This window comes from Mobula hypostoma, chromosome 3, assembly GCF_963921235.1.
Source record: "Mobula hypostoma chromosome 3, sMobHyp1.1, whole genome shotgun sequence".
NCBI lineage: Eukaryota > Metazoa > Chordata > Chondrichthyes > Myliobatiformes > Myliobatidae > Mobula > Mobula hypostoma.
This window is the reverse complement of record NC_086099.1, coordinates 7406040-7694397: the sequence shown is the minus strand read 5'-3', so window position 1 is coordinate 7694397 and position 288358 is coordinate 7406040. Positions and strand designations below refer to the sequence as shown.

The following is a 288358-nucleotide window of genomic DNA, read 5'->3' as shown; positions in this document are numbered from 1 at the left end:
GGAAGTTAATTTACAAGGAACATAACAATTTTAAAGCCTAATCCGACAGAAGTCCAGGAGCCTGAGAAACTGGTCCCACACCACCAGGATCAGAAATAGTTACTACCCTTTAACCAACGGGCTCCTAAATCACCGTGGATAACTTCACTCATCTCAACTCTGAACTGACGTCACAACCAATGGACTCACTTTCAAGGACTCTTCAGCTCATTTTCTCAATATTATTTATTACTTATTATCATTATTTTGTGTTTTCATTCTGTATTTGCACACTTTGTTGTCTTTTACGCACTGGTTGTTTATCCAACTTTGTTAAGTACAGTGTTTCATTGATTCTATTGTGAATACCTGTAAGAAAACAAATCTCAGGGTTCTATATGGTGACATTTATGTATTTTGATAATAAATTTAGATTACATTATTAGATTATGAGGACACTCAGTCCTCTCTTATTGTCATTTAGTAATGCAGACATTAAGAAATGATACAATTTGTTCCTCCAGTGTGATATCACAGAAACACAAGACAGACCAAGACTGAAAAACTGACAAAAACCACATAATTATAACATATAGTTACAACAGTGCAAGCAGTACCGTAACTTGATGAAGAACAGGCCATGGGCACAGTAAAAAAAAAGTTCAAAGTCTCTCGAAAGGCCCATGATCTCACGCAGACGGGAGAAGGAAGAAAACTCTCCCTGCCACACCCGACCACAGTCCGACACTGAGTTGTCCGAAAACTTCGAGCCTCCGACCAGCCCTCCGACACCGAGCACCGAGCACCATCTCTGCCGAGCGCTTCGACCCTGGCTCTGGCCGCCAGCAACAGGAAAAGCCGAGGATTTGGGGCCTTCCCTCCGGAGATTCTCGATCGCACAGTTGCAGCGGCAGCAAACCGGGCATTTCAGAAGTTTCACCAGATGTTCCTCCGTGCTTCTCACGGCTGTCTCCATCAAATCAGAATTGTGCACGGCCCTTATTTAACAAATACGATATCATTTCATCGGCGAGACTGCGCGCGCTGCGTTGCGCCGCCATCTTCTCCTCCCGCCATGTTACTCCTCCCGCAATTTATTTTGAACTTTGAACTTTGAGCATAGAACAGTGGGACACAGTACAGGCCCTTCGGCCCACAATGTTGTGCTGACCAATATAAACCTACTCCACCATCAATCTAATCCTTCCTTCCTACACGCCCTATAATCCTCCATTTTTCTTGCCTCCATGTGCCCGTCTAAGAGTGTCTTAAATGACCCTAATGTATCTGTCTCTACCATCATCCCTGGCAGCATGTTCCACGCACTCACCACTCTCTGTGTGAAAATCCCCCTCTACTTTCAACCAGTCACCTTAAAATTGTGCCCTTTGATATCAGCTATTTCTGCCCTAGGAAAAAGTCTCTGGCTGTCCACTCTATCTATGCCTGTTATCATCTTGCACACCCCTATAGAGTCACCTCTCATCCTGCTTTGCTCTAATGAGAAAGCCCCTAGCTCACTCAACCTATCCTCATAAGACATGTTCTCTAATCCAGGCCACATCCCTCTTTAATTTTTAAGATATTTCTTTCTCCTTGGAATGCAGATCCACTCAGTTTTGATTAATGAGTTTCCATAAACTCGACTTTAAATATAGTAAGTTTCACCCACTTCCTCAACTTATTGGCAAGATTATATTGATGAGTGTAGCTTTCTGATTAATCACTGTAAACTGCAAAGCCTTCATTTTTTTTCTTGAAGCATTCTGTGTCATGTTAATAAACGAACTACTCCACAATTCTTGGAGACTTTAATATTTTGGATACCGTTTTACCGTAACAGCATCACAATGACATGATGTTAGCACCTCAGGGAAAATGACCAATTAAACACACAATTAAATCAGAAGGTGGTGAATTGCAATAAACTAACATCTCAATGTTCAGCATCGGGATGTTATTTCAATTTTGATGTAAATTTATTATCAAAGTACATATATGGCACCATATACGACCCTGCGATTCATTTTTCTGCAGGCATACTCAATAAATGGGTGACGGGGTGCAGATAAGACTCTACCAAAGGAGGGGCAAGATTTTTCTGTTCTGGAAATCTTTGAACTCAGGTTCTTCAATTGCTTAAAAAAAATGCGTGTCTAAAAATTGAAAATGATTACATTGTTTAGTCACATGTACCTTGCTTCTTTCCATCCCTTCCAATTCTTTCAGTCATTTATTTGTTTATTCAGATGTACAACACAGTTACGGGTCCTTTCGGCCCAGCAAGCCCTCTCTGCCCAGTTACACCCATGTGACCAATCAACACATCCGTCTTTGGAATGTGGGAGCAAACTGGAACACCCGGAGGAAATCCACCCCGGCATGGGGAGAATGTGCAAATTCCTCACACATTGCGGTGGGAATTGGGCCTAGTTCATTGGCTGTAATTAGCATTACGATAACTTTTAGGCTGCTGTGCCACCAGTTGCAAAATCTCCTCACAATGGAAAAGATCAGCTTCACCCAATGGTTTCAAGAACATTAGAAGGTACAAGAAGCCATATAGTCCAAGAGCCTGCTCTACAATTCAGCAATTTATGATTTTCAAAGTTTTCCAATGCACCTGAATATCCTTGACATTTAATAAAGTGTAAAAAAAACTTAAAAGCACAAAAAATGTTTTTAAAATACAAATAATTTAAGAAGTAATAGCATGCCTTGTTCTTGTAGCCTCCAATGTGATAGCATTGATTTCTCCAACTCTGGTAAATTTTCTCCTCCCCCTCAACATTACATCCTTGTCTTTATAGTCTAGTCCTTTTGAAATGAATGCTAACATTGCATTTGCCTTCCTCACTACAAGGTCAACATGCAAATTAACCTTCATGGAATCCTGCACAAGAATTCCCCAGATCCTTCCCACTTCAGACTTTTGAATTTTATCTCCATTTAGAAAATAGTCCTTGCTTTTATTTCTTCAACCAAAGTCATGACCATACACTTCCCAATACTGTACTCCATCTGCCATTTCTTTGCCCATTCCACTAATTTGTCTGTCTTCTGCTGACTCCCTATCTTTGTATCATCTGCAAACTTCGCAACAAACCCATCAATTCCATCATCCAAATCATTGACATATAACATAAAAAGAAAAGGTCAAAATAGACACCTGTGGAACACCACTAGTCGCTGACAGCCAACCAGAAAAGCTTCCCTTTAATCCCATTCTTTGCCTCTTGCCAATAAGCCAATGCTCTATCCATGCCAAATTCTTTCCTGTAATACTATGGGCTCATAACTTGTTAAACAACCTTATGTGTGGCACCTTGTCAATGGCCGTCTGAAAATCCAAGTACACAACACCCACCAATTCACCTTTGTCTATCTTGCTTGTTACTTCTTCAAACAATTCCAACAGATTTGTCAGACAAGATTTTCCATTACAAAAACCAAGCTGACTCTGGCATATTTTACCATGTACTTCCACGTACCCAGAAACCACAGCGTTAACAATCAACTCCAACATCTTCACAACTACTGAGGTTAGACTGACTGGCCTATGATTTCCTTTCTGCTGCCTCTCACCTTTCTTGAAGAGTGGAGTGACATCTGCAATTTTTCTGTCCTCCAGAACCATGCCTGAATCTATTGATTCTTGAAAGATCATTACTAATGCCTCCACAGTCTCTTCAGCTACCTCTTTCAGAACCTTGGGGTGCAGACCATCTGATCCAGGTGACTTATCTATCTTCAGACCTTCCAGGTTTCCAAACACCTTCTCCGTAGTAAAGGCAAGTTCACTCACACCCGCCCCCTGAAACTCCTGAACTTCAGGCATACTGCTAGTGTCTTCTACAGTGAAGGCTGATGCAAAATACTTATTCAGTTCATTAACCATTTCCTTGCTCAAATTACTACCTCTCCAGCATCATTTTCCAGCAGTACAATATCTACTCACCTCTCTTTTACACCTTATATACATAAATAAACTTTTGATATCCTCTTTAATATTATTGACTAGCTTACTTCACATTCCATCCTTACCCTCTTTTTTAGTTGCCTTCTATTGGTTTTTTAAAACTTCCTCTAACTTACGACTAATTTTTGCTCTTTTATCACCCCTCTCTTTGGCTTTAGTGTTGCCTTTGACTTCCCTTGTCAGCCATGGTTGCATCATCCACCCTTTAGAGTACTTCTTCATTTTTGGGATGTATCTATCCTGCACCTTCAGATTTGCTTCCAGAAACACCAGCCATTGCTGCTCTGCTGTCAGCCCTGCTGGCTAGTGTACCCTTCCAACCAACTCTGGCCAGCTCCTCTCTCATGCCTCTGTAATTCCGGTAGCTTCTGGAGAGGTGGTGGTACATTCAGATACAGCGCCATCTCCGAGGGCCAACCAAAGGTGTATTATTTCTTTGTCAAATGCCTCTTCTACAATTGCAAGACACTGCTGCCATCCAAGAATTTCGGGTACTGCAAGTCTATCTCATCAGTGGGCTGCTCGTTGGCGGAGGATCTGGACTAGGTGCAGCCGTGTTGCTGCCTGCTAAAGGGAGGCATCGAAGGCATTGGAGTTGGTGCATGAAGCCACCATGTAACCGTGGGTGGTTGCCTTGGATGTTTCCCTTGTGACTGCAATACCTTGTTGCACGTTGAGAACATGAGGTGTCCCAGGCCTGTTTCCCCTGTCCGGTAATGCGACAAATGGCAGGGCAGCTGTGTGGCCTCAGTTGTAACGAGGATCACGGGCTTGCCTGCCGCTGCAGTCCAAGAGAGGAAATGCCAGAGGCAATGTAGGGTGGCATCCATGCTTGGTTGGGGGCTAGCCTCTCCCGTTGAGAGCTGGATTCCATGTGTGTACTTGACTGTGGAGACTGCCATGAAATACACTGTCAATTTGCGGGACTGGTCACTCGGGAATCTGGATTATTTATATATGTTTATGTGTGTATGTGTGTATGTGTATATGTGTATATTTTGCACCTTGTATGTATATTTTTCAGCTGTATTTGTGTATGGTTGGATGATAATTAAACTTGAACTTGATTTGATTTGATCCCCTTCACTCCAATGTAAAATTGATACATCTCACCTTAGCTTCTTCCTCTCAAATTGCAGGGTGAATTCTCATATTAAGACTATGACATAGGAGCAGAATTAGGCCATTTGGCCCATCGAGTCTGCTTTGCCATTCAATCATGGCTGATCCTTTTTTACCCCTCCTCAGCCCCACTCCCCAGCTTTCTCCCCATAACCTTTGAGCCTGTGTCCAATCAAGAACCTAGCAATCTCTGCCTTAAATACACCCAATGACCTGGCCTCCACAGCTGCCTGGGGTAATAAATTCCACAAGTTTACCACCCTCTGGCTAAAGAAGTTTCTCCACATCTCTGTTTTAAATGGACACCCCTCTATCCTGAGGCTGTGCCCTCTTGTCCTAGACTCTCCCACCATGGGAAACATCCTTTCCACATCTACTCTGTCTAGGCCTTTCAACGTCCGAAAGGTTTCAATGTGATCCTCCCTCATCCTTGTAAATTCCAGCGAGTACAAACCCAGACCCATCTACCATTCCTCGTATGATAACCCTTCCATTCCTGGAATCATCCTTGTGAACCTCCTCTGGACCATCTCCAATGCCAGCTCATCTTTTCTTAGATGAGGAGCTCAAAACTGTTCACAATATTCAAGGTGAGGCCTCACCAGTGCTTTATAAAGCCTCAGCATCACATCCCTGCTCTTGTATTCTAGACCTCTTGAAAAGAATGCTAACATTGCATTTGCTTTTGTCCTATGACACTGGTGACCATCCCGCACTTTTCCTACGCTACATCGATGGCTGCATTGGTGCAGCTTCCTGCACCCGTGCTGAACTCGTCGATTTCATCCACTTTGCCTCCATCTTCCACCCGGCCCCCAAATTCCCCTGGTCCATTTCTGACATATCCCTTCCCTTTCTGGATCTGACTGTCTCGATCCCTGGAGACAGGTTATCCACCGCTGTCTATTATAAACCAACGGACTCTCACAGCTACCTGGACTATACCTCGTCCCACCCTGCTACTTGTAAAAACACCATCCCCTTCTCTCAATTCTTCTGCCTCTGCTACATCTACTCCCAGAACGAAGCTTTTCATTCTAGAACGAAGCGCGGATGTCTTCCTTTTTCAAAGAAAGGGGTTTCCTTTCCTCCACCGTCAACACTGCCCTCAACCGCATCTTTTCCATTTCATGTACATCTGCTCTTACCCCATCCTCCCGCCACCCTATCAGGGATAGGGTTCCTCCTGTCCTCACCTACTACCTCTGCAGCCAGCACATAATTCTCCAAAACCTCCGCCACCTCCAACTGGATCCCACTACCAAACACATCTTTTCCTTCCCCCCCCCCCCGCACTTTCTGCTTTCGCAGGGATCGCTCCCTATGCCACTCCCTTGTACATTCATCCCTCCCCACTGATCTCCCTCCCGGCACTTATCCTTGCAATCGGAACAAGTGCTTCACCTGCCCCTACACATCCTCCCTCACTATCATTCAGAGCCCCAAACAGTCCTTTCAGGTGAGGCAACACTTCATCTGTGAGTCTGTTGGAGTCATATACTGTGTTCCCTGCCTGGCCTCTTGTATATCAGTGAGACACGACGTAGATTGGGAGACCGCTTCGCCAAGCATCTATGCTCCGTCTGCCAGAACAAGCGGGATCTCCCATTGGCCACCCATTTTAAGTCCACTTCCCATTCCCATTCTGATATGTCCATGCATGCATGGCCTCCTCCACTGTCGGGATAAGGCCACACTTAGGTTGGAGGAACAACACCTTATATTCCGTTTGGGTAGCCTCCAACCTGATGGTATGAACATTGATTTTTCAAACTTCCAGTAATGCTTCCACCCCCCTTCACCATTTCCCATCCTCTTGTCCCTCTTTCATGTTATCTCCTTGCTCACCTATCGCCTCCCTCTGGTACTCCTTTCCCACCCCCACCCCACCTCACCCCCGTTTCTTCCATGGCCTTCTGTCTCTTTCACCAATCATCTTCCTAGCTCTTTGCTTCATCCCTCCCTCTCCAAGTCTCACCTATCGCCTGGTGTTTCTCTGTTCCCTCCCCCCACCTTTCAAATCCTCTCTTTGGCTTTTTTTCTCCTGTCCTGCCAAAGAGTTTTGGCCCAAAACGTCAACTGTACTTTTTTCCATAGATGCTGCCTGGCCTGCTGAGTTCCTCCAGCATTTTGTGTGTGTTGCTCAGATTTCCAGCATCTGCAGATTTTCTTTTGATTGCATTTGCCTTCCTCACCACCGACACTACCAGCAAGTTAACATTTAGATTGTTCTGTACAAGAACTCCCAAGTCCCGTTGCATCTCAGACTTTTTGGTTTTTCTCCCCATTTAGAAAGTAGTCCACACATTTATCTCTACTACCAGAGTGCATGACCCTGCATTTTACAGCATTGTATTTCATTTGCCACTCTCTTGCCCATTCTGCTAAAGCTGTCTAAGGCCTTCTGCAGCCTTTCTGTTTCCTCAACACTATCTGCTCCTCCGCCAATCTTCATATCATCTGCAAACTTAGCAACAAAGTCATCATCTTAATTATTGATATATGGTATAAAAGGAAGTGGTCCCAACATCAACCCTTGCAGAACACCACTAGTCACTGGCAGCCAACCAGAAACAGATCTTTTTATTCCCACTGACTACCTCCTACCAATCAGCCAATGCTCCAACCATGCCATTAATATATTGTGTCATATTATGATCACTGTCCCATAAGGGTTCCTTTAGCTTAAGCTCTCTAATCAAATCCAGTTCATTGCACAACATTCAATCCTGAATAGGTAGATCCCTGGTGGGCTTAACCAAGAGCTGCTCTAAAAAGCATCTCGTAGGTGTTCTGCAAATTCCCTACCTTGGGATCCAGCTCCTGTCTTTCCCAATCTACCTGCATATTGAAATCTCCCATGACCATTGTAACATTGCCCTTCTGACTTGCTTTTTCTATCTCCTGTTGTAATTTGTACATCATAGCTTTGCTACTGTTTGGAGGTCTGTATATAACTCTCATCAGTGTCTATTTACTTGCTCTAGTCACAATGGTTCAACACCTTCCGATCCTATCTTTCTAAGGATTTGATTTCATTTTTTTACCAACAGAGCCACCCCACCTCCTCTGCCTTCCTGTCTTTCTGATACAATGTGTTTGGATGTTAAGCTTCCAGCTATACAGTAATCCTCTTTCATCCATGATTCAATGATCCCCACAACATAATACCTGCCAATCTATAACTGTGTTACAAATCCATCTCCTCATTCCATATACTGTGTGCATTCAGATATTACACCTTCAGTCCTGTACTCATCACCTTTTCTGATTTTGTCCCCCTTTTACATTGCATCTCGTCCTGTTGACTGCAATTTTGCCCTATCATCAGCCTCTCCTTGCCAGCAGTCTCACTACACATTGCCTCTGTTTGTAAACTAACTATCCCATCCTCAGCCAGATCAAGCAACACACATCAAAGTTGCTGGTGAACGCAGCAGGCCAGGTAGCATCTCTACGAAGAGGTACAGTCGACATTTCGGGCCGAGACCCTTTGACAGGACTAACTGAAGGAAGAGTTAGTAAGAGATTTGAAAGTGGGAGGGGGAGGGGGAGATCCAAAATGATAGGAGAAGACAGGAGGGGGAGGGATGGAGCCAAGAGCTGGACAGGTGATTGGCAAAAGGGATATGAGAGGATCATGGGACAGGAGGCCCAGGGAGAAGGAAAGGGGGGAGGGGGGGAAAAATCCAGAGGATGGGCAAGGGGTATAGTCAGAGGGACAGAGGGAGAAAAAGGAGAGTGAGAGAAAGAATGTGTGTATATAAATAAATAACAGATGGGGTATGAGGGGGAGGTGGGGCATTAGCAGAAGTTAGAGAAGGCAATGTTCATGCCATCAGGTTGGAGGCTACCCAGATGGAATATAAGGTGTTGTTCCTCCAACATGAGTGTGGCTTCATCTTTACAGTAGAGGAGGCCGTGGATAGACATGTCAAAATGGGAATGGGATGTGGAATTAAAATGTGTGGCCACTGGGAGACCCTGCTTTCTCTGGCGGACAGAGCGTAGGTGTTCAGCAAAACAGTCTTCCCAGCCTGCGTCGGGTCTCGCCAATATATAGAAGGCCACATTGGGAGCACCGGACGCAGTATATCACCCCAGCCGACTCACAGGTGAAGTGTCGCCTCACCTGGAAGGACTATCTGGGGCCCTGAATGGTGGTAAGGGAGGAAGTGTAAGGGCATGTGTAGCACTTGTTCCGCTTACAAGGATAAGTGCCAGGAGGGAGATCAGTGGGGAGGTATGCTGGGGGACAAATGGACAAGGGAGTCGCGTAGGGAGCGATCCCTGCGGAAAACAGAAAGCGAGGGAGGGAAAGATGTGCTTAGGGGTGGGAGGTGGTGGAAGGTACAGAGAATAATATATTGGACCCGGAGGCTGGTGGGGTGGTAGGTGAGGACCAGGGGAACCCTATTCCTAGTGGAGTGACAGGAGGATGGAGTGAGAGCAGATGTGCGTGAAATGGGGGAGATGCGTTTGAGTGCAGAGTTGATGGTGGAGGAAGGGAAGCTCCTTTCTTTAAAACAGGAGGACATCTCCCTCGTCTTGGAGTGAAAAGCCTCATCCTGAGAGCAGATGCAACGGAGATGGAGGAATTGCGAGAAGGGGATGGCATTTTTGCAAGAGACAGGGTGAGAAGAGGAATAGTCCAGAAAGCTGTGAGAGTCAGTAGGCTTATAGTAGACATCAGTAGATAAGCTGTCTCCAGAGATAGAGACAGAAAGATCTAGAAAGGGGAGGGAGGTGTCGGAAATGGACCAGGTAAACTTGAGGACAGGGTGAAAGTTGGAGACAAAGTTAATGAAGTCAACGAGCTCAGCATGCGTGCAGGAAGCAGCGCCAATGCAGTCGTCAATGTAGCGAAGGAAAAGTGGGGGACAGATACCAGAATAGGTTTGGAAAATAGATTGTTCCACAAAGCCAACAAAAAGGCAGGCATAGCTGGGACCCATACGGGTGCCCATAGCAACACCTCTAGTTTGGAGGAAGTGGGAGGAACCAAAGGAGAAATTATTAAGAGTAAGGACTAATTCTGCTAGACGGAGCAGAGTGGTGGTAGAGGGTAACTGATTAGGTCTGGAATCCAAAAAGAAGCGTAGAGCTTTGAGACCTTCCTGATGGGGGATGAAAGTATATAGGGCCTGGACATCCATGGTGAGAATAAAGCGGTGGGGGCCAGGGAACTTAAAATCATCGAAAAGTTTAAGAGCGTGAGAAGTGTCACGAACATAGGTAGGAAGGGAATGAACAAGGGGGGATAAAACTGTGCCAAGGTATGCAGAAATGAGTTCGGTGGGGCAGGAGCAAGCTGAGACAATAGGTCTGCCAGGACAGGCAGGTTTGTGGATATTGGGTAGGAGAAACGGGAAGTGCGAGGTGTGGGAACTGTAAGGTTGGTAGCAGTGGATGGGAGATCACCTGAGCGGATAAAGTCAGATCAGCCAGATTACTCTATTTCCATAGCCTTGCCAAATCAGTTTTTACCTTCCTTAACAACTCCAGCAAACCTGCCCACAATGATTTTGGCCCCCTTCAGGTTCAGGTGAAACCCGTCTCTTTTCTGCAGGTCATACCTTCTCCAGAAAAGATCACAATGATCCATAAACATGAACCCACACCCCCTGCACCAGTTCCTCACACCACGTATTCACCTGCCAGATCATCCTATTCTTACCCTCAGGCAGCAATCCAGAGGTTACTACCCCAGTGCTCCTGCTGTTCAGCTTTCTATCTAGCTCCCTAAAATCTCTCTTCAGAACCTCCTCGTCTTTCCTACCCATGTCATTGGTGCCAATATGTACCAAGACTTCTGGCTGCTCACCCTCCCGAGCAACTCCAGCAAACCTGAATAATGTGGACCCAATCAGAGACGAGCTGAGAAATCATCGGGGTCTCACTTCCCGCTATTACAGACATTTACACCACACGCTGCACCCGCAAAGCTAACAGTATTGTGAAGGACCCCACGCACCCCTCATACAAACTCTTCTCCCTCCTGCCATCTGGCAAAAGGTACCGAAGCATTAGGGCTCTCACGACCAGACTGTGCAACAGTTTCTTCCCTCAAGCCATCAGACTCCTCAATACCCAGAGTCTGGACAGACATCTACATCATTTATTATTATATTGTAATTTGTCCTCGACTGTGCCTATTGTCTTGTTTATTAATTATTGTACTGCCCTGCACTGTTTTGTGCACTTTATGTAGTCCTGTGCAGGTCTGTAGTCTAGTGTACTTTTTATGTTGTTTTACATAGTCTAGTGTAGCCTTGTCCTGTCTCACATAGTCTAGTGTAGTTTTGTGTTGTTTCATGTAGCACCAGGGTCCTGGAGGAAAATTGTTTCGTTTTTACTGTGTATTGTACCAGCAGCTTATGGTCGAAATGACGATAAACTTGACTTGACTTGACTTGAGATTTCCTGGTGGTGGCTGATGGAGTAACAGCAATCTGCCATTGCTCCAACTCTAATTATCTTACTATTTCCAATCTGTCTTGAAACTTCCTTTTTTTAAGTGTGATATTCTTTCATTATGGCTGGAAGGAGGGCCAGAAGTACTAAAAAGGATGATTTTCCTGCCTCTTTGAATTCTATTATGGATTTGCTGCGAAGTCATACACGCAACACCTCTGAGAAGTTTCAACAATTCAGCTCTGAATTTAAACAAATAGATGGTAAATTGGATTCTATTCAACAAACTCTTAATGAACACGATGAACGTACCAAGAATAATGAGGAAAATCTGTTGGCTCTGGAAATGGAAGTGGATGAATTGCAGAAGCTTTGTGAAAAGCTATCGAAGTCCAACGAAAAGTTAAGACAGAAGATTATCAACCTAGAAGATAGAAGTAGAAGGAACAACCTACGGGTTCTGGGTCTCGAAGAATTAATTGAAGGTAACCATCCTATGGAGTTGTTTACAAACTTTTTGCAAGAATTATTTCCGGAGATTTTGACGTGTGTGCCTATGATCAATGGAGTTCACAGATCTCCTGCGTTTAGACCTCCTAACGCTCAAAGACCAAGATAAGTAATAATCTGTTTTCAGGAATTTAAAACAAAGGAACTCTTAATTTGCGAATCTCGTCGAAGAGGCATGATTGATTATAAAGGTCGCAAGATTAGAATTGTTGAAGATTATTCACCTAATGTTCTGCAGGAGCATGTTAAGTTCAAAGAAGTTATGTCCGAGCTTTTTAATATGGGTTTCAAGCCTTCCCTTTGCTACCCAGGCTGATTCAGAATCACACTTAAAAATGGTTCTTTCGAATGGTTCCGCTCAACTGTTGAAGCACAAAAGTTTTTAAAATCCGAAGGCTAACTGTTTAGTTTCTCCTTGCATGAAGACACAAGATTAAATAAGAAACTTTTAATTCGCAAATCCCATCAAAGGGGCACGATTGGTTATAGGGTGGAATATTAAGATTCTTGAAGCTTATTCACTTGAGGTTATTCAGGAATGTGCTAAATTTAAACAAGCTCTGCTGGAATTTTTTTAACAAGGGTTTTAACCCATCCCTTGGCTACCCAGTTTGGCTGAGAATCTCAATAAAGATGGATCCTTCGAATGGTTTCGTTTGAATGCTGAAGCACATAGATTTTTTAAATTTGAAGGCTAATTGCTTAGTCTGTTTTCCCATGAAGATATAAGATTAATGTTCAATGTCTGTCTGTATGAATAATTGTACCTTTTACTTTTGGTAATCCTTTGTAACTAATTTCCTTTCATATTTTTAATACTGTATTTTTGATATACGAGAATTGAATCTCTTGTTTGGGTGTTGTTTAGTCTAGGTTGGAATATAAATAACCTTGAAACTAGTTTTGGTCTCCTTATTTAAGAAAGGATGTGCTGACGTTGGAGAGGGTACAGAGAAGATTCACGAGAATGATTCCGGGAATGAGAGGGTTAACATATGAGGAACGTTTGTCCGCTCTTGGACTGTATTCCCTGGAGTTTAGAAGAATGAGGAGAGACCTCATAGAAACATTTCGAATGTTAAAAGGCATGGACAGAGTGGATGTGGCAAAGTTGTTTCCCATAATGGGGGAGTCTAGTACGAGAGGGCATGACTTCAGGATTGAAGGGCGCCCTTTCAGAACAGAAATGCGAAGAAATTTTTTTAGTCAGAGGGTGGTGAATCTATGGAATTTGTTGCCACGGGCAGCAGTGGAGGCCAAGTCATTGGGCGTATTTAAGGCAGAGATTGATAGGTATCTGAGTAGCCAGGGCATCAAAGGTTATGGTGAGAAGGCGGGGGAGTGGGACTAAATAGGATAAAATGGATCAGCTCATGATAAAATGGCAGAGCAGACTTGATGGGCCGAATAGCCTACTTCTGCTCCTTTGTCTTATAGTCTTATGGTCTTATTTGGAGCGATCACCAGGTTTTTTGGGGGGTTGTCCATAGTTTGTAGATGCCGACTTTCTATTAGTTAGTTTTCTTTCTTTGGGAGGTGGGCAAGATTATGGGGTTTTTTTTTCCCAGAAACTGTTTTCGAATTTTTAGCCAACTTGTTGCTTGGTTACCATTTCTCAAGGTTTATGGCTTGGTTTTTAACTTACATTTTAGCCCTCCCTTTAAATAATATTAAAAATGGACCAAACTATTAATTTACTCAGTTTTAATGTGAAAGGGTTAAATCACCCTGTTAAACGTAATAAGATTTTTGCTTATATTAAGAAATTTAAGGTCCCTATTATTTTTTACAAGAAACTCACATATGCAAATGTGATAATCTATGTTTTTTTAGCCGTTGGAATGAACTTTGTTTTCACTCTTCTTTTCAGGCCAAATCTAGAGGAGTTTCAATTTTTATAGACAATACACTTTCCTTTGTCCAACATAAAGTAGTGTCTGATGTAGGATGTACATAAAGTAGTGTAGGATGTTTTATTACAGTTTCAGGAAAACTAGATAATAAATTAATAGTATATGCCAATGTGTATGCCCCAAATGTAGATGACCCAGAATTCTTTGAACAGTTTTTTTCATTTTTACCAGATCTGAATCTTTATTCTTTGGTGATGGGAGGAGATTTTAACTGTTGGCTAGACCCAATTTTAGACCGATCATCTTCTAAACCAGCGTCTCTTAGTAAATCAGCTTTGTTTATTCAATCCTTTTTATTGAAGTGTGGTATAGTTGATGTTTGGCATTTTTTACATCCTTTAGATAGGGAGAATTCATTTTTTTCCATTTTCATCACACATATTCCAGGATTGATTATTGTTTTAACGATAGTCAAATGATCTCATCAGTTCGCTCCTGTGACTATAAAGAGATTGTTGTTTCAGATCATGTTCCTATATTTTTATCTTTAAAACTCTCTGGTCTTCTTCAAACTAAGAGATATTGGCGTTTTCATTCTTTCTTTCTTCTTCCAATATTTTTATTAAACTTCAAATACACAAATACAGAATTCATAAGGATACTTATTATAAATCAAAATAAGAGTGCAAATGCACTATATATAAATCACACTGATACAATCACGGTATCCCATATTCATGATCAATCAAATAAAATAAATTGAATTATGAAATACAATAATATGGTTAATTATATTATTTTTTTAAAATCTACCCCCACTACCAAGACAAAGCTGGTTGGTAAAAAAAAACAAGAGAAAAAAGAGTACTTTAGTACTTTACCATATAGGGTTTTATAATAATGGCCCAGATCTACATTTTATTAACAATAACAATTCCAAGATTTTTAAAATAGTTCAGAAAGGGTCCGCATAGCTTATGAAAATCTTGATTAGAATCAGAAATCGAACAACGTATCTTCTCTAAATTTAAACATGACATAACATCGCATAACCATTGAGCATGTGTGGGGGGGGGGGGGCAACCTCCTTCCATTTAAGCAAGGTTGCCCTCCTAGCCGTAAGAGAAATAAAAGCCAGTACCCGCAAATGAGAAGGCTCCAAAATTATAGCTTTTTCCTCAACAATACCAAATAAGGCAGTCAAAGGATTGGGCTTAAAATCAACTTTAAAAAGTACAGAAAAAGTTTGGAATACACCTTTCCAATATGTTTCAAGGCTCGAACATGACCAAAACATATGAATTAATGAAGCCTCTCCATATTACATCTGTCACAATGAGGAGACATCTCTACAAAAAAACATCAGAGCTTGTCTTTATACATATGGGCCCTATGTACTACTTTAAATTGTAGGAGGGAAGCGTTTTAATACAACTTTGTTATCTGATAAGGAATTTTTAAAATTTCTGGAGAAGCATACTATTTTCTTTTTTGAAGAGAATAAAAAGGAAGAGACTTCTAATCTTATTGTATGGGATACTTTCAAGGCCTATATTAGAGGACAAATTATTTCTTATACTGCCAGTGTTAAGAATAAAGCTAATAAAGAAAGAATTGATTTAGCCAATCAATTAAAACAATTATATCAAAAATATGCTGCAGCTCCAGATCCTGTTTTATATAAAAGACGTGTTGGAGTTAAAACTAAATATGATCTTCTGTTAACATATCCAATTGAAACTCAATTTCTTAAAGATAAAACTCAATTTTACATTCACAGAGATAAATCAGGCAAAATATTGGCCAACCAGTTAAAAATTTCTGCAGGTAAACAACAAATTAAAGAAATTTGCAAAACTAATGGTGATAGGACAACTGATTACTCTGAAATAGGGGTGTATGGGGTGTCAGGGAGGGGTAGCACCTCTGGTGGGGGAACATGTTGCGTCCTTTTCAAGACGGTTAGTCCACCTTTGGTCCCCACCTGGCACTCAACTCTCACCTGTGGCTCCCCATAGCTTTTGCATGCAACAGTGGCCACACCCTGGGCAACGGCTTCGACAAGCCGGCTAAACCAGGTGAGGGTAGCCGATGGGTCTCAAACCCTTGGTGAGATAGGGAGTTGTCTATCCCAGCATGTGAAGACAGACTCCGGCGGATTGAGCGGACGTGACCAATGGAAGGTCCAACGGTCAAGAAGGCAGTCTCTGCAAGCGTCATGGAACGTGTAGAGCAGGACAAGACACAGAAGATGTCCTGGTCATCCACTGCGCCCAGTCAATATCCAGCTGTCTCGACTCTGTCTTGCCACTGGATCCAGATGGGAATTGGGAAGAGAGAGTGAGGCTGACGCTGCGCAACTCTCCCTCATTTAAATCCAAATCACGCGCTAGTCTCGACACCATCTGGTGTCGAGGTCCTCATCAACGTCAACGATGGACAAACAACTCCGAAATAAATTATGCCTTTAGAGAATTCTATTCTAAACTTTATAGTTCTGATTCCTCTAAAGATAATACTATAATGAATAATTTTCTAGATCAATTAAATATCCCTGCACCTTCTGCAGATCATTGCAAACAGATGGATCAACCCATTTCTTATGAGGAAATCGCCAAGGCTATACATTCAGAAGGCTCTGGGTCCAGATGGATTTTCTGGAGAATTTTATAAGGCTTTTTTTTCATTAATTATACTGCAGTTACATTTAGTCTTTTTGGATTCTTTCAAATTGGGTAGTTTGCCTCAATCTTTTTATGAAGCTTCTATTTCACTTATCCTAAAAAAGAACAAGGGCCCAACTGAATGCTCTTCATACAGACCAATTTCATTACTCAATGTAGATACTAAAATCCTTTCTATTTTACCTTCTATTATCTCTGATGATCAGACTGGATTTATTAAAAACCGACAGACCTATTTTAATATACGCAGTGTATTAAATGTTATTTACTCTCCTTCTCAGGAGATATCGGAGTATGTGATCGGAGTATTGGTCTCCTCTCTCAATATCATTGATTGGATGAATTAATTCTATTAAAATAAATATTCTACCTAAACTTATATATCTTTTTCAGGCTTTACCCGTTTTTATTCCTAAATCCTTTTTTGACTCTCTTGCATCTACTCTATCCTCCTATGTATGGAAAAATAAATGTCCTCGTTTAAATAAAGTTCATCTTCAAAAATTTAAAAAGTCTGGAGGTTTAGCCTTACCTAATTTTAGGTTTTATTACTGGGCAGTTAACATACGATATCTTACATTTTGGCTATATTATATTAATCATGCAGACTGTCAGGTATGGGTTTCTTTAGAAGCTAATTCTGTTAATAAATTTTCTATTATTTCTCTTCTTGGATCCTCACTTCCTTTATTTGTAAGTAAACTAACTGATAATTTAGTAGTTAAACATACTCTGAGGGTCTGGATACAATTTAGAAAACATTTTGGTTTATTGGGATTTTCCCTTTCTAGACCCATTTATTCTAATTTTTTTTAAACCCTCCATGACTGATTTAGTTTTTAAAGAATGGGACAGGTTGGGTATTAAATGTTTTTGGGATCTGTTTGTGGAGGAAATCTTTTTTCATTTGAGCAATTGCCAGCTAAATATAGCCTACCCTAAACTCACTTTTTTAGATATCTACAAATCAGAGACTTCCTAAGATCTCAATTATGCACATTTCCTATAAGCTCAGATAAGAACTTACTGGACGTAATTTTTAATTTGACACCTTTTTATAATGGTTCAATATCTAATATTTATGGTATGTTACTGGAGACGAGGAATGTTCCTTTAGATAAAATTAAGAATCTCTGGGAACAAGATTTACAGACATCAATGTCTGAGGGAACTTGGAATGAAAATTTTAAACTGGTTAATACTTCATCGTTATGTGCTCGCCATTCCTTCATACAAGGATAAGAGGAACCCTATCCCTGGTGGGGTGGTGGGAGCATGGGGAGAGAGCAGATGTGTGTGAAATGGAAGAGATGTATTTGAGGGCAGCGTTGATAGTGGAAGATGCTACACCACGAGCATCAGATCAAAATCAGAATCAGAATCAGGTTTATTATCTCTGATGTATGTCACTCACAAGTAAATTGTCACCTCACCTGGAAGGACTGTTTGGGGCCCTGAATGGTAGTGAGGGAGGAGATGTTGGGACAGGTGTAGCATTTACTTGGCATGCAAGGATACGTGCCAGGAGAGAGATCAGTGGGGAGTGACGAATAGAGATGGGAGTTGCGCAGGGAGCAATCCCTGCAGAAAGCAGAAAGTGGGTTGGGGGGGAGGGAAATATGTTATTGGTGGTGGGATCCCGTTGGAGATGGTGGAAGCTACAGAGAATTATGTGCTAGACGCGGAGGCTGGTGGGGTGGTAGGTGAGGATAAGTGGAACCCTATCCCTGGTGGGGTGGTGGGAGAATGGGGTGAGGGCAGATGTGAGTGAAATGGAAGAGATGCATTTGAGGGCAGCGCTGATAGTGGAAGAAGGGAAGCCCCTTTCCATGAAGAAGAAAGACATCTTATTAGCTCTGGAATGAAAAGCCTCATCCTGAGGGCAGATGCAGCGGAGATGGAGGAATTGAGAGAAGAGGATGGCATTTTTACAGGTAACAGAGTGCAAAGAGGTATATTTCAGGTAGCTGTGAGAGTCAGTGCTTCTATAATAGACATGAGTAGATAAGCTGTCTCCAGATTCAGAGAGAAAGAGAGAGAGAGAAAGAGAGAGATCGAGAAAGGAGAGGGAGGTGTTGGAAATGGACCAAGTAAATTTGAGGGAAGGGTGGAAGATGGAGGCAAAGTTGATTAAGTCAACGAGTTCCACATTGGTGCAGGAAGCAGCACCAATGCAGTTGTCAATGTAGCATAGGAAAAGTTGGGAAGGTGATACCAGTGTAGGCTTGGAACATTGACTGTTCCACGTAGTTGGCAAAAAGGCAAGGATAGCGGGAACCCATGTAGGTGCCCATGGCTACACCTTTTACAGTATGGGAGTTCCAGTCAATTTGTAGAAAGTTAAAATCACCTACTATCACAGCATTATGTTTCTTGCAACAGTCTGCAACCTCTCTACAAATTTCCTCAACTGAATCCCACAGACCTTTGGGTGGTCTATAATATAATCCAGTTAATGTAATTGTACCTTTCCTATTCCTCAGTTCCACTCATAACATTTCACTAGATGAGTTCTCCAGTCTTTCCTGACTGAACACTGCTGTGGTATTTTCCCTGACTAGTAATACCACCTCTCCCCTTTAATCCCTCCTGCTCTATCACATCTGAAACAATGGAACCCGGGAACATTAAGCTGCCAGTCCTGCCCCTCCTGCAAATAGGTCTCACTAGTGGCTACAATATCATAATTCCACTTGTAGATCTATGTCATAAGCTTATCTGCCTTTCCTACTTCAGGCTGACTGATAAACTGCACTAAAAACAAAATTGGCTGACTTCCAGTTGTGGTCCAACTGAAAAGTCAGCAGATCTATTAGTTAACAAGTAAATTCCTAACAACTGCCCACCACACATGTTCAGACTGTGTTGGTCGTAGAGGCAAATGACACAAAGCCAACTTTAAAATTTAATCTTAAAAAAATCTTAAAGCCATATTAACTCTGGAAACGTGGTGACACTTGTGTGCTACCCAGTACTAGCCTTGTAGATTTGATTTGACGCAAAAGACGCATTTCACTGTATGTTTCAATGTGCATGTGAAAATAAAATTAATCATCAATCTTTTGTTTTTAAACAAGTGTGAAATGATAAAGATTTGGATTTTAAAGGATCAATAACTGTTAATATCGGACAAGAAAGCAGACTTAAGGTCAAAGAGCAGCTTCAATCTCAACAAATATTTAAGCAGTGTCACAAGGTCTGGAGAGGAGTCACCTTCTTCAGTCAACTCAGTAGTGTTTACCTTCAGTTCAGACTGCTCTGATAATAACACAACTCCTCTCAGGACTGACATACATTAAAGGCATCATCTTCTTTGCCAGGAAGGAGGAGTCAAAACAACTGCATCCATTTTGGATTCTGTCTCCAACCAGATGACATGAATATCAATTTTTCCAGCTTCTGGTAATTTTTCCCCCTTCCCTGTTCTTCCATTCACCATTCTGACCCCTTACCTCGTCCCGTCACCTGCCTATCACCTCCCCCTGGTGCCCTCTCCTTCCCTTTCTCATCATAAGAGACACCCACCATCCAGGTCATGCTCTCTTCTTGCTGCTGCCATCAGGAAGGAGGTACAGGACCCGCACCACCAGGTTCAGGAACAGTTATTACCCCTCAGCCATCAAGCTTCTGAACCAGAGGAAATAACTTCACATAACTTCACTTAACTTCACGCTCCATCACTGAACTGTTCCCACAACCAGCGGATTCAAGGCCTCTTCATCTCATGCTCTCAATATTTATTGTTTATTTATTCACTATAATTTTTTTTATATTTGCATGGATTGTTGGCTTTTGTATACACTGATTGTCCACCCCGTGGGGTACGGTCTTTCATTGATTCTACTATGATTCTAGGATTTACAGTATGCCTGCAAGAAAATGAATCTCAGGGTCGTATATGGTGACATATAAAGTATGTACTTTGATAATAAATTTACTTTGAACTTCTGCTCTCCTATCAAGTTATTTTTTCTCAGCCTTCACTTTTTCCACCTATCACCTCCCAGCTTCTTACTTCATCAGCCCTCCCCCAACCACCAATCACTAGGCTTCACCTATCACCTTCCAGTTTGTACTACTTTCCCTCCCCCCACTTTCTGATTCTGGCATCTTCCCCCTTCCTTTCCAATCCTGAAGAGGTGGCTCAGCCAAAAACGTCAAATATTTATTTATTTCCATAATTCTGCTGAGTTCCTCCAGTATTTTGTGTGTGTTACTCTGGATTTCCAGCATCTGCAGAATTTCTTGTGTTTAGCATCCATTCCAGTGCAATGGCATCGCCTATGTTAACAACACTGAAGCATTCTTACAGTCATAGAGTCGTAGAGTACTACAGCACAAAAACATACTCTTCGGCCCATCTAGTCTATGTTGAACAATTATTTTGCCTAGTCCCATTGACTTGCACCTGGACCAAAGCACTCCATACCCATCCCATCCATGTACCTATCCAAATTTCTCTTAAAAAATTGCAACCAAACCCAGGTCCACTGTTTCCATTGGCAGATCGTTCCACACTTTTACCACCTTCTAAGTGAAGAAGTTCCCTCTCAGGTTCCACTTAGATATCTCACCTTTCATCCTTAGCGTATGACCTCTAGTTGTCGTCTCACCAAACCTCAGTGGAAAAAGCCTGGTTGCATTTACCCTACCTAGACCCCAATTCATTTGGTATACCTCCATCAATATCCTCTCATCCTGCTACGCTCCAGGGAATAAAGTTCTAACCTATTCAAACTTTCCCTATTACTCAGGCCCTCCAGTCCCAGCAACAAATCTTTTCTGTGGATAGGTGACCAGATCTGTATGATTTTTACACTATGGTCAAACATTTTAATGCCATATACAATGTTGTATCTTCCCCAGATAAGCAAAGCAGAGCAGCTAATGTAACACCTAGCAGCACCAGTGATGAGAGGTTCAGTTCCTACTGCTGTCTGTGTAAAGAGTTTGTACGTTCTCCCCTTGACCATGTGGGTTTTCTCCTGCCTCTCTGTTTCCTCCCACATTCCAAAGATCAGGGTTAAACCAGAAGATACAGCAGCAGAATTAGGCCATTCTGCCCATCGAGTCTGCTAGCCATTTGATCATGGCTGGTTTATTATCCCTCTCTGTTGCAAGGACGTGGCTGGGGACGAACCCAAGAGCAGGACACAGGCATGGAGACAGGGTCATGAGGTGTTAGCGCAGCCGCCAACGTGGAACAGGTATTCAGGAGAATCCCTGGACAAGATTTACATAGATTATCCAGGGAATGGTGCGGAGCTTGGAACTGACAGTCCTAAGGAATCAGGAAACGAGATTTACACACACTAGAATAGACCAACGAACTGGCAGTGATGCTAGGGTTCTTATCCTCAGTTCGCTGATGGAAAGCAGGTGTGCTGTAACTAATGAAAACTGGGAACAATTGGAAATCAGACCAGGGGATTCAGACCTAATCAAGGAGATAATAGCAAGATGGGGCATAGCCGACAGGACCAGGACACTCTCCACACTATTCCCCTGCCTTCTGCCTGTACCCTTTGACAACTGAAGCTAAATCTTTAAAAATACAATGACATCACATACCAGCAATGCCATAGCAGTTTTACACTGTGATCGCACTATGTGCCATTTCGTTCCCTACCCTAGATAAGCAAAATAATTGCAGAGAATGACAAAGCCTTTTTCTCTTGGCTGATGCTTCACACTTATGGTCTTTACTTCGAGAATATAGGAATGTAGGATCTCAGTTCCACAGCAATTCACTTGGCTAAACAATGTTATCACATTGGCCACACATCAGGGAATTATTTACTTATTACCTTGAGGCATTCAACCACAACTTACAAATGGAACATGTCGATGTACACCAATTAATAATCTGAAAAATGTCATTCCTGTTCTATTGAATAGCTAGGCAATCTTCAAACTTTGTGTGTTTCCCTATTAACTTTGCAGAATAGGGACCTTATTTGCATCTCAGTTGATATTCTATATTTTACCTCTCAACTTAACACTGAACTGATTCCACAACCTTTGCACGCTCTTTCAAAGACTCTGCATATCATTATTATTGGTGCAGGTGGGACTCCTCGGCCGTGGTTGGCAGCTCATCTAGGAGAAAGAAAACTGTCAAACCTCCGCTGCCTTGCGACTATACCCACTCATGGGAAAGGCTTCGGGAGTAAAGCCTGAGAAAATATCTGGAGCTGGACTTCCTAAGGTAGTCCTACGTTGAGCTCAATGCTGATTGGCCACCCCTGCGGTGCTGCTGGTGCCAAATTGTATTGGTCTGTACCATTCCTTTGGATTTATCAGCTGCATGGAGAGCGCGAGCCTGCAACATGGACAACAGCATGCTCTCCACGTTGTACCACCCTGGTGTGTGTACTGGCTTGCGTGTCTAAACTGCCGGGATGCAACATCCATGGTCAACCATGACTAACAAAGACCTCACCATTATTATTATTTGCTCTTTTTTTTGTATTTGCACAGTTATTGGGTAAGGGTGCATTTGCAGAGGGTGGTTAGGGGAGCGGAGAAGGTTATTGGGGTCTCCCTACCTTCTGTCCAAGACCTCTTTCAGAGTTGATGCCTCCAGAAGACACGGTACATCATTAAGACCCCTCACACCCTCTCCATGAACTGTTTGTTCTTCTGCCATCAGGCAAACGTTACAGGAGCATCAAAACTAAAACCACAAGGCTACTAAACAGCTTCCTCCCACAGGCAGTCAGACTGCTAAATAGCTGCTCTACCTGACTCTGCTTTGGACACTTTTAACTTGCACTGGACACTTATAACTTGATTTTAACTGACATGTGGCTGTTGTGTTTTACTATTTATTGTTATGTTTATTATTTAGTGTTGCATTTTGTTTTGTTATGATTGCACTGCCCCTGAGAAACGCTGTCTCATTCTGCCCTGCAGAGCTAATGTATGGTTAGAATGACAATGAAGTTTTTTGAATCTTGAATCTTGAATCTTAAATCTTATTCTACTTTTGCACATTGGTTGTTTGTCAGTCTCTGTGTGTATTTTTTCATTGATTCTATTGTATTTCTTTGTTCTATTGTCTGCAAAAAAATGCTGGCATTCAAAGTTGCCTTCGCCCTAACAGTGACTCTATGGCACCTAACGGCAACTCCTTTGCTTGCATCTTCGGAAACTGCTCTATTTCTATCTTTATTATCTCTGTTTTTCCCTTTCAAGGTTCTTTTGAAGACCCAGACCCTGAATTACATGCTGACTGCAGTTCTCTGTGGGAATGGGACCCACTCTCGGGATCTCACAATTGGCCATTATTCGCTATTCTAAGGACACGGCCTAGAAGACTAATGCGCCTTCAGGGTTCCGGGATTTCGTGGCTCTGGAGGCGGGCGGACTCGAGGTCGGTGCCTCCACAGGAAACTGGTGTGTCGTGGGAGAGGGAAGATCGAAAGCAGCAAGCTTGCTGCTGGCTGTGTGCCCGGATATCAGATATCTTTGGGCACAGAACTCGGAAAAGTGACGCAACAGACTTTTAACATCATAAATCAGCGAGTTGTTTGTTATGTCACCCCTCTCATTGTGAAACGGGGACACTTCTTTTTCCCTCATTAGGGAGAGAGAGAGAGCCTGTGGTATGTTGAATTACCAGGTGAACGAGTAGTCTTTGGGATACTGCAAGTCTGTGCTTCATTAATACTTTGCAGCACATTTGAGTGCTCAGTGGGGGGGCACTGATGCTATTTTTGCTGGTGGGGGAGGGGGGATCATTGCTTTGCTGCTGTTTACACATGGGAGGGGGTAGCTGGGGGGCGTTTGGGGTTCTAACGTTTAACTGTCATTCATTCTTTGGGGCACCTCTGTTTTCGTGGATGGTTGCGAAGATAAAGAATTTCGGGATGTATACAGTACCATTGAAACTTTTGAGAAGGTAATTCAACGTATTTATCAACAATCAGTTGGTCAAGCTACAACTCAATACATCACTATTATCTCCAAACCACATGACAGGCACTTGGGTCCCCAGAACACTCACCACTCCGCCTGCAGTGCCTTGGGTAGAACCCTCCAGCTGATTGGTGAACTGCACTGCATGGTGAAGCTAAATGGTAACCAGGTCAATGGTGTGTGTTACCGAACGGACCAGCCAGATCCGAATATCCTTGGCATTGACTAGAACAACAAGCTTGATCTCTGGAGCATCTGTCTGGATGCGGTCAGTACACAGACATTGCCTGTTCAAATCATGTCAAGTCGACTCGATTCCACCTTCTGCTTCCTGCCTACTTTCTGCTTTCCGCAGGAATTGTACCCTACGCGACTTTCTTGACCATTCATCCCTCCCCACAGATCTCCCTCCAGGCACAAGCAGAACAAGTGCCACACCTGCCCCTACACCTCCTCCCTCACTACCATTCAGGGCTCCAAACAGTCCTTCCAGGTGAGGCGACATTTTATCTGTGAGTCTGTCGGAGTCAACTACTGTATCCAGTGCTCTCTGTGTCACCTCCTGTATATCAGTGAGACCCCAATATAGACTGGGAGACTACTTCGCCGAGCACCTACGCTCCATCTGTCAGAAAAAGTGGGATCTCCCAGTGGCCACCCATTTTGATTCCACTTCCCATTCCCATTCCGATATGTCAGTCCATGGCTTCCTCTACTGTCACGATGAGGCTACACTCAAGTTGGAGGAGCAACACCTTATATTCCATCTGGGTGGCCTCCAACCTGGTGGCATGAACATCGATTTCTCGAACTTCCAGTAATGCCCGCCCCCTTCATCATTCCCCATTCCCTTTTCCCTCTTTCACCTTCCCTCCTTACCTGCTTATCACCTCCCTCAGGTGCTTCACCCCCTTTTCTTTCTTCCATGGCCTTGCGTCCTCTCCTATCAACCTCCCTCTTCCCCAGCCTTGCATCACCAAACAACTTCCCAGGTCTTCACTTCACCCCAGCCCTGGTTTCACCTATCACCTTGCATTTCTTCCCCCCCTTCCCCACCTTCCAACTGACTCCTCATCTTTTTTTCTCCAGTCCTGACGAAGGGTCTCGGCCTGAAACATCGACTACACTTTTGAATAAATGCTGCCTGGCCTGCTGCGTTCACCAGCAACTTTGATGTGTGTTGCTTGAAATTCCAGCATCTGCAGAATTCCTGTTGTTTGCTGCCTGGCCTGCTGAGTTCCTTCAGCATTTTGTGTGTGTTGCTTTTCTCTGAATGTGTTGCTGCAGTACATGTGATAAATAAAAAAAACTAACCTAATCCAACAAAGCAACCAATAAATATAAATGACAAATATAATGATAAACAAATAAATTAACTAATAAGTACATTGATAATAAGTTTACTTTGATTTTTACTTTGACTTTGAAGTGTTTTACATTGAAAGTAGAAAGAAATATCTAAACTTTGGTTAGTATGTCCCCATACTTCCATTTACCGAATTGGCTCTTCCAATAAAAAGTTAATTCCATATTTATTCATTTCTTCCCCACCTAATTAAGTTGATTCATAATCAGGTTTATTATCACTGACATACGTCAATAAATTTGTTGTTTTGTGGTCACCCACTTTATTAGGTACAATCATACTCCTGCTCATTAAGGCAAATACTTAATCAGCCAATCACGTCGCAGCAACCTAATGCACAAAAGCATGCAGGCATTGTCAAGGGGTTTGCTTCGACCAAACATCAAAATGGGGAAAGAATGTGATCTCATTGACTTTGACTGTGGAATGATTGATGGTGCCAGGAGGGATGGTTTGAGTATCTCAGAAACTGCTGACCTCCTGGGATTTTCATGCACAAGTCTCTAGAGTTTACAGAGAATGGTGCAAAAAGTAAAATATATCCAGTGAGGGGCGAAATTGGTTCAGAGGAGAATGGCCAGACTTGTTAAAGCTGACAGGAAAGTGACAGTAATTCAAATAATCACATTACAACAGCGGTGTGCATGCGCAACACGTTGAACCTTGAACTGGATGAGCTACAGCAGCAAAAGCCCATGAACATACACTCAGTGGCCACTTTATTAGGCACAGGAGGTTAGAGGTGCAAAACAGAAAACAAGAATAGTGAGGTACTGTTCATGGGTTCAATGTCCATTCAGAAATCTGATGGCAGAGGGGAAGAAGCTGTTCTTGATATATTGAGTGTGTGTCTTCAGGTTTCTGTACCTCCTCCCTGATGGTGGCAATGAGAACAAGGCATGACCTTAATGATGAATGCCACCTTTTTGGGGCACTAAAGATGTCCATGATGGTGGGGAGACTAACACCCACGATGGACCTGACTGACTGCAACCCTCTACAATGTTTTCCAATCCTGTGCAGTGGCTGTTAGAATGCTCTCCACGGTACATCTGAACTGACTGGGGTTTGCAAGTAAGGACATTGTTGTGTATTTAATTACTTTAGTTACATTAGAGTAATTTTGTGTGTATATATACACAGTTCTTTGATTAAGCATTCTTGTTTGTTTAAATAGTTAATTACTGGTTATATGTAAAAATACATCATCATGCTACCTACCACATGATACATGTGCACCTCACCTAAAGACAAAATTACACTTACATTTCAGACTCCCATCTTCATTCGAACGAATTTAACATTTTGAAGTTGCACAATATAACATTGGCAATAAGGTATTTTCAAAATGAACCTGACACAGCTATCAACCTGTTGCAAGGAGATGTTTGGAGTAAGAATGAGCAACATCAAAATAGAGCACCACATGTTCTTCAGAAGGTTTCAAGGTTTCATAGGTACATTTAGTGTCAGAGAATTGTATACAATATACATCCTGAAATGCTTTTTCTTCACAACCATCCTCGAAAACAGAGGAGTGCCCCAAAGAATGAATGACAGTTAAAAGAACCGCAGCTCCCCCCTCCCACGTGTAAGCAGCCACAAAGTGACGATCCCCTCCCTCCCCCACCAGCAAAAGGGGAGACATAACAAACAACTAGCTGATTTACCACGATAAAAGTCTCTTGCGTCACTCTTTCCGAGCTCTGTGTACAAAGGGAAGACAAGATCGAGTTTAAGAAAAAAGGCCATAAACGGAAGAATTCAGGGTTCATAAAGAGTGAGTACTGGGTGATAATAATTATTTAAAAAATCAGAATTGGCTGGCTGTGTCAGAAAGATTGACAAATTTGATTAAACAGGTAATTGGCTCGTGTATACTGAGTTACTGGAACAGTATTTTGAAGCAAGTGAAATTTAGCCAATGAAAAACGAGTGCCAATTTTGCTCAGTGCATTAGGTTTAAATGCATATAGTTTGCTTCAAAGTTTCACTGCTCCAAACAAACCATCTGAAATGAGCTTTGCGACAATTGTAAAAATAATGCAGGAACACTTAGAACCAAAGCCATTATTGATTGCCGAACGCTTTAGGTTTCACAGGCAGAATTAATAAGAAGAGGCACACGTGGCTGAATTAGGAGATTGTCTGAGCATTGTAAATTCAGTAATGGGTGTAATGATACATTGAGAGATTGTTTGGCTGGTGGAATCTTAAAATAAAGCATTCAAAAACAGCTCCTAACTGAAGCACAGCTTACATTTAAAAGAGCAATGGAAATCACCATTTCAATGGAAACTGCAGACGGATGCAATTGAGCTGGCATTTATTTCAAGGGGAATAGAATATAAAGGCAAGGAGATAATGCTGAGGCTTTATAAGACCCTAGTCAGGCTGCACTTGGAGTATTGTCAACAGTTTTGGGCCCCATGTCTCAGAAAGGATTTATTGTCATTGGAGAAAGTCCGGAGGAGGTTTACGAGAATGATTCCAGGAATGGAACAGTTAGCATATGAGGAGTGTTTGGCAGCATTGGGCCTGTACGCACTGGAATTTAGAAGATCTCATTGAAACCTACCAAATGTTGAAAAGACTGGATAAGGTGGATGTGGAGAGGACGTTTCCTATGGTGAGGGTATCCAGAACTAGGTGGCACAGCCTCAAAATTGAGGGGTGACCTTTTAGAACAGAAGTAAAGAGGAATTTTTTTTAGCCAGAGAGTAGTAAATCTGTGAAATGCTCTGGCACAGACTGCAGTGGAGACCAAGTCCATGGGTATATTTAAAGCGAACGTTGATAGTTTCTTCTTTGGTCAGGGCATCAAAAGAAATGGTGGGAAGGCAGGTGTATGGGGTTGAGTAGGATCTGGCATCAGCCATGATGGAATGGCAGAAGAGCCTTGATGGGCTGAATGACCTAATTCTGCTCCTATGTCTTATGGTCTTAAAGAGTTGCAATCAGGAATGAAAGTGAGCGTGAACAAAATTGCATCATCTAAACAGAAACCGTCCAGCCAAACAAATTGTGTGAACATTGTGGCATGGGGCTTACATACACCAAACAAACACAGATTCAAAGTGAAACTTGCAGAAAATGTAACAAAGAAGGACACATACAAAGAGTATATCAGGCAGACAAAAATAAATGGGATGCTCAGGGAAGAGGAGAAGATAAACAGTCAAGTTGGAGTTTCAAGAAGAGCACTAATCTTCATTTCTGTTGATGTAAAATCTGATAATGATGAGAGTGACACGGAACTGAATAGTCGTGAGATTTTCAATGCGAAAACTAACAATAGACAAGCAAACATGAGGAAATCTGCAGATGCTGGAAATTCAAGCAACACACAAAAAATGCTGGTGAACGCAGCAGGCTAGGCAGCATCTATAGGAAGAGGTACAGTCGACGTTTCGGGCCGAGACCCTTTGTCAGGACTAACTGAAAGAAGAGATACAAAGAGATTTGAAAGTGAGAGGGGGAGGGGGAGATCCGAAATGATAGGAGAAGACAGGAGGGAGAGGGATGGAGCCAAGAGCTGGACAGGTGATTGGCAAAAGGGATATGAGAGGATCATGGGACAGGAGTCTGGGGAGAAAGAAAGGCGGGGGAAGCCCAGAGGGTGGGCAAGGAGTTATAGTGAGCGGGACAGAGATAGAAAAAAAGAGGAAAAAGGGGGGGGGAATAATAAATAAATAAACAAACAAACAAACAAATAAGGGATGGGGTACGAAGGGGGGGTGGGGCATTAACGGAAGTTAGAGAAGTCAATGTTCATGCCATCAGGTTGGAGACTAACCAGACGGAATATAAGGTGTTGTTCCTCCAACCTGAGTGTGGCTTTGAGTGATTATGCAGAAAGTTTGAAGTTAATAACCCATCTCCTTCTACCTTAGGTCATGAACTTATCAATCACCCCTGATGAGTTATTAACTGATGAGCTATTAACTTCAAACTTTCTGCATAATCACTCAAAGAGCTGAACTGCATGTGCATGTAACGAGAGCAGTATAACTCATCTCCTTCTACCTTAGGCCACGAACTTATCAAGTATCTGTGCTGTGGACACTCTCTGGAGGTCCAAGATCCATATGCTCCACGACCGCTGGACTAAGTCTGTAAATGTAGGAGGGGACTATGTTGAAAAATAAATGTGCCAGGTTTTCTAAAATTGACTCCTTCTACCTTAGGCCACGAACTTATCAATCACCCCTCATATTCTATACCTCTAGAAATGAATGCCGACATTGTATTCACCTTCTTCATCACCGACTCAACCAGGAGGTTAACCTTTAGGGTATCCTGCACAAGGACTCCCTAAGTCCCTTTGCATCTCTGCATTTTGAATTTTTTTCCCATCTACATAATAATCTGCCTGTTTATTTCCTCTGCCAAAGTGCATGACCATACACTTTCCAACATTGTATTTCATTTGCCACTTCTTTACCCATTCCCCTAAACTATCTTAGTCTCTCTGCAGGCTCTCTGTTTCCTCAACACTACCCACTCCTGGAGGTAGCTGGAGAGATTGCAGAGGCATTAACAATAATCTTTCAAGAATCGCAAGAATCTGACATTATACCGGGTGACTGGTGTAGTGTTCTCGTGCAGTATGTTGAAACTCTGACTAAACACCAAGTTAAACTGGAGCCAATGAAGACAGCATTGTAGTAAGGTTAACCATTTTCTGTGCACTCTTCCACATTAACATTGTATGGTGAAACTGTTGATAAAAAAATACAAACATATACAGTGTCTGTCTCATTCTGGAGACCACGCGCTCTCTCTTCTTTTAGCGAGTGTCTCCAGCTGCCCTGAGTAGGGAGCGAGGGGGTCTCATTAAACCACCATCGGGCTCGAGCCGACCCCGCGTTTGAAATTGAAAAGCCGGCATGCATGTCACCCGAACCGTCGCTTCCTTTAACAGAAACCGCGTTAATATTTTTACTTCAAATACATTCTTACGAACTTATGGTGTTGCTTCGATAATGTTTCTTTGTGGGTAGAAACGGAGCTCTTCACGATCACACTGCACGCGTGGCACCCGCCTTCACACCTTCCCCAAACCAGAAGTTACACACAAGACACGGCGAAACCAGAGGTGACGTCATCACATGCCACGATATACCATAGACAATGAATTTACCTTTGTTATACTGTAACTTAATTAACAACCTTTAACTTTAACTAGAAAATAGTTACAAACAAATCATTTAAACTGTAGACCCAACAAAGTCAAATAAATGCCTTAAGGTCAACACAACTGGAAAATTGCAAATGTTACTTATACTGGAGGAAAGATAACTCTTGTGGGAATGACATTCATAACAGTGAAATACAACAACCAACAAGACACATTATACTTGTTTGTGGTAAAAACAGGAGGACCAGACCAGCATTGCGAGGACAGGAGTGGTTGAGACAACTACAATTTTGATTGGAGATCCAGCCACCATTTGCATGCCACATCCCTTGCAATGAAGCCAACAGAAAGCGAATTAAGAAAGGAACTGAATGATGCCACAACTGTCTCCATGCCAAACCCCATGAACAGAGGTGCCAACCTCTGTGCCTCTGGTTGGTAAGCAAATTCGACCCAGAAAACACATTGCTTGCTCAGAGGAAGCGTGAAAGTGATGAAGTGGTCAACTACAACAGTTTGTAAGCAACGTATCTGAGAAAGCTTCTGATTTGTTAATCAGGCAGTTACTTACAAAATGCGGCTTGGTTTTAAGCTGGAAGAGAGTTCAAGGAGTTTCAGGAAAGTTGCAAGCATTCAGCTACTGCGAGTACAAAGAACCAGAATCTACTCTGCGTCCGTTAAAGCTGTTGCATGAACTTCAAGTGGGGACAAAAAGCCTCTTGTAAAAGTAAATGCAAAGACCAAAGCTCAGCTGGATGAATGGAAAGCCAAGAAGAAAGAAGAAAGGTGTGGAAGAGAGAAGGAACATGAGAAAGAAAAAGAAAAGAATCAAGGAGACTCAGAGACAGAAAAGGAAAAAAAAGGAGTCCGGAGCTGTCAGAACCACTTCCTGCAATCTCAGAGTCAACTCCTACAACCACCATGGAAGAGGCCCCAAACCTAAGATTGTTTCACAGCCACAAGTCTCGCCTTCAGAGCAGAATGATCCCTGTTATCAGGAAAGACATTATCCCAAGAAGAGCATGGTAACCGGCCTCAATGACTATCGTCCAGTGGCACTGACATCCACAGTGATGAAGTGTTTTGAGATGGCCTCTTAGAAAGTGTAAATAGGACTACTTTAAACTCTAACTGCAGGTATGGCCATTGCCAAATAATTCAACTGCTCTTGCTGTGAAGAAGGGCATTTTGACAATATAATGGACTGCAAAGCCCTCTGTTGCCAGGGAAGGAGTGAAAAGCTACTCAATCTTGGAAATCAAATTTCAGAAATTGATCTACTGTAGTTATATTACTCACTTTGACAAAGTAATCATAAGAGGTAAAAGAACAGCCAATAAACCTGGCAACATAAATCATTTCTTAATGATGTCATGTAAATTGATTTATTCTATTGGATTCTGAGGCTTTTAATCCAAGGTTCTTTCAGAAGTCAGGAAAGAAGCACAACATTTGTTGTTTCATGATCATTTTATTAAGCATTAATTGAACAAAGAGAGTTGCAAAAGTGGCCAGTGATAGCAGGGAGAGAGAAGCAAAAAGATGTCAGAGCCTCGAGGTCAGCTCTTTTCATACTCCATATAAATAGAGATAAGAGATGGAGATCAGATAAGAGTCAACCAATCAAGTAGTTCTTACCCAAATAATGCAATACCAGAGAAACGTCCAGAATCATATAAATAACCACTAGGGGACACACTGAACAACTGTATATACATACTGTGACCACTAGAAAACATACCAAACAGTTACATATATATAAGTAGTTATAAAAAATACGAAGTACAAAGTAAAATATATCAAAGTACATATTTGTCACCATATACAACCCTGAGATTAATTTTCTTGTGGGCATACTCAGCAAATCTATAGAATAGTAACTATAAACAGGATCAATGAAAGATCAACCAGAGTGCAAGAGACAAGAAACTGCAAATGCAAATGTAAATAAATAGCGATAAAGAATGAGAACATGAGATGAAGTGTCTTTGAAAGTGACATCATTCATTGCGGGAACATTTCAATGATGGGACAAGTGTAGTTGAGTGAACTTATCCCCTTTAATTCAAGACCTGATGGCTGAGGAGTAGTAACTGTTCTTGAACCAGGTGGTGTGAGTTCTGAAAATGTTGTAATTTCTTCCTAATGGCAACAGCGAGAAGAGAGCGTGACCTGCGTGGTGGGGACCTCTGATCATGGACGCTGCCTTCTTATGACAGCATTTCATGTAGATGTGCTCAATGGTAAGGAGGCTTTATCCATGATATACTGGGCCGAATCCACTACTTTATGTAGGATTTTCCATTCAAGGGCATTAGTGTTTCCATACCAGGCTATGATGAAGCCAGCACTACACGTCTATAGATGTTTGTCAAAATTTTAGATGTCATGCTGAATCTCCACAAACTCCTGAGGACATAGAGGCACTGCCATGCTTTCTTCACAATTGCACTTAAGTACTGGGTCCAGGACAGGTCCTCTGAAATAGTAGTAACCGGGAATTTAAAGTTGCTAACCCACTCCGTCTCTGATCCTCCAATGAGGCTGCTTCACGGACCTCTGTCTTCCCTCTTAGATAGATAGATAGATAGATAGATAGATAGAGAGATAGATAGATAGATATACTTTATTAATCCCGAGGGAAATTTAGTTTCATTACAGCCGTACCAACCAAGAATAGAGCGTAAATATAGCAATACAAAAAAACCCAACAATCAAACACCAAAATGCAAACTATGCCAGATGGAAAATAAGTCCAGGACCAGTCTATTGGCTCAGGGTGTCTGACCCTTCATGGGAGGAGCTGCACGTTCGATGGCCACAGGCAGGAACGACCTCCCGTGCCGCCAAGTGTTGTATCACGGTGGAATGTGGCCGAAGTCCAACAGTAAAAAGTTCAATATCCAGTCTGCAAACACGTTCCTCGATCGTAATATACCCTGGATTGCACCATCCGTTGTTAGCCAAAACAGTAAGCACCCAATTCCTTTACGCTTATCGCTCTCAGTGCACTTCCGGTCAGCCAGAACGGTATTACCCACTGAACTCCTCTTCTCCAAAAGTCTCTGTTGTCTTGACCCGGTCCTCTTTCCTCAGCTTTGTGATCCCCCTCTGTGTGTTTTCCTCCGGATTTCAGCAGGGGTGTCCGCCGCTCTGTTCGCTAAGCCGGCCGGTGTTTGCTATCCGTGGAATACACAATACGACCTTGCTTCTGTCCCGTGTGTCAGGATGTAACCATTTCCAGCGCTAAAGAAAACCCAAATAAAACTCTCTCTACCAGCATGTTAGAGAGGGTGCAGCTTCGACGTGTTACCATGAGAAAAAAAATGTAAATTAAAAAGTAAGAAGAAAGTAAGAATAGATCGGAACGGCTGTACCAGACTGCATGCACAACCGGCGCATGTTCACTTGTGAGGTCTATAATCCGTTGATGACCAAGTTGACTCTTGAAACAAAGGGGGTAGCTTCAGTCAACTACACTTGCCCCATTATTGAAATGTTCCCACAACAAATAGACACAATTTCAATGCCTTCACCTCATAGTTACGATAGTTATTTCTTATTTATTTATTTATTAATTATTATGATTCCTTTCTCTTTGTACTTGCACAGTTTGCTGTCTTTTGCACACTGGTTGAATACCCAAGTTGGTGCAATCTTTCATTGATTCTATTATGGTTATTGTTCTATAATGCCCATCAGTACATATAAATTATATCTAGACTATAATAAGAGTATGCCCATCAGTAACTTCCAAGACATTAGCCCCAATACTTCCTTGTGCAACTGGATTCTGGATCTCCTCACTTGTAGACTCCAGTCAATTTGGATTAGCAACAAACCTCCTCCATGATCTCCATCAGCAGAATTGGACCACGAGGCCGTGTGCTTAACGTCCTGCTCCATTTGTTTTATACCTATGACACCGCTGTTGAGAGCTAAGTCAAAGGTAATGACTTACCAGCATAGAGGAGGGAGATTAAAAATTTGGCTGAGTGTTGCTGCTGAATTTGGTGGTGCAAGTCCTGAGGCTACTGTACTTATGCAAGATGTTGGTGGTGAACCACAATGACATTCTGCAGGCTACGTACAAAAATACTAGCAGGTAAATAATTATTAAGCAGAAAAGAAAACAACAATGAATCAGTCTAATCCAACAATTCCATATTTGGCATCCATTTCAGATGTTAAAATGTTCCACTGAGACAACTTCCAAAGAAAGAACACTTACTTATACAAGAAGATTTAAGAATTACATAATTACCAGAGAATACTTATTAACAGAGATCAGCAAATGTTACTGGACTTCGTATAGCTGGTTTTGTAATCTAAAACCCTTCAGTTTGTCAAGTTCATAAATAAGTGAACAATATTCAAAAAGGTCACTTTACCAATAATTCTATACTTTGACAAATAATTTCCATATGGCTGTGCTCTCCAGAAATATTTCTGCAAGCTTCTTGTTAAAGCATTCATGGTAACTTATTCTCTGGGCACATTATATACCTGACTTCATGCTCTTCATGGCTTCATTTGAAATATAACGTAATAAGAAAGTAAATAACAAAATAAATCTGCTGGTAACTGGCAATGAATTCACAATATTGCTTGGATTCTATCCATCATTGTTTGCAATAAATCAGTTCCTCTCTCATGGTTAATAAGGTTGAGTGGGATAGTAAATCAGCCATGATGGATTGGTGGAGCAGACTTGATGGGCCAAACAGCCCAATTCTGCTCCTATGTCTTATGGTCATCAGAGTTTGCAGTTAACAGGAGGAAATTAGAAAGAAGGGAAATAGAATACCATATTTTACCCATAAATCTTTAAAAGCCACTCAATTCTTGTTTCATAAGGCTGAGGATCAGAATTAGGCCATTTGGCCCACCAAGTCTACTCTGCCATTTCATTATAGCTGATTTATTTTCCCTTCACCTCCGTTCTTCTGCCTTCTCCCCTTGCTAATCAAGAACTTATCAACCTCTGCCTCTGCTTTAAATGAATTGGACTCTACAGCTGTCTGTACCACAAATTCCATAGATTCACCACCCTCTGGCTGATGAAATTCTTTCCCATTTCAGTTCTAATTGGACATTCCTCTATTCTGAAGCTGTGCCCTCTGGTCCTAGACTTGCCCACTAAAGCAGTGGTCCCCAACCTCCGGGCTGCGGATCGGTATCGGTCCGCGGCCCAGAGTTTGGGGACCACTGCACTAAAGGACACATCCTTTCCTCATACGTTCTATCTAGGCCTTTCAATATTCAATCGATTTCTATGAGATTGCCCCTTGTTCCTCGAAACTCCGACAAGTACAGGCCCAGAGCCCTCAAACAATCCTCACCCATTAACCCTTTCATTCCTGGGATTATTCTCATGAACTTGACTTGGGTTGTTCACAAGATCACAAGACAAAGGAGCAGAAGCAGGCCATTCAGCCCATTGAGTCTGCTCCGCCACTCCACCATGAGCTATACTATTCTCCCATCTAGCTTCAAGAGTTGTTTTCTCTTGAGCCGTAGAGGCTGAGGAGAGATACAATAGAGGTTTGTAAGATTATGAGAGGCATAGATAGAGTAGACAAACAGTATCTTTTTCCCAGAATTGAACTGTCTAATACCAAAACTCAAGTATTTAAGATGAGCGGGAGGAGGTTCAAAAGAAATGTACAGGGCAAGCTTTATCAAATGGAGAGTGATGAATGCTTGGAATGCACTGCCAGTGGTTGTGGTTGACACAAACAGGAAAGGGGTGTTCAAGAGGCACATGAATATACATGAAATGAAAGGATTATGGATATTGTGTAGACACCAAGGCCTATTTCTGTTTCTTTCTGTTCTATGTATTAAAGATTTTTAAAGATTGCCTTTATTTTAAAGATCACATTTATTGAACAAAAACATCAAAACATACAATGAAATGTATTATTTTGTGTTGAGGATGCGCTGGGGTCAGTCTGCAAGTGTCACCACGCTTCTGGAAGCAACATAGCATGCCCACAACTTACGTCTTTGGAACGTAGGAGGAAGTGGGAGGAAGTGGGAGCACCCGGAGGTAGCCTATGAGGTCAAGTGGAAAGCAAACAAACTCCTTCAGAATCGGATTCAGCTTTAATATTACTGGCATATCTCATGAAATTCATTGACTTTGCAGCTGCAGTACACTGTGATACAGAATAATAGAAAAACACTGAATTACAGCAAATATATGACAGCTGAATTAAATAAGAGGTGCAAAAATAGAAGTTAAAAAGTAGTGAGCTAGTGTCCATGGGTTCAATGCCCATTCATAAAATGGATGGAAGAGGGGAAGAAGCTGTTCCTGAATTATTTGCCTTCAGGCTTCCATACTGTACCTCCTTCTCTTTAATAGAACTACTTCTGGTAGTTGAGTGTACTAAAATCAAAACTTTAGAAATAAGAAAGGATATATGACAACAAATTGAGAGGTATATAAAATTAAGATGTCAATAATGGACTGAGTAAGGACATAGCTCAACTAGTGGGACTTGAATAATAGAGTGGAAATATTTCTGCAATCCTGAAGTCTTTATGAATTTATAACCTTTGTAAAATGTAATGTGACAAAATGGAACCTGTGAGATTCCAGAGTGCTTTGCTGGTATGAATAGAGGCATATTGGAAGTTGTGTGTGTTTTATGATAGGGGATGTGTGCTTTATGATAGGGGTGTGTTTATGGCAAGGATATTTCGACAACAGAGAAAAACAGGACATGGCTGTCATGAGGAAGAAGCCTCTAAAAACAAATGGATTAACTGAAGAAGAAATGGCAGGAACTGGAGACGTTTGCAGATAACAGAAGAATGTCTGTATGGAATGAAAGAACCTGATTACTGTTTTCTGTAAAAGATATAAAAGTTCTTTGTTTGAGCTATAAGATTGAAGCTATTTTCTGGATGATAACATGTGGAGGTAGTCTACACTTGCAAGTGAATAAAATTCACCTATAACTTGATCCATTGTGAATTTATTGTAGTTTGCTATTGAATGTTAGAAGTAGCTGAACAATACACAATAGTAGTGACAGATACCACTTAATGCTTAAAAATTTTGAAAATTCAAGATTGTTTAATGCTATTTCCAGCACACAAATGTAAAAGAGAACAAAATAAATGATACTCCAAATCTGCTGCAGCACAAAAATACACAATAAGACGCGATAACAAAATAAATATATTTTAAACAGTAGACTGTAAATATTGTTACATAACCGGCAACAATGAATATTAATCGAGACAGGTTTTATAAAAACCACCAAACATTTATTAAACACATATAAATGATAAGGGGAAAAAAAAAGGAAAACTTTGACCGGAGGTTAAACAGGTACGCAGCCATTCATCAACTCCACTCGGCTCTGGTTCTTAAAGCGTTAAATGCGAAAACAGTTCTTAAAGCGATACAGTCAGATACAGTTCTTAAAGCGATAACTTCAAAAGTTCAACAGTTTTACACATTCAATCGGGAAAGACTTCTCTGGAGAACGATTTCTTCACCGACACACCTTTACACAGGATTCTATCCACAGGTTTCCCGATGCCGAAAATAGACAGTTTAAATCGACTGACAAATTGTTTAGAGAGAGAGAGCCTTTGTGTATGAACTCATTGCGTTTTTACAAGAGTTATCTCAATGCAGCTTCTCTTCAACGAAGACTCAATAAGGTCGATCCTTCATTAAACTGCCAACCGATGTTGACTTCTCTCGATCCTTCACTTCGATGAATTCTTCACTCTCCCTTCAAAACTGTCGGAATTGAGTAAGTTGGCACTTCCAGCCACAAATTTCCAGTCCAAGTAATATGGAATCTTTCAACAGAACGTACAACCGTTTTAAAAATGAAACTGTGTCACAAAAACAAATACGCAACAGAAACGGAGGCACAACACATTCTACCTGGAAATCTACAAACTCAAAAACCCACTGCATCACCTGAGCCGACCCCCACATAGTCACAGGGCACATGTCATCACGTGACCTCACATCGGTGGGAAAATCACATCAGGTGACCTCCAAAAGACCATTACAGCATTCTCACAAAAAACAGATCTCCTTGAGCATGTAACAATATAAATGCATAAGATAGCATATAGATTGATTGTATATCCATAAAGTGACATGTGTGGGCACGTGGCCAAGTGGTTAAGGCATTGGACTAGCGACCTGAAGGTCGTGAGTTCGAGCCCCAGCCGAGGGAACATGTTGTGTCTTTGAGCAAGGCACTTAATCACACATTGCTCTGTGACAACACCAGTGCCAAACTGTATGGGTCCTAATGCCCTTCCCTTGGACAATACTGGTGTCATGGAGAGGGGAGACTTGCAGCATGGGCAACTGCCGGTCTTCCATACAACCTTGCCCAGGCCTGCACCCTGGAGAGTGAAGACTTTCCAGGTGCAGATCCATGGTCTTGCAGGATGCCTTTAAAGTGATACTAGGCACAGAAATGTCTCTACATAAGGTGACTGACAAGAAATGATAAAGTAGTTGTGGTTAGGGGTGTGGATGGGTGGGTTAGTGGATGGAGATTTACTGCTTGGAGAAAGTTACTCTTTTTGAGTCTGGTGGTCCTGGTGTGGATGCTATGTAGCCTCCTCCCTGATGGGAGTGAGACAAAACAGTCCATGAGCAGGGTGGGTGGGATCCTTCGTGATGTTACTGGCTTTTTTCCAGCACTTTCTGTATGTATGTCCTTGACGGCAGTTAGACTGGTGCTGGTAATGTGCTGGGCAGTTTTTACCACCCATTATAGAGCTTTCCTATTTGTTGCATTGAAGTTTCCATACCATGTGGTGATACAACCTGCTAGGATGCTCTCTACTGCACATCTGTAGAATGATGGGAGTACAGATGTACATACGTAGCCCAGCTCTCTTCAACCTCCTCAGAAAGTAGATGCATCGGTGAACTTTTCTGAATGTGTATAATTGTTCTAGGACCATGAGAGGTTGTGCAAGGTGTGCACTCCCAGGTGTTTAATACTGCTCATATTTTCCACTGCTATGTTGCCGATGTAAAGAGGGGTGTGAGTGGTGCGATTCTCCTGAAGCCAATAACCATTTCCTTTGTCCTGTTGGCATTGAGGAAGAGGTTATTTGCCTAGCACCAGGCTTCGAGCTGTTCCTCCTCCTCATTGTAGGCCATCTTATCATTGTTGGTGATGAGCCCCACCACTGTCGTTTCATCGGTGAACTTGACAATGTGATTACTCAAATGTTTGGCTGTGCAGTCCTGTGTGAGCAGAATGTACAACAATGGTCTGAGAATGAAGAAGTGAAATATATTTTAAATGGGGAAGAAAGCAAAAAGAAATGATATTAATGACCAGGTTGAGTGTGCTCAGGCTTGGTTCTTTGGAGGGAAGTAGTTCTCATTAGCCAATGAGAATTAACTTCAATGCCTCGATAATTATCATCCAGTAGCATTTACATCCACTATGATGAAATGTTTTGAGAGGATGGTGATGAAACATTTCAACACCTGCCTGATAAGTGACTCCAGTTTGCCTACGGGTCTGCAGCAGGTGCCAAGTCATTGGCTCTTTGCTCAACCACGGAGTATACGGGCAGCAAAAATTACTACAGCTCAGCATTTCATACTATCATCCCCTCAAAAACAATTAATAAGCTTCAAGACCTTGGCCTCAATACCTACTTGTGCAACTAGATCCTTGATTTCCTCACTTGCAGACCCTAGTCAGTTCAGATTGGCAACAACATCCCCCTCCATAATCTCCATCAGCACATGTGCACCACAAGGCTGTGTGCTTAGTCCCCTGCTCGACTCGCTTTACACTTATGACTGTGAGGCTAAATACAGCTCCAATGCCATATTCAAGTTTGCTGATGACACCACTGTCATTGGCTGAATCAAAGGTGGTGAAGAATCAGCATATAGGATCATGATTGAAAATCTGCCTGAGTGGTGCCATAACAACCTCGTACTCAATGTCAGCAAGATCATCGAGCTGATTATTCACTTTAGGAGAAGGAAAGCAAAGATCCATGAGCCAGTTCTCAGAAGAGGATCAGCAACTTTAAATTCCTTGGTGTTATTATTTTGGAGGACCTGTCCCGGGCCCAGCAATTACGAAGAAAGCGTGACAGTGCCTCTACTTCCTTAGGGGTTTGTGGAGATGTGGAATGACATCCGAAACTTCAACAAACTTCTATACATATGTAATGTAGAGTATATTGACTGCATCACGGCTTAGCATAGAAACACCAATGTGCCTGAGCAAAGGATCCTACAAAGGATGACCCAGTCCGTCGCGAGTAAAGCCCTTCCAACTACTGAGCACATCTACATGAAATGCTGCTGCAGGAAAGCTGCATCCATCATCAGGAACTCCCACCACTCAGGACATGCTCTCTTCTCATTGCTGCTATCAGGAAAAAGATACATGAGCCTCAGGACTCATGCTACCAGGTTAGGAACAGATACTACCCCTCAACCATCAGACTCTTGAACCAAAGGGGATAACTTCACTCAGCTTCACTTGCCCAATTTCTGAAATGTTCCCACAACCAAAGGACTCACTTTCAAGGACTCTGCATCTCAAGTTCTCAATATTTATTGCTTATTTATTCACTATTATTATTATTATCTTTCTTTTTGTATTTGCAGTTTGTTGTCTTCTGCACTCACAATGAATGCCCAAGTTGGGCAGTCTTTCCATCATAGATAGATAGATAAGACATACTTTATTGATCCCGAGGGAAATTGGGTTTCGTTACAGCTGCACCAAGAATAGAGCATAAATATAGAAATACAAAAAGCACAAACAATCAAACAACAATATGCAAACTATGCCAGATGGAAATAAGTCCAGGACCAGCCTATTGGCTCAGGGTGTCTGATCCTCCACGGGAGGAGCTGCAAAGTTTGATGGCCACAGACAGGAACGACCTCCCGTGACGCCCAGTGTTGTATCTCAGTGGAATATGGCTGAAGTCCAACAGCAAAAAGTTCAATATCCGGTCTACAAACACGTTCCTCGATCGTACTATGATCCGGATTGTTGTTATCATTCTGTTGTTATTATTCTATAGATTTTCTGAGTATGTCCACAAAAATATGAATCTCAGGTTTGTATGTGGTGACATATGTGTACTTTGGAAATAAATTTTCTTTGAACTTAATAGATGTGTACAAGATGATAAAAGGCCTAGATGAAGAGGATAGCAAGGGACTTTTTCCCAGGGTGGAAATGGCGAATACAAGAGGGCATAATTTTTAGCTCATTGGAGGGAAGCATAGGGGAGGATGTCAGGTAGATTTTTTTTTGAACACAAAGAGTGGTGGTTGAGTAGACTGCCCTGACATTCAGATTTACTCATCGTATGTACATTGACATATACAGTGAAGTGTGTCATTTATGTTAACAACCAGGGCAACCCAGACGTGTCGCCACACATTCCGGCACCAACATAGCATGTCCACAATGTTCAGCAGAACAACAGCAACAAAACAACAAGAGCAAAATAATCCCCATTCCTTCCTCCCACCTACCAGGAGAGGCGATCAAGGGAGGTACACTAGGGACATTAAAGAGACTCTTAAGCACTAGCTGTAAGATAAGGGTTCAATTCTTTCCCACCGCTGTCCAAAAGGTATCTGTACATTCTCCCCATGATGCGTGAGTTTCCTCTGGGTGCTCCAATTTCCTCCCGTGTTCATAAGATGTATCGGTTAAGGTTAGTAAGTCGTGGGCATGCCATGTTGGTCGTAGGTGCAAACAACACATTTCACTGTACGTTTCAATGTACGTGCGACAAATAAAGCTAATGTTTAATTTTAAATAGGTACATGGATGAAAGAAAAATGGAAGGCCATGTGGGAGGGAAGAATTAGATTGATCTTAGAGTACATTAAAAGGTCAGTACAACATTGTGGGATTCCAAGGTTGTCAAGCCGAGGAGTGGTAGTGGGGACAAGCTCCCACTACCTAAAAGTACTCCTCACAGCATGCGCCTCAAATAGCCTCTGACAACCAAGTCCAACTCCTGGCCTTCTCCTGTGGTTTAGCCTCTAAGCCCGGTGGAACTGTTTTTACTGACAGGAGAAGGGGCGAAGGCGGGTCCTGGCGCCTTAAAACCAGTGCTTCAGGTAGGTGGAGCTCGTCAGCCTGGGAAGGCTGTCCACCTAAGAGAGGGAAAACTCCGATTTCAAACCTCTGCTGCCTTGCGGCCATACCCACTCATGGGAAAGGCTTCGGGAATAAACCCTGAGGACAAATCCGGAGCTGGAGTCCCTAAGACAGTCCGACGTTGCCTTCAACCTCATTCTGGCAACTCCTGCGATGACACTGGTGCCAAGCTGTATCGGCCTTTGCCCTTCCCTTGGACAACATCGGTGTTGTGGAGAAGGGAGGCTTGCTGCATGAGCAACTGCTGGTCTTTCATACAACCTTGCCCAGGCCTGCATCCTGGAGAACATTTCCAGGCGCAGATCCATGGTCTTGCGAGACTAACGGATGCCACCACAACATTGTGGGGCCAAACTGCTTGTACTGTTCTATGTTCTTTATTAAACAAATGATTAAGTATGCTTTGAAGAGCACATTGATCAAGAGCAGCAGATATATCAGGAAATTTGTTCACAGCACCTTCTCATTAACATCACTGGAACCGAATAACCTGATTTAATGATGTTGATGGAGAGAGAAATATTGCCCAGATAATGGTATTATCACCACCCTGCTTCTTCAAAATGGTATCTCACAATCTTCTAGACTTTGCTGAGTGAGCAAATGGAACCTTGGTTTAATTCTTCCAAAAGGCATGAAATTCAACAGTCTAGCTCTCACTCATACTTAGCATAACATCTGTAAGTGCCCAGATTTAATTCTCTTATGCAATATTAGTGTCACTGACAAGGCCAGTGAAGGACAGTGATAACCATCTTTCTTGATTCACTGCAAAGTCAAAGGCAAAGGCAGAGTAAAATGTATTATCAAAGTCCGTATACACACAGTGGCCACTTTATTAGGTACCTCCTGTATATAATAAAGTGGCCACTGACTGTATATTCATGGTCTTCTGCTGATGTAACCCATCCACTTCAAGGGCCAATGTGTTTTGCATTCAAAGTCAAAACACATGAAATGAAATCAAGTTTAATTGTCATTCAACCATACATGGACACAGCCGAACGAAACAGCTTTCCTCCAGGGCCAAGGTGCAAAACAATCACAGCACATTCAAAATAGCAAGCAAAAGAAAACAGACACACAAAGAAACACATATATAGTCCAAGACCCTGATCGACATGTCCTGCAGTTTGATGGTACAGTTCCTGGCAATCCAGCCTGTGATTCCAATGATTGAACACTGGAGGGTAGCGCTGACAGGAGAGCCCAACCTCCAAAGGAGGTCAGACGCCACGCTACACCATCTCTGGCATCTTCTCACCCTGACTGCCGCAGCAGGCAAGCCTGCGGCTTGAGACCTAGCCCTCACTGCGACCGAGGCTGCATAGCACCCGTGCCGCCTGTCTCACCACCAAACAAGGGAAACAAGTCTGCAGCATCTCATACTATCAATGCCCAGGAAACATCTCACATTTTCAATGTCAGAGATGCTCTTCTGCACACTATTATTGTAACAAGTTACTGTTGCTTCCTGTCAGCTTGAACCAGTCTAACCATGCTCCTCTGACCTCTCTCATTAACAAGGCTTTTTCACCCACAAAACTGCCACTCATTTTTTTTTTGTTTTTCACACTATTCTCTATCAACTCCGGAGACAGTTGTGCATCAAAGTCCCAGGAGATCAGCAGTTTCTGAGATACTTAAACCACCCTGTCTAGCACCAACAATCATTTCACAATCAAAGTCATTTAGATCATATTTCTTCCCTATTCTGATGTTTAGTCTGAATAACAACTGAACCTCTTAACCATGTCTGCATGCTTTTATGCATTGAGTTGCTGCTACGTGATTAGCTGATTAGATATTTGCATTAACAAGCAGGTGTACAGGCATACATGCTTAATGCTTTAGCTTAGTTGAACTATTGCAAAGTGTCAGCATCATTATGCAAATAAACACATTATATTCAATAAAACCTCATCTCTTATTTCTCCAAATTCCAACATGATACCAGTAGTCTGAAATTATATTTGTGTTCAGCTTCAAGAGATCTATAATTAAGCAAAAAAAAAATTCTTAGGAAGCAACACTTTTGAGAAAATTTGCTGTCCTGTGATATTATTAAAATAGATTATCTAAACGTTAACATTTTCCTGTTCGTAACAGCTTGGAAGGGATTGTGTGTGATTGGGTGGGTGGGAAGGAGGAATGGGGCTCGTTTTGCTGTTGTTGATTTGAGACTTGGTGTGTTCTATTTTGCTGCGTTCTGTGTTGTTCTGCTAAGCACAGTGGGGATGCTATGTTGGTGCTGGAATGTGCAGTGATACTTGCGGGCTGTCCTGAGCACATCCTTACGTGCGTTGGTTGTTAACACAAATGACACATTTCACTGTACGTTTCAATGTACAAGTGACAAATCTGAATCTGGTAGAGTAGCAGATCCAGTGTTCAGGATTCAATTCCCACTGCTGTAAGGAGTGTGTCGGTTCTCCCCATTGATGCAGGGGTTTCCTCCCTCAGTCCAAAGACGTACAGGTTAGTAAGTCGCTCGCATGCTATGTTAGAGCCGGAAACACAGTAACTTGCAGGCTGCTCCCAGCACATATTCATACCGTTTTGGTCATTGATACAAATGACACATTTCACTCTCAGGGACCCAACAATTCATGTTCTCAATAGTAATTTAATATTATTTTCTTTTTGTATTGCAGTTTGATGTCTTTTGTGCGTTAGTTGTCCATCTTTGTGTAGTTTTTCTATTGTGTTTCTTTGTATTTACTGTGAATGCCCACAAGAAAATGAATCTCAGGGTGGTAAATGGTGATATACATGTACTTCAATAATAAATTTTCTTTGAACTTTGATGAACATATGGCAAATAAGACTCATCTTTATTCTTTAATTAAACAAGATACTAGAGGCACTCAGCAGGTCAGGCAGCATCTTATGGAAGAGTAAAAAGACACTTTGGATCCAGACTCTTTAAATGCAACCTCGATCCTACATTTTACAATATAAAGTCATTGAGAACACTTTAGAGACTGGACCTTCAGTTCAGCTCAACCAAGCTGATCATAGTGCCCACGAAATTAACTCCAGTTGCCTGCATTTGACCCAAATCCCCCTAAACATCTCCCATTTATGTACTTACCCAAACATATAGTTTAAGTATGCAACTGTGATCTGAATTTTACTGCCTTAAGCAATAATGCAAACAGAATCAATCTACTGGTGTTTGAAAAGAATATGGAACAGCATTTATAACTTTATGTAGTGTTCTCATGCAGTGTGGTGAAACTCTGACTAAACATCAAGTTAAACCGGAGCCAATGAAGACAGAGTCGTAGTAAGGTTAACCATTTACTGTTCACTCTTCCACATTAACATCGTATGGTGAAAACTGTTGATTAAAAAATACATATACAGTGTCTGTTTCATTCTTGAGACCACGCGCGCTCTTCTCTTTTAGCGAGTGTCTATAGCCGGCCAGAGTAGGGAGGGGGTCACGTCAGACCACCGCCAGGCTCAGGCCAACCCCACGTTTGAAATTGAAAAGCCAACACACGCGCCGCTCCAACCGCCCCTTCCTTTAACAGAATCCGCGTTAATATTTTTACTTCAACATGTCTGCTGTCATATGAACTTACGGCGTTGCTTCTATAATGTTTCTTTGTGGGTAGACATGGAGCTTTTTACGTTCATGCTGCATGCAGAGGACCCCACCTTTTCTCCTTCTCCAAACCAGAAGTTACCCACAAGATGCGGCAAAACCGGAGGTGACGTCATCACATGCCGCGATATACCATAGACAATGAATTTTATCTTTAACTAGAAAATAGTTACAACAAATTATTTAAAGCAAAAACCCAACAAAGCTATACAAATGCCTCCAGGGCAACACACTCCCCGCCTGACCTTTGTAAGGTCACTATGAACATGGGATAGAACTTCAGTCTCTCGAGCAGTCTTTAGATTAGATTAGATTATGAGGACACTCAGTCCTCGTTTGTTGTCATTTAGAAATGCATGCATTAAAAAATGATACAATGTTCCTCCGGTATGATATCACAGAAACACAAGACAGACCAAGATTAAAACTGACAAAAACCACATAATTATAACATATAGTTACAACAGTGCAAAGCAATACCGTAATTGGATAAAGAGCAGACCATGGGCACAGTAAAAGAAAAAAAGTCTCAAAGTCCCGATAGCCCCAATATCTCACGCCGATGGTAGAAGGAAGAAACTCTGCCTGCTGTGAGCTTCCAGCGCCACAAACTTGCCGATGCAGTATCCTGGAAGGACCCCACCACAGTCCGACTCTGAGTCTGTCCGAAAACTTCAAGCCTCCGACCTGCCCTCCAACACCAAGCACCATCTCTGCCGAGCGCTTGGACCCCGCCCCGGCCACCAAGCAACAGGCACAGCCGAGGATTCGGGGCCTTCCCCTCCGGAGATTTCTGATCACACAGTAGCAGCGACAGTGAAGCAGGCATTTCAGAAGTTTCAGCAGATGTTCCTCCGTGCTGTCACCTCTGCCTCCATCAAATCAGAATTGTGCACGGCCTCCTACTTGACAGATTACAGATACTCATCACCGGAGAGGCTGCGCGCACTGCATCGCGCCGCCATCTTCTCCTCCTCCTCCTCCCAGAAGATAGAAGTAGAACGACCTCTGCAACTGGGCTCAGGTAAGTTTTCACATCACCTTGGTCAGTAGTTTTTAACTCAACCTTCCTGACATGTCCATCCCTTCCAGGGAATGTGGTAGTGATTCTGGCCATTGGCCAGCAGTTGCGGGCGACCTGCTTGCCCCTGAGCAGGACTAGATCTCCAACTTGAAGGTTCCTGCGAGGTTCTGTCCACTTCTGTCTGTGTTTTAACAAAAGTAGGTATTCGTGGCTCCAACGGGTCCAGAACTGATTTGCAAGAGCCTGAACCTGTCTCCATTGCTTCGTGTACAAGTCCTTGTCCGAGAAGTCTCCAGGTGGAGGGGGAACTCCTGCCTTCTGAGTAAGGAGCATAGATGGTGAGAGTGTGAAGGGGCTTTCCGGGTCCGAAGACACAGGTAGTGGTGGTCGCACATTTATAATGGCTGTGACCTCTGCCATTAGTGTGCACAGTACCTCATGGGTCAGGCGTGTCCTTTGCTGCAGAAATACTGAATCAAGGATTCTTCTGGCGATGCCAATCATCCGCTCCCAAGAGTCTCCCATGTGAGAGGCGTGTGGTGGGTTGAATTCCCAGTTGCATCCCTGCTCACCTTTGCACAGTCTTGTCCATCCCAAGCTCCTTGCACGCTCCAACAAAGTTAGTGCCGCAATCGGATCTTAACTGTTTTGCTGGGCCTCTTAGTGCAAAGAAGCGCCTGGATGCAGCTGGATGTAGCTACAGACTCGATGAGCTCAATGTGCACAGCTCTCGAACTCATGCAGCTGAACATGATGACCCACTGTTTGTGGGATCTGGTGATGTGGATGAGGAATGCAATTCCTCTCACTAAGGAGCTCGAGGTGGAGAACCGCTGAAAGCGGTCAGTGGTATGTATTAATTCTTCCAGGTAGGTGGCACAAGTTTGTATTTGCAGGCGGATTTCCCAGTCTCTTTCGGGTTCGATCAGCTCAAATGTCTTGCTCGTTTGTTTGTTTTCTCTGCTGGTGGCTGACGCAGGCAGGAGGGTCCGGTGAACCAGGAGGACTGCGCCAAACGGGCTGCTGGTAAGGATCTCGATGTGTGGTCTGCAGGGTTTTCCTCTGTACATACATAATGCCATTGTTCGGGCTTTGAGGACAGGCAGATGCGTTGAACTCTATTGTGAACGTACACATAGAAAAGTTTTGATTCATTATAGATATAGCCGAGCACTACTTTGCTGTCTGTGTAGAACTTGGCGGCATCTAGCTCTAGGTCTAGCTCGTCCTGGATAAGATCTGCCATTTCCACAGCTGGGACAGCTGCGCACTGTTCAAGCCTTGGGATTGTAGGCTCAGACTGAGGTGCTAGCTTCACCTTGCCAGTTACAAATCCCACTTCAACTTGACCATCTTTCCAAGCTACTTTCAGGTTAGCTACAGCACCGATGGCCTTGGTTGACGCATCTGAGAACACTCACAATTCTCTGTGCACGGCCTCGGTGAGTGAGGTCACAGTGTACCTACATGGGACACGAAGCTGTTTTAGGTCTTGGAGTGAATCTCTCCAAGCTTCCCATCTGCTAAGCTTGTCTTCTGGTAGCGGAGTGTCCCAGTTGGAGAGCTCAGAGTTAAGTTCTCTGAGGAGGGCTCTTCGCTGGATCATAACCAGCACCAGCAGACCCAGGGGATCGAAAACACTGTTAACAGTGGAGAAAACTCCATGGCAGGTGAATGGTTTGTTGGTGGTTGGCACGGAGAACGTGAATGCGCCGGTCGTGATCTCTCACAGGAGACCCAAACTCCTTTGTGTGGGTATGGTTTCTCCACCCAGATCTAGGTCCTTGATCACTGGAGCACAGTCATCGGGTGGGAAGGACTCCATGACTGCCTGCTCTTTGTTGTCTGGCAAGCGCTGGCGTGGTTCTCTGAATGGTAGTGGGGCAACCCAGTTGTTTGCTTCATCTCTAAAGACTTTTGTATCCATTATTTTTCAGAAGATGGTGTCTTCCACTGATGGAGCAAGTTTATTGTCGTGCTCGATTTGGGCGAAGACTGACTGTCTCAGTGTCTTCTCGGTTACTTTACTATGCTTGTGCTTCCTTGCTACACATAACGCTTGTGCAGGGCTGAAAAATTGAATAGCAGCCACTCTCTAGCACGTTAGTCTTGAGCGTGTTAACTGTCAGTTTGTGTGCGTTGCCAAGGCACACCTCCCCTATCACCACCCAGCCCAGATCCAGACATTGGGCGAAGGGGGCGTTGTGTGGTCCATTGACCTGCTGCCTGGCTTTGTGCACCCTAAGAACGTCTCTTCTGAGTAGCAGGAGTATTTCTGCTTCCGGATCCAGTTCTGGGATGTGCTTGGCAATGTGGTGGAGATGGGGCTGGTGTAGCACTGCGTTTGGCGGCGGAATCTCGGATCAGTTATTCAAGATCTCGTTGCACTCTACAAGTGGAGGGAGACAGATGACAACTTTGCCATCCAGCAACTCGAGCTGGAAGCCTTCTGCCTTCCTCCCAGATGTTTCTGCAATGCCAGAGCAAGTTCTGAGGTAGTATGGGAATGGATTACTCTCTATGCTGAACAACTCGAAGAACTCTGGTCTGACTAGTGAGCGGTTGCTCAGGTCGTCCAGAATTACATAGACTTTGATGGCCTTGTCTTTGGCTCCCTTAGGGGATACCTTAGTGAGGCAGATCTTTGAACACGAACGGCTCGACTGACCTGGACCACAAACTTCCGTGCAGCTCGAGCTGACAATAGTTGTATCAGAGTGATCCTCTCCCTCCCTGCCATCCTCTTGTGGGAGTGGAGGAGCCTTGGCAGTTTGCGGTGACGGGCCGGGATGCATGGCCCCATCGTGATTAGTGCTGTTGCAATCTGAGCACTTTACGGGGAACGTACACTCTTCAGCGAGGTGGGAGGTAGAGGAACAGCACTTAAAACATATTCTTTTTTCCTTGAGAAGAGCTTTTCTTTCGTCAAAGTGTTAGTTTCTAAACATTCTGCATTTTCTGAGGGGGTGGGGTTTGTTGTGCAATGGACAATTCTTGCTAGGGTCGTTGTTGGTTGCGGAGACTTCGGTTTTATGCACGGAGACGGGTTTATTGATGTTACAATTGTTCAAAATGGATTTGACTGGCTTGGTGTGAGTTGTGGTGTTACATTGATTCATGAAGCTAAGGTCGTTTCGCTTCTTCGCCTCACTGCACACAAACCTACTAAAATACTCAAAGGGAGGGAATCAACCACCGTTCTCTTCCTTGTACCCTGAGCCAATAGACACCCAACTTTCCTGCAGCCCAAATGCAAGTTTATCCACAATTGGTCCAATTCCACGTGAAGTATCCAGATACGACAACCCAGTTAAATAGCCATCTTCTTTAGCACCTTCAATCTCCATGAGTAAATCTCTGAGTTCTCGTAATTTAGTGTGGTCCTTGGCTGACACCCTACAAAAATTGTCCAGCTGTTGAAATAGCACCCTCTTAACAATTTCAGGGGCCGCATAGCAGTCCCGAGGTCTCTCCCATGCTTTGTGTAAGGCTAGCTTGGGGTTGTTGACGTACACTGAGCGTATGCATTTCACCTGTTCACTTGATTCCTTTCCCAGCCATTTAGTCACAAGGTCCAACTCTTGGGTTGCTGTGAGCTGGACTCCGGTGGCTGCACTGGTGAATGAGGAGTACCACGCACAGTAATTTTCAGGCTTATCATCATACTGGTACAGTCCTGAATTGACGAGGTCTCGCCGCGCTAAATACTGTGCCAAGGGTTCTGCTGCAGGTGGCGTGCTAGCTGGGGGAATATGTTGGGGGACATATGACTGAGCGTGTACGTTCATGATGGGATTTGATGTTCTGACTTCAGCCTTTGTCTCTGCTCTCGCCAGATCTGGTAAGTTTGGTGTCGGGAAGTATTTATAGTCAGCCCTTTCATACTTGAGTTTGTGGCAAGGTTGCAATTGTGAGTTGTCTTCCCCAGGTGGACGTGATGCAACGAAGCTTCCCTGTGATTTCACATGAGATGGGACGCCAACAGGCAAGTATGGAGAGGGAGAATGAATCTGCAGGTCAGTTTGAGATTGGACATATTTGCTGGTGCGTTCTAATTTGGCCCTTTCTGATATAGATTTTCCTATTTCATCTAGAACGTGCATTTCTTCAGCATTTTCCAACACTTGTGCTTCCACTGCGGGTCCATCAGCTTCTCGTTGTAGCATCAGCAATTCTAACCCTGTATCTATCCTTGCCTTTTCCAACTGGTTTTCCGCTTCTCTGGCAGCCTTTTCCATTTTCAGTTTTGCTTCTTGGTTATGTGATGAGAATAAGATGTTAGCTGTCCTGTGTGATCAGCAGTTGGTCTGCCACCTGTCTTCAAGAGAGAGATAAGGAATACAATGAAACAGCATCTGGAGATGTGTAACGAAGGGACGGGAGAGAGAGAGCTGTCTGGAGCGGCTCCCCCTTTGAATCCTGAACTGTTTGAAGTGATGGACAGGCGATACCCCAGCAGGGGGATAAAAAGGGACAGGTTCGCTAAGGCAGGACACACACGACACCCCAGGTAACGAGACCCTGGAAGCGGTGCGCCTCTCACGAGTCACTGGGAAGTACCGGACAACGCATAAGGTGGAAAGGTACGATCAGCGGGAACCCGGTGTGTGTCCGCCCTTGCCTGGGTGCCGGGTTCACTGCAGAGGATCGACCGCATCTGGAGGAGGGGTCACAGTCGGTGACCTCAGGTGACATCACCAAGGACCTGCCCAAAAGCTGCTCGTGAGTAATTATCGCCGGTCTGTGAGTGGAAGCCGTTTCTGAATGATCAGTCGTTCCCGTTCTCTCTCTCTCTCTCCCCATGTTGTCCATCACCATGGCAACGATTACTGCGAACTGAACTAAATTGGACTGAACTTTTGTGTCACTTTGAAATTTGGTCATTTACCCCTAGACAACGATAGAGCTTGATTGATGCTGCTATCTTAATTCTGTGCACATGTGTGTTTATCATTGCTGAACTGTTGCATTTATTATCCTTTCGATTACTGTGTTCCTTGTTTCTTTAATAAAACTTTCTTAGTTCTAGTAATCCAGTCTCCAACTGAGTGATCCATTTCTGCTGGTTTGGCAACCCAGTTACGGGGTACGTAACAGTTAGCGTATGACACTCGCACCTTGGCGGCTTCTGCTTTAGCTCCTGCGAGGGCAGCCACACTTGCCAATGTCCTACTGCTCTTGGCGCTGGATGCAAACAACTTGGTGCTTGATCACGAAGCCATCGTACGACTTGTCGAAACATCTAATGGTTCCGCCTTTTCACTGTAGTATTCTCGTGCAGTGTGTTGAAACTTTGACTAAACACCAAGTTAAACCGGAGCCAATAAAGACAGAGTTGTAGTAAGGTTAACCATTTACTGTTCACTCTTCCACATTAACATCGTATGGTGAAAACTGCTGATAAAAAAATACAAACATATACAGCGTCTGTTTCATTCTGGAGACCGCGCACGCTCTCTTCTTTTAGAGAGTGTGTACAGCCGCCCCGAGTAGGGAGTGGGGGGGGTCGCATCAAACCGCCGCCGGGCTCAAGCTGACCCCGCATTTGAAATTGGAAAGCCGCCATGTGCGCCACCTGAACCGCCACTTCCTTTAACAAAATCTGCATTAATATTTTTACTTCAACATGTCTACCATCATACGAACCTACGGCATTGCTTCTATAATGTTTCTTTGTGGATAGACATAGAGCTTTTTTACGTGCATGCCGCACGCACGGGACCCCACCTTTTCTCCTTCTCCAAACCGGAAGTTACCCACAAGACACGGCGAAACCGGAGGTGACGTCATCACATGCTGCGATATACCATAGACAATGAATTTTATCTTTAACTAGCAAATAGTTATAAACAAATTATTTAAAGCAGAAACCCAACAAAGCTAAACAAATGCCTCCAGGGCAACACACTTTATACTTCAGTATAATGAGATCTTAGACAGAAATAATTCTGAATGGTTCAAGAACCCGACAACAGCACTTCAATATTCCTTTTCTTTTGCAGTTTTTAATATTTTGTCTTTGCTCTACAATGATGCAGCAAAGCAACAAACTTCACATAATACATCAGTGATAATGAATCTGATTCTGAAAATGCCGATCAAACTCAATTGTCTGAGAGAGAACTGTATGGTTCTACCGTTTCATACCGACTTCATGGTAAGGAATTCGCTGTGAAACTAAATTACACTTTATTTTTGCATTTGTAGTGTTTTGCTACCTCTTAGAGTTTGCTACGTTCTAAGGGAATACTATTTCAAGCCCTGCACCAACCACCAACTAACCAAGCAAACTACCAAACAACTCAACCCCACCAGCCAACTCACTCGATCACCCACCAATCAACAATGCAATCACCACCAGTCAACCAATTCACTCAATTACCAACCAACCAGCCGAATCACTCAGATACCCACCCATCAACAATACAATCACCACCAGTCAACCAATTCACTCAATTACCAACCAACCAGCCGAATCACTCAGATACCCACCCATCAACAATGCAATCATCACCAGTCAACCAATTCACTCAATTACCAACCAACCAGCCGAATCACTCAGATACCCACCCATCAACAATGCAATCACCACCAGTCATTCAATTCACTCAATCACCAATCAAAGTAAATTGGCCACAAAGTAAATTGGAAGGAGCTATTGGCAGGGATGTCAGCAGAGCAGCAATGGCATGCATTTCTGGGGAAAATGAGGAAGGCGCAGGACATACGTATTCCAAAAGTGAAGAAATACTCAAATGGTAAAATAGCACAACTGTGGTTGACAAGGGAATCAAAACTAATGTAAAAACAAGAGAGAGCATACAACAAAGTAAAAATTAATGAGAAGTTTCTAAAAACCTACAGAGAGCAACTAAAAGAATCATTAGAAGGGAAAAGATGAAATATGAAAGCAAGGTAGCAAATAATATCAAAGTGGATAGTAAAAACTTTTTCAAGTATGTAGAAAAATAAAAGAGTGATGAGACTGGATATAGGACTGCTAGAAAATGAGACAGGAGAAATAATAATGGGGCCAAGGAGATGGCAGATTAACTAAATGAGTATTTTGCATCAGTCTTCACTGTGGAAGACTGATGTTGTGTGAAGGAAGGGAAGTGGGTGCAGTTACTATTACAAGGGAGAAGGTGCTCAAAAAACTTAAAGACCTAAAAGTATATGTCACCCAGACCAAATGAACTGCACCCTAAAGTTCTGAAAGAGATAGCAGTAGAGATTGTGGCAACATTAGAAATTATCTTTCAAAAATCAGTGGACGCTAGCATTGGTGCCAGAGGACTAGAAAATTGCAAATGTCACTCCACTCTTTAAGAAAGGAGGAAGGCAGCAGAAAGGAAATTATAGACCAGTTAGCCTGACCTCATTGGTTGGGAAGATGTTAGAGTCAATCGTTAAGTACGAGGTGATGAGTACTTGGTGACACTGGACAAGATAGGACAAAGTCAGCATGGTTTCCTTGAGGGAAAATCTTGCCTGACAGACCTGTTGGTTTTTTTGAGGAGATTACAAGTAGGATAGATAAAGGGGATGCAGTGGATGTTGTACATTTGGACTTTCAGAAGGCCTTTGACAAGGTGCCACACATTAGGCTGCTTACCAAATTAAGAGCCCATGATATTACAAGAAAGTTACTAACGTGGTTAGAGCATTGGCTGATTGATAGGAGGCAGCAAGTGGGAATAAAAGGATCCCTGTGTGGTTGGCTGCCAGTGACTAGTGGTGTTCCACAGGGGTCAGTGTTGGGACCACATCTTTTTATGCTATATATCAATGATTCAGATGATGAAATAGATGGCTTTGTTGCCAAGTTTACAGATGATATAAAGATTGGTGGAGGGGTAGGTAGTGTTAAGGAAACAGGTAGGGTGCAGGAGGACTTAAAGACAGATTTAAGAGAATGGGCAAGAAAGTGGCAAATGAAATACAACGTTGGAAAATGCATGGTCATGCACTTTAGTAGTAGAAATAAGTGTGCGTACTATTTTCTAAACGGGGAGAAAATCCAAAAATCTGAGATGCAAAGGGACTTGGGAGTCCTTGTGCAGACCACCCTCAAGGTGTTGCAGGTTTAGTTGGTGATGAGGAAGGCAAATACAATGTTAGCATTCATTTCAAGAGGTCTAGAATACAAGAGCAGGGATGTGATGCTGAGGCTTTATAAGGCACTGGTGAGGCCTCATCTTGAGTATTATGAACAGGTTTGGGCTCCTCATCTCAGAAGAAATATGCTGGCATTGAACAAGGTCCAGAGGTGGTTCACAAGGATGATTCCAGGAATGAAAAGTTTCATACAAGGAATGTTTGATGGCTCTGGTTCTGTACTCATTGAAATTCAAAAGGATGAGGGGGATCTCACTGAAAACTTTTGAATGTTGAAAGGCCTAGACAGAGTAGATGTGGAAAGGATGTTTGCTATGGTGGGAGAGTCTAGGACAAGAGTGCACAGCCTCAGGATAAAGGGGCATTTATTTAAAACAGATGAGGAGAAATTTCTTTAGCCAGTGGGCAGTGAATTTGTGGAATTTGTTGCCACGCACAGCTGTGGAGGTCAGGTCATTGGGTGTACTTAAGGCAAAAGTTGATAGGTTCTTGATTGGACATGGCATCAAGGTTATGGGAAGAAGGCTGGTGAATGGAGTTGAGGAGAAAGAAAAAAATGATCAGCCATGACTGAATGGGCCAAACACCCTCGTTCTGCTCCTGTTTCCTATGGTCTTGGGGTCAATCAACTAGGCAAATCACTCAAGACACACACCAAGCAACTAAACAACCAAACTAACCGACCAGCTCAGTCAATCACCAACCAACCTAGTCACCAAGCAACTAACTAGCAAACTAACCCACTCACCGGTAACCAACTTAACCAACCAACTTCACTCTTTCGCCCACCATCTCTGATGGCGGGAACAGGGCGTGACCTTGCCTGAGCCATCATGAATAGAGATAGACCAATCAGCGCCACCACCAGCATTGTTTTCGTTTAACTTTACGCCGTTCGACGGCCGGCTTGGAAGACACGGAGGAGAATGGGGAGCGGGCTCTCGCCCATTGCATTTGAAACGGCCGACACGAAGCCTCGGAACGGGTCAGCGTGACGCCATCCCGTCGCCTCGGCGAGGGCAGGGTGGCAGGGCGGGACATCCGTGCATGAGTGACAGCTCACCCATCCAATGCGCGCTGAGATCCGCGCGTCAGTCGCGAGTTTGACTGGAAATGGGCGGGACACCACTAGAACGGAGCCAATCAGAATGCACGCTTCCTTCGGTTGGGGGCGTGGCTATAGACCTTCCGACGATGGAGTGAAAGAACAAAAGAATTAATTCAGGGGCGCTGGCGCTTTTGTAGAGAAAAAATATTTTTTTAAAAAAAGAAGAGGTTTATTATTTAATGAGAAAAATATTTAATGATAATCTTGTGCTGTTAGTGTTGTACAATGCCGAGTAGTACAGTGTTTACAGAGGTGGAGCGGGACGACGGCGACTCCAGGCCGCTCCACATCGCCATGGAACAACTCTCCGTGTTCGGTCTCCCAGACTCGCCGCCTCCTTCCGCTCAGCACCGCCGGGGCCCGGACACCGACTCCCCGCCTTCGCCGCCCCCGCCGTCGTCGGCCGGGGCCGGCGGGGTTTCGGTGTCTGGGCCCGGGGTCGGGCCGCTCCTCCCGCCGCAAGGAGCGGCCCCTTGCCCCGGCGGCCTTCCCCTCGTTTCCTCCGTCCTGGCTCTATTCGACGCCGAGCAGGTCCAGCCGCCGCAACAGCAGCCGCCGCCCAGGAAGAAGAGCGTCAACATGACCGAGTGTGTGCCCGTGCCCAGCTCCGAGCACGTCGCCGAGATCGTGGGCAGGCAGGGTGAGTGACGGCAGGCGAGGAAAGGAAAGTGGGGCCCCGACACCACCCCCTTCTCTCCCCCCCCACACCGGTCTCTCCCCCCCACACCGGTCTCTCCCCCCCACACCGGTGTCCCCCCCTTCTCCCCCCTCCACACCGGTGTCCCCCCCCTTCTCCCCCCTCCACACCGGTGTCCTACCCCTTCTCCCCCCTCCACACCGGTGTCCCCCCCTTCTCCCCCCTCCACACCGGTGTCCCCCCCCTTCTCCCCCCTCCACACCGGTGTCCCCCCCCTTCTCCCCCCTCCACACCGGTGTCCCCCCCCTTCTCCCCCCTCCACACCGGTGTCCCCCCCCTTCTCCCCCCTTCTCCCCCCTCCACACCGGTGTCCCCCCCTTCTCCCCCCTCCACACCGGTGTCCCCCCCCTTCTCCCCCCTCCACACCGGTGTCCCCCCCTTCTCCCCCCTCCACACCGGTGTCCCCCCCCTTCTCCCCCCTCCACACCGGTGTCCCCCCCCTTCTCCCCCCTCCACACCGGTGTCCCCCCCCTTCTCCCCCCTCCACACCGGTGTCCCCCCTTCTCCCCCCTCCACACCGCTGTCCCCCCCTTCTCCCCCCCCACACCGGTCTCTCCCCCCCCACACCGGTGTCCCCCCCCCTTCTCCCCCCTCCACACCGGTGTCCCCCCCCTTCTCCCCCCTCCACACCGGTGTCCCCCCCCTTCTCCCCCCTCCACACCGGTGTCCCCCCCCCACACCGGTGTCCCCCACTTCCCGCCCCCCCACACCGGTGTCCCCCACTTCCCGCCCCCCCACACCGGTGTCCCCCTCTTCCCCCCCCCACACCAGTCCCCCCCTCCACACCGGTGCCCCCCACTTCCCGCCCCCCTCCACACCGGTCCCCCCCCTTCTCCCCTCCCACACCGGTGTCTCCCCCTTCTCCCCCCCACACCGGTGTCTCTCCCCCCCCTCTCTCCCCCCCTCTCTCCCCCCTCTCTCCCCCCTCTCTCCCCCCCCTCTCCCCCCCTCTCCCCCCCCCCTCTCCCCCCCTCTCTCCCCCCTCTCTCCCCCCCCTCCCCCCCCTCTCTCCCCCTCTCTCCCCCTCTCTCTCTCTCCCCCTCTCTCCCCCCTCTCCCCCCCTCTCTCCCCCTCTCCCCCCTCTCCCCCCCTCTCCCCCCCTCTCTCCCCCCTCTCTCCCCCCTCTCTCTCCCCCTCTCTCTCCCCCTCTCTCTCCCCCTCTCTCTCCCCCCTCTCTCCCCCCTCTCTCTCCCCCCTCTCTCTCCCCCTCTCTCTCCCCCTCTCTCTCCCCCCTCTCTCCCCCCTCTCCCCCCCTCTCTCCCCCCTCTCCCCCCACATCGGTGTCCACCCTCCACACTGGTGTCCCCCCACTTCCCGCTCCCCTCCACACCGGTGTCTCCCCCCTCCATACCGGTGCCCCCCCTTCTCCCCTCCCCACACCAGTGTCCCCCCACTTCCTGCACCCCCTCCACACCCGTGTCCCCCCCTTCCCGCCCCCCCATCCACACTGGTGTCCCCCCCTTCCCGTCCCCCCCATCCACACCAGTGTTCCCCCCCCTTCCTGTCCCCCCATCCAGACCTGTATTTCCCCCCCTTCCCACCCCCCCTCCACACTGGTGTCCCCCCCTTCCTGTCCCCCCCCTCCACACTGATGTTCCTGCCCCCCCTCCACACTGGTGTTCCCCCCTCCCACCCCCTCTCCACACCAGCGCCCCCCCTCCATAGTGACCTGCCCCCTCCCTCCACACCGGTGTCCTCCCCCTCCCCCCCACACCGGTGTGTCCCCCCTTAACCGCCTCCCCATACCGGTGTAACCCCCCTGCCCCTCCTCCACAGTGTCCCCTCCCCTCCTGCCCCCTCTACACCGGTGTCCCCCACCTCCCGACCCCCCCCACACTGGTGTCCCCCACCTCCCGCGTCTCCCCCCCCCACACACCAGTGTCCCCACCGGTCTCCCCCTCCCGCCCCCCCTCCAGTGTCCCACCTCCTCCCTGCACACTGGTGTCACCCCCCTGCCCCCTCCTGCACACTGGTGCCACCCCCCTCCCGCACACCGGTGCCACCCCCTCCCGCCCCCCCACACGTGTTCCCCCACTTCCCGCCCCCCCCACACCAGTGTTTCCCCCCTCCCCTTCTATACCAGTACACCCTTCCCGCCCTCCCCCTCTACACCGGACCCCCCCCTCCTGCCCTCCCCCTCCACACCAGTCCCCCCTTCCCACCCCCCCACACTCCAGTCCCCCCCATTCCCCCCTTCCTTCCCAACACCCCCCCATCCTTCCCTCCCAATATCAATTTCTCCTTCCAGTAATATTTTTTTCTTCAGAATCATGGTACTTATCCAGTGTACATTGAAGCATACAGTGAAGTGCATCGTTTGTGTTTTGCAGTGCCAACGTTACATGCCCACAATGTTCAGCAGAACAACGCAACAAAACCTTACAACAGATGCAAAACCAGCCCCTTTCCCACCCACTCATCCTCCCGTCACCTCATACAGACAGACCTCCAACGTCAGGACACACCATTATTAATGACAATGCTGTTATAAACCAGTTTATCAATAAACAGTTTAAAGTCTGAGCTTTAGAGATGCAGATTCTGAAGTCTCCAGAGGCGGTAGCACAAAGTAAGGGGAACAACTTTACAATGCAACACTGGGTGATTTCTACTGTACATGTGAGGCAGTGTTACCTTCTCCTGTATCCAAAAGACTCCATGGGAAAGAAAACAGATTGATCCAGTATCAGCTTAATTTGTCTTGTATTTATCCAACTGATGTTGCAGACTTTAACGTAGAACTGCAAACATTACGGCACCTTACATGCTTTTCAGCCTATGAAGAATTGATCTACTCCAAGATCAATTTAACCCTTTTCTCTTGCATAATCTTCCATTTTTCTTTCATCCATCTGCCTTTCTTAGATTCTCTTAAATGTCCATAATGTATCTGCCCTTACCACTGGACAGGGTGTTCCATGCATTCACCACTCTCAGTGTAAACAACTTGCCACCCTTTATACTTCCTCTAATCCCCATCTATTGGCCATTTCTGCCCTGGGAAACCGTCTCTGGCTGTTTACTTGATCTGGCATTTCTGTACATCTTCAAGTCACCTCATCTTCCTTCCCTCCAAAGAAAAAAGACCTAGTTCGATCAACCTAACCTTATAAAGCTTTACTCATTGATATTACTACTGTATATTTGATGATAATAACCCATCAAAAATACTTGATTAGTTGAGTTCTTTAGCACATTCTGCAGCTTTGAGAAGTCTTTGTATGTTGCAAGTCATTTCATGGTTAAGTGGTTCTGCTTATTATCCGAGGATGTTATACAGAATACAACTTGACATACTTGTCTTCAGGCATCCACAGAAAAAGACCCCAAAAGAATGAAAGAGATAAACATAGACATAAACATAAACAAAGCCCTCTCTCACCCCTCTGCCACATCTGTAGTCTTTTTTTTAAACACACCTGAGAATTGTTGTTATTTGTTAATCACAAGCTGTCAACTTTAAAATAATACAAAGTAGTTCTGCAAGACAATTTTCAGTTAAGAAACAGCATTTGAATTAGACAAACCAAATTGTTGAAAATTCATTCTCCAGCACCAGCATGCTGAATAAGCAGATTATAATATAATTCCTTGTAGATCTCATGTGATCTCCACTGTGCTTCAGGAAGAGAAAATTGAAATTTCTTACCAATGGTTAATATATGCATTTTGAAAATTGCGTCAGAGTCATTACTCCTTGGATTAAAGGTTCTTGGTCACTTATTTTACACAAAAGAACTAATGGAATTTACCAAAGTGAAGTTGCAGGATTTCTGAAATAAAATGGCACTTGTTTCCTTGAGCATTTGACATAAACTCAAAAGTTTGGTTGACTAGTTCTTGGTGTACAGGATTGTATGATCTGAAAATTCAACTGTTAGTAAGCCCTATCATATTTTAACTGAAATATTTGCATCATAAATCTTTTCAGCTTATTAGCTTTGGAATGTATTTTGTGTTTGGCAACAGCTCAATTTAATTTCTGAGATACTGCCAAATTAAAAGGAGAACATCTTGGAGCCTTGGTTTGAAATTTGTATTTAAATTGTACAGAAGTGAATAAATTAGTTTCTAACTTGGTTAGCAAGAGTCCTGTAAGAAAGTAATTCTGTCAGTTTAACCTTGCTAATTTCTGTCTGGGCGGGAAGGGAGAATTAACTGATGTAGTGCTGACGAGAGAGGAAATGGTCTGTGATATTTTCCTCCTTTTGCTGTAAAGCAGATTAAGTGAAACAACTTTAAACTTGCATAAACCCATTACCCCTACTGGGACATTGGCTGCTGAAAGTAGCTCGCCACAGTCCTCTGTCCTGAGCCCGTCTTTCTCCAGGTGTAGCCCTTCTTAGCCCTTCTCTCCCATGGATGAGGTCATTGGAGTTTCTGTAGCTCTACGGTTTTTTAATGAGATAGGTTTGATGGCCCCAGGCCAACTCTCTTTTCACAGCTGGGCTGGGGACCATTGATGGCAGTTAACCTTAAACTTTGCCTGAGCATAATTTAGTAAATCATGAGTTTATATTCAGTGTCTAAGAAATAAAAAAGAACATTGCTTGTTCAACAGAATTACTGATTTGTTACCTTAAATATTTTTGAGTCGCTGTTTGGGTCATTTAGGGTCATTCAGTTTAGGTTGGATTTTAATGGATGTAGAGATGCTTTTGTGGCTATACAGTTGAGGAATGAATGACACTTTCAGTTATATAATACATTTCAGAATCAAACATCCCTAAATAATTTAAAATCATAACAGTGATGTACAAAATGAGGGCCAGTTACATAGAAATAGCACTGCTTTTTGCTTTGTAATATTCTTTGGGGTATAACTGTACTGTACTATCCCATACCATTTTGCTAACTATTGAAGAGAACAAAAAAGTCATGGCTGGGGATGTTTTATGTTCCCCTGACAAGAGTAGAAGGTGCTTTTGAGTTTAAATGTGTTGGTGCTCATTCTCGCTGCACTGGATGTTTGACCGAAATTTGATCTGCCTTTCGATGCAGTACAATAATGCGTTAGTGTTAGAAATTTCCAGGATTGTTTGACTATGAAATAGAGTTTGCAGTATCACGTAGGAAGAGTTGTTGCTGTATTCTATCCTGCAAAAACTGCAACAAACTACAGGTAGTAGAAAACCCACTCAACCCCATACACCTGCCTTCTTGCTATATTCTTTGATGCCCTGACCGATCTGGAAACTATCAACTTCTGCCTTAAATATACCCACGAACTTGGCCTCCACCGTAGTGTGTGGCAGAGCATTCCACAGATTCACTACTCTGGCTGGAAAAAAAAAATTCCTCCTTACTTCTGTTCTAAAAGGTCACCCCTCAATGTTGAGGCTGTGCCCTGTGGTTCTGGATACCCCCGCCAACGGAAACATCCTCTCAACATCCACCTGCTCTAGTCCTATCAACATTCAGTTGGTTCAATGAATCAGAATTAGGTTTATTATCACTGGCATGTGTCATGAAATTTGTTAACTTAGCAGTTCAATGCAATACATAATGAAGAAGAAAAAATAATAAAAAACTCAATTACAGTATATGTATATTGAATAGATTAAAAATCATGCAAAAAACAGGAATAATATATATTTTAAAAAGTGGGTAGTGTTCACGGGTTCATTGTCCATTTAGGAATCAGATGGCAGAGGGGAAGAAGCTGTGCCTGAATCACTGAGTGTGTGCCTTCAGGCTTCTGTACCTCCTACCTGATGGTAACGGTGAGAAAAGGGTATGTCCTGGGTGCTAGAGGTCCTTAATAATGGACGCTGCCTTTCTGAGACACAGCTCCCTGAAGATGTCCTGGGTACTTTGTAGACCAGTATGCAAGATGGAGCCGACTAAATTTACAGCGCTCTGAATCTTCTTTTGGTCCTGTGCATTGTATTATCCAGGTGGTCTATGAGATTCTCCACCTGCCCCCCACCCCAGGCATTCTTCTAAGTTCCAGTGAGTACAGGCCCAAAGCTGCCCAACACTCTTCTCTGCAGCATAGATGTTTGAACCTTCTCCCAATTTAGATAATAGTCCACACTATCGTTCCTTTCATCAAAAGGTATTATTGTACATTTCCTAACACTGTGTTCCATCTGCCACTTTTTTTTTTGCCCATTCTTTCAATTTGTCTAAGTCCTGCTGCAACTGCTTTGCTTCCTCAGCACTATCTACCCCTCCACCTATCTTTGTATCATCTGCACACTTTGCCACAAAACCATCAATTCCATTATCCAAATCATCAGCAAACAATATGAAAGGTAGCGGAACCCAATACTGACCCCTGACGAACACCACTAGTCACAGGCAGCCAACCTTAACCACTCTCTGCCTCTGCCTGTCAGCCATTCCTCTGCCCGTGTCAGTATCTTTCCTGTAACACCGTACTATTTTGTCCAGCAGCCTCTTGTGAGACATCTTATTAAATGCATTCTGGAAATCGAAGTAAATGACATCCACTGCCTCTCCTTTGTCTACCCTCTAAGAACTCATAACAGATTTGTCAGGCAAGATTTCCCTTTACAGAAACTGTGCTGACATTGACTTATTTTATCATTTGTCTCCAAGTACCCCAAAACCTCATCCTTAATAATAGACGCCAACACTTTCCCAACCACTGAGGTTAGGCTAACTGACCTATAATTTCCTTTATCTTGCCTTCCTCCCTTAAGAGTGGAGTAACATTTGCAATCTTCCAGTCCTCCGGGACCATGCCAGAATCAAGTGATTCTTGAAAGATCATGACCAATGCATCTGTTATCTCTTCAGCAACCTCTGTCAGGACTCTGGGATGTAGTCCATCTGGCCCAGGTGACTTATCCACCTTAAGTCCTTTGAGTTTGCCTGGCATGTTTTCCTTTGTAATAACAATGGCATTTACTCCTGCTTCCTGACACTTATGGACCTCTGGCACACTGCTAGTGTCTTCCACAGTGAAGACCGATGCAAAGTACTTATTAACTTCATCTGCCATTTCTTTGTCGCCCATTACTACCTCACCAGCATCATTTTCCAATGGTCCAATGTCAGTTCTCATCTCCCTTTTACTCTTTATATCACTGAAAAAACATTTAGTATCCTGCTTTATATTTGAGATAAGAATGAAGCAACTCAGCCATAATTGGTGCTTGAAATTCTTTTTAGAAGGTGATGCTTTGTGTTTTAAGGCTTGATTAAACCCACTTAAAGCATTAGTTTAAAGTGGAGAGCACATAATTGTCAACAATTGCATAGCTATAACTTTTCCTTGAGGTGCTTGTAAACTGTTTTACACTGCTGTGGTCCTGAGTTATAGGGAAAGTTTGAATAGGTTTGAAATTTAGTCCCTAGAGCGTAGGAGGATGAAGTAAACAAAACTGAAGGGTCTAAGTAGGTTAAATGCCACTAAGGTTGGGGGAGACAAAAACTAGAGGTTAAGGGTGATAGGTTTAAGGAGAACATGGGGGGGGGGGTCTCCTTCACTCAGAAGGAGGTGAGAGTGTGGAACGAACTGCCAGTAGAAGTAGATTCAAGTTCGATTACAGCATGTTAGAGAAGTTTGAATAGGTACATGGATGGGAGGAGTATGGAGAGCTATGGTCCGGGTTTAATTAGTTTGGCACGGACTAGTTGTGCTGAAGAGCCTGTTTGTGTGCTGTAGTGCTTGATGACTGTGGTCCCTGGATGAGTGTCTTCTAAATTTGAGTCTTGGTGGGGAGTACCAGTAATTGGACAAGATAATAATGTAGAAATAGCAGTTGTTCCAAATTAGCATTGTGGTTCCTTTGGAGAATTTTGCAGTGCTGTATGTTTGTTACTGTTGTGGTTTTAGAAAGCGCTGTCAGAGAACTTCAGGAGCTGCAATGCATTTATAAATGATTCATAATAGATTTCTGGTATCTTCTGCTTTTAATATTTCTTGTATCTGCAGGTTTTTTGATTTGTGTTAGTTCAGTTGTTTTCTTGAAGGTTTTTACCACTACTCTCCTGGAAAGAAACTTGTCTTAATAAAGTTGGTCTCAAAGAACATGCCAATGACAGACACATCCGTGCTTTTTGATTCTTTTTGCCATGGCATGTTTGCAGGGATTAGTAATTTTCCTCTGGAGACCCATGAGCTCAATTGAGATCAAGATTAGGCCACCAAGCCCCCAGACCAGTCAAAGCATGGCTGATCAAATTGCAACTTAACTCTTTAGTCCATTTGCTCACAGTAACCTTTCATCCCTTTATCTATATTATTTCTCAAAAATACAGTACCTATAAAAAGTATTCGCCCCCTTGGAAGTTTTTGTGTTTTATTGTTTTACAACATTGAATCACAGTGGATTTAATTTGGCTTTTTTTGACACTGACAGAAAAAAGACTCTTGTTTCAAAGTGAAAACAGATCTCTACAAAGTTATCTAAATTAATTACAAATATAAAACACAAAATTATTGCATTCACCCCCTACAAGTCAGTATTTAGATGCACCTTTGGCAGCAATTACAGTCTTGAGTCTGTGTGGATAGGTCTATAACAGCTTTGCACATCTGGATACTGCAATATTTCCCCATTCTTCTTTGCAAAGCTGCTCAAGCTCTGTTAGATTGCATGTGGATCGTAAGTGAACAGTCCTTTTCAAGTCCAGCCACAAATTCTCAATTGGGTTGAGGTCTGCACTCTGACTGGGCTACCCTAGGACATCAACTTGTTTTTAAGTCATTCCTGTGTAGCTTTGGCTTTATGCTTGGGGTCATTGTCTTGCTGGAAAACAGATCTTTCTAAGTTGTAGTTCTCTTGAAGACTGCATCAGGCTTTCCACTAGAATTTCCCTGTATTTTGCTGCATTCGTTTTACCCTCTACCTTCACAAGCTTTCCAGAGTCTGCTTCAGTGAAGTATCCCCACAGCATGATGCAGCCACCACCATGCCTCACGGTAGGGATGGTGTGTTTTTGATTATCTGCGGTGTTTGACTTGTGCCAAATATAGCGTTTAGTTTGATGGCCAAAAAACTCAATTTTGGTTTCATCAAACCATAGAACCTTCCTGCTGACTTCAGAGCACCCCACATGCCTTCTGGCAAACTCTAGCTGAGACTTCATGTGAGTAACACACATAAAAATTGCTGGTGAATATAGCAGGCCAGGCAGCATCTATAGGAAGAGGTACAGTCAACGTTTCGGGTGGAGACCCTTCGGCATGTGAGTGTTTTTTTTTCCCAACATTGGCTTTCTCTTTGCCACTCTCCCATAAAGCTGCAACTGGTGAAGCACCTGGGCAACAGTTGTATGCACAGTCTCTCCCATCTCAGCCACTGAAGCTTGTGACCACTCCAGAACTGTCATTGGTCTCTTGGTGGCCTCCGTTACTAGTCCCCTTCTTGTATAGTCACTCAGTTTTTGAGGATGACCTGCTCTGGGCAGATATACAATAGTGCCATATTCTTTCTATTTCTTGATAATTGACTTAACTGTTTCTCCAAGGGATATTCAATGACTTGGAGATTTCTTGTATCCATCTTTTCATAACTTTTTTTGTGGAGTTGCTTGGGATGTTCTTTTGTCTTCATGGTATAGTTTTTGCCAGGATATTGACTTGCCAGCAGATGGACCTTCCAGGAGTACTACTACTACTTCTTTTTTGTTTTATGGCGGTTGGCAACCAGTTTTCAGTGCATTACTGCCACCTGCTAGACTTCTTGTGTTCCAACCAAATACGTCCTGGAGTTCTCTACTTTAGACAATCTAGTTCAGCCTGCAGTTCTCTATTAGCATCACTCTGTAGTTGCAATTCCTCGTGAATGCTTAATACTCTCATTAGATAATGCTGCAAACTGCTATTCTTCCCTAATTTTGTCACGTTTTCGTGTAGTTGCATTACCTCACTTACATTGATTTCATCTACATCACTTGTAAGACTAAAATTGTCTTGTTAAAGAATAGTAATTATCGCATGTTATACTTCTAAAATCGCTGTTTTTCCAAGTCTATCTGCTTTTTCAGGTTTTCCTTTTCTTGGATCATAGCCTGCAGTTGTTTACTGAGACCTCAGAGTTCTTCTTCATTTGCTTCCATGTTTTCATTTTATAATCTGAATGTAGATAATTCACTTGCAACAAATTCCTTTTCCTTTTGTATCCTTATAATAATTTCCTCCATCTTCCAATCTCTTTCCAACTCACTGTTCTTGTCCGGTACTTCTATTTGTTGTTGGAGTTCTGCACATTTACCCTGGGCTTCAACCATAAAATCTGAGGATTTTCCTTAAGTTCTGAAACATTTCTTATATTCTTGACCATTTGCAAGAAATATACTGCCATTAAGATTCCATCTCCCCTGCCTGTGAACTGTTGGATCCTCCATTCAGTGTTTCTTTGACTTCTTCCCACCTAATCCCTTTAATACCAAGATACTTTTCTGCAGACTTGACGATAATTTTAATTTTCTCAGTTCTTTTGCTTGTTTGTGCTGAACAATTAATTGCATCCACCATAAAAAGCATGAAATCCTTTCTACTCATTAATAGTGTATCCTTATTTTTCACGTTACAGCTCTCACAGTTCACCAGTTTATTATTCCCTGTATTTGTTTGCTTGACAGCCTTTTTTCATCAAATTTTTTCACTGCCTCTGCATAACTGATTCCTTGAGTTACTTTTACATATCGTATCTCAGCTGCCTTCTTGCTATAAATGCACCCTCGATAAGCTGCGCTGTGTTCCTCGCCACAATTGCAGCATTTCAGCCTAGCTCCCGCTTCACATTTCCCATATTCATGTTCTCCAGCACATCTCCCACATCTGTTTTCCTCTGCAGACCGCCGCAATGTGCCTGAATTTCTGATATTTGTAGCATCTTAAAGGCGGTGGTATATATATTCTAACCGCATAACACATATACCCTAAGTAAACGTTAGTCGGCAATCTCTCTTCATCAAAATTAATCATTACCAATAAACTATCACACTTTTTCCCAGTTCTTGTAACTTTCAAATGTTTGGCCTCAGTAATTTTTGCTCCTTTTATGTTCTGTTTAATCTCATCCATAGTAACTTTTGTTGGTATCCCTGAAATAACTCCTCTGGTCCACTTTCTATTGTTGGGTATTGAGCATTGTACTTCTTTGCCGTCTATTTTACATAATCTTATCATTTTGCCTTGCTGAGCAGTATCCCGACAAATCACTAATAGCGATCCATTTCGTAAAATCTTTGCTCCTTTAATCTCGCCTATTATTTTGGTGAGCATCTTCATCAAATGAATCAGGTTCCAATCACCAAAAGACACCCCGTCTTCACTTAGTTTTAAAATTGCTTTAATCTCATCATCTTTCCATTGCTTTGCTGTCCTGTTTTGATCATCCGCTGACTCCTCAGAGTTTGATATCCCATACCTCTGTTTTCTTTTCTTCCTCTTTCCATTCTGTTCCTCTTTCCCGCCGACCTCCATCTGTAGTTCACTTCCACTCTCGCCAAAAACTTCCTTCAACAGCTTGGCTCTTTCCTTGATGTTCATTCTCTCTCTCGCTCTCTCTCTCTCTCTCTCTCTCTCTCTCGCTCTCTCGCTCTCTCTCTCTCTCTCTTCCCTCTCCCCTCTCTCTCTCCTCTCCCCCCCCCTATTTTCCAGTCACAACTCCACCACGTCCCACCACACACCTTCCAGGAGTATTTTTACAACAGTTGATTTATAACACCTTGACTGCGCACAGGTGATCTCTATTTAACTAATTATGTGACTTCAGAAACTAATTGGCTGCACTAGTGATGATTTGGTGTGTCATTAAAGAGGGTGAATACTTACACAATCAGTAATTTTGTGTTTTATATTTGTAGTTAATTTAGATAACTGTAGAGATCTGTTTTCACTTTGCCACAAGTGTCATTGTGTTGATCAGTGTCAAAAGCCAAATAAAATCCACTGTGATTCAAGGTTGTAAATCAATAAAACATGAAAACTTCCGGGAGGGGGGCAATATTTTTTATAGGCACGGTATTCAAAAACCTTGGCTTCTCGTGCCCTTTAGGGAAAAGTTCGAGACTTGTGACTTCTTGCAGGGGTTTGAGGAAAATATTCCTTGTCTGTTTTAAATAGATTATACCACATTTTTTTTAAAAGAGTAGTTGTAGATTCTGAAGATCAACACTCAACAATTTAGGAACAGCTTTTTCCCCCTTGCCATAAGATTTCTGAGCAGTTCGTGAACCGCACTATTCCTTTGCAGTGTGCTGCTGAAAAACAACAGATTTTATAACATATGTCAGTGATAATAAACCTAATTCTGTATGTCCTACCTTTATTAATCATCCCAAAATGTATTACCTCCCCAGCAGGATTAATTACCATCTGCTATTATTTCACCCGTTTTACCAATTCATCCGTGTCCTTAGACCACCACCTTGCTACCAGCAACATCAATTTTCATGTCTGCGGAGTTACTATTTCAACCCAGGTTCATAACCAAACTATTATTATATATATCAAACAGTAAAAGTCATAGCATCAAGACATTTGGTGTGTCTCCAAAGACAATGTACCATGCAGAGCATTCTAACCGGCTGCATCACAGTCTGGTATGGAGGGGGCTACTGCACAGGATCGAAGTATGCTGCAGAGAGATGTGAACCTAGTTCCATTGTGGGCACTAGCCTCAAAGAGGTGGTGTCCGTTATTAAGGACCCTGTACCACCCAGGTCATTCCTTGTTCTCATTGTTACCATGAAGGAGGAGGTACAGAAACCTGAAGACACATACTCAACGATTCAGGAACAGTTTCTTCCCCTCTGCCATCCGATTTTTGAATGGACATTGAACCCATGAACTCTATTTCACTATTTTTTAATTTCTATTTTTGCACTATATTTACTTAACTGTTTAATATATAATTTACTGTAATTCAGTTTTTCTATATTTATCATGTATGGTATGTACTGCTGCCACAAAGTCAACAAATTTCAGACATATGCCAGTGATATTAGACCTGATTCTGATTCTAACACAGAGCAACAAATACCAAATATCTCCCGTCTCCAAATAGGTTTTGGATCCAGTTTGTCTCAGATCCTCTGGGTTTATGTAGGACCTTGTCAAAGGTCTTATTGAAGTTTGTGTAGACTGAATCAATGCATGTTATTCTTTTGATTAATTTCTGCCTTTCTAATTGTCAGATTAATTTTGTCTTCAAACACCCTATTACTGATGTTAGATTCATAGCTCTGTAATGAGGTGGTTTATCGATGCTGCCTTTGAATAACATTACCACATTTGCTACCTTCAGTATTCTGGTGCCTCGTCTATGGCCAGGAAAGATTTAAACAGCTCAGGGCGCCTGCAGTCTTGCCTCCCACAGTGGCTTTGGATACATTTCATCAGGACCTCGAGATTTTTTTCATTTTTGAGTCAACTGAGCCAACTAATACAGATGCCTTTTTAATGTTGGCCGTTCCCCTCCCTGAATTCTCCAGCTGCAATTTAGACTGCTCTAAATAGAGAACAATTCTGTACACAGTACTCTGGATGAACTTACATCCGCATCCTACATCACTGATGCATAATTTCCCTGCTTTTGTTAACTTCCCTAATTGCCGGCATACCAGGTTTGTAGATGATGTGCTGGGACAATCGGATCCTTTTGTATATTTGATATGTGCAACCTTGTTTAGAAGTATGCTTTTTACTTTTTTTTGCCAGTTTTACACGTTCCTCATTTTATTTGCACATTTACTTGTCCACGTTCCTTTATAGTTTCTCTATAACCATCGTCTCAATGTGCTTTCCTACCTACCTTTTGAGTTATCTGCAAATGTACCAGCTATATCTTTAGAGACTTTATTGGGTGATAAGAGCATGGAAAAGGCCCTTCTGACCCAACAAGTTGTGAAGCCCAGGAATCCACCTATTTAACCCTAGCCTATTCATAGCAATTTACAAAGAGCAATTAACCTACCAACTGGGATGTCTTTGAACTGTGGGAGGAAACCAGAGCATCTGGTGGAAACCCACGTGTTCATGGGAGGATGTACAAACTCATTGCAGATGCACTGGAATTGAACTCTGAACACCAGCGGCCTGAGCTGGAATAGCACTGCGCTCATTCAAGTCATTCACTTAGATCTCCTTGGACTATCTCTAATGCAAAGTTAACTGTTTAAACTTCAATGCTCTAAATGTTATGTAACCAGAGCACAGATTAATATGTTGTTACTGTTTTGAGAGTAGTGTGATTACTTTGGCATTTTGAGGTTTTGTTAATGTGGCTGAAGTGGGTCATTGTTTAATTCACCTAACCTGCTTGGGCTGTATTGCATCTCCTTTTAAATAACAGGTTAATTTGGTCAAATTAAATAGCATGTGACCATTTGATTTGAAAGTGCGATTTTTGTTGTCTGCACGATTCTTTCTCTTCCCCCACCCCACCCCACCCCCCAAAAGTTCTCTCCAGGAAATGCTGATGTATGGAATCTTTGATGTAATTGCTTTATTCGGTTCACATTTTGACAGTTGTCTCAAGTTTCTGATTCTAAGGGATCCAAATGACTCTTGTTTGAAGCACACAAAATGTTCCCTTGCTTTCCAGTCTTCAAATAATTATTGGACATAGTTAATAAATTATCCTGCATTATCGTGATTATCATTGACATTATCCTTTCAGCAGGAATTTTATTGGCAACTTTCTGTTGGATCTGTAGATAAAGTTTAAAACAATCTGTTTGAAATGCTTTGCAGCTGAGCACACATTGTGTGAGAGGAAAATCTTGCCATTCTTAACCAGGTGGTAGCTTTGCTATGAACAAAGAGATTCTGCGGATGCTGGAAAGCCAGAGTCTCTCAGAAAATGCTGGAGGAACTCAGTAGGTCAGGCTGCATCTATGGAAATGAATAAACAATTGACGTTTCAGGCAGAGACCCTTCATCAAGACTGGACGGCTTTGCAATATTGAAAATGGGGTCAGCATTGTTCTGTTTCTTGTGTTAAGACTATGTTGAGCTCCTTATGGCCTCTCTTTTATTCTTGCCTGTTGGGTTCTTAGTCTGGACTTTAAACTAGATTTGAGCCTATTTAAGAGCAGTCTATTTTGTTTTGAAGTACTTTATTCTGTTGCCACTTTGACAGTGTGCTTAACTTTCCTACTGAATATTCGATGAAATTACTTCTTCGAATATTTTACTTATACAGTCTTTTTCCTGTCAAACTTTTGAAAAGTTGCATTTGCAGAAACTTTATTTCTGATTGTCCTTTTAATTTGTATTCCAGTGAAAGCCCTTTCCTTTGTTTTTGGGGTTACATAGTTGTATGATATATTAAATAATTTGACACCACTTATTCAACATATCAGTAGGTTGAAGAGATTCAGCTTTGTCTTCAGGTGGTTTACAAGGCCATCAAGGGAGCTAGCATGTGGTCATGCTGTATGAATGAAGTAATTTTGTGTTTATGCTGTAAATTAATGGGCATTCTCAAACTAGTCTGTGAGTTATTATTTAACATTGTTAACTGTTTTCTCTTCCCACGTGCTTTCTGACGGGTTCCAGTGTGTTTGATAAAGATTTCCTAAATTCTTCCATTTTTATTTTAATTTATTATTGAACTCTCAATGTTATTAATGATAACTGCTATCTTTATTAGAGTGCTTAATGTCTAAGCAGATGTTTCTAAATGTATAACTGTCAGAATTGGTCCTTGTCTCTCATTTTGACTTGAATACATAGGCATTTTTCATTTTGTCGATCTTCCATTGTTGCTATATCTTTTGGGTAAGGGAACCAGAATTGTCTGGTATTCCAGGTGAGATGTCATGAACCTCCTGGATGTTTGCAACAGAACCTCATTATTTAAAATCCAACATTCTTGCAATACTCTCTGGTGGCCCTGCCTACTAATGTTATAATTCATAGAAACATAGAAAATAGGTGCAGGAGTAGGCCATTCGGCCCTTCGAGCCTGCACCGCCATTTATTATGATCATGGCTGATCATCCAACTCAGATCCCCGCCCCAGCCTTCCCTCCGTACTCCCTGACCCCTGTAGCCACAAGGGCCATATCTAACTCCCTCTTAAACATAGCCAATGAACTGGCCTCAACAGTTTCCTGTGGCAGAGAATTCCACAGATTCACCACTCTCTGTGTGAAGAAGTTTTTCCTAATCTCGGTCCTAAAAGGCTTCCCCTCTATCCTCAAACTGTGACCCCTCGTTCTGGACTTCCCCAACATCGGGAACAATCTTCCTGCATCTAGCCTGTCCAATCCCTTTAGGATCTTATACGTTTCAATCAGATCCCCCCTCAATCTTCTAAATTCCAACGAGTACAAGCCCAGTTCATCCAGTCTTTCTTCATATGAAAGTCCTGCCATCCCAGGAATCAATCTGGTGAACCTTCTTTGTACTCCCTCTATGGCAAAGATGTCTTTCCTCAGATTAGGGGACCAAAACTGCACACAATACTCCAGGTGTGGTCTCACCAAGGCCTTGTACAACTGCAGTAGTACCTCCCTGCTCCTGTACTCGAATCGTCTCGCTATAAATGCCAGCATACCATTCGCCTTTTTCACCGCCTGCTGTACCTGCATGCCCACTTTCAATGACTGGTGTATAATGACACCCAGGTCTCGTTGCACCTCCCCTTTTCCTAATCGGCCACCATTCAGATAATAATCTGTTTTCCTATTTTTGCCACCAAAGTGGATAACTTCACATTTATCCACATTAAATTGCATCTGCCATGAGTTTGCCCACTCACCCAACCTATCCAAGTCACCCTGCATCCTCTTAGCATCCTCCTCACTGCTAACACTGCCGCCCAGCTTCGTGTCATCCGCAAACTTGGAGATGCTGCATTTAATTCCCTCATCCAAGTCATTAATATATATTGTAAACAACTGGGGTCCCAGCACTGAGCCTTGCGGTACCCCACTAGTCACCGCCTGCCATTCTGAAAAGGTCCCGTTTATTCCCACTCTTTGCTTCCTGTCTGCTAGCCAATTCTCCACCCACACCAATACCTTAACCCCAATACCGTGTGCTTTAAGTTTGCACACTAATCTCCTGTGTGGGTCCTTGTCAAAAGCCTTTTGAAAATCCAAATATACCACATCCACTGGTTCTCCCCTATCCACTCTACGAGTTACATCCTCAAAAAATTCTATGAGATTCGTCAGACATGATTTTCCTTTCACAAATCCATGCTGACTTTGTCCGATCATTCCACCGCTTTCCAAATGTGCTGTTATCACATCCTTGATAACTGACTCCAGCAGTTTCCCCACCACCGACATTAGGCTAACCGGTCTATAATTCTCCGGTTTCTCTCTCCCTCCTTTTTTAAAAAGTGGGGTTACATTAGCCACCCTCCAATCCTCAGGAACTAGTCCAGAATCTAACGAGTTTTGAAAAATTATCACTAATGCATCCACTATTTCTTGGGCTACTTCCTTAAGCACTCTAGGATGCAGACCATCTGGCCCTGGGGATTTATCTGCTTTCAATCCCTTCAATTTACTTAACACCACTTCCCTACTAACATGTATTTCACTCAGTTCCTCCATCTCACTGGACCCTCTGTCCCTTACTATTTCTGGAAGATTATTTATGTCCTCCTTAGTGAAGACAGAACCAAAGTAATTATTCAATTGGTCTGCCATGTCCTTGCTCCCCATAATCAATTCACCTGTTTCTGTCTGCAGGGGACCTACATTTGTCTTTACCAGTCTTTTCCTTTTTACATATCTATAAAAGCTTTTACAGTCCGTTTTTATGTTCCCCGCCAGTTTTCTCTCATAATCTTTTTTCCCCTTCCTAATTAAGCCCTTTGTCCTCCTCTGCTGAACTCTGAATTTCTCCCAGTCCTCAGGTGAGCCACTGTTCATGCGCTAGAACATCTAGGTTTCCCTGTACTTTCTCACCGGTATTCTTTCGCTGCTGTCCCCTCTGGTTTCTGTTTTCAAATGGCCTGGCCCACATTCCCCCACATTAAATTCCATTTCCTATTGGTTTCTAATCGGTAATGATCCCTCGGATGGTGATGTCGAGGGCTTTGTTAACAGTGATGTCTTTGAATAATAGGTGGATTGACTCCTTTTACTATTGTGTGCAGTTTATGTTCACCTACCAACAGGAAAGATGACAAGAAGATTGAAAGAGTATAAATGAAGTTTACAAGGATGTTGCTGGAACTTGAGGACCTAAGTTAAAGGGAAAGGTTGAATAGGTTAGGACTTTATTTCCTAGAGCAGAGAAAAATGAGGGGAGGTTTGATAGGGGTATACAAAATTAAGGGTATTGATTAAGTAAATGCAAGCAGGCTTTTTCTACTAGGTCAGAAGAGACAAGAACAGGATTTACCCAAGCAATAAAGCCAATCAACAAAGCCAATCAACGCCCACTCACCCGCTAACCCACCCCTTCACACTCCACTCCCCGCCCCCGATCACTACTTTTATCATTTCCTGTCAGTCACCTTCTGTACAGATTCTCCTGTGCCTATCTTGTGTGTCTGTATTTTGTTTCTTAGTTATTGTGTTCTTTATCATTGTGTTTTTGTGCTGCATCGGATCTGGAATAGCAATTATTTTGTTCTGCTTTACACTTTTGTACTGGAAGTGTATCCAAATAGCCTCTGGCAACCAAGTCCAGCTCCTGGCCTTCATGTGTGGCTTAGCAAGCCAGGCAGAACAGTTTCTGCTGAAAGGAGAAAGGGCATAGGTGGGTTATTGGTGCCTTAAAGCCAGTCACTTCCGGCAGATGGGGCTCATCAGCCATAGTTGGCAGCTCATTTAGGAGAAGGAAGATTCTGGTCTCCGCTGCCATGCAGCTATACCTGCTCATGGGGAAGGCTTCAGGTGTAAACCCCTAGGGGGAAAAAGCCAGAGCTGGAGTCCCTAGGGCAGTCCTGCCTTGAGTTCCACGCTGACCGGCAACTCCTGCAATGCAGCTGGTGCCAAACTGTATCGGTCTTTGCCATTCCTTTGGGTTCATCAGATGGATAGGAGGTCATGGGTTAAAGGTGAAATGTTTCAGAGGAACTCCGTCACTCCAGAGGGTGGCGAGTGTGGAACAAGCTGCTAGTGGACGTGGTGGATGCAAGTTTTGATTAAATATTTAAGAAGTTTTGATAGGTATGTGGATGGAAGGGGTGTGGATGGCTATGGTCTGGATGCAGGTTAATGAGACTAGGTAGATTAATAGTTCTGCATGGACTTGATGGGCTGAGTGGTCTATTTCTGTGCTGTGGTGTTCTATGGCTCTATAAAGGGTTATTATTGTGAAGTGTGCATTGTGACTCAGCTTGTCACCCACCCAAGGCCTATATATTGTGTGTGTCTCTAGATGTAGATGCAAACTGCTTGAATATCTGAGCAGTTTCCATTTGATCGTGAAGAGAACAAATTTTGACTAACCAAAAGAAGATAGTGAGGTGTCACGTTGAGTGCTCTGCTATATTTAATGATTAAACTTAATCTGTTCACACAATTTTCCATGGGCTTGTTCACTGGATCAGTGAATTGGTATGGTGAAACACGAATCAGAATAGAGTTAATTGGATCGTCTGTTGCTCCAACAGTTAATCAGGGCAGCCACTTGTTTGGGACAATTCTTAAAGAACAAAAACTAATTGAGAAAATAGACGGGATTCCCTTTGCTCATTTGGGACACACTGCTGCTTAATTGGGAAAGAGGCTGTTGCTGAACAATTTCTAACTAGTGTCAGTCACATTGTGTGGCCATTAGAAACTAAACTGTGTTTGGAGCAGTTTAGAAATAGTGTCACTTGCATGTGTATCTGTTCAAAAGGCAGTGATTTTTGTCACTGGTGAGATGATTCAGAACTGTTTTGCTCATTGAGGTTTCAAGCATTCAGGTTTGGAGATGACAGAAACGGCTGGGAGTGAAAATAGAAAAATTTCACTACGTTAAATTGAGAGAAAACTGGCAGAGAACATAAAAACGGACTGTAAAAGCTTTTATAGATATGTAAAAAGGAAAAGACTGGTAAAGACAAATGTAGGTCCCCTGCAGACAGAAACAGGTGAATTGATTATGGGGAGCAAGGACATGGCAGACCAATTGAATAATTACTTTGGTTCTGTCTTCACTAAGGAGGACATAAATAATCTTCCAGAAATAGTAAGGGACAGAGGGTCCAGTGAGATGGAGGAACTGAGTGAAATACATGTTAGTAGGGAAGTGGTGTTAGGTAAATTGAAGGGATTTAAGGCAGATAAATCCCCAGGGCCAGATGGTCTGCATCCTAGAGTGCTTAAGGAAGTAGCCCAAGAAATAGTGGATGCATTAGTGATAATTTTTCAAAACTCATTAGATCCTGAGGATTGGAGGGTGGCTAATGTAACCCCACTTTTTAAAAAAGGAGGGAGAGAGAAACCGGGGAATTATAGGCCAGTTAGCCTAACATCGGTGGTGGGGAAACTGCTGGAGTCAGTTATCAAGGATGTGATAACAGTACATTTGGAAAGCGGTGAAATGATCGGACAAAGTCAGCATGGATTTGTGAAAGGAAAATCATGTCTGACGAATCTCATAGAATTTTTTGAGGATGTAACTAGTAGAGTGGATAGGGGAGAACCAGTGGATGTGGTATATTTGGATTTTCAAAAGGCTTTTGACAAGGTCCCACACAGGAGATTAGTGTGCAAACTTAAAGCACACGGTATTGGGGGTAAGGTATTGGTATGGGTGGAGAATTGGTTAGCAGACAGGAAGCAAAGAGTGGGAATAAACGGGACCTTTTCAGAATGGCAGGCGGTAACTAGATGAACTAGACTAGACTGGATGAACTGGGCTTGTACTCGTTGGAATTTAGAAGATTGAGGGGGGATCTGATTGAAACGTGTAAGATCCTAAAGGGATTGGACAGGCTAGATGCGGGAAGATTGTTCCCGATGTTGGGGAGGTCCAGAACGAGGGGTCACAGTTTGAGGATAGAGGGGAAGCCTTTTAGGACCGAGATTAGGAAAAACTTCTTCACACAGAGAGTGGTGAATCTGTGGAATTCTCTGCCACAGCAAACTGTTGAGGCCAGTTCATTGGCTATGTTTAAGAGGGAGTTAGATATGGCCCTTGTGGCTACAGGGGTCAGGGGGTATGGGGGGAAGGCTGGGGCAGGGTTCTGAGTTGGATGATCAGCCATGATCATAATAAATGGGGGTGCAGGCTCGAAGGGCCGAATGGCCTACTCCTGCACCTATTTTCTATGTTTCTATGTTAACATGTTAACATGTTAGGAACTACAAAGAATTTAAAGGTATAGACAGTCATCTTGAATGTTACACTGAAAATGAATTTTTGGAGCATGCAGGCATTGAACACATTGTATAAAGGCAGTACAATCTGCACTAGGTGTCTGCACTGATTTTATTCATTTAGTCTAAAGAGCACGGTAGTGCACGTTGAATTCCTACATTGATAGATAACTATTGGGAACTAATGCAGTTTTTTAGTACTGTCGTAATATTGATAGCATACTGATTTGTTATGTGTTTCATTTAAATAATTTGTTATTCAGTTAAAATTAGATTGTCTTTTTTAATACCTTTTTAACTATTCTATGTAGCTTTGGCTAATTTGGACAGCCACTTAATTGGGCCAAAATGTACTGTTTTATGATGTGTCCCAATTAGCTGGATGGAATCCACGTATTTGTAAAGTGAAGTGTGGATCTTCTGGCTCACTCTTGCCTCCTGTCCCATGATCCTCTCGTATCCCCTTTTGCCAATCACCTGTCCAGCTCTTGGCTCTATCCCTCCCCCTCCTGTCTTCTGCTATCATTTTGGATCTCCCCCTCCCCCTCCAACTTTCAAATCTCTTACTCACTCTTCCTTCAGTTAGTCCTGACGAAGGGTCTCGGCCTGAAACGTCGACGGTACCTCTTCCTACAGATGCTGCCTGGCCTGCTGCGTTCACCAGCAACTTTGATGTGTGTTGCTTGAATTTCCAGCATCTGCAGAATCCCTGTTGTTAGTGTTTTAAATGCTCTTGTTTTCCTCCCATAGTCAATGAGAGTGCCTCTCCTTTCTATAAACCTCAGAATATTATTGGCGTATGTCATGAACTTCGTTTTGCAGCAGTACATTGCAATGCATAATAAAAAAAAGCTATAAAATATAAACATTAAATTGAATCAATGCAAAAAGAGCAAAAACTGAAGAAAATAGTAAGGTCATGCATATGGATTCAAAAGTGAATTAATGTTTCAAAACAAAATTTTATTGTGCTTTCTGTTCTTTTGTCAAGGGCTTCATCCTACATCTCTTTATTTTTCTAGCTTGTAATTTTTCTCTCAGATATATAGGTTCACCCTGGCTAAATGCCTCTTGAGGCAGTCTTGAAGGCTGTCCAGAGATTTCCGTAGTCCAGGATTTAGAACAAATAATATTAAAGCACAGTAAAGGCCCTTCGGCCAATGACCTTGTGCTAATCTTTAAATTTATCCCTCCAATTTTCTGTCGTCCATGTGTGTGTGCCTAAGAGTCTCCTAAATGTCTCTAATGTATCTGCCTCTACCACTACTCCTGACAGCATATTCCTTGCACACACCATTCTTTCTAAAAGAAAACTTAATTCTGTATTTAATATATCAGTAATATTTGGGTGATATTCTAAATATATTTGATTAAGCGTTCTTTGTTTAAATAATTCATTATTGATACGTGTATAAATTACTGTGGGTGAATAGTCTACGCCTTGTCATACCTGTGCACAGAGCTTAAAGTAAACACGAAGTTAGACTCTCATTTCAGACTCCTGTTTTTTCCTTTCAATTAGTTTAATGTTTTGGATTTACAAAACATGATACCTCGTATTAGTCATTTCCACCCTGAGCTATAAACTCCATCTATGTCTATTGTCTTGTGTTTGTTAATTGTCTATTCTTAGTGCTAGAGCCCTATGCACTACTTTTACCCTCCAAGCCGCACCACCCACCAACCCTAGCCTAATCATGGGACAATTTACAATGACCAATTAACCTACTAACCGGTACGTCTTTGGACTGTGGGATGAAACTGGAGCACCCGGAGGAAACCTGGTGGTCACAAGAAAAATGTATAAACTCCTTACAGGGAACGGAACCCTGGTCACTGGTACTCTAAAGCATCATGCTAACCACTACACTACTGTGCCACTCCTGTAACCAGTAATATAGATATTGTAATATTTAATATTTCCATAAGCCACAGATAAAGGTCTGAATTTCATCACCTTTCAAAATAATTTTAAAGATGGGTACCACGGTAGTGTTGGTGTGATGCTGTTCAGCCTGGGGCGTCAGAGTTCAATTCCAACTGCATCTGTAATGAGTTTGTATGTTCCTACCTGTGGAATGTGTGGGTTTCCTCTGGGTGGCAAATGAGATAAAGTCTACAGATGCTGGAAATTCGAGCAACATGCAAAATGCTGGAGGAACTAGCTTAATTGGTGCATGCAACATAGGAACAGAATTGGGCCATTCAGCCCATCGAATATGCTCCACCATTTCATCATGGTTGATCCCAGATCTCACAAAATCCCATACACCTACCTTCTTGCCATATCCTTTGCCCTGACTTCCATTTTAAATATACCCATGGACTTGGCCTCCACAGTAGACTGTTGCAGAGCATTCCACAGATTTACTACTCTCTGGCTAAAAGAAATTCCTCTTTACCTCCGCTATAAAAGGTTGCCCCTCCATTTTGAGGCGGTGCCCTCTAGTTCTGGATACTCCTACCGTAGGAAAAATCTCCATGTCCACCTTATCTAGTCCTTTCAACATTCGGTAAGTTTCAATGAGATCCCCCCAGCATTCTTCTAAATTCCAGTGAGTACAGAGCAAAAGCTGACAAATGCTCTTTATATGTTAACCCCTTCATTCCTGGAATCATCCTCATGCCCTCCTTTGGACTCTCTCCAATGATGACACATCCTTTCTGAGATATGGGGCCCAAACTGTTGACAGTATTTAAGTGTGACCTGCCTAGTGTCTTATAAAGCCTCAGCATTATTTCCTTGCTTTTATATTCTGTTGCCCTTGAAATAAATGCCAACATTGCATTTCCCTCCTTTACCACGGACTCGACCTGGAAATTCACCTTCTGAGACTCCTGCATGAGGACTCCCAAGTCCCTCTGCACCTCTGATGTTTGAATTTTCTCCCCATTTAGATAATAGTCCACACTATTGTTCCTTTTATCAAAATGCATTATCATACGTTTCCCAACACTGTATTTCATCTTACAAACGAGAGAATCTGCAGATGCTGGAAATATGGAAAAAATGCTTTTTTCCATAGATACTGCCTGGCCTGCTGAGTTCACCCAGAATTTTGTGTGTGTTGACTGTATTCCTGCTGCAATCGCATTGCTTCCTCAGCACTACCTAACCCTCCCCCTATCTTCATATCATCCGCAAACTTTGCCACAAAGCCATCAATTCTATTATCTAAATCATTGACAAACATTGTGAAAAGTTGCAGCCCCAATACGAACCCCTGAGGAACACTATTAATCATGGCAACCAACCAGAGGAGGACCCCTTTATTCCCACTCGCTGACTTTGACAGTTTATCATTGGTCTCCAAGTACCCTGAGACCTCATCCTTAATAGTAGACTCCAACACTTTCCCAACCACCTTTCTTTTGCCTTGCTCCTTTCTTAGAGTGGAGTGACATATGCAGTTTTCCAGTCCTGTAGGACCATGCGAATCAATCAAGTGATTCTTGAAAGATCATGACTAATGTGTCTGTTATCTCTTTAGCAACCTCTCTCAGGTCTCTAGGATGTAGTCCATCTCATCCAGGTGACTTATCCACCTTAAGACCTTTGAGTTTGCCTAGCACTTTTTCCTTGTAATAGTAATGGCACTCACTCCTGCTCCCTGACACTCACGGACTCTGGTACACTGCTAGTGCCTTCCACAGTGAAGATTGATGCAAAATACCCATTAAGTTCGTCTGCAATTTCTTTGTCCCCTATTACTACCTCAGCAGCATCAAGCTCCTCTCTGATGCTGCAGTAATCCCCTTTACTCCGTTGTAATACTGATACATGTGATAGTGCTTCTCCCTCTCAAATTGCAGTATGAATTCAATCATATTATGGATCACTGCCTCCTAAGGGTTCCTTTATGTTATGCACCCTAATATCTGGATTATTACACAACATCCAATCTAAGATGGCCTTTCCCATAGTAGGCTCAAGCACAAGTTGCTCTCAAAAGCCATCAACAAATTCCCTCTCTTGCAATCTGACACCAACCTGATGTTTCCGATTTCCTTACATTTTGAAGTCTCCCTTTACAATTGTGACATTACCCTTATTACATGCCTTTTCCAGCTCCCTTTGTAATTTCAACTGGCTACTATTTGGAGGCCTGTTTATGATTCCCACAATGGTTTTTTAGCCCTTGCAGTTTCTTAACTCCACCCACAAAGATTCAACATTCTCTGATCCTATGTCATCTCTTTCTAAAGACTTAATTCCATCTCTTACCAACAAAACCATAGCCCCGCCTATGCCTTCCTTCCTGTCCTTTCGATACAAAGTATATCCTCTGATGTTAAACTCCCAACTGGCCTTCTTCCAGCCATGACTCAGTGATGCCCACAATGTCATACTGACCAGTCTCCAATTGTGCCTCAAGTTTGTCCACCTTATTCTGAATGCTATGTGCATTTAAATGCAGCACCTTTAGCCCTGCATTCTTTACCCGTTTGAATTTTGCCTTAGAGGTACAATCTTTGCTCTGTCTAAATTTGTACGCAATCATTGGCTTGTCCTTCCTTACATTCATGTTATACCCATCATCTACTTGTAAACCTACTCATCCTCAGCTCTATCATACTGGTTCCCATCCTGCTGCCATATTAGTTTAAACCACTCCCAAGAGCTCTAGTAACCTTGCCCACAAGAATATTGGTCCCCCTTGGTTTCAAGTGTAATCCATTTCTTTTGTACAGGTCACACCTGCCCCCTGCTCCAATTCTTCAGCCATGAGTTTTTCTGCCACCTCATTCTATTCCTATACTCACTGTCATGTGGCACAGGCAGTAATCCCAAGGTTACTACTCTTGAAGTCGTGCTTCTCAGCTTCCTTCTTAACTCCCTGCGTTCTGTTTTCAGGACCTCCTCTCTTTTTCTACCTGTGTCGTTGGCACCAATATGTACCACGACTTCTGCCTGCTCACCCTCCCTTTTCAGGATATTGTGGACACGTTCAGAAACATCACGGACCCTGGCAGCTAGGAGGCAAATTACCATCCCTGTTTCTTTTTCGCATCCACAGAATCTCCTATCTGTCCCCCTAACTATAGAGTCCCCTCTTACTACTGCCATCCTCTTCAGTTCCCTACTCTTCTGAGCCACAGGGCCAGACTCAGTGCCAGAGGCACAGCCACTGTTGCTTCCCCCAGACAGGTCATTTCTCTCCAACAGTACTCAAAATGGAGTACTTATTGTTGAGGGGGATGGCCACAGTGGTACTCTCCACTATCTGTCATTCTTCCTTCCCTCTCCTGACAGTCACCCATTTATCTGTCTCCTGTCGCCTTGGGGTGACTGTCTCCCTGTAGTTCCTGTCTATCACCTCCTCACTTTCCCAAACAAGCTGAAGGTCATCAAGCTGCTGCTCTAGTTTCTCAACATGGTCTCTAAGGAGCTGCATCTTGAAGCACCTGGTACAGATGTGGCCATCTGGTAGTCTCCCAGAAATTCCACATCTGACACCCAGAACAGAACACTGGCCCTGTATTCGTACCCCGTATTCTCTCAAGAGTTAAATAAGAAAAAAGAAATACGTAAGAAATGAACTTGCCTATCTTGCCTCTGCCTTAACTTGCCAAAGGCCTGTTGAGCTAAATCCGTACCACTCTGATTCAGACTACTCCGATGATGACTGCTGTGCTAGACGGTACCCCTCTTTTATGGAGACTGGGTTTTTAATGCTCTTCAGACTTGTGCGGGAATGCTGCTGCTGTGCAGTACTCCAATCAAAGCCTTATCATTGTGTATTGTCCTGTGATTAGGTTAGGGTTAACTAGGTTTGATGTTGAGTGCCGTGGGCTTGTTAGGCCAGAAGGGCCTGTTCCATGCTGTATCTAATCTGGTACCATTCAAATTTCAGTGCTGAACTGTCAGATTTTTAAGAACTATTGGATATTAATCATCCTACTATACAACAATGCTGTTAGTTTGTCAGTTATTATACTACTTTGTAGCATTTCAATTTTTACATCAAAACATTTGGTGATTTTAAAGGGATTAGTAGAAATGACACCTTGATCATTCAGGTGCCAAGCCTTCAGGAATTCGAAACAATGGGGTAGTTTTAATGTAGATTTTGTAGTTTTCTATCTAGCTCAACACCTGGTATCAAGGACCAATACTATTAAGCAAGAGGTCTGTGGACCACAGGTTGGGAACCTCTGATCTAGAGTCTAGACCATAAAACATAGGAACAGAATTGAGCTGTCAACTCCTCCACTATTCTATCATGATTTATTAATCACTCTCAGCCCCATTCTCCTGTCTTCTACCCATAATCTTTGCTCTGACTAATCAAGAACCTGTCAACATCCGCTTTAAATATATGCAGTGATTTGTTTTCCAGAGTCACCTGTGGTAGATTCACCACTCTCTGGCTTTAAAAAAAAATCATTTCTGTTCTAATTGGGCGTCCCTGTATTCTGAGGCTGTGACTTCCTCACAATATGAAACACCCACCCCAGGTCCACTTTATCTAGGCCTTTCAGTTCAACAAACCTGTCCATAACGTCCAAAAGATTTTCCTTTCCTTTAGACAATACTAATTTAACTTCAATTTTCTAGTTGATAATGAGATCCCTTGTTTACCTTCTGTCCAGAGCTCTGTATGTCCTCGGTCATTAGTAGAGGTTTCTAGGCCAAAAGAATCTGAAAAACATGGCAACTCAGCAGGAACATGAATGGTGTCTTGGATTAGCCATAATCCCAGGAATGGGGCCGTATGGCTGCCTTCTCTTCCTTAATCTTCTTTACTATTCAGCATTGAGAGAAACTTTTAAATTATTCCAATTTGTATGCAAAGCTATTGAATCTGTCATCAAATTTTATATGTTCGTTTTATATGTTGCAGCACAGGCATGGGTATATGTTAAACTCCTGATATGGACGATCTATTCTCAGCCAATGATTTACACTGGACTACTTTGTTCCATAAAACAGCATTTTTTTATTGTAACCATTAATCCTTTTAAAGATATGTATGTGGAACAGAAAAGGCTACTCTTAATTTTCCAACATTTAAACTTCGGAGTCTGATGTGCACACTCGTGAAAGCCTGAATGGGAAGCTTGTTCAAAGCCGGTGTGCCCTAGATTTTGGCAAAATTTATTTAGAGATGTAGCTTTGGACTGGTCCTTCTGGCCCAACGAGCTGCACCACCCAGTAACCCACCTATTTAATGCTATCCTAATCGCAGGATAATTTACAATGACCAATTAATCTACGAAGTGGTATGTCTTTGAAATGTGAGAGGAAACACACATGTTGACAGCATGACATACACACTACTTTAACGAGGATGCCAGAACTGAGCTACGAGCTCTGCCCTGAGCTGTAATAGCATCGCACTAACCATTATGCTATCATAGCATATCAGTTAGCATAACGCTTACAGCGTCAGTGACCCAGGTTCAATCCCACCACTGTCTGGAAAGAGTTTGTACGTTTTCCCCATGACTTTGGGTTTCCTCACACACTCCAGAAGCGTACCAGTTAATAGGTTAAATGGTCACATGGATGTGCAGTGGGGGCTTGCTGGGCTGGCAAGGCCAGTTACTGCGCTCAATCTCTAAACAAATAAAATAAATTTTATCCTCTAATTTGGATACAGAAGATTCGTGTTTCTATATGCTTAATCACTTCTCCACAGCATAATCTATTAGTGACATAACAAAATGTTTTCATTATATAATTTGTACACTATAATGCCATTCCTTTTTTTTTGGAATTACTTCTTATGACCGCAGAAGAATATTCAGAAGAAACATGACGATCTTTTTTGAGGGACTGTTTGGGTCCATCACTGGCCCTACCAAGGTGCTCAGACATGGAGATTTTAATTCAAAAGGGGAATACAACTAAATTTATTTCTAATATGTATTCTTCATTCCAAGACCAATGCCCAAAGCTTGGTATATACAGATCGAGGGAGAAATAGGAGTCGGATTTGGGCATTGTAATTGATCATCAATGTTGGTCACATCTATGTTTGGATAGTGTTACCACTTCTATCAACTCAAGATACAGAATGATACATTTTAATTTTTTACATCCGTTGTATCTCACACCTGAAAAAATACATAAAAATAAACCAGAAATTTCTGACAAGTGTTTCAGGTGTGGCATAGATGTTGGTACCTTTTTGCATTCCACCTGGCTATGCACGAAACTGAGATCTTTTTGGATAGATCTGGGGGAGCTACTAGGAAGGATTCGGGGGATGGATTTCCCTCTAGACCCAGAATTGTTTCTTCTGGGGAACTTAGCAGTTCTGAAAGTTAACCTCCCCAGGAATAAATCCAAATTTATTAAAATTGCATTGTCAGTGGTCAGGAAATGAATAGCGGTAACATGGAAATCTGATTCCCTTGTACATATTGATCGTTGGAATAAAGAAATGCAAAGTGTATACCCCTTGAGAAGATTACTTATACCCTTAGGAATGGATACACTAAGTTCATTGAGATTTGGCAACCATATTTGGATTACTTAAATGCCCAGATTGTTTAATCTATTTAATTTTTTAAAATTAATGTATCCCTTATTATAAGCTAGTTTCTTTAATTTGTATTTTAAACTGACTCTGAGAGGGGGATGCCTACTCTTTTTTTATTTTTTTTCTCTTTTCTTTTTTCTTCTCTCCTTTCTTTCCTCTGTCTTTTATGTTTTTTTTCCTCCCTTTTCTAAATGCGAGGAGATGGTGTTGTGATAGCTGTTCTTTTTTTTCTTTTGGACTTATTAATGTATTTGAATTTGTTTCAATATGTATTGTATTAATTGAGTCCTTATATTTCTTCTTTTAAAAATTAAATAAAATATATTTTTTAATGTAGATCTAAGTACAGTGGATTCCGGTTAATGGGGCCACATCAGGACCAATACATTTTGGCCCAATTAAGTGGCTGCCCCAATTAGCCAACAATTAGCTGAAGCTTCATGAAAATAGTTAAAAAGGTATAAAATATACAAACTACCATTTAACTGAGTAACAAATTATGTATTCAAATAAACTAAGGGAATCCCAGCTATTTTCTTGATTAGTTTTCATTCTTTAAGTGTTGTCTCAAATAAGTAGCTGCCCCGATTAACTGATGGCCCAGTTAACTGAAACTACATAATATTAGTTCCCAATTTTAATGAATTGCCAAAGATAGCTGTACACTGAAGATCTAAGTTTCCCTTCCCTCATGATATAACATTGTGTTAACCATGATGGAATGGCAGAACAGACTTGGGCCGAATGATCTAATTCTGCTCCTCTGCCTTGTGATCTCTACATTAACCCACTCTGATATATCATCACTGATATTTTCATAGAGCACAGTACAGGCCCTTCGGCCCATGATATTGTGTGGACATTTTAACCTTCTCCAACTTCAATCTAATAGCCTTCCAATTTTGTATGATCCACTGTGTGTGTGTGTTAAACAAAACTACCTCTGGCATAGTCGCCTGTGTTGAAGTTGTCATCGTACAGCGCAGTAACAGTCCATTTGCCAACTGTAGTACTTGTTACATTTCCCAAACTTTCCTTTATTCTGTAGTCTTCTGCACCTTGGTGATTAAACGTGTAGATAATATGTTCTGAGAGTAGTGCATTCCAGATTCTGACCACTTTCTCCATGTGTGGAGGGGGCAGAACTTACTACCTCTCACCTTTTACCTCTGCCTTCCTGTGTTAGACACCCCTACTACGGGATAAAATTTTTGTCTTTTATTTATATATATATCTCTTGTATTTTTGTATATTTGATCTCTCTTTCTAGCTCAGTCTCTGATGAGTTCTGCATCCTCTCCAGCTAGGAGGCCCCTCATTGGTCAGGATCGACCATGGAGGTAGCGTCCTACCTGTCTACGTTTGATATGCAAGCCAGGGCAGTACGATTATAGAGAGGAAGCTGTTGCCCATGCTGCAGGCCCCCATCCCCATGCAGCTGATGAATCCAAAAGAATAGCAGAAACCAATACAGTTTGGCACTGGCCGCGAGGCAAGAGTTGCTGGTGTTGAACTCGATATTGGATTGCCTTCAGGACTCCAGCTCCGGGTTTTCCTTGAGATTTACTCCCGAAGCTTTCCCCATGAGTGAGTATGACTACATGGCAACTGAGATGAGGGGCCAACCAGAGCTGTTGAGCCACATCTGCATGAAGCGACTAGTTTTAGAGTGACAGGAAGCTGCCTTTGTCTGTCTCCTGTCAATAGAAATGGTTCCACCAAGCTTAATAGCTGAGCCATACGTGACGGCCAGGAACTGGATGGACTTGGTTGTCAGAGGCTATTTGAGACACATGCCATTGGGAACATTTAATAGGTAGTGGGAGCTTGCCTATTCTGCACCCACTCCAAAGCCTTAAAGGTTGCATGGATGAACTACAACAATTGTTCATCCCAGTTTGGCAAAAGAATAAATCAAGGAAGGTAGTGCACCCGTGGCTGACAAGAGAAATTAGGGATAGTATCAATGCCAAAGAAGTAGCATACAAATTAGCCAGAGAAAGTGGCTCACCTGAGGACTGGGAGAAATTCAGAGTTCAGCAGAGGAGGACAAAGGGCTTAATTAGGAAGGGGAAAAAAGATTATGAGAGAAAACTGGCGGGGAACATAAAAACGGACTGTAAAAGCTTTTATAGATATGTAAAAAGGAAAAGACTGGTAAAGACAAATGTAGGTCCCCTGCAGACAGAAACAGGTGAATTGATTATGGGGAGCAAGGACATGGCAGACCAATTGAATAATTACTTTGGTTCTGTCTTCACTAAGGAGGACATAAATAATCTTCCAGAAATAGTAAGGGACAGAGGGTCCAGTGAGATGGAGGAACTGAGTGAAATACATGTTAGTAGGGAAGTGGTGTTAGGTAAATTGAAGGGATTGAAGGCAGATAAATCCCCAGGGCCAGATGGTCTGCATCCTAGAGTGCTTAAGGAAGTAGCCCAAGAAATAGTGGACGCATTAGTGATAATTTTTCAAAACTCGTTAGATTCTGGACTAGTTCCTGAGGATTGGAGGGTGGCTAATGTAACCCCACTTTTTAAAAAAGGAGGGAGAGAGAAACCGGGGAATTATAGACCGCTTAGCCTAACGTCGGTGGTGGGGAAACTGCTGGAGTCAGTTATCAAGGATGTGATAACAGCACATTTGGAAAGCGGTGAAATGATCGGACAAAGTCAGCGTGGATTTGTGAAAGGAAAATCATGTCTGACGAATCTCATAGAATTTTTTGAGGATGTAACTAGTAGAGTGGATAGGGGAGAACCAGTGGATGTGGTATATTTGGATTTTCAAAAGGCTTTTGACAAGGTCCCACACAGGAGATTAGTGTGCAAACTTAAAGCACACGGTATTGGGGGTAAGGTATTGGTGTGGGTGGAGAATTGGTTAGCAGACAGGAAGCAAAGAGTGGGAATAAACGGGACCTTTTCAGAATGGCAGGCGGTGACTAGTGGGGTACCGCAAGGCTCAGTGCTGGGACCCCAGTTGTTTACAATATATATTAATGACTTGAATGAGGGAATTAAATGCAGCATCTCCAAGTTTGCGGATGACACGAAGCTGGGCGGCAGTGTTAGCAGTGAGGAGGATGCTAAGAGGATGCAGGGTGACTTGGATAGGTTGGGTGAGTGGGCAAACTCATGGCAGATGCAATTTAATGTGGATAAATGTGAAGTTATCCACTTTGGTGGCAAAAATAGGAAAACAGATTATTATCTGAATGGTGGCCGATTAGGAAAAGGGGAGGTGCAACGAGACCTGGGTGTCATTATACACCAGTCATTGAAAGTGGGCATGCAGGTACAGCAGGTGGTGAAAAAGGCGAATGGTATGCTGGCATTTATAGCGAGAGGGTTCGAGTACAGGAGCAGGGAGGTACTACTGCAGTTGTACAAGGCCTTGGTGAGACCACACCTGGAGTATTGTGTGCAGTTTTGGTCCCCTAATCTGAGGAAAGACATCTTTGCCATAGAGGGAGTACAAAGAAGGTTCACCAGATTGATTCCTGGGATGGCAGGACTTTCATATGAAGAAAGACTGGATGAACTGGGCTTGTACTCATTGGAATTTAGAAGATTGAGGGGGGATCTGATTGAAACGTATAAGATCCTAAAGGGATTGGACAGGCTAGATGCAGGAAAATTGTTCCCGATGTTGGGGAAGTCCAGAACGAGGGGTCACAGTTTGAGGATAGAGGGGGAGCCTTTTAGGACCGAGATTAGGAAAAACTTCTTCACAGAGAGTGGTGAATCTGTGGAATTCTCTGCCACAGGAAACTGTTGAGGCCAGTTCATTGGCTATGTTTAAGAGGGAATTAGATATGGCCCTTGTGGCTACAGGGGTCAGGGGGTATGGAGGGAAGGCTGGGGCGGGGTTCTGAGTTGGATGATCAGCCATGATCATAATAAATGGCGGTGCAGGCTCGAAGGGCCGAATGGCCTACTCCTGCACCTATTTTCTATGTTTCTATGTAAACATCCTTCATATAATGAAGCAACTATAATGTATGCAATACTCCATATTCAGATCTGTGGAGAAAGCGTTCCACAAGCCATTCTACCACCAGCAGCCTGAACAGTTGACAAAAGGCAGGACGGTTTCATGGATTCATATTGTTTCTGTCAAATTCAAACCCTACCATCTACATGTCACAGCAGAAATAGAGATTCATCAGACCAGGCAATGTTTTTCCAATCTTCAACTGTCCTGTTTTAGTGAACCTGTGCCCACTAGCCTCAATGTCCTGTTCTTAGCTGACAGAAGTGGAACCTGGTGGTCTGCTGCCATTTACTTTTAAAAGTAGATGTAGCCCATTTACTTTGAAGGTTCACCGTGCTGTGCGATCAGTAGTAGTCTTCTGCACACCACTTTTGTAACTTGTGGTTATGTGGTCTTCCTATCAGCTTTAACCAGTCTGGCCATATTCTCCTCTGACTTCTGTCATTAACAAGCTGTTTTTGCCCACAGACACTCACTACATAGTTTTGCTTTCCACACCATTCTCTGTAAACTTTAGAGACTGTTATGCATGAAAACTCAAGAAGATCAGCAGTGTCTGAGACAGTCAAACTATCCCATCTGGCACCAACAATCATTCCACGGTCAAAGTCTCTTGAATCACATTTCCTCCCCATTCTGATGTTTGGCCTGAGCCACAACTGATCCTCTTGGCCGTGTTTACATCTTTTTATGTACTGAGTTGCTGCCATGTGATTGGTTGATTAGATATTTGCATTAATGAACAATTGCTGTATTCTAATTAATTTCTTTTGGAGGAAAACCAATAAACAGAGACCCAAGTTCCTGCATTCGTGTTACTTGATCGCACAGCCCTCTCGCTTTCCAAACTTGTATCCCAAAATTTTAATTACTTCTCTCAACTCATTCTAAGTTCTTTAATTGTTTCTGCCTGTTGTACCAAGGGACTAAAATTGTGTTAATTTAGTTGTCTGGCTCTGTACTTTTCCCAATTAGAGCCAGTGTGACTTGACTTTGGGTTGGGGTCAGATTTTGGATTTATAATCTGGGTTTCAGTTGTATACCTCACCAGACCTCTGCCTTGAGTGCCTCAAACCTGATCAACACAGTGCTGCAGCTTTCCTACCACAATATCAATGTGGGGGTTTTGTCTGCCTCGCATTTAAGACTGTAGCTTTTAGTTAAATGACTTATTACTTTGTGGGCATTGCATTCCCACGGAGCTTTTAAAGTTCCAAGTAAATTTATTACTTCCCCATTACTTAACCGGACTAAAACGTCTGGTAAGATGACGGCACATTCGATTGTAGTGGCTTCTCAGGGGCCAACCAAAGGTGCACTTCTGGTTTTAAATTTTTTTTTAATGATCATAAGACTATACTGTACTCCAAGAACAACAGGTACAGCTAATCTACCGCATCTGTGATCCATTCACTGTTTGGAGCCACTGACTGGGAGAAGACATCAGAGATAAGGCTGATTTATACTTGTGCGTACTAGCTTACACCGTAGCCTACGCAAGTGGGCTACGCCCTTGTGAGCATTTATACTTTTGCATTGGTGTGTCTGCGTCTCTCTGCAATTCACCGCCAAAACTCTAGTTGGCAGTGGGGTTTCTATGCCACTGTGTTAAGTTTCTTCATGTTGAAACTCAACACAAAGAAACTCAAACTTCAAACAATGGCGACTAAAACTGAAGGAGGGTGAATTTTCTGTGCTTGTCCGGCCACTGAGAGATATGGACGAGGAAATGCATTTCAAATATCTTTGGATGTCAGCAGGAATATTTAAAGATTTGGTTCATCGTCTCCAACCATTTATTTTGCATCAATGTACGCACGGTATACTCTGAGACTGGCAATCACCATTCGAGTTTCAGCTTCAGGTGGAAATCAACAGGCTGCAGCAGCTAGCTACAGACTGGCATCAAGCACAGGGTCCTCCATAATTTCGGATGTCTGTAAAGCTTTATGGAAAGCATTGCAGCCAGAGTTCCTTCCCAACCCTTCAGTCGCCCGATGGCCAGTGCAGAACACTGGCCTCCTAGGCATACCTCCTATACCTATTCATCACAAATAAGTTACTTCACCTGGACCCGTTGAGCCAAAGCCCTCCTACTTTGACTTCCTATATTCTGCCGCCCACTCTGTAAAACTGTCTTCTTTTTTTATACTCTTCCCGCCGGTCTAACTCGCTGACGTCTACACGCCTGCGCGTTATTTCTCTATCTTGTTGCTTCACAATCATTTTATTAAGCACAAAGAAAATTGGAAATTTACAGCTGCAAAAGTCTAGTAGCTAAAAACAGTGACTAAAGGCTAAAAGATGGTGGACCAATATGGTTGACCTTCCTTCTCGCTCATAGAGAAAGAAACTTTCCATTCAAATTTGTGGGTAAGAGTTAACCACTTAGGTAGCTCCTACTCTATTTGTTTATCGCGTATATCTAAACATATTGGGAACCGCCATGGCAGCGTAGTGGTTAGCGCAGTGTTATTCCAGCTCGCAGCATCGGAGTTTGGAGTTCAATTCCAACATCTTCTGTAAGGAGTTTGGAAGTGCATTTCTTTGTGCACATGGGTTTCCTTCCACAATTCAAAGACATACTGGTTAGAAGGTTAATTGATCATTAGGTTATCCTGTGATTGGACTAGTGTTAAAGTAGGTGGCTTGCTGGACGGCATGGCTTGTTGGGCTGAAGGGCCTGTTTTGCACTGTATCTCAAAATAAATACGGTGAAATGCTCTCTTATGTCAGTGGAATTGGTTTATTGTTCTTGCATATACCAAGATACAGTGAAAAGCTTGTGTGGCATACTGTTTATACAGATTTTTATACATTGAGATCGTACAAGACAAACCAGTAGGGGTGCAGACCAGTGCAGGTAGACAAGGTGCAAGATTAATATAATAAGGCATATTAAAGCATGTAACAAGGCAACATCCAGCACCCAGGACGTGCCCTCTTCTCATTAAGGAGGAGGTAGAGGAGCCTGAAGACTGACACTCAATGATTCAGGAACAGCTTCCTTTCCTTCACCAACATATTTCTGAATGGACTGTGAACCTGTGAATACTACCTCACATTTTTGCTCTTTTTGCCCTACTTATTTAATTGTTTTCAATATATTCCTTATTGTAAATTATTTTTTTATTATGTATTGTAATGTACTGCTGCCACAAAACAACAAATTTCATGACATATGCTAGTGATATTAAACCTGATTCTGAAGTCAAGAGTCCACCTATTAGAGAACCATTCATTAAACTTGTAACAATAGGCTGCTCCAAAACATTACTTGTAAAGTTCTCTAAAATATTGTAAATTTGGTAAACATCCTGCATGGGTCATAGTCCTCTTGGATTGAAGTTAAACTAAGTGAAGTCCTGATGAAGGCTCTCGGCCTGTAATGGTAACTGTTTCTCTCCATAGACGCTGCCTGATTTTCCATGTTCCTTCAAACTCATTTGTTTTTTATTCTTTAAGAACATTTGCTAAAGATTCTGAAATAGAAAATCTCATGGTAATCTCATGTTAACTTGATAAAGGTGGACCAGATGATAAGGCATATATTAAATGGACAGCCAGTGACTTTCCATGGGTAAAATAGTTAATACAAGGGGATATAAATTTGAGATGTTGCGATGAAAGTGTAGAACAGATAGGTTTATTAAACAGTGGTGAATGTGTGGAATGCACTGCCAGGGATGGGGGGAATGATAGAGGCAGATAGATTAGGGACATTTAAGATATTCTTAGATAGGCACATGAATGATAGAAAAAAATGGAGAGTTATGTGGGAGGGAAGGGTTGATTGATCTTGGAGTTGGTTAAAATGTCAGCACAATATTGTGGGCCAAGAGCCCGTTTTGTCCTGAACTGTTCTGTGTTAATTTGAGATCTGTGCATTGTAAATTAACAGGAATAACTGAACACTGGTGCAATTTCATTTAAATGTTTTACTAATGTTTTGCCATTCTTTTTCTCTGTCCTGCTGTCCCCCATCCCAACTGTTTAAAGGTTGCAAAATCAAAGCACTAAGAGCAAAAACCAACACTTACATCAAAACTCCAGTTCGAGGAGAAGAGCCCATTTTTGTTGTCACTGGGAGAAAGGAGGATGTGGCAATGGCCAAGAGGGAGATCATTTCGGCTGCAGAGCACTTCTCAATGATACGAGCATCCCGAAACAAAACTGGGGTTGTACCTGGCGCTCCTTCTGGAATACCTGGCCTCGCTGTACCTGGCACTCCCAATCTGCCTGGGCAAACCACCATTCAGGTACGGGTTCCTTACCGTGTGGTGGGTTTGGTAGTGGGGCCCAAAGGAGCCACGATTAAACGTATTCAACAGCAAACCCATACGTACATAGTCACTCCCAGTCGGGACAAGGAGCCGGTGTTCGAAGTGACCGGTATGCCTGAGAATGTTGACCGAGCTAGGGAAGAAATAGAAGCACATATTGCTGTTCGTACGGGCAACTACATTGAAGTAAATGAAGAGAATGACTTCCACTCAAATGGCACAGATGTGAGTTTTGACAGCAGTGGATTTGAGTCAACGTGGGGGAAGATGAGCTCTGTTCCCACCACCCGCAACAGACTTCTCTCCAGCTACAGAAACGACAGCTCCAGTTCCCTCGGGAGTGGATCAACTGATTCCTACTTTGGAAATAACCAGGTGGCTGACTTTAGCCCGACAAGCCCATTCGGTGCAAGTGGTTTCTGGTTCGGCGAGTCTGTTGCAACCATGAGTTCGGATGATTTGGGCTTTGAATCTTCTGCTTTTGACCCTCTTCCGGCCACACCTCAGTCTGTCATCTGGTGTCCATTTGAACAGGGAAATCCTATTGGCATCGCTAATGAATCGGCTGCTGGTGCACTAACACACGACAGTCAGCCAACCACCCCCCGCCTATCACCAACCTTTATGGAAAACATAGAGATCCACCTTGCCAGGAGGCCTTGCAGTGATCCCTTGAACATGGTCAGTCAAGTTGGGCTTCCAGTATACATCTCTGCCTTCTCCAACGGTACAAGTTACTCCTCCAACAGCAGCGCCACGTCCGGCTCGCCCACCGACTCCTCCGGCTCCGGAATGGCCCGGGGCAAACGCGATTGTGTGGTCTGCTTTGAAAGCGAAGTGATTGCAGCCCTGGTGCCTTGCGGGCACAACCATTTCTGCATGGAGTGTGCCAACAGAATCTGCGACAAGGAAGAGCCGGTGTGCCCGGTGTGTAACTCACTCGTTACTCAGGCAATCCGCATCTACTCAATGGACCAATTGGCAGGGTGATTAATGGGCAAGGAAGAGTTTAGATGTTGGTACTTGTCTGGAAACTTCCTAATTCTAAACCATGACTGTTACGTAGTTGGATTCATGGGATTAGACTGTGGGCTTTCTCTAAATTTAAATCAGTTGGGTAATTTTTTGATGGGTAAACCTGTTTAATGGATTAAGATGCAAGATGAATCAGCTTGAGTATAAACACTTTGGAAAATATGCTTCTCAACAATGTGAAAGTGGTCTTGAGGAGTTAATATTTTAAGTTGTACCACTTTTTTCAAGCCTAGTTAAAATTCTCTGCCAGGGTACCTGATCTCTAAAACCATTTCCATGCTCTGGTTATTCCTACTGGAAGTGTCTAAATGAGAAAACAGCTTGTTATTTTGAAACCCCCTGACAATTGTCTTTTAAACTTTTCTTTCGTCCCACCAGTTGATGGTTCAAGCTTGGATGAGGTATGAGAGGATTGCAAGCACCTATGAAACTCTAGTGCAGTAAGGGATTTGAGGAAAAGAGTTAAAAGTTGGGGTTAGGATCAAAAGATACAGGTGTGACAAATGTGAAACTGCCATGAAATTGGTTGGATCCAGAGGAAAATTGAGGACTTGTTATTCTGTGGATATGGAAAATCGGGCATTTTGTCAGTTGTTGCAGGTAGATTCTCTGCCTTCTCAACTCCTATGATTTGATTTAACATTTTAAAAATGTTGAGTATTGTCTGTTAGAAAAAAGTAAGTCATTATATATCTGCAAACCTTATTGAGCCATTAGCGTATGTGTCCTACACATACCAATTGTCTTTAATCAAAGACAGACCATTTCTAGTGATGCACAAATACATTTGCTATCAGTTTGAATGACATACTGAAGTAGTTGGTGGGTGGAGAGGGAAAGGCTGTTTTTCTAGTGGGGTAGGATTCGTGTTTGGCGATGGTAAGTGAACGACTGCTCTTTTTGAGTTTTGATCTTCAGCCATTTGGCAAGTATTCTGAACCCAGGCTGCTAGGTGGTAGTTTGTTGATTTTTGAGTGAGACTTGTTCCCTGGGGGAAGAACTTGGCTGATGAACAGTTGAGTGATTTTTAAAGAATTTTTATTATACATAAACGTAGATGGTTATGGACTGAGTCTTAATACTCAAAGAGTTGCAAATCCCTGCTATAGAAAATTTTCAAATTTTCAGTAATCTTAGCAGGCCCCAGGCTTGGCCTCCAATCATAAGCTTGCAGGTGTTTTCCCTCCATAATGCTTGCCCTGAACCTCATGACTTTTCCCCATTTCTTTAACTTCGCTAAATTAACCAATATTGTTTCTAGAGTGTGACTTCTGGGGGTCTTTTTAGTGGTTTCCTTGTGGGAGGAACTTGGCTAATGAACAGCTGAGTGATTTTTGATTTTTTAATATTCTTCATGATGGATTGTGGACTAAGTCTCAATGCTCAACAAGCTGCAAATCCCTGCCATTTAAAATTTTTTAAATATTCTGTAGGTATTAGTCCAGGAGTCACCAGCCTTGGCTTCCAATCATAAACTAGTAAACTTTTTTTCTGCATAATTTCTCTGAACCCTGTGGTTTTTCTCCATCATTGTTTCCTTTGTTTTTCTAAACTGGCCAATATTGTGCAGTAACTACCTTCCTTCTCTTAGGAACAGTTTAGAAAACTGTTCAGGGTTTCTGTTTACGGCATATGGGCATTATTAGTGAGGCTCTTAATCCCTTCAGCAAATGGAAGTGAGCATTAACCCTCTTGTAAAGATATTCCCATAATCCTGTTAGATTGGATGTTACCATATTTGGATCCTATGAAGAAGGAATGTCTATACAGTGGATTCCAGTTAGTAGGGACATGTGGGGACCTATTTTGGCAGAATTAAGCAGCTGCCCCAATTAGCTGAAATAGCATGGAAATAGTTAAAAAGGTATAAAAAAGACAAACTACTATTTAACTGAGTAACGAATTATGTGTTTAAATGAAATACAGAACAGATTAGAACACTACCAAAACTACCAATGTACTACAAACTGTATTAGTTCCTAGTAGTTATCAACGGAGGAATTCATCCACTGTATGCTGCTGTGTTCTTTTGACTGTAAAATCAGCATAGACACAGTGTAGATAATGGTCTGCCTTCATACAACGCTATCAACAATTGCATTCTTCAAATCTTATTTTTCATTGTTCAAGATGATTGTTGATACCTTCAAATTCTTTGTAGTTTCAAACTTGTTGAAGTAGTGAAATCATTTCATTTTCACTCCCAGCTGTTTCTGGCGTCTCCAGGCTTGAATACTTAAAATGACAGTGAGCAAAGCAGTTCTGAATTGTCTTACTGTTAATTTCTCACCAACACAAAATCACTGCTTTTTAAACAGAAACACAGGCAAATTACACTATTTTAAAAACTGTTTGCTCTAAGAACAATGTAGTGTCTAATGGTGCTAGTTAGAAACTGTTTGGCAGCATCCTCCTATCCCACCTATTTTCTTAAGTAGATTTTGTTGGTTTGTCTGAAATAAGTGGCTGTCCCAATGGCCCATTTAACTGGAATCCACTGTACTTTGGGATATGTGAAATTTTTTATTTTTGTGTGCAGAGTATTTTTTCTAAAGTTTCAATGCATTTCACCACCGAGATTCGGCACTGTTACCCAAGAACTTGATTTAAAGCATTGATGATAACAGAACTGTCCAGTGATGGGGGGGGGGGGGCGGGGTGTCCTCAGTTTCCTGTGTCTTCATATCTCAGATTGTTTTGAAGGCAGCGATAAAAGCACTATCACTACTAGCTGTTCAAATTTTAATTAACACAGTAATTTTTATTTTGCCATGGTATTTGTAGTTTGTTTCCAACTGCCTGTTATAGCTCTCAACAGGAGGCTAGTTAATTGGACCAATTTGTTTAGTTGCAATTTGGCTGGGCTGTTTTTTTATATATCATATCCTGGGTAAAAGGTTCATTGATTTTTTTTCGTTCTTTAGAATGACTTGGGAGTTTTTACATTTTTAATGTTAATGCATTAATTACTGATTCTGCACATGGATAACAGTTGAAATTTTGGTTTGGGTGCACTTGTGATCACAGATCGTGGATGTGAAGTAAGTGAACACCATTAACAGGACCAAGATGTGTCATGAATTGAGCCACATCCTCTCTCATTTTAATTTTTTTTTGAGCGGGGGAATTGTATGATATTTTTTAAATTGCAACCTTTTATAGATTGAAATCTGAAACAGACCAGTGATTCTCTATAACATTTTTGTTTTTCTTTAAAATGTCAGATGATTTGAAAATTGCACTCCCATGTCTTTTTGAAAGTGTGACAGTTGAGAGTTCAATTCTGACATTATCTGTAAGGAGTTTATACATTCCTCCCTGTGAATGTGTGGGTTTCCTCCTGCAGTCCAAAAACGTACTGGTTAGGTTAACTGATCGATATAAATAGTCCTGTGATTGGGCTGGTGTTAAATAGGTGGTTGCTGGGCGGCGTGACCCATTGGGCTGGAAGGACTTGTACTGTATCTCTAAACATGCAAATTAAATTAAATGGCCTGAGAGATCTGCAACATTGGTTTTCAACCAGCTTGATATTTTTCACTTTGATATATTTTTTTATTATGGGCACCTGTTGGGAGTCACAGTTTACTGAAATCTCCCATTGTAAATTTCTTGAAAGCAGATCTTTCAGTAACCGTTTATTTAGCTTACTTCCAACTGAAAAATCTTCAAATTAAGCTTTCCCTCCATGTACCACCTGTTTAAAATTACCACTGACTATATGCTTGATTTGTAAAAATCTATTACACTGATAAATCTTAGACTGATATATTTGTGCATATCAAGTGTAAGGTCAGTGCTAACTTAAACAGGTAGTATGTGGAGAGATAGTTTATCCACTTTGTAACTAATCAAAATGGGATGCATTGTTATTCTACATGGAACAGTACAGCACAGGAACAGGCCCTTTGGTGCTGAACCCACTAGGTTATTATCAAATGACTATCTAAACTGATCTCTTCTGCTGCACAATGTCCATATCCTTCCATTTCCCTTGCATTCATGTTACTATCTAAACAACTGTTAAATGTCTCTAATGTATCTGCCTCCACCCCAGGCAGTGCATTCCAGACACCTACCACTCTCTATAAAAACTTGCCCCTCACATCTCCTTTGAAATTACTTTGTTCACTATAAATGCATGTCCTCTGGTATTAGACATTTCAACCCTGGGAAAAAGATATTGTCTGTCTATATCTATGCTTCTCATAATCGTATAAACCTCTGTCAGATCTCCCCTCAGCTTCTGTCGCTCCAGAGAAAACAACCCAAGTTTGTCCATCCTCTCGTTATAGCACATACCCTCTACTCCTGGTGAACTTCTTCACCCTCTGCAAAGTTTCTGAATCTCTCTGGAAAAATCTACCTTTTGGTTTTTGTGGTGTTATTGCTTCAATATTTTTATCAAACTTGACCCTGAGAAGGATGCAAGGTGTGTAATGAGATGGAAATGAGTTTTAAAGCAGCATATCAACCCCATGGGAGGTCATCCCAAGAACACAATTCTCACTGGGCTCTGATCAGAGCTGCCTGTAGCAGAAATTCAGCATTAATTTTTAAATAGCATTCCAGCTTTTTACCTTTTTATATATAAAAAAAATTACAAATCTTGTTTTAAGGTTCTGTTAGATATAGACTCTCAAAGATTCTATAATCAATATGAAAGCTGTTTCCAATTTCGGAGTGAAAATTTTTTTAACCACAGTCGTGTAGTGGTTAGTGTGATGCTAGTACTGCTTGGGGTGTCAGAGTTCAAAGTTCAATTCCTGCATTCTCTGAAAGAAAGTTTGTACATCCTTCCCGTGTGCGAGTGAGTTTCCTCCGGGTGCTCCAGTTTCCTTCCACAGTCTAAAGATGTACAAATTAATAGGGTAATTGGGCATTGTGTAAGTTGTCCTGTGATTAGGCTAGGGCTGTTTCGCGCTATATCTAAAATTTTTAAAAAATAAAACCAGATAGTTATATATCTAAAGCAAATTGCCCGGGTCCTTATATAGCCTTAATGCAAGTGTCTTGCAAAACTTATTGAATACTGCCTATTAAATACAATATGCCATCGGGTACACATCTTGGGTAATATTCCTCTTTCCTCCCAACAAGCAGTGGAACTTTGAGGCCAGCAATGAGCCACACTTCTGGCAATTTTCCTTTGATTTAGAGATCTACTCATTATTAATAATGAGCACTGTTTTGTCTCATGAGGTAGTTACCAGGAGGCATCTGTCTATTTAACCCTGCTCTCCTTCTCTCTTGCACCCCCCCCCATTTAACTTAGAACTTGTAATGATCATAGGTGTGACTGTATCTTTAGCCAACAAACTTCTAAGTTTTTAAAGTTTTTTTTAAATTATTTAGCAATACAGAGTGAAGTAGGCTCTTCCAGCCCTTCAAGTAGCACTGCCCCAACAATGCCGATTTAATGCTAACTTGATCAGTTTACAATGACCAGTTCACCTACTCCTTATGTCTTTGGACCATGTGAGGAAACTGGAGCACCCAGGGAAACCATGCATTCCACGTGGAGGACGTACAGAGGATGTCAGAATTGAACTCCAAACACTGGCACCCTGAGCTGTAAGTGTTTTGCTAACTCCCAGTTATTAAACTGTTAAGAATTATGTAGCCTAGTGCTTGGGTTTTGCCCTGAATTAGCTTGTTTGTGATGTTGGGGGAGCTTCCATTTGACAAACAGACTAGTAGTCTAAATGCAATGATATGTGTGTCTGCTGCGGGTGAAGTTAGTTCACTTACCACTCACTGGAGCAGGCTGCATCGCAACGGTAGGCAAATTGGAGCAGGGATAACGAATCACTGAAGCTAATGTGATTTAAGTTAATCCTTGTATAGTCCACTTTGTAGGAGCAAGATGTGAAGTAGAATTGTGCTGGACAGGTTAGTGTTACGCACAATGACGCATGGAGCAGGTGTAGGCCACCAACAGCAACTCACCAGAGTCCTCTGTCCCAGGCCAGTCTTTCAAATTGTCCCCAGGTGTAGCCCGTCTTTGTAGATCCTTCCTCTCCCAGGGGTAAGGTTTCGAAGCTTCTGCTGCCATTTCTGTAGCACTGGGATTTTAACAGGATGGGGTTGCTAGTTCCATGCCCCACCCTCCTTTCACAGCCAGACGGAGTTGGGGATATAATGACTTGGGTGAAATATGGGAAGTAGTGTTCACATTTGGATCTGGAGCCTGGAAAGCAGGCAACCTCTCCAAATGAGAGACTGGCAGAAAGTTGGTGGTGAGGGTACTCTTTGAAACAGGAAGATTAGTTTGGTAGATCTATGTCCTACTGCCACATAGAACATTAATTTGTCAAAATATAACTGGTATTTGTTCTCCACTCAAGGGCAGGTTTAACTTCAGTACATGTAAATATATATTCATCGAGTAGATATACAATTTATTTTTTATTTCCACTTGAAGTTACATTTCTTATTCAAAGTTTACAAAAATAAAGGTTTTTATTTCAAGTTTTTTTTCAGTATGAAAATCGCCTTGATGGCATTTATGATGTAATGCATAACTTCACTGCTAATTTTTGCTTGTAGACTAGTTGACGTCAGTATTAAAATGAACACTAGTTGCCATATTGGAATAGGTATTAAACAGAAGTTCGCTACGCATGTATTTTGTATTAGTAAACTTTAAACTGCATTATACTGTACACTACAATTGGGGAAAAAAGCCAAGGAAATAACACAAGCCTGTATTATTTCTAGTTCAGAAGAAAAAACACACAAACCGAGAATGGAAAAAACATACCAATAGAGTTTAGTATTTGCTAATTTTACAATACCTTGTTTGTTATGTATATGTAGGAAAGTGATAGGGATAAAAATTCAATTTATTGAGTAAAGTTTAAAACCATATATTTTATGATAAAGGGCCTTTAACTTAATGTGGCCAAAGCACTGATATATATTTGCTGTAAAGAGAATTATAAGAGTTTTATTTTTCTGATATTAAAAGTTACTTAATAAAGACGGTTTCCATTAAAACTGACGCATCTGGTTTTTAATGCTTGTTGATTAACTGGCCCACCTCTGAGAGATGGAAATGAGTAAAGCCAGCCAGCAGGACTCTGATGAAGTTGTATTGGTCAATCCCCTGTACGGGAGATACAATAGATTACCCAAACATTGAACTCCAACCAAACCATTCACTTTGGACGATGGAGACAGGAGGTCCTCAATGGCCTGTGCTCCACTGGGAGCTAAAGGCCCAAGCAGACGATTAACTGACCCAGTAAAATCTTTTGAGTATAATCCAATGTAATCGAAATTTGAATATTAGAATACTAGTGCTAAACCAGAGTGATGACACCTGGGAGCCTGAATCAAAGAGTAGGAAGGCTCAACAATGGGTAGTCAAAACTACCCAATGCATCATGGGCACCAGCCTACCAGCTATCAAGGATAAATATATATGGGAACATAACGAACGCTCCCACCCACCCTGCTCATGGGCTCAAACACAAGGAAATCTGCAAATACTGGAAATCCAAGGCCACACACAAAATGCTGGAGAAACTCAGCAGGTCAGGCAACTTCTAAGGAGAGGACTAAACAGTTGACGTTTCAGGCAGAGACCCTTCATCCTGCTCGTGGACTATTTGTCCCACTCCCATCAGGGAGGAGGCTATGTAGCAACCACCCCAGGACCACCAGACTCAAAAACAGTTACTTTCCCCAAGCAGTGAGGCTGATCAACACCTTCACCCACTGACCCACCCCTCCACACCCCCAACCACCACTACTTTATCATTTCCTGTCGGTCACCTTATGTACAGACACTCCTGTGCATTGTCACTTTATGAACATACAATCAATCTGTATATATGCTATCATGTGTATTTTAATGGATTCTTAATTATTGTTTTTTATCTTTTTTTTTGTGCTGCATCAGATCCAGAGTAACAATTATTTTGTTCTCTTTTAACTTTGTGTACTGGAAATGACGAACAATCTTGAGTCTTGAAAGTATTGCATGGAAAAGCATAGGAGCTAAAGTATGGAGCTCTCCATAACTTCTGACATCTTCAGTGGGATCCATCATTCCCTCCCCTAGCACCCCTCCCAACTATGCTTTCAGTAGGGATCGCTCTCTCCGTGACTGTCTTGTCCATTTGTCCCTCCCTCCTGGCATTTAACCCTGCATGCAGGACAAATCTTCCCCTACACCACCATTCAGGGCCCCAGACAGTCCTTCCAGCTGAGGCAACACTTCACCTGTGAGTCTGCTGAGGTCAAAGTACATCTGCCATGGATGTAATTGTCAAAATATAATTGTAACTTCATTTAAATCTGCCTTTGCCATACATCAATCATTACTCCTAAGTTTCCCTTTTAATGTTTTTCTGTATTTATATTTGAGTTAAACTTGCTGATTATGAGAAATACATTCAGACAACCAAAAATGCTTTAGATCTTAAGACATGGGAGCAGAATTTGGCCACTCAGCCCACGACTCCGTTCTGCCAATTCCACTATGGCTGATTTATTATCTCTCGCAAACCAATTTTCCTGCCTTCTCCCTGTAACCTTTGATGTTCTGACTGATAAAGAACTTAACGACCTCTGCTTTAAATTACTTGGCTTCCACAACTGGCTGTAGGAAAGAATTCTACAGATTCACCACCCTCTGACTAAAGAAATTCCTCCTTATCTCTGTTCTAAATGGACGTTCCTTTATTCTGAGACTGCCTTCTGTTCCTGTACTGTCCCACTATAGGAAACATAATCTCTACATCCACTTGATCTAGGCCTTTCACTGTTCGATAAGTTTCAATGAGATTCCCCCCTTGTTGTTCTAAACCCCAGGGAATATGGACCGTGAGCCATCAAATGCTCCTGATAAACCTTTCATTCCTAGGATCATTCACGTGGAGGATTTATTGCTTCGATATATTTTTCTCTCTTCCCTTTCCCCTTACCTCTTCTCACCTTGTCCCCCTCCCCCCTATCGGATTCCTCCTTTGTCCCTTTACCAATTACCACCTCCCACTTTCTTCTTCAACACTCCCCACCTACCTGACTTCACCAATCACCTAGCTTGACCTCCTTTCCTCCCCCCACCACCTTATTCTGGCATCTTCTCCCTTGCTTTGCAGTCCTGAAGAAGGGTCTTGGCTGGAAACATCAACTGTTTGTTCATTTCTATAGATGCTGCCTGACCTACTGAGTTCCTCCAGTTGCTCTGGATTTCCAGCATCTGCAGAATCTCTTGTGTTTACAGAACAGCTTTTGGATTTATTTTCTTCTCACAGGTACATGGGAACAGACAGTGAAATGTGTTGTTTGCATTAACGATGCACCCAAAGGTGTACCAAGGACAGCCCGTAAGTGTCACCACAGATGTCCACAGTGCTTGGCAGAACAACACAAAACTTGTTGAATGTGAATCGCGCACACGATGCAGGTTTCCAGTTCATGGAAGGCTGCTTCTACATTCCTAATAAGTACAGACCCCGAGGCATCAAATACTACTCAATACATTAACTCTTTCATTCCTGGAATCATTCTCCTGGAAGATAAATAGCTTCAACAAGTTCTGATGGCCAGAGGTAGAAATGAAACCCATTTTCTGCTGGGAAAGATTTGAGTAAAATCTGTGCTTCTATACTGCTTGAAACCACAGGAACCCATTGTGGTCATTTAATATGAAGTAAATAGAAACTGTATTGCTTCAATATGAATCATTATTGAACAACCAAATGGGTTAATGTATGAGGAGTGTTTGGTAGCTCTGGGCCTATCTATACCTGTTGAGTTTGGAAGAATGAGGTGGGATTTCATTGAAACCTATTTAATATTGAACAGCCTAGATATAGTGTATGTGGAGGGAATGTTTCCTATAGTGGGAGAGTCTAAGACCAGAGGGCACAGCCCCAGAGTACAAGGATGTCTCTTAGACTAGAGATTCATAAAATTCTTTGGAAGTTGCATCATATGTAGATAGGGTCATAGCTTTTGACACATTGAATCTGAATCACTTTAGTGCCAGTATGTGAAACAAACCAGAATTGACTGTGGTTTGATGCCAAGAAAAAAACCATAAGACATAGGAGCAGAATTAGGCCATTCAGCCCATCATGTCTGCTCTGTCATTCCATCACAGCTGATCCTGGATCCCACTCAACCCCACACACCTGCCTTCTCGCCATATCAGCTGATGCCCTGATCGATCAGGAAGTAATCAACTTCCGCCTTAAATATACCCATAGACTTGGCCTTCATCACAGTCTGCGACAGAACATTCCACAGATTCACCACTCTCTGGCTAAAAAATTCCTCCTTACCTCTGTTCTAAAAGGCCACACGTCAATTTTGAGGCCGTGCCCTCTAGTTCTGGATGCCCCCACGATAGAAAACATCCTCTCCACAACCACCCTATCCAGTCCTTTCAACATTCGGTGGGTTTCAAAGAAATCCCCACGCACTCCTCTAAATTCCAGTGAGTACAGGCCTAAAGCTGCCAACTGCTCCTCACATGTTAACCCCTTCATTCCTGGAATCATCTTTGTCAAGCTCCTCTGGACTCTTCCCAATGACAACACATCCTTTCTGAGATACGGGGCCCAAAACTGTTGAAAATACTCCCAAATGTGGTCTGACTAGTGTCTTATAAAGGCTTAGTATTTTATATTCTATTCCCCTTGAAATAAATGCCAACATTGCATTTTCCACCTTTTGCACAGACTTGCTCTGTAAATTAACCTTCTGGGAGTCTTGCACGAGGACTCCTAGGTCCCTCTGCACCTCTGACGTTTGAACCTTCACCCCATTTAGATAATAGTCTGCACCATGTTCCTTTTCCAAAATGCATTATCATACATCTCCCAACACTGTATTCCATCTGCCACTTTTTTTGCCCATTTTTCCAATTTGAAGTCCTGCTACAATCACATTGCTTCCTCAGCAGTACCTATCCCTCCACCTATCTTTGTATCATCCGCAAACTTTGCCACAAAGTCATCTATTCCATTATCCAAATCAATGACAAACAATGTGAAAATTAGCGGTGCCAATTCTGACCCCTGAGGAACACCACTGGTCACCAGCAAGCAAACACGAAAGGCCCGTTTTATTCCCACTCACTGCCTCCGGCCTGTCAGCCATTCTGCTATCCAAGCCAGTATATTTCGTGTTACACCATAGGATTTTATCTTGTTAAGCAGCCTCATGTGAGGCACCCTATCAAACGCCTTCTGAAAATCAAAGTAAACGACATCCACTACCTCTCTGTCCACTCTGCTTGTTATTTCCTCAAAGAATTTTATCTTTCGTCTCCAAGCACCTCAAAACACTTTCCCAACCACTGACATGAGGAATTCTGCAGATGCTGGAATTTCAAGCAACACACATAGAAGTTGCTGGTGAACGCAGCAGGCCAGGCAGCATCTCTAGGAAGAGGTGCAGTCAACGTTTCGGGCCAAGACCCTTCGTCAGGACTAACTGAAGGAAGAGCTAGTAAGAGATTTGAAAGGGGGAGGGGGAGATCCAAAATGATAGGAGAAGACAGGAGGGGGAGGGATGGAGCCAAGAGCTGGACAGGTGATTGGCAAAAGGGATACGAGAGGATCATGGGACAGGAGGCCTAGAGAGAAGGAAAAGGCGGAGGAGGGAAACCCAGAGGATAGGCAAGGAATATAGTGAGAGGGACAGAGGGAGAAAAAGGAGAGAGAGAAAAATATATTAAATAAATAACGGATGGTGTACGAGGGGGAGGTGGGGCATTAAAGGAAGTTAGAGGAGTCAATGTTCATGCCATCAGGTTGGAGGCTACCCAGACGGAATATAAGGTGTTGTTCCTCCAACCCGAGTGTGGCTTCATCTTTACAGTAGAGGAGGCCGTGGATAGACATATCAGAATGGGAATGGGACGCGGAATTAAAATGTGTGGCCACTGGGAGATCCTGCTTTCTCTGGCGGACAGAGCGTAGATGTTCAGCAAAGCGGTCTCCCAGTCTGCGTCGGGTCTCGCCAATATATAGAAGGCCGCATCGGGAGCACCAGATGCAGTATATCACCCCAGCCAACTCACAGGTGAAGTGTCGCCTCACCTGGAAGGACTGTCTGGGGCCCTGAATGGTGGTGAGGGAGGAAGTGTAGGGGCATGTGTAGCACTTGTTCCACTTACACGGATAAGTGCCAGGAGGGAGATCGGTGGGAGGGATGGGGGGGACAAATGGACAAGGGAGTCGTGTAGGGAGCGGTCCCTGCGGAAAGCAGAGGGGGGTGGAGGGAAAGGCGTGCCAGACCCAACGCAGACTGGGAGGCCGTTTCACTGAACACCCACGCTCTGTCCGCCAGAGAAAGCAGGATCTCCTAGTGGCCACACATTTTAATTCCACGTCCCATTCCCATTCTGATATGTCTATCCACGGCCTCCTCTACTGTTAAAACGAAGCCACATTCAGGTTGGAGGAACAACACTTTATTTTGCGTCTGGGTAGCCTCCAACCTGATGGCATAAACATTGACTTCTCTACCCCTTCTCCCCTTCGTACCCCATCCGTTATTTATTTATTATTTTATATTCTTTTTCTCTCTCTCCTTTTTCTCCCTCTGTCCCTCTCACTATACTCCTTGCCCATCCTCTAGGCGTTCCCCCCTCCCCCCTTCTTTCTCCCTAGGCCTCCCGTCCGTCCCATGATCCTCTCATACCCCTTTTGCCAATCAACTTTCCAGCTCTTAGCTCCATCCCTCCCCCCTCCTGTCTTCTCCTATCATTTTGGATCTCCCCCTCCCACTTTCAAATCTCTTACTAGCTCTTCCTTCAGTTAGTCCTGACGAAGGGTCCCGGCCCGAAACGTCAACTGTACCTCTTCCTAGAGATGCTGCCTGGCCTTCCCAACCACTGAGGTTAGGCTAACTTGCCTATAATCCTTTATTTTGCCTTCCTCCCTTCTTAAAGAGTGGAGTAACATTTGCAATCTTTCAGTCCTCCGGGACCATGCCAGAATCAAGTGATTCTTGAAAGATCATGACCAATGCATCCATTATCTCTTCAGCAACCTCTCTCAGGACGCTGGGATGTAGTCCATCTGGCCCAGGTGACTTATCCACCTTAAGACCTTTGAGTTTGCCTAGCACTTCTTCCTTTGTAATAGCAATGGCACTCACTCCTGCTCCCTGACACTTACGGACCTCTGGCACACTGTTAGTGACTTCCACAGTGAAGAGTGATGCAAAGTATTTATTACGTTCATCTGCCATTTCTTTGTCCCCCCCATTACTTCCTCACCAGCATCATTTTCCAGTAGTCCAGTATTAACTCTCACCTCCCTTTTACTCTTTATATAACTCAGAAAAAACTTCTGCTATCCTGCTTTTATATTATTAGCTAGTCTTCACTCATATTTCTTTTCCTTCCTTAGAGCTTTTTCCGTTGCCTTTTGTTGTATTTTAAGATTCCCGATCATCCAACTTCCCACTCACTTTTGCTACCTTATGTGCCCTTTCCTTGACTTTTATGCAGTCCTTAACTTGCCCTGTCAGCCACAGTTGCCTGTCCCTGCCATTTGAGAACTACTACTTCTGTGGGACATACCTACCCTGCACCTCGTGAACTATTCCCAGAAACTTCAGCCACCTCTGTTCTGTCGTCATCCCCACCAGCATCCTCCTCCAATCCACCTGGGCAAGCTTCTCCCTCATACCTCTGTAATTCCCTTTATTTCATTACAATACTGATACATGTGACTTGTACTTCTCCCTCTCAAATTGCAGTATGAATTCAATCATATTATGATCACTGTCCCCTAAAGATTCCTTTATGTTAAGCTCCCTAATAAGATCGGGGTTATTTCAAAATACCCAATCTAAGATGGCCTTTCCCCTTGTAGGCTCAAGCACAAGCTGTTCTAAAAAGCCATCTCATAAGCAATCAACACATTCCCTTTCTTGTGATCCGACACCAACCTGATTTCCCTAATCTCTTCACATATTGAAGTCCCCCATTACAATTGTGACATTCCCCTTATTACATGCCTTTTCCAGCTCCCTTTGCAATCTCAATCCCACATCTTGGCTACTATTTGGAGGCCTATATATGATTCCCATCATGGTGTTTTCACCCTTGAAATTTCTTAACTCCACCCAGAAAGATACAGCATTCTCTGACCTTTCTGTCACCTCTTTCTAAAGATGTAATTCCATCTCTTACCAATACAGCCTATCACCTATGCATTCCTGCCTGTCCTTTGGATACAAAGTATATCCTTTGATGCTAAGCTCCCAACCATGACCTTCTTTCAGCCATGACTCAGTGATGCCCAAAACGCACACCGACCAATCTCTAATTGCATCACGAGTTTATCCACCTTATTCCAAATGCTATGTACATTTAAGTACGTTCAGTCTGCATTCTTCACCCTTTTGAATTTTGCCTCTGTGGTACAGTTTAACTCCTTGCTTTGTCTGCATTTGGACCCAGTCATTGGCCTGTCCTTCCTTACATTCACGTTACATCCGTCATCTGCTTGTAAAAATGCTGGGTCATCCTCAGCTCCATCATACTGGCTCCTATCCCCCTGCCATATTAGTTTAAACCACTCCCGACAGCTCCAGTAAACCTGCCCAAGACAATACCATAACAGACAACACAATAGCAACCAACAATTTACAAGACAACAGTCCAAATAGCCATGATCAATAATTAAACTTAAATGTGAGCATATGAACAGACTCATTAATTATCAACAGAACAAGGAGAGTAGGAAAAACCATTTAACAGATGTTCAGGGACAGATAGGGTATTACATCTGAGTGAGTTTTGTTCAGCTACGGGAAACGAGTTTCAAAGATGACATCTGGCCCTGATAGTGATGGACTTGTAGCGTCTCCCTGATGGCAATTTGGTGAATAAGTGACCATCACCAAATGGTGGATGGAGTCAACACTAAACTTTTCAGCTCTGTCCCTCACTCTGGCGATGAACTGATGTTTTCTTCGGTAGCTGACAGCCAAAGATCTCTGCTGAGAGGATCACTCACTGTAACCTATACCTGGTGAGGGAGGAGGCAGCAGGAAACGAAATGATGATATCTGACTAATCTGTTCCGTACCTTAGAATATCTAAATTATGTACCTTACTTTGTTTATGCATAATTCATCTGTAGATTTTATTCTCTCCTAAGATATTGTGTGTTATATGTGTGTAATATGTACTATTGTGTTTTACACCCTGGTTCGGAGAAATGCCTTTGATGATATACATGTAACCTGACGACTGAGGAGGTCACAATGTTCACAATAATGGCTGAGTTGAGTTGTTCAGAATATGCCCTGCGATATTAAGTTTCCTAAGCTGGCGTAGGAAAACCAGTCTCTGCTGGACTTTCCTAATGGTGAGTGGAACATGCTGGTCCCACTTCAGTTTATTGGAAATGGTACTCCCCATGAGTGTTAATTTCCAAGGGAGGGCAGGTTGTCGATGGAAATCAATCCTCATTTCCTCTGTTATGATAGCATTAAGCTTTGAGTTGTTACAAATGCTGCAAGACAGCTTATCTCACTTTAATAACAAGTCACATCATTATTATAGATGTGACCAACTACAGTTGTGTCATCTGCGAATTTAGGATTTTAATGGATCTACCTGTGAATAAAGTGACAGCAGGAGGGTGAAAGAACACAGCCTGGGGAGAACCTGTGCTATAGACATTGGACTGGACAAGTAGACCCCAGCCTTACATTCTGCTTCCTTCCTGTCAGCACTGACATGAACTGCAGGGTACAGCTAGATTGCTGTGGGAAAACTCCAGAACAGTAGTGTTGAAGGCAGAGTTAAAATCCACAAACAAGATCCTCACATAGCGTAGGTGTTGGGGGAGTTCAAACGTTGAAGTAAGTAATGAAGGTGCAAGTTAACTGCATCCTCAACTGAGCGATTTGCTCTATAAACTGTAGCGGGTCAAGAGGAGGATCGTCTTGGATTTAAAGCAGGCTAACATTAGATGTTCAAAGATTTTCATAACTACTGAAGTCAGCGCAACTGATCTATAATTGCTAAGTCCAGTGATCTTGTCTTTCTTGAGAAATGGAATGATTATAGCAACTTTGAAGCAGATCGGATCCCTGCATAGTTGCGTATCTCAGTGAAGACGGGTGCTAGCTGATCCAGAGTGGCTTAGGTGAGATGTCGTGCCAACAGGGGCTTGCAACTTTTCTAATAGTCCTGAATTTCCAAATAGTTTGCAAACGTCTTCTGGCTTCGCTGAAAGTACAGGGTGGGGTTGGAGACTGAAGACAGTGAAGGGGGGATGATGATATTGGAGTGGTGTGAAGGGGAAGGGGTAGGGGCTCAGCATATCAGGGTCAGAGGGAGTGAGAAGAGATAGATGTTGAATGTCCATATCAAACTGGCAATAAAACTGATTGCCCAAGGTAGGGGAGGGGAAGATTTGGGAACACTTCTGTTTGAAGATGGTAAGATCTTGCAGGGAACTCCAGTCTGCCTGGTTATTGTTGAAGTCTCTCTCTAGCCAGTCCTTGTAAATGGTTTTCGCCACTTCCAGATCTTTACTAACCTGCCATTTTGCAGACCCGATTCTTGTTTCCAGACCTCTAGTCATGATCCTTTACAGATCTGATGTCCTCAATCCTTGATGAACCATGACTTAGGGTAGTTATACCTCACAATGGTCTTTTTTCAGTAAGATGCTCATCTTCAGAACTAGATTTCATATCGCCAGCATATGTCATGAAAATAGTCTTCAAAGAATTTGTCTTCAGCATCTTCACAGAAGGAGATGTAGCATGTTACAGTGGCAGAATAATCATCTATACTGCCACACCAACCTCCCATGGCCTTCCAATCCAGAGAGCCTAAACAGTTGGGATGTTTAAGTTCTTTAAGACATTGGTGAGGCCTAAGTTGGAGTTATTGGGTTGAAGTTTTTGATTAGTAAGGGTGTCGGGGAGAAGGCAGGCGAATGGGTTTGAGAGGTATAATAAATTATAGAAACATAGAAAACCTACAGCACAATACAGGCCCTTCAGCCCACAAAATTGTGCCAAACATGTCCCTATCATAAAAATTACTATGGTTAACTATAGCCCTCTATTTTTCTAAGCTCCATGTACCTATCTAAAAGACTCTTAAAAGACCCTATCGTATCTGCCTCCACCACTGTTGCCGGTAACCCATTCTACACGCTTACCACTCTCTGCGTAAAAACTTACCCCTGACATCTCCTCTGTACCTACTCTCAAGCACCTTAAACTTGTGTCCTCTTGTGGCAACCACTTCAGCCCCGGGAAAAAGCCCCTGACTATCCACACGATCAATGCCTCTCATCATCTTATACACCTCTATCAGATCACCTCTCATCCTCCGTCACTCCAAGGAGAAAAAGCTGAGTTCACTCAACCTGTCTTCATCAGGCATGCTCCCCAATCCAGGCAACATCCTTGTAAATCTCCACTGCACACTTTCTATGGCTTCCACATCCTTCCTGTAGTGAGATGACCAAAACTGAGCACAGTACTCCAAGTAGGGTCTGACCAGGGTCCTGTGAAGCTGTGACATTACCTCTCGGCTCCTAAACACAATCCCATGGTTGGTGAAGGCGAATACTCAAAGGACAGCAGCTTTGAGTGTCCTATGGACTCAGACCCCAAGATCCCTCTGATCCTCCACACTGCCAAGAGTCTTACCATTAATACTATATTCTGCCATCATATTTGACCTACCAAAATGAACCACCTCACACTTACCTAGGTTGAACTCCATCTGCCACTTCTCAGCCCAGTTTTGCATCCTGTCAATGTCCCGCTGTAACCTCTGACATCCCTCCACACTATCCACAACACCCCCAACCTTTATGTCATCAGCAAACTTACTAACCCATCCCTCCAGTTTCCCATCCAGGTCATTTATAAAAATCACCAAGAGTAGGGGTACATTGAGGCACACCACTGGTCATCGACCTCCATGCAGAATATTACCCATCTACAACCACTCTTTGCCTTCTGTAGGCAAGCCAGTTCTGGATCCACAAAGCAATGTTCCTTTGGATCCCATAACTGCTTACTTTCTCAATAAGCCTGGCATGGGGTACCTTATCAAATGCCTTGCTGAAATCCATATACACTACATCTGCTGCTCTTCCTTCATCAAAGTGTTTAGTCACATCCTGAAAAAATTCAATCAGGCTCGTAAGGCACGACTTGCCCTTGACAAAGCCATGCTGACTATTCCTAATCATATTATACCTCTCCAAATGTTCATAAGTCCTGCCTCTCAGGATCTTCTCCATCAGCTTACCAACCACTGAAGTAAGACTCACTGGTCTATAATTTCCTGGGCTATCTCTACTCCCTTCCTTGAATAAGAGAACAACATCTGCAACCTTCCAATCCTCCGGAACCTCTCCCGTCCCCATTGATGATGCAAAGTTCATCGCCAGAGGCTTAGCAATCTCCTCCTTCACCTCCCACAGTAGCCTGGGGTACATCTCATCCGGTCCCAGCGACTCATGCAACTTGATGCTTTCCAAAAGCTCCAGCACATCCTCTTTCTTAATAACTACATGCTCAAGCTTTTCAGTCCACTGCATCACTACAATCACCAAGATCTTCTTCCGTAGTGAATACTGAAGTAAAGTATTCATTAAGTACCTCTGCTATTTCTTCTCGTTCCATACACACTTTCCCACTGTCACACTTGATAGGTCCTATTCTTTCACGTCTTATCTTATTGCTCTTCACATACTTATAGAACGCCTTGGGGTTTTCCTTAATCCTGCCTGCCAAGGCCTTCTCATGGCCCCTTCTGGCTCTCCTAATTTCCTCTTAAGCTCCTTCCTGTTAGCCTTATAATCTTCTAGATCTCTAACGCTACCTAGCTCTCTGAACCTGTTGTAAGCTTTTCTTTTCTTCTTGACTACATTTACTACAGCCTTTGTACACCATGGTTCCTGTACCCTACCATAACTTCCCTGTCTCGTTGGAACATACCTATACAGAACTCCACACAAATATCCTCTGAACATTTGCCACATTTCTTCCGTACCTTTCCCTGAGAACATCTGTTCTCAATTTAACTTCCAAGTTCCTGCCTCATAGCCTCATAATTCCCCTTACTCCAATTAAACACTTTTCTAACTTGTCTGTTCCTATGATGCCATGATGGAATGGTGGAGCAGACTACATGGGCCAAATGGCCTAATTCTTCTCCTATATCTTATGGTCTTATGAACTGAAAATGCAGAAAGGAATAAATCTCAGATCAAGAACAGTGAGGATTGTGGTAGAACAGAGGGATCTGGAAATACAGAGCCATAATTCCTCGAAAGTGGCATCACAAATAGATAGGGTCGTAAGAAAAGTTTTTGGCACATTGGCCTTCGTAAGTCAGAGTGATGACAGAAGTTGGGATGTTGATGTTGTACGAGACATTGGTGAGGCCTAATTATTGTGTGCAGTTTTAGTCACCTACCTACAGTAAAGATATAATCAGAATTGGGTTTATTATCACCGACATGTGACTCGAAATTTGTTAACTTAGCAGCAGCAGTTCAATACAATACATAATCTAGCAGAGAGAAAAAAATAATAAATAAGTATATCAATTACAGTATACGTATATTGAATACATTTTTTAAAAACATGCAAAAATAGAAATACTGTATATTTTTAAAAAGTGAGGTAGTGTCCAAAGATTCAATGTCCATTCAGGAATTGGATGGCAGAGAGGAAGGAGCTGTTCCTGAATCACTGAGTGTGTGCCTTCAGGCTTCTGTATCTTCTACCAGATGGTAACAGTGAGAAAAGGGCATGCCCTGGGTGCTGGACGTCCTTAATAATGAACACTGCCTTTCTGAGACACCGCTCCCTGAAGATGTCCTGGGTACTTTGTAGGCTAGTGCCCAAGATGGAGCTGACTAGCTTTACAACCCTCTGCAGCTTCTTTCGGTCCTGTGCAGTAGCCCCCTCCATACCAGACAGTGATGCAGCCTGTCAGAATGCTCTCCACGGTACAACTATAGAGGTTTTTGAGTGTATTTGTCAACATGCCAAATCTCTTCAAACTCCTAATAAAGTATAGCCACTGTCTTGCCTTCTTTATAACTACATCAATATGTTGGGACCAGGTTAGATCCTCAGAGATCTTGACCCCCAGGAACTTGAAGCTGCTCACTCTTTCAATACATAAATAAGATTGAAAGAGTGCAGAGGAAATCTACAAGGATTCAAGATTCAAATCATATTTATTATCAAAGAATGTATAAATAATACTGCTTGGAATTTACTTACAACCAGTCACAAAGCAAGAAACCCAAATAACCCAATTTTAAAAACAGACCAAAATCCACTGTGCAGAGAAAGAGCGGGAAAATACATATTATGCAAACAATAGGGGCAAGCCAACAACATCTAAAACCAGACTGAGTTCAGATCCACTCCTGGAGCAGCCAGAGTAGGCCCAAACCCTGATCCCGAGAACATGACGCCAGGGGGCCAGAAACACACAACAGCCAGATCAGTCCACAGCCTCAGTGCCACAGGCTAAGGAATGAACATTCGCAGTAGAGCAAGCAAAATTAGCCCAACCCTCGGGCTTTCAGTCTATCTGGGCCAGCGTTTAAATTGTCCGAGTGCTGAGTAGTGCCACACTCCAGCACCCGGACTTGCTTAGGCCACTCAGTTCCAATCTCGCCAAATCAGATCGCCACTTAGGGTGAGCCAACAACCCCGCACCTGGCTTAGGTGGACGGCATCCATCTCTTCCTCGTCGACTCCCCTCCAAATTGCTCACTCTCTCTCCGGCAGCGACACGAACTCCGTCTCCATCTGCGGCTCAAACACATCGCGCCTCACTGTGGTCCAGCACAGCTCACCCCCCAAACCTGCCTCGCCTCTGTCTGCCTCCTCACTGTCTGCGGCCATAGGATTCACAAATAGGTTTCAGTAGGTACATTTAATGTCAGTGAAATGTATACAACATACATCCTGAAATTCTTTTTCTTTGCAAACATCCGTGAAAAGAGGAGTACCTTAAAGAATGAATGACAGTTAAGTCTTAGAGCCCCAAAGCCCCCCAGCTCCCTTCCCCACGCATAAACAGCAGCAGGGCAATGACCCCACCCCCACCAGCAAAAAAGCATTGGTGCCCCCCCCCACCAATCACTCAAACATGCAACAAAGCATCAATAAAGACACAGATCTGCAGTACCCAAAGACTACTCGTTCACCCAGTATTCGACATACCACAGGCTCTTTCTCTCTCTCTAATAAGGGAAAAAAGGGTGTCCCCATTTCACAGTGAGAGGGGAGACATAACAAAACAACTCGCTGATTTATGGTGTTCAAAGTCTGTTGTGTCACTTTTTCTGAGCTCTGTACCTCTGGGCACGCAGACAACAGCAGGCACACTGCTTCCGACCTTCCTTGTTCTCCCCCGACGCATCAGTCGGCAGTGGTGGCACCAGCCTTGAATCTGCCCACTTCCAGAGCCACGAAAATCCGGCACCCTGAAGGTGCGTTAATCCTCCAGGCCGCGTCCTTGGAATATCGAAAAGTGGCCGGCCATGATGCCCTGAGAGCTGGTCCCATTCCCAAAGAACCAAAGTTAGAGTGTAACTCCAGGCCAGAGCCTTCAAAAGAACCTTGAAAGGGAGAAAAAGAGATATCAAAGATAGAACTAGAGCTGCGTCTGAAAATGCAAACAAAGGAGTCGCCGTTTAAAGCCATCATCACTCAGCTGATTAGAACTTCATGTAAGACCTAAAACTAGATAAAGAGAACCCAATTAAATAAATAACACAAATAAACATTATACTTGCTCATTTATTTATTAAGAAAAATGATCCAATATTACATGTATTTGTTGGAAAAAGTATGTGAACCACTGGGGTAATGATTTCTACAAAAGCTATTTGAAGTCAGGTGTTCCAATCAATGAGATGATATTGGATGTGCGGATTGTAGAGGTGCCCTGTACTATAGAAAAAAAAACACACAAAGTCAGGTTACTGACAAAGCCTGGTCTCAAGAAAGATCTGTTTATGTGCATCATGCCTCGATCAAAAAACTTTCAGTGGACCTTAGAAGAAGAATTGTGGAGAAGCATGAAGCTGGAAAAGGCTACAAAAGCATTTCTAAAGACCTGAGTGTTCATCTGTCCATAGTAAGAGAAATTGTCTACAAATGGAGGAAACTCAGTACTGTTGCTACTCTCCCTAGGAGTGGGCAACCTGCAAAAATCACACCAAAAGCACAACATGCAATGCTGAAGGAGGTGAAGAAGAACCCAAGGTAACAGCAAAAGACCTGCAGAAATCTCTAGAACTTGCTAAAGTCTCTGCTCATGTGTCCACTATAAGAAAAACACTGAACAAGAATGATGTTCATGGAAGGACACCACGGAGGAAACCACTACTCTCCAAAACAAACATTGCTGCATGTCTCAAGTTTGCAAAAGACAATCTGGATGTTCTTCCGGGAGAATGTTCTGTGGACAGATGAGACAGAAGGTGGACTTTTTGGCAGAAATGCACATTGCTATGTTTGGAGGAAAAAGGGCATTGCACACCAACACCAAAACTTCATCCCAACTGTGAAGCACGGTGGAAAGAACATCATGGTTTGGGGCTGCTTTGCTGCCTCAGGGCCTGGACAACTTTCAATCGTTGAGGGAACAATAAATTCAAAATTGTATCAAGACATTTTACTGGAGAATGTCAGCATAGCAGTCCATCACCTGAAGCTTAATAGAAGTTGGATAATGCAACAAGACAATGATCCAAAATACAAGAGTAAATCAACAACAGAATAGTTTAAAAAGAAGAAACATTGTATTTTGGAATGGCCAAATCAAAGTCCTTACCTTAATCCTATAGAAATGTTGCGGAAGTCCACCAACATCCCAGACTCCAAGCCGATGTGCAGGACCGATCAACAGTTACCAGAAATGTTCGTTTGAAGTTATTGCTGTACAAGGGGGTCACACCAGTCACTGAAAGCAAAGGTCCACATACTTTTTCCAACAAATACATGTAATATTGGATCATTTTTCTCAATAAATAAATGAACAAGTATAATATTTATTTAATTGGGTTCTCTTTATCTAGTCTTGGGACTTAACATGAAGATCTGACCACACTTTAGGTCATATTAATGCAAAAATAGAGAAAATTCTACAGGGTTCACAAACTTTCTAGCACCACTGTATTCGTACAACAGTTTGCGTGGAGATATGCTAATGTTGAGATACTGATCACAAATCTTGGATAAGACAAGTGAAACAATTGTACAGTGTACGGATATGGATGTTGGGAACTGTTGTCATCGGCAGGAACTCTCATCACCCAGGACATGCCCTCTTCTCATTGCTACCATCAAGGAGGAGGTACAGGAGCCTGAAGAAACACATACAACATTTTAGGAACAGCTTCTTCCCCTCCACCATCAAATTTATGAATGTACACTGCCTCACTATTTTTTGCTCTCTTTTCACACTAATTTGATCGTAGAACAACTACAGCACAGAAACAGGCCCTTCAGCACATCGTCTGATAAATTATATATATATAGTACTGTGAAAAAGTCAGGCGCTTACTGTATATATAGCTAGGGTGCCTGAGACTGTTGCACAGTACTGTATTTGTCAACATGGAGTAGAGAGCGAGTTTGTAAATCTGGCGGGAGCAAAGGGTGTTGGGAATGGTGATGGTGGAGTGCTGTGAGATGGGTGTGGGACAGGTGGCAGAGGAGGAGTGCCACAGGTGTAGACACACCCAGCCCTGAGACACCAGGAATCATTTGATTCCAAACAATTGGTTTATTGATCATTACAGAATGTCTCTCTGGTGCTTCCTGCTCCATCCCTTCTCCTTTTCCCTTTTCCCAACCATGATTCCCCTCTCCCTGCCCCCTTCCCCCTCTCAGTTCAAAATAGAGACCCGTATCAAAATCATCACTCACATATGTCATGAAATGTTTTTTTTGGGGGGGGAACAGCAGTACAGTACAATACATAAAATTACTAAAGTACTGTCTTAGACACCCTATGATATTGTATATGTATAATGTATATAAAGTTCTTATTGTAATTTGTAGTTTTTATTACGTATTGTAATGCTCTTTTGCTGTGAAACAAATTTCATTATATATGCCAGTGATATTAAACCTGCTTCTGATTTTGATTCTTTAGACATTTGAATCTAGTACTCTTTCAAACCAAATTTCAGTACTCCCTTGATTTGATCTTTGTCTCTGAACTCTAGAAATTGTGTTTAATCACTTCTTAGTTTGTGGCCTTCAATTATTTGTCATATGCTGTTATACCAGTAGAGGGTGCTCTGTTCATTTCTTGCTGGTTATTACCAAACAATTCTCAAGCAGAATGTTCAATGTTTACCCATCAGTGGCAGCTATAGCTAATTTATAATCTTTATTTTGCCTAAAGTTTGAAAACAACATGTTTCTTCTTTGACTTTAGTGCAAATTCTTCAAACAGAATAAAATTTCACTCGTCGACTGAAGTTGTGCAAACCTTTTTGAACATAAATTTATTATTCAAGTATGTATATGTTATCATATACAACCCTGAGATTCATTTTCTTACAGGTGTTCACAGGAAAATAAAGAAATACAACGGAGCTTACAAAAAATGGTACAAGAACAAAGACTGACAAACAATCAATCCGAAAAATGTTGAATATTAACATACAGCTCAGTACAGGCCCTTTGGCCCATGATTTTTGAATCTACTTTAAGATCAATCTAACAGCTTCCTCCAATCACCCTCGTATTTGCTGTTGCCGTGCCGGGGAAAAGAGTCTCCGGCTGACAAATTGTGCAAATAAAAAATTACTGAGAACATGAAATGTTATGCTACATTAACAAGCAAATAAATAAAATTAAATTGCTTTGGACACCTACTCCTATTTGCTATCTTTTAAATTGCTTATTCACACTGCAAATCATCCAAAACAATAGTAAAAAAAAATTCATTGGTAAGGAGAACTCTATCCCTCACTCATTTATTTTGCAAAGGTCTTTGGAGATTTAGTGTAGTATGATCACTTGAGCCAAGTATGATGTTCTCCAAAGGGATTGTCTATTGGTGGGTCCTCAGGTAGAGACCAGTCCAGGATCCACACCTCACAATCCTTCTCCCTTTGTCACTCGTTGATCACCACAAAACCTAATCTGGGATAGAAACATGGAAAACCTACAGCACAATACAGGCCCTTCGGCCCACAATGCTGTGCTGAACATTTACCTACTTTAGAAACTACCTAGGGTTACCAATAGCCCTCTTTTTTTTTAAGCTCCATGTACCTGTTCAGGAGTCTCTTAAAAGATCCTATCGTATCCGCCTCCACCACCAGCAGCCCATTCCACACACTCACCACTTTGCATAAAAAACTTAACCCTGACATCCCCTCTGTACCTGCTTCCAAGCAACTTAAAACTGTGCCCTCTCATATTGGCCATTTCAGCTCTGGGAAAAAGCCTCTGGGATGTTATGGTGGATTGCCTTAATGGAGAACATGACTTTGTTTAATGAGGGGAGGCTGATGCTTAGATTGGGGTCAGGGTCCAGTCGATTGGTAAATGATTCCAGGATTAAATAGCTTGGGGCCTGTGTTCACTGGAATTCAGAAGAATGCGGTGTCACCTCATTGAAACCTATCAAATGGTGAAAGGCCTTGATAGAGTGGATGTGGAGATGTTTTCTATGGTGGGGGAGTATAGGACCAGAGGACACAGCCTCAGAATAGAGGGATATCCATTTAGAATGGGGATGAGGAGGAATTTCTTTAGCCAGAGGAAGGAATTCATTGCCACAGACAGTTGTGAAGGTCAAATCATTGGGTATATTTAGAACAGGTTGATTAGTAATGGCATCAAAGGTTACAGGGGAATGGCAGGACAATGGCATTGGGAGATTGGGAGGGTTAATTAATCAGTCATGATGGAATGGCAGAGCACATTCAATGGGCCAAAAAGCCTAATTCAGCTCCTCAGTCTTATGATTTTATGGTTTATACTAGTTCCTGTTACATTTGTGGGTAGCTCTTTATAAGAAATTAATGTTTTTCCTGAGGAATTTGTGTGGTTTGATTCTGGGTCAAAGGTTATTTACCCTCTTTTGCATAGTTATAGCCGATGGACATCTGATTCATGTATGGAACTCTACTTCCAAAGTGAACTAAATGTTTTGCATAATTTTAAGAGCTCTCTGTAAAGATTGATTCTGCGTTGACTGGAGAAAGATTCATGACTGAATACTCATTAAACATCAACATTAGATACAGTTCAGCTCATCTATGCCTCTGACTGGAACAATGTTTCAGGAAGCCACACGGTGGGTTCACAGATTTCCATGGCTCACACATGGCATCTGTTAGAGTTGGTATCAAGTATGTTCTGCAGGACTAGAACACTACAGCGCAGTTCAGGGCCCTTAGCCCTCAATATCCTGCCCACACTCTAACCTACTCCAAGATCAATCAAACCCTTCCCTCCTACACAGCCCTCCATTTTGTCCTCATCCATGTGCCTGCCTATGAGTTTCTTAAATGCCCTTAATGTATCTGTCTCTACCACTGCACCTGCCAGGCGGTCCATGCACCCACCAATCTCTGACCTCTCAGAAGTATGCCACTCTTGTATAAGGCATTTCCACCCCAGTGTATAAGATGATAAGAGGCATAGATCAGTTTGCCAGTCTGGGGCTTTTTCCAAGGCAGAGATGGCTAATACAAATGGACAGAATTGTAAGGTGATTGGAGGAATGCTTGATGGGGTTAGGGGGGGGGTACCTAATAAAGTGGCCGCAGTGTGTATATTCATGAACTTCTGTTGTATCCCAGCCACTTCATAGTTCAACATGTGTGTTCTGAGATGCTCCCTCTGCACACCACTGTTGTAATATAGAAACATAGAAACAGAAAATAGGTGCAGGAGTAGGCCATTCGGCCCTTCGAGCCTGCACCGCCATTTATTATGATCATGGCTGATCATCCAACTCAGAACCCCCCCCCCCAGCCTTCCCTCCATACCCCCTGACCCCCGTAGCCACAAGGGCCATATCTAACTCCCTCTTAAATATAGCCAATGAACTGGCCTCAACAGTTTCCTGTGGCAGAGAATTCCACAGATTCACCACTCTCTGTGTGAAGAAGTTTTTCCTAATCTCGGTCCTAAAAGGCTTCCCCTCTATCCTCAAACTGTGACCCCTCATTCTGGACTTCCCCAACATCGGGAACAATCTTCCTGCATCTAGCCTGTACAATCCCTTTAGGATCTTATACGTTTCAATCAGATCCCCCCTCAATCTTGGAGCAGCCTGGCCATTCTCCTCTGATTTCTCTCATTAGCAAGCTGCTTTCACCCACAGAACTACCACACTGGACGTTTTATATTTCTCACACCATTTGGTGTAAACATTAGAGACTGTATGTGTGAAAATCACAGGACATCAGCAGTTACTGAGATGCTCAAACCATTCCCTCTGGCACCAACAATCACTGCACAGTCAAAGTCACTTAGATCACATTTCTTCCCCATTCTGATCACAAACAAAAGAGAAAATCTGCAGATGCTGGAAATCCAGGCAACACACACAAAATGCTGGAAGAACTCAGCAGGCCAGACAGCATCCACAGAAAATAATAAATAGTTGATGTTTCGGGCACAGAGCCTTCATCAGGTCTCATGACGAGTCTCGGCTGAAAACATCGACTGTTCACTCTTTTCCATGGATGCTGCCTGGCCTGCGGATTTCCTCCAGCATTTTGTGTGTGTTCCCCATTCTGATGTTTGATCCGAACAACAACCGAACCTCTTGACCATGTCTGCATGCTTTTATGCATTCAGCTGCTGTCACATGATTGGTTGATTAGATATTCACATTAACAAGTAGGTGTAACTAATAGAGTTGGCACTGAATGTCTATTGAATTTGTCAATTCTAGATAATATTTTTCTTTGAACTTTATTTCATTTTAATTGGCATTCCTCTTTACTTCATTCCAGTTGTATATTCGAATCCCTGGGCACAGCAGGTCAGACAACAATATCACCAATTTTGTGGTGTGTGTGTTGATAAGCCATCCATTTAATGGCTCCATTACCCTTTCCTTGGTTACCCGCCTTTCTCTACTCTCTACTAGTTTGTTTTCTCTTAGTTCCAATGAAAGTTCTTCAAACTGAAATACTATCATTTCTCTTTCCACAGGTGCTCCAGCTTCCCTACCATCACCCACACATTAGGAGGGCTAAAAGAAGGGGTGTGGTTGCTCTAGCTGTCAAGGTGAAGGTGAATCCCAAGGGATTAAGAGCAAAACGATTGCAAGGGACAATAAAACGCAAACAACAGGAATTCTGCAGATGCTGGAAATTCAAGCAACACACATCAAAGTTGCTGGTGAACGCAGCAGGCCAGGCAGCATCTCTAGGAAGAGGTGCAGTCGACACTTCAGGCCGAGACCCTTCGTCAGGACTAACTGAAGGAAGAGTGAGTAAGGGATTTGAAAGTTGGAGGGGGAGGGGAGATCCAAAATGATAGAAGATTTTCCGTAACTTTCGCCACCTCCAACAGGATCCCACCACTAAGCACTTATTTCCCTCTCCCCCTCCTGCATTCCGCAGGGATCGCTCCCTACACGACTCCCTTGTCCATTCGTCCTCCCCACTGATCTCCCTCCTGGCACTTATCCGTGTAAGCGGAACAAGTGCTACACATGCCCTTGCACTTCCTCCCTTACCACCATTCAGGGCCCCAAACAGTCCTTCCAGGTGAGGCAACACTTCACCTGTGAGTCGGCTGGGGTGATATACTGCGTCCGGTGCTCCCAATGTGGCCTTTTATATACTGGTGAGACCCAACACAGACTGGGAGACCGCTTTGCTGAACACCTACGCTCTGACCACCAGAGAAAGCAGGATCTCCCAGTGGCCACAGATTTTAATTCCACATCCCATTCCCATTCTGACATGTCTATCCACGGCCTCCTCTACTGTAAAGATGAAGCCACACTCAGGTTGGAGGAACAACACCTTATATTCCGTCTGGGTAGCCTCCAACCTGATGGCATGAACATCGACTTCTCTAACTTCCGCTAATGCCCCACCTCCCCCTCGTACCCCATCTGTTACTTATTTTTATACACACATTCTTTCTCTCACTCTCCTTTTTTCTCCCTCTGTCCCTGTGAATATACCCCTTGCCCATCCTCTGGGTCCCTCCCCCCTTGTCTTTCTTCCCGGACCTCCTGTCCCATGATCCTCTCGTATCCCTTTTGCCTATCACCTGTCCAGCTCTCGGCTCCATCCCTCCCCCTCCTGTCTTCTCCTATCATTTTGGATCTCCCCCTCCCCCTTTCAAATCCCTTACTCACTCTTCCTTCAGTTAGCCCTGACGAAGGGTCTCGGCCTGAAACGTCGACTGTACCTCTTCCTAGAGATGCTGCCTGGCCTGCTGTGTTCACCAGCAACTTTGATGTGTGTTGCAAGGGACAATGTAGGTCTTCTGGAAGATCAGAATGGTAATCTATGTATGGAGCCAAAGTAGATGGGGGAGTTCTTAAATTAATTCTTTGTATCTATATTCACTCAGGAGACAGACACAGCACTGAGTTGGGTACTGAGGAACATAGAACGGTATAACACAGGAACAAGCTAATCAGCCCAAAATGTTGTGCTGAACCAGCTAAAAAGCAAATGTAAAACACTGAAACACTAATCCCTCCGACCTACACCATGTTCATATCCCTCCATCTTCCTTACAATCAATGTGCCTAACCAAACATCTCTTAAAAACCTGCAATGCATTTGCTTCTACCAGCATACCAGGCAGCGATTTCCAGATCCACGACTCGAGTAAAAAAAACTTACTCCTCATGTCCCATTTGAACCTACCCCCTCTCACCTTCACTGCATCTCCCCTGATATTAGACATTTCAATCCAGGGAAACAGATTCTCTCTGTCCACTCTATCTACAGCACCTATAAAATGTATTCACCCCCCCCCCCCACTTGCAAGTTATCATATTTTATTATTTTACAACATTGAATCACAGTGGATTTAATTTGGATTTTTTGATATTGATCAATAGAAAAAGACTTTCATATCAAAGTGAAAACAGATCTCTCCAAAGTGATCTAAATTAATTACAAATATAAAACACAAAATAATTGATTGCATAAGAATTCAACCCCTTCAGGTCAGTATTTAGGTGCACCTTTAGAGCAATGACAGCCTTGAGATTGTGTGGACAGATCAGCACATCTGGACACCGCAACTTTTCCCCATTCTTTACAAAACTGCTCAGATTCTGTCAGATTGCACTAGGATAGTGCGTGAACAGCCCTTTTCAAGTCCAGCCACAAATTTTCAATTGGATTGGGGTCAGGACTCTGACATGACCACGCCAGGACATTAACTTCGTTGTTTTTTGTTGTGTAGCTTTGGCTTTATGTTTGGCGTCATTGCCTTGCTGGAAAACAAATCTACCAAATTGCAGATCTTGCAGACTGCATCAGGTTCTCCAGTATTTCCCTGTATTTTGTTGCATTCATTTTACCCTCTACCTTCAGAAGCGTCCCAGGGCTTGCTGCAGTGAAGCATCCCCACAGCATGATGCGGCCACCATAAGAGACTTTTGGATAGGTACATGGAGCTTGGTAAAATAGAGGGCTATAGGTAAGCCTAGTAATTTCTAAGGTAGGGACATGTTCGGCACAACTTTGTGGGCCGAAGGGCCTGTATTGTGCTGTAGGTTTTTTATGTTTCTATGCTTCACAGTAGGGATAGTGTTTTTTTGATTATGTGCAGTGTTTGGCTTATGCCAAACATAGCGTTTAGTCTGATGGCCAAGAAGCTCAATTTCGGTTTCATCGGACGATAGAACTTTCTTCCAGCTGACTTCAGATTCTCTTACATGCCTTCTGGCCAACTCCAGCCAAGATTTCATATGTAATTTTTTTTCAACAGTGGCTTTCTGTTTGCCACTCTCCCATAAAGCTGCACTGATGAAGCACCCAGGCAACAGATGTATGTGCAGTCTCTCCCATTTGGTGTTGGGCACGTGGCCAAGTGGTTGAGGCGTTCGTCTAGTTACCTCAAGGTTGCTAGTTCAGGCCTCACCTGTGGCTGCGTGTTTGTGTCCTTGAGCAAGGCACTTAATCACACATTGCTCTAGTCTGTGCGAGTCGACTGTACCTCTTCCTAGAGATGCTGCCTGGCCTGCTGCGTTCACCAGCAACTTTGATGTGTGTTGCTCACATTTATCTGGGTTTAACTCCATCTGTAACTGATCTATATTGCGCTGTATTCTTTTCCAGTCCTCTACACTGTCCATAACTCCACCAATTTTGGTATCATCTGCAAATTTATAACCCACTCACCTACATTTTCATCCAGGTAATTTATATACATCACAAACACCAGAGGTCCCAGTCCTGGCAACATCCTTGTAAATTTTCTCTGTACTCTTTCAATCTTATTTACATCTTTCTTGTAGGTAGCTAAAACTGAATACAATACTCCAGCACGAGGAATTCTGCAGATGCTAGAAATTCAAGCAACACACATCAAAGTTGCTGGTGAACGCAGCAGGCCAGGCAGCATCTCCTGACGAAGGGTTTCAGCCTGAAACGTCGACTGTACCTCTTCCTAGAGATGCTGCATGGCCTGCTGTGTTCACCAGCAACTTTGATGTGCGTTGCTACAATACTGCAGATTGAGTTGGGCAGTGACCAATCAAAAGAGCAATCAATGAGAAGGATTCAACAGAAAGAGTGAATAAAAATAATGCAAGTGCTATTGAAAAGGCCATTCTTTTGAGTCTGCCAGTGTTTAGATTGCTGCCAGTGAGGATAAGAATCGTATTATTTGGCAAGTGAATGCATGGCTAAGGAACTGGTGCAGGGGGCAGGGGTTCATTGGAATCTCTTCCGGGGACGGTACCACCTGTACAAAAGGGATGGGTTACACCTGAACCCAAGGGGATCCGATATCCTTGTGGGTAGGTTTGCTGGAGTTGTTAGGGACTGTTTAAACTAATTTGGCAGGGGTTGGAAACCAGAGTGATGGTGCAAAGAATGAGGTAGTTGGTTTACAAACAAAGGCAATGTGTAGTGAGACCCTAGCAAGGAGAGGCTGATGAAAGGGCAAAATTGGTTGGAACTAGAGAACATAGTATCAAGATTCAGAGGCATTGCTTTAGAACAGGGATGAGGGGAAACATTTTCTCCCAGAGAGCAGTGAATCTGTGGAATTCTCTGTCCAGGCTCCTTCATTAAATATATTTTATCTATTTAGCGATACTGTGCAGAATAGGGCCTTCCTGCCCTTTTGAGCCCCATCAACCCCTGACAAACCCAATTAATCCTAACCTAATCACAGGACAATTTACAATGACCAATTAATCTACCTCTTACATCTTTAGGTTGTGGACTGGAGCACCTGGAGGAAACCCACACATTCAATGGGTGGACATAATGGTGCCAGAATTGACCTCTGAACTCCGGAACACACCAAGCTGTAATATAGTCCTGCACACTGCTGCACTACCCTGGCTCCCTTAGACAAGTTCAGATGGATTTTTGCACAGCAGGAGACTTAAAGGTTTACGGAAAAAGGCAGATAGCTGGAGCTGAGTCAGCCACAATCCTATTGAATAGCAGAGCAAGCTCGACGGGCCAAATGGCCGACTTCTGTTCTTATTTCTTATGCTCCTATATTTAGACCACTACAAAAGCAGATCAGAAACCATCCTGAGTCAGATTTCAGATTTATAACCTGTATCAGTGACACTACATAGAAACATAGAAAACCTACAGCACAACACAGGCCCTTCGGCCCACAAGGCTATGCTGAATATGTACTTACTTAGAAATTACCTGGAGTTACCCATAGCCCTCTATTTTTCTGAGCTCCATGTACCTGTCCTCGAGTCTCTTAAAAGATCCTATCGTTTCCGCCTCCACCACCATTGCTGGCAGCCCATTCCACGCACTCACCACTCTGTTAAAAAAATTTAACCCTGACATCCCCTCTATACCTACTTCCAAGCACCTTAAAACTGTGTCCTCTCGTGCTAGCCATTTCAGCCCTGGGAAAAAGCCTCTGACTATCCACATGATCAATGCCCCTCATCATCTTATACACCTCTATCAGGTCACCTCTCATCCTCAGTCACTCCAAGGAGAAAAGGCCGAGTTCACTCAACCTTTTCTCATAGGGCATGCTCCCCAATCCAGGCAACATCCTTGTAAATCTCCTCTGCACCCTTTCTATGGTTTCCACATCCTTCCTGTAGTGAGATGACCAGAACTGAGCACAGTACTCCAAGCGGGGTCTGACCAGGGTCCTATATAGCTGTAACATTACCTCTCGGTTCCTAAACTCAATCCCACAGTTGATGAAGGCCAATACACCGTATGCCTTCTTAACCACAGAGTCAACCTGCACAGCTGCTTTGAGCGTCCTATGGACTCGGACCCCAAGATCCCTCTGATCCTCCACACTGCCAAGAGTCTTACCATTAATACTATATGAATTAATACATTATGAAGTTTTAGTTTGCTTTACATCTTAAAGTTGCTACTGAACAAACTGGATGGTATTAAGAGACCAGATGAACCCTTCAGTTCAGGTTCAAGTTTAACTGTCATTCAACCATACACGAACACAGCCAAACTAAATACTGTTACTCCGAGGCCAAGGTGTAACACACCAGTACCAACAGTCACACACAGCACAAAGCAAAGCAGTAAGATACAGTCACACAAAAAGACCCCGATTCCATGAATGTGGCAAAGTTTGCAAATACAATACAGCTTGTCCTCTGCTGAGCAAACACTAGGGGGCGGGCAGCTGTAAACAGGTGACACCACGGCTTGAGGCCCAGAACTTGCTACAGCCGAGGCCACGCAGCTTCCCCACTGTCCGTCAATATATCAGCAAATTGTATTTGAAGCATTACACATAATAATGTCCAACAGGCTCTTGCGATCACAATAAAAGTGACCAAGATGTTCACTCGCAGTTAGACAGCACAGCTCCTTCACTTACTGACGCCTCTCTGATGCAGACAGCAACACGGTCCACACTGCCCAGATCCTTCGGGTTCTCCGCCAATGAGCAACTTGCTGATGGGGTAGACTGCGATACTTAATGTCCAGCAGGGTCTTGCAATCGTAAAAAATCCATTTGAAAGGCACCTTTCACTGACCCCGTAGAAGCCACTGTGATCGAACGCGCCGCCATCTTACCCTTGACCCGTTAACCAATACAAATTAAGCATATCAAGAGACATAATCAAACTGCAAATTATTTATTGCAGTCTACACACCTACAGAATATAATCAAAGTCTACATTATTTGGAGATATACAATATTTCAGGTTGAATAGAATATCTAAATTTATAGATAATTTTAAGAAAGAGGCTGTAAAAATGAAAAATATTATACTTCGCAAACATTTTATTTATACTAGTTGCTGAAAAGATAAAATGCATACATTACTTGCTCAACTGAAACGTTTAATGACATTTTTTGTTAAAATTGTTCTACCTTAGACAGGCTTTCAGTGCTGCCTTGTGCAGTCAATGCCATTCCATCACCAAATAGTTACTCCAAAGAACACTTCCGAATGCCTGACTCTCACTAATAATGGATTTGGTGTCAAAGTAATATGGATACCATTTCATCAATTAACGTTTTGCCATTTTGATGCAGAATTATTTTTCAGGATTTTTTTTCCTTAATTGAGCTCAGTCATGTCATAATAGCCTTTGTTAGTCTATTACAACAAAATTTATACATTTTATTTATTTAGACATACAGCATGGAATAGGTTCTTCCAGTCCTTGGAGCCACACTGTGCAGCAACCCACTGATTAACCCTAGTCTAATCACAGGACAATTTACAATGACCATTTAACCTACTAACCAGAATGTCTTTGGACTGTGGGAAGAAACCAGAGCACCTAGAGGAAACCCACATGCACACGGGAAGAATGTACTTTATGGAGAACACCAGAATTGAAGTCCGAACTCCATGCCCCAAGCTGTAATAGCCTCACGCTAACCACTATGGTACTGTGGTGCCCTATTTATCAGAAGAGATGATGAGAAGAGCCCACAATGCTGTATAGCCTCATAGAAATTGACTTGGTCTTGATATAAAGAATAAGTTTTTCTTAAACTCACCTTTTAAAGTTTGTAATTTTCAAAGTGACATGTATTCCTAGATTTAAATATACTTGTAGAAAGAAAATAGTATCCTAAATACATCTGTGTTCAAGGTTTCACATCTCCCCCCCCCCCATTCAAATAATTAAAATAGACGTGTGAGACAGGCACTCATTCACCTCATTGGAATTCATCACCATTATTTCATCCTCACCTATGTAATGTCAATGCCTGATCTCTTGCACATTAGTTTTAATAAATACCATAATCCGATGCAACTCTAATGTAAGAAAAAGGACTCTCTTTACTATTTCTAGATAGATATTTCAGACCTTTACCATGTTTTGCTTTAAGTAACCTAATAATACTTGGTTTTCTAGTAGTCTCTAGCTACAAATGGTGCCTAAGCATTGTGTAAAGAATTTGCAAAATGTGCACACATACACATCAAAACGGGAGGAGAAAAAAAGTTTGCCAGCAATTTCCCCTTTTGCCCTTTAGTAAAGTTTAAAAAAACTTTACAGTAGCAAATCACTTTCAATTTAAATAATAGCCAGTAACCAGAAAGTAGATAATTCCAGATTCAACATTTTAAAGAGGGTGTGCAAAAAAAAATCTTATATTTTGAGTTATTGTACTCCACTTATTGCATTTCTAGATGGTCATGTCTTCAACATTATTGACAAGTAATTCAAAGACAATGTGATGTTGATGAAAAATCATGTAAGTTTATAGTTTCCTATCTTCACTTTTACTTCCCGTTAAAATGACAAATATTTCATAAGAGATGCACTCCATTTTAGACTTGGATTCACTTGAAATGGTGGTAGTTTGTCTTTCACAGAAACTAATTAGCAGACGTACCTGTACCACAAAACAACAAATTTCATTGTATCCCAGTGATAAACCCAATTTTGATTCGGAGCAAGAAATGAAATAATTTAAATTTCAATGATGTGAAGTAGTCATTGACACACTCCCTTTTGGGTATTTTTTCCTCAGAGAGGGATGATACTCAGAACTTATACGTCACATCCACCCAAACTGGAAAACATCCAATAACATAATTCAGATTCTGACTGTTCAAATTTAGGCTGCCTCTGACGAGAATATTTGCACTCGATAAAACACCTGGTGATAATGGTAGAAGCAATTTCGGATGGTGTCATTTTCCAAGATCCGTTTTAGGGCTGATTACATTGAGGATCAACACTAGTGAATTCTTTTTTAAAAATTGAAGTTCAAAAGATCTACAAGTATGAGCTATTAAAAATAAAATTTGGTTCGGCTGCAAATTGTAGGAATATTCACCATCAACAAAAGCCCATCTCACAGGGAACATCACTGACGATGTTTATCGTTTCCAGCCTGTCCCTGTAGCTGGTTAAAATAGGATGGGCTAGCTGATAAAGATAAGAAAAGAGCTGTTTCAATGTCAGCTGCTACTGGGAAAAGTTCCACTATTCTTTAGTGTTACTAACAAGAACTGGGCTCCTTATCATTTTTAACCCCCTTTTGGAACCTCTTTCCTGATAAGAAACTGAACATTCTGAAGACTTTGGCCAAAGCAAGTTAGTAAAACAGGCCAAATGGAAAAAAAATCGTAAAGAAAATTCAAACTGAAAAAAATAATGAAGCTAACTTATATTAATGGTAAAGAACAGACTGTACAAGACAAACATTTCTCTGGAGAGGAGATCTCTCAAGGGTGTAGTACATACACAGAAATTTGAATAAAGTGCCAATACAGGTGTTCTTTCAAATAAAGAAAGCCTGGATGTGTAAAGGGTAGCAAGAGATTGGCTTCCTTGAACTAATGCATGAACTACAATGCGATAGAAGGCTGCCATCCATCTACCAATTTTTTTAAATCAGTTTTTGAAATTTCTAAATTATAAATCATAAACCATGTCTTTTCCTTAACTTAAAATAAATCCTCTCCTTTACTGCCTCCCTTGACACAGGCAGCAAAAACAACTAATTAATGTTCACTCCTGCACTTCATTTGTCCCACCAACTTCTCAATCACCATCTCCCTCTTCCCCACACACCCCTCCATCTCTTCACCACCGCTCCAGATATTCAATTTGGATTCAAGAAAAGTATCTTAACTTAAAATAAGCTAACGGCCTGTTTCTAAACCAAGTTAAGCTTTCTTCACAGAATATAAAGAGAAGGCATTATTCCTGGGAAACTCCGCCATGAATGGTCCCAAGCCCAGCTGTGAAAGGAGGAGGATTGGGCATGGGGCTAGCAAACCCATCCTGTAAAAAGCCCAGCGCTACAGAAACACCAACATAAACTCCAAAGACCTCATCCCTGGGACAGGAAGGCTCTTTGAAGATGGGCTACACCTGGAGACAACTTGAAGTACTGGCCCTGGACAGAGAACCCTGGCAAGTTGCTGTTGGTGGTCTATGTCCCACTAGGGGTGATGGGCTTAATTAACTAACTGTTTCTGGGAACTAAAATGCAGTCTGTTACAAATAACACAGGCTGAGAAACATACTGGTAGAGTTTCAGGAACACCAGTTATATATAACTGGTTAGCTATAAAACAAAGGCATAAGATGGAATACTGGGTTTCTTGTCTTGAGAGAAATGAACAGTAGTTTTGTTTGGTTTTCTTTTTGCATACCTTTTTTTTTGTTCTGAAAGCATATTGTGAACAATGGTAAAATAGATCAGTTTTTAAGCAAGGCAGAACTCTAGTCTTCTCCCTCACCCCACCCAAGCAAGACGGTAACTGCACAGAGGAACTCAGTCCAAGGGCTGTGGTTCTGCGATTGGCATGGTGTGAAGCACTTCATCCAGTAACTGGAGGGCACGGTGCAGGTGGATTTCAATCCAGCAAGGGGTTTCTTTAATGCTTTGTCTTGGGTAATCAGGTCCCCAGCCTTTAACAAAGCTCATCCTGAGAATGCATAGACGTCGCAGATCGTCCACTCCAATTCCAGCTGCAGCTGACAAACCTGGAGATAACAACAATTAGATTACTGCAAAAGCTTGTGTAAAACTACAATTTGTTTTTAACTACTAGTATTTTATAATTTCCCATCAGTCATCTTATATACAATCAGTCTATGTACACTCAGTGGCCATTTAATGAGGTACACCAGCTCGTTAATGCAAATATCTAATCAGTCAATCATGTGGCAGTAACTCAATACATAAAAGTATGCAGACATGGTCAAGCGGTTCAGTTGTTGTTCAGACCCAAAGAAGCCCTCTGGTGTCCTTGGCTGCATAAGTCTAGGGAGGGCAACCTCCAGCACTGCCAAACTCATGAGATTGAGACACTCTCAACCCACACCCCAGTTTGTGGGGATGCTGCGTAACTTGCTACCCTGTTACAAATTGGTGCCACGAAATAACAGGCAGTTATACAATTAAGGGAATTATATTTATGAATCTTAACTTAACCAAAGGATTAGCAAATTAACGTGCTGTAAGGTTTCGCTGCTAATGTAATGGTTTCTCTGTAGCAGCAACGTCTGGGTTATGACTGAGGGGATGTATCCCAGGGTGCTGAGGGAATTGGCGGAGGTTATAGTAGACGCGTTGGTAATCATTTACCAAAACTCTCTAGACTCTGGGAAGGTCCCAGCAGATTGGAAGACAGCAAATGTCACGCCACTTTTTAAAAAAGGATGTAGGCAAAAGATGGACAACTACAGGCCAGTTAGCTTGACATCTGTAGTCGAGAAAATGCTTGAAGCTGTCATTAAGGAAGAAATAGCGAAACATTTAGAAAGGAGTGGTTCCATTAGACAGATGCATCAGGGATTCAGAAAGGGCAGGTCCTGTTTGACAAACTTACTGGAGTTCTTTGAGGACATAATGAGTGCAGTGGATAGAGGGGAACAGGTGGATGTCACATACTTGAATTTCCAGAAGGCATTCAATAAGGTGCTGCACAAAAGACTTATAAATAAGATACGGATGCATGGAGTCAGAGGAAGTGTACTGGCATGGATAGTGGATTGGTTAACCAATAGAAGGCAGAGAGTTGGTATAAATGTGTGTTTCTCCGGTTGGCAGTCAGTGGCGAGTGGGGTGCCGCAGGGGTCAGTGCTGGGCCTGCAGCTGTTTACCATTTACATTGATGATTTGGATGGGGACTGAGTGTAGCGTAGTGTAAGGGGGTTTCGACTTTTATGTTACCGCGGAGGCTAATTAAAATGGCGTCTTTGTTATTTGCTTATGACACTAAACTGAGTGGAAAAGCAAATTGTACAGAGGATGTGGAGAGTCTGCAGAGGGATATAGATAGGTTAAGTGAGTGGGCCAAGGTCTGGCAGATGGAATACAACGTTGGTAAATGTGAGATCATCCACTTTGGAAGGAATAATAGAAGAGCAGGTTATTATTTAAATAGTGAAAGATTGCAGCATGCTGTTATGTAGAGGAACTTGGGAGTGCTTGTTCATGAATCGCAAAAAGTTGGCTTGCAGGTATAACAGGTTATTAAGAAGGCAAACGGAATGTTGGCCTTTATTGCTCGAGGGATTAATTCAAGAGCAGGGAGGTCATGCTGCAATTATGCAGGGTACTGGTGAGGCCGCACCTGGAGTACTGTGTACAATTCTGGTCTCCATACTTGAGGAAGGACATACTGGCTTTGGAGGCAGTGCAGAGGAGGTTCACCAGGTTGATTCCAGAGATGAACAGGTTAACCTATGAGGAGAGATTGCGTCTCCTGGGACTATACTTTCTGGAGTTCAGAAGAATGAGAGGGGATCTTATAGAAACATACAAAATTTTGAAAGGGATAGATAAGACAGAAGTAGGAAAGTTGTTTCCATTGGTAGGTGAGACTAGAACTAGGGGACATTGCCTCAAGATTCAGGGGAGAAGATTTAGGACGGAGATGAGGAGAAACTGTTTTTCCCAGAGAGTGGTGAATCTGTGGAATTCTCTGCCCAGGGAAGCAGTTGAGGCTTCTTCGCTAGGTATATTTAAGATAGATTTTTACATAGTAGGGGAATTAAGGGTTATGGGGAAAAGGCAGGTAGATGGAGCTGAGCTTACGGACAGATCAGCCATGATCTTATTGAATGGCAGGGCAGGCATGATGGGCCAGATGGCCTACTCCTGCTCCTATTTCTTATGTTCTTACATTCCTATAACAGGGCTTTGGAATGTGGGGCTATCCAATGAGAGGGATGTTGTTCTTTCTTGTGGGTCTAGGAGCAGCAATTCTGCAGTCTTTTGCTGAGGAGAGATGAGAGAAGATGAGAATGGAGAGAGTTGGTAGACCGCCAGACGGAATGGACATGGACCGAGGGTCCGAGGGTCGGCTATGTTCAGAGGAGATCGACGGGAAACCAGTGGACTGAACCGTGAGCTCCAACGTTGCGCATTAGACTGTTTCATGAGAATGGGCCCTTTTCTTTTTTTTTTAGTTTTTTTACTAACCATAGAGTCGGATTAAGAATTATGAAGCTCAATCGTTTAATCACATATTGTGTACTGTTTGTTATTTAGTGGTACTGATTTGTAATGGGACAAATTGCGCAGCATTCACCCATACAAGATTTCTTAAGTTTGGCCGGGCCGAGGGCTGTCTTCCCCGAGATTAAGCCGCGAGCCGAACCGAGAGTTATATAAAGAATAACAAAAAGAAAAGGGCCCGTTCTAATTTGAGGGCCCACTGAAATGTGGACAAGTCGGAAGTCATCTTGAACTTCTCTGTCACTCACGAGCTGGGCCCTCGTCAACGTGAATGCCCACACCACCTTCCAAACATCGCTCACAATCCATCTCGAACAAACGGGTCTCCCACCGGATCGTACGCTACGATCAGTTCTCCCCAGCGTCTTGTCTCTTCATTTCCCACCCACCAAAAGTCCAAGACCAACCTTATTGTCCCACACCAAGAAAACCCCCCGCTAATTGGATGGCACACACTCCACATCATCCCTTATCTTCAACAGTAACCCAAACAAGCTGCTCTTACAGAACTACCAAAATGAAATACATACAGCATAGCAGTAAAAATATGATCCAGGGCATTACACAAACATCAGAATGGGGAAGAAATGTGATCTGAGTGGCTTTGATTGTGGAATGATTGTTGGTGCCAGATGGGGTGGATTGAATATCTCAGAAGCTACTGGTCTCCTGAGATTTTCATGCACAACAGTCTCTAGAGTTTACAGTGAATAATGCGAAAAGCAGAAAAAAACATCCAGTCAGCAGCAGTTCTGCAGGCAAAAATGCCTTGTTAATGATAGAGATCAGAGAGGAGAATAGCCAGACCAGTTCAAGCTGAGAGGAAGGTGACAGTAACTCAAATAACCACATGATGCAACAGTGGTGTTCAGAAGAGCATCTCTGAACACACATGTCGAACCTTGAAGTGGAAGGGCTACATCAGCAGACAATTACTTGTTTATATACACCCAATGGCCACTGAGTGTATATAAGCTACTCTTGTGTATTTATATTTATCATGTTTTCTTAATTGTGTTTTTTATGCTCAATGAATTTTTTCTATGGAGCATCAGATCCAGAGTAACAATCATTTTGTTCTCCTTTACACCTGTGTACTGAAGAATGATAATAAACATTTGAGTCGTAATTAACTGGGTGTAACTGAAAGAAAAAGTGCTGGGATTGGAGAGGGTCCAGAGGATATTCACAAAAATGAAAGGGTTAACATATGAGGAATGTTTGATGTCTCTGGACCTGTGCTTGCTGGAATGTAGAGAATTATGGGGGATCTCAATGAAACCTATCAAATACTGAAAGGCCTAGATAGAGTGGGTGTGGAGTGGATATTTCCTACAGTGAATGAGTCTAGGACCAGAGGGGCATAGCCTCAGAATAGCGGGACATCCATTTAGAACAGAGATGAAAAAGAATTTCTTTAAGTCAGAGGTAATGAATCTGTGGAATTTATTGACACAGATGGCTTTGGAGGCCAAATCTCCAGGTATATTTAAAGTGGAGCTCGACAGGTTCTTGATTAGTCAGGGCGCCAAAGGCCACCGGGAGAAGGCAGGAGAATTGGGTTGAGGGGGATTACATATCAGCCGTAATGCAGGCTCAATGGATTCTGCTCCTATGTCTTATGGTCTATGATTGTTAGAAATAAACACTGAAGGAATTCAAAATCTCTGCCAGATTAGCCAAATTCCAAAAGGATTGTCGTGAAGGCTGTCTGGCACAATATTCCATTCCATGTCTACATCAATAAACTAATACAACTTGAGTACCCCTTGTTTGAAATGTTTGGGACTGGAACTTTCCAACCGTGGATTTTTAAAAAAAATTTGGAATATAATATATGCAGGGTAACAAAAGCAGCAAAGCATCATGGGGAGAATACCTGAATCAGCAGTTGAACAACAAACAACAGCAACGTTTTGATTAAGTTGCAGTACACTATTTATATTTTACTTTAAGGTTTTATGTAAGGTATAAAACAGACAGCATTGTTAACTTGTTCTGTGTTAGATTTTCATCAGCAACCATCTTGGCAAACTCATCAATGAATTTCTCAGCTGCTCTACGATTATCAAACACTTTATCTTTAAAATTTTTTAAAGTCCTGAAAAACTTATTGCCATGCCTTTTCTTAGACTTCTGCAACCAGTCTGCTGAATATTCCTAATTATCTTCAATTTTCACTTCATCACAATAGATCTTTGTTTCGTGATCAGCATACTATAAAGCGGCATATGTTCACAACACAGATGAATCCACTCTTCCAATACATATTTGAGATCTTCATTTTTTTGCTTTATGCAGTGTTTCTACTGTATGTACTTCTGTTCATTACATACATGAGGTCATTTTTCAGAACTGTCTGTGATCCACAGAGACCTGTGCATTGCCTGGGAACCTTCCCAGCACCATGTGGAATTTTCCATTGTTACGTCATGTCAGCACTCAAAAAAACTTCTGGATTTTCGGATAAGGGGTACTCAACCTATATTATGTATATTGATTTTGCTAATGTTCTATCATCTGAATGCCTATAGCTCAAATATTCAAATGTCTTTGAATACTGGAAATGAATACCATTTTAGTAGCATTCCTACTTCAGCAGAAATAATAATGAGATGATTTTAGTTCCAGTTTACTTGGTTACCACAGATTCATTTTTCACGTGGTACAGTACATCAAAACATATTGTGATGTGTCATTTGTGTTAACAACCAAAGGATGTGTTGAGGAAAGCCCACAAGTTTATTTCTTTCTTTTATTAAGAGATACAGCACAGAGCAAGCACCTCCAGCCCTTCAAACCATGCCACCCAGCAACTCAGTAATTTACCCCTAGGCTAATCACAGGACAACTTACAATCACAATAAACCAACTAACCAGTACACCTTTGGACTGTGGCAGGAAACCCACTTGTTTACAGGGAGGACATACAGATTATGTTTCTTGTGAACATTTTTAATGTGGAATGCTGAAAGTCCGACTCACTGATTTATCAGCGGACAGCAGTGTGGCCTTGGTCGTAGCGAGGACTGGGCCTCAAGCTGTGGTGTCACCTATTTACAGCTGCCCAGGAGACAGACGTTGGAGTCTGTGCACTCCACTGGAGTACTGGGGGCAGTGTGGTGCGGTGTCCAAGCTTGGTTGGTGCTGCCCTCCTGTGATAGCTTGGCAGAAGACATGTGTTTGACTGCAGACTGCTGCAACATTTATGGACTCAAGGACTTGGACTATATTTTTTCTGAGACTGTAAGTTTACTTTACTGCTATCTTATATGTGCTATAAGTGTCTTGTGCTGTGTATGACCGCTGGTAATGTGTTTTACAACTTTGCCCTGGAGTAACTCTCTTTCATTTGGCTGTATACATGGGTAGTCAGTGACAATTGAACTTGAAATCCTTACAGATGACAAGGGATTTTTACTACAAATTCCGAAGTGTCATGCTAATCACTACGTCACCATGCTCCCTAGTGATACCACACATCCTGGTGCCAACACAGCATCCCCACAATGGTCGGCAGAACAACACAGAAGACAATAAAACACAACACAACAAGCTGCAAAACAAACCCTATTCATCCCTCCTACCCACCCGCACACACAGCAGCCCTCCAAATCAAAGACAGGCCTCTAGCCATCCGACTTTTGAGTTCCAGACTTTTGATTAACCTATGGGCTTCAGAAATCAGCATCAACACCTAGACAAGCCAGTGACATAATCCAGGTTCGAACTCTGGGCTTGCTGATCAACTGGCTTCCCATGCCTCCTGCTCGCATGCACATCTGATCCGGGGTCCCACTGACCTGGAATAGCCAGACATCCACTGATGTTCTTCATCACCTGTCCACCTGGTCTTCAAATGTGGAGCCTGTCCTCTAACTCCCCCAAGAACCTGTCCTGAAACTCTAATCCTACCACCTTACTTCTCCACATCCCTGTCTCTAAATCCTAATCTGACCACCCTTTGTCCCCAAATCTATCCCTACAAATGATTTACACTTACACAGTTTATTGAACATCCTTCAATATTCTGGACAGAGCTGGATGGCTGAAGTTATCCCCTCTGGTACTTAACTTACTGTTAGGATGACAAACGTCTAAAACAAATCCCATGTAATATGTCACATGTCGAAATAGGTCGGACGTACACTTTCAATTTCAAAAGCAAAGGTCTCACTCCAAGTAAGAAATGCAATTCAATTGTGTGCAAGGTGGGACAGTGGAAACCTGATTGGATGAGGACTAACTAATCAGGAGGGACAAGCAACTGGGGTACATATGCCACCGGACTACACATGCCTAGGCATCATTCCTGTTGAAGACGGCAGAGTTTGGCATCAAAACCTTGGTTAAATCTATATCTACACCCAGATGGAAGCCCGGGAAGAGTTTATTCACCCTATCAACTTGCAAGGAAACTTTGAGGGATCTATGGACAAGGACCCCAAGATCCTTCTGTTCCACCATAGTGGTAAGAATCCTGCTATTAACCCCGTACACTGCCTTCAAATTTCACCTGTGAATCACCTCACACTTTTCTGTAATGAGCTCTAACTGCCACTTCTCAGACAGGTTATGCATCCTGTTCCATTGTAACCTACAACAATCTTTGACACTGTCCACAAAACCACCAATCTTTGTTTCATCTGCAAACTTACCAACCCACCCTTCCACTTCCTCACCCAAGTCAGTTATAAAAAGACACAAATATCAGATCCCTGCAGAACACTTAGTCACTGACTTCCAGACAGAATATTTTCCATCTACTACCATCACCTGCCTTCTATCGGCAAGCTAACAGAATCCAAACAGCCAAATTTCCCGGGATCCCATGCCTGATGACTTTCTATGGGGAACCTTGTCCAACAGCTTACTAAAATCCATATACACCACATCCACCACTCTATCTTTATCAATTTGTTTTGTTACTTCATCAAAAAAAATCATTTTTTTCCAAGATGAAGTGGTCAGCTGAATTCAACGTTAGTTTAACCGGAGAAGCCAAACAGTGGAACTAAATGGTTGCCTCTTTGATTGGAGACCTATGACTAGTTTTGTGCCACATGAATCAGTGCATCTGTTTTCATTTGATAGCTAAATTAATAATTTAGATAATAATGTAGAAAATTAGATCAGCAAATTTCCAGATGACAGCAAGACTGGAGGCGAAATGGACAGAAGAAAGACTATCACATCTTCAAGGGTGATCTGAACCAGTAGGGAAAACGGGCTGAAAAACAGTATTTATTGGAGACGTGTGAGGTGTTGCACTCTGAGAGGACCGATCAGGATAGGTCTTATATGGTGAGTGGTAGGGCACTGAGGAGTGAGAAAGACCAGAGGGATCAAGGAATACAGATTAATTTTTCCTTGAAAGTGGCATCACAGGTAGATAGGGTTGTCAAGAAAGCTTTTAGCACACCGGCTTTTAAAAATCAATGTACTAAGTACAGGAGTTGGGATGTTTTGGATAAGACATTAGAGAGGCCTAATTTGGACTAGTGTATGTAGTTCTGGTCACCTATCTACAAGAAAGATATGAATAAGATTGAACAAGTACAGAGAAAATTTACACTTGGGAAAGGTTGAACAGGTTCGGACTTTATTCCCTGCAGCGTAGGAGATTGAGGAAAGATTTGATAGGGGTATACAAAATTATGAAGGGTATAGATAGGTTGAATGCATGCAGGCTTTTTCCACTGAGGTTGGGTCAAACTAAAGAACATAGGTCAAGGATAAAAGGTGAATACTGAAGGGAAATCTGAGAACCACTTCACTCAGAGCATGGTAAGAATGTAGAATGAGCTGCCAGCAGAAGTGGTGGATGCAGATTCAACTGCAATATTTAAGAGAAGTTTGGATAAGTATGTACATGGATACTCCATTTTTTAATTGCTATTTTATACAACTTTGATCATGATGCACTGGCTCTGCAGCCTGCATTCAATGAATGACACAGCGGTACTTTGAACTGAACTGAACTAAATTGAACATTCTTAGACTGTTTTAATGACTCTGTGGTTTGGCGTGTAATACTCTGTGTGTTATTCGCTCACTTTTTGCCATTGGCGCAATTTGTTCTTTTTTTGAACACTGGGTGTTTGATGTTGTCATTGAAGGGGTTCCATGCTGTTTCTTTGTTTCGTGGCTGTCCACAGGAAGACAAATCTCGAGTTGTATACTGCATACATACTTTGATAATAAATGTACTTTTGATGGGAGAGGTGTGGAGGGCTATGGTCTGGGTCAGGTAGATGGGACTCAGCTAAAGACCAGGCCTGTTTCTGTGCTGCAGAACACTATGACCCTATGACTAAATCAATGGCTCTGTATGTACCACGCTGTGAATTTTGTGAAGAACAAAGATGCTGGCTGGCATCGTTACTTACTGATGGCTGGGGCAATCCCGCCCACTGAACCTGGTCCAGGAATATTTCCAGCAACAGCTGCGGCCTGGGCAGCAGCCGCAGCCTGAGCCGTGGCAGCCTGCTGTTGCATTTGGCGGTGACACTGACGCAAATCAAACACCTGAAACACAAAAAAACATGGATTTTAAAGTGACTATACATCAGGATTGGACAAGACTTCAAAATATATTTAGAAAAGATCCTTTTGGCCTTTATGAGGAAACTGTTCCCATGCACATCCAACATTCAAAGCCCACATAAATTATCAACACATGAAGACAAACTCCAAGGTCGTGTTCGTATTTTGCATCTGGTATATAGAACATAGAACGCAACATCACACAGTACAGGGCCTTCAGTCCATGATGTTGCACTGTCTTTTTAACCTGCTCTAAGCTCACCAAACTCTTCCCTCCTATATGGCTCTCCATTTTTCTTTCATCCATGTGCCTGTCTAAGAGTCTCTTAAATGTCTCTAATGTATCTGCCTTTACCGCAACCCCGGCAGGGCATTCCACACACCAACCAGTCTGTATAAAAAAACCTACCTCACATCCCCCTAGACTTTCACCCAAACACATTAAAACTTGTGACTCCTTTTATTAGCCATTTCTACCCTGGGACAATGTCTCTGGCTGTCCACTCAACCCACAGTATGACTCTTTGTCATTTTGTAATTGTAGTTGTTGTTGGTACAGTAATGATAGTTATAGTAGTAGTGCAATCACATGAGTCGAGTATGTTGTTTGCCTAAAGGGTTGTCTGTTGGTGGGTCTTCAAGGTGACTGTAGATGCTCATCCAAAATCTACATATTCTGAGGGGCTTCCAGACCTACCCGGATCTAAAAGCCAGGAGGCTAATCTCCAGACAGCACAGCCCTCAGGATCTTAGGAGTTAACAAGGGCAGAGAGACAGGCAATAAATCAAGAACAAGAGATGAATAGTCCTTGAATGTGAGTCCATAAGACCAAAAGACATAGGAGCAGAATTAGGCCATTTGGTCCATCAAGTCTGCTCCACCATTCAATCATGGCTGATACTTTTTTTTCTCCTCCTCAACCCCATTTTCCTGCCTTCTCCCTGACCTATCAATCCCTGCCTTAAATACACCCAACGACCTGGCTTCCACAGCTGCATGTGGCAACAAATTCCACAAATTCACCACCCTCTGGCTAAAGAACTTTCTCTGCACCTCAATTTTAAATGGACACCCCTCTAACTCCTGAGGCTATGCATTCTTGTCCTAGACTCTCCCACCACGGGAAACATCCTTTCCACATCTACTCTGCCTAGGCCTTTCAACATTCGAAAAGTTTCAATGAGATCCACCCTCATCCTTCTAAATTCTCGTGAATACAGATCCAGAGCCATCAAACGTTCCTTGTATGATAACCCTTTCATTCTTGGAATCATCCTTGTGAACCTCCTCTGGACCCTCTCCAATGCCAGCACATCTCGTCTAAGATGAGGAACCCAAAACTGTACACAATTCTCAAGGTGAGGCCTCACCTGTGCCTTATAAAGCCACAGCATCACATCCCTGCTCTTGTATTCTAGACCTCTTCAAATGAACGTTAACATTGCATTTGCCTTCCTCACCACCGACTCAACCTGCAAGTTTACCATTAGGATGTTCTGCACAAGGACTCACAAGTCCCTTTGCATCTCAGATTTTGGAATTTTCTCCTTGTTTAGAAAATAGTCCGCACATTTATTTCTACTACCAAAGTGCATCACCATGCACTTTCCAGCATTATATTTCATTTGCCACTTTCCTGCCCATTCTCCTCACCTAAGTCCTTCTGCTTCCTACCTGTTTCCTCAACACTACCTGATTTTTCACCAGTCTTTGTATCATCTGCAAACGTAGCAAAAAAGCCATTTCATTATCTAAATCATTTATATACAGCATAAAAAGAAGTGGTCTCAACACCGACTCCTGTCAAACACCTTCTGAAAGTCCAAATATGCAACATCCACTGCATCCCCTTTATCTATCCTACTTGTAATCTCCTCAAAGAATTCCAACAGGTTCATCAAACATGATTTTCCCTTAAGGAAACCATGCTGACTTTGTCCTATCTGATCCTGTGTGATCAAGTACTCCATCACCTCATCCTTAACAATTGACTCTAACATCTTCCCAACCACTAGGGTCAAGCTAACTGGTCTATAATTTCCTTTCTGCTACCTTCCTCCTTTCCAGTCCTCTGGCACCATGCCAGAGTCCAATAATTTTTGAAAGATCATTGCTAATGCCGCCACAATCTCTAATGCTACTTCTTTCAGAACCCTGGGGTGCAGTTCATCTGGTCTGGGTGACTTATGGAACCTCAGGTCTTTCAGCTTTTTGAACACCTGCTTCCTTGTAATAGTAACCGCACCCCCACTTCTCTTCCTTCACGCACTGCAACATCTGGCACACTGCTAGTGATGCAAAATACTCATTTACTTCATCTGCCATCTCCTTGTCCCCCATTATTATTTCTCCTGCCTCATTTTCTAGCGGTCCTACATCCACTCTCATCTCTTATTTTTTTTTACATACTTGAAAAAGCTTTTACTACCCACTTTGATATTACTTGCTAGCTTGCCTTCGTATTTTTATCTTTTCCCTTCTAATTATTCTTTTAGTTAATCTCTGTATAGAAACCATAGAAACTACAGCACAGAAACAGGCCTTTTGGCCCTTCTTGGCTGTGCCGAACCATTTTCTGCCTAGTCCCACTGACCTGCACACGGACCATATCCCTCCATACACCTCCCATCCATGTATCTGTCCAATTTATTCTTAAATGTTAAAAAAGAACCCGCATTTACCACCTCGTCTGGCAGCTCATTCCATACTCCCACCACTCTCTGTGTGAAGAAGCCCCCCCTAATGTTCCCTTTAAACTTTTCCCCCCTCACCCTTAACCCATGTCCTCTGGTTTTTTCTCCCCTTGTCTCAGTGGAAAAAGCCTGCTTGCATTCACTCTATCTATACCCATCATAATTTTATATACCTCTATCAAATCTTTTAAAAACTTCCCAATCCTCTATCGTCCCACTAACTTTTGCTTTGTTGTATGTCCTCTCTGTTGTTTTTACATTAGCTTTGACTTCCCTTATCAGCCATGGTTGTACTATTTTGCCATTTGAGTATTTCTTCATTTTTGGAATACACATGTCCTGCACCTTCCTCATTTTCCCCAGAAATGCATGCCATTGCTGCTCTGCTGACATCCCTGCCAGCAGCTCCTTCCAATTTACTTTGGCCAACTCCTCTCTTATACCACTGTAATTTCCCTTACTCCACTGAAATACTGCTATGTCAGACTTTACTTTCTCCCTATCAAATTTCAAGTTGAACTCAATGATAAGTTGTGGGAATAGTTCAGGTCTGGGGAGAGAGAAGTTGAGTGAAATTATCCCCTCTGGTTTAAGAGTCTCATGGTTGAGGGGTAATAACCATGCCTGAATCTGGTGGTGTGGGTCCTGATGCTCCTGTACCTTCTTCCTGATGGCAACAGCGAGAAGAGACAAAGGCCTGAATGGTTGGAGTCCTTGATGATGGATGCTGTTTTCTTGTGGCCCATGTAGATGTATTCAGTGGAGGGCAGAGCTTTACCTGTGATGGACTGGGATGTATCCATTACTTTTCAGAACACAGCACATCCAGAATTCACCAGCTAGACAACTTTTGAGACTATGATACTGTGGGTATTGGTGGATTGTTATCACCAACACTGGCTAAGTTCAGAGTACCCAATTTTAACATTCAACATTACTTCAGTGCAGTTCTGGGGTTTGGGACAAATGGATGCCACTGCACTAGGTGAGATGCTGTATCATATCCTAGGCAGTCACTCACTTCACCACTGTAAGTAATTTAGTTCATTAATGTTTGGGCCAAGGTTTCAAAGAGGTGTGGAACTGAGTGGTCCCAGCTGAGTTTAAATTGAACATCTGTTGACAGATTTTTAGTAAGTGTTGTATAATATATCAGCAATATTTTCCATCATTTTAGGAATACAATGGATTCTGGTTAATTGGGACACATCAGGATAGTACATTTTGGTCCAATCAACGGAAGTTTAATAGAAGTAGTTAAAAAGGTATCAAAAAGACAAATCGAGAAACAAATTTTATGTAGTGCAATGAAATACACAACAAATTAGAATACTACCAATAGTACTACAGTACTCTCCTCCCTCACTTCCATTCAGGGCCCCAGGCATTCTTTCCAGGTGATGCAACACTTCACCTGCGAATCTGCTGGGGCCATCTATTGTGTCCAGTGCTCCCAATGCTGCCTCCTCTACATCGTCATCAATTGGGGGACCACTTTGTCGAGCACCTCCGCACCATCTGCCACAAGCAGAACTTCCCATTCCAACATGTAGGTCCATGGTCTCCTCTTGTACCAAGATGAGGCCACCTACAGGGTGGAGGAGCAACACCTTGTATTCTGTCTATTTAGCCTCCAATCTGATTGAGAAAGTAAGGAGGCAGGGGATCCAAGGGGACATTGCTTTGTGGATCCAGAAATGGCTTGCCCACAGAAGGCAAGGAGTGGTAGTAGACGGGTCATATTCTGCATGGATGTCGGTGACCAGTGGTGTGCCTCAGGGATCTGTTCTGGGACCCCTACTCCCTGCTGTGGATTAAACTGATATACCTTACTCCTTTGGCTTCAGTATTTACCAATAATCAAAGATCTCCCTTTTCTCAGTTATTCCATGGTACTAGGCAAGGTTGCTCTCTTAGTCCATTATTATTCGATATTGCCCTGGAACCGTTAGCTATTGCTATTCGTGACTCTCCTAACAGATTTGGTATTACTCGTGGGAATGAGATACATAAATTATCACTATACGCAGATGATTTACTATTATATATTTCTAACCCTGAGAAATCAATTCCAGCTGTATTATCTTTGCTTGCTCAGTTTAGTAGTTTTTCTGGTTACAAATTGAATCTTGGTAAGAGCGAACTTTTTCCAGTAAATATGCAGGTTCCCATTTATAGATGTTCACCATTCAGATTGATTACTAACTATTTTACGTATTTGGGGGTTAAAATTGTTAAGAGACATAAGGACCTATTCAAGCTCAATTTTTCAACATTAATTAGTCAGGTTAAACAATCGCTTACTAAATGGTCCCCATTGTCTCTATCACTGATTGGCCGAATCAATGTTATTAAAATGATTATTTTACCTATATTTTTATATTTATTTCAAGCGGTATCAATTTTTATTCCTAAATCTTTTTTTGATACTATTGATTCTAAAATTTCCTCTTGTATATGGCAGAATAAAAATCCCAGGCTCAGTAAAAAATATTTACAGAGGTCCAAGAAAGATGGTGCTTTTAGCATTGCCGAATTTAAGATTCTATTACTGGGCAATTAATATTTGATATTTAATATTTTGGACACAAGATTGGGATATAATTCCAAGTCCACAATGGGTAAACCTCAAAGATTACTCTGTACAAGGGTTTTCATTGGTTTCTATTTTAGGAACTTCACTTCCCTTTGTATTTTCTAAATTGAATAAACAAATGGTTAATCCAATAATTAAATATACATTAGGAATATGATTCCAATTTCGTAAAATTTTTTGGTTCATATTATCAAGCCCTATTATATCTAATCTTTTTTCAACCCTCTGTTATGGATCAAGCCTTTTTGATATGGAAAATGAAGGGTATAACATGTTTCCATGATCTATTTCTGAATAACTGTTTCATGTCTTTTGAACTGTTGTCTAATAAATATAACTTGCCCAGATCCCATTTTTTTTAAAGATATTTACAAATAAGAAACTTTTTAAATACCACACTGCCTATCTTTCCGATTTCACACTCTACTGATATCATAGACAAAATTTTAGGTTTCAATCCTTATCAGAAGGGATTAATAGCAACTATTTATGATACAATTATGAAAATACAGTCAGGTATATCTGATAAAATTAAAAATAAATGGGAAAGGGAACTTCAACTTCGTCTACCTATAGAGAAATGGGAAAAAATATTTCAATTAGTTAGTTCTTCCTCTATATGTGCTAAACATACGCTGATACAATTTAAGGTAGTGCATAGGGCCCACATGTCTAAAGATAAACTAGCTTGTTTTTACTCCCATATAACTCCTATTTGTGACAGATGTCACTCTGAGGTGGCTTCTTTGACTCATATGTTCTGGTCCTGCCCTCTCTTGGAAAAATTTTGAAAAGATATTTTTGATATTATTTCAACAGTTTTGTGTTTTGATTTACAACCCCACCCTATTACAGCAATTTTTGGTTTGCCAATGACGGAACATAGATCTTTATCCTCTTCAGCCTGTCGGATGATCACATTTGTTACACTAATGGCCAGAAGATCCATTTTATTGAATTGGAAAGAGACCAACCCCCCTACTACATTCCAATGGTTTTCCCAAACTATATCATGTTTAAATTCAGAAAAAATTAGAAGTGTCATTTTTGATCCTTCGGTTAAATTTGAAGAGACTTGGAAGCCATTTATTCAACATTTTCACATGATGTAGTTTGACTTTTTCCAAATCCTTTTTATTAACTTAGAATATATGAATAGAGGAGCGGAGTTGGCGACATTAATGAATGTATTCAATCTAATATATTGGTTCAGTCTTGTTTTGTTCTGTTTGCTTTTTTTTGGGTTTAGCCATTAGTTCTATTTTTTTTAGTTTTTTTCCTGGTTTTTTGGGGTTTTTCTTTGCAATATCCTTTTCTTTTTATTTTTTTTCCATGATTAACTATATCAAGAGCTTGGAAGTCTATTACACTTGTACTATTTGTAGTCTTTTTTTGTATATGTTTATTAACAATAAGCTAATTCCAATCTCTTTGTATCACTATTGTTATTATGTTTATGAACTTGAAAATTAATAAAAGGATTTAAAAAAGGGACATTGATAGGATGCAAAACTGGGCTGAGAAGTGGCAGATGGAGTTCAACCCAGATAAATGTGAGGTGGTTCATTTTGGTAGGTCAAATATGATGGCAGAATAGTATTAATGGTAAGCCTGTTGGCAGTGTGGAGGATCAGAGGGATCTTGGGGTCCAAGTCCATAGGACACTCAAAGCTGCTGCGCAGGTTGACTCTGTGGAATACGGTGCATTGGCCTTCATCAATCATGGAATTGAGTTTAAGAGCTGAGAGGGAATGTCAGAGCTATATAGGACCCTGGTCAGACCCCACTTGGAGTACTGTGCTCAGTTCTGGTCACCTCACTACAGGAAGGATGTGGAAACTATAGAAAGGGTGCACAGGAGATTTGCAAGGATGTTGCCCGGATTGGGGAGCATGCCGTATGAGGATAGGTTGAGTGAACTCGGCCTTTTCTCCTTAGAGCGATGGAGGATGAGAGGTGACCTGATAGAGGTGTATAAGATGATGAGAGGCATTGATCGTGTGGATAGTCAGAAGCTTTTTCCCAGGGCTGAAATGGCTAGCACAAGAGGGCATAGTTTTAAGGTGCTTGGAAGTAGGTAAAGAGGAGATGTCAGGGGTAAGTTTTTTTACGCAGAGTGGTGAGTGCATGGAATGGGCTGCCAGCGACAGTGGTGGAGGCAAAATGATAGGGTCTTTTAAGAGACTCCTGGATGGCTACATAGAGCTTAGAAAAATAGAGGGCTATGGGTAAAGCCTAGGTAGTTCTAAGGTAGGGACATGTGCGGCACAGCTTTGTGAGCCGAAGGGCCTGTATTGTGCTGTAGGTTTTCTATGTTTCTATGATGGCATGAATATTGATTTCTCCTGGTAATCAAATTTCCCCCTCCCCCTTTCCTTTATTCCCCCACTCTGACCGTTTACCTCGTCTCATCTGCCAATTTCTTCTCCCTGAGCTCCTCTTCTTTCCCTTTCTCCTACTGTCCAATCTTCTCTCCTATCAGATTCCTCCTCCTTCAACCCTTGGCCTTTCCCAACAACCTGGCTTCACCTATCACCTTCCAGCTGGACCTTTCCCCTCCCCCCCACCTTTTTATTCTGGCATCTTCCTCGTTCTGAAGAATATTGACCATCTATTCATTTCCATAGATGCTGCCTGACCTGCTGAGTTCCTCCAGCAATTTGTGTGTGTTACTATAAAATTGTATTAGTTTCTAATAGCTATTGATGGAGAAATTCATCCAGTGTATGCTGCTGTGTTCTTTAGATCAACTATAAATGAACAAAATCGGCACCGACACCTATTGTAGATAATGGACTGCCTTCAAACAATGTTTTTCATGATTGCATCTCCAAATTTTCATTTTCACTCCCAACTGTTTCTGGCATCTCCAAGCATGAATGCTTGAAACCACAGTGAACAAAACGGTTCTGAATTGCCTTACTGTTTATTTCTCACCAACTATCAGTGACAAAAATCATTGCTTTTTGAACACAAACACACTCAACTGACACTATTTAAAATCTGTTTGCTCTAAGCATAGTGTAATGTCTAGCAGCCACACAAGTGCATATAACTGACAGTAGTCAGAAACTGTTTGGCCCAATTAAGCAGCATAGTTCCCAAATAAACAAAGGGAATCCCAGCTATTTTCTTGATTAGTTGCCCCAAATAAGCGGCTGCCCCGATTAACTGGTGGCCAATTAACCGAAATCCAGTGCATTTGAAGATTGACTGTAGGAAAGTATTTGGCAAGAAGGGATTTTCTTGCTTTCTGTAGGACACATTTGTTGAGTTAAGATTCCAGTATCTTAATGACCTGAGAATAAACGTGCAGCATTATGTCCTGGATTTTATTGATTGTGGATACCTTTGCTATAATTAACACACTGGTTATATTTTCAACTCCAGCTTATAAGGTCAGCACACCAAAGGGCCTGCACTGTGCTGTAATGAAGGCACAGAGGAGATTTAACAAGATTCAGTTCTTTGTGGGAATGGGACCCACTCTCAGGGCCTCACAACCAGCCGCTTTTTGATATGCCAAGGATGCAACCTGAAAGACTAGCACATCTTCAGGGTGGCAGATTTTCGTGGCTCTGGAGGTGGGTGGATTCGAGGTCGGTCCCGACGCAGAAAACTGGTGTGTCATGGGAGTACATGGAAAATCAAAAGCAGCAAGCTGGCCTGTTTGCCCAGAGACCCGAGATCTTTGGGCACAGAGCTCAGAAAAAACAACAGACAGATTTCTAACACCATATATCGATGAGTTGTTTTGTTCTGTCTCCCATCTTGCTGTGAAACGGGGCCTCTTTTTTCCTTATTAGGAAGAGAGACAGCCAGTAATATATCGAATTATTGGATGAACAAGTAGTCTTTGGGGTACTGCAAGTCTGTGTCTTTATTGATGCACGCTTGACTGCTCAGTGGAGGGAGCAGATGCTTTCTTGCTAGTGGGGGGGTTGTTGCTTTGCTGCTGTTTACAAGTGGGTGGGGGAGCTGGGGGGGATTTGGGGTTCTAACATTTAACTGTTATTCACCCTTTGGGGCACTCCTCTTTTCATGGATGTCCGTGAAGAAAAAGAATTTCAGAATGTATATTGTATACATTTCTCTGACATTAAATGTACCTACTGAAAGCTATTGAAGACGCTGCCTGCATTAGAGAGCACGTCTTATGAGGATAGGTAATATGAGCTAGGGCTTTTCTCTTTGGAAAAAAGGAGGATGAAAGTGACTTCATAGAGGAATACTGATGTTAAGAGGCATAAATCAAGTGGCTAGTCAGAAACTTTTTGCCAGGACAGAAATGACAAATATCAGAGGCATAACTTTAATGCGACTGGAGGAAAGGATAGGGGTGATGTCAAAGGTAGTTTGTTTTTTTTTAATACACAGAGTGCTGGGCGTGTGGAACACCCTTTCGGGGTGGTGATCGAGGCAGATACATTTGGAACATTTAAGAGACCCTTAAATGGATGATAGAAAAATGGAGGGCTATGTGGAATGGAAGCTCTAGATTAAAGAGTTAAAAGGTCAGCACATCATGGGCCATACAGCTTGTACTGTGCTGTAATGCTCTATGATCTATGGTCTATAATTAAAGTTTGCCTTTAAAAAAAAACTGTAGAACATTTTGAGAAATAACTATGGCTTTATGTAACATGAAACTACACAGATATTTTAGAAATGAATATATTGATCACTTAGTTAATCCAACTGAACAAACCTTAATGTATGCACTTGGGTAAATCTTATGAACTGCGTCTCCAGGTGCACGGCCTGCTTCCCGATCCAAGTAGTAACTCTGCACAAACACGGCGTGATCACTCAAACATCGGACCCAGACATCTCCTTCCCCTTTGCACTCTAACTGCACGCCTTTCCCAATGTGTAACCTGTCAAAATCAAATGAAGCCAGTTTAAAAATTCAATGGTAAAGGAATAAAAAGAGGTGGTTAATCAAGGTTACAAGATGAGGAATTTCTTTAGCCGGGGGTGGTGAATCTGTGGAATTTATTGCCGCAGACACTGGGTATATTTAAAACGGAGGTTGATAGGTTCTTGATTAGCCAGGGCATCAAAGGCTACAGGGAGGAGGCAGGAATGCTCAAGCAGGGTAATAAATCAGCCATGATGGATTGGCAAAGCAGAGTTTATGGGCTGAAAGTCCCTGTTCTACTCCTATATCTTGTGGCCTTATGGTCTAAAATAATACTAATAGATTAAGATTTATTGATTTATTGAGACCTTTGGGCTTCAATCACGTAAACTGTGCAAGTATTTTTAAATTTAGATAGCACTTTACAGATACAAGGGGGGAAAAGGAGGAGTGTTGTAATTTCTGCCTCTTTCCTGAATTGTACCTCTGGTCAGGTTTAGTCCCACAAATGTAGATGAAATTGCAAGAGCATTATTTCAGTTCTAAGTAGCCATTCTAGTTGCTATAATGTTTTTTTTTGCAAATGCATTATTGTACTTGAATTGCATGTCAACCTTGAAGTTTGCAATACCTCAAACTGGCACCAGGCACCCACTACACAAAGAACAAACCCACAATCCAAACGACGATTTAAAGGGCTACCAATCTGCCTCACTTCACTTCATTCACCACTGCCCAGGACTTCCAAAATGCCAAAAGTATTCATTTCCTCCAATTAATCAAAAGCTACATGGTTCAAAACAATTGAACACTTCAGTTTGTTCATCTGTCTTCTACAATAGAGCTTTGACCAGTGGCCAATCCAAACATCGGAACTTTAGAGAGGAATACACTTCAGTCAGATCCACAGCCTGAGAATAGAAGGCAGGAGCAGTTCACGGCAGTGTAACAGAGCTTTGATCAGCGACCAAGCGAAGTTTGGGATTAATTAGTAACAGCAAATTAAAGGAGGCGGGGCAAGCGCAGTGGCCATTGTCTGAGTAGACACAGGCAGAGTGGTGATCTTAAGGCTTTAGGGGTCTTCGAGGCTTCATTCAGATAAAGCAAGGAAAGAGTTTTTTTCCTTCTCTTCTTTATACCTGCTCAGCTAGGTCAGTAGAGATGACAGCAGGATAGTACAATGCTCCTCCTGCAGGATGTGGGACAGCAGGGAGAACTCCAGTGGTCCTAACCACGACAACTGTGAGAAGTGCATCCAACTAACAAACCACGTTAAAGAGTTGGAACTGGATGAACTCTGGATCATTTGGAAGGCTGAAGGGGTGATAGACAGGACATACAGAGAAGTAGTTACACCCAAGGCGCAGGACACAGAAAATTGGGTGACAGTCAGGAAGGAGAAAGGGGTTAAAGAGCCAGTGCAGGATACCCTTGTGGCCATCCCACTCAACAACAGGTATATCACTTTGGGAGGGTGGGGGGGCAAACAGAGGAAAGACACAGTGGTTGGGTCTCTGGCACGGAGTCTGCCTCTGAGACCAGAAGGGAAGGGCAAAGAAAAGGCCTGCTGTGGTAATAGGGGATTTGTTTGTTAGGGGAACAGACAGGAGATTCTGTGGGAGAAAATAAAATTCCTGGATGGTATGTTGCCTTCCAGGTGCAAACATCTGGGATATCTCACAACCAGTCCTCAGCATTCTCAAGTGGGAGGGAGAACAGCCAGTGACGAGGTTCTGCATAGAGAGTTCAGGGAGATCGGTGCTAAGATATAGGGCAGGACCTTCAGGGTTGCGATCTCAGGACTGCTACCTGTGCCATGTGCTAGTGAGGTTAGAAGTAGGAAGATTACACAGTTTAATACATGGCTAAGGAGTTGGTGTAGGAGGGAGGGCACAAGATTTTTGGATCATTGGGCTCTTATCCAGGGAAGGTGGGACCTGTACAGAAGGGGCAGTTTGCACCTGAACTGCAGGAGAACTAATATCCTAGCAGTAAGATTTGTTAATGCTGCACAGTGAGGTTTAAACTAGAGATGCAGGGGAATGGGAGCTAGAGGGCAAGATCAGTTAGTGGAGAGGTTGTGGAGGCAGATGTTGGTAAGACCTCAGACAAAGTTAGGAATCAAAACGCTGAACGTGATGCAACAAAATGGAAAAGCGCGAATACAGGACTGAAGGTGTATCAGAATGCATGTCGTTCACTGAACAAGGTAGATGTACTTGCAACCCAGTTGCAGATTGGCAGGTATGATGTTGTAGGCACCACTGAATCATGGCTGAAAGATAATAGCTGGGAGTTTTATGTCCAAGGATGCACATTGTATTGAAAGGATAGTCAGGAAGGCATAGGGGGCAGCGTTCATCTGTTGGTAAAAAATGAAATCAAATCATTAGAAAGAGGCGGCAGACAGTTGGAAGGTGATGAATCATTGTGGATAGAGCTAAGGAACTGCAAGGGTAAAAATATCCTGTTGGGAGTTGTATACAGACCCCCAAACTATAGTAAGGATGTGGCCTACAAATTACAACAGGAGATAGAAAATACATGCCAAAAAGGCAATGTTACAATGTTCCTCATCTACTACCCCACCAGCCTCCGGATCCAGCACATTATCCTCTGCAACTTCCGCTACCTTCAACAGGACCCCACCACTAAGCACATCTTTCCCTCTCCACCCCTCTCCACTTTCCACAGGGATTGATCCCTCCGCAACTCACTTATCCGCACGTCCATCCCCACGGATCTCCCATCCGGCACTTATCCCTGTAAGCGTAAGTGCTACACCTGTCCCTACACCTCCTCTCTTGCCACCATTCAGGGCCCCAAACAGTCCTTCCAGGTGAGGCAACACTTTACTTGCGAATCTGTTGGGGTCATCTATTGCATCCGGTGCTCCCGGTGCGGCCTCCTCTACATCGGTGAAACCTGACGCAGATTGGAGGACTGCTTCGTCGAGCACCTCCACTCCGTCCGCCACAACAGACAGGATCTCCCGGTAGCCACCCACTTCAACTCTGCTTCCCATTCAGATATGTCCATACATGGCCTCCTCTACTGCCATAATGAGGCTAAACTCAGGTTGGATGAGCAACACCTCATATACCGTCTAGGTAGTCTCCAGCCCCTTGGTATGAACATAGAATTCTCCAACTTCTGGTAATTCCCTCCCCCTCCCTTCCCCTAACCCTATGTCACTCTGCCACCTTCCCCCAGCTCCCTCATGGTTCCGCCTCCTCCTCCTACTATTGTTCTCCTGCCTGCTTCCCCTCCCCCACCCCTGTGTCTTTCAAATTACTGTTTTTTCAGCTACCAGCATTCTTCAAACCCTCCTCAAAGTTCTTCCTTCGGTCCCGACGAAGGGTTTCGGCACGAAACGTCGACTAATCTTTTCAACTGATGCTGACTGACCTGCTGAGTTCCTCCAGCACATTGTGAGTGTTCCTTTGACAACAGCATCTGCAGCTTATTTTGTGTTTAATGTTACAATAGTCATTGGGAACTTCAATATGCAGGTAGATTGGAAAAATCAGGTTGGTGCTGGAATACAGAAGGGGGAATTTCTACAGTGCCTACAAGATGGCTTTTTAGAGCAGCTCGTGGTTGAGCCCACTAGGGGATCAGCTACTCTGGATTTGCACAATGAACCAGAATTGATACGAGAATTTGAGGTTAAAGAACTCGTGGGGAAAAGTGATCACAATATGATAGAGGTACAGTCGATGTTTCGGGCCAAGACCCTTCGTCAGGACTAACAGAAAGAAGAGCTAGTAAGAGATTTGAAAGTGGGCGGGGGAGGGGGAGATCCAAAATGATAGGAGAAGACAGGAGGGGGAGGGATGCAGCCAAGGGCTGGACAGTTGATCCCTTTTGCCAATCACCTGTCCAGCTCTTGGCTCCATCCCTCCCCCTCCTGTCTTCTCCTATCATTTTGGATCTCTCCCTCCCCCTCCCACTTTCAAATCTCCTACTAGCTCTTCTTTCAGTTAGTCCTGACGAAGGGTTCGGCCCGAAACGTCGACTGTACCTTTTCCTAGAGATGCTGCCTGGCCTGCTGCGTTCACCAGCAACTTTTATGTGTGTTGCTTGAAATTCCAGCATCTGCAGATTTCCTTGTGTTTGCGACAATATGATAGAATTCACTGTGCAATTTGAAGAGAAGCTAAATCAGATGTATCAGTATTACAGTGGAGTTAAGGGAACTATAGAGGCATGAGAGTGGAGTTGGCCAGAACTGATTGGAAAAGAACACTGCAGGGATGACAACAAAAGAGCAATGGTTGGAATTTCTGGAAGCAATTCAGAAAACACAGTATATACATTCCAAAGAGGAAGAAGTATTCTAAAGGGAAAATGATACATCAGTGGCTAACAAGAGAAATCAAAGCCAATATTAAAGCCAAAGAGAGGGGACATAATAGACCAAAAATTAGTGGGAGGTTAGAGGATTGGGAAGCTTTAAAAAAACAACAAAAGACACCTAAAAAAAGTCATTAAAAAGGTAACGATAGAATACGAAAGTGGCTAGACAATAATATTAAATAAGACACCAAAAGTTTCTTCAGAAACTTAAAATGTAAGAGAGGAGACAGTGAATATCGGACCTCTGGAAAAGTAGTAAAAGGGGCCAAGGAAATGATGGATGAACTGAATAAGTATTTTGCATCAGTCTTCGCTGTGGATGACACTAACAGTATGGTGGAAGTTCCAGGTGCCAGGGGGCATGAAGTATGTGAAGTTAACATAACTAGAGAGAAGGTTCTTGGGAAACTGAAAGGTCTGAAGGTAGACAAGTCACCTGGACCAGATGGTGAACACACCAGAGTTCTGAAAGAGGTGTCTGAAGAGAACCGGAGGCATTAGTAATAACCTTTCAAGAATCACCAGATCCTGGAATAGTTCCTGAAGACTGGAAAATTGCAAATGTCACTCCACTCTTCAAGAGGGGAGAGAGGAAGAAAAAAAGGAAACTACAGACCAATTAGTATGACGTCAGAGGTTGGGAAGATGTTGGGAGTCAATTATTAAGGATGAGGTCTCAAAGTACTTGGAGGCACATGATAAAATAGGACGCAGTCATCATGGTTCCCTCAAGGGCACTAACAAATCTGTTGGAATTAAGAAGTACAAGCACGATAGACAAAGAATCGTTTGATGTTGTGCACTTGGATTTTCAGAAGACCTTTGACAAGGTGCCACACATGAGGCTGCTTAACAAGCTAGGAGCTCATGGTATTACAGGAAAAATTCTAACATGGATAAAGCAGGAGGATTGGCAGGAGGCAAAGAGTGGGAATAAAAGGAGCCTTTTCTGGCTGGCTGCCGGTGACTAGTGGTGTTCCACAGGGGACTTGGTTGATTCTTTTTACGTTATATGTCAATGATTTGGGTGATGGAATTGATGACTTCGTTGCAAAGTTTCCAGCTGATATGAAGAGAAGTGGAGGGGCACCTAGTTTTGAGGAAGTAGAGAGGCTACAGAAGGACATAAAACCGATTAAGAGAATGGGCGAAGAAATGGCAGGTGGAATACTGGGTTGGGAAGTATATGGACATACATTTTGGTAGAAGAAATGAAAGGGTTGAATATTTTCTAAATGGAGAGAAAATACAAAAAAAATTGAGGTGCAAAGGATCCTGAGAGTCATTGTGCAGGATTCTCTGAAGATTAATTTGCAAGTTGAGTTTGTGGTGAGGAAGGAAAATGCAATGTTAGCTTTCATTTCAAGAGGACCAGAAGATAAAAGCAAGGATGTAATGTTGAGACTTTATAAAGCAATGGTGATAGATAGATAGATTGATATACTTTATTGATCTCAAAAGAAACTACAGTGTCACAGTAGCATTCCAAGTGCACAGATATACAAATATCAGAAGAGAAGTAAGAAAGAATTTTCAAAAATTAGTTACCTCAGTCTAACAGGAGGGGCTCATTACTTCCCCGGCTATAGGTTGACACATTATAGAGCCTAATGGCCGAGGGTTAAGAATGAGCTCATATAGCGCTCTTTGGAGCAGTGTAGTTGTCTTAGTCTATTACTGAAAAGTGCTCCTCTGTTCAGCCTAGGTGGCATGCATAGGGTGAGAAACATTGTCCAGAATTGCCAGGATTTTCCGTAGGGTCCTTTGTTCTACCGCAGCCTTTAGTGTGTCCAGTTTAACTCCCAGAGTCAGCATTTCTAATCAGTTTATTGCGCCTGCTGGCATCATCCGTGTTGATGCCATTGCTCCACCACTGCCTATGACAACAAATTTCACAAACTCAGCAACCTCTGGCTAAAGAAATTCCTCATCTCTGTTCTAAACTGACATCCCTCTATTTTGAGGCTGTGCCCTCAACCAGGGGAATTAGCACTATTTAAGAGGCACTTAGACCAAGTGCAGGCGGTGGGATCAGTTTAATTTCACATCATTGTTAACACAGACATGGTGGGCTGAAAAGCCAGTTTCTGTCTGGTGCTTTTCTATGTTTCTATGTCTTTGAATAGATCACTAAACTATTTCACCTTTTTCACATGATCTGTAGTAAAGAATATTTGTGGAAGTTCTCAAGTACTTTGATTCTCCACTATCAAAATCAGTATGTTCATTTAAAGCGAACATAAGAAATCACAGTAGTAAACCTTCGGCACCTTATGCCAGAGTTGTTCTGTAATTTGTGAGATGACAAGAACAGCAACATGGTAGCGTAGCCATTAGTGTAATGCTTTTACAGAGCCAGTGACCCAGGGTCCATTCCTGCCGCTGTCTGTAAGCAGTTTGTATTTTTCGCTGTGACTGCGTGGGTTTCCTCCACAGTTAAAAGATGTACGGGTTAGTAGGATAGTTGGTCACATGGGTGTAATTGGGAGGCACAAGCTCATTGTGCCAGAAAGGCCTGTTACTGAGCTGTGTCTCTAAATAAATAAACACTAATAACATGGCATGCAGTACCTCCCTATCTGACTCTCGTAAAGGTTTGGCATCTGCAGATCCTGCGAATCTGGCAAATTTCAGACCCACTAAATTCTTCATTTTTCCCAGCAGATTTTCTCTACCTTATTTTCACTGAATATTTCATTTCATTGCTAATTCCTCAGTTAGTAATAATCCCATATTAACTTATTTTTTTCTTAACCTATCTATGGAAGTTTTTTTCTATTTGTTTTTATACTCCTAGCAAGATTAATCCTGCTTTCCCTAATACCACAAGACCCAGGAGCAAAATTAGACCATTTAGATCAATGAGCCTGCTCAATCATGGCTTATATAACTCATTCCCTCTCAACCTCATTCTCCTGCCTTCTCCGTAACCTTTGAAACCCTGACTAATCAAGTACATATCAACTTCCACTATAAATATAGCCAATGACTTGGCCTCCACTCACATAGTGGAGTTGGATTTGGCTTTTCCTTTTCCTCTTACCCTTCTCAATACCTTCCTTTGCTAAAATTTTACCAAAAATCTTCAAAAAAAGGTAACAGAATTTAAAAGCTGCAAAGCACAGCTTTGTTGTTCTTTTCTTCAACATTACAAGCATTACATTGGGTATGTTTTTAAAAAATTTTTTGTTGACCATGAAAATTGAGGTTTTATGCCTTAAAGGGTTTAAAATTTGTCATGAACCAAGTACTAATTCTTTGTTATCCATCATACGTTCTCTACTTAATTTAATCTTCAAATCTACCAGTCAACTGATGCCTCATACCTCTGTGGGTGGCTTGGTTTGAGAGACTCAGCTTCAAATTGATCTAAATAACTTTCAATTAAGCAGAATAATTACTTTTCCTTGAGGGACCAGAACTGCCAGATTATTAATTAACTATTTCTCTCTGCTGTATAGCATTTATAAAGTAGCCTTTTGCTTCCTTAATATACTGAACGAGAAGATCATCTCCCCAAATTAACAAATTTCTAAATGTGGCCATTATATTTAACTCCAAATCATTTATACACTCATTGGCCACTTGATTAGGTACACCAGCTCATTAATCCAAATATCCAATCAGCCATTTATGTGGCAGCAACTCAATGCATAAAAGCATGCAGAAATGCTCGAGGTTTAGTTGTTGTTCAGACCAAACTTATGAATAGTGAAGAAATGTGATCTAAGCAACTTCGACTGTGAAATGATAGTTGCTGCCAGACAAGGCATCGAAGAAACTGCTGATCTCCTGGAGTTTTCATGTACAACAGTCTCTACAGTTTACAGAGAATGGTGCGAAAAACAAAAAAAAATCCAGTGAGCGGCAGTACTATGGGTAAAACCGTCTTGTTTATGAGAGGCCAGAGGAAAATGCCTCAAGCTGACAGCAACTCAAATAAACATGTGATACAACATTGTTGTGTAGAAGAGCATCTCCAAACAAAGAACACATCAAACCTTGAAGTGGATGGGCTACAGCAGCAGAAGATCACACTGTGTTCCACTACTGCACTGAGTGTGAATTCATCATGAAAGCAAGGTCTCTTGTACCTTCCAGCAGAACCCACCACATAAATCTTCCCAGTCACTAAAGTTGCATTCTGTCCCGAGTTCATTTACAATCCTACTTGCTTGTGGGCTTGCACGGATTTTAATTTTGTGATCAAGCTTACCATTCCTTACAATTTTGTTTGGTAATTTGTTAACTGGAAGTATTATATCCACTGGCCCACAATAACATTTCTTAAAGTGTTGAACATGAAAGAGTACAGCAAAGTCTGCAAAGCTGTGCCAAACTAATGACACCTAATCCCTTCTGATTGCAACTGGTCCTTCTCCCTCCAGTCTCTACATATTTTGTCAATCTAAGAGCCTCTTAAATGCCTCTATCATGTCTGTCCCCACTATAATCCTTGGCAGTGCATTCTAGGTACCCACCACTCTTTGTGTAAAAAAAAACTTGCCCTGCTCATCTCTGATAAATTCCCCGACTTCTAAATTTATGCCCTGAAGTGTCTGATATTTCTCCCACATCACAAACTTGACTTAAAACTCTGATCTCAAACCTCTGCTGCCTTGCAGCTATGCCCACACATGGCAAAGGGTTTGGGAGTAAACCCTGAGGGAAAAATCCAGAGCTGAAGTCCCTAAGGCAGTTCCACATTGAGTTCAATTGCTGACTGGCAACTTCTGTGACACTACTGATACCAAACTGTTTCAGTCTCTGCCGTTCCTTTGAGTTCATAGATGTGTGGAGAGAGGGAGCTTGCTGCATGGGAACAGCTTGCTCTGTATATAGCTTGCTATTGTACTGCTCAGGCCTGTGTATCTAGAGAGCTAGGATAAATATCCATGGTCAACTCTGACCGATGGAGGCCTCAGACAGATAGACTCAGCAAATGGTACTAAGATAGGTGGAGTTGTGGATAATGAAGTAGGTTTTCAAAGCTTGCAGAGAAATTTAGGCCAGTTAGAAGAGTGGGCTGAAAGATGGCAGATGGAGTTTAATGCTGATAAATGTAAGGTGCTACATTTTGGTAGGATTAATGAAAATAGGACATACATGGCAAATGGTAGGGCATTGAAGAATGCAGTAGAACAGAGGGATCTAGGAATAATGGTGCATAGTTCCCTGAAGGTGGAATCTCATGTGGATAGGGTGGTGAAGAAAGCTTTTGGTATGCTGGCCTTTATAAATCAGAGCATTGAGTATAGGAGTTGGGATGTAATGTTGAAATTGTACAAGGCATTGGTAAGGCCAAATTTGGAGTATTGTGTACAGTTCTGGTCACCGAATTATGGGAAAGATGTCAACAAAATCGAGAGAGTACAGAGAAGATTTACTAGAATGTTACCTGGGTTTCATCTCATAAGTTACACAGAAAGGTTGAACAAGTTGGGTCTTTATTCTTTGGAGCATAGAAGGTTGAGGGGGGACTTGATAGAGGTATTTAAAATTATGAGGGGGATAGATACAGTTGACGTGGATAGGCTTTCCATTGAGAGTGGGGGAGATTCAAACAAGAGGACATGAGTTGAGAGTTAGGGGGCAAAAGTTTAGGGGTAACATGAGGGGGAACTTCTTTACTCAGAGAGTGGTAGCTGTGTGGAATGAGCTTCCAGCAGAAGTGGCTGAGGCAGGTTCGATATTGTCATTTAAAGTTAAATTGGATAGCTATATGGACAGGAAAGGAATGGAGGGTTATGGGCTGAGTGCAGGTTGATGGGACTAGGTGAGAGTAAGAGTTCGGCACAGACTCGAAGGGCCGAGATGGCCTGTTTCCGTGCTGTAATTGTTATATGGTTATATGTTATATGGTTATTCCGCCCCATCTTCAAAATATGGTGCATCAAGAAGGTGGCATCCATCATGAAGATCTTTAACACCCAGTTCATCAGAATTACCATCAAGGAGAAGGTATAGGAGCCTGGCAAGCCACTCTCAGTGATTTAGGAACAACTTCTTCCCTTCACCATAGGATTTCTGAACACTCCCCCCACATTCCTTCTCTTTGTCCTATTTACTTTTGTCATGCGGAGATGTTTATGTCTTTGTACTGGACTGCTGTCTTAGAGTCAGTGATAATAAACCTGATTCTGATTCTGGCTGTCTAGCTATACCTCTTGTTATTTTATAAACCAATCAGGGCTCCCCTTGGTTTCCACTGTTCCAGAGAAAACAACCCTAGTTTGTCTAAACTTTTCTAATAACACATGCCCTCTCATCCAGGCAGCATCCTGATAAACCTCTTCTGAACCCTCTTCATAGCCTCCACATCCTCCTTATAATGAAGTGTATTGTCTGTAAACTTACTAATCCACCCATTAACAGTACTGTACAAAAGTCTTAGGCACATACAGTGGCATGCAAAAGTTTGGGCACCCCTGGTCAAAATTTCGGTTACTGTGAATAGCTAAGCAAGTAAAAGATGAACTGATTTCCAAAAGGCATAAAGTTAAAGATGACATATTTCTTTAATATTTTAAACAAGAAAACTTTTTTATTTCCATCTTTTACAGTTTCAAAATAACAAAAAAGGAAAAGGGCCCAAAGCAAATGTTTGGGCACCCAGCATGGTCAGTACTTTGTAACACCCCCTTTGGCAAGTATCACAGCTTGTAAATGCTTTTTGTAGCCAGCTAAGAGTCTTTCAATTCTTGTTTGGGGGATTTTCACCCATTCTTCCTGCAAAAGGCTTCTAGTTCTGTGAGATTCTTGGGCCGTCTTGCATGCCCTGCTCTTTTGAGATCTATCCACAGATTCTCGATGATGTTTAGGTCAGGGGACTGTGAGGGCCATGGCAAAACCTTCAGCTAATGTAATGGCCACTCTGTAATGTTTCACTGCTAATATAATGGTTTCTCTGTAGCAGTAAATGTTTGGGTTATGACTAGAGATAACGGGGCTTTGGAATGTAGGGCTATCCAATGAGAGGAATGTTGTTCTTTCTTGTGGGTCTGGAAGAGGGATTTTCATGGTCTTTTGACAGCGAGAGATGAAGAAGGAAGACGCATGTGGAGAGAGCTGGTAGACCACCGGATGAAGTGGACTGGAAGCGGGGGTCCGAGGTCAGTGACGCTTGGAAGAGGTCACTGGTCGATGAATGGCCGCATCAGTGAGTTCCAACGTGCACTTTTGACTTTTTCCTTAAAATGGGCCCTTTTTCTTTTCATTTTCTTTTTTATATGCTATATGTGCTTCACAGGAACACTGTTTCATTTGTCTGTATTCATGAGTATTCATATATGGTTGAATGACAATTAAACTTGAACTTAAACTTGTTTTCTTTTACCTGGCTCTTTCAATGGCATCGGTTCTGTGTACATTGGAAAGCTGACCCAGACAGAAACGATCACCTCCAGAAGGATCCACATATCCATCCACAGTAACCACAGGGCAGCTAGAGGGCACCTTGAATGTTTCTCCAACCTGAACGTCCATCTCAAAGTAGGCAATAGAGCACCAGTATTCAGGAACTTGAAAATGGATTGAAAGAATTTTACGATTTAACACTAAGCATTCGGCGAGAATAAAAATCATATTGTAACCCAAAAATATAGTCAATCATTTCATCCTGAAAATGGGAAAAGAATTAAAGGATCATAAAATCATCACATTAGGCCTGCTATTTACAGAACTCAATTATCCAATTTAAATGTAGATTTGCAAATTATACATTTCTCTTTCAATTTGTAAGGAAAGAAAGACTCTCATATCTACTAACCTGTCACTACTAGACCAGAATTCAAAACTTACTTGATGAAATATCAGGTTATGTTCATATCCACATCACATGCATTGCTAAAATATACAAGTATATAAAATCAAAGAGGGCATAAATAACAGAGGGGAAAGATTTAAAAAGGATCCAAGGACAACCTTTACCATACAGAACAGGCTGTCAGAGGAAGCTGTAGAAATGCATACAATTAATGTTTAAAAGGCTTGAACAAAATGGGCTTGCTCCATCCTGTATAATTCTATGACATCAATGACTCTTACACCCTCGTGAATGTGATAGATCTATGGCCTGATGCATCACATGCTTTCTGGTCATATCCAGAAATCACGTAGTGCTTCACACCACTGACACCCAACATTAACTCTGGAACATCAGCAAAAGTTCTTCTTCATCAGATTTGGTTGAATTTTGCCTGAAAAAGATCTGCAAGCATATACATAGCTTTGCTCACCAAGCAGAATACAGCAACACATATTGAAGAGCTGTTTTCTGTTTGAGACAGGACCCTTTCACTAAGCTCCCTGATACCTCAATAAATGATCCATTTTAACCGTGATGACTGGTGATTTTAAGATGCACATGAATGGCCAGAACAGCAGATATGAAACTCTCATCTCCGGCAACCCTCAAGCAATTTCTGCACTCTGAAGCTTTTCAATCTACACATCACAGATAATCCAGTGGCTATATCAAGTAGCTTCTCTCAGATGTGGTAGTGCTCTGAATACCTAAGCATAAAAGCCTTTCTTGCATCAGTGAATCGTAACACTATTTCCAGGGATTAATCCGAATAAACAGGTAGATACAAGCGTTTATTTTGATAATGAACTATTATAATTCATGCATTTATTTTACAACTATTAATATAATTGTCCAGTTCATAAGGCTTCTTTTCTCAAGTATATATTTAAAATGGAGCCCATAACTTTTTTTTGATCTTTCATAGATCTCTCAATCCATGTCATGTGCATCTGAAAAACCACTGATAAATTTCCATGCAACACATACAAATTGTAGGCAAGGCAGCAGCTATGGAAAAGAATAAACAGCCAAAGTTTTGGGCCAAGATCCTTTGTCAGGACTGGAAACAAAGATGAGCAGTCAGGTTAAGAAGGTGGGGGGGGAAGGGAGAAAGAAGTACAAGGTAGGTGATAGGTGAAACTGGGAGAGGGGGAAGAGGGTGAAGTAAAGAGCTGGGAAGTTGATTAGTGAAAAAGATACAGGGCTGGAGAACGGGGAATCTGTTAGGAGAGCGTAGAAGACCGTGGAAGAAAGAGAAGGGGGAGGAACACCAGAAGAAAATGATGGGCAGGGAAGGAGATAAGGTGAGAGAGAGAAACGGGAATGGGAAAGGTGAAGGGGGGGGGGGGTCCATTACAGGAAGTTCGAGAATTCGATGTTCATACCCTCAGGTTGGAGGCTACCCAGGCAGAATATAAGGTGTTGCTCCTCCAACCCAAGAGTGGCCTCATCACAGCAGTAGAGGAGGCTGTGGACTGACAGGTCGGATTTCCACCTTTGGAGCATCACTCCTAAACACTGACTGCTTCTAACTTAGTGAAACAACATACATTTCAGTCAAGATTCAAATTATAAGTATCTATGTAGATAATGCAGCCATCAGATATCATTTTTACTGACCTGGATGATTAGATATGGGCGGCTGGTAGGCAAGCTCATTATGTACTGCCCCTAGGGAAAGAAAGTTGCATGTAATTTTATAACTTAAATACACAACACACACAAATTACTACGCTATGAGTAGAAAAGATTTGTTTTAAGAGTATGAACTAAACTGACAATTTAATTCATTTAAAATGGGCTATAATGTCTGCACTTCTGACATCAACAGTGGCAAACTGAATATTGTTAAAAAGTCTCACTACATTAATAAAATGCACTATTTTAGTCAACAGTACTTCAAAGTCCCTAAAATTGGTTACACAGGTTGATAGGATGTTTAAGACGACACATGGCACATGCAGGCGTCTTGGGTCCCACACTGCCAGGTTTTGGAGCAGTTGTTGCCCTACAGCCATTAGGATCCTGTATGGGCTTCACCTGCCCCAGCACTGAACAGGCTCTGCAGCTGTGGACTCACTTTTGGGGATCTGCAATTCATGTTTCACGTGTTGTTGTTTACTTTTTTTTTACTATTTGCAGGACGACTTCCTTTGCAAATTGGATATGTAGCGGGTGTGTGTGTGTGTGTGTGTGTGTGTGTGTGTGTGTGTTTATTGTGAATTCTATTCTGTTTTTTCTGTTTTGTGAGAGAAGGTGAAGAATCTCAAGGCTGTACATATATACATACTTCCAAAATAAATTTGAACTCTGAACTTTGCCATGCTTGCTTTTATTAGTTTAGGCATCGAGTCCAAAAGTCAGGAAGTTATGCTGCAGCTTTATAAAACTCTAGTTAAGCCATATCTGGAATATTACATGTAGTTCTGGTCACCCCATTAGGAAAGATGCTGAGGCTTTGGAGAAGACACAGAAAAGGATGTTGCCTAGATTAGAGGGCGTGTGCTAGAGTGAGAAATTGGACAAACCCGGCTGATTTTCTCTGGAGCGCTGGAGGCAGATCTGATAGAGGTTATAAGATTATGTGAGGCATAGGGAGAGTAGACAGGCAATATCTTTTACCAGGAGTTGAAATGTCTAATACCAGAGGGCATACATTTAAGGTGAAGGGCATAATTTCAAAGGAAGTGAGCGGGGCAAGTTGTTTTTCACACAAGGGACGGGTGTCTGGAATGTCTGGAATGCGCTGCCTTGGGTGGTTGTAGAGGCGGAAACATTGGAAACTTTTCAAAGGTGCTTAGATAGGCACATGAATGTGAGGAAAACGGAGGCATATGGACATTGTAAAGGCAGAAGAGGTTAGTTTAGTTGGCAATTTGATTACTCATCTAATTGGTTCAGCATAATACTGTAAGCCGAAGGCTGTAATGATCTATGGTCTAGATAATAAGGTGGAATAGCCACACATGTGTGATGTGATCTTTCATAGATCTTTTTATAAAGGCAAATGTGATGTTAGCATTCATTTCAAGAGGACTAGAATAGAAAAGCTTGGATGTAATGTTGAGACTTCATAAAGCACTGGTGAGGCCTCATGGAATATTGTGAACAGTTTTGAGCCCCTTAATAATAAAATAATAATAATAATAATAAATACTTTACTGATCCCAAGTGGGATATTATTTTGTTAGAGCAGCAACATTTAAAAACACAATTTGCAATAACAATAAATATATTAATAATAAAGTACAGAATCATAATATATACAATAATTTACCAATGTGCAATAGTAATGTACAAAATAATAAAACAGAGAATACTGTACTACGATGTGAGTTCTCCTGTTACATTGAGATGAACTGTTTTATATGCCTATTGCATTTGGTAGGAAAGATTTTTTGTAACAATTCTTGTGACAGCAAGCTGAATGAGTCTATTCAAAAGGGTGCTCAACTACTTATTCAGTTGGTCATGGGGAGGATGTGCCTGATTGTCCATGATGGATAATAGTTTGTTTAGTGACCTTCTCTCCACCACCGACTCAAAAGAGTCGGGGTTGTAGCCGAGGTTGTAGTTTTGATGAACTTATTTAGTCTTTCTGGATTACCACCATCAATGCTGCTCCCCCAACATAAAGCTGCAAAGAGGACTGCACTCACTACAACAGACTGGTAAAAGATCGCCAACATCCTGTTACACACATTGAAGGATCACAGCTTCCTTAGAAAATAAGAGTCCGCTCATCCCCTTCTCGTAAACAGCCTTGGTGTTGGTTTTCCAGTCGAGTCTGTTGTTGAGGTGAACACCAAAGTATCCGTACTCCTCCACCACCATAACTTCTTCTCCCAGAATGTATACAGGCCTGTCACAGTCCTCTTCCTCTTAAATTAATCACCATCTCCCTGGTTTTGGCCACATGTAGCAGCAGGTGATTCCTCCTGTACCTCCCCACAAACTTGTCCTCTGTACTCTGACTCCTGCCCATCTCTGATACACCCAACCACCGCAGAGAAATCAGAGGACTTCTGCAAGTGACAAGACTCAGATTTGTACTGAAAAGTACAGTATGAACAGAAACAGAAATAGGACAGTCCCTTGTGGCTTTCATCTTAGAAAGGATGTGCTGAAACTGGAAAGGGTTCAAAGGAGGTTCGCAAAAGTGATTTCAGGATTGAATGGCTTATCATATGAAGAGCATTTGATAGCTCTGGGACTGTATTCACTAGAATTCAGAAGAATGAGGGGTGGCCTAATTGAAACATATTGAAAGCTGAAAAACCTTGATCGACTTGATAGGTCAAGTCTTTATGTATATTTAAGGCAGAGATTGATAGGTTCTTGATTGGTCAAGGCATGAAGGAATACAGGGAGAAGGCAGGAGATTGAGGCCAAGAGGAAAATTAGATTAGCCATGATGAAATGGTGGAGCAGACTCGATGCCCAAATGACCTAATTCTGTTCTTATATCTTATGGCCTAAGTGTGGAAATTATACTAGCCCATTTATCCCAATGAAGCAGACCTCCTTTTTCCAAATTCCTTTCTGTACTATGTTGCTAATCAATCAATCAATAAATATAAAATTGCTTCTTTTATTACGTATCAATATTTATGAGACCTGAAGACCACTCAGTGATCTTCCCCTCCACCATCAGACTTCTGAACAGTCCATGAACCATTAGTCACAGGAGCAGAATTGGGACATTCAGCCCATCAAGACTGCTTTGTGATTACATCATCATTAATTTATTATTCCTCAACCTCATCCTCCTATCTTCTCATAACCTTTGAAGCCCTTATGAATGTGAGGAAAATGGAAGGATATGGACATTGTGTAAGCAGATGAGATTAATTTAGGTGGCCATTTGATTACTAACTTAATTGGTCTGGTGCAACATTGTGGGCTGTAGGGCCTGTTCCTGCACTGTACATCCTCTGCTTCAAACATACCCAATGATACAACCAACTGTGGCAACGAATTCCACACATTCAATACCCTCTAGCTAAATAAATTTCTCCTCATCCCTGTTTAAAATGGACATTTCTCAATTCTGAGGCTGTGCTCTCTGGTCCTAGACCGACCCCCCCCCCCACCACCACCAGAGGAAACATCCTCGCCACATCCACCCTGTCTACGCCTTTCAATATTCAATAGGTTTCAATGAGGTCCACCACCCCCCATTCTTCAGAACTTCCTCTCTAAAATGTAATGCTGTCTTAAAAGTTGAATGAACTAATTAATGGCACACAGGTGATCGACATCAACTATGTTGGAATTTTATCTGCAAATAACTTTAGTAAGAAGACTGGGAAGCACTTTGAAAGGAGTTTTATGCAATTTTACGTAAGCTGTTTTAAACCTTCCTTTTGTTCAAAGTAAGTTTATTATCAAAGTACATGTACGTTGGCATATACAACACTGAGATTCATCATTTGTAATGACTAAAAGGGAAAATGAAATTTTTTAAATTAAGTAAATTTTAATGTAAAATTAATGTGTTAACAATACAAATACATTGGCACAATAGCATAGTAACAATTTACAGAGCCATCGACCCAGGTTTAATTACCGCCACAGTTTGTAAGGAGTTTCTATTTCCTCCCTGTGATTGCATGGGTTTCCTCCGGGTTCTCCAGCTTCCTCCCACAGCCTAACTGGTTGGTAGGTTAATTGGTCATTGTAAATTGTCCCATGATTAGGCTAGGATTAATATGGGGGTTGCTGGGTGGTGCGGCTCAAAGAGCTGGAAGGGTCTATTCCGTGCACTATCCCAATAAATAAATAAATAAATAAATAAATAAATAACAGATTGAAAGACAAATCTAGGGATTCCAATTAAATAAATTGATCAAGACCATTGCACACTAAGAAACTAAAATGTAGAGAAGTTCCCAACCCATTGTTTCAACCACTATTGACTTCACCAGCACACTAACACAAAATAATGCTGCGGTCCAAAATGTATGATACAAAGTAAATCTTTCACTTCCTTTCATTTTCCTAATAGCAATTTTTATTCTGATCACAATGACTTACAGTAATGGCCTGTATGGTGCATAGGGGTATGGTGTTGAAGGTGTCCATTCTGGTGATGAGGCATGCTTGGTGTAAATGTTGCTGTCCTGTTTCCAGTCCAAGTTGTAGTGCTATCTGTTAAAAGTTACAAATTGGGAAGATATAGTTGCATATGAATTTTTACAATTAAATGAAATATTTAATTTACAAATTTAACAAAGTGTCAATCTTCAAATATGTAAATACAGTGGGAAGATATAAGGATATAATCTTTGTTAAATAAACATTACAGTAGAAATATTCAATTACATTTTCACCAAAATATATCAATATAATCCAAATATCAGTTTTTTGGTGCTTCTTTTGATATATAGCTTTACCCAGTTAAGGTGCTAAAAATGGGGTTGAGAAAAATCACCTTAAAAAAATAAACCTTTGTCATCAAAAGGCCTAACATCTGAATAAAATATAAAGGGACAATCACACCAACTGTTAATATTACACACCATTTACATATAGGACCAGGAAATTAAGCCCATTGTAATTGCTTCTCAGTGAAATAAATAGAGACCCAATATCATCAACAATCAAATACATAAATCAGTTGTCAACATGCAATACATTTGAAGAACTACTTTTAATGGAGAGGAATTTTGATTTAAAATGTTTAGTTATAAATTTATAAACAAGAATTAATCTTTTAACTCCTCCATGGACAGTACCAAGCCTAGCTGTGAAATCAGGAGGGTTGGGCATGGCTCTAGCAATCCCATCCGTAAAGAAACAGCACTACAGAAGTGCCAAGCGAAGCTCCAAATACCTCATCCGAGGAGATGAAGGATCTTCAAAGATGGTCTACACCTTAGGACAATTTGAAAGACTGGCCCACAATAGAGGACTATGGCAAGCTGCTGTTGGCAGCTTAGGTTCCAGAAAGTCCAATAAGCCAAGAAGAAACAAGGATGAGTCTTTTAATATTAACTTCAACACCCCACAATACTCTTTACATTCTGGAACAGAAAGCTGAGGCAATGCCTGTTTCATAGTATGGAAAGAAATTATGACTATTATGAAATGTCAAAAGACTCTTAGGTGAAAGGATTCCATAACAATGGTGCTCATTATAAGGATTTATTTGAGATAAAAAGCAGTCCAACTGTATAGAGTATAAGTACATCAAATGGTCAGAAATTGTCAGAACAGTAAACCTTTATTGCCAGCGATAAAAGATGTGTTATTAGACTTGAAATTTGCTCTGTATATAAATTCTTCATGAAATATTCAGATTATGCTCAATATTAAAAGCCATCATTTCAAATTCCCTCTGCTGCAAACAAATAAACTTGTAAATTTGTAATTTTCATCATAATTTTATATTTGCAGATCAGAAAACTGAACTTGATAGAAAAACTCATGGCAGTTGAGCCAATAATAACGCAAACACTAGGAAATCTGCAGATGCTGCAAATTTAAGCAACACATATCAAAGTTGCTGGTGAACGCACAGGCCTCCTCTATCCACGGCCTCCTCTACTGTAAAGATGAAGCCACACTCAGGCTGGGGGAACAACACCTTATATTCCGTCTGGATGGCCTCCAACCTGATGGCATGAACATTGACTTCTCAAACTTCCGCTAATGCCCCACCTCCCCCTCGTACCCCATCCATTATTTATTTATATATATACACACACATTCTTTCTCACTCTCCTTTTTCTCCCTCTGTCCCTCTGACTATACCCCTTGCCCATCCTCTGGGTTCCCCCCTCCCCCTTTTCTTTCTTGTCCCATGATCCTCTCATATCCCTTTTGCCAATCACCTGTCCAGCTCTTGGCTCCATCCCTCCTCCCCCTCCCACTTTCAAATCTCTTACTATCTCTTCTTTCAGTTAGTCCTGACGAAGGGTCTCGGCCCAAAATGTCGACTGTACCTCTTCCTATAGATGCTGCCTGGCCTGCTGCGTTCACCAGCAACTTTGATGTGTGTTGCTTGAGCCAATAATAAAACTGCTTCAATTAAAATGGTGAATTAAATGCACAGGTAATTTTAGTAAAAAGTTTTACTGATGCACGTAGGTCAAATAACAGAATACTTCTACAAATGAGCTTTATCTTATGGATGAATAGTGTCCATAAGTTTTAGTTTTAAGTGCCTCTCAGCAAAGAAATTGTAGCTATTATTTTCAGATATGGAAATTACCAACATGTCTAAAGCTTTGAGGAATAAACAGGAAAAGATTTGTCAAAGTGTAACAGATTACATCTCCCCTCATTCTTAACATAATCTTTACAATCCTTCTTGCATACTAATGCATACTACCACTCTTTCTCCTGTAAAACATTCTGACCAAGTTGCAGAACCCACACTTCACAGTCAAGAGAGGAGTTAATGAGTGAACACCCTAACTATTCTGAAATACAAATCTAACACCATAGTTTATGCAGAACCCAAGCAGGATCTATGGAGTTCTGAAACCTGGATCTGAGTTGCTTCTGCACTGTAATGAGGTCCTCATAATCTGCATAATTAAAACTCAAACTATTTCAATTGTCAATACTAATATGCATCAGCCATCTTACAGCTGCCTAGGATATGGTGCTGTTAAATCCAATTAACCATTTCTTAAGCCAGACAGAATAACATAATGCAAAGTAGCTTCATAACCCTTTTATTCCAACATCTAACGCAAAGCCAATCTAACCAAGGGAATACCCATGCACAATTCAGACAAATCTGCACAGACTGAAAAGTATTAACATACTAAGTGCAAAATTAATAATATCACCATTGCATTATCAAGGTGGGCTGGAGGAGAGGAGTGGGAACATTGTCCCTTGGAACATTTCCCCGGATTAGTACATATCACAGGTTCTGCAGTCTTCCAGTCCCAATGGGGCAAGTTTAATCAGAGGGTCAAGTGAAGTTGGCTCATTTTAATCTCAAACGTAAGGAATAATTTTATTTATTATTTATTTATACGGTGCAGAACAGATCCTACCAACTCAACAAGCCAAGCCACCAAGCAACCTAATCACCGGATAATTTGTAATGATCAATTAATCTACATCTTTGGACTGTGGGAGGAAACTTGAGCACTTGGAGGAAACCCAGTGTTCGTGGAGAGAACATACAAATTCCTTACAGATGGCACCAGAATTGAACTCCAAACTCCAATGGCCCAAGATGTAATAGCGTCATGCTAACCACCACCCTAACATAGCACCCATACCTTACATATGTATTCCAAACAGATATAACTTTATACGGTGGATTCTGGTTAATTGGGCCATCAGTTAATCAGGGTGGCTGCTTATTTGGGACAACTCAAAGAACAAAAACAAATCGACAAAATAGCCAGGGTTCCCTTCATTTATTTGGGACACTATGTCGCTTAATTGGGGAAGGTGTCTGTTGCTGAACAACTTCTAACTAGTGTCAGATGTGTGCACTCGTGCCGCTTTAGACACTACACCAGGCTTAAAGTAAACAGTTTTTAAATAGCATCAGTTGCGTGAGCTTGTGTTCAAAAAGTAGTGATTTTTGTCAGTGATAGCTGGGAAGAAATAAGCAGTAAGACGATTTGGAACAGTTTTGTTCACTGTGGTTTCAAACTTTCACTCTTGGAGATGCTAGAGATGGCTGGGAATGAAAATGAAACAATTTCGCTACTCCAACAAGTTAGGAACTACGAAGAATTTGAAGACATCTTTAATGCTACAATGAAAATGAAGATTTGGATGATACAATCTTAGAAAATTGTATGAAGGCAGTCCATTATCTGCACTAGGAGCTTGTGCTGATTTTGTTCATTTACAGTCAATCAAAAGAATACTGCAATGTACAATCGATGAATCCCTCCGTCAGTAACTGGGGTAGCCACTTAATTGGGCCAAAATGTACTGGTCCCGATGAGTCTCAATTAACTGGAATCCACTGTATATGTATATAAACACATATAGCTCTATATATTTATTCCAAACATATCATTGACCTCACCCTTTCTTAGATTTTGTTCTTTTTTTTAGATGCAAAGATCTTGAAGTCAGGCATGGGGGTCCTTCATTCTCATAAAGACCAGCAGAGATAATCAAAATACACTGTACCACAAGACATGCCACTTAAAGAGTAAACTTGGTGGTCTGAAGAGGGATTTTCATTCTCAGATACATGTCTACAACATTCTCCACATTATATAGTCCTTTAAAATACTGTATAGTAATCAAAATAGCATAGCTAAACTTTCCTTTATGGTAACTTACAGCGCAACTACATGACAGAATGTGATGATTTATAATAACACAAAAAGCTGAGGAACTCAGCAGGTCAGGCAGCATCTACAGAGAAGAATAAAGCTCTCCAGCTTTGAACCAAGACCCTTCATCAGGACTAGGTGAAGGGTCTCAGCATGAAATGTTGACTCTTTATTGCTTTCCAGGCATGCTGTCTGACCTGCTGTGTTCCTCTAGGTAGATGTGTGTGTGTGTGTGAGAGAGAGAGAGAGAGATTATGTGTGCATTTGTGTGTGTGAGCGAGAGCGAGTGTGTGTGTGTGTGTGTGTGTGTGTGTGTGTGTGTGTGTGTGTGTGTGTGTGAGAGAGAGAGTGTGTGTGTGTGTGTGTGTGTGTGTGAGTGTGAGACAGAGACAGAGAGAGAGAGACACACACACACACACATTCTCTGGATTTCCAACATTTCCAGAATCTCATGGTTATATGATTGTTTATGTCAGTTAGGTTTTCATTTGATGGGCTGGAAAGGGAATGTGTCAGTGCGCAAAATAGTAAAAGGCAAAAATAAATTTTGTTTAAAAAAAGAAATTGGCACCTCCTTTATAGAAAGCCAAACCTACATATGTGATGTCACACATTTTTTAAGGCAAGACCACACTTTCCAAGAAAAGCTAATATGTACAAGATTTTTAAAAAACTGTCCCATGGAGATCTACCTATCTTCAATTAATTCTTTGTTTCTTGAATGGCCCTCTTTCACTCTGTCCAAGTACTGTTTCTAAAGAGACACTGGAAGGACCAGGCTCTGCAGTCGCTTCAGTATGTGAAGTTCCCGAATCCACCTGCACTGGCCGGTGGCTGGCCTGCAAGTGTGCAAGGAGTTCCCGAAGGGTTTGTCCTATTAGTTGCAGGGGTGTGCGGAGAGACTCGATGGAGCCACACAGGTTCTCCATGTGCTCATTCATGTCTTGGCGCAGTCCATGAATTCCTTCTTCGATCCTTTGGAAACCGTCGATCAACATGGCACTGTGACATTCCTCAATTTTTAACAAAGTCTCTTCAGGAATCCAACTCGAAGACCTCCACCTATTTGGCCCATTATCTGGATCATCCCCCGGAGAATCTGGATGAATAATCTCCTGGGGCTCCTCATAATCATCCTCATCATCACCTTCATCTTCAATGGTTACAAGGTTCGAATCCGTCGAGGTATCTGTGAGAAAAACAGGCGAAGCGGGAATCTCAGCATATATCGATTATCCAGGAGGACAAGTACATTCATATGAAAGGATTCAGAGGGGGAAAAATGGATGGCTCCTAGCCCATTACAAGAGGCTAAAGAGGTTCAGCCTGTTCTTACAGAGGGGAGAGGGAAAAATTGTGGAGGGGTTTGCGATAATGAGGCATGATTTTAAGTCATGGAAAACTGAGTTTAATGTTTTATTAAATGAGAATTATAAGAAAATCTGGGAGTGCTGCCACAAGCTAAAGTCATCACAAGCTAAATATGTCTTACAGCTGTTGGTTAGTCTGCGCATGTTCACCACACACCAAGAGTTGGTAGTATTATGTCTGATGCATTCAAAGGATATTGGACCTATTTCCTGATTTGCAAAGTTTAAAAGATGACATTAGCACAGTGATTTAGCGATTTTGATAGATTTTAAGATAACTTAGTGAGAAAAGGATGACTGTCTCTAGTACGATGAAAAGGCACACCTGTGTTGCCTCTTGCCAAAGGCTTTGACAGGCTCAGGATATTGTGCATGAACCCTGCTTCCTCCACATCCCTCCAGCAATTATTTCCAATGCAGAGACAGCACAGACTTAATGCAAGCTGGATCACTCTTACTTCCTCTCAAACATATCTTGGGTACAGAGAAGAGCATATAAAGATTTTTTTTCCAAACAATTGGCCACCACAATTTTGATTTTTGCCATCTATGGGACAGTGTTTGGTTTTGTCCTTTCTGAACAATTCCTCCTCATGGTACTGCACCTCTATACAATTTCTCGTCTGAAGTTTTGTTTTGGTGCACATAATGGCAGCTTCTGTGTCGTGAAATGTCTCCGTATATTTCCCAGCCGCAAGCAGCAACCAAACTGAGGCAGCTCATCGTAAACACGCATTTCCAAACAGGCCCGCTGTGCTTCCCGAGAGTCACAATTTTAGAGCAATGTGCAAAGAATTTTCAGAACATCATCAAATCATCGAGTGTATCAGTGCAACAAGAGTGGGTTCAAATGAATGGCCCCATTCTTTGATGAAAAGTGAAATGAACAACGTAGAGGAGTGTGTTTAACAAATTTGTTCCATAGCAACCCTCTTAAGATTTTAAATATTTAATTACTGATAAAGTCATGGTATTCCAAACGTCGATCTATATGTATTCTGTTTCAACTCACAATGGGACAAAAACTTGAATGAACAACAAGTTTAACTGGTAATATTCAGAACAAGGCAGGTTGGTAAGCTTTTAAAGGAATTTAACCATATTAACTCTGGCATGAGTGGTTACTGTAGAAAAGCAAATTCAAGCAAATATGCAGAATTAGCAGTGTAACAACAGGATATTCATCCCAAATGGTCCAAGCTTTCCCACCTCTCCACATCCTTCCATTACTATAAGACATAGGAGCATAATTAGGCCTACTCCACCATTCCATCATGGCTGATTTGTTAACACAAATGTCAAGCCTCTCTTCTTAATTAAAAAAAACAATGCTGTTTCAACAGCTCTCATTTTCGCCAGGTTAAACTTCTTTATTTGATATATATCCCCAAGTACAAGCACTTTGAATCAGCAGACTGAACTCAAAACAACAATTAAAGCAACTAATTACTTAGCAAAATAAACTTCCATAAAGTAGAGCAAAACACATAAAATGCTGGAGGAACTCAGCAAGTCAGGCAGCATCTATGGAAATTAATAAACAGTTGATGTTTTGAGCTGAAACTCTTCAGCAGGAATAGCTTATAGCTTGTTCTCCTCCCTCCTCGCCCTACCTTCTTATTCTAGTATCTTCCCCCTCCTTCCTTCTCCGCCCTGAAGAAGAGCCTTGACCCAAAACATCGACCGTTTATTCATTTCCATAGATGTTGCCTGAAATACTGAGTTCCCCCAGCATTTTGTGTGTGTTGCTCTGGATTTCCAGCATGTGCATAATTGTTTGTGATTATGTGATCATTTATATCATTTAGGTAAGCGCAATGCCATTATGTTGGAGTTCAATCCCAGCATCCTCTGTAAGGAGTCTGTACATGCTCTCCGCTGAATGTGTGGGATTTAATTCGGATTCTCCGGTTTCCTCCCACAGTCCAAAGATGTACAAGGCAGGTTAACTGGTCATTGTAAATTGTACCAAGATTGGGTTAGAGCTAAATCAATGTTGTGGGGGTTGTTGAGTGGCATGGTTTGAAGGGCTGGAAAGGCCCAAAGGGCCTATTCTGCGCTGTCATAAATAAATAAAATAAAATCTGCAGAATCTCTTGTGTTCCATAAGTAGAGCCTGAAATTAAATCAGTTTTAAAAAATTCCAGGAACAACAATTAAAAAATTGCATAAGAATGAGCCCAACAATACAAACTAGCACTATACTTTATGAAACCATCAAACACACACGATGTATGTGATACGCATGCCTTGATTTGAATGAGTCAAACTGCCATTTAATCTTAGCCTCAGAGGATTTAATCATCTGTGACTACAGTGGATTCCGATTAATTGGACCATCAGTTAATTGTGACAGTCACTTACTTATTTGGGACAACTTCATTTATTTGGGGCACTATGCTGCTTAACTGGGACAAGAGACTGTTGCCAAACATTTTCTAATCGGGCCAGCCACATGCACTTGTGTGGCCATTAGATAGTATACCGTACCTAGAGCAAACAGTTTTTAAATAACTTTAGAAATGGCCAGGGAGTGAAAATGAAACCATTTCACTACTTCAACCAGTTGGGAACTATGAAGGGTTAAAAGGTATCAACAATCATCTTGAATGTTAAAATGAAAATGAAGATTTAGAGAATGCAATCTTAGAAAATTATATGAAAGTAGCCTGTTATCTACACTAGGTGTCTGTGCTGATTTTGCTCACTTACAGTCAATCAAAAGAACATGGCTGTGTACACTGGATGAATTCCTCTGTTGATAACTATGAGGAACTAATACACAATTTTATAGTACTACAGAGGTATTGGTAATGTTCTAATTTGTTTTGTATTTCATTTAAATACATAAATTTGTTAATCAGTTAAACGGTAGTTTGTTTTTTCCTAAATACCTTTTTAACTATTTTCATTAAATTCAACTAATTGGGACAGTCACTTAATTAGGCCAAAACGTACTGGTCCCTTTATGTCCCAATTAGTCGGATCCACTGTATTTGTTCTTCAGGCAGATCACATGTCACAACGATACTCAAAAAAAATCTGGAAAATTGTTTCCTTACTGTGATGGTAAGTTGCTGGTTGTGCAGGGAAGCCATTCTGCTGCGTTGTTTGCTGAGGTCCCGAGGCAATCGGTATTAATCCATCATTATGGCTCACTGGCAACATGTTACTCGGCTGACCTGAGAGAATAAAGTAGAGTGGAAGATTATAAACCAAGAAAGTCTGCAGATGCTGGAAATCCAGAGCAGCACACACAAAATCCTGGAGAAACTCAGTAGGTCAGGCATGATCAATGGAAATGAAGAAACAGTCTATGTTTCAAACCAAGACCCGTCATCAGGACTGGAAAGGAAGGGGGAAGACGCCAGAATAAAAAGATTGGGGGAGGGCGAGGAGGACAGCTAGAAGCTGATAGGTGAAACCAGGTGAAAAGAAAATATAAAGGGCTAGAGAGGAAAGAATCTGAAAGGGCAGTGGACCATAGGAGAACGATGAGACAGAGCAGACCCAAGGGGAGGTGATAGGCAGCTGAGAAGTGATAAGAGGCCAGAATGGGGAAGAGAAGAGGGAAGGGGGCCAGAGTTTTGCTTTTACCAGAAGGAGAAATCAATATTCATGCCATCAGGTTGGAGACTACCCAGATGGAGTATAAGGTGTTGCTCCTCCACCCTGAGGTGCTGAGATGAGGCCATGGACCGCCATGTTGGAGCGTAAATTGGAATTAAAATGTTTGACCACCAGGAAGTTCTGCTTTTGGTGGATGGAGCGGAGGTGCTTCACAAAATGCAAGATTAAACATAAACTCTTTGGCACTTAGCCACGATGGTAATGGATGGGTTTGCGGGTGAGTGGGAGGTAGGAAGGGGTTAAATGGGTCAACACAACATCATGAGCTACAGGACCTATACTGTGATAATACTGTTCTACATTCTCTGTACTGTGTTTCAAAAACACTACAAGTAATAAGGTTACACACATAAAAGTTGCTGGTGAATGCAGCAGGCCAGGCAGCATCTCTAGGAAGACTGTACCTCTTCCTAGAGATGCTGCCTGGCCTGCTGCGTTCACCAGCAACTTTCATGTGTGTTGCTTGAATTTCTAGCATCTGCAGAATTCCTGTTGTTGAAGTAATAAGGTTGTGAGGAATCACAATAGTTCCCATTAGACTCCAAAGCTATACAGCACAGCTACAATTAAAGTGTCATCTTATACACTGTAAATGAGAAGTAAATAACTGTTCAAAATTCACAGCATTATGACTGGCTGAATCACTGCCTGGTACAGAGGCCCTGATGCACAGTATCAGAAAAAGCTGCAGGAAGTTGTGAAAACAGCCAGCTCCATTGTGGGGCCCACCACTAAGGACATCTTCAAAAGGCGATACCTCAGTGAGACCTCATCCATCATGAAGGACCCCCCCACCATCCAGGACATGCCTTCTTCTCATTACTCCATCAGTGAAGCAGTACAGGAGCCTGAGGACAGACTCAATGTTTTAGAAACTGCAACTCCTCTCTGCCATTTGATTTCTGAATAGTCCACGAACCCATGAACACCACTATTTTGCTCTCTTTTTGCACTATTTATTTTGACTATATATTCTTATTGTAATTTATAGCAATTTTTTATGCATTGCACTGTTCTGCTGCCACAAAACAACAAATTTCATGACATTAGTGACAAAAAACCTGATTCTGATTATCTTTCTGTAATGTTGGCTCAGCTTTTTCTCCTCTCCATTAGTAAACCCCAACTTTGTCATCTTCTAACGGCGTCATTAACAACTTACCCCTACAGCATCAATCGCCTCAACCTGTCAGATGTTTTCCTTTTGTTCTACCCATTCCCCTCTCTACTTTTTGTTTCTCAATTCTGACAAAAGATCTTCAACCTGAAGATCTTCCTTCCAGAGTTGCTGCCAGATCTGCTGTGTATTTCCTGCTTGTCTTTTTTGTTTCAGATTACCAGCACATGCACTTTTAATTTTCAGAGACCAAGAGAAAAGGGGAAAGGCAAGTAAATGGAGTTAAGTGCCAGACCTCTTAAACCCATTTCCCCCTGCTCACATGCACAAAACCTGCAGCTTTTTTTTATTTGTTTGCAGACAGCAACAATCATATTGTTTGAAGGTTGATGCAACAGCGCAGATATGCTGTATCTGATCTGTGCTATGATGATGACATGTTCAATCACCCTCTACACCCAATCAAACAATGCTATTAAGTACGTATACTTTAGATTCATTCATAGAATTGGAATTAAATAGTATATTTCTGTTCTCCACTGCTGCCAACGGAACTTCTGAAATCCAACACATTTTCTGCTTTGTTCCATTTCCAGAAGTAGCATTACCGTGCCCCCCATCACCACTCCACACTTCCCTCCAGTATAGCAAACTTATAAAATACCCATGCACGTAAACTCCATATTAAAAGAGTTTCAAAATATATAAAACATAGAACACCACTGTGGACCAGTTTAATATTGACAATATTCTTGCGGACCATCCAAGCGGGGGGTGGGGGGTGTTCAAGTAGGGTTAAACTCACCTCAACATGTCTTTTACAGTTAGGGTTGCCAACTTTCTCACTCCCAAATAAGGGACAAAAGTAACAGTCAAATCCCGGGACACTTTACCCCAGGAAAGACTACCATGACCATGAAGCCTTGCGTGGGCACCTGTGTGCACATGCGTGACGTGAGCATGTGATGTGCGCTTGCCCTTTTTTCCCACAAATCGGTTTTGCCTTCATCTTCCCAACTATACTGTACATATGGTATTTCTACTTTATATAGGCTGTGTATTTATCATATCATTCCTGCTTTTACCATATGTTAATGTTACTTATTTTCGGTTTTGTGTGTTATTTGGTATGATTTGTTAAGTTATTTTTTGGGTCCGGGAACGCTCAAAAATTTTTCCCATATAAATTAATGGTAATTGCTTCTTTGCTTCACGCCAATTTGACACGAAAGGTTTCACAGGAACGCTCTACCTTAGCAGGGAAAATACAAGACAAACCAATTTAGCCCAATATACGGGATGTCCCGGCAGATATGGGACAGTTGGCAACCCTATGTTCAAGTTCAACAGTGCATGACAGGGAATGAGGAAAGGTGAAGCTGACTCATGTCATTTCCTCACGGCCCGGTAGCACAGGCTTTGCGGCCCGGTGGTTAGGGACGGCTGTTTTAACCAACTATAAGATCGATCTAACACTTTTCGCCTACGTCGCCCTCCATTTTTCTATCATCTATGTGCCTCTCTAAGAGTTCCTTCAATGTCTGTAATATATTTGCCTCTACCAGCACATTCCATGCACTCACCACTCTCAGTGTAAAAACGTACCTGACATCTCCCTAACGACAAAACAACCCCCAACAGCCACAGAAGTGATTTTTAAAAAGCAGCCAGTAGTCTTGGTGAGATTTAGCAGAAAAGAAAATAGTCTCAAAATTTAAAAAATAAATTGCCATTAAAAAAAAATTCAACACAGGTTTTAGAGCACTACAGTTTGAAGCACACGACAGATGCAGAACCTTTAAAATAGATGTTAAAAAAACATACTAGATACTGAAACTTTTTTATTACATAAAATATGAAAGTTTTTTTTTACATTACACACCAATTTAGCTTACAATAAGAATCACATTTCTACTCACTTGTGGTAGCAACAGGAATACTGGGGAAATTTGTGGTGCTTGGAGTACTTGGCTCTGCTGGTGTTAACATGGCTGGTCCACTGTAACTTTCATTTGGTTGCCTGGCGCTGGGTGGATGCTGAATGGTTTGCAAAGAATGTCCTTCGGTATTCAACAGAGACGGCGGCCCTTCAACTTGCACATAATCATTTACAAATTCATCTTTCACTAAAAGGCTTGTTTGACCTGGAATTAATGGAAAAATTATTAACAGACTACACATTTGGTACTTGGTATTTTCCCTTATAATATGATCTTTCACGTTATCTGCTATTAAAATAAACATGCTTCCAGGCTTCCATAAATCCAGTCTGATCTGACACCAGAAGCTGATCAAATGGTTTGGATCGTCTACATTATTAGGCGTGCTTCTACTTCTCATTTGTCACAAGGTTCCTTCAAAGTTTACCTCAAGATTTAGTATGTCACCAAAAATACTTGGCAAATTTCTACAGATATACTGTGGAGAGCATTCTGGCTGGCTGCATCATCGTCTGGTATGAAGGAGCCACTGCACAGGATCAGAAAAGGCTGCAGTGAGTTGTAAACTCAGCCAGCTCCATCACGTGCACTAACCTACCCACAATCCAGGTCATCTTCAAAAGGCGATGCCACAACTTGGCAGCATTCATCATTAAGGACCTTAACCACCTAGGACGTGCCCTTTTCTCACTACTACCAACAGAGAGGAGGTACAGGAACCTACAGACACACACTCAACATTTTAGAAACAGCTTCTTCTAGTCCACCATCAGGTTTCTTAACAGACAGTATACACCACCTCACTATGCTTGCCCCCTTTTTATACTGGGCAGCCGGAAGTACCTATTCTACACTGCAATAATATCTATTTCTTATTGTACGTGATAGTATATTTTACGTATTGCTGTCACAAAACTAATTTCACAACATATGTCAGATTCGGAATACAATTCCATTAGGACTGATGATCTTTAAATACTTCCTTAAAGTCAATATAATAATCAACTTGAAATAGCTGAAGCAAGATTACTTAAGCATGTGCTAATATTTTGTGCTCATGCCAGAATCTGGAGAACAGTTGCTCTACCCCTTCCCACCTTATTCTACTGTGGAGATCGACTGCTGAAAAGTGTCGGGGTTGTGATTTGTTACAGATGAAGAACAACTTTCATTAAGTTTGTTGCCATTTAAATCTTTATAATGTTACCATTTCAGATTCAATGATGCTCCCATTCCAAAGATCCAGTTAAATCATTAATGTGCCAATAATGTGTAGAGTACTGATTTATGAAAGCCTCATTAGCAACTTCAACTTTATCTAAAATTCTATTTATTTTGCCACGTTTGCGTGCACAGCTAATGCATTTGAGCACTTTGAGCAAAATGGCACTGAGCCACGAGGATAAATGTTAGGGAAGTTCACACACAATGCTGGAGGAACTCCGCAGGTCAGGCAACATCTATTGAGGGGAATAAACAGTCGACATTTTGGGCTGAAACCCTTCATCAGGATTGGAAAGAAAGGAGGCAGAAACCAGGGGATACCCGAAGACCTGATGAAGGGGTCTTGGCCTGAAACAGTGACTGTCCAGCTGAGTTCCTCCAGCATTTTATATATGTTGTTCTGGATTTCGAGCATCTGTAAAATCCCTTGTATTTATGTTAGGAAAGTTGGCATGTTTGATAACAATAGATGGGTTTGAAGTAGCATCTTGAAAGGAGCAAAGGGGTGGAGAGGTAAAAGTGGCTGAGGTGGTGCAGTAGAGAAATCCAGAGCTCCGGAACATGCTAGTTATCACCAATGGATTTGTAGATGAGCACAGCAAAATTAAACATAATCATCTTGAGACATAGGGACTGAAGAGATGAGACAGAGGATTTGAAAACATTTGATCTCATGTTTTCAATATTTATTGCTTATTTACTTATTGTTATCTTTCCCCTCTTTCATACTTGCAGTTTGTTGTTCTTTGCGCATTGGCTGTTTGTCTATCCTGTTGGGTGCAGTCTTTCATTGATTGTATTGTGTTTCTTGTAATTATTGTGAATGTCCACAAGAAAATGAATCTCAGGATTTTATATCATGACATATAGGTATTTGATAATAAATTTATTTTGAACTTTGAAGACTTCTAAGTCGTGGTTTGTTTTGCAGAGAGATAATGTAGGTTTTGGAATAACCTCTAGTAACAGAAAAAGAGCAAAGGAAGTCAGCTTGGGAGTGGGCTTGATACTCAAAATTCATTTATTATTAGTGTAATAATTATCATTTATTAATATATTAGCATATTTTTAATATACTACCTTGAGATTCATTTTCTTCTGGGCATTCGCAGTAGATACAAAGAAATACAATAGAATCAATGAAAATCTACAAAGACTGACAATGTACAAAATACAAACTATCAAATGCCAAACATAATAATAACTAAGTAAATAAATAATAATGAGAACATGAGTTGCAAAGACCTTGAAAGTGAGTCCATACATAGGTTGAGGAATCGCTTCCAAGTTGCAGTACGTGAAGTTATCCACGCTGGTTGAGGGGTAATAACTGTTGAAGAACCCGGTGATGTGGATCCCAAGTCTCCTGTACCTGCTTCTTGGTGGCAGCGGCAAGAAGGCAGCATAGTCTGGATGGTGGTGGGGGGCTTGATGATGAAAACTATTTTGCCATGCTGCCTCTCTCTAGATTCAGGTGCCCAATTCAAATCTACCCCTCTGAACATGTTTTTACATGCCACATTCTGATACTTCCTGATTAGTATTGATGGGTAAATTACTTTAAGATTCTGGTAACAGTGTTTGCTGAAATGTGCTTTATTAAATTCTCAAGCTGATACAAGCCAATGCAGTAATGAATGGAGGGCTGCAATGGCAGTTTTCTGGGTTAGGGAGGGGATGCACTGGTCTGAAGTCACATTCCAGTTCACTATCAGCTGGTTGGATTGGAAAACCAATAACAGACCAGACCGTACCTGCTTTTGTTTACTATCAAGAGGTGTGTGAAGATATACTTGCGATGTGGAAAAGGGTGTGTGATAGGAGAAATAAATCAGTATAATCAAATCCTTAACACTTCTGCAGATGCTGGTAATCCAGAGCAACACACACAAAATTCTGCAGGAATTCAGCAGGTCAGGCAGCTTCAATGCAGAGAGACAAACTGATGAAATTTCAGGCCGAGGGCCTTCATCAGAACTGGAAAGGAAGGGGAAAGAAGCCAGAATAAGGTGGTGGGGAGAGGGGAAGGAGTGTAAGCTGGAATGTGATAGAAGAAATCTTGTGGGCAGGGGAAGGGGTATGAAGATGATAGGTGGAAAAGGTAAAGAGCTGACAAAGAAAGAACTTGATAGGAGATGAGAATGGATCATGAGAGAAAGGGAAGGAGGGGCATCAGAGGGAAGTGATAGGCACATGAAAAGAGAAGGGGTATGAGGGAATAGAAAGAGAATGGGCAATGAGAAAAGAGTGAAGGGGAAGGGTGAAATATTACTGGAAGTTGGAGAAATCAATATTCATGTCATCATCATTTAGTAATTAAACTATTCTCTGACTCTGGTGCACATGCTAACTTTTCAGTTATATTTTCAATGCCAAGTTAAACATGCAAAACAAAGCTTAATTCAAAGTGACCGAGCCATTTCATTAATTGCGGGGTTGACATTCTTTTTTCCATTCATATTCAGGAGACTGAATACAACACCAAAATTGAATTTAGCACCAGCCCCTCTGAATTAATGCTAGCAGTGCAGACTACTGAGTCCAGTACTCAGTGCATGAAGTGCAGAGTGCAGAAAGGAAGAGATTTATACTGAACTGCTATCTTACAATCAGAAGATAAGAACTAATTAAATTCACAAACCGATTAACCCAGAAGCAATTGGTGATGTTTCTTACCTGAGCTTTGCAGCGTCAATCCTGAGAGATCTTCATTTAATGAAAAAATCAAAAATTAGTACTTATTTTATTTTATTCAAATATTACAAAAAATTAACTACAGGTGCTTTTCTGTAATAAATGTTAAATAAGACCAACATGAGAAAGCAATACATTCTACAACACTGATTGATACCAGTAATGCAGTGAAATTCACTCACTGTGTGGGGTCCATGTCAGTCTGCAGAGATAGGTACCCAGAATTAAGTCAACATCAGTGGTACCATAACAAACAGTGCCCACAATACAGAATTGTGCTCAGGTTTATCAACTTTTAATAAATCCATTCACCTCCAACTCTTATTTCACCACTGAACACAGATACAATCTAACATATCGGTTGAAAAGAGATGGAAACTTCATAGGCCTCTGCTCCCAATTAGAAATTCCAAAGTTGCAACAATTACCACAACCTGTATTCAACTAAATGCAGCAATGTCTAATCTACAGCAATGAATAATTAGCCACTGAGGTCGAGTATCCGGATCCTACTGGTGGTGAGCCTTTTAATTTATTTCTGGGGGTCTTTTCTTAAAACCAGCATCAGAATATAAAGAACCATTATTATCAGTAACTTAAGATTTATGCAAATTTTATTATACAGATCCAAAATTTAAAAGCAGCTCTCAAAAGCTCCTTGGTCTTACCATAGCAGCTAATCATAGTAAAACTGTAGTAGGGTAACTTGATTTTGGTTGCAGGCTAGAGGGACGCAAATGGCAGTAAATTTACACATGTAGTTTGTATCCCAACTCCCCACTGAAATACAGTCAACCTTCACTAATCCGACTACCTGTAATCCGGTTCCTTCGATAATCCTGCACTGATTTCAAATTTTCCGCGCAACTGTAATTTCAAATTTCCCAGGCCACCACACCAATCTGCTGCGCATTGTTTTGGTTGCGCTAGATCTGCTCACGTGTTGGCGCGCTCTTGTATGCACAGACAGGCGATTCCTGCTTGTTTTCCTGCATTTATTAATATCACTGGCTCTTTTTTAGCCCTAATTATGGGCCCAGTGAGTAAAGGAAATGCACCTCGTGCTGTGACACGAAAACGCTGCACATTATCCATGGTTAACAAGGTTAAGCTCTTGAAAAAACTGGACAGTGGTGTATCGGTGAAAAGCTTGTGCGAGTGTTACAACATTGACTCTGTACAATATAAAGAAAACTGCTACATTTCTTTGCTGATAGTGGCTCAAAGAAACAGATACGCGTAAGAAAAACAATGAAAGACGGAAGAAGTTCAGTAAATAAACTGTTGATAATGTGGTTAATCTTCGTGTAAGTGAAGGTGTTGAACTATCTAGAAATATGGTGAAGGAACAAGCAAAAGTGTTTCATGAAGAACTAGGTCTAAATTATGAGTGTGACTATAGTGAAAGCTGGCTTCATCGCTACAAGCAGCGTCATGGTTTACAGTTTTGTGCAGTGTGTGGTGAAAAACGTTCAGCAGACAAGGAAGCAGCAGTTAGTCTCCGATGAAAAATTAAGCCCCAAGCAGCTGTACAATGCTGATGAGACTGCTTTGTATTGGAGATGTACACCAAGAAGAACACTAACAGCAGCAGATGCAGAACCACCAACAGGGTATAAGGCATCGAGAAATCGTGTGACTTTGCTAGGCTGCTCTAATGCTGCAGAAACCCACAGATGTAAGTTACTGGTCACTGGCGAAAGTTTACATCCCAGGGCCTTCAAAGGTATGACGCAATTTCCTGTAATTTACTGTGCTAACAAAAACGGATGGATTACAACTAGCACCACACTAGAATGGTTTGAAAATTATTTCGTTCCCAAAGGACGAGCTCACTGACTATCTTGGCCTGCATCACAAATGTTTAGTTTAGACAACTGTTCAGCACACCCGAAAGCAGAACTCCTGGTAAAAAAAAACAATGTTTTCAGTATCTTCCTGCCACCAGACTGTCATTAATTCAACCCCTGGACAATGACATATTACGTTCTCTCAAGTCGAAGTATCGTTTCCTGTTTATGAGGCGCCTTTTGAGTCCAGTTAATGCTGGCAGACTGGTAAAGGAATTTATAAAGGATTTTAATATAAAAGAGATGATTTACTGTGCTGCTAATGCTTGGAGGTCTGTAGAGCCATCCACACTGAAGAATGGTTGGCATAAATTATGGCCAGGTTCAATGAGTCTGCACCTGGTGAAGACACTGGAAATGACTTTACAGGCTTTAGAATTTCCAAGGAAAAATAGACGATACGTGAACTGCTTTCTTTTGCTCAAGAGCTAACTAATCCTGCTGCCAAGGATCTTGCATCAAGGTTCAATGATGACAATGTTGAAGAGTGGATGAGTATGAGCCTACTGTTCATCATTATACTGACTTGGAAATTGTGCAGATGGTTGTACATCCAGAGAAGGAAGATATTGGAGGAGAAAGCAGTGATGAAGATGAAGACGTTGTAGCAGACTTTCTATTGATAGGCTAATTAAGTGGACAGGTGAATTGCTGTAAGGATGAGAGCAACAATGTTTTATAACTGAGCAAGAAATAATGAGTGTTTATATGCTGCAGGATAAGCTAATCAGAGAGAGACCAAAATATATGAAACAGCTTACCTTGGAAGATATGTTCAAAAAAATTGCTAAAAAAGTGCAACAGGGGAGCTAACACTTCAAAATCCAGTGCCATCAACTTCTGCTCACCCAAATGTGCTGCCACCAACATCAACAGTTTTTGAAGAAACTGTTGTGCTAGTTTCAGCACCAGCTCGATGCTTCACTCATTTTTCAAGATGAAGATGTTGATGATCCTGACAACCCCACACTTGCAGACATGTAACTTTGCCTGAAGGTATATTAAATGTCTCACTTTAGAAGTGGAAGTGCTCAACTTTTCTGTATAAGTTAATTCCTGTACACTTACCTGTACCCTTTATTTTATCTGTGCCTGTACAGTATATTACTTAATTAAAATTTCACTTGCTACTCATTTAATATTTCTGTTTTATTATTACCTAACTTGTACTGATTTACATGATAATTTAAAGCTATGATGAGACGGTTAGCTATTGCTTAATGTGATCCTTCTGTAATTTGGCATTTTCACTAATCCGGCACTCCTCAGGTCCCAATGGTGCTGGATTAGTGAAGGTCAACCTGTAGTTAAATACCATGTTCAATTAACAACTTTGAAAAGGTGGTTAAGAAGATCTATGCCAATGTTGGCTAGAAAGAATGACAGTCTATAAATCAGTGAATTCAAATGAATCAAGGACAGTGGAAGCAGACAGACTAACTGTCTTTGTTCTTGCCGCATGCTTGGGGATGGAGACTGCCATTTTGTGAAGACACTCTATTCTCCATTTTCTGAGCTTGACATGCTGGGCTTGATCAATGTTTTAAAGAAGACACAATGATACTTCAGGTAATCTGCTGGACGGACAATCATTTCCAAATAAGTTATTTGTGAGATGTTCTTTGGTTGGACATAACATGCAGGTTTTTGACTGTTGGAGTTAGCATCTGTTCTGCATGAATCAAGCTTATTGCTGATTAAGAACAAAGAGCCATAAATTGTCGACTGTCACTTGATGGGAAGAGGGCAATATATGGACGCTTGTTTGGAGCAGAGCCAATAACAAGGTGTTAAAGGACAAACGCATGACCTGTGGCCAGTGATACTGGAATGCAATATTTGAATTGATGAGGAAGGATATAAAAGTGGACACTTCATGTGTGCTGGCAGAAGTAACTTTGAAGAATAACCATCGCAGATACAAGCGAGAGCAACCCTGTGTGAAACACGAGGGTGAATTGGGACAATGAGGAACGCCTGGCCACCATAAACTCCCTTGCCCGGGTAATACCTTTGTTATTCTTTGACTATTCAGGAGAGTCAGTGATACTTAGCGGGTGTGCTGCACAAGGTATTTAGTGTATGGATTCCCGTAAAGGTACTTGTCAGTAAATACAGATCTCTCTGTGCCTCTCTAATCATCGTTAGAAAAAGTACTTTTTAACAACACCAAAAAGCTTGTATATGTATAAAGTGGTATGAAATTCAGTCTTATAAAAACTTTGAACACAGCTGCATTGTATGATCAACAGAACTCAATACAAAGATGAAATTAACATAAGTATAAATGTATTAACTACAATATGTTGGATTAGATTGTTTAATTGGCATTATCTTTGCAGTTTAACTATTAATACCTGCTAGCACTTTTTTAAATAACTGCTTATATACATGCAACTGTGTAGTTTGCTTCCTAGCGGCAACAGAATGTATATGCAGTTTAGAGTGTCCCTGGTCGTTACAGTTCTTTGAATCATTCTGGAAAGCTTTGGAAGCTTTTCTGGTTCTCCGGTGTTTCATTATTTCAACAAGAGCTATCCAATTAGTTGAATCTTATCTATGAATTTGAATGGAATGTTTCTCATCTTTGGGGTATAAAAAGAGATGGCCAAGAAAACCTGCCATCTTATGCCTCTTCTCTCCTGTTCCTTACTATACCTCTACACAGTCCATTTCAATTTTCTTTGTTCTATTAAAGCTTCATAAAATTCCTGTGAAGCAACAAGTTTTATGCCTCTTTTTTGACCTCCAAAAGAAGCTTGGATTAAAAACATCAGAATCCAACAGATGGTGCATTTGCAGTATTAACATGAGTAATAATTAATGTACATAAGATAATTTAATTTGATAGGGAGAAAGTAAAGACTGATGTAGCAGTATTTCAGTGGAGTAAAGGAAATTACAGTGGCACGAGAGAGAGTGTTGGCCAAAATACACTGGAAGGAGATGCTGGCAGGGATGACAGCAGAGCAGCAATGGCATGAGTTTCTAGGAAAAATGAGGAAGGTGCAGGATAGATGTATTCCAAAAACAAAGAAATACTCAAACGGCGAAATAGTACAACCATGGCTTGGGAAGTCAAAGCTAATGTAAAAGCAAAAGACAAGACACATAACAAAGTAAAAATCAGTGGGAAGGCAGAGGATTGGAAAGCTTTTAAACCCCTACAGAGAGCCACTAAAAGAATCATTAGGAGGGAAAAGATGAAATATGAAAGCAAACTCGCAAACTATTCCAATGTGGATAGTAAAACCTTTTTCAAGGATATAAAAAATAAAAGACAGCTGAGAATAGGATATAGGACTGCTAGAAAATGAAGCCAGAGAAATAGTAACGGTGGCCAAGAAGATAGCAGATGAACTAAATGAGCATTTTGCATTAGTCTTCACTGTGGAATACATTAACAGTGTGTCAGATGTTGAAGGGTGAGGGAAGAGAAGTGAGTGCAGTTAATATTACAAGAGAGAAGGGGCTCAAAAAGCTGAAAGACCTAAGGGTACATAAGTCACCCAGACCAGATGAACTGCACCCTAGGGTTCTGAAAGAAGTAGCATTAGAGATTGTGGCGGCATTAGCAATGATCTTTCAAAAATCATTGGACTCTGGCATGGTGCTAGAGGACTGGAAAACTGCAAATATCACTCTACTCTTTAAGAAAGGAGGAAGGCAGCAGAAAGGAAATTATCGACCAGTTTGCCTGACCTCAGTGGTTGGGAAGATATTGGAGCCAATTGTTAAGGATGAGATTATGGAGTACCTGGTGACACAGGATAAGAGAGGACAAAGTCAGCATGGTTTCCTTAAGGGAAGATTTTGCCTGACGAACCTGTTGGAACTTTTTGAGATTATAAATAGGAGAGAGAAAGGGGATGCAGTCTACATTGTATATTTGGACTTTCAGAAGGCCTCTGACAAAGTGCCACACATGAGGCTGCAATTTAATATTAAATATACAGGACATATTTTCCTTACATGAATATAGTGATAAGTCAATTATAAGTCATAAGGGGGTTCCTTATGTCCAGACTATTCCACAATTTAGTTTTCGTTGCATTCATTGCAGAAAACTCCGCTTCACAGAGATATGATGTTGGAAATGGAAGCAACGTTTTCAGTGCTTTCGTAGCTATCTCAGGATATTTAGCCTCGACTTTGATCCAGAATGCCAGCAGAGATGTTATGTCAAATATACTTTTCAGCCCACCGTCATTTGCAAGCTCGAGGAGTTGATCTTCTTCCTGCGCTGACATGGATGATTCACTGGGGATATTCACAAATGGGTCACGGACCCATTCCTTTGCATGTCTTGGGTCATTTGCAGTTGGGAAGTAACACTCGAATTCTGTCGAAAGCGAAGGTAGGTGTTCATGCACCAGCTGTGAGCCTCAGTCTCTTCCAAATTCCCAGCTAATGTTGGGGACGTCAAATATGCCCCTGTCCACTCGCCGTCCCTACAGTTCCAGTTTGGCTTTGAAAGCACACTTTATCTGCCAACTTGAAGACAGTTGTCATTATCCCCTGAAGTGACAAATTGAGTTCATTGAGCAGGTTGAAGATGTCACACTGATAAGTGAGTTTTGCTATCCACTCCTTGTCACTGAAGTGTGCTGCCAGTGGTGACTTTTTTCCTGAAAGAAATCTCTGTAGCTGCTCTCTTAACTCAAAATCCCTGGCCAGGGCTCTCCCCCTTGATAGCCACCTGACTTCAGTGTGTAAGAGAAGGCGTTTGTGCTCTGCATCCATTTCCTCGCAAAGCTGCTCAAACAGACGTGAGTTAAGGGCTTTTACTTTGATGTGATTGATAACTTCAACAACGTCACTCAATACGCTGTTAAGACCAGGTGACATTTTTCAGCTAGCCAGCATTTCCCTGTGTGTGACTGGCATTCAGGAGCAACCTCTTTGACTCAGGTAGTGAAACCAGACTTGTTAAGCCATTCCAACAACTGTGCTTCCATGTCCTCTGCTATGTCATTGATTCTCCTTGAAACTGTGGTAGCTGAAAGAGAAACCTGTGCCATCGTGTTAGCTGCAGCTTCTCCCAACAGTTCGCGACACTTGTCCTTGGCAGCAGGCAGAATCAATTCTTCACCAACAGTGAAAGGCTTCTTAGCCTTAGCAATACGGCTAGCCACTAAGTACGATGCTCTCAGAGCAGCAGCATTTGAGGATGTGGTGGTTCTCAGCACTTGCTTCTGTTCCACTTGCTCACGTTTTTTCTGCTCAAAAAACTCAACGGGTTTGTCTTTAAGTGCAGGGTGCTTGGACTCAAGGTGCTGAAGCAGATTTGAGGGCTTCATTGCCTCATTAGACAGCTTGTCTCCACATATCACACACAGGGGGCTTGGAGCATGCGAGTCACCGGTCGCAATAAAGCCATATTTTATGTACGACTTGTCATATTTTCTGTTGAAGGAAGCTTTCTTTTTTTGCAGTCTCGGCCTCAGCTGTCTCTACGTTATCATCATCGTTAGGCCTCTTATGTCCCCTACCACCTCTTCCAAAGAAACTCTCAAGCTACCTTTGTTTTTCACTCATCGAGTAGTTGTAGGTTAAAGACCGACTGATGTCCTCGTCTGGGTAATGACCTCGTGTGTGTTCAAGTTAAACAGTGGGCGTGATAGGGTATGAGGAAAGGTGAAGTTGACTCATATCGTTTCCTTGCGGCCCGGTACCACATGCTTTGCGGCCCGGTACTGGTCCGCACCCAGTGGTTGGGGACCACTGAGTTAGAGCATTGGCTGATTGGTAGGAAGCAGTGAGTGGGAAAACGACCCTTTTCTGGTTGGCTGCCAGTGACTAGTGGTATTCCACAGGGGCTGGTGTTGGGACCGCTTCTTTTTATGCTGTATATGAATGATTTAGATGATAGAATAGATGGCTTTGTTGCCAAGTTTGCAGATGATGCAAAGAATGGTGGACAGGCAGGTAGTGTTGAGTAAACAGGTAGTATGTAGAAGGAATTAGATAGATTAGGAGAAAGTGCAAGAAAGTGGCAAATGAAACACAAAGTTGGAAAATGCACGGTAAAGCACTTTGGTAATAGAAATAAATGTGCAGACTATTTTCTAAACAGGGAGAAAAAATCCAAAAATCTGAGATGCAAGTGGATTTGGGAGTCCTTGTGCAAAAAGCCCTAAAGGTTAACTTGCAGGTAGCGTTTGTGGTGAGGAAAGCAAATGCAATGTTAACATTCATTTCAAGAGGTCTAAAATACAAGAGCAGGGATTGATACTGAAGCTTTATAAGGCACTGGTGAGGCCTAACCTTGAGTATTGTGAATAGTTTTAGGCACCTCATCTAAGAAAAGATGTGCTGGCATTGGAGAGGGTTCAGAGTAGGTTTACAAGGATGATTCAGGGAATGAAAGGGTTATCATACGAGGAATGTTTGGTGGCTCTGGGTCTCTAATCGCTGGAACTTAGAAGGATAAGGGGGGGGGATCTCATTGAAACTTTTTGAATGTTGAAAGGCCTAAGTAAAGTAGATGTGGAAAGGATGTTCCCTATGATGGGGGGTATACAAGAGACCCCAGGATAGAGGGGCGTCCATTTAAAACAGAGATGTGGAGAAATTTCTTTAGCTAGAGGGTGGTGAATTTGTGGAATTAATTACCACTGGCAGCTGTGGAGACCAGGTCATTGGGTATACTTAAGGAAGAGCTTGATCGGTTTTTGACTGGACACAGCATCAAAGGGTTAGTGGGGCTGAGAAGGGGAGAAGGATTAGCCATATTTGAGTGGTGGAGCTGACTCAATGGGCCAAATGGTCTAATTCAGCTCCTATGTCTTATGGTTTTAATATAGCTTTCACAAAATTAGTCTGTATAGCAATGGCACAAAAGACCAAGTACATCCTGCATTAAGATGAACAAAGTAGGCACATTAAAACCAATCCTTCAATGAAACCAAACAAGCGGCATTACCTTTTTCTAACAAAATGCGAAAATTAAAAATTATTTCCATATGCAGCTAAATTTTCTTGTTCAGCCGTTTACTAGTGGTGTACCTCAGGGATCTGTACTGGATCCAATGTTATTTGTCATATACATTAATGATCTGGATGATGGGGTGGTATATTTAATGAATAAGTATGCAGATGATACTAAGATAGGTGGAGTTGTGGATAATGAAGTAGGTTTTCAAAGCTTGCAGAGAGATTTAGGCCAGTTAGAAGAGTGGGCTGAAAGATGGCAGATGGAGTTTAATGCTGATAAATATGAGGTGCTACACTTTGGTAGGACTAATCAAAATAGGACATACATGGTAAATGGTAGGGCATTGAAGAATGCAGTAGAACAGAAGGATCTAGGAATAACAGTGCACAGTTCCCTGAAGGTGGAATCTCATGTGGGTAGGGTGGTGAAGACAGCTTTTGGTATGCTGGCCTTTATAAATCAGAGCATTGAGTATAGGAGTTGGGATGTAATGTTAAAATTGTACAAGGCATTGGTGAGGTCAAATTTGGAGTATTGTGTACAGTTCTGGTCACCAAATTAGAGGAAAGATGTCAACAAAATAGAGAGAGTACAGAGAAGGTTTACTAGAATGTTACCTGGGTTTCATCACCAAAGTTACAGAGAAAGGTTGAACAAGTTGGGTCTTCATTCTTTGGAACGTAGAAGGTTGAGGGGGGACTTGATAGAGGCATTTAAAATTATGAGAGGGATAGATAGAGTTGACGTGGATAGGCTTTTTCCATTGAGAGTGGGGGAGATTCAAACAAGAGGACATGAGTTGAGACTTAAAAGGCAAAAGTTTAGGGGGAACTTTTTTACTCAGAGAGTGGTGCTGTGTGGAACAAGCTTCCAGCAGAAGTGGTTGAGGCAGGTTCGATGTTGTCGTTTAAAGTTAAATTGGATAGATATATGGACAGGAAAGGAATGGAGGGTTATGGGCTGAGTGCAGGTCGGTGGGACTAGGTGAGAGAAAGAATTCGGCACGTGCCTGTTTCCGTGCTGTAATTCTTATATTATATATGGTTATATTTTAGCAAGCAGCAATAGTGTTTCATAATGCATTCAAATAGTATAAATTGAAGTAACTCACAAAAAGCTACAGGAACTAAGTGGATCAGGAAGCACCTATGGAGAGAAATGGACAGTTCTTCTTTTAGGGCCAAGACCCTTGCCTGCAGTATTCTGTAACTATATAACATGTTCAAATATGTTGTCAGGAAATAACAGTGGTACCACAGTGTAATCTAATGACTGAATATTCACATAAAACTGGATCAGCAAATTTGTGGATGACACCAAGATAGCAAGGAAGGCTATCAAAGCTTGCAGCAGGATCCAGACCAGCTGGAAAAATGGGCTGAAAATGGCAGATGGTATTTAATGCAAATAAGTTGCACTTTAGTAGGACACACCAGGGTGGGACTTAAAACACTGAGTGGTAGAGCACTGAGGAGAACAATAGAAAAAAAAGGGATCTGGGAATACAGATCCATAATTCTTTGAAAGTGATGTCACAAGTAGATAGGGTTGTACAGAGAGCTTTTGGCACATTGGGCCTTCATAAACCAAAGTACTGAGGACAGGAGTTGGGTTGCTATGTTGAAGTTGTATAACACATTGCAAGGCCTAATTTGGAGTATTGTGTGCAGTTCTGGCCACCTACCTACATGAAAGATCTAGATAAGATTGAAAGAGTGCGGAGATTTACAAGGATATTGCCAGAACTTGAGTTATAAGGAAAGGTTGAATAGGTTAGGACTTGACTCCCTGGAGTGTACGAGAATATGGGAGATTTGATAGCGGTACACAAAATTATCAGAGGTGTAAATAGTAAAATGCTTAAGATGAACCTGAGTGAGAGCTTCTTCATTCAGAGGGTAGTGAGAATGTGAAATGAGCTGCCAGTAAAAGTGATGGATTCAGGTTCAATTTCAACATTTAAGAGAAATCGGCCCAACCAGCTACATCCACCACCACTTCAATGACTGGCACCTGCCAACAATGCAATAGGACTTGTGAATCACGCATCGGTCTCTTCAGTCATTTCAAGATCCACAAGTGACCAGATCAACCACCAGGAGAAGAATCATACTCGACTACGAGCAATCGCTGATGCTGATGATGATGGTCCAGGTGCAGGTCAATGGGACTAGGCAGATTAATAGTTCAGCATGAAGTAGCTGAGCTGAAGAGCCTATTTCTGTGCTATGACGATGGGCAAATCTGCAGCATTTACTGCAGTGGCATGAGCAGTCTCCAACCAAAACACTTTCAAAACACTAATAAATACCAGATTATTAAACAAAATTTGAAACATGATACACAAAAGCATCAAAATTAGTATAAGTCTAAGGTGGAAGGCTGTTGAACTTATTAATTCAGGTTTTTCCAATTCTAATTGTTTTGATATTCATCATGCCTTACTTACATATCAAAATAACATAACCAAAGGTGGCAAGGATGATTAATGATGATGAAAATCCCCTCACCATCAACCTTCACTTGCTTTTTCTTAATATAGAGTCATAGAACACTATAGTACAGAAACAGGCACTTCAGCCTATCTAGTCCATGCTAATAAACTGCTGAGTCCCATTGACCTGCACACAGACCAGAGCCCTCCATATCCCTCCCATCCATGTACCTATCCAAACTTTCCTTAATGTTGCGATTGAACCCGCATCTAACACTTCTCCTGACAGCTCGTTCCATACTCCCACCAGCCCGAGTGACAACCCATTTATGGGAACCCATGTTAACTAGAGGTCATAGGTTAAGAGGGAAAGGTGAAATATTTATGGGAACATGGGTTCCCATAAATATTTCACCTTTCCCTCTTAACCTATGACCTCTAGTTCTAGTCTCACCCAACCTCAGTGGAAGAAATCTGTTTGTTAGTTACCCTATCTATATACTCTGCTGCTTGTATTTACCTTATCTACACCCCAACTGAAGGCACACACTCAGCGATTCAGGAACAGCTTCTTCCCCTCTGCCATCCGATTCCTAAATGGACATTGAATGTTTGGACACTCAACTCACTTTTTTTTTAAAAATATACAGTTTTTCTGTTTTTGCACTTTTTCTGTAATCTATTCAATATACGTAGTTGATTTACTTCTTTATTTTATTTTATTTATTATTTTTTTCCTCTGCTAGATTATGTATTGCATTGTACTGTTGCTTCTAAGTTAACAAATTTCACATCACATGCTGGTGATAATAAACCTGATTCTGATTTGTAGCAGGGATAGTATAAAGATTTACATCAAGGCTGAGTACTGCATACTGCTCCAATTTCTGGCCAAGAACTCCAAATCTAGGGAAGACCCCTCAGTTTTTCCTCATTTCGCTATTGCTTACAAAGTACATCACTAACTCTGTTGTCAACTAACTACTCTTCTTCTAATCTTTATTGCACTGAGGACCAGAAATAGCTTGCACTTAGACTTGCTCCTCACTGAGGTGTTGCTATAGTGAAAGTAAGTCTTCCCACAGGCCATGACACTAATGAATACCCAGCCAGTACCAAGGTCCCATCACTAGTATAGCAAGCTGTATACTGCACTTTTTACCAGTGCCGCATACTTCACATGTATTTTGAATTATATTTTACTAACTTAATTGTGATAATACTTTGTTTATGTGCTATGTACATCATATGTATGGTGCACCATGGTCCGGAGGAATGTTGTTTCTTATGGTTGAATATGTGTACAGTCAGATGACAATAAACACAAAGTCAATGTTGTCCCAGGCACCTGACCACAAGTAGCTAATTCACGCACTACAGATTTGTTAGTACATACGTATAGAAAATAAAACAGAAGCCCTTACCGATGCCAGGAGAAACCACACGCTCATAGTGATAAGGGTTCACGCAGACACTGTCACATTTCAGGTCAAATGCATACTGACAATATTTTACATGTTTGAGTTCATTTTTGTGAAGATCAGGCCATCTCCAGAGCCTGGCGTAAATCACATGTGGAAAACCTTTCCGTCCAGCAACCTGGGGAAGACAGGATTTTTTTTATATATAGATATATATTTATACATACACACAAAAGTCATCATAAACTATACAATAATTAATTGTGCAGAAGTAACCTTGGAATAGTGCAATAGCTAATATTGTGAATATGAATCTGAAACTACAATTAAATAAAAAGAACAGATCAGGCTATGTAGAAAATCAATCATGGGAACAGTCAAATTACTGAACTCAAAACAGACAACAAATATTCTTTATCATTATTTGATACTTAAAATACATGATTTACCATATTAGATTTCTCTGCATTTCAATGTTAGCTAAATTTCGTACTATTTTCTAATACAATGGGTTCCAGTTGACTGGGTCTTCGGTTAATCAGGACAGCCACTCAATTCTTAAAGAACAAAACCTAATCAAGAAAATAGCCAGGATTCCCTCATTTATTTGGAATACTGTGCTGCTTAATTCGGATAGGAGACTGTTGCTGAACAGTTTTTAACTAGCGTCAGTCACGTGCATTTATGTGGCCGTTAGACTCTACACCATGCTTAGAGTGATCAGTTTTTAAATAGCACACATGAAATGCTGGAGGAACTCAGCAGGCCAGGTAGCATCTATGGAAAAAAGCACAGTCAACGTTTCAGGCTGAAACCCTTCGGTAGGACTGGAGAAAAAAGCTAAAAGTGGGGAAGACATGTTTGGTGGTGGGATCCAATTGGACTTTCTGCTTTCCGCAGGGATTGCTCCCTACGTGACTCCCTTGTCCATTCGTCCTTCCCCACTGATCTCCCTCCTGGCACTTACCCTTGCAACCGGAACAAGTGCTACACTTACCTCTTCACCTCCTACCTCACTACTATTTAGGGCCCCAAACAGTCCTTCCAGGTGAGGCGACACTTCACCTGTGAGAGTGTTGGGGTCATATACTGAGTTCAGTGCTCTTGGTGTGGCCTCCTGTTTATCAGTGAGACTTGACATAGATTGGGAGACGGCTTCGCTGAGCATCTACGCTCCGTCTCCCAGAACAAGCAGGATCCCCCCAGTGGCCACCCATTTTAATTCCACCTCCCACTACCATTCCAACATGTTCATCCATGGTTTGAAGACCAACACCTTATATTCTGTTTGGGTAGCCTCCAATCTGATGGCATGAACTTTGATTTCTCAAACTTCTAGTAATGCCTCCCCCCCACCATTTCCTATCCCCTTTTCCTTCTCTCATTTTATTTCCTTGCCTGCCCATTGCCTCCCTCTGGTGCTCCTTCCCCTCCCCTTTTCTTTCGCTCATGGCCTTCTGTCTCTTTCACCAATCAACTTCCTAGCTCTTTGCTTCATCCTTTCCCCTCCAAGCTTCACGTATCACCTGGTGTTTCTCTCTCCCCTCGTCCCACCTTTCAAATCTACTCCTCAGCTTCCCCCCCCCCCGCCCCCCAGTCCTGCCGAAGGATTTCAGCCTGAAACATTAACTGTGCATTTTTCTTTCATAGATGCTACCTGGCCTGCTGAGTTCCCCCAGCATTTTGTGTCTGCTGCTCGGATTTCCAGCATCTGCAGACTTTCTCTTGTTAGTGTTATTAAATAGCATCAGTCGCATGCATTTGTGTTCAAATAGCAGTGATTTTTGTCACTGACAATTGGCAAGAAATAAACAGTAGGACAATTTGGAATTGTTTTGATCACTGCAGTTTCAAGCATTCAGGCCTGCACACTCCAGAACCAAGAAAAAAGTAACCATGGACTAATAGCTGGCAAGAAACATTTGCGCCGTAACAGTTCTAAGCAATGACACCTCCAAAAAGAGTGTCAATCACCTATCTTCAACATTCAGTGGCATTAAGTAATGGAATTCCCAACATCAACATCCTGCAGGAGACACACTGGAGTTGTGGATATACAAGTCTTTATTCATAACAACAAACAAACATTCGCTTGGAGATGCTCTTGGTAGAGGCTCACAAACCCAAAACATCATATTTTTATACCCTTAAGATCAAAGGTGAACAGCAGACGATTCAGTACAATCTCAATGGTTAATGATGTCATTTACTTCAATATTTTGGGACACTCAGACTGAAAAGCCACAGAAATACCATGACTACAAAGCAAGTCAGAGATTGGGTTCCCTGTGAGTGACTCACTTCTTCACACTTCAACACCCTCCCACAAATGTACCCTCTAAGCTCCCAGGTGTGTGACCATGTAGTAACTGAAATGCTCCCATGCACAGTGTCTTGTTGATGATATTTTATATAAAGTGAATACAATATTGAAATTATGCTAATACAGGTATAATTTTGAAATCTATGTTAATGTAATTGTGAAATACCCAGTAATTATGTGTTAATGGATATAATCTAATAATTTTCTAAATTATAAATCTAAATAAATAAATAAATGCAGGCATCCGTTAGTCTTGCGAGACCATGGATCTGCACCTGGAAAGTCTTCACTCTCCAGGGCGCAGGCCTGGGCAAGGTTGTATGGAAGACCTGCAGTTGCCCATGCTGCAAGTCTCCCCTCTCCATGACACCAATGTTGTCCAAGGGAAGGGCATTAGGACCCATACAGCTTGGCACCAGTGTCGTCGCAGAGCAATGTGTGATTAAATGCCTTGCTCAAGGACACAACACATGTTGCCTCGGCTGGGGCTCGAACTCACGACCTTCAGGTAGCTAGTCCAATGCCTTAACCACTTGGCCACGTGCCCACATAATTATAAATCTACCACAACCTTTACTTTGAAACACTTCAGGGCTTCAGCATATTTTAGTCAGTATATCAAGTTACAATACTGTTATAAATTGTAACAATAAACACAGAATGGAAGTCAGTAGCTCAGTGTTAATAAAGTGCCAGCCCGCTGAACACCAATATTGTCTAGTCTTTACTTCTGCTATTGTGCCTATCAGTTGTTCTGACTGCATGCCATCATTTACTTGTGTTGTGAGCTGTGATTTCTGTCTGATATGCATATTCCAAAAATACATTTAAAGTGCCAGGCAGTTTTCAGGCCGTGTAAAAATTTTCCACTCAGAGCAATAGCTGGTCTGTGTAGCTGTAAATAAGTATTAGAGGGATTGTTGCCTCCCATGCTATACAAGGCACAGTTCATGGGATATTCTCCACTTCTGGACGAGTGCAGCTCCAACATCACTAAAGAAGCCTGATATCATGCATGAAAGAAAGGAAGGAACTCTTATTAGCAAACAAAAACATACAGGGCAAAGTAATTAAAGATTACCGCAACACACCACCCCCCCTGGACCTGGGGTCTTTAAGACCATAAGACATAGGAGCAGAAATTGACCATTCAGCCCATCGAACCTCTCCCCCATTCTATCATGGCTGATCCCAGATCCCACTCAAACCCATATACCTGCCTTCTCACAATCCTTTGATGCCCTGACCAATCAGGTAGCGATCAACTTCTGCCTTAAATATACCCACTGACTTGGTCTCTACCACTGTGCCAGAGCATTCCACAGATTCACTACTCTCCAGCTAAAAAAATTCCTCCTTACCTCTGTTCTAAAGGGTCGTTCCTCAATTCTTTGCCCTCTAGTTATAGATCCCCACCATAGGAAACATCCTGTCCACATCCACCCTATCTAGTCCTTATCGTGTGCAATTAGCACGATACTATTACAGCTTGGGGTGTCAGAGTTCATTGACCTCTGTTTGAAGTTTGTATGTCCTTCGGTTAGAAGGGTACTTGGTCATTGTAAATTGACCTGTGATTAGGCTAGGTTTAAATTGAAGGTAACACACATCAAAGTTGCTGGTGAACGCAGCAGGCCAGGCAGCATCTATAGGAAGAGGTACAGTCGACGTTTCGGGCCGAGACCCTTCGTCAGGACAGTTGGAGGAAGCTGGGCAGCGCATCTTGGAGGGCCTGTGTCATACTGTATCTCCAAATAAAATAAAACACTTATTCATTTAAAGTGGTTACACAACAGTTGTTCTAGTGAACCCATTGTTTTTCAAGGGAGCACAAGAACCAAGGATCCCGGAGCACTAGAAGTGAGCTGTGGGGAGCATGGACCCCAGCTAGTTGGAAAAATAAAGATCAGCTTTATTTGGTACATGCATATCCAAACATCAGCACACATAATGGAATGTGCCTTTTGCCTCAACAATCAACATAGATATGCTGGGGACAGCCTGCAGATATCTGCACACATTCTCGCACCAGCACTGCATGCCCACAATGCTCGGCAGAACAACACAGAACATAACAAAACAGCAACAGCAAAACAAATCCTGTTCTTCCCTCCCACTCACTCAACCACCAATGCACACAGTCCTCTAACCCAGGACAGGCTGTCAACGGCCCCAGTTCCAGCAGACTCATGGATTTCCAAACACTGGACTCAGGACTTTGGGCCCTGACCACTAGACTTCAATCAACCTTCGGGACGAATGGAACTGTACTAGTGGGAGTTGGCATGGGCACAATGAACACAATGACCTCTTGCATTGTATGTAGCAAGTTCAAGTGGAAACCAGAATAGGCCACTGACTCACTAATGCTGATTTCTTACCTTGGTTACCAACAACGATGAGGCACAAGAGCTTGAGACCTGGAGCCACGCAAATAACCTCTTCCTTAATGTCAACAAGACAAAGAAGATGGTTATCAAATTCACATGCCTCTTTACACCAGTGCCAGCAGTTTCAAACTCCAGGGAGTGCACATTACACACAACCTCTCATGGCCCTGGACACATCCTACACAATCAGGAAAGCTCACTAATGCCTCTACCCTCTGAGGAGGCTGAAGCGAGATGGTCTATGTATACATCATTCTACAAATGCATAGCAGAGAGTATCTGAACATGCTGCATCACTGCAGGGTATGGAAACTACACTGCGGCAGAAAGGAAGGCTCTACAATGAGTAGTCAAAACTGCCCAGTGCATCACCAGCACTAGCCAACCTGTCATTAAGAACATATATACAGAAAGGTGCTGGCAAAAAGGTCAGCAATATCATGTAGGATCCTACCCACCCTGATCAAGGACTGTTTGTCCCACTCCATCAGGGAGGAGGCTACAAGGCATTTACACCAGGACCATCAGACTCAAAAAGGTTGCTTTCCACGAACAGTAAGGCTGATCAACATGTCCAACTGCCAACCAACACCTCCACACCCCCAACTATCACTACTTTATCATTTCCTGTCACCTTATGTACAGACGCTCCTGTGCCTAGCATCACTTTATGGACACACAATCAATCTATGTACATAAGTTCTTGTGTATTTATATTCATTGAGCTTTTTATTATTATTGTGTTAATAACCTTATTTGTTTTTTGTGTGTGCTGCATCGGATCCGGAATAGCATTTATTTTGTTCTCTCTTACACTTGTGTACTGGAAATGACATTAGGCAATCTTGAATTGAGAATATTCTCAATGAATATATATATCTTAAGCAGATCAGGCAAGAAAGATCTTTTAGGAAAGGTCTTAGAAAAGCATAGCTTCCATTTGCACAGTAAAGAAAAGGAGCCACTGTGGCTTACTGTGACGCGTTGAGAATGTAAGGAAGGATTCAAGGCACACATACCAACTAAGGAACAACTGCTTCACCAACTTCAAAGTATCATCAGTGGTAAACCTATTGTGAACGGTGGTTGATCTTGCAAATATGGAATTTGAAAGTTATCAATATCTGTAACTGCTGACCAGTTCTGTACAAAAATGTAATTTCTTACAGAACAGTATGGTGGACAGGGGTCATGCTGTTCTCCTTGTGCGCAAGTAAATAAAGTGCAGTTGGGGAATGAGTGAGAGTTTTTAAGAGTCAGGTTAATTGGCAAACATATCACTACAGAGCTGAGTAACTGACATGGATTTACTCACAGGTTCACAAAAGGCCCTCATAAGAAACCTAACTAAAGTTAACACTCAGAAATAGCAGATCCCTCTTTAGGAAACTGGTTATGTGGCAGGAGATGGTGGGAACAATAGGCTCAATTTTACTCCTGTCCTGAAAAGAGTTATTTATAAACTATTAAAACAATAGGATTAAAACCCTCACAATCAAGAGAGTCATATATTATTATAGTATTCACGCCAGGACCACCAGACTGAAAAGCAATTACTTCTCCCAAGCCATCAGGCTGTACAACACTTCCACCCAGTAACGCACCCCTCCACACCCTCAACCACCACTAGACACACGTTATCTAGCACCATTTTATGTACATACAGTCTAGCCCTGAAAAGGGTCTCAGCCCGAAATGGCGACTGTTTATTCATTTCTATAAATGCTGCCTGAACCACTGAGTTCCTCCAATGTTTCCTGTGTGTCGCTTTGGTTTTCCAGCATCTGCACAATTTCTTGTGTTTATGAATATAATAGTTCCTTGTACATTTTAACAGGATTACTTTTATATTTATATTTTCTGTGGTTTATTTGTTTCGTATTGGGTTTTTATGCAGATTGTATTTTTTTTAAAGCTGCACTGGATCCAGAACAACAATCATTTTGTTCTCTTTTACACTCGTGTTGAAGAATGACAATAAATTATCTTGAATCTCTCAGCCAAATGTGTACTTGTACTCCCAGGTGCTACTGTTCCACATCTATGAATCCTGCCTTCATTCAACAGTCCAAAATACATCACCTCACGCTTACCAAAGTTGAAATCCCTGTGGTACCCTCCTGCCAATCTAGTTAAAATTCTCTCCAGTTGCAAAAGCATATTTCCCCTCTAGGATACAAGACCATAAGACACAGGAGCAGCATTAGGCCATGCAGCCCATTGAATCTGCTCCACCATTCCAACGTGGCTGATCCCAGATCCCACTCAACCCCATACACCTGCTTTCTCGCCATTTCCTTTGATGCCCTGGCCAATCAGGAAACTATCAACTTCTGTCTTAAATATTCTCACAGACTTGGCCTCCATCACAGTCAGTGGCAGAGCATTCACAGGTTTACTACTTTCTGACTCAAAAAAAATTCCCTTACCTCTGTTCTAAAGGGTCACCCCTTAATTTAGCGGCTGTGCCCTCAAGTTCTGGACACCCCACCATATCTGGTCCTATCGCATCCTTTCAACATTTGGTAGGTATCAATGAGATCCCCACAGTAGTACCAGCCCAAAGCTGCCAAACACTCCTCATATGTTAACCCCTTCATTCCCAGAATCATCATCATGAACCTCCACTGGACTCTCTCCAGTGACAACACATGCTTTATGGGATATGGGGCCCAAAATATGTTGACAATACTTCAAGAGCGTTCTGACTAGTGTTCTATAAAGGCTCAGAATTATCTCCTTGAAATAAATGCCAACATTGCACTTGCCTTCTTTACCACACACTCAACCTGTAAGTTAACCTTCTGGGAGTCTTGCACAACTTCTAAGTCCCTCAGCACCTCTGATGTTTGAACCTTCACCCGAGTTAGGTAACAGTCCACACTATTGTTCCTTTTACCAAAATGCATTTTCATACATTTCCCAACACTCTATTCCATCTGCTACTTTTTTGCCCATTCTCCCAAATTTGTCTAAGTCCTGCTGTAATCACATTGTTTCTTCAGTACCATCTACCCGTCCACCCACCTTCGTATCATCAGCAAACTTCGCCACAAAGCCATCAATTGCATTATCAAAATCATTAACAACGTGAAAAGCAGTGGTCCCAAGACTAACCCCTGAGGAACATCAATAGTCAGTGGCAGCCAACCAGAAAGGGCCCCTTTTATTCCCACTTGTTGCCTCCTGCCTGTCAGTCATTCCGCTATCCATGCCAGTATCTTTCCTATAACACCATAGGATTTTATCTTGTTAAGCAGCCTCATATGTGGCACCTTATCAAACACCTTCTGAAAATCCAAGTAAGTGACATCCACTGCCTCCCCTTTGTACATCCTGCTTGTTACTTCCTCGAAGAATTCTAACAAATTAGTCAGGCAAGATTTCCCTCTACAGAAAGCATGATGATTTGAATCTCAACATGGGGAAGACCAGAGAGCTGATTGGGGACTTCAGGAAGGCGCAGGCTGACCACCCCTCACTGCAGAGAAGTGACTCCTCTGTGGACAGAGACAGGAGCACTGAGTTTCTGAGTATGCAGATGATCTCAGCTGCTCCCTCAATACCAGCTCTTTGGTCACAACAGCGTCTCCACTCTCCACTTCCTGAGGAAGTTAAGACCAGTGAAGCCCTAAACACCACCCCCCCCCCGCCCACTTACCAACCTAACCAATTTTTAAGGAACACCATCGAGTGTGTCTCCACAAGCTGTCTGGTACGGGAACAGTGTGACATCTGACTGCAAGTCTCTACAAAGGATTGCAAGAACTGGACTCCCTGTTACCACCCAGGTCTCATCACATATGATGTGCTAGCAGTGTTATACTGTTTACTTTTAAACTGGTGTCATACAGCCTACAGAGGAGAAGTCAACACCCTGACACAGTGGTGCCAGGAAAACAACCTCTCTCTCAAAGTCGAAAAAAACAAAAGAAGTTGATCGTGGATTAGAGGAGGAACAGAGACAGGCTAGCCTCTATTGACATCAATTGGGACTGTAGTTGAGAGGGTGAGTAGATTCAAGTTTCTGGGTGTACACATCACGGAGGATCTCACCTGGACTATACATACCGACTGTGTGGTGAAAAAAGCACAACAGCGTCTCTTTCACTTCAGATAGCTGAAGTCTGACATGCATCCCCAGATTCTCAGGACTTTCTACAAGAGCACCATCGAAAGCATCCAGATTGGCTGTGTCATCGCCTAGTGTGGGAAATGTACTAGCCTCAATCTCAGAGCACTGCAGAAAGTGGTGTGGATAGCCCAGTGTACCTATTCAGGAAATTTGCAGCAGCAGGTGCACAAAAAGGTCAGGGACTCCAGTCACCCCAACCACAAACTATTTCACCTCCTTCCATCTGGCAAATGGTCTCACAGCATTAAGGCCAGGACCAACAGGCCGGGGTTCTTTCACTAGTCCATCAGATGTATCAATACACATTGATCTGACTGTACATACATGTATACAAAACAATTATGTATACAGTCTTAGTGTTTAGGCAATATCCTCCCTCATTTCCCTTTCTTATTGCTTGTACATAATGACAGAAATACAACAAATATTTTTACTCCATCACATTGTAAGAAATAATATTCTAATTCTAAATCTACATGCACTTTATTATTTCTTAATTTATGGTGATAATATCACTTTATACATTATGTATGTGAGTTATATTCAGTACAAAGCAATGCACTTTGGTCCAAAGGAAAGTTGTTTCATTAGATGGTATACAATTGAACAGATGAAAGGCAATAAACTATACTTGAACTTGAGTAATGTATTTATAGTGACAACTGTGGAGAAGCTGGAGAGATCTGGGTTTTCAGATTATGAAAATCCTGCAGGTATTAACAAGGAAGAGTCAAAAGTTTTAACAGAACATCTGTTTCTTCCTGTGGAAAGAAATGTATTGTTCAGTTATGCAGACCTCTAATTATCTGAAGTACTATATTCACTTTTGGGCACTACACCCATGAAAATACATGACCTTGAATGGGTATAACAATCGCAGAACTCAACAGGACATGTTGCATAAGCTTTGGCTTGAATTCTCAAGTACAGAAGATTGAGACGTTAATCTAGCAGTGTTTAAAATGAGGAAAACATTTGCTAGCATAGACACAAAAAAGTTCATTTCCTCTGGTAACATAACCGAAATATTAAGGACAAGAAGGATATTTAAGAGATGAAGCTATATAGGTTAAGCTACGTAAAGCCAAGATTCAAAACCAAGCGCAAGTCACCAAATATCCAGGAGAACTGAAATATCAAATAGTCAGGTCTTACATCAACATTTTTGATGAAAAAAAGTGTGCTCCCATGCATTGGCAATTACTGATTTCAGTACCTTGAAATAACGCAAATCTCATACAAGTTGTTAATGTGGGGAACACCATATCTCAAAGAGTGGATCAATGCATAAATAATTAAAAAACACAGGCTAATGAAGAGGGAGTAATACTTCTTTTTGTAATCTTTAGGTATTGTTTGAGCCAAGATGTTCAGTACAGTTAAGAATTGTTATTAATGTCACTGCTTTTTCTTTTCTCCTTAGTCACAAACTTAATCATTATGTGCTGTGTCGTTTGAAATGTGCGATCATGGTCTTATCCATGAGCACGATTGTTCTTGACAAATTTTTCTAAAGTAGATTACCACTCCCTTCTTCTGGGCAGGGTCATTACATGAAGGGTAACCCTAGCCATTATCAATATTCTCCAGAGACTGTCACATAACCAGGACTTGTAATATACACCAGCAGCTCATACAACTATCCACCGCCTGCTCCCATGGCTTCATGTGACACTGATTAGGGGGCTAAGCAGGTGCTACATCTTGCTACACCTGCATGCTAGCGGAGGGAAGGAATGCCTTACACCTCCTTTAGGAACAGACGTATCTCTACCCCACAAGTTTATTTATTCCCATTTGAAAATCTTTAAATTGCATTATTTTCCCCTACTCTTTGCAAAGGAGTAAATTTTTCAGTAACAGGCATTGCTGTAATAACTTTAACATGAACCAAACAAGATTATTTGAGAAGCAGCCCACATCAAGATTAAGACTAAAGAACATAAGATATAGGAGCAGAGTTAGGCCATTTGGACCACTGAATCCAATTTTCCTCTCAGCCCCAACAGAAACATAGAAAACCTACAGCACAATACAGGCCCACAAAGCTGTGCCAAACATGTCCTTACCTTAGAACTACTTAGGCTTACCCATAGCCCTCTATTTTTCAATGCTCCATGTATCCATCCAGGAGTCTCTTAAAAGACCCCATTGTTTCCCCCTCCACCACTGTCGCCGGCAGCCCATTACATGCACTCACCACTCTCTGCATAAAAAACTTACCCCTGACATCTCCCCTGTACCTACTTCCAAGCACCTTAAAACTATGCCCTCTCGTGCTTGCCATTTCAGCCCTGAGGAAAAAGCCTCTGACTATCCACACGATCAATGCCTCCCATTATCTTGTACACTTCTATCAGGTTAACTCTCATCCTCCATCACTCCAAGGAGAAAAGGCCGAGTTCACTCAACCTATTCTCATAAGGCATGCTCCCCAATCCAGGCAACACCCTTGTAAATCTCCTCTGCACCCTTTCTATGGTTTCCACATCCTTCCTGTAGTGAGGTGACCAGAACTGAGCACAGTACTCCAAGTGGGGTCTGACCAGGGTCCTGTGAAGCTGTGACATTACCTCTCGGCTCCTAAATTCAATTCCATGATTAATAAAGGCCAATACACCGTATGCCTTCTTAACCACAGAGTCAACCTGCACAGCAGCTTTGAGTGTCCTATGGACTCAGACCTCAAGATCCCTCTGATCCTCCACACTGCCAAGTGTCTTACCATTAATACTATATTCTGCCATCATATTTGACCTACCAAAATGAACCACCTCACACTTACCTAGGTGGAACTCCATCTGCCACTTCTCAGCCTAGTTTTGCATCCCATCAATGTCTCGCTGTAACCTCTAACAGCCCTCCACATTATCCACAACATCTCTAACCTTTGTGTTATCAGCTAACTTACTAACCCATCCCTCCACTTCCTCATCCAGGTCATTTTTAAAAATCAGAAGAGTAAGGGTCCTAGAACAGATCCCCGAGGCACGCCACCGATCACTGACCTCCATGCAGAATATGACCCATCTACAACCACTTTTTGCCTTCTGTGGGCAAGCCAGTTCTGGATCCACAAAGCAATGTCTCCTTGGATCCCATGCCTCCTTACTTTCTCAATAAGCCTTGCATGAGGTATCTTATCAAATGCCTTGCTGAAATCCATAAACAGTACATCTACTGCTCTTCCTTCATCAAGGTGTTTAGTCACATCCTCAAAAAATTCAATCAGGCTTGTAAGGCACGACCTGCCTTTGACAAAGCCATGCTGACTATTCTTAATCATATTATTCCTCTCCAAATGTTCATAAATCCTGCCTCTCAGGATCTTCTCCATCAACTTACCACCCACTGAAGTAAGACTCACTGATCTGTAGTTTCCTGGGGTATCCCTACTCCCTTTCTTGAATAACAGAACAACATCCGCAACCCTCCAATCCTCAGGAACCTCTCCCATCCTCATTGATGATGCAAAGCTCATCACCTGAGGCTCAGCAATCTCCTCCCTCGCTTTCACAGTAGCCTAGGGTACACCCCGTCCGGTCCCGATGACTTATCCAACTTGATGCTTTCTAAAACCTCCAGCACATCCTCTTCCTTAATATCTACATGCTCAAGCTTTTCAGTTTGCTGTAAGTCAGCATGACAATCACCAAGATCTATCTTTTCGAATGACCTATACTCCTGCACCTATTTCCTATGTTTCCCTCCCCACCCCTCTCCGCCTTCCGCAGGGATCGGTCCCTCCGCGACTCCCTGGTCCACACGTCCCTCCCCATGGATCTCCCACCTGGCACTTATCTCTGTAAGTGCAAGTGCTACACCTGTCCCTACACCTCCTCTCTTGCCACCATTCAGGGCCCCAAACAGTCCTTCCAAGTGAGGCAACACTTCACTTCTGAGTCTGTTGGGGTCATCTATTGCATCCAGTGCTCCCGGTGCGGCCTCCTCTATATCGGTGAAACACGATGCAGATTGGGGGACCGCTTCGTCGAGCACCTCTGCTCCGTCCGCCACAACAGACAGGATCTCCTGGTAGCTACCCACTTCAACTCTGCTTCCCACTCCCATTCAGATATGTCCATACATGGCCTCCTCTACTGCCATGATGAGGCTAAACTCAGGTCGGAGGAGCAACACCTCATATACCGTCTAGGTAGTCTCCAGCCCCTTGGTATGAACATAGAATTCTCCAACTTCCGATAATTCCCTCCCCCTCCCTCCCCCTATCCCTAATGTCACTCTGCCCCCTCCCCCAGCTGCCTATCACCTCCCTCATGGTTCCACCTCCTTCTACTACCCATTGTGCTTTCCCCTATTCCTTCTTCACCTTTCCTGCCTATCACCTCCCTGCTTCCCCTCCCCCACCCCTTTATCTTTCCCCTTACTGGTTTTTCACCTGGCACCTATCAGCCTTCTCCTTCCCACCCTCCCCCCACCTTCTTTATAGGGCCTCTGCCCCTCCCCTTCCCTCTTCAGTCATGACGAGGGGTTCCGGCCCAAAACGTCGACCGATCTTTTCCACGGATGCTGCCCGACCTGCTGAGTTCCTCCAGCGTGTTGTGAGTGTTGCTTTGACCCCAGCATCTGCAGATTATTTTGTGTTTTCCATATTCCATCTGCCATTTCTTTGTCCATTTTCCTAATTGAAGTCCTTCTGTAGCTCTCTACTTCCTCAAAACTACCTGCCCCTCCACCTATCTTTATATCATCTACAAACTTTGCAACAAAGCCATCAATTTCATCATCCAAATCATTGACATATAACGAAAAAGATATGGTCCCAACACAGATGTGGAACACCACTAGTCACTGGCGGCCAACCAGAAAAGGCTCCCTTTATTCTCACTCTTTGCCTCCAACCAATGCTTTATTCATGCTAGAATCTTTCCTGTAATGCCATGAGCTTGTAGCTTGTTAAGCAGCCTTACATGGCACCCTGTCAAAGGCCTTCTGAAAATCCAAGTACACGATATCAACCGATTCTCCTTTGTCTATCCTGCTTGTTATTTCTTCAAAGAATTCCAACAGATTTGTCAAGTAAGATTTTTCCTTGAGGAATCCATGCTGACTACAGCCTATTTTATTGTGTGCCTCCAAGTACCCTAACACCTCCAACATGAGTGTGGCCTCATTGCTATTCAATGCCTCCTCGACTGTGGTGATGAGGTCACACTCAGGTTGGAGGAGCAACACCTTATATTCCAGCTGGGTAGCCTCCAACTTGATGGTATGAACATCTATTTCTCGAACTTCCAGTAATGCTCCCCCCACCCCCCAACCACCATTTCTTATCCCCTTTTCCCTCTCTCATCTTATTTCCTTGCCTGCCCATTAGTTCCTTCTGACGCTCCTCCACTTTTCTTTCTTCCATGGCCTTCTGTCCTCTCCTATTGCACTCCCCCCTTCTCCAGCCCAGTATCTCTTTCACCAATCAATTTCCCAGCTCTTTACTTCATTTCTCCCCCTCTTGGTTTCACCTATCACCTTGAGTTTCTCTCTCCCCTCCCCCACCTTTTAAATCTACTTCTCATCTTCTTTCTCCAGTCCTGTCGAAGGGTCTCAGCCCAAAATGTCAACTGTGCTTTTTTTCCCAAAAGATGCTGCCTGGCCTGTTAAGTTCCTCCAGTATTGTATATGTGTTTGTACACACTGTATGTTGGCTTTGACTTCTCGTTAGTTGTGGTGGTGTCATCTTTCTTTTAAGCATATCTCTTCCTCTTTGGGATGTATATATCCTGAGCCTTCTGAATTGCTTCCAGAAATTCTGGCCACTGCTGCTCTGCTGTTAGTGCTGCCAGTGTTCGCTTCCAATCAATCCTGGCCAATTTCTCTCTCATGCCTCTGTAATTCCCTTTACTCCACTGTAATATTGATACATCTGACTTTAGCTTCTCCTTCTCAAATTTCAGGGTGAATTAGATCATATTATGATCACTTACCCTTAGGGTTCTTTTACCTTAAGCTCTCTAATCAATTCTGGCTGATTGCACAACACGCAATCCAGAATAGCCGATCTTCTAGCGGACTCAACCACAAGCTGCTCTAAAAAGCCATCTCGTGAGCATTCTAGAAATGTCCCTCCCTGTAATTCAGCACCAACCTGATTTTCCAAGTCTACCTGCATGTTGAAGTCCCCCATGACTATTGTAACGCTGCACTTTTGACAAGCATTTTCTATCTCCCATTTTCTATTTAGGCCACATCTTTACCACTGTTTGGAGGTCCGTATACAACTCCCATTGGGGTCTTTTTATCCTTACAGCTCCTTAGCTCTATCCACAATGATTCAATACCTTCTAAGCCTATGTCACCCTTTCTAATGATTTGATTTCATTTTTTTTACCAACAGAGCAACGCCACCCCCTCTGCCTTCCTGCCTATCCTTTTGATACAATGTGTATCCTTGGACATTAAGCTCCAGCTATAATCTTTCAACCATAATTCAGTGCCTGAAACATACCTGCCAGTCTGCAACTGTAATGCAAGTTCATCTACCTTATTCCGTATACTGCACGCATTCAGATACAACACCTTCAGTCCTGTATTCACCCATTTCGATTTTCACACCATGGTCAACCTTTTGATTCTTTACTTTGTCTGAGGTCTAATCAACATTTACCTCCACAGCCTCTCCACTAACTGTTCTGGCGCTCTGGCTCCCACCCCCCTGCAGCTCTAGTTTAAACCCCACCATGCAGCCTTATAAAACCCTTCCTGCTAGCATTAGTCCTCCTCCAGGTCAGGTGCAAACCGTCCCTTTTGTACAGGTCCCACTTTTCCTGGAAGAGTCCAATGATCTCAAAATCTTAAGCCTTCCCTTCTACACCGACTCCTTAGCCACGTGTTAAACTGTATAATCTTCCTAATTCTAGCCTCACTGGTACGTAGCACAGGTAGCAATCCTGAAATCACAACCCTGGAGGTCTTGCCCTTTAACTTAGCACCTAACTCCATGAACTCCCTTTGCAGAACCTCATCGTTCATCCTATCCATGTCATTGGTACCTACATGAACCACAACATCTGGTCGTTCACCCTCCCACTTAAGAATGCTGAGGACTCGATCTGAGATATCCCAGATGGCAACATATCATCCAGGAATCTCATTCTCGCCCACAGAAGATCCCATCCATTTCCCTAACCAATGAATCTCCTATCACCACAGTGCGCTTCTTCTTCCTCCTTCCCTTCTGAGTCACAGAGGCAGACTGTGCCAGAGACCCGATCACTGTGACCTTCCTCTGTTCAGTCATTCCCCTGACAATATCCAAAGTGATACTGTTGTTCAGGGGGACATTCAGAGGTACTCTGCACTGGCTCCTTAAACCCCTTCCCCTTCCTAACCATCACCCAGTTTCCTGGGTCCTGACACCCTGGGTGTAAAAACCTCTCTATATATCCTATCTATCACCCCTTCAGCCTTCCGAATGATCCAGAGTTCATCCAGTTCCAACTCCTTAATGCAGTTTATTGGAAGCAGCAGCTGGATGCACTTCTCGTAGTTGGGAGTGGTCAGGGACACTGGAGGTCCCCCGTTTTCCCACAGCCCACAAGAAGATCATGCACTATTCACCTGTCCTCTCTACCTAAATGAGCAGATATAAAGAGAAGGAAAAAGAATTGAGCTTTTGTTTTCTCTGAGTGAAGCCTCAAAGATGACACAACTATCTGCAACTGAAATATATGTTTAATAGCCAACAAGATCTAAACAGTTAACCAAAATAATGACTTCTACTGATAATTCGCAAAGATGAAAAGAAACCAATATGGATCTTTGTCCCAATAGTTGTTGCAAAAATCATAGCAATGAAGCAGAGGCCCTCCATGGGTTGGCGCCAACCATGGATGTTGTGTCCTAGACGTCAATACACAAGCCAGGGTAATGCAATATGGAGGGTAAGCTGTGCTCTGCAACAAGCTCCCCCTCTCCACACAGCTGATGAATCCAAAGGAACAGCAGACACCAATACAGTTTGGCACCAGTGGCATTGCAGGAATTGCCAGTCACTGTTGAACTCAGCGTAGGTCTGCCTTAGGGACTCCAGCTCTGGACTTTAGAAACATAGAAACACAGAAAATCTACAGCAAAATACAGGCCTATCAGCCCACAATACAAAATACTCTGCAGATGCTGGGGTCAAAGCCACACTCACAACACACTGGAGGAACTCAGCAGGTCGGGTAGCATCCGTGGAAATGAAAAGTCAACGTTTCGGGCCGGAACCCTTCGTCAGGACTGAAGAGGGAAGGGGCACCTATAAAGAAGCTGGGGGAAGGGTGGGAAGGAGAAGGCTGGTAGGTGCCAGGTGAAAAACCAGTAAGGGGAAACATCAAGGGGTGGGGGAGGGGAAGCAGGGAGGGGATAGGCAGGAAAGGTGAAGGAGGAATAGGGGAAAGCACAATGGGTAGGAGGAGGCGGAACCATGAGGGAGGTAGGAGGCAGCTGGGGGAGGGGGCAGAGTGAAACTGGGATAGGGGAAGGGAGGGGGAGGAAATTACCAGAAGTTGGCGAATTCCCAGTGCTCCCGGTGCGGCCTCCTCTACATTGGTGAAACCCGACACAGATTGGGGGACTGCTTCGTTGAGCACCTCCGCTCCATCCGCCACAACAGACAGGACCTCCCAGGATTTGGATATGTCCATACATGGCCTCCTCTACTGCCATTATGAGGCTAAACTCAGGTTGGAGGAGCAACACCTCATATACCATCTAGGTAGTCTCCAGCCCCTCGGTATGAACACTGAATTCTCCAACCTCCGGTAATTCCCTCCCCCTCCCTTCCCCTAACCCAGTTTCACTCTGCCCCCTCCCCCAGCTGCCTACTACCTCCCTCATGGTCCTGCCTCCTTCTACTACCCATTGTGTTTTCCCCTATTCCTTCTTCACCTTTCCTGCCTATCCCCTCCCCCACCCCTTGATCTTTCCCCTTACTGGTTCTTCACCTGGAACCTACCAGCCTTCTCCTTCCCACCCTCCCCCCCACCTTCTTTATAGGGCCCCTGCCCCTTCCCTCTACAGTCCCGACGAAGGGTTCTGACCCGAAATGTTGACTGATCGTTTCCACGGATGCTGCCCGACCTGCTGAGTTCCTCCAGTGTATTCTGAGTATCAGCCCACAATGCTGTACTGAACATGTACTTACTTTAGAAATTACCTAGGATTACCCATAGCCCTCTATTTTTCGAAGCTTCATGTAACTACCCAGGAGCCTCTTAAAAGACCCTATGGTTTCCACCTCCACCACCGTCACCGGCAGCCCATTCCACACACTCACCACTCTCTGTGTAAAAAACTTAACCCTGATATCTCCTCTGTACCTACTTCCAAGCACTTTAAAACTGTGCCCTCTCGTGATAGCCATTTCAGCCCTGGGAAAAAGCCTCTGACTATCCACATGATCAATGCCACTCATCATCTTATACACCTCTATCAGGTCACCTCTTATCCTCTGGCGCTCCAAGGAGAAAAGACCAAGGTCACTCAACCTATTCTCATAAGGCATGCTCCCCAATCCAGGCAACATCCCTGTAAATCTCCTCTGCACCCTTTCTATAGTTTCCACATCCTTCCTGTAGTGAGGTGACCGGAACTGAGCACAGTACTCCAAGTGGGGTCTGACCAGAGTTCCATATATCTGTAACATTACTTCTTGTCTCTTGAAATCAATCCTCGAGGTTTACTCCCAAAGCCTTCACCAATAGTGGGTATAACCACAAGGCAGCGGAGGTTTGCGATCAGAGTTTTCCTTCTCCTAGATGAAATGCCAACCATGGCTGATGAGCCCCATCTGCCCAAAGCAACTGTTTTTAGAACCCAGTAACCCGTCTTAGCTCCTTCTCCTGTCAGCAGAAACAGTTCCGATAGACTTAGGAGATCACCTATAAAGGCCAGGAGCTGGACTTGGTTGTCAGACAATGAAATAACAACTTCTATTACATACAGAGTTGCAGAAACAGGTGACCATGGTACCCACCAAGCTAGACCCATTTGCCTGCGTGTAGCCCATTTCCCTTTAGAAACATAGAAACATAGAAAACAGGTGCAGGAGTAGGCCATTCGGCCCTTCGAGCCTGCACCACCATTTATTATGATCATGGCTGATCATCCAACTCAGAACCCTGCCCCAGCCTTCCCTCCATACCCCCTGATCCCCGTAGCCACAAGGGCCATATCTAACTCCCTCTTAAATATAGCCAATGAACTGGCCTCAACTGTTTCCTGTGGCAGAGAATTCCACAGATTCACCACTCTCTGTGTGAAGAAGTTTTTCCTAATCTCGGTCCTAAAAGGCTTCCCCTCTATCCTCAAACTGTGGCCCCTCGTTCTGGACTTCCCCAACATCGGGAACAATCTTCCTGCATCTAGCCTGTCCAATCCCTTTAGGATCTTATACATTTCAATCAGATCCCCCCTCAATCTTCTAAATTCCAACGAGTACAAGCCCAGTTCATCCAGTCTTTCTTCATATGAAAGTCCTGCCATCCCAGCAATCAATCTGGTGAACCTTCTTTGTACTCCCTCTAAGGCAAGGATGTCTTTCCTCAGATTAGGGGACCAAAACTGCACACAATACTCCAGGTGTGGTCTCACCAAGGCCTTGTACAACTGCAGTAGTACCTCCCTGCTCCTGTACTCGAATCCTCTCGCTATAAATGCCAGCATACCATTCGCCTTTTTCACCGCCTGCTGTACCTGCATGCCCACTTTCAATGACTGGTGTATAATGACACCCAGGTCTCGTTGCACCTCCCCTTTTCCTAATCGGCCACCATTCAGATAATAATCTGTTTTCCTATTGATGCCACCAAAGTGGATAACTTCACATTTATCCACATTAAATTGCATCTGCCATGAATTTGCCCACTCACCCAACCTATCCAAGTCACCCTGCATCCTCTTAGCATCCTCCTCACAGCTAACACTGCCACCCAGCTTCGTGTCATCCGCAAACTTGGAGATGCTGCATTTAATTCCCTCATCCAAGTCATTAATATATATTGTAAACAACTGGGGACCCAGCACTGAGCCTTGCGGTACCCCACTAGTCACCGCCTGCCATTCTGAAAAGGTCCCGTTTATTCCCACTCTTTGCTTCCTGTCTGCTAACCAATTCTCCACCCACACCAATACCTTACCCCCAATACCGTGTGCTTTAAGTTTGCACACTAATCTCCTGTGTGGGACCTTGTCAAAAGCCTTTTGAAAATCCAAATATACCACATTTACTGGTTCTCCCCTATCCACTCTACGAGTTACAAACTCAAAAAATTCTATGAGATTCGTCAGACATGATTTTCCTTTCACAAATCCATGCTGACTTTGTCCGATCATTTCACCACTTTCCAAATGTGCTGTTATCACATCCTTGAAAACTGACTCCAGCATTTTCCCCACCACCGACGTTAGGCTAACCGGTCTATAATTCCCCGGTTTCTCTCTCCCTCCTTTTTTAAAAAGTGGAGTTACATTAGCCACCCTCCAATCCTCAGGAACTAGTCCAGAATCTAACGAGTTTTGAAAAATTATCACTAATGCATCCACTATTGCTTGGGCTACTTCCTTAAGCACTCTAGGATGCAGACCATCTGGCCCTGGGGATTTATCTGCCTTCAATCCCTTCAATTTACCTAACACCACTTCCCTACTAACATGTATTTCGCTCAGTTCCTCCATCTCACTGGACCCTCTGTCCCCTACTATTTCTGGAAGATTATTTATGTCCTCCTTAGTGAAGACAGAACCAAAGTAATTATTCAATTGGTCTGCCATGTCCTTGCTCCCCATAATCAATTCACCTGTTTCTGTCTGCAGGGGACCTACATTTGTCTTTACCAGTCTTTTCCTTTTTACATATCTATAAAAGCTTTTACAGTCCGTTTTTATGTTCCCTGCCAGTTTTCTCTCATAATCTTTTTTCCCTTTCCTAATTAAGCCCTTTGTCCTCCTCTGCTGAACTCTGAATTTCTCCCAGTCCTCAGGTGAGCCACTTTCTCTGGCTAATTTGTATGCTTCTTCTTTGGAATTGATACTATCCCTAATTTCTCTTGTCAGCCACAGGTGCACTACCTTCCTTGATTTATTCTTTTGCCAAACTGGGATGAACAATTGTTGTAGTTCATCCATGCAACCTTTAAATGCTTGCCATTGCATATCCACCGTCAATCCTTTAAGTGTCATTTGCCAGTCTATCTTAGCTAATGCACGTCTCATACCTTCAAAGTTACCCCTCTTTAAGTTCAGAACCTTTGTTTCTGAATTAACTATGTCACTCTCCATCTTGATGAAGAATTCCACCATATTATGGTCACTCTTACCCAAGGAGCCTCTCACGACAAGATCGCTAATTAACCCTTCCTCATTGCTCAAAACCCAGTCCAGAATAGCCTGCTCTCTAGTTGGTTCCTCGACATGTTGGTTCAAAAAACCATCCCGCATACATTCCAAGAAATCCTCTTCCTCAGCACCTTTACCAATTTGGTTCACCCAATCTACATGTAGATTGAAGTCACCCATTATAACTGCTGTTCCTTTATTGCACACATTTCTAATTTCCTGTTTAATACCATCTCCGACCTCACTACTACTGTTAGGTGGCCTGTACACAACTCCCACCAGCGTCTTCTGCCCCTTAGTGTTACGCAGCTCTACCCATATCGATTCCACATCTTTCCGGCTTATGTCCTTCCTTTCGATTGAGTTAATCTCTTCTTTAACCAGCAACGCCACCCCACCTCCCCTTCCTTCATGTCTATCCCTCCTGAATATTGAATATCCCTGAACGTTGAACTCCCATGCCTGGTCACCCTGGAGCCATGTCTCTGTGATCCCAACTATATCATAATCATTAATAACAATCTGCACTTTCAATTCATCCACCTTATTACGAATGCTCCTTGCATTGACACACAAAGCCTTCAGGCGCTCTTTTACAACTCTCTTAGCCCTTATACAATTATGTTGAAAAGTGGCCCTTTTTAATGCTTGCCCTGGATTTGTCGGCCTGCCACTTTTTCTTTTCTCCTTTGTACTTTTTGCTTCTACCCTCACTTTACACCCCTCTGTCTCTCTGCACTGGTTCCCATCCCTCTGTTGTGAACTAACCTCCTCACGCCTAGCCTCCTTAATTTGATTCCCACCCCCCAACCATTCTAGTTTAAAGTCACCTCAGTAGCCCCCGCTAATCTCCCTGCCAGGATATTGGTCCCCCTAGGATTCAAGTGTAACCCGTCCTTTTTGTACAGGTCACGCCTGCGCCAAAAGAGGTCCCAATGATCCAAAAACTTGAATCCCTGCCCCCTGCTCCAATCCCTCAGCCACGCATTTATCCTCCACCTCATCGCATTCCTACTCTCACTGTCGAGTGGCACAGGCAGTAATCCCGAGATTACTACCTTTGCGGTCCTTTTTCTCAACTCCTTTCCTAGCTCCTTATATTCTCCTTTCAGGACCTCATCCCTTTTCCTACCTATGTCATTGGTACCTATATGTACCACGACCTCTTATCCATGAACTTATCCAAATGTCTTTTAAATATTATTGTACCTGCCTCAACCACTTCCTCTGGCACATTATTCCTTATATGCACCACCCCCTTGGCGAAGAAGTTGCCCCTCAGGATTCTTAAATCTGTTAACTGTCACCTTAAACTCGATGTCCTCTATTTTTTATCTCCTCTTCCCGGGACATGAGTTTTTTTTTGCATATATGCAGCACAGAACAGGCCCCTCCAGCCCAATGAGCTGCACTGCCCAGCAACCCACCTATTTAACACTAATCCAATTTACAATGGCCATTTAACCTAATAACCAGTACAGCTTTGGACTGTGGGAGGAAACCGGAGCACCCTGGTGGAAACGCACAGTCATGAGGAGAATGCTCAAATTCTTTTTACCGAGGATGGCGGAATTGAATTCTGACACACCCCGTGGTAATAAAATCACAATAACCGCTACACTACCATGGCACCCTATCCCAAGATGTGCTGGAGATTTCATTCTCCTTGGAATGTTTATATGCAGGAAAGGCATTCTATTAATACAAATAGTTATTTGTAAGAATAAGTCCTCTGAACACTTACCTGAAGCCTTCCATCTAGTGTCCTTTGTATTGTGACACATTTGCTGGGGTGAGCTCCATTGGTTGTTATAGCTGTGATTAATGAATCCAGCTCATCTTTCTTCTCCTTCAGCTTTTTGACCAAGCTCTCAATGGCTCTTTTGGCAAAGGTTTCACTTTCTCCACCTTGTCGATGGCACATCAAACTGTGTACAATGCTCAGGCAGGCATCATTACTAGTCGGGGTATTGGTGATAGACATGATGCTGATCCCTCAATCAGTTTTATTTTGTCCTTAAAAGCACAATCGTTTAAAGTTAACCGGTCCTTCCAGTAAACTAATTGTTCTTCCTTGCAATATCTGCTCGTGTACAAAAAGGCACGAAGCTCAGTCTGTCCGCTGCAGCGAGATATTCAAAGGCAGCAAAGCAATAGGTCTGAAGATTTCCTTGGAGCAACCTTGAAAACAAACCACATAAAGAATATAACTTACAAAAAATTCATCATCTGCAACTTCCTAAGCTGGCATTTAAATTACTGGAATATTGGTTACAATATTTACATTAGAAGATAGTACAGGACAGGAACAGGGCCTTAAACAATCCTGAGATTGAATGAAGGCCAAATAGAAACAGCGGGAGATAGAAAAGACCAAATAAAACTTATAAACAGATCAGATCAATGCTCTATAGTCCTGATGGTGTACAGTGGACAATTAAGCAGCTAAAGCAGGTGTAACAAACAAATCGAAAACAGCAGAGTCCAACAGGGAAGGGAAAAACACAAGGCAGAAGCATTTGATAGCATCTTCAAACAGAAGTGCCAAGTGAACATGATGTCTCAGACCTCCCAACATTGCCACCTTGGTAGGAACCAATCTTCAGCTAATTTGACAAGTTACCTATGATATTAACAAATTGAGAGCACTCAACACTCCAAATTATTGGGAGTGTACAATAAAAAATCTCCCAAAACAGCACACACTTCTGGTTCAGTGGTTCACCTGCAGCCACGAAAATGCTATATGGAAAGTTAATGAGGTATACCCTAAATGAGGTAGACCATGAAAAGCAAAGCAGGTGTAGTCTAGTTAATCATCATGTCAATCCTAATCATTAATGAACATATAGGTATAATTGACAGTACTATAAAACAAGATAATGTGCCTCAATGACTACCGCCCAGTGGCCCTGACATCCAGTATCATGAGATGCTTCGAAAGGCTGGTGTTGGCGTGCATTAACTCCGGCCTTCCAGACAACTTAACCCACTGCAATTTGCCTTCTGCTGTAACAGGTCCATGATGGATGCAATCTCCCCAGCATTTGGATAGTAAACACACCTACATCTGACTATATATATTGGCGAGACCCGACGCAGACTGGGAGACCGCTTTGCTGAACATCTACGCTCTGTCCGCCAGAGAAAGCAGGATCTCCCAGTGGCCACACATTTTAATTCCACATCCCATTCCCATTCTGACATGTCTATCCACAGCCTCCTCTACTGTAAAGATGAAGCCACACTCAGGTTGGAGGAACAACACCTTATATTCTGTCTGGGTAGCCTCCAACCTGATGGCATGAACATCGACTTCTCTAACTTCCGCTAAGGCCCCACCTCCCCCTCGTACCCCATCTGTTACTTATTTTTATGCACACATTCTTTCTCTCACTCTCCTTTTTCTCCCTCTGTCCCTCTGAATATACCTCTTGCCCATCCTCTGGGTCCACCCCCCCCTTTTCTTTCTTCCCGGACCTCCTGTCCCATGATCCTCTCGTATCCCCTTTTGCCTATCACCTGTCCAGCTCTTGGCTCCATCCCTCCCCCTCCTGTCTTCTCCTATAATTTTGGATCTCCTCCTCCCCCTCCAACTTTCAAATCCCTTACTCACTCTTCCTTCAGTTAGTCCTGACGAAGGGTCTCGGCCTGAAACGTCGACTGCACCTCTTCCTACAGATGCTGCCTGGCCTGCTGCGTTCACCAGCAACTTTGATGTGTGTTACATCTGACTATTGTTTACAGGCTGTGGCTTTGCCTTCAATATCTTAATTCCAAGCCAACTCATCATCAAACCATTATTAAAGCCCCCCCTCTGCAATTTGATCATTGACTCCCTGACCAACAGATCACAATCAGTAAGGATAGGCAACACTACCACCCTGATTATCTTAAACACTCGCTGCCACAACTCAGCGCCCTGCTGTATTCCCTGTGATGGTGTGGCCAGATTCTGCTCTACACTGATGAGTTAGAGTACAGAAAGGAGGGAGACAGCTCGTTAACATCTCATCATGACAATAAGGTGTCAGCCTAGGCTCAATACACAGAATGGCCTGCTCATATCAGTAAACAATCTTACGATTTTACGTGAATAAAGAACAGGAATGTGGTGTCATGACAACACCCTATTCCCTCAACATCACCAAAAGAGCTGGTCACTGACTTCAGAAAGGGGAAAAGAGCATATGCTCCTGTCTATGTCAAAAGTATTGAGATTGAGAACTTCAAGTTCCTAGGAGTGAACATCACTGTCCCATCCATCCACAAAATGCTGGAGGAACTCAGCAGGCCAATCGCATCTAAGGAAAAGAGTATAGACAGTCGACATTTCGTGTTGAGACCTTTCACTGGGACAGGTCTCCCACCATAGGCTCTATCTATACTTCTCGTTGCCTCAGTAAAGCCCCACCACAACAGATATTATCTCCACTCCCTTCGGGCAGAAAATACAAAAGCCTAAAAACACATGTCCATGCTCAAGGATTGCTTCTACCCTGTTAGTATTAAAGTGGTTCCCTCTTAATTGGTTAAATGGTAAGATAAGATGGGTTCAACATCATCATCTACTGTATTTTGATCTTGCACATTACCGTTTTTTCTGGGCTGCACTTTCTCCGTTGCTGTTACACTTTATTCTACATTCTCTTATTGTTTTACCTTGTTCTACCTCAATGTATTGTGTAATAAATTGTCCTGTATGAACAGTATGTAAGAAAAGCTCTGTACTAGATCTTGGTACATGTCACTATAATAACCATTTCCAATAGCACACTCAAGAGCCTAACCACGTCCCCATCCTGATCAATGGCATCAGCATCAAATTCTCCAGCACAGATATGAAACAGCCAGATGAAGCCAGGCGTCCTGTCGCAGGTGATATAACTCCTGAATCTAAAAATGCTTTCACAGCTTATACAAAGTTTAATTTAAAGAGTGAAGCAGCTTGGTACTACCAACTCAAATCAGCCTCTTTCAGAGGCACAATGTACCTCATAAAAAAATATTCACTCATCCACTAGTGGTGCAAAGAGACCAGTGTGCCAAGGATTCATTCCCCATTCTGGCTCTCCTCTTCTCATCTGCCCATCACCTCCCCCCACCTCGCCAACCCGGTTCCCTCCTCCTTCCCTTTCTTCCATAGTCTACTCTCCACTCCTATCAGATTCCTTCTTCTTCAGTCCTTTACCTCTTCTACCTCACCACCCAGCTTCAACGGGGTCCACGACCCCAAACTGCTATTGAGGAACCCTCACACACATCTCACCTTACCCTTACTCCCACCCATCCTAATCTTCACTTACCTCCACATCCAATGTACCCACCATATCACTCTTCTTACTTCCACCATCTAAAGCAGAATCCCACCACCGGGCACATTCTACACAACCACCCCCACCACTCAGCTTTCCACGATTCACTCTCTCCATGATTCCCTTCTCTGCTCCTCCCTCCCTACTCAAACCCCTCACTCTCCAGATACAGTGGCATGCAAAAGTTTGGGGACCCCAGTCAAAAGTTCTATTCAAAAGGTTCAAAGGAACATCTAAACAAGCCTGATGCATTCTGGAAACAAGTCCTGTGGAATGATGAAGTTAAAACAGAACTTTTTGGCTGCAATGAGCAAAGGTATGTTTGGAGAAAAAAAAAGAGTGCAGAATTTCATGAAAAGAACCCCTCTCCAACTGTTAAGCACGGGGGTGGATCAATCATGCTTTGGGCTTGTGTTGCAGCCAGTGGGACGGGGAACATTTACTGGTAGAGGGAAGAACGAATTCAATTAAATACCAGCAAATTCTGGAAGCAAACATCACACCATCTGTAAGAAAGCCGAAGATGAAAAGAGGATGGCTTCTACAACAGGATAATGATCCTAAACACACCTCAAAATCCACAATGGACTACCTCAAGAGGCCCAAGCTGAAGGTTTTGCCATGGCCCTCACAGTCCCCTGACCTAAACACCATCGAGAATCTGTGGATAGACCTCAAAAGAGCAGTGCATGCAAGACAGCCCAAGAATCTCACAGAACTAGAAGCCTTTTGCAAGGAGGAATAGGCGAAGATCCCCCAAACAAGAACTGAAAGACTCTTAACCGGCTACAAAAAGCGTTTATAAGCTGTGATACTTGCCAAAGGGGGTATTACTAAGTACTGACCATGCAGGGTGCCCAAACTTTTGCTTCAGGCCCTTTTCCTTTTTTGTTATTTTGAAACTGTAAAAGATGGAACTAAAAAAGTAATCTTGCTTAAAATACTAAAGATATGTGTCATCTTTAACTTTATGCCTTTTGGAAATCAGTTCATCTTTTACTCACTTAGCTATTCACAGTAACAAATTTTGACCGGGATGCCCAAACTTTTGCATGCCACTGAACATCCCTCCCTCATAACCACAAAAAATGTAACACCTACTCTTGCCTCCTTCTTTGCTACCATCTTGGGCCCAAAACAGCCCTTCCAGGTGAGATAGTCTTTCCCATGTGAATCCAGCAGTATAATTTACTGCTTGTGGTGCTCCCATTGTGGATTTCTCTATATCACTCAGTCCAACAATGCTTTACCAAGTACATTCTTGTCCGTCCGCTATGCTAGCTGGCATATCCCAGCAGCCAGCCACCTTAATTCCACTCCCCATTCCCCCATCAACACATCGATCCTCAACCTCAAGTCAAAGCTAAACACAAATTAAAAGAACAACATCTCATTCCACCTGAACAGTCTCCATCAAGGACATATATACAAAAAGATGCCAGAAAAGTGCCAGAACATCATGAAGGATCCCAGCCACTCTGCTCATGGACTGTTTTGTCCCACTCTCATCAGGAAGGAGGTTACATAGCATCCACACCAGGCCCACCAGACTCAAAAACAGCTGCTTTCCACAAGCAGTAAGACCTCCACCTCCACCTACTAACCCACCCTTCCACATCCCCAACAACCACTACTTTTATCATTTAAGCATATAAGCAACCTTACGTATTTATATTTATTATTTTTATTATTATTGTTATCTGATTGCAGCAATTATTTCATTCCCCTTTACACTTGTGTACTGGAAAGGCCATTAAACAATCATAAATCTTAAATGTGATGACATGAATATGAAATTCTCAAGCATTATTCTTCCACCTGTCACCCCTCAGTTTACATGATCATTCCCTCACGTGGTTCCAGTTTTCACCTACCAGCTTTGTTTCAGCTCTTCCATCCACGGTTTTATATAGGAACCTTCCCCCTCTTTCCCATGCAGAAAAACGTAGTGGTTAGCATAAAGCTATTAAAGTGACAGCAACATGGGTTCAAATCCCGCTGCTCTCAGTAAGGAGTTTGTACGTTCTCCCTGTGACTGCATGGGATTCCTCCAAGTGCTCCGGTTCCCTCCCACATTGCAAAGATGTATGGGTTAGCAGGCTAATTGGTTACATGGGCTCGTTGGGCCAGAAGGACCCGCTGAGTTCCTTCAGCACATTGTGGACTGCTCCAGATTCTGACATCTGCAGTCTCTTGTGTCTCTAGTAAATTTTCTTTCTCAAATGGAGAGCATTTTAAAATACATGGGAATCTTCAAAAATACTGATCCCTAAACCAAAATCACTAGAACAGTAAGACATAGGAAAACTTGGCCCATCAAGTCCACTCTGCCATTCCATCATGGCTGTTTATTATCCCTCTCAACTCAATTCTCCTGCCCTCTCCCCGTAAACTTTGATGCCCTGACCAATCAAGAACCTATCAACCTCCGTTTTAAATATACACAATGACTTGGCGTCCACAGCAGTCTGTGGCAATGAATCCCATAGATTCGCTACCCTCTGGCAAAAGAAATTCCTCCTTATCTCTGTTCTAAATGGACGTCCCTCTATTCTCAGCCCGTGCCCTCTGGTCCCAGACTCCCCCATTATAGGAAACATCCTTTTCACATCCACTCTATCTAGTAAATGGTCTTTTACTTCACTGACAGTGGCAACCTGCAGCAGAAAAATTTACTGTGATATTTCCAGCATGACAACATCAACCTCCAGTTGAACCAAGATATTTAATTGGCTGTAAAGTGCTTTGTGGCATGCCAAGGTCATGAAATATGTCACCCAAATACTTAAGATTTCTTAACCATCTGCTATTTAATTTTGCATCCAACTAAATCACGTTTTTTGGTTTGAAGAATACATATTGAAGTACTTAGTTTACATCAACAAATGTAAAAACACTTTACTCTGTTGTTCTGTTCCCAACAACAACTCAGCCAGCCTGGCAAACTCAGTCTGCTCCATCATGAACACCAGCTTCCCCAGAAGCAAGGACATCTTCAAAACGTGATGCCTCAAAAAGTCAGCATCCATCATAAAGGATTATCATCATCCAGGATATGCCCTCTTCTTTGACGGTAGCAATGCGAAGAGGTACAGGAGCCTGAAAACACACAATGTTTCAGGAACAGCTCCTCCCCCTCCATCAGACTTAGAAATATAGAAACACAGAGAACCTACAGCACAATACAGGCCCTTCGGCCCACGATACTGTGCCAAACATGTACTTACTTTAGGGTTACCCATAGCCCTCTATTTTTCTAAGCTCCACGTACCTATCCAGGAGTCTCTTAAAAGACCCTGTCGTATCCCCCTCCACCACCATTGCCGGCAGCTCATTCTACACACTCACCACTCTCTGTGTAAAAAACTTACCTCTGACATCCCCTCTGTACCTACTTCCAAGCACCCTAAAACTATGCCTTCTTGTATTAGCCATTTCAGCCCTGGGAAAAAGCTTCTGGCTATCCACACGATCAATGCCTCTCATCATCTTGTACACCTCTATCAGGTCACCTCTCATCCTCTGTCACTCCAAGGAGAAAAGGCTAAGTTCACTCAACCTATTCTCATAGAACATGCTCTCCAATCCAGGCAACATCCTTGTAAATCTCCTCTGCACCCTTTCTATTGTTTCCACATCCTTCCTGTAAGGAGGTGACCAGAACTGAGCACAGTATTCCAAGTGGGGTCTGACCAGGATCCTGTGAAGTTGTGACATTACCTCTCGGCTCTTAAACTCAGTCCCACGGTTGATGAAGGCCAATGCACCGTATGCCTTCTTAACCACACCTCAACCTGTGCAGCAGCTTTGAGTGTCCTATGGACTCAAACCCCAAGATCCCTCTGATCCTCCACACTGCCAAGAGTCTTACCATTAATTCTATATTCTGCCATCATATTAGACCTACCACAATGAACAACCTCACAGTTATCTGGGTTGAACTCCATCTGCCACTTCTCAGCCAATGTTTGTATCCTATCAATGTCCCGCTGTAACCTCTGACAGCCCTCCATACTATCCTCAACACCTCCAACCCCCCCCCCATCAGCAAATTTACTAACCCATCCCTCCACTTCCTCATCCTGGTCATTTATAAAAATCAGAAAGAGAATGGGACCCAGAACAGATCCCCGAGGCACACCACTGGTCACCAACCTCCATGCAGAATATGACCCGTTTACAACCACTCTTTGCCTTCTGCGGGCAAGCCAGTTCTAGATCCACAAAGCAAGGTCCCCTTGGATCCCATGCCTCTTTACTTTCTCAATTAGCCTGGCATGGGGTACCTTATCAAATGCCTTGTTAAAATCCATATACACTACATCTACTACTCTACCCTCAATGTTTTTAGTCACAAACTCAAAAAAATTCCATCAGGCTCGTAAGGCACGACCTGCCTTTGACAAATCCATGCTGACCATTCCTAATCATATTATGCCTCTCCAAATGTTCATAAATCCTGCCTCTCAAGATCTTCTCCATCAACTTACCAACCACTGAAGTAAGACTCACTGGTCTATTATTTCATGGGATATCCCTACTCCCTTTCTTGAATAAGGGAACAACATCCGTAACCCTCCAATCCTCCGGAACCTCTCCAGACCCATTGATAATGCAAAGATCATTGCCAGAGGATCAGCAATCTCCTCCCTTGCCTTCCACAGTAGCCTAGGGTATACCTCGTCCAGTCCTGGTGACTTATTCAACTTGATGCTTTCCAAAAGCTCCAGTGCATCTTCTTTCTTAATGTCTATATGCTCAAGCTTTTCAGTCCCCTGTAAGTCATCCCTACGATTGTCAAGATCCTTTTCCATAGTGAATACTGAAGAAAAGTATTCATTAAGTATCTCCGCTATCTCCTCTGGTTCCATACACACTTTCCACTGTCACACTTGATTGGTCCTATTCTCTCACGTCATATCCTCTTGCTCTTCACATACTTGTAGAATGCCTTGTGGTTTTCCTTAATCTTGCTTGCCAAGGCCTTCTCATGGCCCATTCCGGCTCTCCTAATTTCATTCTTAAACTCCTTCCTGATAGCCTTATAATTTTCTAGATCTCTATCATTACCTAGTTTTTTGAACCTTTAATAAGCTTTTCTTTTCTTCTTGACTAGATTTTCAACAGCCTTTGTACACCACAGTTCCTGTACCCTACCATCCTTTCCCTGTATCATTGGAACATAACTATGCAGAACTCCACGCAAATATCCCCTGAACATTTGATACATTTCTGCTGTACATTTCCCTGAGAACATCTGTTCCTAATTTATGCTTCCAAATTCCTGCCTTATAGCTTCATATTTCCCCTTACTCCAATTAAATGCTTTCCTAATTAGTGTGTTCCTATCCCTCTCCAATGCTATGGTAAAGGAGATAGAATTGTGATCACTATCTCCAAAATGCTCTCCCACTGAGAGACCTGACACCTGACTAGGTTCATTTCCCAATACCAGATCAAATACAACCTCTCCTCTCGTAGGCTTATCTACATATTGTGTCAAGAAACTTCCTGAACACACCAAATAAACTCCACCTCATCTAAATCCCTAGCTCTTGGAAGATGCCAATCAATAATGGGGAAATTAAAATCTCCCACCACGATGACCCTGTTATCATTACACCTTTCCAGAATATGTCTCCCTATCTGCTCCTCGATGTCCCTGTTACTATTGGGTGGTCTATAAAAAACACCCAGTAAAGTTTTTGACCACTCCCTGTTCCACCCACAGAGACTCAGTAGACAACCCCTCCATGCCTTCCTCCTCTTCTGCAGCCCTGACACTATCTCTGATCAGCAGTGCCACGCCCCCACCTGTTTTGGCTCCCTCCCTGTCCTTGCTGAAACACCTGAAGCCTGGCACTCCAAGAAACCATTCCTGCCCTTGAGCCATGCAAATCTCTGTAATGGCCACAACATCATAGCTCCAAGTACTGATCCACACTCTAAGCTCATCTGCTTTATTCATGATGCTTCCTGCATTAAAATAATCACATCTCAAACCATCAGTCTGAGCGCATCCCTTCTCATCACCTGCCTATCCTCCCTCTCACACTGCCTACAAGCTTTCTTGATTTGTAAATCAACCGCCCCTTCTTCCATCTCTTCAGTTCAGTTCCCACCCCCCAGCAATTCTAGTTTAAACTCTCCCCAATAGCCTTTGCAAACCTCCCTTTCAGGAAATTGGTCCTCATTGAATTCAAGTGCAACTCATCCTTTTTGTACAGGTCACGCCTGCCCCAAAAGAGGACCCAATGATCCAGAAATCTGAATCCATGCACCTTGCTCCAATCCCTCAGCCACGCATTTATTCTCCACCTCACTCTATTCCCATACTCATTGTCGCGTGGCACAGGCAGTAATCCCAAGATTACAACCTCTGAGGTCCTGCTTCTCAACTTCCTTCCTAAATCCCTGTTGTCTGTTTTCAGGACCTCCTCCCTTTTCCTACCTATGTCGTTGGTGCCAATATGTACCACAACCTCTGGCTCTTCACCTTCCCACTTCAGGAAATCGTGAACGCAATCAGAAACATCCTGGACCCTGGCACCTGAGAGGCAAACTACCATCTGCATTTCTTTCCCGCATCCAGAGAATCACCTGTCTGTCCCCCTAACTATAGAGTCCCCTATCAGTGCTGCCATCCTCTTCCTTTCCCTACCCTTCTGAGCCACAGGGCTAGACTCTGTGCCAGAGAAGTGGCCACAGTTTCGTCCCCCAGGTAGGCCAACCCCCCGCAACAGTACGCAAACAGGAGTACTTATTGTTAAGGGGGACAGCCACAGGGGTACTCTCTAGTATCTGCCTCTTACCCTTCCCTCTCCTGACTGTTACCCACTTATTTGTCTCCCGAGGCCCCAGTGACTACATGCCTATAGCTCCTCTCTATCACCTCCTCACTCTCCCTGACCAGACAAAGGTCATCGAGCTGCATCTCCAGTTCCCTAAGGACACAGATGTGGCTGTCTGGGAGGCTGGGAGTGTCTGTATACCCCAGTATACTACCAATACTTTTTTTTATACTATGTACTACTTAGTTGTTTTATAATACAGGTCAACCTTCTATAATCCGGCACCATTGGGATCTGAGGAGTGCCGGATTAGTGAAAATGCCGATTTACAGAAGGATCACATTAACCAATAGCTAATTACCTCATCATACCTTTAAAGTATCAAAGGATTCAAAGGTTCACTTAATGTCAGAGAAATGTATACAATATACATCCTGAAATGCTTTTTCTTCGCAACCATCTACGAAAATAGAGGAGTGCCCCAAAGAATGAATGACAGTTAAATGTCATTTAAGCTCCTAAGCTACTCCCTCCCGCATGTAAGCAGCAGCAAGCAACAATCCTCCCTCCCCACCGGCAAAAAATAAAGCACACCCACTACCAGCACTCAAGCGTGAGCTAAGCGATAGCAAAGGCACACATTTGCAGTTACCCCAAACACTACATTGCACTCGCAGTTACTAAGGGAGTCCTCGTTAGTTTCTTTTCCTCCGCTTAGTAATATGCTTAAATTCAGCGGGTCACCACGTCTGATCTGAGGTCATAGGCAGAAGAAAACGGAGCGCCGGCCGGGCAACGCCGGAAGGTAGTGTGCGACTGCCGGCAGGCGGGCGAGAAGGTGGACTGACCAGCGCATGCCAGCTCCCCCGCCGCTGGCGGGTGCCAGGCTGCCGCGCCTCATACAAATGATATTAATAAATGCAGGATCAATTTTTTTTATTGCAGTTTAGTTTCTTTAGTAATAGGAATTACAATGTATTGCTGCAAAACAACATACAGTACTTCACAACAAATTCCAGTGATATTATATTAATCCTGATTATGATTCTGAAACCTCTATGACCCCCGCTTTGACTTCAGGCATTTAGGATCTGTCAATCAGAAAGCCGATATCAAGCATCCTCAATATTAAAAAATCGTACTAAAATACAGGTGCACATTCTTTTATCCGAAATTCTGAAATCCAAAAAGCTCCGAAAACCAAAGTTTTTTTCGCCAACAGCTGACGTCACTCAGGTGTGACGTGGCAGCACTAGCAGAGGCCGCCAGACGTCAGTTGTGGTTCAGCGCTCGTACTGGTTACACGTGCATTTGCTGTTCACTGATATTTTGTGTTCACTGTTGACTTTGTGTTTAATTTCACTGTGAAAATGTCAAAAAGAGCTGCAGATACCCCAATGGGTAACAATGAGAAAAAGAGAAGGAATCTTCTCTATCAATAACGCAGAAAGTGGAGTTATTGCAGAAGCTCGATCATCTTGTGTCTGTGCAGCGTCTTACCGAAGAAAATAAGTGTCAGAGCTACCACTGTGTATGATTTAAATAAACAGAAACACAAGTTACTGAAGTTTTACAGTGACATTGACATTCTACATTTATTCCAATAAGTCAATTACCATGTGTTTGATTCAGTTCGTTTGAAGCTGTGTATTTTTGTTTTATTGAATGTTTCTGTTGGAAATAAAATTTCTTCTTGTCATTATTCCCTAAACAACACAGTATAACAATTATTTACATAGTATTTACATTGTATTAGGTATTATAAGTAAACTAGAGATGATTTAAAGTATAGGCGAGAATGTGTGTAGGTTTGGTGCACCGCTGGGTCCTGAAGACCACCGTACTGAGACAGTTAAATAAGGGACTTGAGCATACGTGTTTTTTGGTATGGTGGGGGGGGGGGCGGGGTCTGAAATCCAAAAAATTCTGAATTCCGAAATGCAACTGGCCCCAAGGATTTCGGATAAGGGGTTGTGGACCTGTACTACTAAAGGATCTTACTGAAATATACTCAAAATTCAATACAATCCAGTCTTTCAGTTTTAAATTCATTTTTCAGGATGTAGACATTGAGTGCCCATTCTTGGCTGTTATTGAGAAATCAGCCAAGCCGTTTCAGACTATGATTCGTTGCTGTGGGTCTGAAGTTGTAGAGAGGTCCAGCTGGACAAGCTTTCCTCAGATAGGGCATTAGTGAACCAGCAGGGTTTCATGGCTCTGGCCTTTTATTTAAATACCAATAAAACACTAAAAACAATAACCTTCCTTGTCTAGGACACACTCCTGTGAGGAATTTCAAGGTATCAACAATCATCTTGAATGTTACAGTGAAAATGAAGATTTAGAGGATGTAATCGTCAAAAGGCAGTCAGTCCATTAACTGCACTGTGCACTGATTTTATTAATTTACAGTCAATCAAAAGAACACAGCAGCATACACAGAATCAATTCCTCTGTTGACATTTGTTATGAGCTAAAACAAAGTTTTATAAAAAAACGAGAAAATCTGCCAGTGCTGGAAGTTCTAGCAACACACACAAATGCTGGAGGAACTCAACAGGCCAGGCAGCTTCGATGGAAAAAAAGTAGTCGATGCTTTGGGCCGAAGGGTCTCAGCATTTTGTGTGTTGCTTGGTTTTGTAGTTCTGTAGTAGTATTGACAGTGTTCAAATCTATTCAATATTTTATTTAAATACATAATTTCTTACTCAATTTGCATTTTTGTACTTCTTTAACTATTCGATGAAACTTTGACTAACTAGGGCAGCTGCTTATCTGGGCCAAAATGTACCGGTCCCTTTGTGTCCCCAGTTACCCAGAATCCACTGTAATTCATTACGGGTTTGAAGAGATTTGGTATGTCACCAAAGACACAAGCAAATCTAGAGTAATTCTGACTGCATCATTGTCAGAATTGATCAGAAAAAGTTGCAGAGAGTTTAAACTAAGCCACCTCCATCTTGGGCACTAGACTCCCCACCATCAACGACATCTTTAAAATGCAATGCCTCAAGAAGGTGGTATCCATCATTAAGGACCACCACCAGCAAGGACATGCCCCCTTCTCATTACTATCATTAGGGAGGAGATACAGGAGCATGAAGACACATACTCAACCCTTTGCAATTACCTGGTTTTCTGTATCAACTAACTCACGGTAACAGCCAAACACAATCTGTCTATTTTAGACAATATCCACATACAAAACTGTTTCAGTTCATCAATATTTCTGGGAGAGCTTACATGAACAGCCCTCTTCAAGTCATACCACAACATCCCAATTGCACTAAGATCCAAACTCTGACAAGGCCATTACAAAGTACGGGGGGGGGGGAGGGCGTGTGGTGAGGAGGAGGGGAGCTGGAGGAGGGGGGAGGAGGAGGGCAAAGAGGAGGGGAGCTGGGGAGGGCGGGGGAGGAGGAGGAGGGGAGCAGGGGAGGGCAGGGAGGAGGAGGGGAGCTGGGGAGAGCGGCGGAGAGGAGGAGGGGAGCTGGGGAGGGCGCGGGGAGGAGGAGGAGGGGAGCTGGAGAGGGCGGGGGGGAGGAGGAGGGGTGGGCGGGGGAGGGTCCGAGAGGTGGAGGACCGCGGGGGGGGGGTTCGAGAGGAGGGGGAGGACGGGCGGGGGGGCCGAGAGGAGGGGGAGGACCGGGGGGGTGGTCCGAGAGGAGGGGGAGGACCGGGGGGGGTGGTCCGAGAGGAGGGGGAGGACCGGGGGGGGGGTGGTCCGAGAGGAGGAGGAGGACCGGGGGGGGGTGGTCCGAGAGGAGGAGGAGGACCCGGGGGGGGGTGGTCCGAGAGGAGGAGGAGGACCGGGGGGGGGGTGGTCCGAGAGGAGGAGGAGGACCGGGGGGGTGTGGTCTGAGAGGAGGAGGAGGACCGGGGGGGGGGGTCCGAGAGGAGGAGGAGGACCGGGGGGGGGGGGTCCGAGAGGAGGAGGAGGACCGGGGGGGGGGGTCCGAGAGGGGGAGGAGGACCGGGGGGGGGGGGTCCGAGAGGAGGAGGAGGAGGACCGGGGGGGGTGGTCCGAGAGGAGGGGGAGGACTGGGGGGGGGTCCAAGAGGAAGGGGAGGAGTCGGAGGGGAGAGGCTGGAGGGCAGGGATTGTTGGAAAGGAGAGGGAGAGATGGGGACAGTCTGGAGGGCAGGGGGTGTTGGAGGGGAGAGTGAGAGATGGCAAGAGGCTGAAGGAGGTGTTGGAGGTGTGAGTGAGAGATGAGGAGAGGCTGGACTGGGGTGCAGTGGAGAGCAAGGGGGGGTAAGAGGCTGGAGGTGGGGAGATGCTGGAGTTAGGATGTTGCAGGGGAGAGGAGGGGAGTGGGAGAGATGGGGAGAGGGAGAGATGGGGATAAGCCGAAGGGGGTGTTGGAGGTGCGAGCGAGAGATGGCGAGAGGCTGGAGAGGTGGGGTTGGAGGGGAGAGGGAGAGGCTGGAGGGCGGGGGGTGTTGGCGGGGAGAGCGAGGGAATGAGGATGAGCGAGAATGTGTGGTAAGGGAGATAAACGTTTAATGAGAGCGAGGAGGAGTGAATAAGAGTATGAGAGTGAATGAGTGTGTAAAAGAGTAAGTGAAGAGGACAGAGAATGAGAGAGCGTGAGAAGGAGCCAGTGAGAATAAGAAAAGGGAATTTTAAAAGTGTATTTCTGTGTATAATGTTTTGGGGGTATGTGGTGAGACCGGAAACCTACCCCCTCCAGTCTCGTGTTTACGGTGTCGAGAGGCCCCTTTAAAGATCTGAAACCCGAGCCGACGAACCAGTATAAATATCTTTTCGATCACAGTGCATACTCTCATCGGCCAGCGGACCCTGACACGGCGAGAACAGTCGCGGCCACGGGACAACAACCAAGGGCGGTGTGCGGTGATGAAAGAAAAGCCGGGGCCCTCGACGATGTTAAAGAACCAGGGCCGTATGCCGGTGAACGAACAGCAGCCTCCCCCTGCCCCAGTGAAAAAGCCCCGGCCGTGAGCTGCGGCCTAGCCGGGCCTCGGCGCCCCCCCCCCAATCTGACGCCAAATTTCCCCCAGCCCTGCTTACCGCTGCTCGCTTGCCGCTGTCGGAGGCCAGCCGCTCTCCGGTGACTCTCCTCCCGGAATACCCAGGCCGCATCGGAGCTCAGCGCTCGACTCCCGGGTCTCATTTACTCGTTTTCACCGGGCTCTGTCCGCTCCCCCTCACCCAGTTTTTGTTCAGGACACAACATGGCGGCCGGTGAGCGCATGCGCCCTGCGAGGTGTGTGTTGTGTCAGGAGAAGGAGGCAAGGCTGAAGCCCTGGGTCCTCAGCTGGTGCAGGGACAACAGACAAGGCTGGTCTCATCAGCTGGTGTAGGGGCAAGAAGCAAGGCTGAACCTTTGATCTCCTCAATCTCTTAAAATGGGCGAGTATTAGGGCAACACACACACAATGCTGGAGGAACTCAGCAGGCCAGGCAACATCTATGGGGGGAAAAAAAGTACAGTTGGCGTTTCGGGTCTGCTGTGTACCTCCAATATTTTGTGTACGTTGCTTGTTTTTCCAGCATCTGCAGATTCTCTCTTGTTTGGGAGTATTTAGGTGATCCTTTATCAATAATTTTATTTAATAAGTGTTATGTACACTGGATAATAAAGATAATTAAGATTAATACATCAAATGAATATAATTAGATTTTGCAATGATAGGAAGAACTTAAATGTGCTATGTAATATGACATCAAGGAATTTATAATAATTTTTGTAATAGGTCTACTTTAAAAATACACATTGATAAGTCCACTGGATTTATATTGTCTCTAAAACTAAAAATAGGTTCCCTGGTAGCTTAGTGGTGAACACAAAGCTATTACAGCTCAGTACATTGGATTTCAGAGTTCATTTCCAGTATCCTCAGCAAGGAGTTTGTATGTTCCTTCCCATACTCTCTGTAAACTGTGTGGGTGTCCTCTGGGTACTCCAGTTTCCTCCCAAAATCTAAAGACATACCTGCTATTAGGTTAATTAGTCATTGCAAATTGAATTGTCATTAGGCTAGGGTTAAATAGATGGGCTGGTGGATGGTGTGGCTCGCTGGGTCATAAGAACCTGTTCATCTTTTTAAAAAATGGTTTGGAATTGATCGAATTGTGGAGGTTAGTGTAGGAGTGATGTTTGAGGCTAGCATAGGCTGAATAGCCTGTTTCCATACTGTATGACTCCATTAAAATCCTCCTCTACAATAGGGCAGAGGATGGAGAGATGAGTGAGCAGAAATTAGATTTTAATTCAGCCTAGTGAAGAATAAAACACATTTGATCCCTGGGTAGGATAGATCAACAATTATTAAACAAATCAGAAATATGAAACACAAATATGAAAAACACATAAAAGTGGGGAGAAATTTAAACTTCATTAAGGGTGATTTTGGAGCGGCATGGCAGTGTAGTGGTTAATGTCAGCGACCTGGGTTCAATTCTGCCTTTGTCTGTAAGGAATTTGTATATTCTCCCTGTGACTATGCGAACTGCCTCCAGGTGCTCGGGTTTCCTCCCACGGTCCAAAGACATACCGGTGAGCAGATTAATTGGTCCTTGTAAATTGTGCTTTGATTAACGTGATGTTAAAATGGGATAGTTGTTGGATGGTGCGGCTTGTTGGGCTGCAAGAGCCCATTCAGTGCTGTACCTCTAAATATAAATAAATAGAAAGGATGTCCCTTTAGAACAGAGATAAAGAGTAATTTGTTTAGTCAGGGGGTGGTGAATCTGTGGAACTTATTTTCACTTATGGTTAAGGAGGCCAAGTTAGTGGGTATGTTTAAAGCAGAAGTTGATAGGCTTTTGATTAGTTAGGGTGTCAAAGGTTATGGGGAGAAAGCATGTCAATGGGGTCGAGAAGGTTAATAAATTAGCCATGATCAAATAGCAGAGCAGACTCAATGGGCCAAATGGCCTAATTCTGCCCATGTCTATAGTCTTACATTAATATCACTTGCCAGCTCTTGGCATGCAATCTGATACTGCTCTGTCTTGATGATTTAGTGATAATTGTAAGGGTTGTTCAGGGAGGGGTAGCACCTCTGGTGAAGGGGTTTATCGTGTCCATTTTGGGGCAGCTCACTCACCTTTGGGCCCCACTGGACATTCACTCTCACCCTGTGGCTTTAAGTAGTTATTTGCATGCAACAGCGGACTGACATTTATGCACTGCTTCTACAGGTGGGCTAAACCAGGTGAGGGGAGCAAGTGGGCCTCATACCTTGGTGAGACAGACATGCCCGTCCAAAAATGAAACGTCAGCTCCAGCGGACTGGGCAGATGAGCTCAACAGTGAACTCCAGTGGCCAGGAAGTCGGTTCTGCAATGCTCCATGAAGAATTCAGGGCATGACAAGGCACAGAAAAATTCATGGTCATCCACTGCAATGAAGAAAGACTACTCTTACTACAGAACCTGGACTTCCAAAGTTAAGAAAGTGGAGCTGCCTTAGTGCAATGGCTTTTCCACTTTAAAACTCTCTCCTATGTCTCCTGTCATTGTCGGATACAACAGAAACTGCCAACTGCATGGAAGCAGATAAAAAAAATCATTCTTAACTCCTGTATCATGCAACAAGAAAGTAAGATGAAGTTCAAAGTATAGTTATTATCAAAGTACATATGTCACCATATACAACCCTGAGATTAATTTTCTTTCACAGTAAATACAAGAAACACAATTCAATCCATGAAAGATCACACCCAACAGGATGGACAAACAACCAGTGCTGCTTTCCTGTGACAGTGCTCTGTGTGGATGTGCTCAATGGTGGGGAGGACTTTACCCATGATGGACTGAGTCATATCCACTACTATACTTTGTATAGGCGGTTCCATTCAAAGATATTGGTGTTTCCATACCAGGCCAGGATGCAACCAGTCAATATGCTCTCCACCAGCCATCTATAGAAGTTTGTCAAAAGTTTTAGATGACAAAGAAACTTAAGGGACAAATTTGGTTTTTAAAAACCAGGAAATGACAAGGAGTCTTCCGAGTCACAAAGAGAATCAACATAATACAAACTTCTAAAGATTTGTGGTGGAGGCCTGGTATGGAAATACTAATGCCCAAAAAATGAAAAAACCTACAAAAAGTGATGGATACAGCCCAGAACATCACAAGCAAAGCCCTCCCTAGCATTGATTACATCTACATGGAGTTCTGACACAAGAAAGCAGCACCCACTATCCCAGCCCATGTTCTCTTATCGCTACTATCATTGGGAAGGAGGCACAGGTGCCTTAGGTCCCATACACTCAGGTTCAGGAACAGTTACTACCCCTCAACTATCAGGCTCCTGAACTGAAGTGGATAACTTCACTCACCTCAATACTGAACTAATTCCACAACCTATGGACTCACTTTCAAGGACTTCACAACACATACTCAGTATTATTTATTATTTTGTTTGTATTTGCACAGTTTGTCTTTTGCACATTGGTTGTTAGTCAGTCTTTGTGTAGTTTTATATAGATTCTATTATGCCAGAGGCACAGCCACACTTGCAGGATGCTTCCATCACAATCTTCACTGATTTGATTTGATGCAAACAACACATTCCACTATGTTTTGATGCGCATGCAACAAATAAAGCTAATCTAAGGCATCCAAAGGATACATTTGTTTTGAGCACATCTTTCCCTCAAACAGTAGACTGGATTCAATCTTACCTTAAATATCTGCCATCATAAATCTCTCCACCAGTGTCTAGAAGAGGTTCATGAGAATGATTCCAGGAATGAAAGTGTTCACATATGAGGAGTGTTTAGGCCTGTACTCGCTGGAGGTGAAAAGAATGGGGTGGGGGGTGATCTCATTGAAACCCATTGAATATTTAAAAGATAGAGTGGATGTGGAAAGGACATTTGCTATGATAAGTGAGTCTAGGACCAGAGAGCACAGCCTTAATAAAGAGATGTCCATTGAGAACAAAGATGGGGAAAAAATTCTTTAACCAGAGGGTGATGAATTTATGGAATTCACTGCCTCAGGCAGCTCTTGAGGCCAAGTCCTTGGGTATATTTAACATGGAGGTTGAGAGGTTCCTGATTAGTAAGGATGTCAAAAGTTATGGGAGAAGGCAGGAGAATGGAGTTGAGAGGAATAATAAATCAAACATGATGGAATAGCAGAGCAGATTTGATGGGCCAAATGGTCTAATTCTGATCCTATGTTTTATGGTTTTAAAGCAGTAAAGATAGACATTTCTCAAGATTGAAGTGAACTATTTGATTTGCATTTCAAATGGCTCTCGCAATTTGAATTTTCCATTCCTTTTTCAGAAAGAGAAAAGCTGAGTACATCTAGCTCCATTCCCTTTCTACCAGCATGCAGCTCAGATATTCATGATTACCTGCTCCTTGCACTAGAGAATTCCAAGAGCAGTCTGAGTATTCACAGGTGCATATCACACCTAACCAAGCATAAATCATTCTGGCTAGAAAAACAAAAAGGTCAGCAAATTCTACATTGTCTAATTAATTAAATTTGGAGTTAAGGGATAAGCCTACCCAAGGGGACGGGAGATTTGATAGAGGTATAGACAATTATGAGGGGTATAGATAGGGTAAATGCAAGCGGGCTTTTTCCACTGAGGTTGGGTGAGATATTTAAGGGGAAACTGAGGGGGAACTTCTTCACTCAGGGTGGTGAGTGTGTGGAATGAGCCGCCAGTGGCATGGGTCTAGACGGTGAAAAATGGAGGGCGCTGCCCGGGCTGACTGCCTGCCCCATTTCCGAGGCTACGTTCGTGCCCGGCTGTCCTTGGAGAGGGAACATGCGGTCACAATGGATACAGTGGGGACTTCCAGAAGCAATGGGTCTCCCGGGGTATTGACTGTTTTATAGACAGTAGTAACTGTATTTTGAGTATACTTACTGTCTTGTAAATATTGACTGTCTGTACCTTGTGCATATGTAATGTAAATAAACTTTTATAGTTTTGTAAAAAAAAATTAGCTGCCAGTGGAAGTGGTGGATGCTGGGTCAATTTCAATATTTAACAGACATTTCGATAGGTACGTAGATGGGAAAGTTATGGAAGGCTATGGTCCGGGTGCAGGTCAATGGGACGAGGAATATTAATAGTTCATGTTTCAATACATGGGTTTCAACTCAAAGAAAAAAATGGCTGGAGTCACTCAGCACTTTCGTGCAAGGGTATTTATTCGGTGCGTCAAAAATCAAACTTACAAAAATATCAAAAAGAAAACTGCCAATATTTACAAAAAGGTATCTACCAGAAAACACAATTATAGCTGCATATTATGTTCAGTGTGAACTCCTGGCAGCTCAATCTCTCTCTCCCCAGCTACTGAGGCAAACTGTCCTAATTTTCAGCACCAGGACAATCTTTAATTACCCACAAAGTTAACTTAAAACTACACATGAATTAGAATATGATGCACCCCACAATGTAATTACAATCATAATACAAAATAAACAGAAATATCTACCTTAAATACAGTAAAGTAAAGACATCCGTTAGTCTTGCGAGACCATGGATCTGCGCGTGGAAAGTCTTCACTCTCCAGGGCGCAGGCCTGGGCAAGGTTGTATGGAAGACCAGCAGTTGCCCATGCTGCAAGTCTCCCCTCTCCATGCCACCGGTGTTGTCCAAGGGAAGGGCATTAGGACCCATACAGCTTGGCACCAGTGTTGTCACAAAGCAATGTGTGATTAAGTGCCTTGTTCAAGGACAACACGTTGCCTTGGATGCGGCTCGAACTCACGACCTTCAGGTCGCTAGTCCAATGCCATAACCACTTGGCCACGTGCCCACACTTAAATACAGTACATAAACAATATATACATATTTACAAATCCCCATCCCACTATGTGTATGGCAGGAAAGGCATCATAAAGCCAAAACCTTTATAAGAATATACCAGGGGGGAAAAACATTGAAAATTGAAGTGCGCACACTCAGCACAACAACAGTAGAATGTCACTGTTGTGTGTATGTGTATATATAAAACTGCGCTCTCCGTCACAGTTCGGTATGGACTAGATGGGTCGAAGGTCTGTTTCCGTGCTTAGTGTTCTATGACTAAGGCAAAGTTAACAGTGTGAGTCCACAGTAAAAGCAAGAACTTGCAACCCACTGCTCAGTTAATTTTCTAAATTTATAACAACCGTCCACATCACACAACCAGGTGCAAGCAATGCAGATAGTTCCTCTTCTGTTTCTCGTTCAGAAGCAGTTCCTGGGTGTCACCATCTCTGAGAATCTATCCTAGGCTCAACATATTGATGCTATTACAAGTAAGGCACAACAACAGCTATATTTCATTAGAAGTTCTGAAGAAACTTGGTACCTCACCAAAGACTCATAAATTTCTACAGATGTTCCTTGGAGAGCATTTTAACTAGTTGCATCAGCATCTGGTACAAAGGGGCCACCACCAGTGATATTAAACCTGATTCTGATTCATTATCAAGAGTTAGCAGTTACCTCATTGCACAGATGACATCATAAAAACCCTGAAAACCATTGTAAAATTAACTGCAGACAGATTTTATTAATCCATCTGGTCACATTCTATACTCTGTCATTGAACTGTTTCACTGTGAGGGATTATTTGTCGCTTTGTCTTGTTCAAAGGGATTTCAATCACCATAAAATCTTCAGCCAATGTCACTTCCTGTCCTTTCAGTATCAGTTCAGCTTGATTCTTCAGTTCGATGATATCATCATCATCCCCTTCAGCAGCAAGGGCAGTAGGCTTGTACCTTTGACTGAAATGAGTAAGGATCAGCCGTTTAACTTTACATAATTTTGCAAATTCTGCAGCGGTTTTTGGCGTGCAGTGTCCGCGTTCCTCAGCTTTGTCAGACTGATTATCATTTAATGTGGCCTCATGCACCAGAACATCTGCATCAGCACAAAGTTCTTTCGCCTTTTCACCCACCGGTCTCGAGCAGTCTCCCAAAATGCATATTTTTCGACCCGGAATCGGAGTTTCCAGCACATCCATAGGATAAACAGTAACGCCACTGTTAAGAGTGATGGGCTGTCCATTTTTAAGTTTCCCATACAGAGGTCCTGGCTGAATACCTAGATTATTCCATTAACAACATTTAGGGGGGAAAAGAAAGCACAAGTTAAAAAAGTAAAAGGAAAAATAAAAAAGGCAAACATATCAAATTTTAAGCAACACACACAAAATGCTGGAGGAACTCAGTAGGTCAGGCAGCATCTATGGAAAAGAGTACAGTGCAGTCATATTTTAACTCGGCCATGGATGGTCCCAAACAAGAGAAAATCTGCAGTTGCTGGAAATCCGAGCAACACACATAAAATGCTGGCAGGACTCCGAAGGGTTTTGGCCCAAAACGTCGACTCTACTTTTTTCCATAGACGCTGCCTTGCCTACAGAGTTCCTCCAGTATTTTGTGTGATGGACGGTCCCAAGCCCAGCTGCAAAAGAGGGAGGGTTGGGCATGGGGCTAGCAACCCCATCCGATAAAAACCTAGAGTTTCAGAAACACCAACAGAAGCTCCAAAGTCCTCATTCATGGAAGAGGAAGGATCTTCACCCAGGACAAGACCCTGGCAAGCTGTCGGCTGCCTATGCCCCAGTTAAGGGTGGTGAGCTTTAAGTATGTATCATAAGGTAATCTTTTTTACTGATTTGCCTTCCCACAAGCGGTAGTATTTAAATAGTACTGTTCAGTAGAATTAAAATTTTTGGATTTAGACAATTTTATAATGCAAATTTAAATGTCATAGCTTCAGAAGTAGATTCAGTGTGTTTCTAACAGTTCGTGTTTATTCACACAATTTACTGTCCACAATAACCTGCAGAGGTAATCAGATCATATGACATAGGAGCAGAGTTTAACTTCCTATTTCATAACCTACTCTCTAACATTCTTTCTATTCTCCCCCTCCCAAAATTTAGTTTTCAATCAGGCTGGAATATGACTGTCCAAACCCAGTTTGAGTTGGAGAAAACCGTACGGTGGCACGGTAGGGTAGTGAATAGCACAACACTTTACAGTACCAGCAACCCAGGTTTAATTCCCTGAATGGAGGCGACCGAGGAGATAGGTGTATCATTTCTGTCGCTTGCAAGGATACGTGCCAGGACAACACCCAACCTTCAGACTGCAATGCACTTGAAAACAAAATGGGCTGGAATGGGTAGACTAGATTACGAAGAAAAATAATTTGTCTTGCAGAGAAAGGTGACTCTAAATATTCAACACGAATACCAAGTAATCCAATCATGGTCATTCAGTCCAGGAATAGCAACTTAAAAAATAGGAAAATTAAAACCGTGGAGGCCAAAATAATTTTCTAAAGTCTTTCCAAAAATCTGTCTTAATGGAAGCAAATAAGCAAGCACAAAAAAAGATGTTAAGATTACCTCATCTTCAACTGGCATTTTCAAACAGTGGCTACAGCTCTAGATTCTCCACAGTAATGTTAGCCATCAGCTATTCCAATTATCTGTGGGTTGGTGTATATTGGAGAGTTTACTTATGTTTATATATGGAAAAAAAATTGTTATCATTTCATAAATTAGCTAAGGTTAAAACTAGTCACCACACTTCAAGAGAGCTCAGGCTATAAAGAAGGTTAATTTGGATGTGGGTTAAATGGTTATCTTATGGATTTCAAGAGGAGGTTTTGATAAAGCAGAGAGAAAATAACAATTCCCTCTGAAGAATAGGCCAGAAGTAAAGGGGTAGGACTCAGAGTCATTTTGAAAAAGACATAGAGAATTATTTCCAGTTATTGAAATCTGGAATGTTCTCCCCAATAAATTAGGTCCCACACCACCAGGTTCAGGAACAGTTATTACCCTTCAGCCATTAGGCTCCTGAACCAGCATGGATAACTTCAGTCACCTCAACACTGAACTGATTTCACAACCTATGGACTCACTTTTAAGGTCTCTACAACTCACGTTGTTAGTATTATTTATTGACTTTTTTTTTTAATTTATTTTGCAGTTTGCCTTATTTTGCACATTGGTAGTTTGTCAGTATTTGTGTAGTAGTTCATTAATTCCATTATATTTCTTTATTCTACTGTGAATACTCTCAAGAAAAAGAATCTCAGGGTATTATAGGTGACATACAAAGTATGTACTTTGATAATAAACTTACTTTTGAATGTTAAGTACAAGAAGGTGAAAAACAGAGATGAGGCCAAAACCAAGACAAGACACCGTGTACGAAAGTTTTCAAAGAGATAAAACAGATATGACTAGCTCAGTGGCCTTCATTACCCATGGGCGTTGTGGAAGCGTAGTAATTAGTGTGACACTATTACAGCTCACGGTGTCAGAGTTCGGAGTTCAATTCCGACATCCTTTGTAAGGTACGCCCTTCCCATGAACTCGTGGGTTTCCTCTGGATGCTCCGGTTTCCTCCCACGTTCCAAAGGTACCGGTTAGTAGGTTAATTGGTGATTGTAATTGTCCCGTGATTAGGGTAGGATTAAATCAGGGATTGTTGGGCAGTGCAGCTAATTGGGTCAGGAGAGTCCATACTGTGATGGACGGACACATAGATAGATAGATAAACAGAGTCAATGCCAGGACAAAAGTTAATTAAAGCAAATTTCTTTTAAAAAGTTATTCCCTCAGCCTTTACAGTATGATGGAGCCCCACTGTTTCTTTGTCTTTGGGAGGGGAGAGAAGGGAGTATAACTTATTATTTTGATGTAGTTCAACCCATTGCATGAATTTTTAAGAACCTCTGTGTACATCATATTGCCAGTAGTTAGAGGTTCTGACAACTGAATCTGAAGAAATCTAACAATGCAATAGACAAAATTACCCATATCTTTCAATTTCTGAGTCTGAAGTTTTCCTGGTCGTTCTTTCTCTTTGATTACAAACCCAAATGACGGTATGCGATGAAAAAGCCTAAAGGCTTTTACAGTGAATTGTTCATGAGTCAAGAGATTATAACAGTCTTGCTGAGGGTCAAGGTGAATTGTTGTTCCTTGTAGCTCCTGTGGATGAAGCTGGTCATCCACACCATGCACAGAGGGGGGCCTCCATTCCTCGGGAAAACACTGATCTTCTGTTGGAACCAGTTCATGGACTACATATGGAAAGACCAACTGAGAGTGTGAAAGCTGCATGCATGCCCTCAGAAATTTCCTTAATCCAACTGGCCCATAAATTTCAACAGGCTGCTTGTTCGGGAGAGAACTACACTGGAGGCTCACTGTGCACAGCAGTCCGGGCAAACCAAACAGATGGTCACCATGGAGATGAGTAATGAAAACTTTTGAAATTTTACCTGAAAAAAAAAAGATTTGTATATTATTTTTAAATCTGAGTCTTTAAAAAAAGATTTAAAATTAGTATTTATCTTAACTTATTGCCAAACAAGATTTAACTGTTTTTTGAATGGCATCTGAAAAAAAGACTATTATTACATAATTTATATAATTTCTCATGTGTATGCTTCAACCAGTTAATAGACAGAATGTGAGGTATTGCTTCTTCAACCTGAGAGTGGCCTCATCATGTTAGAAGAGGACCAACATGTCAGAATAGGAAAGAGGATAGGAAATTAAGTGAAATTCTGCATTTTGTGGATGGAGCAGAGGTGCTCGACAAAGCGGTTTCCCAATATACATCTCACCAACGTAGAGGTGGCCGCAACAGATTTGCAAGCGAATTGTTCCTCACCTGGATTGTTAGGGTCCCTGAATGGATGTGAGGGAGGTGGTGAATGGAAAGACGTAGCACTTCTTCCACTTGCAGGATTAAGTGCCAGGAAGGAGATTGGTGGAGAGGGACAAGTAGCGGAGGGAATCACAGGGAAGCAATCCCTGCAGAAAGCCGAGGGCGGGGAGGAGGTAAAGTTTCCTTGAATCTGGTGGTGAGAGATTTCAGGGTTCTGCACCTCCTGCCCGATGCTAGATGTAAGAAGTGGTTGATGAATTCTTGATTAGTCAGGGCATGAAAGAGCATAGGAAGAAAGCAGCAAATTGTGGTTGAGGGGGAAATGGATTAGCCATGATGAAATTGTGGAGTAGACTCGATGGACCAAATGGTCTAACTCTGCCCCTATATCTAATGGCCTTAAAATGGCGTGGCCCAGATAGTGGGGATCTTTGATAATAGATGTTGTCCTCTTGAAGCAACAGAATCAGAATCAGGTTTGTTATAACTGGCTTATATGATGTGAAACTTGTTTATCATTACCTAGTTTTTTGAACCTTTCATAAGCTCTTCTTGACTAGATTTACAACAGCCTTTGTGCACCACGGATCTTGTACCATACCATCCTTTCCATGTCTCATTGGAACCCCACGCAAATATCCCCTGAACATTTGCCACATTTCTTCGGTACATTTCCCTGAGAACATTTGTTTCCAATTTATGCTTACAAGTTCTTGCCTGATAGCCTCATAGTTCCCCTTACTCCAATTAAACATTTCCCTAACCTGTCTGTTCCTATCCCTCTCCAATGCTATTGTAAAGGAGATAGAATTGTGATCACTATCTCCAAAATGCTCTCCCACTGAGAGACTTGACACCTGATCAGGTTCATTTCCCAATACCAAATCTAGTACAGCCTCTCCTCTTGTAGACTTATCTACATCTTGTGTCAGGAAACCTTCCTGAACACACCTAACAAACTCTACCCCATCTAAACCCCTTACTCTAGGGGGATGCCAATCAATATTTGGGAAATTAAAATCTCTCACCACAACAGCCCTGTTATTATTACACCTTTCCAGAATCTGTCTTCCTATCTGCTCCTCGAAGTCTGAGTTATTATTGGGTGGTCTATAAAAAAACACCCAGTAGAGTTACTCACCCCTTCCTATTCCTAACTTCTACCCACAGAGACTCCATAGACAACCCCTCCATGACTTCCTCCTTTACTGCAGCCATGACACTATCCTTGATCAACAGTGCCACTCCCCCCACCTCTTTTGCCTCCCTCCCTGTCCTTTCTGAAACATCTAAAGCCTGGCACTTGAAGTAGCCATTCCTGCCCCTGCACCATCCAAGTCTCTGTAATGACCGCAACATCATAGCTCCAAGTGCTGATCCACACTCTAAGCTCATCCACTTTATTCATAATACTCCTCACATTAAAATAGACACATCTCAAACCATCAGACTGAGCGCGTCCCTTCTCCTGCCTATCCTCCATTTCGCACTGTCTCCAAACGTTCTCTACTTGTGAGCCAACCTCCCTTTCCTCCGTCACTTCAGTTCGGTTCCCACCCCTCAACAATTCTAGTTTAAACTCTCCCCAATAGCCTTAGCAAACCTTCCTGCCAGGATATTGGTCCCCCTCGGATTCAAGTGCAACCCGTCCTTTTTGTACAGGTCACACCTGCCCCAGAAGAGGTCCCAATGATCCAGAAATCTGAATCCCTGCCCCCTGCTCCAATCCCTCAGCCACGCATTTATCCTCCACCTCATTCTATTCCTATACTCACTGTCACGTGGCATAGGCAGTATTCCCAAGATTACTACCTTTGAGGTCCTGTTTCTCAACTCCCTGTAGTCTTTTTTCAGGACCTCCTCCCTTTTCCTACCTATGTCATTGGTAGCAATATGTACCATGACCTCTGGCTGTTCTCCTTCCCACTTCAAGATATCGTGGACGTGATCAGAAACATCCTGGACCCTAGCACCTGGGAGGCAAACTACCATCTGTGTTTCTTTCCTGCAACCACAGAATCGCCTATCTGACCCCCTAACTATAGAGTCCCCTATCACTGCTGCCATCCTCTTCTTTTCCCTACCCTTCTGAGCCACAGGACTAGACTCTGTGCCAGATGCACAACCGCTGTTGCTTCCCCCAGGTAGGCCGTCCACCCAACAGTACTCAAGCAGAAATACTTATTGTTAAGGGGGACAGCCACGGGGTACTCTCTAGTACCTGCTTCTTGCCCTTCCCTCTCCTGACTGTTACCCACTTCTCTGTCTCCTGTGGTCCTGGGGTGACTACTTGCCTATAGCTCCTTTCTATCACCTCCTCATTCTCCCTGACCAGACGAAGGTCATCGAGCTGCATCTCCAGTTCCCTAACGCAGTCCCTGAGCAGCTGCAGCTCAACACACCTGGTGCAGATGTGGTCATCTGGTAGTCTTCAGGACTTCCCACATCTGACACTGAGCACAGAAAACCGGCCTCACACACATACAACACACATCAAAGTTGCTGGTGAACGCAGCAGGCCAGGCAGCATCTGTAGGAAGAGGTGCAGTCGACGTTTCAGGACGAGACCCTTCGTTCCTACAGATGCTGCCTGGCCTGCTGCGTTCACCAGCAACTTTGATGTGCGTTGCTTGAATTTCCAGCATCTGCAGAATTCCTGTTGTTTGTTGCTCACACACATACTCTGTCTTTATTTTAAACAGATAACCTACCTTGTCTAAGCCCCGTTGAGCCAAAGCCTTCTACTCTGTCACCCACCCTGTAAATCTGTCTTCCTTTTAAACTCGTACCGCTGTTCTCACTGGCTGACCTCCGCGCGCTTGCTCCGTTCAAACTGCTGAAGAAATATACTGGAGTCCAGAAGAATTGTGTGGGGGGGGGGGTATCTCATTGAAACCTATGGAATTTTTAAAGATCCAGATAGGGTGGATGTTTCCTATACTGGGTGAGTCTAGGACCAGAGGGGTCAGATCAGAAAAGGAGGACGTCCATCTAGAACAGAGATGAGGATACATTTCTTTAGCCAGAGAGAGGTAAATCTGTGGAATTAGTTGCCACAGACGGCTGCCGAAGCCAAGTCATGGAGATTATTTAAAGCACTGGTTGACAGTTTCTTGTTTAGTCGGGGCGTCAATGGTTCCGGGGAGGAGGTAGGAAAATGGGGTTGAGAGGGGTATTAAATCAGTCATAATGGAATGGTGGAGAAACTCAATGGGCCGAATAGCCACCCTCCCCTTCCATCCGCGCTTTTTCCGTCTGTGTGTAAAGCCGGTGTCTGAGGGAGGCAGCGGCCGGCTGAGCGGCCGCTTGGTCGGGGAGCCTCACCTGCTCTCAGGTGGCTCCGCATCAGCTGGGTCTGCGTGCCCTCGCCGCAGTCGAAAAGCCAGCACTCTCCCTCGTAGCGCAGCACCACGGCCGAGGCCCCGCGGCTCGGCGACGGATAGGCCGACCCAGTGCCCAGAAAAGTCAGTTCCACCGACATTACGACAGCGGCAGCTGAAGCATGGAGCAGGCGGTTCGACCCCTCGCACATGCGCAGTGTGCCTCCTGTCACCCTCCCCTCAAAATCCACCCCTTCACCATTCTGGCTCCTGTATTGGCTCAGATCGCCACGTGATCCCGTCAATCAAAGACGGCGGAAAATACAAACCTGCAGATACCGGAATCGTGAAATCAAACCCCGATGATCGGAGGAACCGGGGTAGCGGACTCTCAGAACTGTCGTATGTTATGAATTCCCAAATCAGTATAATAATGCCTCACAATTATTATAGATTTCTCCTGCGAACTGGTGAGTTTCAGGCGACTGCAGACGTCAATAAGACACATTAGAAAAACAAGAGATTCTGCAGATCCACAGTCACGAAATGCTGGAGGAGCTCGGCAGGCCAGGCAGCAGCTATGGAAAATTAGAGTAATCAGTCGGCGTTTCGGGCCGAGACTTTCATCAGATTTTCTGCAGATGATGGAAATCTTGAGCAAACAGACAGTCCAGAGGAGGTTCACGAGGATGATTCGGGGAATTAAGGGGTTAATATATGAGATGTAATTGGCAGTTTGGGGCCTGTACTCACTGGAATTTAGAAGAACGCGGGGGGAGCTCATTGAAACCTACTAAATATTGAGAGGACAAGATAGGCTGGATGTGGAGAGGATGCTTCCTATGGTGATTGTATCCAGAACTAGAGGACACAGCCTCAAAATTGAGGGGCAACCTTTTAGAACAGAGGTAAGGTGGAAGTTTTTTAGCCGGAGTAGTGAACCTGTGGAATGCTCTGCCATAGACTGCAACGGAGGCCAAGTCAAACCAAGGTAGACTTCAGTTTGGGATAAGTACTCGTACCACTGGACCAAGACATCCGAGGTCAAGAAAGAGGAACTGTCCCAGTTTAATGGCTTTTCTACTTTAAAAATTCTCCCACACAGGTCTCCTGTCTCTGTTGGAAATGACGGAATGTTGCACAATGTCTGGACCCTCTTCTCCTCCTGATCATCACTCAAACTACTTTCACTAGCTGCCTTACTGTCATCTCAATAGACACAACACATTCCCCTAATATGGATATCTGGCTAGCAGGCCTCTATAAAATTCTGCCTCCTTTTTGTGGTCATGAAGTTATATTTGCCTCCTTCCAATCTACTATTCTCTAATCCAGGTGCTATGACTGACAGCTACACGGAAGATGTAACTGGGAAACAAAATTTACAAACGAATTACTGGTGTCTTTATTCACACGGCAGACCTCAGAGAGTGTCCAGGAGAATCTAACTCTCTCGACACATCGTTTCCTTCAATACAATGATTACAAGAGATGGTTAACTACAGTTTCAATTACTATAATCACCTACTTAATTTTAACATTTCAAAGCTTCAAAGTACATTTATTATCAAAGTATGTATGTAGTATACAGCCCTGAGGCTACGTCCACTCTAGACCAGATAAGTTTGAAAACGCCAGTTTCATGTAAAAACGATAGGCGTCCACACCAGGCGTTTTTGAAAATACCTCCGTCCATATTAAAACGGGTATTTGGGCGAATCTCCTCCTACTGGGCAGGCGCAGGACGCATCTACGGAAAACAAGCGAAGAGGAAACGGTATACTTGGCGCACATTTGTCCAGTTACAGACTAGAAAAACTTCAAAGGAAATTGCCAAACAAAAGACTTGGTGTGCGTTTGTCCAGTTACAGATGAGAAAAACTTAAAAGGAAATTGCCAAACGACGGACAGCTGTTGGCTCTCACGCAGGAGGACTTAAAACTAAAAAAAATACTGGAGAGTATGGAGGCAACTGACAGGGAGTTCGTGGACAGTATGAACCGGCTGACGATGAGCATTGAAAAACTGACTAACTCTGTTGCAGAGGGATCTGCAATGATGAGGAATATGATGGCTCCGCCCCCCCCCCCCGTACTTGTCACTGCCACAATACCAGCCTCACAGCCACGACAATAGCTACACATACGGATACACAGACCCCCGGGTGGCCCCACCAACATCTTCCCCACTCCCACAGAGGGGTCACCCTGGAAACATTTCCTACAGCCATAGTCTCTTCACCGATGAAAGGGACGACAGCTACAACTAAATGCAATAAAACGAGTTACTGGTGTCATGTGAACAATGGATATGAAATTGAGTCAGGTTTTATAAACAAACAATGATATTTATTAACCTCTACTCAAAAGCATAGAAAAGTAAACAAAGTAGCTTAACCAGAAGTTAACCGTTATGCGACTGACAAAACTGCCGGCAACAACGTGTTTGCACCTTAAAATAGAAAGTACAGTAAAGCTGCGTCACACTTTGGCGCCTTCCTTAAATACCGTAGGGAACATGGTAAATGGTAAGGCACTGAGGGGTGCAGTAGAACAGAGGGATCTGGAATACAGATACAAAATTCCCTAAAAGTGGCGTCACAGGTAGATAGGGTCGTAAAGAGAGCTTTTGGTACATTGGCCTTTATTAATCAAAGTATTGAGTATAAGAGCTGGAATGTTATGATGAGGGTTGTATAAGGCATTGGTGAGGCCGAATCTGGAGTATTGTGTTCAGTTTTGGTCACCAAATTACAGGAAGGATATAAATAAGGTTGAAAGAGTGCAGAGAAGGTTTACAAGGATGTTGCCGGGACTTGAGAAACTCAGTTACAGAGAAAGGTTGAATAGGTTAGGACTTTATTCCCTGGAGCGTAGAAGAATGAGGGGAGATTTGATAGAGGTATATAAAATTATGATGGGTATAGATAGAGTGAATGCAAGCAGGCTTTTTCCACTGAGGCTAGGGGGAGAAAAAAACCAGAGGACATGGGTTAAGGGTGAGGGGGGAAAAGTTTAAAGGGAACATTAGGGGGGGCTTCTTCACACAGAGAGTGGTGGGAGTGTGGAATGAGCTGCCAGATGAAGTGGTAAATGTGGGCTCACTTTTGACATTTAAGAAAAACTTGGACAGGTACATGGATGAGAGGTGTATGGAGGGATATGGTCCAGGTGCAGGTCAGTGGGACTAGGCAGAAAAATGGTTTGGCACAGCCAAGAAGGGCCAAAAGGCCTGTTTCTGTGCTGTAATGTTCTACGGTTCTATGCCAAAATGTGACATAACATCACCCACGGTCATGAGACAATTACATCATCTCACTGTCCCATGATCAAACTGTGGGCATGTAACACTGGGCAAAAGTGATTTTATTTTTACCTGAGTAAAAGTGAAACTTACAATTTTCCTCTTTTGGCCTTAACATTTCCGCATCTAAGCTACTACTTAAAAATGACATTTTGGAAGTACTCACAATTGCATCTATTGAATGTTTGCACAAGCAATATATTAATAAAGCGCCTTGTTATATGTATAAAACTTGTCTACATCAGTGTTTTCTTGATTTCCATACAATGTTACACTAGGCTGTTACACATCTATCGTCACATACAGTATTGTTGTTGTGGCTAGTAAAACCAATATTGTGGGTGGTCCCATTGAAACTACATAGGGGAAGACAATAGATGGACTTTCCTGCTATTAGCACATTGTTAAAGGTGCTACTTGCTACTTAATGCACAATTCAAACTGATCTGTTTTGTTATTAACCCTCCGGTTAATTAATATTCATGTTGCAATCTGTCAACACTGTAACAAAAGGATATATTTTGGGTGTCTGGCCCTCCAGCATTGGGTGTGTATTGCTCTTATGTTTATGTAATTCCATGGTTATCAATTGGAAGTCAGATTGTACAGGTTTTTCTTTCTGAATAATGGTTCTCATTTTAATTAAACCATAATTATGCCGTCGATAATTTTATAACCCTAACACTAGGGAGGTCTGGGAAGTCAAACCCAATGCAGTCACAGACTCTATTTAAGGCATCTGTTAGTCTTGCGAGACCATGGATCTGCGCCTGGAAAGTCTTCACTCTCCAGGGTGCAGGCCTGGGTAAGGTTGTATGGAAGACCGGCAGTTGCCCATCCTGCAAGTCTCCCCTCTCCACGACACTGATGTTGTCCAAGGGAAGGGCAAGGGCTGATACAGCTTGGCACCAGTGTCATCGCAGAACACTGTATGGTTAAGTGCCTTGCTCAAGGACACAACATGCTGCCTTGGCTGGGGCTCAAACTCACGACCTTCAGGTTGCTAGTCCAATGCCTTAACCACTTGGCCACATGCCCACACAAAGCCTCTATAACAATCTCTTAATTTCCTACGGTACAGGTCACAAAGTGCTGGAGGGTCTCAGCAGATCAAACAGCATCTATGGAAATAAATAAAAAGATAACGTTTTGGGCTGAGACCCTTCATCAGGACTGGAAAGGAAGGGGGTAAGAAGGCAGAATAAGAATGTGGGGGGAAGGAGGTGAAGAAGTACAAGCTGACAGGTGATAGAGGAAGCCAAGTGAGGGGGAAGGTAGCTAGATGAGGTGATGGGCAGAAAAGGCAAAGAGCTGAGAAAGGAGGAATCTGAGAGTGGACCATGGTCAATGAATTTATTGCCTTCCGGCTCAATTGCCTCCAGCACAACAAAATTTACTTAAGCTCCACAGTCCTATTAAAATTCAATTGAAGGTCTCATGCTATCCATTCGAAGTAGGCTGCTGTGGGTATATTGCGTTCACTTTCCAGAAGTGGCTGCATGACGTTGGCTTCACTAGAAGAGAGATTAAGTCACCCAGCAGGGCTGTAGCTGAGGCAGCAGAGAAAGGATCAGCATGGGTGTGGACCAAGTATGTCCAGAGGGGCAGATAGTCAGACAGTGTATACGTATCTTGCAAACCCTTCAGTAGTTGCATAGACACCTGAACAGCAGACTATCTGTTGGATGGAAGTGACTGATAGAGGCAGATGCCAAGTTTTTAAGCTCACCAGTGGGAGGTGGTGCTTTAGCGCTGCTGACCCACCACCTCGAGGGAGTCTTGATCATAAGCAGGCCGAAACTCCTGAAGACAGGTGGCAGATCAACTGATGATCCCACTGGTGATAGCACAGGACAGTTAACATCTTAGTCCACGTGTATTTCTAACTCGGAATGAAATACAATTCAAAAATGAAACTTTTCATAATATTAGAATATTTTATTCAGTAATAAACAAAAGCAATAAACAAAAGGTAGATCTTCAGTACATTAGCTGTTACAGTTGATATTAAGATTACAGGAAGCTAGGAACGATTCTTCACTTTATTTGTTGTTATTTGGAGTGACAGAAAACAATTCCAAATACTAAAACCAAAAAAAACTTTAACCACAACATTAATATTGCCTTCAGTGCAAAGATACTTAATGTCATTTTCTCAGAATCACTGATTTAAGTTTAACTTTCTTTCTCCTATTTGTGTAGTACCTTAAAATAAAACCATAAGACATAGGCAACACACACAAAATGCTGGAGGAACTCAGCAACTCAGCATTCCTCCAGCATCTTGTGTGTGTTGCTCAGATTTCCAGCATCTGCATTTTTTCTCGTTTGCCATTAGACATAGGAGCAGAATTAGCCCATTTGGCCCATCGAGTCTGCTCCACCATTCAATCATGGCTGATCCTTTCCCCCCCTTTTCAACCCTATTCCACAGCCTTCTCCCCGTAACATTTGATGCAATGTCCAATCAAGAACCTATCAATTTCTGCCTTAAATATACCCAATGACCTGGCCTCCACAGCTGCCTGTCGTAACAAATTCCACAAATTCACCAGCCTCTGGCTGAAGAAATTTCTCCGCATCTGTTTTAAATAAATGCCCCACTTGTTCTTGACTCCCCACCATGGGAAATGTCCTTTCCACATCTGCTTTGTCTAGGCTTTTTAACATTCAAAATGCTTCAATGAGATCCCCCCACCCCCATCCTTCTAAATTCCAGCGAGTACAGACCCAGAGCCTTCAAACATTCCTTGTTCAATAACCCTTTCATTCCCAGAATCATCGTGAACCGCCTCTGGACCCTCTCCAATACCAGGGCATCTTTTCATAGATGAAGAGCCCAGAATTGTTCACAGTGCCTTATAAAGCCTCAGCATCACATCTCAGCTCTTGTATTGAGACCTCTTGAAATGAAAGCTTACATTGTATTTGCCTTCCTCACCACCGACTCAAACTGCAAGTTAACCTTCAGGGTGTTCTGCACAAGGACTCCCAAGTCCCTTTGCATCTCAGATTCCTGGATTTTTTCCCCCAGTTAGAAAATAGTCTGCATATTTATTTCTACCACAGAAGTGGCAGAAATTACCTGGCAATTTCTAACATTGTATTTCATTTGCCACTTTCTTGCCCATTCTCCTAATGTCTAAGTTCTTCTGCAGACTACCTATATCCTCAACACAACGTGCCTCTCCACCATTCTTCAGATCATTTGTAAACTTGGTAGCAAAGGCTTCTATTCCATCTTCTAAATCATTAATATACAGCATAAAAAGAAGCCGTCGCAACATGGACCCTTGCGAAATAACACTGCTCACTGGCAGTCAACCAGAAAAGGATCCTTTTATTCCCCATTGCTGCCTCCTACCAATCCGCCAATGCACTAACCATGTTAGTAACTTTCCTGTAATGACATGGGCTCTAAACTTGGTAAGCAGCCTCATGTGTGGCACCTTGTCAAAGGCATTCTGAAAGTCCAAATACACAACTTCCACTACATCTCCTTTATCTATCCTTCTTGTAATTTCCTCAAAGAATTCCAACAGGTTCGACAGGAAAGATTTCCCCTTAAGGAAACCATGCTGACTTTGTCCTATCTTGTCCTCTGTCACCAAGTACTTCATAACCTCATCCTTAACAAATGACTCCAACATCTTCCCAACCACTGAGGCAGGCTAAATGGTCTATAATTTCCTTTCTGCTGCTTTCCTCCTTTCTTAAAGAGTGGAGTAACATTTGCAATTTTCCACTCCTCTGGCACCATGCTAGAGTCCAATGAATTTTGAAAGATCATTGCTAATGCCTCCACAATCTCTAAAGCTACCTCTTTCAGAACCCTGAAGTGCAGTACATCTGGTCCGGGTGACTTAAGTACCCTTTGGTCTTTCAGCTTTTTGAAAACTTTTTCCCTTGTAATAGTAACGTCTCTTCCTTCACACTACAACACCTGGCACACTGCTAGTGTCTTTCACACTAAGTATTCATTAAGTTCTTAAATGCCTGAATATGCATTTTAATGAGTTACACAAAAAGTCTTGACAATAAATGACAGTTATTATGACAAGAGAACTGAATGAAAAGGATTTTTAAATAAGTGTCTTAAAGACAGATGGAATAAAGATGATGACATAAGAAGGGAACTTATCAGCTACCAGCAAAGGAGTAATTAAAATGGGGTGCGAAAGAGAAAATATTTCAAAGGATTTATGGGCTAGAGGTAACTACAAAAACAAGGGTCAAGGCCAAATAATAATTTGAAGCAAAGACTAATATTTTAAGATGAAAGTATTGTTTAAACAGTCTTCATAAGGTAGACAAACGAACACAGACAAAATTCTGGAGGTTTCCAGCATCTGGAGAATTTCTTGTGTGGACTAGTTAACACGTCCTGATACAAGTTTTGGACAAACTCAACTATGGAGAGTAGAATAATGGAATCTCCCAGAAGTACATTTGTTGGAATAGTTAAGTCTAGATTCAATAAATATACTCATGGTGATTCCGTAAAAGATAAATGGAATTGGCTAATGGAAAGATACTGCATCAATGATAGCAAAGAAACGAGGATCATAGATATCATATACGAATATTATAGTTCAGCCACAGTCTGTTATCTCAGGAATGAAGCTTATAGTTACAGAATTTTCATGTAGTATTGCTGGTTGACTCGTTTAGAACAGAGAAGTGACTCAATATGTTGCTCTGACTACAGCTGGGAAAAGAGGAGCTAAATCAAAGGCAGTGGACAAGAGTTGGTCAGCAATTCAAGGAAGGAAGAGTAGCTTATCAAAGTGGCTGATGGACAAGCTGCCATTCATAAATATGACAATAGGTAATTTTAATCCTGTGTCAGAGGCAGAAACTGGATGGGAGAGATTCCAAAGAAAAATTCCAGGAGAAACATACAATATGCACAACAGATTCTGCCGAAGCTGGAAATCCAGAGCAACACACACAAAATACTGGAAGAACTTAGCAGGTCAGGCAGCAGCTATGGAAATTAATAAACAGTCGATGTTTCAGGCTGAGATCCTGCACAAGTGAGGAGGTTACAGCAGACTCACTAATTTGAAGCAACACACAAGAAAACAGAAGCAGAAGTTGACTGTAAGGCCCTGAAGCCTGTTCTGTCATTTAATATGATCATGGCCAATATGTGCTGGTGACAATTTCATTTCTCCATGTCGGTTTATTCTTCAGTCTATTAAATATTTTTCTATCTCTACTTTAAATAGTTCCAATGATCAAGCTTCCCCCACCTGTCAGGGTAGAGAACTCCAGAGATTCACCACCCTCAACAAGGAAAAATTTGTACGTACCACAGTTTTAAGTGACCAGTCTCTTATCTTATAGTTATGTCCTTTTGTTTCATGTGAAAACATCCAGCCTGACAAGTTCCCTTTGGGCCTTCTGTTTGAAAAAGGTTGCCCTCTTATTCACGTAAACCCCAAGAAATAGCGGGCCAAACTATTTAACCTTTCTAGGTAGGGCAACTCTTGTCACCCCAAGAATTAGCCTGGTCAACCTTTTATGCACTGCCTCCTATGTTAAATGATCAAAGAAATTGAACAAATTTGTCAAATGTGATTTACCTTTCATAAAAACACATTAAATTCTAATGCCACAAGTCTTGCTACATATTGGCACCAATGATATAGGTAGGAAATGGGAGGAGGTCCTGAAGAGAGAATCGAGGGAGTTAGGTAGAAAGCTGAAAAGCAGGACCTCCAGGGTAGCCATCTCTAGATTAAGAATAGGATGATTTGACAGATGAGCACAGGGCTGAGGAAGTGGTTTCAGATTTCGGGATCATTGGGATCTCTATTTATTTATTTTATTTAGCAATACAGTGCAGAGTAGACCCTTCCGGCCTTTCGAGCCGCAACACCCAGCAAACCCCCTACAACCCTGATTAATCCTAATATAATCACAGGATAATTTACGACCAATTAACCTACTAACCAGTAGGTCTTTGGACTGTGGGAGGAAACCGGAGCACCCGGGGAAAACCCATACATTAATGGCCCCAGAACTTAACTGCAAAGTCCAGAATGCCCCAAGCTGTAATCATCACGCTAACTGCTATGCTACAATGGCGCCCTACTCTAATGGGAAAGGTATGACCTGTACATTTCTCCTGAACTCAATGGAGACCAATATCCTTGCTGGCAGGTTTACAAGAGCTGTTGAGGAGGGTTTAACCTAAATCAGCAGGGAGATGGGAACCAGAGTGATAGGCCTAAGGATGGGGCAGATGGTATACAACTAGATGCAGTATGCAATGAGACTATCAGGAAGGATAGGCAGATGATAGAGCAAAATTGCAGTCAGTGGGATGAGTTGCAGTGTAACATAGGGCCAACATCTAAAAGGGTGACAAATACAGGACTGAAGGTGTTATATTTGAAAGGACATAGGTATAAATAAGTTAGCAGAGTTAGAGATTTGTAGGTATAATGTCATGGGCATCACTGAGTCATGGCTGAAAGATCATAGTTGAGAGTTTAACTTCCAAGGATATACATTGTGTTGAAAGGACAGGAAGGTAGGCAAAGGTGATAGCTTGACTCCATTAGTAAAAATTAAATCAAATCCTTAGGTGACATAGGATAGGAAGATGTATAGTCTTTGTGTGTAGAGATAAGAAACTGTAATGGTTAAAAGACTCTGATGAGGCGAGAGGTGGTGTTTGCGTTGAAGGTTGAGATGATCGTTTTTATAAAGCAAGTGTTTGTGTAAAATCAAGGCAAGGCTGCAACTAGTGGGGCACTGTCTACGCCACCCCGAGCTACCTACCTGCCAGCCTAGTCATCATTTGGGAGCCCAAGCATGGGAGGATGAACCCTGGGCACCCTCCCAAGACGATGGTCAACACGCTCCTAGAAGACAGCAGCGTGGCTAACGTAAATGAACTGAATACACTGACGAGGGAGAGGGAGAAGTGGAGAGTCCATCATCGTGCCCGACACCGGCCCCCTAGGCCTGAGTCGACGCAGTAGTAGTAGACTCTGATGAGAGTTATATACAGGCCTTCGAACAGTAGCCAGGATCTGAGCTACAAATTACAACAGTAGACAGAAAATACATGTTAAAAGGGAAATACTACGATCGTGATTTGGGTGGTGGGGGATGGATTTCAATATGCAGGAAGATTGGCCAAATCAGGTTGGTACTGATTTTGGATCCTAAGGGAGAGAATTTGTGGAATGCCCATAATATGGCTTTTTAGAGCTGCTTGTGGTTGTTTCCACTAGGGAAAAGTTATTCTGGATTGGATGTTGTGTATTCAACTGGATATGATTAGCCAGCTTAAGGTAAAAGAACCCTTAGGATGAAGGCCTTGGCCTGGAACGTTTACTGTTTATTCATTTCCATTGATGATGCTTGACCTGCTAAGTTCCTCCTGCATGTTGTATGTGTCCCTAAAGTTTACTTGGTTACTTTTCTTGGATAACTCATCAACCTATGTTTGTAATAGTAAAACTCTGATAACCTTGCATGTTTGGGAATTTTTGTGTGCTGGACTATTGGAATTGCATTAATACACTTATAAACAAGTTTTAAGATGTTACACAGTATTTAATAAAATTTTTAAGCAAGAGCAGGAAGTTGCAGAGGGTTGTAAACTAGCCTCCCCAGCATTCAGGACATCATCAAAATGTGATGCCTCCAAAAAAAAAAGTAGCATCCATTATTAAGGACCTCTCTCCGCGCACCCCCCCCCGCCAATCACCCAGGACAAGGCCTCTTCTCATTGCTTCCGTCAAGGTGCTGGTACAGGAGCCTGAAGACACATGCTCAACATTTTAGGAACAGCTTCTTCCACATTGCCATCAGATTTCTGAATGGCTAATGAACACTTCCTTACCATTTTTCCACTATTTAAATTTAGAATACAAACCCCATTTCCAGATAAGTTGGGATATTTTCCAAAATGCAATAAAAACAAAAATCTGTGATATGTTAATTCACGTGAACCTTTATTTAACTGACAAAAGTACAAAGAAAAGATTTTCAATAGTTTTACTGACCAACTTAATTGTATTTTGTAAACATACACAAATTTAGAATTTGATGGCTGCAACACACTCAGCAAAAGTTGGGACAGAGTTAAAATAAGATTGAAAAGTGCACAGAATATTCAAGTAACACCGGTTTGGAAGACTCCATATTAAGCAGGCTAATTGATAGCACGTGAGGTATGACTGGGTGTAAAAGTAGCGTCCATCAAAGGTTCAGTCTTTGCAAGCAAGGATGGGTCTTAGCTCACCCCTTTGTGCCAAAATTCGTGAGAGAATTGTTAGTCAGTTCAAAAGGAACATTTCTCAACGCAAGATCGTAAGTACTTCGGAAAACCATTGTCACTCGACACAGTTCGTCGCTGCATCCAGAAATGCAACTTGAAACTGTATTACGCAAGGAGGAAGCCATAAATCAACTCTATGCAGAAACGCTGGCGAGTTCTCTGGGCCTGAGCTCATCTCAGATGGACCGAAAGACTGTGGAACTGTGTGCTGTGGTCAGATGAGTCCACATTCCAGTTAGTTTTTGGAAAAAACAGGCGTCAAGTTCTCCGTGCCAAAGATGAAAACGACCATCCAGATTATCAGCAAAAGGTGCAAAAGCCAGCATCTGTGATGGTATGGGGTGCATCAGTGCCCACGGCATGGGTGAGTTGCATGTATGTGAAGGTACCATTGACTCTGAGGCGTATATTAGGATTTTAGAGAGACATATGTTGCCATCAAGGCGACGTCTCTTCCCGGGACGTCCATGCTTATTTCAGCAGGACAATGCCAGACCACATTCTGCACGGACTACAACAGCTTGGCTTTGTAGACACAGAGTGTGTGTGCTTGACTGGCCTGCTGCCAGTCCAGATCCATCTCCTATTGAAAATGTATGGCGCATCATGAAGAGGAGAATCAGACAACAGAAACCACAGACTGGTGAGCAGCTGAAGTCTTATATCAAGCAAGAATGGACAAAATTTCCAATTGCAAATCTACTACAATTAGTATCCTCAGTTCCAAAATGATTAAAAAGTATTATTAAAAGGAAAGGTGATGTAACACAATGGTAAATATGCCTCTGTCCCAACTTTTGTTGAGTGTGTTGCAGCCATCAAATTCTAAATTTGTCTATGTTTACAAAATACAATTAAGTTGGTCAGTAAAACTATTGAAAATCTTTTCTTTGTACTTTTGTCAGTTAAATAAAGGTTCACGTGAATTAACATATCACAGATTTTTGTTTTTATTGCATTTTGGAAAATATCCCAACTTTTCTGGAAATGGGGTTTGTAGATTTTTATTATAATTTATAGTATTTTATGTATTATACTATACTGCTGCAAAATAACAAATTTCATAATCTGTCAGAGATAATAAACCTGATATTAAACTGGCATCTCAATAATTATTGGAATTTTAAAATAATTTGACAGCAGATCATCAGCATTTTACCCATTTCAGTTTATCAACAACTACTGAAGCTTTTAAAAAAAGTTTTATTTTCATTATTCCAAGAAGTGCAATTGATGAGAGATCTCTTCCAAATTTTCAGCATCATTGTAATTTAATGTTAAGTAGGAATATGGTTGTCACTACTTTCCTCCACACACAAATACTGGAATTTCCATACTCCAGTGAAACAAGTAACACATCTTCGTACAAAAATACTGTATTTTCTCAGTGAATGGGAAAATATTCTTTACATCAATCAGCAATTGAAAATTCTTATAGTTAATGTCATAGAACATTGGTTGAATTTCTGACATGGTCCTATAATGAAAGATAATTTTTTTTTTAAAAAACAGGATACTGAAGAGTGTTGGGAAGAAGTAGAAAGTAGAAATGGACCTATGCATCAGTCAAATATTCATCAGAAATGCTGTGCAAATAACATTTGACGAAGTTTGTAAAAAAAAACTTTTTTTGTTTGAGGAATGTTTAGGATCAATTGTATCCTATACTTTGAGCAGAATATTTCTGTTGAAGAACTTTTTCTAATCCAAATGACTACTTCTCAGAGTCTCGTTCTATGGGCAATATGAAATATTTAACCAGGCTATAAACTACAAGTCATATTTTAGATTTGGTACACCAACACTGTTATCTTCAAGCATTTAGTCTGCACTGCAAACAACCTGACAGGAAATTTGTGTTGAAGTTATACTGCTTTTCAACTGACATTAGCAGAAATCGAAATATTACCATTTTGTCAACAGCTTAGCACAAACAATATTTAAGTGCTTTCACCAACACTTTTAAAATCAGTCATGACTGAAATTTACATTAACAAGTTTAATATGCAATTCCTATTTTTACACATATACTTTCCAAGAATTCAATTTGCTGTTTTTAAATGAGGCTATTTTAAATTATACATTTAAAAATATATATTTGTCACCACAAATAATGCAGCACCTGAATTTGAGGTGGAGGAGAATCATAGTTCTAATATTTTGCTTAAGCTTTTCAACAGTAATAATTCCATTCCAACAAAGATAACTTGCAAGTGAAATCATGGGACAACTCTTGCCTCCTCAACACAGTTAAAGTTACACTTCTGTCTAGATCATTGCTGAACCAGTTTTGAAGGAGCCACATTTCACATTCATTACACCACAGTTAACTTCAAGAACTGTGAATCCAACGAATAACAGTTAAAGTCAGAAAAAGTTAGCTCACAAAATTTCCTTTTTGTACAAAGTTTCAAGGCAATTTGTCAAAAACCAAATTTTAGCTCTTATGTGTCAATAGCAAGGGTTAAGGTGGAATTATGTTACAAATTAGGGAGCTTTGTTGCAGCCTCTGGCCAGTCATAAACATCTGGAAGGAATGACTCGTAATTAGTTCTCCACATCTTTGAAAGAAAAAATTGTTTTTTGTCCTTTGGCTCTGGGTACTCTAATGCAATCCCATTTGCATAAAAGTATTCTGCAACCTGTAACAAAACAAAACCAAGTGGTTAGCATTGATTTCAAGAGGGCTAGAATATAAAAGCAAGGATGTAACGCTGATGATTTATAAAGCATTGGTTAGACCACACTTGGAGTATTGTGAGCAGTTTTTGTCCCCTTACCTTAAAAAAATGTGCAGGATTTGGAGAGGGTCCAGAGGAGGTTCTTGAGAATGAAAGTGTTAACGGATGAGGGGATGAAGTTTAGAAGAATGAGGATCTCATTGAAACCTAGGGCCCCAGAGTGACACGAGTGGCAACAATGCTACTGGTGTGTTGGATTGTAATTGAACAGTACTGAAAGTATTGACTATGAATGTAAAGAATGAAAAGGCATTGAACAGTTTATTCTGGTAAATAATTTTAATTCCCCTGAATAATAAGTTTACCGTCCTGGATACTGTCGGCGGGGACGACCGACCAGGTGTGAGCCACGGTGGCAGGGCCTCCGGCACCGAGTCTGACCCTGTGGTGCAGAAGGGTGGGACGGAGAAGAGGAGAGCTGTCGTCATTGGAGACTCGATAGTCAGGGGAGCAGACAGGAGATTTTGTGGACGTGAGAAGGACACCCGCGTGGTTTGTTGCCTCCCGGGTGCCAGGGTCCAGGATGTCTCTGACCAGGTGCACGACATCCTGGTACGAGAGGGAAAGCAACCAGAAGTCGTGATACATGTTGGGACCAACGACATAGGCAGGAAGAGGGATGAGGTCCTGAAGTGTGAGTTTCGGGAATTAGGCAGAAGGCTGAAGAACAGGACCTCAAGGGTGACGTTCTCAGGATTGCTGCCAGTGCTACGTGACAGAGATGGTAAGAAATGGAGGAGATGGCAGTTGAATGTGTGGCTGAGGAGTTGGTGCAGGGAGCAGGGTTTTAGATTTTTAGATCATTGGGATCTCTTCTGGGGAAGGTGGGACCCGTACAGATTGGATGGGTTGCACCTGAACTCGAGGGGGAGCAATATCCTTGCAGGTAGGTTTGCTAGCATGGTTCGGGAGGGTTTAAACTAATTTGCGAGGGGGATGAGACCCAGAGCTATAGAGCAGTGAAAGAAGTGCATGGAGTAAAGCCAGATCTAACATACAGAGAGGCTTTGAGGAAAGAGAAGCAGAATAAACGGTGTAAAGACAGTAAGGTAGAAGGGCTGAAATGTGTGTACCTCAATGCAAGAAGCATCAGGAACAAAGGTGATGAACTGAGAGCTTGGATACATACATGGAATTATGATGTAGTGGCCATTACAGAGACTTGGCTGGCACCAGGGCAGGAATGGATTCTCAATATTCCTGGATTTCAGTGCTTTAAAAGGGATAGAGAGGGCGGAAAAAGGGGAGGAGGGGTGGCATTACTGATCAGGGATACTATTACAGCTACAGAAAGGGTGGGTAATGTAGCAGGATCCTCTTTTGAGTCAATATGGGTGGAAGTCAGGAACAGGAAGGAAGCAGTTACTCTACTGGGGGTATTCTATAGGCCCCCTGGTAGCAGCAGAGATACAGAGGAGCAGATTGGGAGGCAGATTTTGGAAAGGTGCAAAAATAACAGGGTTGTTATCATGGGTGACTTTAACTTCCCTAATATTGATTGGCACCTGATTAGTTCCAAGGGTTTAGATGGGGCAGAATTTGTTAAGTGTGTCCAGGATGGATTCCTGTCACAGTATGTGGACAGGCCAACCAGGGGGAATGCCATACTAGATCTAGTACTAGGTAATGAACCAGGTCAGGTCACAGATCTCTCAGTGGGTGAGCATCTGGGGGACAGTGACCACCGCTCCCTGGCCTTTATAATTATCATGGAAAAGGATAGAATCAAAGAGGACAGGAAAACTTTTAATTGGGGAAAGGCAAATTATGAGGCTATAAGGCTAGAACTTGCGGGTGTGAATTGGGATGATGTTTTTGCAGGGAATTGTACTATGGACATGTGGTCGATGTTTAGAGATCTCTTGCAGGATGTTAGGGGTAAATTTGTCCCGGTGAGGAAGATAAAGAATGGTAGGGTGAAGGAACCATGGGTGACAAGTGAGGTGGAAAATCTAGTCAGGAGGAAGAAGGCAGCATACATGAGGTTTAGGAAGCAAGGATCAGCTGGGTCTATTGAGGAATATAGGGAAGCAAGAAAGGAGCTTAAGAAGGGGCTGAGAAGAGCAAGAAGGGGGCATGAGAAGGCCTTGGTGAGTACAGTAAAGGAAAACCCCAAGGCATTCTTCAATTATGTGAAGAAAAAAAGGATGACAGGAGTGAAGGTAGGAACGATTAGAGATAAAGGTGGGAAGATGTGCCTGGAGGCTGTGGAAGTGAGCAAGGTCCTCAATGAATACTTCTCTTCGGTATTCACCAATGAAAGGGAACTTGATGATGGTGAGGACAAAATGAGTGAGGTTGATGTCATGGAGCATGTTGATATTAAGGGAGAGGAGGTGTTGGAGTTGTTAAAATACATTAGGACAGATAAGTCCCCAGGGCCTGACGGAATATTCCCCAGGCTGCTCCATGAGGCGAGAGAAGAGATAGCTGAGCCTCTGGCTAGGACCTTTATGTCCTTGTTGTCCACGGGAATGGTACCGGAGGATTGGAGGGAGGCGAATGTTGTTCCCTTGTTCAAAAAAGGTAGTAGGGATAGTCCGGGTAATTATAGACCAGTGAGCCTTACGTCTGTGGTGGGAAAGCTGTTGGAAAAGATTCTTAGAGATAGGATCTATAGGCATTTAGAGAATCATGGTCTGATCAGGGACAGTCAGCATGGCTTTGTGAAGGGCAGATCATGTCTAACAAGCCTGATAGAGTTCTTTGAGGAGGTGACCAGGCATATAGATGAGGGTAGTGCAGTGGATGTGATCTATATGGATTTTAATAAGGCATTTGACAAGGTTCCACACGGTAGGGTTATTCACAAAGTTAGAAGGCTTGGGATCCAGGGAAGTTTGGCCAGGTGGATTCAGAATTGGCTTGCCTGCAAAAGGCAGAGGGTGGTGGTGGAGGGAGTACATTCAGATTGGAGGATTGTGACTAGAGATGTCCCACAAGCATCTGTTTTGGGACTACTTTTCGTGATTTTTATTAACGACCTGGATGTGGGCGTAGAAGGGTGAGTTGGCAAGTTTGCAGACGACACAAAGGTTGGTGGTGTTGTAGATAGTGTAGAGGATTGTCAAAGATTGCAGAGAGACATTGATAGGATGCAGAAGTGGGCTGAGAAGTGGCAGATGGAGTTCAACCCGGAGAAGTGTGAGGTGGTACACTTTGGAAGGACAAACTCCAAGGCAGAGTACAAAGTAAATGGCAGGACACTTGGTAGTGTGGAGGAGCAGAGGGATCTCGGGGTACATGTCCACAGATCCCTGAAAGTTGCCTCACAGGTGGATAGGGTAGTTAAGAAAGCTTATGGGGTGTTAGCTTTCAAAAGTCGAGGGATAGAGTTTAAGAGTCGCGATGTAATGATGCAGCTCTATAAAACTCTGGTTAGGCCACACTTGGGGTATTGTGTCCGGTTCTGGTCACCTCACTATAGGAAGGATGTGGTAGCACTGGAAAGGGTACAGAGGAGATTTACCAGGATGCTGCCTGGTTTAGAAAGCATGCATTATGATCAGAGATTAAGGGAGCTAGGGCTTTACTCTTTGGAGAGAAGGAGGATGAGAGGAGACATGATAGAGGTGTACAAGATAATAAGAGGAATAGATAGAGTGGATAGCCAGCGCCTCTTCCCCAGGGCACCACTGCTCAATACAAGAGGACATGGCTTTAAGGTAAGGGGTAGGAAGTTCAAGGGGGATATTAGAGGAAGGTTTTTTACTCAGAGAGTGGTTCGTGCATGGAATGCACTGCCTGAGTCAGTGGTGGAGGCAGATACACTAGTGAAGTTTAAGAGACTACTAGATAGGTATATGGAGGAATCTAAGGTGGGGGCTTATATGGGAGGCAGGGTTTGAGGGTTGGCACAACATTGTGGGCTGAAGGGCCTGTACTGTGCTGTACTATTCTATGTCTATGTCTATGTTAAGTTTATTTTCTTTAAAAAAAAGTTTGATGGCTTTGAGCCTGTACTCACTGGGTGGGAGGGGGAAAGAAGAGAATCTCATTAAAAACAATCAAATATTGAAAAGCCTAGATAAGAGTAGACTTGGAGAGGATGTTTGCTATAGTAGGAACGTATACGACCAGTGGGCACAGTCTCAGAATAGAAGGATATCCCTTTAGAACTGAGATGAGAAGGAATTTCTTTAGCCAGAGGGTGGTGAATCTGTGGAATTCATTCCCACGGACTGCTGTGGAGTCCAAGTCATTGGGCGTATTTAAAGTGGAAGTAGATAGGTTCATGGGGTGCATGGGAGGGGCAGCACCTCTAGATGGGGGGCTTGTCGCACTCCTTGAAGTGGCTCGTCATCTATTGGTCCCCACCGACGCCCAGCTCTCACCTGTGCTCCTTGTAGCTGTTTGCATGCGAATGTGGCCACATCCCCTCGGGCAACGGCTTCAACAGGCCGGCTAAACCGGGTGAGGGTAGCCAACGGGTCTGAAATCCTTGGTGAGATAGGAATTTGCTCATCCCAGCATGCGAAGACTGTGTTGGTGGATCAGGCGGAGGAAACCCTGGGGGTTCAACGGCTGAGAAGGCGTTGCAGCAGTGCACTGTGGAGTGCGTAGGGCGCAGCCGAGCACTTAAGAAGACGCGGCCATCCACTGCAGCCAAGGAAGTTGTCAGATGTAACGATTCTTCGTGCCACTGGATCCTGACTTCTGAGGCCAAGAGAGTGGGATCGTCTCTGTGCAAGGCTTTTCCACTTTAATATCTTTCACACACTGGTTACATTGTGCAACATTCATCTCCCAACTTTCAATTCCGACCAGTCTTCTACAAGTCCTACGGCGGTGGGGGAGTGGCGAAGCAACAGGTGGAGGTGACCACTGGGAATTGCAGTCACAAACCCACACGTAGGCAGCCTTTGGACAAGTGGTGGTTCTTCTCTGTACCCAGGGCAGCAGAGGAGTCCGGCAGCACCACTGGCGACTGAGCAGCCCCTTTCAGGACAGCACTGCTCACCCTTTAATAGGGAGGGGCCTAGAAAAGGTGGCCTAAACATTGCCTGCATTACAGACAGACAACTGGACAGCTTGCCGCAGTTGGCAGTTCATCTGCCAATGCGATTACACTCAAAGGAGAAGAAAGGAACTTCTGTTAGGGTCATGGAATGTCCACACACTCATGGACAGACAGAACTCAACAAGACCCCGAAGAAGGATAGCCCTTGTTGCCAAGGAACTTTCACACTGCAACATCGATATCGCAGCCCTAAGTGAAACCAGGCTTGCGGAGAAATGATCCCTGACTGAAATCACCAGCGGCTACACTTTCTTTTGGAAAGGAAATGCGCAAGATGAAGAGAGGATTCATGGAGTTAGATTTGCAGTCAAGTCCAGCATCCTGAAACAACTCACCGACCTGCCCGTGGGAATCAATGAAAGGCTTATGTGGCTACGTCTGCCCCTCAGCCACAAACGTCACACAACAGTCATCAGCGCTTCTGCCCCCACCATGACCAGCAAATACGAGACCATTGAACAGTTCCCCATCTGAGACTTTCAACATCTCAAATGGTGTAAAGCAAGGGTGCGTTCTAGCACCAGTGATCTTCAATCTCTTCTTCACTCAAATGCTGAAGCATGCTGTTAAGGACCTAGACCTGGGTATTTACATAAGATATGGCCTAGACGGATCGATGTTTGACCTGAGACGCCTTGCTGCAAAGACCAAAACATTGAGGAGGCTCATCACTGAAGCCCTGTTTGCTGATGACTGTACCCTCATGACCCACCAGGAGAACCACCCGCGGACGATTGTCGACAAGTTCTCCGCAGCCTCAAAGGTGTTCGGCCTGACAATCAGCCTCGGTAAGACAGAAGTTCTCCTACAACCTGCACCAAACAGTCACCCTCCTCAGCCATGCATCACCATCGACGGCACTGTCCTGAAAAATGTAGACAGCTTCAAGTATCTAGGAAGCACCGTCTCCAGTGATGGATCCCTTGACAAAGAAATCATAGCAAGGATCCAGAAAGCCAGCCAGACATTCGGGATATTCCGTGTCAAAGTTCTGGAGCACAAGGACATTCAGCTTTCAACCAAGCTCAAGGTGTACAAGGCTGTGGCCCTCACCTCTCTCCTGTACGGCTCCGAAACCTGGACCCTGTACCGCAGGCACATCAAACAGCTGGAGCAGTTTCACATGCACTCTCTGCGGTCGATCTCGAGGATTCGATGGCAGGACCGAATCACCAACCAGGAAGTCCTTGACAGAGCCAACAGCACAAGCATTGAGGCAAGGATCCTCCAGGCCCAGCGACGTTGGACTGGCATTGTAATCCACATGGGTGAAACAAGAATCTCCAGGCAGCTGCTCTACAGTGAGCTTGAGCACGGCAGTCGCAATCAGGGCTGCCCCAAAAAAAGATTTAAAGACAATCTGAAATCGTACATCAAATGGGCAGACCTTCAGCCTCGAAAATTTGAGGGGTCCACAGCCGACAGGGCTGCGTGGCGCGCCCTGACCCGAAAAGCTGCATCTGACTTTGAGGATGACCGAAATCAGCACCTTGCAGCAGCACGAGACTGACACCACAAAGCTGTGTATGCACCTGTTCTAACAACCGCCATTCCATGTCCAACCTGCAACCCCATGTGTGCTTCGGCCTCCGAAACCACATGTATCCACAGATGACTGCACAACATTTAGTCTTCCTCAGACTCTGACAGACAGGTTCTTGAAGAGTCAGGGTGTGAAAGGTCATGAAGAGAAGGCAAGAGAATGGGGCTGAGAGGGATGATAAATCTGCCATTACAGCAGACTTGATGAGTCAAGTGTCCTGATTCTGCTCTTAAAACCAAATTAAGGCTTGCGTGCACCAGCAACCCGGGTTCAATTCCTGCCACTGTCTGTAAGAGTCCTGCCGAAGGATCTCAGCCCGAAATGTTGACTGTACTTTTCTCTATAGATGCTGCCTGGCCTGCTATGTTCGTCCAGCATTTTGTGTGTGTCACTGTCTGTAAGGAGTTTGTACATTCTCCCCATGACTGAGTGGGTTTCCTCTGGTTGCTCCAGTTTCCTCCCTGCAGACAACCAGTTCTTCCAGCCCTTGTCACACAACCCTTGTCATGTCAAGCTAATATCAAGAGGATCGACGTTGTTCCCAGCCAATGAGATTCCACTGGTAAAGGAAACAGAATTCCAGCTGTCTCATTTAAGAAAGATAAAGATTAGCTTTATTCTCCATGTCTGCACTGAAAACATACAGTGAAAAGCGTCATTTCCATCAATGACCAACACAATCCAAGGATGTGCTGAGGGCTGCCCACAAGTGTCACCATGCTTCCGGCACTAACATAGTAAGCCCACATCTCACCAACTCTAACTAGGGGACATTGCTTCAAGATTCAGGGGAAAAGATTTAGAACGGAGATGAGGAGAAATTGTTTCTCCCAGAGAGCGGTGTATCTGTGGAATTCTCTGCCCAGGGAAGCAGTTGAAGCTTCTTCACTAAATATATTTAAGATACAGTTAGATAGATTTTTACATAGCAGGGGAATTAAGGGTTATGGGGAAAAGGCAGGTAGATGGAGCTGAGTTTACGGACAGATCAGCCATGATCTTATTGAATGGCGGGGCAGGCTCGATGGGCCGGATGGCCTACTCCTGCTCCTATTTCTTATGTTCTTATGTAACCCATACGTCTTTGGAATGTGGGAGGAAACCAGAACTGCAAAGCATTGCACCAACCTGCACATTACCATGAGTAAAGATACAATTGCAATATAGCACAAATAATTTATCAGGAAGGTGAAAACTTCAAATGAAAGATTTATTTTAACTGAAATGACTGTTTAAAATATTGTATCTACAGGTATAAAAGGAAAACACATGATCTAAACACTCCCTAACTCTCAGACACACTCTCATCCTGCACTGGCCACTTTTCAACTGTTATTGCTGCTGATTCACACACTGCTTGCTTTATTATGATCACTTTTCTTGTGATTGCAAGCCCCTGTTAAACATTGTTGATGTGAAATGCTGCAAGTCCATTTCACTAGTTTATTGGTAGATGGCAGGGGAGCTGCATGGCCTCAGTCATAGCAAGGACTCAGCCTCAAGCCGCGGTGTCATCTGCTTACAGCCATCCAGGAGCGAGGCATCAGAGTTGGTGTGTTCTACCGGAGTGACACAGCATCCATGCTGGAGTCAATGCTGCCCTCCAGTGTTTGCTTGGCAAAGGACAAGCTGTACTGTGTTTGACTGCAGACCGCTGTAACGTTCATGAACTCAGGGACTTGGACTATATATATTTTTGTGTGACGGTATTTTACTGCTATCTTATATGTGCTATGTGAGCCCTGTGCCGTGTATGATTCTTGGTACTGTGTTTTGCACCTTGGCCCTGGAGTAAAGATGCTACATTTGGCTGTATTCATGGGTGTTCATGCATGGTTGACTGACAATTAAATTTGAACAGTGTCTGTAACGTATACTATTTTCACACACTTCGCACTTTATGTCGACCTGTCAATCTTAAGGCCATGTCACTCAGGGGCTTGTGCCATTATTTTGTGACTGAGTGTGCTGGATAATAACTATGTATGCTGTGTGTGACAATATGTACTCTGTTTTGCACACCCCCACCCCACCAGTGAGGATTGAAGACTTAAAACTCAACAATCCCAATTATTTCATCATTCCCAATACATTCTGATATAGTTTTACAAGAAATATGATCTCCATAGTATAAGGATACTCACTTTAACTGCAGTATTAACAGACACTTCCCGGATATTAGACAAGGGTGGATAAAGGCGCCCTTCAGCCAGTTCATCGTTGGTCACCTGCTGAGCAAGTGCCTGCACAAAATTTACATATGGAATTATAAGTATAAAACACAAAAATTATAATGGATTTGATAAACTGCAGAAGGACATTTTTAGCTATGTGACTGATTCAACTGTAAACCAAATACCAGTAATTAATGCAGTTTTGGATTAATAACACAATATCACCACCAGGTTCAAGAACAGTTATTACTCCTCAACCATCAGGCTCTTGAACAAAAGGGGATAACTATCTGGTTTCTGGTGTTCCCAGGACCAATGGTTTCACTTTCAGGACCCTATCTCGTCATTTCATGCTCTTGTTATTTATTGCTATTTATTTATATTTGCATTTGCACAGTTTGTTGTTCATTGACACCGTTTACAGTTACTGTTCTATTGATTTGTTAAGTATGCCCGCAGGAAAAAGAACCTCAGGGTTGTATGTGATGACATGTGTGTAGACTGATAATAAATTTTACTTTGAACTTTTGATTACATTGTGTTAATCCATGAAAATCATAAACCATACACATAAGACTTAGGAGCAGAATTAGGCCATTTATTCCATCGTGTCTGTTCGGCTGTTCAATCATGGCTGACTTATTATACCTCTCAAACCCATTCTCCTGCCTTCTCCCCATAACCTTTGACACCCTCACTAATCAAGAAACTCTAAAGAAATCCCTGTTTCCTTGTTTCTCTTCCAATCTTCTTTCCTCTCCTGAAGTTGCTAACCTTGCTGTTGTGGTGGTATAGTTCTACGGGTGAAGTTCCACGGCTCTTCACCCAAGTGATCACTGGCAATCCATGGGAGCCCTGGCTAAATTTGCTTCTTTAATGAATACACGTAGAGTAGGCCCTTCCGGCCCTTTGACCCAGGCTGTCCCAGCAACCCCACAATCCAGATTAACCCTAACCTAATCACTAGACAATTTTTATAATGACCAATTAACCTATCTGGTATGTTACTGGACAGTGAGAGGAAACCAGAGCACCCAGGAAAAATCCATGGGGAGGACTTAGAGAGTCCTTGCAAAACGGCACCAGGATTGAACTCTGAACTCCAGAAAGCCACAAGCTGAAAAAAACATTATGCTAACTGCTTCACTACCGTGATCTCCTTCTTCCTCAGTCCCTCTTGGTGCAAGGCATAAAAGCTTATAGTGGTGATCAGAACTTCACTGGAAGCTGGACAGTGCCTTTTACTTATTCAAAGTGCAAAGTAAATTTATTACCAAAGTACGTATTTGTCATCATAGACAACCTTCAGATTTATTTGCTTGCAGGCATTCAAGTAGAACAAAGGAATACAATTCACTACAAGCATTGCATTCAGGAAGGGGAGAGATCCTTTTGCTAGCCCTGGTCCAAAATATATGTCTTGCCTGTCTCAAGTTTCTCCAAATCGTACTTTTATATATAGGCATCCGTTAGTCTTGTGAGACCATGGATTTGCGCCTTGGAAGGTTGTATGGAAGACCAGCAGTTGCCCATGCTGCAAGTCTCTCTTCTCCACGCCACCGATGTTGTCCAAAGGAAGGACATTAGGGCCAATACAGCTTGGCACCGGTGTCGTCGCAGTGTGGTTAAGTGCCTTGCTCAAGGATACAACACGCTGCCTCAGCCAAGGCTCGAACTAGTGACCTTCAGATCACTAGACGAACGCCTTAACCACTTGGCCACACACCAACACTAGTGTTGCACTTAACCATACTAATACAGTACAAGTGCATCTACTTTCTGAGAAGTTTGTGTAGGTTCAGCTTGTCATCTAAAACTTTGACAAACTTCTGTAGATGCACACTGAAGAGTATCCTAGGTAGTTGCATCACAACCTGGTATAGAAACACCAATGGAAAAGTGTAGAGGAAGTGGTGGATACACCCAGTCCATCACAGGCAAAGTCCATCCATTGGGTGAATTTACTCAAGAGTGCTGCCACAAGAGAGCAACATCCATCATCAAAGACCCCCACCATCTAGGCTATGCTCTCTTCTTGCAACTCCCTAAAGGAAGGAGATGCAAAAGCCTTAAGTCAACACCACTAGGTTCGGGAACAGTTATTACCCTACAACCATCGGGCCACTGAACCAACATGGATAACTTCACTCTGAACTGATTCCACATCCTGCAGACTCACTTTAAAGGATTCTACATCTCATGTTCTCAATATTATTTATTTTTTAATTCGCATAATTTATCTTCTTCTGCACATTGGTTGTTTGTCAGACTTTATGTATAGCTTTTCATAAATACTACTATATTTCTTTATTTTCCTGTAAATACCTGTAAGAAAAATCTCATACTAGTATATCATACTTTGTATTAATCTGATTGAAATGCATAGTGGCTTCAATGCTTGAAATTAGGCCCAATGATATCACTGGAAACTAGCCAATTCATGTAAAGAAAACAAAGCCAGTTTCAGACTGGTGCATGGCATTGCTGACTAAAATATTAAACCAGCTCTTTTACACAAGTCCAAAGCTGAGAATGCTAACACCTTTTGGTTCCGTAATTAACCCAGCAGCTCTTAACTGTTATCCCCAAGAGGACCACAGCCTTGTCATGGTTTGGAGGCTTATGTGCGTCAATGACCCGGAGAGCTATGTTGGCTCAAGTCAAGGCTTTGTGCTTTGGCTTTTGGTAGACAGGTCAAAGGATAGAGACCAGACTAAGAGTGATCCACCGGTCCTCTGTGTTTGGGGGTTCAGCTCAGGACTTACAACCCTAATTGGTAAAACAAATCTGTTACAGAAACAGCAATGAAGAATCCTTCTACATCTGTGTGCAACGGTATTCCTGAATCTCCACCTGGACCTTGCATGACTGACAGCAGTGAAAACTGAGAGGAAGCTACTGACACGATGAAGGAAGCTATGAACACCGACAGAGATAAAGGACCTGCTATGCTGCCCTAAACACCAGCAGCATAACGGGCAGTAAGTCTTAAATGTTACACAAATTTAGAAATATAGTAAGCAATTTAAATATTACACCCAAAAGACCATTTCAGGAAATTATGCAGTTAAATGCTAAAACCAAAGGAAAATGGAAAGCAAATTCTTCCCAAGTATCTGGGTGAGTATGGTCAAATTCATAGTGGGATTTTTTATGGCCCTGAATGGAGAACGTGGACTTTGACAGAATGGGCATATGAATGTTACATTTTCAATAATAGGAAATAAAAATGTAATATTGAGCCAAAGGTTTTATTTTTCAAATTATAAAATGAGTTAAACTAATTGCCTCCATCCATTGAAACTCATTCTAAATAGGGACTAATTTACTGTTACTCATTTTTATGCACACATTCTTTCTCTCACTCTCCTTTTTCTTCCTCTGTCCCTCTAAATATACCTCTTGCCCATCCTCTGGGTCACCTCCCCCCGTCTTTCTCCCTAGGCCTCCTGTCCCATGATCCTCTCGTATCCCTTTTGCCTATCACCTGTCCAGCTCTCGGCTCTATCCCTCCCCCTCCTGTCTTCTCCTATTATTTTGCATCTCCCCCTCCCCCTCCAGCTTTCAAATCCCTTACTCACTCTTCCTTCAGTTAGTCCTGACGAAGGGTCTCGGCCTGAAACGTCGACTGCGCCTCTTCCTATAGATGCTGCTTGGCCTGCTGCGTTCACCAGCAACTTTGATGTATGTTGCTTGAATTTCCAGCATCTGCAGAATTCCTGTTGTCAGGGTTCCCAACCTTTTTTATGCCATCTACCCCTATCATTAACTGAGGTTGGGAGCCCCTGCTCTACAGCCATCTGAGGATCCACTAATAAACAACCCCTTATGAGAACATAATACTCCACTTGAGTGTTACTATTGCTACTGCTACTAAAGCACCCTCCTTAGGGACAGTAGAGGGAGCTAAAGCATTGGTGTAGTTACTGAACACAGCAGTGCTCAATGGAGCTGTGCAGCAGAAATGCTGGAAAATGAAGCTGAAGAATGGCAACTGGAGAAGGGTCTCAGGTTGGGGCTGCACTGTTGATTGAGATTCCGTTAGTTTTTATACCTCCTTTTCCTCAAATGAACTGGAATCATATTTTGTAAGAGAAAACATCACCCCTCAAGAAAAAGTAATGTATTCCACAGATGTTAATTATGTCTCTATCACAAACCTTTGCAGCTTCCAAGAAAACTTCATCGCTGATTTTACGAACCCCTACGAGGGTAACGGCTAGTGCAACACCTGCAACACAATCATAACTTCAATGACCAACGTCAAACTGGATCTGAGCAGAAATGGGAGGAAACTTTCACAGTATATTCTACATGTAATCAGCTATGCAAATAGCAATTAGACAATGTTTCAGACATCAGAACACCATAATTTCCAATAATCTCTTGAAAATATCCCAACCTCAGTAGTTGGGAAAGTGTTGGAGTCTATTATTAAGGATGAGGTTTCGGGATACTTGGAGACTAATGGTAAAATAAGTCAAAATCAGCATGGTTTCTGTGAAGGGAAATCTTGCCTGGCCAATCTGTTAGAGTTCTTCAAGGAAGTAACAAGCAGGGTACACAAAGGGAAGGCAGTGGATGTCATTTACTTGGATTTTCAGAAGGCGTTTGATAAGGTGCCACACATGAGACTGCTTAATAAGATAAAATCCTGTGGCATTACAGGAAAGATATTAACATGGATACTGGAATGGCTGACAGGCAGGAGGCAGCGAGTGGGTATAAAGGGGGCCTTTTCTGGTTGGCTGCCAGTGACTAGTGGTGTTTCTCAGGGGTCAGCATTGGGACTGCTACTTTTCACAATGTTTGTAAGTGATTTGGATAATGGAATTGAGGGCTTTGTGGTAAAGTTTGCAGATGATACAAAGATAGGTAGAGGGGTAGGTAGTGCTGAGGAAACAATGAGATTGCAGCAGGAGTTAGACAAATTGGAAGAATGGACAAAAAAGTGGCAGATGGAATACAATGATGAAGCATTTTGGTAAAAGGAACAATAGTGTGGACTATTATCTAAATGGAGAGAAGGTTCAAACATCAGAGGTGCAGAGGGACTTAGGAGTCCTCGTGTAAGACTCCCAGAAGGTAAATTTACAGGATGATTCTGTGGTAAAGGCGGCAAATGCAATGTTGATATTTATTTCAACTGGAATAGAATATAAAAGCATGGAGATAATGCTGAGGCTTTATAAGAGACTAGTCAGGCCACACTTGGAGTATCGTCAACAGTTTTGGGCCTCATTATCTCAGAAATGATGTCATTGGAGAGTCCAGAGAAGGTTCATGAGGATGATTCTGGGAAAGAAGGGGTTAACTTATGAGGAGTGTTTGGCAGCTTTGGGCCAGTACTCAGTGAAATTTAGAAGAATGTGTGCAGATCTCATTGAAACCTACCAAGTGTTGAAAGGACAAGATAAGGTGGATTTGGAGAGGATGTTTCCTCTGTGGTGGTATCCAGAACTAGAGGGCACAGCCTCAGAACTGAAGAGTGACCTTTTAGAACAGAGGTAAGGAGGAATTTGGTTTAGCCAGAGAGTGTTGAATCTGTGGAATGCTCTGCCACATACTGTGGTGGAGGCCAAGTCCATAGGCATACTTAAAGCGAAAGTTGATAGCTTCCTGATTGATCAGAGCATCAAAGGATATGGCGAGAAAGCAGTGCATGGGGTTGAATGGGATCCAGGATCAAACATGATGGAATGGCAGAGCAGACTCGATCAGCTGAATGGCCTAATTCTGCTCCTATGTCTTATAAGACCATAATATATAGGAGCAGAAGCAGGCCATTCAGCCCATCGAGTCTGCTCCGCCATTCAATCATGGGCTGATCCAATTCTTCCGGTCATCCCCACTCCCCTGCCTTCTCCCCATACCCTTTGATGTCCTGGCTAATCAAGAACCTATCTGTCTATGACTTGGCCTACACAGCCGCTCACAGTATCAAATTCCACAGATTTACCACCCTCTGACTAAAATAATTTCTCCACATCTCTGTTCTAAACTCCCCTTGTCCTAGACTCCGCGAGCATGGGAAATAACTTTGCCATGTTTCAATGAGATCCCCCTCATTCTCCTGAACTCCAGGGAATACAGCCCAAGAGCTGCCAGACGTTCCTCATACGGTAACCCTTTCATTCCTGGAATCATTCTCATGAATCTTCTCTGAACCAGAAAAGGATCCTTTTATTCCCACTTGCTGCCTCCTATCAATAAGCCAATGCTCTAACCATGTTAGTAGCTTTCCTGTAATACCATGGGCTCTTAACTTGGTAAACAGCCTCATGTGTGGCACCTTGTCAAAGGCCTTCTGAAAATTCTCAACATCCACTGCATCCCCTTTGTTGATCCTACTTGTAATCTCCTTAAAGAATTCCAACAAGTTTTCAGGCAAGATCTTCCCTGAAGAAAACCATGCTGACTGGAGCCAAGATCTTGTCCTGTGTCACCAAGTACTCCAAAACCTCATCCTTAACAAATGACTCCAACATCTCCCCAACCACTGAGGTCAGGCTAACTGGTCTATAATTTCCTTTCTGCTGCTTTCCTCCTTTCTTAAAGAGTGGAAATGACATATGCAATTTTCCACTCCTCTGGCACCATGTCAGAGTCCAATGCTTCTTGAAAGATTATTACTAATGCCGCCACAATCTCTACCGCTAGCTCTTTCAGACCCCTGGAGTACAGTTCATCTGATCTGGATGACTTATGCACCTTTAGGTCTTTCTCCCTTGTAATAGTAACTCCTTCTCTTCTCTTCCCTCACACCCTTTAACACCTGGCACACTGCTAGTGTCTTCCACATTGAAGACTGATGCAAAATACTCACTTAGTTCATCTGCCATCTCCTTGTCGCCCGTTATTTCTCTGGCCTCATTTTCTAGTGGTTCCATATCCGCTCTGACCTCTTCTTTTTCCATATTCTTGAAAAAGCTTTTCCTATCCACCTTGATATTGTTTGCTAGTTTGCTTTCATATTTCATCTTCTCCTTCCTAATGATTCTTTTAGTTGCTTTCTGTAGGTTTTTAAAAGCTTCCCAATCTCTATCTTCCCACTAATTTTTTTGCTTTGTTGTACGCCCTCTCTTTTGCTTTTACATTAGCTTTGACTTCCCTCGTCAGCCATAGTTGTACTGTTTTACCATCTGAGTATTTCTTTGTTTTTGGAATACATCTATCCTGCACCTTCCTCATTTTTGGATAGATTTTTGCATTGTAGGGTAATTAAAGGTTATGGGGAATAGGCAGGTAGGTGAAGATGAGTCCATGGCCAGATTAGCCATGATCTTATTGAATGGCAGAGCAGACTCGATGGGCAAGATGGCCTACTCCTGCTCCTATATGTTGTAATCTATAGTCCACACTCCTGTTACTGGTTGGAGGCCTGTATATACTGCCATCAGGGTTCTTTTACCCTTGCAGTTTCTTAACACAACCCATAAGTATTCAACATTCAATCCTAAGTCACATCTTTCTAATGATTCGATGCCATTCTTTACCAGTAGGATCATACCATCCCCTCTGCCTACCTTCTTACCCCTCCAATACAATGTGAACCTTAAGACATTCAGCTCCCAATTACAACCATCCTTCAGCTATGATTCAGTGATAGCTATAATATCATTCCTGACGATCTGTAAACGTGTAATAAGATCATTCACCTCATTTCTTATTCTCCATGCATTGAGATATAACACTGAGTACTGCATTTGCTACCCTTTTTGATTTTGCAATGCTAATACACTGATACTCACCCTGCTGGCTGCAATTTTGTCCTATTAACTGCCTGCCCTTCCTGACAGTCTAACTGTATGCAATCTTTGCTTTTTTTTTTTACCATCCATCTTATCCCGAATATCTTCACCCCAGTTTCCATACCCCTGCCAAATTAGTTCAGACCATGGGAGAGGGAAGGAGGAGCACCAGGGACAGGTGATAGGCTGGTGAGAAGAGATGAGGCCAGAGTGGAGAATAGAAGATGAGGGAAGGGGGGAAGGAAAGTTTTTTAAACCGATAAGAGAAACCAATGTTCATGCCATCAAGTTGGAGGATATGCAGATGGAATACGAGGTGTTGCTCCTCCACTCAGTAGCCTAATCATGGCACAAGAGGAGGCCACGGACCGACATGTCAGAACGGGAATGGGAATAGGAATTAAAATGGTTGACCACTGGGAAATTCAGCTCAAGGGATGGACTGGAAGTGCTTGACAAAAGGGACTGCCAAGTTATATCCAGTTTCACCAAGGGGAGGCCGCATCAGGAGCGCCTGATACAACTACTGACCTCAGTAGATTCACAAGTGAAGTTTTGCCTCACCTGGAAGGACTGGGGCCCTGAATGGAGGAGGAGTGAATGGGCACACATTGGCTGCTTGCTGGGATAAGTGCCAGGAGGGAGATTAGTGGAGAGGGACAAATGAACAAGGAAATCGCAGGCAGAGAGTGGGGGGGGGGGAAGAGAGATAAAGATGTGTTTGGTACTAGGATCCTTTTGGAGGGGGGCCTCAGCCCAAAATGTCAACTGTTTATTCATTTCCATCAATGCTGCTGCTCTGTTGAGTTCCTCAGCATTTTGTGTGTGTTGCTTTGGATTTCCAGCATCTGCAGTATTTCCTGTGTTTAAGACTTGTGTATCACCAGCTTCAGTGTCTCTCCAATAACTTCGAACACAGTAACAACATTTCCCAGTTTATAAACCAACAGAAAATTGATTCATTTTATACCAATTTGACAATTCAATGTGGACCTCATTCCTGATGCACCTTTAGCTGTCGATGGCTGGGTGGGGATGTGCTGTTTGCTAGGATACTTTTAATTTGCAGCTTAAATTTGAACTTAACTGCACTTGTAAAGGCAGAACAATCATCTTATAGCCTACTAAACCAAATAACGGCTGATATAAATTTGACAAGGATTAGGAGGGATTAGTGTTTGGATAGTTTTTTAATTTGCTTTTTAACTGGTTTGGCACAACATTGTGGGCCAAAATGCCTGTTCCTGTGTTGTACTCTTCTATGTTAAAAGTGTGTACCTCCACATGCAAAATTAAAATTCAATAAAGCCGATAAGCAGGAGGATAAAGATAATTGAGGTAAGTGAAGCAAAGAGAAAAGTTTTGATCTGAAACCTATTTTAGGAAGTACACAAATGTAGAAAGGTGAAGCGGTCTATGGAGAACATTCCACTATACACTCAGTGGCCAGCTTATTAGGTGGAACCTGGTGTGATCTTCTGCTGCTGCAGCCCATCCATTTCAAGGTTCCACATGCTATGCATTGAGAGTTGCTCTTCTGCACACCACTGTTGGAATGTGTGGTTATTTGAGTTATCCTTGCCTTCCTGTCAACTTGATCCAGTCTGGCTGTTCTCCTCTGACCTCTCTCATTAGCAAGGCATTTTTGTTCACAGGACTGCTGCTTACTGGGTATTTTTCCCCCCCCACACCATTTTCTGTAAATTCTAAAGACAGTTGTGCATAACAAACCCATGTGTGTCGCACGCGTCTCGCTGTGTGTGTGCGTGTGTGTGTGTGTGTGTATGCGTGCGTGCGTGCAAACATTTGGGGACCCCAAGAGATTTGAGCTCTCAAATAACTTTTACCAAGATCTCAGATCTTAACTAGCTTGTTAGGGCTATGAGTTGTTCACAATCATCGTTAGGAAAGGCCAGGTGATGCAAATTTCAAAGCTTTATAAATACCCTGACTCCTCAAACCTTGCCCCAACAATCAGCAGCCATGGGCTCCTCTAAGCAGTTGCCTAGCACTCTGAAAATTAAAATAAATGATACCCACAAAGCAGAAGAAGGCTATAAGAAGATAGCAAAACATTTTCAGGTACCCGTTTCCTCAGTTCGTAATTAAGAAATAGCAGTTAACAGGAATGGTGGAGGTCAAGTTGAGGTCTGGAAGACCAAGAAAACTTTCCGAGAGAACTGCTTGTAGGATTGCTAGAAAGGCAAATCGAAACCTTCGTTTCACTGCAAAAGACCTTCAGGAAGGTTTAGCAGACTCTGGGGTGGTGGTGCACTGTTCTACTGTGCAGCAACACCTGCACAAATATGACCTTCATGGAAGAGTCATCAGAAGAAAACCTTTCCTGCGTCCTCACCACAAAATTCAGTGTCAGAAGTTTGCAAAGGAACGCCTAAACAAGCCTGATGCATTTTAGAAACAAGTCCTGTGGACTGATGAAGTTAAAACAGAACTTTTTGGCCGCAATGAGCAAAGGTATGTTTGGAGGAAAAAAAGGGTGCAAAATTTCATGAAAAGATATTTCATGACGAAGGGTCTCAGCCTGAAACGTCGACTGTACCTCTTCCTAGAGATGCTGCCTGGCCTGCTGCATTCACCAGCAACTTTGATGTGTGTTGCTTGAATTTCCAGCATCTGCAGAATTCCTGTTGTTTGCGAAGATGAAAACAGGATGGCTTCTACAACAGGATAATGATCCTAAACACAACTCAAAATCCACAATGGACTACCTCAAGAGGCCCAAGATGAAGGTTTTGCCATGGCCCTCACAGTCCCGCAACCTAAACATCATTGAAAATCTGTGGATAGACCTCAGAAGAGCAGTGTATGCAAGATGGCCCAAGAATCTCACAGAACTAGAAGCCTTTTTGCAAGGAAGAATGGGCGAAAATCCCCCAAAATAGAATTGAAAGACTCTTAGCTGGCTACAGAAAGCGTTTACAAGCTGTGATACTTGCCAAAGGGGGTGTTACAAAGTACTGACCATGCTGGGTGCCCAAACATTTGCTTCGGGCCTTTTTCCTTTTTTGTTATTTTGAAACTGTAAAAGATGGAAATAAAAATGTTTTCTTCCTTAGAATATTAAAAGAAATGTGTCCTCTTTAACTTCATGCCTTTTGGAAATCAGGTCATCCTTTACTCACTTAGCTATTCACATTTACAGAAATTTTGATCAGGGATGCCCAAACTTTTGCATGCCACTGTGTGTGTATGTATGTATGTATATATTTTTTTTTCCAGATGCAACCTTCATTATTATTATATATGATATAGAAATATATATACACAAAATATTGGGAAAGTTGAGAATGGGTAGCATGATTACATAATAAAACCAATAACCTTGAAAGGAGAAAACTTAATTCCAGAAATAGAAAGATGCTAACAAGTACAACAAGAGAACCAAAGACAACAGACTCACCAGGAAAAATGTAAGCGTTGTTTCCCTGGCCTGGTCGAAACACACGTCCATCTGGTAATGTCACTGGATCAAATGGGCTGCCACTGGCAAAAAGGCATCTCCCCTGTGAAAAACAAGCAACAGCTAAAAGAACATTTCAACTGCTGGCAATTCTACTGCTTCTTATAGTTGGCTCTCCAAACAGCTGAAATATTTTATATGTTATTTAAAAAAAATTACAACCAAGAATATACCTGGCTTTCAAAATAAAAGGGAAAAAAAGCAAAATAAAATAGCCATCAAAATGCAACCCTCTTTCCCAGCCCCTTTATGAATGGAGATAAATCAAAGACAAAAATACACAGATGTGATTTAGGAATTAGTGCTGCTACCTCACAGTCCCAACGATGAAGGATCAAACCTGACCTCGTGAGGTTTCTATAGAGTTTCCACCTTCTCCCAGGCCTTGTAGGTTTCAGATTCAGATTTATTTATTTATCACATGTACACTGAAACATACGGTGAAATGTACTGTTGCGTTAACAACCTACACATTCAAGGATGTGTTGGGGTTAGCTTTCAAATGTCACCACATATTCCAGCGCCAACACAAAATGCCCATAATGTTCAGCAGAACAACCCAGAACACAACAAAACAGAACATATCAAGCAACAATAGCCAAACAAGCCCCACTTCTCCTCATCAACCACCCACTAACCCACATACATATAGTCCTCTAACCCAGAACATGCATTCTTCGGTCTCCTGCAGATTAGTAGATTCACAGACTTTGGGTCTT

The 288358-nt window shown here is 42.7% G+C and overlaps 4 protein-coding genes across 4 annotated transcripts in view; 1 reads left to right on the top strand and 3 right to left on the bottom strand.

The window, feature by feature from the left end:
• The first annotated feature begins 57068 nt into the window (after positions 1–57068).
• On the top strand, positions 57069–103750 carry LOC134343846 (RNA-binding E3 ubiquitin-protein ligase MEX3C). The gene is made up of 2 exons (XM_063042620.1): positions 57069–57637; positions 95389–103750. Exons 1-2 carry the CDS (start codon positions 57223–57225, stop codon positions 96660–96662), a joined length of 1689 nt encoding a protein of 562 aa, XP_062898690.1. The 5' UTR covers positions 57069–57222; the 3' UTR covers positions 96663–103750.
• A 27247-nt stretch (positions 103751–130997) lies between these two features.
• On the bottom strand, positions 130998–239576 carry smad4b (SMAD family member 4b). The gene is made up of 12 exons (XM_063042619.1): positions 239394–239576; positions 223998–224434; positions 201073–201247; positions 188410–188439; positions 184489–184713; positions 180885–181004; positions 172221–172334; positions 167805–167855; positions 165714–165897; positions 153866–154034; positions 143711–143849; positions 130998–134839 (listed from the first exon to the last, which is right to left on the bottom strand). Exons 2-12 carry the CDS (start codon positions 224235–224237, stop codon positions 134628–134630), a joined length of 1659 nt encoding a protein of 552 aa, XP_062898689.1. The 5' UTR covers positions 224238–224434; positions 239394–239576; the 3' UTR covers positions 130998–134627.
• A 4931-nt stretch (positions 239577–244507) lies between these two features.
• On the bottom strand, positions 244508–253519 carry elac1 (elaC ribonuclease Z 1). Its single transcript, XM_063042041.1, has 3 exons — positions 253329–253519; positions 249142–249612; positions 244508–246405 (listed from the first exon to the last, which is right to left on the bottom strand). The coding sequence occupies exons 1-3, from the start codon at positions 253483–253485 to the stop codon at positions 245900–245902; spliced, it is 1134 nt and encodes a 377-aa protein (XP_062898111.1). The 5' UTR covers positions 253486–253519; the 3' UTR covers positions 244508–245899.
• A 12373-nt stretch (positions 253520–265892) lies between these two features.
• me2 (malic enzyme 2, NAD(+)-dependent, mitochondrial) overlaps positions 265893–288358 on the bottom strand; it is a 112116-nt gene continuing 89650 nt past the window's right edge. The window contains exons 13-16 of the mRNA XM_063042618.1: positions 287580–287682; positions 280568–280638; positions 276378–276476; positions 265893–267571 (exon numbers count right to left, since the gene is read on the bottom strand). Coding sequence (XP_062898688.1) covers positions 267410–267571; positions 276378–276476; positions 280568–280638; positions 287580–287682 — 435 coding nt within the window. The 3' untranslated portion in view covers positions 265893–267409. The remainder of the gene's footprint in view (positions 267572–276377; positions 276477–280567; positions 280639–287579; positions 287683–288358) is intronic.

Coding starts and splice junctions, on each gene's coding strand:
- LOC134343846 (XM_063042620.1), top strand. CDS start 57,223: ATGCCGAGTAGTACAGTGTTTACAGAGGTGGAGCGGGACGACGGCGAC. Junction 57,638..95,388: donor CGAGATCGTGGGCAGGCAGG/GTGAGTGACGGC, acceptor AACTGTTTAAAG/GTTGCAAAATCAAAGCACTA.
- elac1 (XM_063042041.1), bottom strand. CDS start 253,485: ATGTCGGTGGAACTGACTTTTCTGGGCACTGGGTCGGCCTATCCGTCG. Junction 249,613..253,328: donor GCGGAGCCACCTGAGAGCAG/GTGAGGCTCCCC, acceptor TTTTTTTTTCAG/GTAAAATTTCAAAAGTTTTC. Junction 246,406..249,141: donor TCAGAAATTGAAAGATATGG/GTAATTTTGTCT, acceptor GGAATAATCTAG/GTATTCAGCCAGGACCTCTG.
- smad4b (XM_063042619.1), bottom strand. CDS start 224,237: ATGTCTATCACCAATACCCCGACTAGTAATGATGCCTGCCTGAGCATT. Junction 201,248..223,997: donor CACTAGATGGAAGGCTTCAG/GTAAGTGTTCAG, acceptor TGTCTTCCCCAG/GTTGCTGGACGGAAAGGTTT. Junction 188,440..201,072: donor TGTGGTTTCTCCTGGCATCG/GTAAGGGCTTCT, acceptor CATTAAATGAAG/ATCTCTCAGGATTGACGCTG.